This window comes from Amblyomma americanum, chromosome 2, assembly GCF_052857255.1.
Source record: "Amblyomma americanum isolate KBUSLIRL-KWMA chromosome 2, ASM5285725v1, whole genome shotgun sequence".
Lineage (NCBI taxonomy): Eukaryota > Metazoa > Arthropoda > Arachnida > Ixodida > Ixodidae > Amblyomma > Amblyomma americanum.
The window spans coordinates 206,373,234-206,661,591 of NC_135498.1; the positions used below are offsets into that span (position 1 = coordinate 206,373,234).

Sequence of the window (288,358 nt, forward strand, 5' to 3'; positions counted from 1 at the left end):
CCTTGTTTGGGGTGCGAAACTTCTCGGATCTGACTTCTGCCAGGACGATAGTTGCTGTACGGTTAGAGAGGAAGGCCTTGACGTAGCCATGAATCCTTCTCCCATAGTTCAGGCTATCCATTCCTATGACGATTGCTTCGTGGCTGACATTGTGGAAATCGAAGGCTCCTTTAATGTCCAGTGCCATTATGACGTGTTCGCCGTTCCGCGGAACGTTGCTGAACCCCTCGTCCTTGAACAGTAGGAGCACGTCTTGCGTCGATAATTTAGCGCGGAATCCCAACATGCTGTGGGGGTACAGCTCGCTGTCCTCCATATAATTTTGCAGCCTCACAGTAACCACCCGCTCGTATAGCTCGCCTAAGCATGACGTGAGGTAGAATGGTCTAAGATTTTCTACTTGCAATCCCCGGTTTTGGAATCATCACTACTTCCGAATGCTTCCACACCTAGGGTACTGCCTCCGCCGCCCAGTGCTTATTGAGGTAGTCAGTAAGACTACCAGCTCATCACTGAGGTTGCGAATCAGCGCGTTCTCTATCTTGTCTGCGCCTGCACCCATATTCCTAGTGGTATTTCTTATTGCTGCGTAGGCTTCCTCTAGTTATAGGCATGTCCAGATCAGAATTTTCTTGCCCCTTATAGTACTCCATGTAGGCTGCTGGGTCGCCGTCCCCGAAGCCCTTGTGCCTTAGTTTTTCTATGAGCTCATACGCTGGGCCAGCAAACTAGTGAACCAGCCTCTGTATGGCCTTGTTGTTCTCTGACTTGGTTTTAGTCGAGTCCAGGAGAGCCTTGAGTATGCTCCACGTTTGGGCAGTACTCAGGGTTCCGCTCGAAGAAATGCTAAATTGCTGCCAATTTCCTCACGCCAATTGTTCCGCATACTCTTCCGTTTTTTTTGCGTAATTTCCGCAATCTTCAGCGCTAGCTTCCTATTAAACTTCTGTCTCCTCCACCTTTTGGTCAGACTCTGTATTTCCTCCCATAGCCTAAGCAGTCTTGAGTCGACCTCGGGTGTTTGCTCTGTGCGGTCAATCTCATTGGTGTACTTGCTTCGCCTTTCCTTCAGCATGTTCCCCTTTCCTCGATTTACAGTATCTCGCCCAGCGGATGTACATCCCATGCTTCTCTAAAGGCATCCTAAACCGTTATTTTAGCTGTACCTATCCGACTCTTTACGTGGTCCATTCCCATTTGCGTCTTGATGATGTTATGATCACTACCCAGGCTTTCCAGCATATTTTCCCAGACCGCCTGTCTCGCTTTACTTACAAAGGAGAGGTCGGGGCCGGTGTCCTCCTAGACGCTGCTCCCCACCCGGGTGGGGACCTCTGGATCCGTTAGGAGTTGGCAGTCTATGTTGCCCGCCGCCTCCTTGACTCTCGTACCCTTTTTATCGGTGGTCTTGTACCTCCGTCTAGGATCTTTGGCGTTGATGTCTCCAACAATGACGAGCGCGTTGTTTTCAGCCAGTCTGCTCACGCCGTGGAAGAGTTCCACGAATTTGCCCTCCTTCTGCTTTGGAGGACTGCATACGTTTACAATTTATTTATTTATTTTATTTATTTATTTTTATTTATTTCCAGAAGACAACTGGATGGTCTCTTGGGCTAAAAGCTACACAAAAGCTTGACGAGGCCCAAGAGACCATTACAAGGCAGCAGCGTAAATAGAAACATAATAGATGAATAGTACATAGGTAGACAGTAATAGGGAAATAATAAAACAGTTACTGTGACAGGTAATAATGATGTCAATCACATAAAGCTACCAGTAATGAACTGAAACCAAAATAAAACAACTGAAAAGCACATACGCGGAAACAACAAACAAAAATTAATGGATCACAACTGCACAAACAGGAATGTAATTGTTTTTTGTTCAAGCCCACTGTGTGTCTATATTTGTTTAGTATTGTAGGGAGGTTATGGGTAAGTGACTGATATTTATAAAATGTACGAAAATGAGGAACTGCCCACGCATCAACGCCCCGCCGCGGTGGCTCAGTGGTTAGGGCGCTCGACTACTGATCCGGAGTTCCCGGGTTCGAACCCGACCGCGGCGGCTGCGTTTTTATGGAGGAAAAACGCTAAGGCGCCCGTGTGCTGTGCGATGTCAGTGCACGTTAAAGATCCCCAGGTGGTCGAAATTCTTCCGGAGCCCTCCACTACGGACCTATTTGTTCCTCTCTTCTTTCACTCCCTCCTTTATCCCTTCCCATACGGCGCGGTTCAGGTGTCCAACGATATATGAGACAGATACTGCGCCATTTCTTTTCCACCAAAAACCAATTAATTAATAATACACGCATCAACATTTCTTGTTTGCACGCTAATATTTCGTCGCTCTAAGGATGCCAAGGACTTTAGAAGGTTAGTAACTTCAGGGGAGGAAAAGTAGATTGACTGTAATAGGCGAAATTCATACAACTTGTCTACACTTATGATATTGAATGATTCAAATGCACCCTTTGTAGTTTCCATGGGCTCAATATTTGCTATGTAACGGATGATTTTTTTCTGTAAAACCAGGAGTTTATTTAAATTGGTTTTTGTGGTTGTGCACCAAACTAGACTGCAGTATCTTAAATGAGAGTTAAACAAAGCATGATATACTTGAAGTTTTATCTTGGGTGGATGTACAGTACGACAGCGCGATATAACTCCTGTAATCGAGGAAAGTTTTTTACGAAGGTGATCAATGTGAGCATCCCAGGTTAGATGTGAGGTAAAATGTACAACTAATATTTTATGGTTGTCAACGATTTCAATTTCTTGGTGCTCATAGGTTATAGTGTGATTTATTTCAACTAATTTGTTTTTAGTGCGGAATATAATAGCTTTAGTTTTAGTGCAATTGATTTGAAGTCTGTTTAACTTGGACCATGTGGATAGCTTAGCTAAAAATTCATTACATTGCATGATTAAACCATCAGCATTTGGGCCAGAAATAAGAATAGTACTATCATCAGCATATATCACTAGTTTTACTGTATTATCAATATTCACGAAGTCATTAACGTATGTATTGAACAACAGCGGACCTAACACACTTCCCTGGAGTACGCCACTCTTTATCGGAAAAAGGGATAAGCTGCAGTTTTTGACAAACACTCTCTGAAACCTGTTGCTGAGGTAGCATTTCAGCAAAGCTAGACACGTGCCGCGGATCCCGTAAGCTTGTATTTTGGATAGAAGAATGTTATGGTCCAGACAGTCAAAAGACTTGCTGAAATCTATAAAAACAGCCAACGAGAACAAATTACTTCCTATGTTTCGTAAAATATTTTCTTTTAATATTAGTAAAGCAGTTTCCGTCGATCTGTCCTTCCTAAAACCGAACTGTGCATTTGTTATTATGTTTTCTTTGTTAAAGAAGTTAGTTATACGAGCAAAAATGATTTTTTCTAGTGCCTTAGAAAATACAGGGAGGACTGAAATTCGGCGATAGTTTGTTGCCAAGTTTGGGTCGCCGCCCTTGAAGATTACAGAAACCCTGGCACATTTCATTTTTTCAGGAAAGACGCCCGAATCTAGTATTAAATTAAATATGTAAGCAAGTACGGATGTACGTAAGGTCAATACATACTTTATCGGCATGATTTGAATGTTTTCAATATCAAGCGCCTTACTGTTTCGGAGCAACATGAAAGTGTTATGAATCTCCTGCTCATCAGTAGGCTGAAGGTATATTGTTTTCATTGTACTAGTGGAGATTCCAGTTGTATCTGGAGGATAGTCACAAGGATTTGCAATACTCACAAAATGATTGTTAAGGTAATCCGCAAGCGCTTTACCGCTCAATTCACCACCTTCATGTGTTAAAACATCCGGAAGGGAACATTTACTTTTACGACCCAAAACAGTGTTTATTGCTTTCCATGCAGCATCCGGGCGTTGTCGAGCGCAGTCTGCAAATAACTGCTCATAGTATAAAGATTTGGCTCTCCGAAGCTCAGCGTTTAGCTTATTCCGCAATATTTTACACTCCTTTAGAGTTTCTTTTGAACGTGCACGCAAGAAAGAATGAAAGTGACGATTTTTATTTTTGATCATTTGTAAGTGTTCTCGAGTGACCCATGGTTTCTTAATCTTTTTTGTTGGCACGATAGTTTGCAAAGGGAAATGTTTAGCATAGATGCACACAAAACGATTTATGAATTCGTTATACGCGTCATTCGCATCCACATTTTTTAGCACGGCAGACCAATATTGGTTCATGATTTCATTCTTGAACGATATTAGCTTTCCTTCGGTAATGCGCTGAACAAAAAATGTTTCCCTTTTCACATTCCTGTCCAGTGAATCAATGCGATATGGTAAGAAAGTAGGACAGTGATCACTAACGTCGCAGGCAACTGTGTCTGCATTGTAAATTTCAGTGTCAAGATTCGTAACAATGAGATCTAGCATGGATGATGTAGAACATGTAATTCGAGTTGGTGTTTTAATCACATTTATGAAACCAGATGAAACCAGTTTTGTGCTAAAGTCACGAACACAGTTATTTTCCTTTAGCATGTTTATGTTAAAATCACCACCACTGATGAGCCTAAGGTTGTTTTTACAAATAAATTCCAAGAAGTCTTCATAAAATTCTAAGAAGCGTGCAACATTCCCAGTTGGTGGACGATACAAGACAGAAATTATTTCTTGTTTATTTTTCAGCGTTAAGATTTCATAATCCACAGTGGTCTTACTGAATTCCGGCAAAATTTCACACTTCTTGTGCTTTGCAACTAGAATTGCGACGCCACCACCCCTGCTGTTTTTACGATTAAGAAAGAAGTTATTGTAACCATCTAGTTCCAACATTTTGCTGCTGTTTGTATACCAAGTTTCCGACAGCATTAGGACAGAAAATTGAGAGCAAAATTGCTGTAATAAAAGGACAATGTCATCTTCTTTACGGTTCACTGAACGTGCATTGATATGCATAACTGATTCGCATGATAAATAATCCAACTTCACATCAGATGGCAGAGTAAGCTCCTGATAATCCATCTTTCAATGCTTGAAAACACGAAGCAGATAGCCAGATGAGCACGATGTCGGCAATCACACGTTATCGGCATCACGAGCTGTGTTGCCCGCTTGAGTAGAAAAAATCTTGTCGACAACGTCCTCACCTGTCACATGCACAGTGGGCGTGTTATCTGCCTGCTTGGCAAAGATTTTCCCGTTGTAGGACCACACCGATTTCCAGTTACACTCATATTTTTTTTTCACAGCCATTGCAAGTAGTTTCTTCAATGCGGGACAGAGATGCTCATTAACATATATTGCATCTGATTTGTCTAGGCCGATGTCTTTGCTTGTAAGCCGTGTTTTTTTCGCCTTCGTCAGGACAATGTCTCGCTTCCTGCGGGATTTGAATTGGACGAGGATGTGCGATTTCCCAGCAGTTCGCGTCGGCACGCGATGGCAGACTTCAATGTCAGCTTCTTCTATCGGTTCTGAGATGGTGTTGCCAATTTTAGAGAGAATGTCACTCAGGGATTCGCCTTCAGTCTCTGCTATTCCTTGTATTTCAATGTTACACTTCCTTGAATATTGTTCAGCATGAGTAAGCCTGCTTTCTGCATTTTGCAATTTACTTTCGAGAGATGCGCATCTGGCACACAGCGCCTCATTATCAGTTGATAGTTGCACGTTTTTGGAAACCTCATCATCCAGTTGTTTTTTGATGTCCTCTATTGTCCCATGTGCGAACTCAAGGCTCTCGGTCAAGCTTTTTTGCTCGGTTTTTAGCTGACGAATTTCGTTTCGCAAATCTCTTTCCATAGCCTCTCGAAAGGCCTTCAGTTCAAGTTTTACTTCGTCTTTAAGTTTAACTAATTCAGCCCTCATTTCTTCCTTCAGCTTATTTAACTCTTTAGACATTTGAAAGCAAGCAGCCTTTCGGGTGCAACAAGATAATAAAGCACTGCAGCTTGAGACAACACACAAGCACAAGTCCAAAATCAGGCAGCAGCGACGACACACAATACAGAAGATAAGTCAAGGAATCGATACGGCGATAACACTAACCTGTGACAAGAGCGTACAACTGTTAACACAGTGCGCACGGGGCACGTCGCTGCTGCCAAGTGAGGCTAGCTGCGCTGATGTGGCTCCTTTTGTAGCTCCTGGCACTGGCGTAGGGCAGCGCAGTAGTTCTGCGCAGCTGACGGTCACGCCTCCTGGTACAACTTGCGGAAAATCCGGCGTAACAATCTGAAGTCCGGCGTGGAGAGCTGGCTTGGTCCGGTGCGGGCGCTGAGTGCAGCCAAGCGGTTTGTGCCTGTGACAAGAGCGTACCACTGTTAACACAGTGCGCACGGGGCACGTCGCTGCTGCCAAGTGAGGCTAGCTGCGCTGATGTGGCTCCTTTTGTAGCTCCTGGCACTGGCGTAGGGCAGCGCAGTAGTTCTGCGCAGCTGACGGTCACGCCTCCTGGTACAACTTGCGGGAAATCCGGCGTAACAATCTGAAGTCCGGCGTGGAGTGCTGGCTCGGTCCGGTGCGGGCGCTGAGTGCAGCCAAGCGGTTTGTGCCTGTGACAAGAGCGTACAACTGTTAACACAGTGCGCATGGGGCACGTCGCTGCTGCCAAGTACTTCCTCCGTTCGTCTTCTTTTTCGGTATAATTTCGGTAATCTCATGATCTATATCTGTGTCAGCAATCTTGTCGTGTGTTATGGCGGCAAGGGTTTTGCTGATTAGAATGGCTGTCCGACCATTCTCGTTTTCTTGGCATGTATACCCCTGTAATTTTGGCGTGAAGCCCCAGGTTTTTTGCAGAGCAATGACGTCGGGCGGAATTAGCTGCTTGTGGATGTATTGTTGTCATTGTGCCTGTTTTCTTCGGTACCTTCTGCAATTCCACTGCCATTTTTCAAGCTTTTCGTTTTTGCCTCGTCCTTTATTGGGACTGGCTATGATTAGTTCTCTGAATGCATTTCTAATGATGGACGTCGCTGGTCAAACTTTTTACCCTTCGTGTTTTTTCTTGTTTACGCATGTTGCGTATTTCTGTGTTTTGCATCTCTATTCTTTGCTCTACTATGTTGAATTTCTGTCTTATCTCTGCCAAGAACTTGACAAAGTATACGGGTGCTTCTGATGCCTGGTATTGTGGCTGAGATTCCCTACAAGGGGCTCTTGATTTGAGGTCCCTGACTGGTCTCATTAGTTCTTCAACCTTTTTATCCTGTGCCTCTACCTTCTGTCTGAGGGCCTTTTCGTTTTCTAACTGAGTCTCTTTTTTTTATTTATTTATTCAAATACCTCACGGGCTCCGACTGGAGTATTATGTGAGGGGGGTTACATAACTGGGGTGGGAAAAAGAAGCAAGTAGAACATGGTTATTTTAACATCGTTATACAAAGAACAAGCAACCAACCAGAAAATAGAACTAAATTGAAAAACTAAATTGAAAAACGCACTACAGAACACACTTCAGAAGAAAATGCTACTTATTTTTTCTTTGAAAATAACATGATCTGAGATGTGAACAATGTTATCAGGAAGACTATTCCAATAAATGATTGCACGGGGCAGGGCTGATGAGTTGAATGCAGTGGTCCTTCCCGAAAGGCGCTTAAAACTGAGGTGATTATGCAATCGGTGAGATGTGCGGGCCGGTTTTGTAAGGGGTAGTGTGAAGGAATGATGGCTGTAAACAATTTTATGGAAGAGGCAGATAAGTGCTATTGTTCCGCGAGATTCTAAGGATGGAAGGGATATCGAAGCCTTAATGTTAGTTATACTGGAATGTCGGCAATAGTTGCGAGAAATGAAGCGAGCGGCACGATTTTGTACGCGCTCTAGGGAATTAATTAGGTACTGTTGGTGAGGTGACCAAATGGAAGATGCGTATTCAATTTGAGGGCGGACGAATGTCTGATATGCGAGCTGGCGTGTGGAAGAAGGCGCACCTCTGAGGTTACGCTTTAAATAACCTAATGTACGGCTAGCTTTGGCAGCAATTTTTTCTATGTGGGTTTTCCATGAGAGATTAGATAAAAAGTGAACGCCAAGGTACTTGTACGATGACGCAAGAGTGACTGGACTGTTGTTAAGCGAGTAAGTGAAAAGGTAATTAGACCGTTTACGGCTAAATGTCATTAACTGGCATTTATCAGTGTTAAGGGACATTAGCCATGATGAGCACCAGTTATTAATGCGATGTAGATCTTATTGAAGGGCGATGTGGTCATTAAAGGAGCGGATTTTGCGATAAATAACGCAATCGTCTGCAAGCATTCTGAGTGTTGAGGTAATGCCTAATGGGAGGTCATTGATGTAAATCAGAAAAAGTAACGGGCCTATTACACTACCTTGCGGTACGCCTGATGTTACATCAATTAAATGGGATGAATGGTTATCAATAGAAGTGAATTGTTTTCGAAATGATAAAAAGTTTCTTATCCAAGAAATTGTTAATGAATCGAGGCGCAATGATGAGAGTTTCGCTATTAAACGACAGTGTGGAACGCGGTCAAAGGCTTTAGCATAGTCTAGGAATATACAGTCGATTTGAAGATTTTCGTCCATACCGTGAAAAAGCTCATTAGTAAATTCGAGTAGTTGTGTTTCACATGATAACCCTTTTCTGAACCCATGTTGTTTTGAAAAGAAGAAACCGTTGTCTTCTAAATGTAATGCCGTGTTAGATGCAATGATGTGTTCGAGAAGTTTGCAAGATATACATGTCAGAGATATTGGGCGATAGTTAGCAACATCAGTTCGGTCACCGTTTTGAAAATTGGAATAACTTTTCCAATTTTCCACTCGTATGGTATCTCGCCTGTTGAAAGTGATTGCCGAAATATATGAGTGAGTATGACGCTCGAATGAGCCACGGTATGTTTCAAAATTTTCGAAATAATCCCGTCAATACCACATGAAGTACTTAATTTCAGATTGTTAATCAATGTTGCAACGCCATCAACAGTAACGTCTATTGGGCTCATGTAGTCATAGTCATATTCTGATGGCGATGGAATATTGGAATAGTCTTCCTTCGTGAACATATTGGCGAAAACGTTATTGAAAATCTGAGGGCGTTCGTCTTGAGCAATGGGGTCTCCAGCCTCATCAATCAACGTAAAATCTGAAGAAGTTTCGGAAGGTGATAATGTTTTCCAAAATTTTTTTGGATTGTGCTTAAGGAGGGATTGCAGATCGTGAGCCATGAACTTATTCCTAGCTTTCCGTATGGCCGCGCAGTATTCTTTATCAGCGTTTTTATGTTTTTCCCATGATGCGGGTGTTTTGAGCCGTTTAGCTGTTTTAAAAAGTCGTTTTTTTTGTTCATCAACGTACGCAGGTTCCTGTGGTACCACGGCTTAGATGAGTTAGCACGGAAAGATATGCGGGGTATATAGGTGTTCATTAACTGCGTGAGCTTATCTTTAAAGTGACGCCAGTTTTCGTTAACAGATTGATTAGGAAAGGATTGCAGAAAGGAATCACAGAATGTTTGTAAGCCGAGGTTAATGGCATCGTAGTTCGCTCTGTTATAGTCGAAGATATATTTCTGAGGTGGTCTGCGTTGGTGTGACGGCATTTTCAGAGTGAAATGGAGCAGTTTGTGATCACTGAAACCATCCGTGAGGGAGATCGGGCTTATATTGTCTGGAGCCGATGTGAGAACAAGGTCTAATACGTTAAGGTCGCGCGTAGGTTGAGAAACTAGCTGAGTTAAAGAAAAGTCTAATGTTAGTTCAACGAAATTAAGTGAGTCCTGTGCCGATGCAGTTAAGGTATTCCAGTTGATATTCGGGTAATTAAAATCACCGAATAAATAAATGTCGGTCTTTGGGAAGTTACTTCTTATATCTAAGAGGTTGGCATGCAAATTTGTTACGAAAGAGTCTGAACTATCTGGTGGTCGGTAACATATGCCAAGAAGAGACTTAAGCGATGAGGACATGATGCAAACCCATAAAATTTCTAGAGGGGACGAAATGTTAACACGAAAGGAAGGAATGTGTTTTTTTATGGCGATCATCACGCCACCTCCTCTTTTATTAGGTCTGTCGTTCTGGTAAATAACAAAATCACGAGAGTCAGGTAAGATTTCGTCGTCAGTTATATCCGAGTGCAGCCACGTTTCTGTTAAAGTTAATATGTCAGAGTTACTATCTTCAAGATATGAGTAAAGTTCGATGCGCTTTGGAAGGATGCTACGTATGTTAGTGAAAGATATGGAAAGCGAAGGGTGGGCAGTGCCGCCGTATGAAGGTTGTGGCTGATAGTCAGAATTGTGTACAACCGCTCTTCGTTTTTGCTATCGGGTACATTGTTTGACAGTGTCAGAAGCAGCGTCGTACATATATACAGTGTCGTTCATGCGCAGTTTATCGACCCTAAGCTTAAACGATCCGCCCTCCGACTTTGCGAAATCTATCAGTTTTTTCCTGGCCAGGCGTGTTGGGAAAGAAAAATCTTCGCGAACGACATACTGTGTGTCTTTAAACTTGTGACCTTTATCTATGATCTGTTGTTTGTCCTTGTAGTGAGCAAACTTGACGATGATCGGCCTACACTTCTCTGGTTGGTATCGACCAAGCCGATGAGCCCTTTCAATTTGTGTTGGCTCAAGTGTGCAGCCAAGGTGTTCCGCACACAGCTCCAACACCTTTGTTTCTGAGCTAGACCATGTTTCGGACTCGTTGTCAGGTATACCAAAGAAAAGTAGGTTAGAGCGGCGAAGTCTGTTTTCTGTGTCGTCACATCGTGAGGTAATTATCTTTAATTGCTCGGTTATATTTGAGGGACCTATTGTAGACAGTTCTGTGGATGGCGTAGAAATGGTAGATTTCATTTCTACCATTTCGACCTCGATTGTGCGAATTCTGGCAGATAGCTGTTTTAGTTCAACGTCCACTGATGCCTGCCATTGTTTTAGGGCGCGTAGGTCATTCCTGATACCATCCTGGCGAGATTCAATTCTCTGGACTGTCTCGAGTACAGTTGCCAGGACGCTTTCTTGATCGGTGCCAGGCGGACCGGGATTTGACTCTACGTCTTCAGAGAGCGCTAACAGGATGCTGCTAATACAGAGTGCCATTCTAGTCTTACAACCCGTAAGAACATGCAACCAGTGTCTGGGGCACGACACCACGAACAAAAAACGATTCGAGGTTTTAGCAGATAAAGGGTCATCATTGTAACTAACCTGGAAGAACACGAACGGTGAGTGCTTCATGTTGAAAGCGGTGTCGTGCCCCAAGAAAACGCTGTCCGGTTGCAGATTATATCCCGCGCTTCCAACGCTGATAGCGGGGTGGGCGGATGTATATGGCTCCGGTTGCCAGCCGAACTTGACAATCTCGTCCAGGAAGGGTGGTTTCGTCCAGCTGTCGGGTCTGGTCGCGTTTGGCAGCGTCCAAAGTTGCAGTGAATCCGCAGTCGGTGTATTCCATGGGAACTGAAGAACCAGGAAAACCTGGAAGAACACGAACGGTGAGTGCTTCATGTTGAAAGCGGTGTCGTGCCCCCTCCGACGCCGGGAATCGAACCCGGGCCTCCTGGGTGAAAACCAGTTATCCTAGCCACTAGACCACGCGTGTAATGATGTTGTTACTTTGACTATTGTTACCCGAGTGCAAAACAAGTGATTTGGGAGGGCCTGCACCCCAGCTCACCTTGCCGTTGTTATTTTTGTTGTTGGGTTTCTGCTTCTGCTATGGCTGCTGAGGCTGTTGTTTGCCTCATTTGGTGCCTTGGGACGACTGGAAATCGTTGGTCCGTGACCGGCTTCGCGAACTCCAACCTTTGCTCCTTGCTCTGGTTCCAGGATTGGCTCCGAGATTTGCTCTGCTCGCCCTCTGAGCTAAGCCCCCGCCGCCTCCGCAGCCGCTGCTGCCGCTTCCGCTGCCACTGCTGCTGCCGCTCGCTGCTGCCGCCGCCGCTGCTGCTGCTGCCGCTGCCGCCGCCCCCGCCGCCGCCGCTGCTGCTGCTGCTGCCCCTGCTGCTGGTGCTGCCGGTGCTGCTGCTGCTGCTGCTGCCGCTGCTGCCGCCGCTGCCGCTGCTGCTGCCGCTGCTGCTGCTGCTGCTGCTGCCGCTGCTGCTGCTGCTGCCGCCGCCGCCGCCCGCCCGGCTCTTCTGGCGGCTTTGCCGTCCGCCATAGGCCGGCCCGCGATGCTCCTTGAACTGCTTCAGGCGCTCCTTGCAGTCTCTGGATCCGGCGGCATGGTCGGCTCCGCATACCAGGCACTTTGGCTGACATTGATGTCCATCCGGCGGGTTCTGTGCTCCGCACTGCCTGCATGCCCTGACATCCGGCGTCGGACATACGTCGGATTTGTGGCCTTGCTGTCCGCAGTTGTAGCACAGATTCCTCGTCGGTCGGTATGGGTGGCATTTGTATTCGCCTCCGCACCAGTTTATCTTGGTAAACCCCAATTTGAATGAAGACCGAAGATCACAGATCAAGCCCCTACTCCAAAGCAAAGGATATGTGTTTTCGGAAGGGGTGGGCAAAACGGATTTCATATGTTGCAAACTAGATCTCTCCATAGATAGGCCGATCAGTGTGAAGCAATACCCACTACCTTTAGCAGTTCAAGAATCAATTGAAAATGAAGTGCGGGATATGTTGGAGCTTGGCATGATTGAGAGGTCGTGGTCAGCCAGCACTGCGCTTCTCGTGGTTGTCACAAAACACGAAGGTACTAACCGACTGTGTGTAGATTTTTGTCGGATAAATGACATCACAGTACCCTATGCCGAACCTGCACCAAGGACAGACGTGGTGTTCGCTAAGGTGGCTCACAAAAGGTTTTTTTTCTAAATTTGACTTAGCTAAAGGGTATTGGTGAATACCAATGGAAGATTCGTTTAATGAGAAGACGGCTTTTTTCTGCTCGGCGGGTTTATTCCAGTTTAGATTCCTGCCTTTTGGCTTGAGGGCAGCACCTGCAATATTCATGAAGTTGATGAGGAAGGTTTTGGATGGGCTCCAATATGTAGAACACTATATTGATGACATCCTGGTGGCAACGAATACAGGGGAAGAGCATGTAATTACGCTGGAAAAACTATTTGATTTAATTCAGCAAGCCAGGTTTACTATAATACCGGCAAAATGTGAGATGGGCTTTGAAGCCATTTCTTTTCTCCGACACAAGCTGGGGATGGGCCGCATCGCGACGAAAGACGACATCTTGGACAAAATACAGCAGGCCCAGACACCGACGACCAAGAAAGAGGAACAGTCGTTCTTGGGTTTAACGGGATACTACAGGGACTTTATTCCCGATTATACCAACATAGCCGATCCGCTTGTCGAAATCACTAAGAAAGGGGGGGGGGGGGCAAGCAATAAGCTGAATTGGACTGCTTAACATGAAAATGCATTCATGATGCTAAAATGGCATATGGCAAAACCGCCCGTTCTCCTTGCTCCAAATCTGGATAAAGAGTTTGTGCTTCGCACTGATGCATCAGACCGACCTTTAGGAACCATACTCTTGCAAGAACAGATTCGCGTGCTACTTCCGGTAATTTTTGCAAGTAAGATATTATCGGCTAGTGAACGCAACTACTCCACTGTTGAAAAGGAATGTTTGGCGTTGGTTCGGGCAGTAAAGATATTCCACATTTATCTTTATGGGAGACATTTCAGAATTCAAACGGATTTTCAGTCGCTTGAATACTGAACCAAGGCCAAAATGAACAATGTAAAGTCATGAGATGGAGTTTGGCCTTGCAAGAATACTCATTTCAGGTGGAATAAACTAAAGGCAGATCTACGGCAGAACAGGTCTACGTATTTCTTCGATGTATCCTGTTGTTGTTGGTGTCGTTGTTATGTGATTATACAAGGAAGTGTGTTGTGTACATTAACATGTTTATTAAGGACTCTGTACGGACAACGGCAGTGGTGCGTTAATGTTCTGAAAATGCAGTTTGGTGGGCTGTGTTAGTTGTGTGTTTTTGGTGTTTGCTGGACATCTGCGGTGTGCTGTGTGCTGGGTCCGGAATCGCCACAGAAGATAGTCGGTGTTCTGGATGGCTTGAAGATGAGGATGACGTGAGCAGTTTTTCATGGAAAAACTCTTGAGAGAGGGGCTCTTGTCACATACAATAGGGAGTCTAAAATATAATTATGAATTAAAGCGGTGTGAAGAAGACGACGCGGATTAAGCGATGGCAAAATAATATGAAGAAGAAGCATTCGATGAGGAGGAGAGAGATGATTGGTGCGAAGAAAAGAAGAAGACGACGACAAGCCTTACGTGGACTAACACCAAGGCTATAAAAGGGTGAGGGAAAGCGAGGCACGGGGGGAAGAACAGAGAAGCGGAGGCTCTAGCGGGTCAAGAACGTTTCGGCTGGAAGAGAGCGACGCCGGCTACTGCTCCGGTGAGCTCACGTTCTATGGCTTCGCATCGTGGACTTGCTGTCGTTCCTGAGCCCGTTCCGGGGAGTTAACTGAGGACGCTACCACATGATACGGCCAGGGGTGTCTCCAGCGCTGTTGCCACCCATCCGGGTGGTGCCCCCAACGCCAGAAACACCGGCATCACCTCCACGGGAGCTTGGACCGAGAGCTTGTACGACGCAGCCAGCGATGCCGCCTGTGACGCCTGCCGCAGTACGTCGAACACCATCTCGACGCCGGCTACTGGATCCAAACAGCGCAGCAGCCGCACCGCACCAACCGTGAGCACGAGCGCCGACCACTAACAGTAGAACGCTAGTAGTAAACGCTGGTAGCAGTGTTCCCGGGTCGTGTGTATTTATAGTCTGTGTTTTGTGTTGGGTTTGTTAGTTTTGTGTGCTAGTGTGTGTGTCACGTTGGGTGTATTAAATGTGCATCTGTGTAGGTAGACATGTCACCTAGTCCATTCTCTCGGTCCGAGTGTTCTCCAGGGACATCCTTGACATAGGGAGAAGAAGCGGTGCTAAAGCACATGCCACCTCTCTCTTCGATAAAAAGGCTGCTGCCAGTTCGCGAGCTAATATATCTCTACTTTTAGCTAAAAGTTTAATCTCGCCATGTCGTGGCTCACATTTTTTTCTTTTTTTCAGTGCTTGAGCGGCAACGGGCGGGTAGCTTTTTGGACGAATCTGATGCGTTCCCTAACTACCTTTTACGTTGCCCAGCGGGCTCGTTGACGCAGCGTCCAGTCTGACCGACGTACACCTCGCCACATGTAAGAGTGATCTCGTAGACCACTCCTGTGGCACACCTTACGTAGGGCTTCGAGTACTTCTTTCCACACCCAGTTGTTGCTTTAGCACAGCTGCTAACCTTGGGGCACATCTTGGCCAATTTGCAGGGGGTGCAGAAGACCATGGAGACCCTGTACTCTTTGCCAACTTGTTTTAAATTGTGGGACACCTTGTTAAGAATATACGATATCACCACTGGTTTAGCCTCGCCGAAGTCTTCTTTCGGGCGTTGCCCCTTTGGCTTACCATTTAGTTTCGGCAGAAATGCCTCGGTCACGGCAGCCCAGACCTGGTCAGGGAACACTGCTTTACACAGTACATTCACCTCACTCTTGGAGCTCGCTGACGTCATTTAAAAGCACGACTTGGTGGGATTAAAATTCTAGCTAGAACTAACTATAGATTAGCTCGCGAACTGGGAGAAGCCCTTTTTATCAAAGAGAGGTGGCATGCACGTAAGCACCACTTCTATCTCCGTTCTAGGAAGTGAGCATATTTTGCTCAAAAATACGTGATAATGAGTAGTGTTCGTCCGAGTGTGTGTTTTTCTTGTTTTTTCTGACCTTGTAAGTGCGCATGCGTTCACCTTCTTCGGGCTATATATATGCGACATGTGGCTTTTAATAAACATGGTTGGAGCCAGCGCCCGTCCTGTCCGTCTTTCTGTGTGGTTCGTGTAAAATTTAGCGCTGTTCTTACTTTTATTGCCCAAAGTTGCGAGAAGCTTATCAAATCGCAACTTGGAAGGAAAAGCCAGTCACGTGCTTAGTGTGAAAGCCTGAAGCTTGCCTTTCTGATTGGAGACTTCAAGTATTCGCGTATGGCAAACTTAGTGTGCTTTAGCTTAGGGCGGCACGATAAGCCATAGTCAGACTTTACAACCACAAAATTTAACGATGGTTGGTCGGTGCTTTCCTTCAACAAAGCGCCCTATTCGATTAGCTTTTTCGATGCTTTCAGGTGTAGCACTTTGGTTAATATGAGACGAGAAGAACTTGCGGACATTTTGTTCGGATTCAGACCAACTCTCTCTTGCGGAGTCATTTAGACTTAGAATAAGCAAATTATTCCTGCGGGTTCTATTGGAAACATCTTCAAAACAGACCTTAAGAAGGGCAACGTCCCTGGTTAAGGTGTCAACACACGATGATGTGTTTGAATCACCAGCCCTTGCGGCCAGCCGTGAGGTATGAATGTTGTTCTCTAGTGTAGCGATCCTACCCTGTAAACGTTTTAATTACGTATTTGTAGCGTCCTGATGCTCTTTAAGCATATGCAGTTCGTGAAGGAACTGCGACTGGTGAAGTTCTAGTTGTTCTATTACTGCGTGAATGCCGTCAATGGCTTCATTATCCGAATTCATCTCGTGTGTATCAAAACCTGGGCCGGTGTTGCTCTCAACATCACCACTTAATAACAGTGAAATTTAACATAATTGACCATGACCATGCTTCAACTAAGTAACACACTTTTTCATAACACAAAGCAAGTCGTCGGGGCACAACAGCGCAATAATAGATCGATTGGAACTACAGTAGCATGCAGCGGGAAAGCGGTGACTAACCTGAGAGGAAAACAGTGGTAAGCGCATTGTCGATGTGATTTCGTGCCCCAGCTGGGCGGCTTGGAACTGGCGAATAAATATCCGCCCTTCGGAGATAGTGCTGCCAGTGCGCCCCTGTTGCCAGATCGACAGTGTGGTCGAAGCCAAACTGGGAGGCAGACGCGCTGCAGCTTGTCATCGAGGCGTCAAGCTGAGGTTGAACTTGACAGGCGCATGCTTAGGTGCTTTGTCCAAGAATAATATTTCCACGATCGACCAAGAAAAAATGGCGTGGGACAGGACCTGGTAGAAAGGCAGTGGTAAGCGCATGACCGATGTGATGTCGCGCCCCCATTTATGAGTCTCACTGAGCGATCAGTTTGTCTACCACCAAATGAGTGCACTGACCACCCAATCGTTAGGCGAAAACTGATGTGCCGTTGTGTTGTGATGTGACTACGTATCAACCGCCGCTGGCTCAGCGATCCTGCATGATGAATCAGACGAAGCTTATGGCAGCAAGACTGTGGCTCACGTCAACTTGCCGTAGGGTACCCTGCTTTAAATGTAATACCACAACGTAAATAGTAGCTTCTTTAACACTGTCTTGCTGGCTTATCTCGTGGTTTGCGTCCTTTTTCATGCTTTGTTTTCATGTTTCTTTCGGAGGTTACACCTCCCTGCGCATAGCAACTTTTTTGACACCCCTGTGGTTTGCTGGCTTATTTGGTGGTTTGCATCTTTCTTCATGCTTTGCTTTTATGTTTTCCGTTAAGGTTACACCCCATAGTACATACCCCATTTTTCTGTCCTTCTGTCTTGCTTACATATAGATTGCTTCCTTGTAGCTATCTTTACATATTTATCTTATAATGCACAAACAGCAGTTGTGATAGTGGGAAACCTTGCTTTAATCAATTGCGTACCTCCAAAGTACACAATTTTACTCATTCCCATGTAATTTCAACTTGACTTTCTTGGTACATTTCCCGTAGAAAATCTAGTACCTCATTATCGATGCCTTCATTTTTTATATGTTCCTCAGTAGTTGCCTGTTCACGTTGTCGTCTGCATCTTTTATGTCTACGAAGGCTAGATACAGAGGTCTGTTTTCCGCCTGAGCTATTTTTATGCATTGGGTAAGCGCGAATAGGCCATCAACTAAGCGCCTACCCCTTCTGAACCCATTCCGAAGTTCTGCGATGATCCCAGTACAACCTACCCATTACCACATTTTTATTTTCACCGCCCGCATCGCCAGCCTGTATATAACAGATGTTGTCGTAATCGCTCGGAAGGATTTTATGTTCATCGTATCTCCTTTTCCTTTATAAATCAAATTCATTTTGCTCCCTCTCTCCAGCTTTGCGGAATGTACTTCTTTTTTATGACTGTCTCCAATGCATTTATCAGCGTTTTCTTGCTTATTGGACCAAGTTAATTAGCCAAGTTTATTGAAATTTCGTCTATTATTCCTGCGGACGTGCATTTAGGAATTTTTGCTTCCACCTTTTTAAAGCTAAGACTGGTCAGTGCTATGCTGTGTTTTATGGCCTTGTCCTGTGTTTCTTCCTAATTTGGTGAGATTAACCTATCATTATTAAATTTGTTGTGCGCGTTCAAAAGGCAGTTCTTTCTTATAAGCATTGTTAACCTTGTTTCCTCATATGTATTCGTTTTCTGTTGTTTTCTTCCTTTTTCAACTCACTCCTTTAATGGCCCCTTCTGGTCTGGCAGTATTCCAAATAAATAAAATAAAATAAATAAAAAATGACTCAGTCATAAGTGATGCAATGTAGTTCACAGCGTCGTCTTTCTCTAAGCTTTTTTTCGCTTAGCATCTTGAATCTGTTCCTGCTTTTGTTTGTTTGATCTTACGCAGCCATGTTTCCAGAATTTTCTTCGCCCTATTTAGTTGCACCCAGAACTTCAGCCAGCGAGGGGTTAGAGGACTGCTTTATTTTAGCCTGGATGAGGACCGGCACTTCTGGTTTCCTTTCAAGATAATATTTCTGTTTTTGGCCCGATTCCTCTTCAGATAACTGCGTCCTCTTTACTTCTCTGCGTTCCCTTGAATCCACCCGTCGCTAATCAATGGTCTCCCTAATTTCCTTATTCGATCAGCTTCGTGGATTCCTCTTTCCTGTTCATCGATTTACCCCTTTTACCTATTCAATTTTTCTACCTATGCGTAGTTCTGATTATAATGCCACGTTTTCTAGGGCCTACATTCATTATTACAGCGCAAAGACTTGTTTGCAAAGAATGTGGAAATGAACCTACGTTTAACCACATTTCATTCTCTTGTGTTAAGCTGCAAAAAATTTAATAAAAGTACCTTAATAAATTTTCTAATGAATGCATTCTCTTTCACCCAGCATTGCTCTTAGGTGACAATGTAGTTGTTTACGTATGTTCTGTTGTCAGCTTTTTAAAAGAAGCAGGCGTTTTTGAAAAACTAAATTTGGGTCCACTGGTTGGCATTATTATATGATACACCACAGCCACTTTTTCATTTCTGAGAAGAAGGCTGAGCATATATCCTTGGCTGGGCCAGCATCCTAGCTGAGGGTCGCAGCCAATCACATAAAAACCTCCGCCAGTCTCTCATTGCTGAGAAGAAGACTAAGATTTCTTTTTGATTGGTTGGGAGCCTAGAGATTCTTGCTCAGCCAAGGACAGCCGCTGGGGCTACCTGACTATCATAAGGCTTTTGCTATCAGCCATTTTAAATCTCTTTTCCAGTGTTAATACTAGGTATTAGAAACGCTTTTTGCGATCTATGCCACTGATGATTACCCTATTTCTAAAAATTATGCAGAAAACTTATTTTATACCTTGAGCTTGCCTCGTAATAGCCTTAGCTGCTTATGTGTCGGTCGACTTTGACCAACTGCTGCACCACCTACTGAGCCCTATAACAGCAACTTTAAGGCCTTGCCTCCATTTCCAAGGTATAGTACCGAAAAAGCATGTATATTTGCACCTGTGATAGACGTTTAGTTCGCTTTTGTCTTGGCACAATACTTCCCGGGTGCCTCTCTTCGATTGCAATGCTCGAGTGCACAGCATAAATGGACAGAACTTTAAAGCAGGATATTGCAGAACCGCGTTTTATCCAACTTCATAGTCGGATTTCTAGATAAAACAAAGTTTTCTCTTGTTTCCAGCACGGTTTCCGCAAAGGTATTCCGGCTATTACTCAGCTTGTAACCACCATTCACAAATTGGCACCTACACTAGATAAGGGTGAGATAAGGCAGTCGGTGCCAGACGCTTGGCTAAAGCTGATAGCAGCTTTATTGAGGGTAGCACCTATGAAGCGGCCCTTATATCTAAAAACCAGACGGGATCTACCAGTACGAAGCGCACGGTATACCCTGCGAAGTGTATCACCTTTGATGCAAGACGGAGCATACCTGGAAAACCACTGCGCAGCGTGACTATCACCAGGGCATCATGCTGAGCGCTTCCTGCGCCGCTCCCGCCAAATTCCAGTAGGATAAAACGCGCCGTCAATGAGCAATTCGCGCAGTCGGTGGCGGTCGCTTGGCTGGGGCTGATCACAGCTTTATTGCAGGTGAGAGTTGTAGTTTTTGAACTCTCGGATTTGCCTTTTGCCCACCACCGACTGCCTTTCTCTTTCATCGTTCTATTTTGTGACTATGTCAGCTTGTTTCAAAGGTTTCGAAGCATTGCCCTTCGAAGAAAATTACTTAACATGTTCTGGTGGTAATAAGACGTTCTATTATTTAAAAAAATGTTCAGAGTTTACTGCAAAGTCTGCTGCCGAAAGTGGTTTTAAGCATACGCCGACTAGCACTGTCTCCAGAGTGGTTAACACGGAGTCAAAAATGAAAAGGCGTGTTCGACAAGAACTCTTGAGAAGCTCTTTGCCAAGATAGACGGCCTGTTGCCTATTAAGGACGCCATCAGCACACTTTCTCGTAGAGTGGATTGGTTGTTGCTGAAAACTAATGTTTAGTCGCTAACAGAATCAGTAAAATGTACACACGCCTCTCTTAAATTCTTCTCTAAGAAATATGACGACTTAATTAAACCCACTGCTGACCAACAGGCCACAATCCAGAAGCTTCATGATGAAGTGGTTGCTCTAAACACCACAGTGGTGGGCCAAAATGAGCAGCTACTACACCTTCAGAGAGAGATTAATGACATGAAACAATATAGCAGGCTGCAGAACTTAGAAATACACTGCTTCTCTCTTACTCAAGGTGAGCAGGTGTCTGAGGCACTAAAGAACTTAGCAGAGAAGTTGAAAATTGAGCTAATTGACTCAGATATTGAAGCAGCTCATACTCTCCCGCAGAAAAAACGAAAACAAAAACAATTCTGCTGTCGAGATTCACTTCTGTCACTGCAAACGAAATACAGATGAGTCGTCGAAGCCAGATCAGGCCCCTAGTGAAAAAGAGGGAGCTGCCTGAAGTGTACTTTAACGACAACCTCACAGCATCAAACAGGAAACTGCTTTGGAAGGCTAAGCAGAAAGGCAAGGCAAATAATTTTAAATTTCTTTGGGTTAAACATGGAAAAATGTTTTGCTAGGAAGACCGAAGTCTCTCCTATTTTTCGAATCCATGATTCTACTGATTTCAATAAACTAGTAGAGTCATGAACTCTGCCTTCTCCCGTTGCGCCAATATTGGTTAATTTTGTAACTTATACCCCTGCCACACTAGCAAATTTAATGCCATTCCAATCGAATGTCATTCGGTCTATTTCGGTGCTACACGGAAAAAATAATGTCATTCAACATTGATGGCAGTGACGATCAGCGAAAAAAAAAATAGTACAATTCAAGCACAACAACGCGCATAAAATATATTACAAATTGTTGTGAAGTGTTTTAAAAGCGGGTGAGAACATTTCTGTGCAATATTATAAGCTTATAAAATTATTTCTGGCCATTCTGCGGCACTTCAGCCATCAAAAGCCAAGCCAAGTACACAGTCAACCACGAATGCGAAAAATGTAAACAAACAAAATGGCTGACACGGCGGCGCGCGGCGCCGCGTGGAGTGTGGAAATGACTTCTGAAAGGTGAAGTGCTTAGTGCATCTTTATGTACTTCCGAGCTAAATGAGCATGGAACGCCAACCAGCAAGAAACACGCAACCCAAAATGATCGGCGGTCGCGGGAAAGGCCCTGCTTCACGGTCGGCTGCTGATGGGACCGACAGTAATAGCTATCCACGACAGCTACAAGTGTGAAGAGGTTCGCACCAAAATTAACACTTTTTAGCAGAACTAAATAAATACAATTTATAACGTTGACAGTGCGCACACGATTTTTTCGCTTCGCTTGTTTCTGCTGCGCGTATGGTGTCCAGAGTACACATTCGGTTCAACATCGAATGCAAATGAGTTTCGTGAACTCATTTGATAGCAAATGTCATTTGAACCTAATGACATTAAATGTTCCCGTGTAGCAGCATAGTAATGGCATTAGGTGCGAATGCCATACGATCCGAATGACATTAAATTTGCTAGTGTGACAGAGGTATTAGTCTCGCCAAAGGAGGACGCGTTCCCTGTACATCATGAAAACATACGTAGCTCGCGAAAACATTGGAATGAATTTTTTGGCTCTTGTTGACAACACTAAGAATATTATTGATGGATTCGTACTTACCGAAATTAACATCCATTTCACACTTCTCTCTTCTTTTTCGATACTCTAGCTTCTCTTTCACACGCTCAACTCGGATAGGCGGCGGAATTCGTGTTTTTGTTCACAGCAAATGAAATGCCTAACCTTTACAGTCAAAATTTTACCTTACTGAGTGCGCTGCACTGCATTGCAGATATTATTATCAAGTTGGAAGGTTACTCTTCTAGGAAGTTACAGGCTTCCTTCCCAAAATGTGGAGGAATTTCTTTCTCAGCTCGACAATTTTTTGGGCTTCCTATTACTTACCGAATCACGCTATACGCCTCATTGGAGACTTCATTATCAATCAATCAATCAATCAATCAATCAATCAATCAATCATTCTTTATTTTTCCCAGAAAGAACTGGAATGGTCTCCTGGGCTAAAAGCTGGGTGAGCAGCTTGATGAGGCCCAGGAGACCGTTACATGGCAGAACAGTGAAGTTGAGAAAAAAAATAATGTGAATATAAAGCAATGTACACCATACGCAACATAATACAGTATTGCGGCAACATGATACAGTATGTAATGCACCATATTCGCCAAAATGAGCTAAAAATAGTTAAAAATAGTACATGCTGACATAAATAACAGTACGAAATTGTAAACAAAGGAAGCACAGTAGGAAAAACTAAGTATAACATCAAAATGTGGTTCACAATGTTATGAAGTACGTGCGCAATTTCTTGGGATTCAGACGAGTTGTGTTTTGGTACATATTAAGCATTGATGGCAGGTTATGTGCTAATGATTGATGTTTATAATAAGTGCGGAAGTGGGGGATTTCCCAGACATCTTTACTTCTTGTGTGTATATCTGTGCTACGTAGTGTTAAAAATGCCAGAGATGAGAGTAAGTTCTTGACTTCAGTAGAGGAAAAAAAGAATGTTTGGAGTAATCGATATTTGTATAAGTTATCAACCCTTATGATGTTAAAGGAAACAAACGCATCTTTAGTACTGGCTGTTGGATCGATATTTCCAATGTAGCGGATAACCTTCTTTTGTAACAAATGGAGCTTGTTACACTTATCCCCAGCACGTTCATCTATTTGCGAATACCTACATACCTTGTCAAAATATAGCACTGAACCAACGCTAAAAGACTACACAAGAGAAGAGTACCTGGGAAAACATTTCTTAGCTTTTTGTATTAATCACATCAATATGAGAGCTCCGTATGCCCCTTCGGTAATTATATACAAACTTTCAGATCATTAGTTTGTAGGTTCTCATATTTTTTTTCTTTCTTTAAATAAATCAAACCCTATGATATACGTGATTGTTATGGCGCAAGGGCGTCTGTGGCCAAAGAGCGCCATGGCACAAGGTTCTTCGTTTGGTCAAGGTGGGGAGAAAGACCCTATTCCCAAGAATTTCACACAGATTAAGCCGAGCACCTGGCCATGGGAAGCTTGTACTTATTGAATCTCCGGTGGGTACCCGTCCGCACTGGGGATCGAGCCCTGCACCTCCTGCATGCGAGTCGGATGCTCGACCACTAGGCTACCGCTGCGATCAAATCATACGTACCCTAATGCAGCGCTGGATTAAGGAGGTGGGGGGGGGGGGGCTAATGGGGCTGCAGCCCTGGGCCTCACCTCGGCCAGTAGGAGAAGGGGGCCCATTTATTCTAACCTGCTTAGTATATGGAACCATGGGCAACGGAACTTCGAGCGACATGTATGAAGCGAGAAAACCAGAACGAGCAGACAGGGCACCCCGCCTAATGTAACAGCATCCGTTTAGCCTGATCATTTGGGGAGAACTTGTCGAGCTGCAAAAACAGGAATCCACCGCCACCCCGGCGGGGGCCTCTTTCTTACGAAGCGAGATGCACTTGCTTGGAAGAGTTTTCGTGGTTTCGTGTCAGTCCGTCAGTTCAGTGCTGTGTGGAGAGGATGGGAAGGGGAAACACCTAAAACATGTGATGCGAGATGAGGACCTCAATCTTCATTGCTCCTCGTCACCACCATGCCAACCTCCACCTCTCAAATAGTTCCGCCGCTGTCCTTCTCATAGAAAGGATGTTCTGCAGTACCCAACAGTGCCTCCCATTCGACTTTTCTTCACCGGGATGGTAATTTGGGCGGGGGAGGATGAGTCCGATAGCAGATGATAATGAGTCTGATGGCAGAGTCTAGGCAGGAAAGGAAATAAGACGTCACACGTGCTTTTGTTCACGTGCCGTGGGGCATGGAATGATCACTGTTCGGGCTTTTGTTGTGGAAGAGTGAAGGGGGAAGTTGGAGAGCTGGACACAAAGGCCTATCTCCAGAGCTCACTGACGCCTAGTGGCTACGCACCCTCGCGCGCGCTCGACGGAACAAGTAGGTCAGACTGGCCGCCGAACTTTCCAGAAAAAAATAGAAAAAGATGACTCAGAGGTGACGGAGGGCGCCTAACTACGCCCGCGATAGGAGTCGCCCTCTCCCCTTCGTGCTCGCGAATCGGCGTCGACGGGGCTAAAGAACAATCGAGAACTTCCCAGAACAGACGATTACTCGTAGCCAATAGGAAGACGAGACCGGAACGGGAGAATGGGTGAGTTTGTACGGAGAAGGAGGGAATCTGTACAAGGAACTCTGTGCGCATAGGAACGGCAGCTTTGGCGCTAGTAACAGACAGACGCGGCGCGAGTCTATGAAAGGAAGTTGATCGCGGGCTGCGATTCAGCCCCGAGCCGCCGGTTAAACTTGCATAGGCACGCCCGCTGATGAGCTCCCGGGGGCGCACCACTCTCGGCCAGCCACGGACCATCCAGGCAGCGTGCGCCAGTCATCGGGACGGCCACCGTTGAATACCTGCCGTCGCGTCGGACCGACGAAGTGCCCGATGCGGTGAACAATTAGCATCCATCATCATCATCATCATCATCATCATCAGCCTTACTACACCCACTGCAGGGCAAAGGCCTCTCCCATGTCTCTCCAATTAACCCTATCCTTTGCCAGCTGCATCCACCCTTTGCCTGCAAACTTCTTAATCTCATCCGCCCACCTAACCTTCTGCCGCCCCCTGCTCCGCTTACTTTCTCTTGGAATCCAATTGGAAAAATGCAGCGATGGCGTAGAGGTAGAACATCCGCCTCGCGTGCAAGAGGACCGGGGTTCAAATCCTGGTGCCGCGCAATTCTCCACCGGGTTTAAAAAAAAAATCCGCGTGTCGATGGAATTGCATAACCAGGCCTGGAGTGCGGCCTGATCTCGGTGACCAGAACCGACAACGCACTCTCTCACCAGAGCAGGATTTGGCCACCCTGGTGTAGTACTTGGCCACAACCTTCTATGATCAAACCAATTAATTAGCATTCATTCATGCGAAAATGCTTGGTCGGAAGCATCAAAGTTGTGCGTCTGAATGAAAGGCGAAATTAGAACGAGAAGAGTTTGAAAAGAAGCTACCAAACATGACAATGTACCTACTGAATGCAGCTTTTATGGAGCAGTATGATCGCTCTACATAGAGTCCGTATCAACTCCAAATAGTACCGACTGCGCATCTGTGGAGAACTTGCCAACTCCATCACCACGGTTTCCTCGCAAGAAGCAAGGTTTGACTCATTCTGGTTGTCTGGATCCTATGAAAAGGGTGCCAACCTCGGCCGTCCATATTTCTGAGCAACCGACGCTAACCGAGTTCTGTCCTGTTCCTGAGTCAGCAACGTCTATTGTACTCAGCCGGGCCTCTGCCACAGAGCTCCAGGTGTCCGGTCCGCCACGCCCAATTTCTACTACTGCGGATCAACAGGTGCCAAACTTCCCCGATGAGCTTCCTTCTACTGACGAGCGCCAGGAAACAACACTCCAAGAACCGACTCACTTGTTTCCTCTTAGTATGCCTTCAAATAGTCATGTTCTCACCCACAAAGTGTGCCTCAAGAGGACAAATGAGACGGCTTCTCGTTGCGGCAACAGAGAAGTACAGACACCCCCGCAACAAGAGGTACGTTGCGAGATTCTCGGAAATGACCCTGCTAATTGGCCGGACGTTATTACTGACAGCTTTCGGAGTGCATGCCTTGAGAAAGGGACGTTCTCTTCAAAATCGGGCAGAAAATTTCCCGTCTTCCGAAAAGCAATACAAAACTCAGAAACGCTATATGTCACCTCATCTTTTCGTGCGAAAGGCTGTAAATGGGAGGGAGTACGAGCGACACTGGTTAATTTACTCAGAGTCCAAAGCTTCCGTTTACTGTTTCATGTGAAAACTATTTTCGATTTCAAGCAACCCCAGTACACTCGCCACGCACGGCTTTTCTGATTGGAAAAGAGCAGAAGAAAATGTTTGCGCACATGAAAATAGCGTCGAGCACCGGAACTGCGTGGGAGCATGGCTTGCCCGCTCTAACTCGAGCAGCACAATTGACAAGGAGCTGGTTAAGCATCTTGTCAGTGAGACCGTTTACTGGACAGAGGTGTTGAAGTGCGTCGTCATTCTAGTTAAGCTTCGAGCTTAGCGCAACCTAGCGCTTAGGGGCAGTGAGGAGATTTTTGGTTCACCAAGAGATGGCAATTATATGGGAGTGCTTGAGGCCATTGCCAAGTTTGATCGCTTTCTACAGGAACACGTCAAACGCTATGGGAACAAAGGAAAAGGTCACCCATCGTACCTGTCAAAAACCATTTGTTATGATTTTATCGAGCATACGGCAAAGGCGGTCAAGGAACATCTCGTTGACGGCGTGAAACGCGCAAAATACTTCTCTTTAATTGTTTATTTCACTGCAGACCTTACTCACGTTGATCAACTGTGAGTTGTTTTCTGATACTATTTGAATGGCAAAGCGTACGAACGCTTTCTTGGATCTGTTCCAATCGAATCGCATACCGGCTTGTATCTTTTCGATACCGTTATGTCCCTCTTGACGACCAATGCCATCTCAATTGATGATTTTAGGGTCCAATCTTATGATAATGCAAGAAATATGTCAGGAAAATACAAAGGACTGCAAGCTCAAATCAAACACCTGAACAAATTGGCAGTCTACGTCCCGTGTGTTGGCCATTCACTGGGCTTAGTTGCCGCGTGTAGCGTTGACAGTTCCCTTGAGGCCGTCAAATTTTTCACTGTAATTCAAAGACTGTATGTGCTCTTTGCTGCTTCACCTAAGTGATGGAGGTATCTTTTGTACAGTATGGGCGAAACTGGCCAGCAGCTTGTTTTGAAAAGTCTCTCTGAGACCATGTGGTCAAGACACGCTGAGTCATGTAAGGCCATTCTGAAAAATTTCAATGCAGTCTTGTGTTGCCTTGAAGCTATATCAAAGAAGGATGAAGAAAACGGTGACACTAAGAACGAAGCGCATTCTCTCTTCAAGAAAATGACAAAACTAGAGACTCCATTCATGGCGAATTTCTGGAGTGAAATCTTGGAGCGCTTTGACAATACGAGCGTAGCACTTCTGAAACCAGGCCTAGACTTTTCAATTGCTGTAGACCTGCTGACCTCTCTAGGAAACCTTGTTAATTCTTTGCGACCTCTCTTTGATACATTCGAAGCTAGAGCACGCACGCTTAGTACCAATCAATGTTATCAGGATGATGGCAAACGCATCCTTTTGAGTAAGCCCCCAGACGGAAAAAGCGATAGTGCGCTACAAGGTAGAAAAAACTTTATCTTAGAGACCTACAATGTTGTACTTGACAGTCTAGTCTAGGCGCTGCTTTGCGAGTGCGAAAGGCACCCTGCACTGAACTCTGCGAAAGGTACGAATTCTTAAAATTGCTAACAGAAGTTGGGAGCGAGGCCTTTCTGGAACAGCAGACTGAGAAGTTGGTGAAAACCTACAAAAATGTTTTGGTGCCAGCAGTTTACGCTGAAATCGTTCTGCGAACTTTCTGCACAACTCTGTGTGCCAGGACACGAGTCCCCTTGGAATAATGAAGTTGCTGCACGAAAGAAAGCTTATTGATGTGTTTCCGAACCTTTCTATCGGTTTGAGAAAGTACTTAAGCATACCCGTTGCAAACTGTGAGACCTATCGATCGTTTTCCAAGTTGTCGCCAATAAACAATCGGCTTCGTTCGAGCGTCCTTGACGACAAGGTAAACTCGCTTGCTATCATGACCATTGAAAGTGACCTTCTCCGCAATCTATCCTTCAAACAGACTATATCTCCTTTCGCCAAAACGAAGGCGCGAATGATGCCATTTTAAAACAGGACTGTTCGCGCTATACATGAATAGTTCCAATAAGTTCATTGTGTCGCCTACAAGCCTCAACGTTGCTTGAAATTCTGAAAGGCGCAAAAGACACACACACAGGAAAAAAAGGGGGATGACACAAAGAGCGCCTACTACCAACTGAGTTTATAGCGGAAACACCCTTTTTTATAAGCCAAGACATATCAACCACGAACGGGAAGCACGAAAACACATAATCATAGTTTGAATTCACATTTCGAAACACCATCGGCAGAAAAGAAAAAGCCGCAAGAACAAACACAAAACCCCCGAATCCAGAACTACAAGTGGCCGTCTAAGAAACCCAGCTCCTGGCGGCAGAGTTTAATCGATGAAGTGCTAATGCACGTGGACGCAGCTTTCTGTATATGATAGGCTTCTATAATCTCTCTATCAAATCGCTCCCTGCCTCTGCCGATAAACGCTGCCTGTTCCAACACCGGTCCGCAACCTCTGCATTCCCTACAGTGATCCGGCAGGTTGCCCCTGTCATTGTTTTTAATTGTTCTTCTGTGCTCGCTAGCTCTCTCGTTGAAACACCGGCCAGTCTGGCCGATGTGAGCAGATCCACAGCTGAGCGGTATGCGATATATGACTTCGGACTTGCAATCGGTGAACCGTATTTGATGTTTGATAGCGCATCTTCGGGGTCAACTGTTCATCATGGAGCAAATTTTTGCAAGCTTGAATGGCGCTGAAAACAACACAATTACACCATATCGACCCCCTACCTTCTTGATGTTGTGCGCTATCTTATGCATGTACGGTATTACCACCGTAGGCCTCTTGTCTTTCTGCTTGCTTTGCGTATCACCGCTAGAAGTGACCTTGATTCTTTGTAGCAAAGATTCAAATATCGCTGTTATCATCAGATACGGGTAGCTAGCGCTACCCAGTCTCAGCAGCTGCTTGTCGAAGCCGGCCTGCACACAATGATCGCAGGATTTCGAGAGAGCTGCGTGTAGGCACGTGATGGCGATGCTGCGTTTAACCAGTTTGGAGTGGGCACTGCTGAACGGCATGAGCCTTTTCTTGTGTGCAGGCCGGCTTCGACAAGCAGCTGCTGAGACTGAGTAGCGCTGGCTACCCGTATCTGATGATAACAGCGATAGTGAATCTCTGCTACAAAGAATCAAGGTCACTTCTAGCTGTGATACGCAAAGCAAGCAGAAAGGCAAGAGGCCCACGGTGGTAATACCGTACATGCATAAGATAGCGCACAACATCAAGAAGGTAGGGGTCGATAAGGTTTAAATGTGTTGTTTTCAGCACCATGCATGCTTGCAAAAATTTGCTCCATGATGAACAGACCACCCCGAAAATGCGCTATAAAACATCAGATACGGTTCACCGATTGCAAGTCCGAAGTCATATATCGCATACCGCTCAGCTGTGGATCTGCTTACATCGGCCAGACTGGCCGGTGTTTCAACGAGAGAGCTAGCGAGCACAGAAGAACAATTAAAAACAATGACAGGGGCAACCTGCCGGATCACTGTAGGGAATGCAGAGGTTGCGGAACGGTGTTGGAACAGGCAACGTTTATCGGCAGAGGCAGGGAGCGATTTGAAAGAGAGATTATCGAAGCCTATCATATACAGAAAGCTGGGTCCACGTGCATTAGCACGTCATCGATTAAACTCTGCCGCCAGGAGCTGGGTTTCTTAGACGGCCACGTGTAGTTCTAGATTTGGGGGTTTTGTGTTTTCCCGCCGCGGTGGCTCAGTGGTTAGGGCGCTCGACTACTGATCCGGAGTTCCCGGATTCGAACCCGACCGCGGCGGCTGCGTTTTTATGGAGGAAAAACGCTAAGGCGCCCGTGTGCTGTGCGATGTCAGTGCACGTTAAAGATCCCCAGGTGGTCGAAATTATTCCGGAGCTTTCCACTACGGCACCTCTCTCTTCCTTTCTCCTTTCACTCCCTCCTTTAACCTTCCCCTACGGCGCGGTTCAGGTGTACAACGATATATGAGACAGATACTGCGCCATTTCATTTCCCCCCAAAAACCAATTACTATTATTATTATTATTATTATTATTATTATTATTATTATTATTATTATTATTTTGTGTTTGTTCTTATGGCTTTTTCTTTTCTGCCGGTGGTGTTTCGAAATGTGAATTCAAACCATGATTATGTGTTTTCCTGCTTCCGGTTCGTGGTTGACATGTCTTGGCTTATAAAAGAGGGTGTTTCCGCAATAAACTCATTTGTTAGTAGGCGCTCTTTGTGTCATCCCCCGTTTTTTCCCTGTGTGTGTGTCTTTTGCGCCTTTCAGAACTTCAATCATGAACCAACTAGCCCCAAAGCAAGTTCTTCTCAACGTTGCCAATGAAATGTTGAGCAGCATGATATGCAAATCTTCATTGTTAATCTCTTGTTTGTTCTTCTTGTTATATTTGACTTGCTTATAAAGAACTGTATTTTTGTTATTTTTGTTATTGCCACGTTTATTTGGTGTTGTCCTTGCTTGTCTTACCTGTAACCAAAATATTTTCAAATAATGTTTTGTAATTACAATAGGTAATTTTCATCCGTATTCTAGTGCATTTTATGGTGTTTGTATTGCCATAGGTATTGTATACACCTATTGCTTATTTATAGAGTAACATGTATAACGAATTACGTATTCTGATGCTTGAATTTTAATAAAGGATGTTTTGGGTACAAACATGCGTCTCCTCACGGGATTAAACTTAGTGATGCAAACAAAGCCTAGGTTCAGAAGAATGGACATCTGAGCTGTGTTGTCGTTTCTACGTTCTTGTTCGTTTTAAGTGCACTAAGATTTTCCTTGAAGCCTAGCATTTGCTGAAAACAGAATGCAGTATTCACAAAGCGAACATGCGTGTTGGTGTTTACAACAGCACGCGTTTCAAGCAAGTTTTGTTGTTTTCCTTATAATAATAATAATAATAATAATAATAATAATAATAATAATAATAATAATAATAATAATAATAATAATAATAATAATAATAATAATAATAATAATAATAATAATAATAATAATAATAATAATAATAATAATCCCGTTGATCGCACTATTTTCATTTTAATTTGACAGAATTAAAATGAAACATGCCATATATATTTTCAGTAGCGTTGCAGGCGACCGTGGGGGGGGGGGGGGGGGCGGGGAGTCATTATAGCGAAAGCGGGCCTGCATGCAAATTAGCCCAGGGCCCCCATTTTTCTTTCTCCGGCCCTGCCCTAATGAGGACCGAAATTCGTATCCAAACACTGCCACATTCGATAAACTTGTAGCAGACTTTAACGGGGTCCCTTTCCTGGAGAAAGATCATTCTTTTAACGTGTACGACAGATTTGCGCAGGTTATAAATTCCATACCTGCCTCATCACAAAAGGTCAAAGTGATCAAAAATGCAACCCAAAACCTCCTTGGTTAACAAGTTACATTCTGAAGGTCTTTGCAGAAAAAGACGCCATTTGGACACGTTTCAAGCGTAGTCCCAACAACACACACCTCAAAGATAATCTCAGTTTGTTTAGAAACAAAGTTACTGCCATGATTCAAGCCCTGAAAGGTAACTACTTCAATTCGACTTTTCATAACAACCAACATTCTTCACGTGAAACTCACTCAGCTATCAACTGCCTTCTTGGGCGAAATCAAAAACAATCCATTAGCAATTCATTTGCTAAACCCTTCAAAGACTTGCCCTCCGCGGCTTCTGAGTTTAATGCATTTTTCTCTCAGGTTTCCAGGAAGTTTCCTTAATTCCACTATGAGGTTTCACGGCCTTTATATTGCACACCTTCTTCAGCTTTTCTCCTCTCTATTACACCCCAGGATCTTCGTAGCATAAGGTTTTGCTTCTATTCGAAGAAAGCTGCAGGTATTAACAATGTCAGACCGAGCGACCTCCAGGGTAATTATACGATATTGCAATCTGTACTACTTTTTATGTTGAACAGTTTTATTACTGACTGTTTCATTCCACACAATTTAAAAGTTGCAGTATTCAAACCATCACATAAAAGTTGCTCTTTAAAGGCTACTGAAATTTATAGGCCTATTTCAATTCTATCTGCGATTGCTCAAATTCTCGAAAAGCAACTATTACGAGTTATGTGCAGTTTTGTTCTCATGAAGAATATCCTATCAGAGGCACAGTTTGAGTTCATTGAAGGTAATGAAACGGTATCGTTATTAAAAAGTCTTACCCATATTATTCACTTATGCTTTGATAACACCAATTTCGCTTGTGGTCTGCTTACGGACGCCAGCAAAGCTTTCGATTGTGTTCGGCATGACCTAGTGCTAGAGAAGCCTGATGTCATAGAATTTAGGTGTCTTTATAATGATTTGCTGAACGAATATATTTTTAATCGGGTTTAAGTTGTTGAAATAAGAAGGCAACTGCAGCAATGGGCAGCTGCAGCGGCAAAGAAAAAACGCACCTCTGACTCCTCGTGTACTTGCATATCGCAATTCTTGTCCGGATTGTGATAGCTAGACTTTCTTGCTGCTTCCGTCGAACCCAGCGCTGACCTGGACCTGCGCACATCGGCCACCGCCGGAGTTCTGCGCTCCGCCCCTGCTGCTTTAAAAGAAGCTACCATCGACTCGCCTGGACACATGGGCAGCTGCAGCAGCACAGAAAAGGCGCATCTCTGACAGCTCGTGTACTTTCAGGATTTTCACTGAACACTTGAACCTATCATGCATCCGTTACCCTGAGCTGCTGCACCACTGCTCTGTAGCGTGCAGATGGGTAATGAGCAGGACGATAGCTGTTTTGAATGTGCCAAATCTGTTGAACCTGATGATGACTTCATGGTGTGTAATGAGTGCTTTTGCTCGTATCAACTGGGTTCTTGTTCAGGTATCTCAGAAAGAACTTACAAATCAAAAGGGGAATCTACTCGAAAACAGTGGCGTTGTCCAGCCTGTCGAAGGGTTGAAATTGTTGTGATTGCTGAACTTCAAGAAAAAGTAAAGTTGCTCACATAAACTGTTGTTTGTAAGAAAGAAAGTGTTCTGGTGATTCCTGAAAAGTTGGACAAAGCAGTCGCCGAGCTTAGCCAACATGACAATAGCCTGGCTGATATGAAAAAGTTGATTGAACAGTTTGAGGCTAACTAAAGCAATAGACAGATTGAGGAGATAATAAAGAAATCAACGCACTAGAGAGACATAACAGGAAGCTAAATCTAGAAATTCACGGCACACAAAAAACAGGTCATGAAGATTTTGTCAAAGTGAACGCCTTTGCTGCTTCCCTTGAACTTTCTTTGCTTACGACTAGTGACGTCACAGCAATTCACCGGTTGCCATGAAAACCTGATAAGACGCCTGCAATCATTGTCGCTTCGCCCGGCAAGCTGTTCTTGATGACTGGTTCAAAAATCGAAATGATCTGAAGGATGCATATGAAGAGGAAAATGTGTACATCCCAGATAATCTGACTAAACAAACCTGAGCACTTCTTTGGGAGGCAAAGCAATGGGCACGTGACAAGAACTATCGCTGAGTTTGGCAGTGGCGACGAAGTTCTCATCAGACAGAAAGAAGGTGACAGAGCCATTGCTGTCAAGTCTAAAAATCACTTGACGCTTGCTTAAGTGTTTATACCAGTGTCGCGACCCATTTATGCATATTACTCGTGACAAACTAAAGTCGCATCTTGGTAATAGTTGTCTCAGAGGCTTAAAGATTTTCATTCGAATATTCTGTCTGCAAGGAATAAACATCAGTATTTAGATTTATTTTTTGATAGTATCGGTTTTTTCTTATATCATTATGCTCTCCAAAGCCTGGTATACTAGCGATGACAATGTTTTTTCAATACCTGGATACGATATGTTCTACCTGAATCGCTCTTTACGCCGTGGTGGCGGTGTTGCCTTGTTAGCGAAAGAAAATCTCAGATGTGACCTTTTGCCTGACTTTACCTCTTCGAAATGTGAAGGCGAAATGGTGACAATAGCAATGTGTAACCATGTCTTTTCTGTCGTGTACCGAACACCTAATGGTGATTACGCTGCACTCTGTGCTTCCGTAGAAGCTCCATTTCAATACGGCATAACTAATAAGCATAACTTAATATTTTTAGCGGGGACATCAATATTGACTTGATTTCTAATAATCGTGAGTCAAAAGAAATGATATTGTTTTACAATAGCTATGGCTTAAATATTGTTATTTCATCTCCAATTAGAATTACTAGTACATCTTCGACACTAATAGATTTCTTTCTTCTCAACTCCTCCATAAAAAAATTTAGCATCTGGTGTCACAGACTGCGATCTTAGCGATCACGTACCTGTGTATGTAGTCATCCCACATCATGAAAAAGAGACTAGCCTTCCGATCTCTTCAAGAAATGTTTCATCCAGAAACTTAGAAAATTTTCGCCAAAGAATATGAATTGTATCTTGGGAGAACGTGATTTCTTCATCTGATGCAAATATATCTTTTGATATTTTTTTAACCTGCTAAGAACCGTTTACGAAGTAAGCTTTTCATTTCTGAATTCTTCCATATCGAGAAAGATCAGGAAACAATGGATTACTCGAGATTTACTTGGTAAAATAAAAACAAAGTATTCAATGTACCATGCATTATTTAAGCAACGGGATCCCGAACTGTTTAAATCATTTAAGAAGTATCGCAATAAAATAAATAAGAAACTTAATCATGCCAGAGATAGCTATTTCAATATTCTTTTTTTAGGATCATCCAAAAACCTGCTGTGACATGGAAAAAACTAAACTCAATATTTCAAAACGTGCAGGCGTCAAAAGGAATTAGTGAAATGATTAGGAACGGGACGATAATTTCAGGAACTGATCTAGTTAATGTCTTCAACGACTATCTAGTAAACTTGACGTTTCCTGCACCATCAGCAGGCTGCACCAAATACTTGACTGGCAGTTTTCTTGAGGCAATTTATTTGAGTCCAGTTTCGGAAAGGGAAGCTTCCTAAATTATCATGAAATTAAGAAATACTCGCTCCAGAGATATCTTTGACATTCAAGTCCGCCTGATTAAATTCATTGCTGACATTATTGTTGTCCCACTTGCCCATATTTTCAATCTTTGTCTGCCAAGTGGAGTATTTCCCGCACACCTACAGTGCCCAAAGGTTTGTGTTCTACACAATAAAGGCGACAAAAATAATTTAGCAAATTACAGACCAAATTCTACATTACCAATTTTTCCTAAAGTACTTGAAAACGCCATCCATTCAAGTCTGGTTTAATTTACAGATAAACATAACATCCTGACTGACTGTCAATACGGTTTTAGGAAACATTGTTCCACCGAACTTCTCCTACTTCAACAAAAAGAGTTTATTGTAAAACAATTTGAAGAAAAAAGATATGCACTGGGAATTTTTATAGACTTTACAAAGGCATTTGATTATCTTAAAGTGGCTATTTTGCTGAGAAAATTTGGATCTACGGAATACGTGGTGTTCCCTTCACGTTAATGGAATCATATCTTAGTGCTCGCATGCAGTGTGTTTCTGTAAACAACAGCACCCCCACATTTAAATCTACTTTGTTTGGTGTTCCTCAGGGCAGTATTTTGGGACCACATTTATTTAATATTTAAATAAATGAAATTGTTAACATTGATGATGACACAAAATTCCTGATTTACGCAGATGACACAAGCCTGTTTTTCGAGGGTGACGATTACGAGACTTGTTAACCGCGCAAACAGCACTTTAAATAAACTTCATAATTGGTGTTCCTGCAACGGCTTGGCTATTAATACCTAAAAAATTAAAGCAGTCGTTCTCCGAGCAAAGGGCGGAGACATTGTTCCAAATAATATTCTTCAAAGAGAACGTCAGCCGACAGAAATTGAGACAGAATTTAAAACTCTAGGCGTAATTTTTTCAGAGCAGATGCTGTGGGACTCGCACACTAATCATGTTGTCACGACCCTAGATCGCACTATAGGAATAATCTACAGGCATCGAGACCTATTTCCTGTAAGAAAAAGACTCCTAATTTTTTATCATTCGCTGTTTTTATCGCGCATAAATTAGTGCCTTTTTGTGTGGGCAAAACAACCTCAACAAACGTCAGGAAGCTGACGGTAGTGCAAAATAAAGTAATCCGGAATATTGCAAATTCTTCACTACAGAACTCAGCGGACAGCTTGCCTAGGAAGTTTAGACTAATTAACATAGAGACCTTGTATAACTATCACCTTAGTAAAATGTTAAGGGATGAAAAGCAACAAGGCATTAATCTCATAACAAGCCTGGCAAACTTGCAAACGAATACCCATTATTATACAACTAGACATCCTCAGCACTGGATAGTCCATCGTAACCGCACTAATTACGGGGAACAAATGTTACGATGCACAGTACCAAGTGTATTCAATATTTTTTTTGCAAGAAATTAATCTGACGAGCATTTCAAGAACAGAATTTAGAGATTTATTCATTCAGTTGTTTCAAAATAGCGTTGAGATAAAGAAATTACTTCTCTTTTTTCTTTTTTTTTTCTCCTTTTTATTCTCAAATGCTACAAATATACTACCTTTGCACTACCTTTTATGAAAATTTTTTCTAGGGTTTGGTCTGTATGCTCTGTGCACCTGTTAATTCTTCTGTTTGGTTTTATAACTGCTGTTCTTTCAAATTTTTGAAGTATATTTAATCATGCATACTTAAACTGCGTTTCGTACATGTACATTTCACCAAAATTGTCTGTCGCCATTTTTTATTGATGTATAAAATAGGCATCAAAACGGTTTTTTTTTGTGTGTGTATTCTGATCTGTATATGTATATTGTATGAACTGCTGTTGCCTATGTAAACAAGAAGGGGGAGAGCTAGTCAAGCTGCTGTTTAGCAGCTTTTTCTTCCATATCCCCATGTTTTAAATACACATGGAAATAAACCGTATTCGTATCGAACTTAAGAATCATTTTTGCCGGCAGGTTTTCCACAGGGCTCTTTCATATCACCTTTTCTTTTCAATTTATTCGTAAATTATTTATCCAATGCTGTAGCAAAATGTGAGATTTTTCAATACGACGATGACACGCTATTGTTGTCGACAAATTCTCCACAGCTTCTTGCCGCGGGTGCTCTTAGAAGGGATGTGGTGCATGTTATGGACTTCCTAAATAATTCTATTTTATTTAATCAACAAAAAACTAAACTCATTTTTTTCATAACCGCAATAAAATTCTTTCCATTGTTGACATTCTCCGTATTGTCTTAACTGTTGTTGCATTCCTATTAATTTTTCAAATAATGTCAAGTATATCGGTATACTCGGTATAGTCAACTTAACGAAGTATGTACCAAGCTTCGTGGTTTATCATGTGTACTATACAATGTTCGATATTTATTACCTTTCCGGACTCGCATGCTTATTGCGCGCCCCCTTATTTATGGTATCCTCAGATATGAAGTCACTGTGAATTATCACTGTTAAAACTTTCATACTTGACAGCGCAAAAAAACGAGGACAAAAGCGAACGAGGAGACACAACACACTACTGCGCTTGTGTTGTGTCTCCTCGTTCGCTTTTGTCCTCGTTTTTTTGCGCTGTCAAGTATGAATCCACACCAACTAGCCCAACTTTCTGTTCTTATTAACTGTTAAAAGACTTGTTGAATGAAATTAAACACCCCTCGATCCGTGGCGTGCAACATGGACGTTTCACCTGACTGCAATTTATTTTCATATTCACAACTGCCCTATTTTGATGCCCTCTTCCGTCATCTAGTTATTTGTGCTCACTTATAGGAACGGGAATTTTTGGTTCCTGTCATGGCTGTTCGTCCTTTTCGACAGCACCCCCGTTTTACAGTACCTCGCTGCTACACTCACTGCGGCCCTGTCACTCGTAATTATTATATACTAAAAATTTTTAATTCTCTACCTTATTCGGTATTTTCAGTTTCTTCGCTGTCACAATTAAAGCACTTCCTAAAAATGCTTATGTAGGCAACTAAGCAGTTTATTTGTTCTTGTTTGCTTTTTGTATTAAAGTGTATTTTTTTTGTTTTTTTGTGATGCCTGTTTTTCAATACATTTTTCATTCACCGACTCCCGGGCGCTGCTCTACAGGCCTTTATGACTTGGGCAGACCTGTGTTAAAGTTCTATGTTTCCTGGAAAATAAAGGTGTGTAATATTATTATTATTAAATACAGATACCTCTGGTCTTCAGCAAAGCATTTGACCGCCTCTCTCACAGCAAACTAACCTTAAAGCTTCAAAACATTAGTCACCCTGTACAGACTGTAAAATGGATCCAAGCCCACATTTCTAATCGAATATGGTTTGCCCACATCAGTGTGTGCTTGTCTAGAATTCTACCACCTGGCTCTGGGGTCCCCCAGGGAAGTGTCTTCGGACCCGTTTTCTATTTAATATATATTGTTACCTGACGGCCAGCCGAAGAATAAGGCTGCTTGACTGATGGCAATGGGATGATTTAATGGCCGCTGGACTAGCGCGAGCGCTCCTGCCCGCGCCGCTGCCAGCTTCGCCGTCTTCGTCACACTACCCGGGGCCACCGAGCAATCGTACCGATCGGTGACAAAGAGACGCGCGAAATGGTGATGGGATTCAGAGGATAGTGGGACAGGATGGAGAAAGTGATAAGGTGCTGGCCGCCACGATGAAGCAGATGGCTGAATAATTTCTGGACCCCGAAGCTTCCGGGCCGCACGACACCAGGAGCCGACGGCCCACGCCCTAGGACGCGCCGAATGGCAAGGACAGCGTCTTTGTTCGGTGGGGTAGGTAGGCCGGGTCTTTGCGTCAGGTACAGACCGGCGTGTCGAATGGTCTGGGTGGTGGACGGGGCGGGTGTAACAACGGCAACTGCGGTTCGGGTCTGTAAGGCTGGGGCACGGCCGGGTAATATAGGCCAAGAACTCACGGCCGACGACAACGGCTGACGCATGCGCCGATGCTCCAGGACCAGGATGGGTAGGAACTCCGCACCTCTCACCAAATGTTACGTGACAGCCATCCGAAGAATGAGACTGGTTGACTGATGGCAATGAGATGAATTATTGGACGCTGGCCTAGCGCAAGTGCTCCTACCCGCAGCGCTGCCAACTTCGTCTTCTTCGTCACAATTAATGATATCGTCTGAGTTGACTTCGCTTTCATTATTATGAGGCTGTTTGCCGTTGACTGCGTTCTATTCAAAACAATTTGTTGCACCACTGACCTAAATGATAACCTTAATTCAAGTTTCTCGATACGAAAACCTTCATTCTGCAAACTGCAGTCGATGGAATAAAACACTGAAAAATGGGTCTTACTTCGGGTAACTAAAAACAAAACTTCGTTTCAATTTTCAGAAAAGTCGACGGGTTTCCGATATTTAAGGTCGATGAATGCAAATACACCTATACTGGACAAGCCACATTACCAAAATTTGCGCATGAGGGCTTCGAAAATTTATTATCTTCATGGTTATTAAAAGACAGCCCTTTACATGTTAAGCTGCTTGCGTAGAACACCCTTGTGATACTAAACCTGGAATACGATTGTGTGGTATAGGAACCTTGCAAAAAAGACGAGAACAGACAAGAAATCGCCCAGAAAAAAGTCGTTCGCTTTATATCAATGCATATTGCAGACTAGATTCGCCCTCTTTCTCATAACCGCATAGAAACTTTTGACACTAGAAAACAGAAAAATTCTTGCCAGACTACGCTTCCTGTTTCTTCTGTCCAATCAGCAAAATAAATGTCAATTTGTAACTGTTCTTTCATTCACGTGCGATTTGTCAAACTCGACACACCCATATTTACAACCTGGAGTCATTCTTTGCACGTACTAACCATTCTAAGAGTTCTTTTTTCACGCGCAGTATCTCGCTGTGAATGGGCTCCCAATAGAAGTATTTGCTCCTGTTGATGCAAATACATTTGAACAACGTTCCCGGAAATTGACTGTAAAACATTTTATTCATAGGAAATAGCTTGATGCTAAGCGATCGCGTTGAGTTGTCGAGAGTACTAGCCCTTGACGCCTTTGTCAGCCCACCAAACCGCCAAAACTTGGGCTCTAAGGTCAGAGCTAGCCAGCACGACCTCCCACCCCTTGCGGGAAGGAGCGGTAACTAAATCACAACGAGGTGGCTCTAGTTTGCAATGCCATAGAATGTAAACACTGCGGCCAACGAGCACCAGTGTTCACAATTCGGGTTGTATCGATCAGGATAATGTGCGGGAGAGGTTATTGGGTGCGTATCGATCTCGTCTGTAGAGGACGTGACATAATCTCTTGTACTTTAGTCTGGCTTTCTTTGCGGAGATGGGAAAGTTCTCTCTACATTTAAATGATTGGCTAGTTCGTGATATGGGATCATGGAGTCCTTCGTGAAATTCAGGGAGCCAGACTCACCCACTGCCCTTTCGACGAAACCTCGGGCTTTATTGTGGGCTGCCTTGTTCCCCGAAATACTCGAATAGGCTGGGAGCCATAACAGTTCGGAGTAATTGGTCAGAGCATGATGGCGTCAAGGATTTTAAGAGATATGTTTTTAATTCGTCCTTTTGTAAAACTATTGATATTCATTTTAGAGTTGCTAAGAATGGTGCTCTCTTGAGCATGCGCTAGGGCGAGGTCTATAGCTACCTCTTCTGTCGTTTCTGTGGATTTGGTTTTGATGGTTGTCGAGACGATGTGGTCACCGTTCTCGTGCATTGCCACAATTGCTAAGACATTTTTTTTGCTGGTATTCTGCCGCATCTGCAGAAATTGTTCCAGTGCACTGTCCTTACTTATTAGGCAAGGCTTTGGCTCGTGCTTGTCTCCTACCGTCATGGTGTACGGGGTGCATGTTTTTTTGGAGTGACCTGATTAGTAGGGCTGGCCTATAGTCGCGGAAGAGTCTGCTTTAGCGTATTTATTCGCAGGTTGGAAGTTAATTACAAGTCTGTTTAGAATGCTCCTGCCAGTTCTGAAATTCGCTAATCTCATCGTTTGAGTCAATAAACGGGCTCCTTTCAGTTCATTGTAGGTCTTGCGCATCCATAAGCTCATACGGTTTACGCATTTAGTGGGAGTCCTAAAGCGGATTTGTAGGCTTGCCGAGTCATGGTATCCAAATTGTTCTTTTCTGCTTTCGCAAGTTTGAGTTAAGGGCAGGCATAGAGTATCCTGCTTAGCACGAAGACCTGCACTAGTCGGCATAGATATTTTCCCCTCATCTCTTGTTTTTGATAAGTTATGCGACGTATTACTCGCGCCGTTGCTTCTACAGTGCATTTTAGATTAGTGAGTGTGTCATTACTCTTTCCATTTGTTTGTAAAAACAACCACACTATTCTCATGGTTTGTACCTCTGACGGATCGTCCATTGGCACAGACGCTATTTCCAGAGGAAGGGGAGGGAGAGTTGCAGTTATCCTACCTGTGTGTTTACGCCCTAAACAAAGAATTCAGAATTTTGCTCCGACTGCCAGCTGCCCATGTGCATGTCTCAATGATGCCCACTGCTTCTTGAAGTGTGTCTTCTTTGTGGCCTTCGCATCGTCTCTTTGCCCAAAGCGTGATGTTGTCTGCATAGAACGTTTCATATAGGTCTGGTATTTGTGGCAGTTTGAGGGGAATTTTGATCAGGGAAAGATTACAAAGCAAGGGGGATAGGACAGAGCCCTGTGGTATTCCTTTGGTTATAGAGTGACCTGGACAGACTCTATTTTTCCGATCATTGTCACTGCTGATCTGTTAGTGATTAAGGATCGAATGTAGCTGTACGTCCTTTCTCCGGGGTTGATTCCGGACAAATTTGTCAAAGAGCGTTGCAGGAGACGTTGTCAAAATCTGTAATGAAATATAAACACAACATTACATTGTTTCCAGTTCCCTCATCAGCTTCGGTTATGTGCTTTTATGTCCAAGTATGTCCTTGTATGCTGCTAGAGCATTTCCTGTGTAGATAGATCGACCCTAAATATTATCTTTGTTTCAGGTACGAGGTTCATGTTATCTGCACAGTTTTGGAGCCTGTTAAGGATGTCATTTTGTATTAGCTTACCTAGGCATGACGTAAACGAAACGGGCCGTAGATTCTCGTGCTGAGTTTCTTAAGCGCTTTAGGAATAGAAGTGAATTTTCAAATTGGCCCGTTTTATTACTTCCTCCTCTAATTGCTACGTTCTTGTTCCAATGCACTTCTGTTTGTTTTGTTTCTGTTTTGCTAATTGCTAATGGTAGCACTGCATTGCATTTGTGTATTTCATCGTCAACAGCCCTCCTTCTTAGTCTTCACTGACTGCAGTATGTTCTGAGAGAGAAAATAATTAAAAACATCGAAGACAATTACATGGAGAGCTTATTATTGTGCGAAGCCAGACCGGGAGTATTGCCGAATAAGACGTACCGAGTCAAACACGAGGGGATTCACACGTCATGCGGTGCGCGGGGAGAGAAGGAAACGGCTGAACACTTGATGCTTTTCTTTAAACAGCTTCGTCCCACAGTTGCAGGCAACGTGCAAAATTTATTAAACGCATTGGTGTTAAAGGACAGTGAAAGGAAAATGTATTTTAAACCGGTAGAAACAAAGAAGCGAAGCTTATCTGATTTATGGGTACAATAAAGACAAGAGCCAAATTTCATCCACAATCTACAGGAGGATCTGGAATGGCAGGCGTTAAAGGGAAAGAGAAGTGTTCCCGCTCTCCAGACTAAGTACAACATATATTACGAGTCACGGTTAGATGGCGTGAGTCACCCCCGATTTAAAAGGTTTAGCTTTATCCATACATCCAGGCTATGCCTCGATGGGCCAGTGCCGCTTGAAGGCACAGCCATCGAGGTACACTAAACCCTGCCAATTTGGGAGCGGGGAACACACCAAAGCAGCGTGTAGGGATTGAGGTGGCGTTTCAACATTTATTTATATGTTTTGTGCTACTGGAGTGAATCTGACGAAGTAAACTTTAGGTTGTCTGCTCTCTGTATTACTGTAGCCAACGTGCACGAAGAATTTTTGCTGAAACGAGTGTTTTCTTTCATTGTTTGGTAGTGCTCACGGTGATACTGCACAAGCTTTCATGATGGCACGTGCCCAGTATATGGATGGTCGTCGCGGCCAATACACGCCCTGTGCCTGTTATGTGTTCATGCTGTTGCTGCACACCTGCTTTTTATACACTCTTTGTAGACAAAAAAAAAGTGTTCCGAATCAGCTTACTTAAAATTGCCCCTAATGTTTTCTTTTCCTGGTTCCTGGTTCTGCATGGTTTCCCAAACATGGTTTTTGGTATTATACCGGGTGTAACAGCTAAATTTAGCCTCCGTTTAAAAATATGCCGCTGCACTCTAAGACGACGCGAACAAATGTATGTTGCTCGCTATTGTATGGAGCACGTCACACTAATGTTGCATTTAATTTAATGCGTAATTAGTCGAGATTAATTAACCAACATCACAAGCAAAGAAGATAGGCGAAAAATTCTAAAGAGAACGATGTAGAACGGTCAGCGAAACATCCACTGAACAGCGTCTAAATTTCTATCTACTATGTATCGGTTTTTCTTCGCTCTCTGCAGATAGTCGGTTGTGCTGCTGCTTAAAAGGCGACAGGGCTGCGAGGCACGCGCTGGCTGTGCGATTACGAAAGTGAAAGCGATAAGGACTGTGTCTAGTGGTCGCTAACATCAAGCGCCGGCAGGGAAGCATACCGCTGGCGTAATGCCAGCTGCTGCGTCGCTGCCACGTCGCCTTTTAAGGGGTAGCACACCGAGCTAATGATCTGTTAGTTCCTATAGAGAATGTTTGAGAGCACTGCAGTTGCGGCACGGAAGCCAAGGTAGATGTACACTGGTAGCGAAGGCTCCATAGACGCCCATTGGTCCAAAAAATGGCGGCCGTGGACACTCCAGCGCCCCCTGGATTTTGGGGGGCAAACTACGCAAACGTGACGTAGAATGACGTCACGCATACGTATGCTTTTGGCGCGAATTATAAAGCGGTCTTTCTGTAGAATCCGCGTTTTCGAGCCCGTACCTCTCGAAGGTTGCTGCCTTTCAGCGCGCCCCAACCTTTGCCAGTCAAATGTGCTCGAGTTCCTGCTAGTTATGGCCTTGTTAATGTGCAATTGGGAACGCAATGAAAGTGACTGGTAAAGGAGGGGCAGCATAGAAAGGCAGCAACACTTCCAGACACTGGCGAAGCATGCATGATTCGTAGTGCAAATACTGGTGCTAGTACTTTTGAGAGCTTTTGAGTACAGCAAGGTATGATGCAAGGTGTGATGCACAAAGCACTGGCTCAAGTGCAGAGTTCGAAATAGAGTGTACGGCAAGTATGGTTTTTATAGTTTCATATTCATTGTTTATTGCAGCAACCAAACAAATACAGTCACAAAGCACACCCTTGGCACACAAACAAAAAATACATGTCACAGGCAGCACAAGCAGTATTGTTTAGGTTGGCTAAACATCTCAATAGCCACAGTGCAGAAGGAAAAAGCCCTTAAGTGCCACGAACGTTGTCAGTTAGGAAATTGAAAAGTATATAAAACAATGCTACGACAGCTTCAATTGAAGCAAACATAACATGACATAAGTAGGCGCATCAACACAGACCATAGAGCACACTGGGATTATTCTTCACATTTAATTTCTTCAGCTGAAAGAATATAGCAGGTGCGTTTACATCTGCAAGGCAATGTTAAAGCCAGCTTTAGCACCCTCAAACGTGCTCAACGTAGGAGAAAATACCATACCATACCATACCATACGAACGGGTTACAGCTATGAAACACGAGCGAACAGCCCGGCGAAACCATATCGAAGCTATCGCGCATACCTAGAGCAGACGACACACCTGTGAAAGTCCAGCGGGAATCGGTGTAGCGTGACACCAATGGTACTATCCACGCTGTCGCAGTGTACCACGGAGCATCGTTTCTTCACATGCCGCAAGCTCATCTTGAAATGAAGCGCTAAGCGCTTCAAAAGAAGAGCGCGAAGCGTGCAAAGACGGAAAAAGACTTCGCACTGGCCGCACGCCGAAGGAAACGACAAAACCGAGAAAACTGCCGCAGCGGTGCAGCGGGGTGCAAATCTTACCGAACGGTGACAAAGAAGCGACGTGCAAGGACGACGAAAACTTCGCAAAAGGAGCATTTTGAGACCGGCGAGCTAAATTTATGCGCTTTACCAGGCGCGCCATCGCAGACAGCTGGCGATAAGAAATCGCCACTGTGGCCGGGTTAGCCGGGTATCGAAACAAGGCCTGCAAAGACGCGCTGTAATGCACCGCACACTCATGAATAGGGGGCAGGTCAAGAGTGTTGCAAAAATACAAAATTTGCCAGGTTTTAATAAAATGACTTACCTCTTTCATAAAACAAGGTGCTAATATATTTTTTCTTTTCTATTGGCAGATTACATTCCAATTTTGTAGCTTTATCATTTCTTTATATGAGTGTTTTGCCCCCCATCCTCTGGTTGTGCTGCAGTCGCGCTAAACCACTTTTCGGCCCAGCCTTCGCCACCACTTTAAATCCGCCTTGCGCAAGCGGGCATGTCACGTGGTATTTTTTTGTATTTCGCGGGCAATTGCAATAAGCAAAAAAAAAAAGCTGATACGTAATACTTAGAGAGTAAGAAACTGTTCAAACGGAAGTTTTGCGGACCGTTCTACAACTTTATAATGAACCCTTTTCGCCTATCTTCGTTGCTTGCGAAGTTGGTTAACTAATATCGACTAATTACGCAACTAAGCACACTACAAAAAATAGTGTGACTTGCTCGATACAATAGCCAGCAGCATTCATTTGGTAGCGTCGTCTTAGAGTGCCTCGGTGTTTTTTAACTCTGGTCAAAATTAGCTTGGACACCCTGTATATGCTTTCGTTAACCTTCGAGTGTTTTATCAGGATGTCTTCATTTTCAGCTGGCGTTATACTTTTATCCTTTTTTCAGTCCCCTAAATATTGTAGAAATTCTGCAGTGTTGGGCAGAATTGGCATCTTTTCTTGCCAAAGCTACTTCTAGGCATGATTTTGTGATGTGTCATGCCGTTGCGCTATTTTTTCCTTTAAATCGTGCACGCATGCATCGCTTGCTTGCATTTACGACAGAACTATAGTGGTAAAGTTGTTTCAGAAGCGTGAAATATTAGACTCATAACTGATACAATGCCCTCGTTCTACAAGAAAAAAAATGCAATGCATGACACGTGCGCCAGGGAGGCACGACGTCGCCTTTTGAGCCGCCCCTTGGAGACACAACTTTTTGGACGCTGCAGGCTGTAGGAAGGCTCATTGAAAGTGCGTTGGAAAAATTAACAGCTTCTGTAGAAACCGAAATGTCCCCTTGGATATGCTGGAGAAATGTTAAGTAGATATTGCGTAGGTTGGGATGCAGTTAGTACGCATAAAATGAACCAACGCACCACAGGGAAATGACTTTCCGTAATCCTTTCAGAGTTTTGAAACACACGAACATACTCTGAAAACATGACGTCCGGAGCTGAAAATTTGCCGACTTAGTAAAGATTCTGCACGACGAAAAATAAAACACGAAGCGAGGGACGCAGACACACAAAGTTAACTGATTTTTGATTATGAAAACGTGTATTACTTGAAACATCGAAGGATGGCGCACGCAGGCCCGCAAAAACAACCTAAAATGCATGAAAAAGGTAAACAAACACATGCAGCACTCAAACAAGCTAGCAAGAGTCCCATCAAGACAGTTCAGCCCTATAGGATGCAGCACGACGGAAGGTGTCGCAACACGTGGTGTGCGCGCGCTGCCGATGTAATACGCCTCTACGGTGCCACAATATGTATTATTTCTGCGCTTCTGAACCGCATCGTTGCGCTCTAACTCCGGTGAGCAATCATTACCACAGCCTTGGCAACTTACGACAAGATTAAAAGGGATTAAAGAGCGGCCTATACACGTGTCCAAGCTAACTTTAGCCAGACTAAAAATATGCCGCCGCACTGTAAGACGACGCGAGCAAATGCATGTTGCTGTCTACAGTATGAAGCAAGTCACACTATTTTTCTATTGTGCTCAATTGCATAATTAGTTGGGACGAATTAACCAACTTCACAAGCAATGAAGATAGCCGAAAAAGTTTAATGAGAGAATTGTAGAAGGGTCCGCGAAACGTCCATCTGCACAGTTTATAACTTTCAATCCATTACGTATCGGATTATTTTCGCTCACTGCAGATGCCCGCGAAATACAAAAGATGTCACGTGACATGCCCGCTTGCTCGCTGTGATTGATGTGTTCTCTAACTCTCTGCGTAGTAACGAACAGATCATTTAGCCTGCTGCGCTGCTGCTTAAAAAACGTAACAGGCTACGCGCAGGCGCTGGCTGCGCGATTTACGCGACCACAAGCGATAATGACTGTGTCTGCTTGTCGCTATCAAGCGCCACAGAGGGAAGCATACCGCCTGCCTATATCGCACAACCAGCTGCTGCTTCGATGCCCTGTCACCTTTTAAGCGGCAGCACACCGGGCTAAATGTTCTGTTCGATCTTACACGGAACTTTTGAGAGCACTGCAATCGCTGCGCACAAGCGGGCATGTCACGTGGTTTTTTTTTTGTATTTCACGGGCATCTGCAGTGAGCGAAAAGAAGCCGATACGTAATGGATGGAAAGTTAGAAGCTGTTCAGTGGGACGTTTCACGAACCGTTCTACAACTTTCTTATTGGACTTTTTCGGCTATCTTCACTGCTTGTGAAGTCGGTTAATTAGACTCGACTAATTATGCAATTAAGCACAATACAAAATATAGCGTCAGTTGCTTCATATTGTCACGTGCTGCGCATGGGCTCTGAGGAATAAAGAAGACGTGCGGCGGCTGGAAGTAGAAGAGAAAGAGAAAGTCAAGTATCCTGCCGCCGGCGCACCAGGCTCCTCTCGACCTGCCTTGTAAATATTATTTGTAAATAGAACCTGTAACAGTGTGGTGGAGGTGCGGGGTCGATCACCACGGACCCCTCTCGCAACCACTGCAGCCGAAGAATCGCCGGATTGCCACCGTTGCCCGTGCAAATGCCCAAGGAAGCCAACGCACGTCCGACCGGCGCCGCAACGCCCGCTTGGCAGCACTACCGTGAGCCGCGGACGTTTTACGGGAAGGCTGGCGAAGACGTGGATGATTGGCTCACCTATTACAAGCGGGTGAGCAAATACAACGGCTGGGATGCCACTCTTCAGCTGGCCAATGTCGTCGTCTTTCTCGATGGCACCGCGCTAACTTGGTTCGAAAACCATGAGGCATCAATAACAAGTTGGGACCGCTTCATGGAAGAGCTCCGCAGCTGCTTCGGGGATACTGTTGCCAAACGAAAATGCGCTGAGCAGTCTTTGCTTCAGAGAGCGCAAGTGCCTGGAGAGACCTGCACGACTTACATAGAAGAGGTCTTGAAGCTGTGCAGCGTCGTTAATCCCAGTATGTCCGACGAAGATCGCGTTGGTCATCTCCTCAAGGGCATCGCAGAGGACGTCTACAGCTTTCTTATTAGTAAAGAAAATTTAGACTCGCCCACGGATATCATCAAGCACTGCCGCACCTTTGAAGCTCTAAAACTGCGTCGAATTACTCCCAAGTTCGGTCGCCTGCCTAACGTCACCACCGTCGCCAGCGTGGATTTCCACGAGCCTGTGAATGCGGCGACTCTCCCTGACGTGATTCGTCAAATCGTGCGTGACGAACTCTCCCGGCATCAAGATCTTGCGCGCCGCAGTGAGGTCCCGTATGGGAGCTGTTCTCTGCAGGCGGCTCCCGCCTCCCGCTCCTCCACTTGGAGTTTGTCTGCCCAGGCCCCTACCAGTGCTACTCGCATTGATTACAGCGACGCTCCCCGGATCACCCGCCCCGGCCCCAGGGCGCCAGCTCATCCGCAACGCCAACCGCGGCAGCCGGAGTACGATGGTCGTTTCGACACTGGCTACGAGGAGTGTTATCCCGAGTGCCCCCCCGACCCACCACTTTGTTACCGCTGTGGTATGATCGGTCACATCTCTAGATTCTGCCGTCGCCGGGGCCAGTTTTCCCGCTCCCAGCGCCAATGCTCGAACCCTCGCCTGAGTTTCAATGCGCCTGTTCATGACCGTGTCTTCACATCGTCTCAGAGCCCATGCGCAGCACGTGACAATATTATTTGTAAATAGAACCTGTAACAATATAGAAGCCAGCAACATGCATTTGCTCGCGTCGTCTTAGAGTGCCGCGGTATATTTGTAATGTCTGGCTAAAGTTAGCGTGGACACCTTGTATACATCTTTTAGGCGAACATTCAGGCAACTTCCCTTCTTCCCAAAATAAACTCGCCCACCTTCGTTCACCGGAGCAGTACACCGGGTGCAACCGATGTTTTATGGTACCTTCGACTGGTTGCTCCGATGCCGATGCCGATGCCCGCAACGCTCCCAACAGGAGCGACAGTTTCTGTTTGCCTTCGAAGTGCAAGCGAAAGTCCACGAACGTATCCCTACCGTCCTGACAGCTTCCCAGTATGGACACCCCGACTACCGCAGCGCAGCAGCTGTTATTCTCCCTTTACGACGGTAAGTTTGAAATACGAAGAGTGTGCACGGTGCGTTGAAACCCACAACTGGCTCTTTCCCGCGCTCAGGCTTTGTGTCGCTTGGTCAGCTTGGTGTGGTGTGGGCGCCTCACTTTCGAAGTACACATTATTAAAGCAGTTTCACATGCTATGACTGAGCGAATTCGACGGAAAGTGGCGCGACGTAGTGAAAAATTTCCTACTTTTCCGTTGGAACATTGTCGCTCTGGCCGCGCGAAACAGGTGCGTGCACCGCGGCAGTAGAAATTGCGAGCGTTGTAGTTTCGCATTTGAAACAACCTTTATTTGTTAGGTGCATTTACGAAGTGCGTTGTGGCCTGTCCTGGACATGTGCGCTTGATAGCGAATGAATGCGCCAGTGCACAGCACCAAGTATGCGGGCACGCTGCTCGTCAGCTGTGTAGTAGGCTTGCAGTACGTTCAGGACTTAGCAGCAGTGCCGGGCTCTCTGCCCCGTAGCATGTGCTCGTACCATCTGATACCTGTTACAAGTCGTACTCCGTGCGATGGTACATATGTGTCAGAGGAAGTAATGATGGCTAGCGGCGGCTTTTTCGTGCAAAACTAGGTATGGGCACCGAGGCCGCACGGCGGCTTGAGCCGCCAAAAGCCTGATCGTTGCACGATTACGCGGAGTGTCGACCAGTATAAAACGTACACTTCAGCCCGATTCAACAATGGCCCAGGTGGGTTTTTCGGGCCCTGCGACCACATTCTTCTCATGCGACAGAGCTCAAGGAATTTTTATTGTACTTGAGCCATTAGGAGAAGCATGCGAATGGCAAAGGGGGATTCATAAGTGAATCTACAGCGACAGGGTTACGCGTCACCATATCAAGCACACTCGAATTACTTGCCTACTTAACTGAGAAGGTTGGGTATAAGTATCTGATGACTTCAAGAATTAGCCAAGATAAACTTGAGAACCTTTTTGGAATTGTGAGACAAGCCTCTGGCAGCAATGACCACCCTACGCCGTCCCAGTTCTTGGTAATTGTAAACTGTCTCTCCTTTTATGGCCTCGTGAAAGCAATCAGCAATGGGAACTGTGAAGTGGATACACTGGCCTCATTGCTAGACATCAGCTCAGGTGATGATATGCAACCCGACAACCCTGATCCTCCCAGCCTTGATGCATCCAGCTCAGCAGCACAGACATCTTTGCCAGCACAAGCATCTCTGTCTGACCACAAACAGCATGTAGTTAGCAGTGATTCTCGGCTAATATTTCATATTGCGGGGAATGTTGCACGTCGATGTGTGATGAAAATAGGATGCCAAGGTTGCATGTCACTCCTCACAATGCCATCTCCAGATGATGACTTCCAACTCGCTCGGTTAACACATTTTCTTGATAAAGGGGGACTGCTGTACCCGTCGAGTGTGCTCTTCGACTTTGTCAGCAAGCTTGAAAGCATTTTCACTGAATGCTTCAGTTGCCATCAACTACAGACTGACAGCATCCAGGACGTGCTGGCATTTGTGAAAGAATGGTTTTGACAAGAGGTCGGCTGCTCAGCTCACGCACCTATTCTTTCTGCCAGGATCATCAGCTTTTACATAATCTCTCGGCTGCACTTTTATGTGAAAGGGATAAACTCCAAGCATATGGGCAAGCGAGAAAAAGCAAAGCGTCTTAAACTGAGCCGTTGTTCATGATGTAATGTGCAAGTGCTTGTAACTGTATTGTTGAATTAAGTGACAAAGAAATTTTTTTGAGGCCTGATAACGAATTACTTTTGTCAGGCCCCTCTTCACGTGTATACATTAATCACGTAAAGGAATGTTTAGAGGCCGTGAAACACGGTATAAAAGAAGCGTGAGCGTTCAGGTTTCACTGCATAGCATTCGCCGACGCTTGTTGACTATCTTAATGTCCAAGATAAGCTTCAAGGAATACTGCATGTGCTCAGAATTTCCGTTGACATCAAAGACAGATTTTGTCCTACAGTTAGAGCTGCTAAAAATAAAAGGTTAGATGAGCTCTGGCTAACTGCTTGATCAGTGTCGCCAGGGTTAAAATCACTACCTTCAGCAGCATGGAAACATTGGCGCAGAAACCTGAGAAAAGTAGCATTTACTTTGATACCATCTTCCTCCATCAAGCCTTTACGTATTGCCGATTGGGTACCGCGCTATATATTGCCCTGTCTGGGGCATAAAAACGCTAACTAATGAATTCCTTTGCAGATCATGTACGGAGCGTCCGTCAGCCCTTTCCCTTATAAAAGTAGGTGCAGGAATTAAAGCAGCGCGTACATATATGTGAGCGACCGAGCAGCGGCGGCCAGCACGAAGCTACAGTGAAGTTGCTGGTGGCGCCACCTTTCGTGCTTGACATGAACGGCATCAGGGAACGACGGGCAGTGAGCCCACTGCCCTCTTCTATTACACTTTACCCGTGTACTGTGCGATGTCAGTGCTCGTTAAAGAACCCCAGGTGGTCGAAATTTCCAAAGCCCTCCACTACAGCGTCCCTCACAGCCTGAGTCGCTTTGCATGGTAAACTCCCATAAACCAGAAACAAAACCATAATAAACTTCATCGGTTATGTCAGCTCATCAGGAAAGTATATGCATTGAAAAGTTGTTTACAGGGCTGAGGACGTGGGTTATTTTGTTCTTGACAGCTATTGGATTTAACACACTTTACATATTGTTAATATTTTTTTTTGTCGGCTTCTGTGGCAGACTCAGCAGGCATATGTTACCTTCTGTCTAACATCCATGCATGAGGAAGTAATTTAAATGTTTCCCAATTTTTGTTCCTGAACAGAGAGCCAAGGAAGCGAAAATCAAGTACAGCTGCACACAGTGCCTGAAAATGAGCAGTCGAGCAGCAGCATGACCTCACCTTTTGGTATGCATATATACCGCCAGGTGCAATCTCACGTCTTCGATTTGAAATCATTTACCTTCTTGCAAAGCCTTGCATGTCTGTAATAACATTTGTCATGCAGCAGTATTAGTGCTTGTGTATTTTCCATCTATAATAGAGCAAGCTAACTACAAGAATAAAATGTTACGAATGTGCTAATTTTTTTTATTCATATCTTGTGAGAGGACCATGGACTACAGGTGAAACAAAGCTGCTTCTGGACTGTTATGTACGCTACACGCCACAGGTGGGGCCTCAAAGGAGGTTCCGCGGCAAGAAGATGATGTATGAGCAGATTGCTCAAGACATACAGAGAGTTCTTGGAGTCATTCGCACAGGAGTCCAGTGTGAGACAAGGTTCAAGATGCTGGCCAAACGAAAACGCAATGAGGATAGAAATAATGGAACTTCTGGACAGTCTCGCTGTGCAGTGTCGTATGAAGAAGAACTTGCAGCTATGAGAGCAATTGATGACAGCATTGAGCCTGAAGTTCTGCGAGGTGTGAGAAAAGTTTCATACAAAAAGACCATCTCAAGCACTGCTAGTGCAGCTCCTTCGGGTGTCAGCTGCTCTGATGGCATCGAGGAAAGCGTCAATGATATATCATCTGATGACCCTACGGTAGATGCTGGTTCATCATTTGAGAAGAAAGAAAATAAAAGGTACCGCGCAGAGAGAACGATGCGCCCGAGCACTTCTAGGATGCAGGAAATGGCATTATTTTTTGAGGAAATGTGAAAGATCAACAATGAAAAAGAAGCTCGGCGCGAAGAAAGAGAACAGAGAAAAGTAGACAGGCACCAGGCACTACTCAAAGCTCATGCGGAGCAAATGGCAGTGCTGAAGGATATTTTGAACTCAAAATAAGAAATTGTTCTTGATTTAAAGAGCATATTTATTCAAGAATATTCTTTGTCAAACAGTGCTGCAGTCAAGAATGATTTGTTCATACCTGTTGAAAGTCACAACATGTGTTCATAAGAGCGCAATAAAAGTTTGAGCAATTAAAAGTGCGATAAAAGTTTGGGCAATGCAATCGTTTGTTCTCAACATCATTGCAGCTTCAAAAGAGCTATGCCAGAGCTTCCCTTTTCAGTTCTCCAAGCCTCCGAAGGGCACTTTCACGAGCAGTTTACTGTGTCTGCTGGTCTGTTGCCGAGTCTCCTTGCTTGTGCCTGCAATGCCTTCCACCATATCGTCATCACTTGGCACATCACAGTCGCCAGCGTCCAGGCAAATGTTATGAAGGACACAGCAACTGAGGATGAGCTGGGTTATCTTGTCCACAGTGTGAAATTCCACAAACCGCAGCTGCCGAAATCGTTGCTTTAGCATTCCAAATGCGTTTTCAATTTTCACTCGTGTTGCAGCATGGCGGTACTTGAACGAAATCATTGCCCGAGTCATGGTGCCATAATTCCTGAAAGGTGTGATCATATATTCCCTTATGGGATATGCTGCATCGCCTAAGGTGTGGTACTTGTTATTTTCGCAAACCACTGGCAATTCTTCCTGCACTGTAGACAGTCTGAGGACTCTGGCATCGTGTATTTTGCTGGGTGTTCCAGTGAAAACGTCCAGAAATCTGCACCTTGAGTCGCAAATTCCTTGCATTGTCAGTGACGCCTGGTCATGTCTGTTTACATAGGTAGACTTAACCTTGTTGTCCGGACATCGCATACAAACATAGGTGCCGTCAATGCAGCCAGCCACATTCGGAAAGCCAGCAATCTGAAACGCATTAGATGCATAAGATGACATTTCTGTGTAACATTATATGCATGCTACTTCCATGCTTTTTCCTTCTCTACTGTATAAATGCTGAGAGTTTGACTTTCAACCTAATAAGAAATTGCGTCAGCTACCTGCCCACAACTGTTAAGCAGACCTAGAAAAAAAGAATCCCTAGAAAGCTTGTAACATCATCAGGAAGAACAGTGCGAATTAGACAAGGACTAAAGGAAGAAACACATAGACGGGCACTTTTTCCTTCAGTCCTTGTCTAATTGGCATACCAACTCCAAATGGCATACAAACTCACCCAAGCATCAGTCCTAACGAATTGTAACATCGTACAAGGGGCTTACTTTCTCAAATTCTTGAGCCACAGCTTCTTTGTCGCTTCCCAAGTAAATGATTTCTGGGGCAATGTCACACAGAAATTCCATCACTCTTGTGATTACCACTTGCACTGTTGATTCGGCCATGTCGAAAAGGGTGGCTACTTGCCGCATTGACGCCTTGTTGCCAGCGTACCTGGAAATTATCATTACATAAGAATAGTGTACATTCATAGAGCATCAGCGTAAAGATATGTGTGCGGAGATGCGCTGTGCTTCGTCCCTGCAGAGCACTTTGAAGTGCCTGGCTGCACTCCAGACACTGAAGCACTTCATAAAGCACGATCGAAGAGGCGGATGAAGAGATGTAAGGAAATCCTTATTTTTCCCACCGCCGCCTTCTAGGAAACCTGTGCAAGTTTTGAATAGGCGTGGTTCACATGCCGTATTATCAGCTGCAACAATCGCTTACCTGCTACAAGAATGAGGAGAAAGGATATATGACGGAAAGGTGGTGGCGGCAGCAAAAACTCTAGTTCCAGCAGATATCACATATTTGTCAGGCAATGAATGGGATTATGTTTATCCCGGTGCAAAAGAGTGGTTATATACAGTGAAGCTTCTTAGGCATCTTTTTTATTATTTCCTAGTGATACCTTTGACTGCAATATAGTTCGCGAATAGTCAGTAGACATCAATCGTGGAGTTTAAATAATTATTAATGTGAAAGCATTTTATGGTTATGTTGCGTCAGCAAGAATTGTGCGAAAATTCTGTCCGCACGATTATGTCATTCTGTGGAGATAAATGTGCAAAAGTGTTAGGCAGTGCGTGAGTAGTTTCTGAAAATAAAAAAAGTTCGGTTGCTGAATTGCAATTAGTTAAATTTAATTAATGAAAATAAATGCTCTGTTTGGAGCAGGTTTTGTGACCAATTCATGGAAAAACGATGTAAATGCATAGAAGGCTTACTTATTATAAGAAAAATAAAATAAATAATAAACTAGAAACAGAATAAAATAAGGAAAATGTTTCAAAAAGAAATTTTTAAATAAACAAAATTAAAAACAATTTCAAGTGATAAATGAAGGACACACTTAAGTGCAATCCTGTCATTTTGCCAAAAAAGAATGGCTGCAAAATACGGATATACAGTATTTTTTTTATCGCTTTAAAGAATAGTCATGTGGCCGATCGACTTGGTATGTACAAAACAGCACGGAAAACGCACCCCAAGAACATATTTTTTCTCGATTCAGTATACAGAATAAACAAAAGACTGCTCACCAAAGAAATGAGCGAATGTGCTCTTCTGCAGTTTTCACCGCAGAGCCACCGTGAGTTCTGTCAGAGGGGTAAAACCGATACCCCGCTAATCTGTCGATTAGCTCACGGCATGTCTTCTCAGGGAGACGAAAATTCCTGCGAAACTGGTTCAGAACAGGCATTTATAGACAGCCGCTTTCATAATGTTGACATATCTTTTTCTTACCTCTTCCTCGGATTAAAGCCGCACTACTGTCTCCAAGTAGTTTGTTACTTTCGGTATTTTTTTCGGAACACCGAAGAGTTTGACGAACATCAGCTCGTAAGCTCCACAGTCTTCGTCTGAACTAGTGGAGTCACTGCTGTCTCCTAAGTCCAGAAGAAGCTTTGACGGGGCGCCAAATGTCGCAATCTGCTTTCGCTTTGCCATGATATATTACGGCACAAAAATCGCGTAGGAAGGACCAACCTCCAGAACGAAACGGAACTATTCGCGCCTTCGCATTCGTCGATGCAGAAAAACCGGTGGACGTCGATATAGGGCGACTATCTGTCACGTGACCACAACTCTGCGGGACTGCCCAGTCGCTCCGAGAAAAAAGCCGGAGCATCTCGTGCAGCTCTGAGCGAGAGGCGAGCGGTGAGCGAGAGCCAGCCGAACGTGGTCAGAGCGCCAGATTGCGACCAGCCGAATGTGCGTTCGCCTTTCAGAGCACTACAGAGCGCTCTGAAGCGACCAGTCGAAGGTACCAATACTTGACCCGTATTCGTTGGCGCGTATCACAGAGCATTGTGTTGCATTGCGTTTGGTACTGCCATCTTGACCGCGGTGCACACCCTTCGCGCTATCTGGTCAGCGGTGAAAACCGAGTGTACGCTATACCTCTCCTCCACTTTTCAAGGTCTTTGGCAGACTGGCTGCAGGTACGAAATACCTGCCACTCTCTTTTTCAATTCACGGCGACCTTTCTGGGCTTGTGGGCTGCCCGTCTTCTTCATATTGATAAGTTGCCTTTAACCGAACACGCGAAAATTGCGACGGCGTATCATGCCGCCACCATGCCTCGCAAAACCAATGGTTACGCTGCACCCTATTAATTTTTGCATTGAGGGCTCCCTGAGCGTCGCCATAGTGCTCGCTGTCATGTGTGTCTCGCGCTAGTGCGATAGAAGCGGCAGCGGAACCTGTTGCGAGAGTCCTGAGAAGAGGCGTTTCGACTTCTTCGTCCAACCAAAATTCATAACCACCTTCAACATCGGTCTTCTGTTTTCATTCTAGACGTGTCTAGAGTCGACGATATTTTGTATGATTTGAGATAAAGTTGCTGGTGTCCGTCTCCCCAAAATGGCTCCACGCACAAGTCTGTACGGCCCGAACACACGTAATTCTGCGTCATTCCGGTGCGAGCGGGGGCATCCAAGTACTACATCAACGCGCATGCCCGCCAAGTTCTTCGTCAAAGTGAGGTGAGCATGAGCGTGATCTAGGATGAGCATGCGCGCTTCCGGTGGCCAGGATCTGCCCCTGGCAAGACGTCCAAGGTAGCTGTTCAGCGGGAGCGGCCATCTTTACAGGTCCGGCTCGTCTACCGGCAACTAAGAGCGGCGCCCGGCTTGAGTGGTTGCAACGCCATCAGATCCGTCATAAGTTTAACGTTCAGCTTCGAGTGTCGTCGCGTAGTCTGTTGGAGCGGATAGCGCGTTGTTTTTTTTTATCTGTTCATGCAAGAACTGCGTACTTCTTCTTGGAAGAGAAGCAAAGTAGTATTTTATCGTTATTGCGCGTTTGTGGATGTAGCTGCGTCGTCAGAAATGTCTCTTGTGCCACGACTAGAGCAGCGTTCCATTGTTTATGACCTTGGACGCTATTGTTGTGTGGCGCTACTTTGATAGCTGTACCTTGCTTAGACGGCGCTGGAAGTGCACCTTTTTTTTTCAGGAGCTCGCGTCGCAGGAAATCTGTCGTCGGCGTCGTTGACAATGAGCGAAAAATCTCCAGAGATGCAACCTACGGACAGGTGGGCCACTTATGTTATAAAAACTTGCAGCGTCATCACAACCTGCCAAACGGATAGTGAGCAAATTGCCAACTGTGGCAGGTGGCAGTTGCATTAATGAATGGTCGCTCGAGAAGACCAACCTGTGCCGCACTAGGCCCATCGCTGGGGGCACCGGTCATCGCATGGAAGCGGCGCATTGATTACCTGCTGCACCACTGCCCCAGGGCGGGTATGAGGATTACCAGGTATCTATGAATGTAATGTAGAGGATGACCTTCTAAATAGACTAGAATTAACCCGTTATGCTATCGTGTCGTACCCTAAGGGCGGAGCTCCACTGTTCGCTCCAATTTTTGTATATTTTAATACCCTTGGTTAGGTCGTAATAAACTGAAATACCTGCTGCTTGTCGGGTGTGAATCGCCGGATGGTGCCATGGCTCGCCAGCGATCTTCAAGGGAGAGATTACTTCAGGTTAAAGACTAAACCCCTTGGCCAGCCCCGAAGACTAGACATTTTTAGTGGGGCAGTACAGAGGCCACTGAATTTGCGTGCACTGGAAACGACGTAGCCAGGGCACTATTTAGTTTACCGTGCAGTGGCGTTCTTCGACAGGACGTACACACTGTGACTCCATCTGGTGGAAATACGTGATAGGGAGAAAGAAACCTTTTCAGTAATTTGGAGAAATATCAGGTGACATGTAATAACTGCGCACATGTCACTCTGCATCGGGAATGGAATGACACAGAAAAAGAAAAAAATTAGCTGCGATTTAACTACTGCTGAACTTGGTTAGAGAGCGAAAGCTGTGGTGTATCGGGAAACTAGACGCGGCTTGGCGTCTGCAACGATGAATGCGTTCCGAGCACTGGACAGCCAGCGCGCCCACCCTGCCACCCTGGCAGGTGGCAGTTCATTTAATGGTTGAACGCGGAAGGTTGGTCACTCAATGAACTCGGCGACATATATTGCTGCAGTGCCACGTGTCTGCCACAACGTTGTCAGCGCTAATCCCTGCAGGCCACATCTCTCTCACCACCACCACGTACCTAAAATTGCAATTGAGGTGTCTAGTGACTCAGGGTGCCATTTATGTGCCCTTCATTTCTTCAAAATCATTGGAGTCTGTAACGTAATGAACGCCAACGGTAATGAACACAATGAACGCCGAAGGCCTATTGCTTCAGTGCCGCGTTTCTGCTAGAATGCTAACGCATGCAGCGAACATCTGTCACTACACGGTAGCCACGTAGCTTAAAGCACGACTGAGGTCTCCGCTGTCCCCAGGATCAGTTATGCGCCTTTCCTTAGCTATCGGAGCTCCCGCTGTTTATTGGCAGAACAGCAGCGGCTCGGTGACGTAACCCCATTATGAAACACACACAAAACAAGCTACGGAAGGGAGCAGTAACGTTTGGGTTTGGATTTATGGGGGTATGATCATAGAAGGTTGTGGCCAAGTACTACACCAGGGTGGCCAAATCCTGCTCTGGTGAGAGAGTGCGTGGTCGGTTCTGGTTACCGAGATCAGGCCGCACTCCAGGCCTGGTTATGCAATTCCATCGACACGCGGATTTTTTTTTATTTTAAACCCGGTGGAGAATTGCGCGGCACCAGGATTTGAGCCCCGGTCCTCTTGCACGCGAGGCGGATGTTCTACCTCTACGCCATCGCTGCGTCCGCTTATAACGCTTATAACGCTTATAACGTGGGTATAACGTCCCAAATCGACTCAGGCTCTGATGGACGCCGTAGTGAAGGGCTCCGCAAATTTAGACCACCTAGGATTCTTTAACGTGCGCTGCTATCAAAGAGCACACGAGCCTCAAGAAATTGGCCTCCATCAAAATTCGAGAAATAATAAAGCTATTGCTTTATTAATTAAAGTGTTTTAGAAAAAAGATATGACCATTGAATCTGCCCTGAGATGCACCACTGTGTAAAGCTAGAAATAAACTGTAGAAGGAAGGCACATTTGGCGTATTGGAACTGCACCATAATATTAAAACAGCGCTAAGCAACAAGGACCATGAACGAGCAGCAGTCTCCTAGCCCGAGTGCGCAAGTGCAGGGAAGCAGGATACCCGGACTCGGTAACTGCATCAAGCGCTGATAAAGTCTTAAAAGCGTTGAAGTCATCTGAGGACACTTCAGATGGGCAGTGTAGTCAAAAAGAAAGAAAGAGAGTGACTGTTATGCCATATCTTCACAACCTGTCGCACCGGTTTCAAAAAGTGGGGGCTAAGTACGGAGATAATGTTCTTTTTACAGCTCCTAATAAACTATGTAAAGTAGGGGCTGCAGTACAAAGAAAAAGCGAAGGACATAGAAGGAGGAAAGTGTGTAGCATCAACCATGTCAGTCAATATGTCCCGTGCAGGACTGGCATTGCCTACCAGATACCGTTGTCTTGTGGTCTTAGTACATAGGTCAGTCCGGCCGATGTGTCAATGTACGCCTCATGGAGTATGCCAATTCCTTGAGAAAAAAAAGAGACTAACCTAGCCAAGCATTGCTTCACGTGTCACTGCACACCGTATTTTGTCGACACGTAAGTGTTGCATGTGCACAATGATCGGCGCACAAGGGAGATAGCACAGGCCTTCCATATCATCCGTAAGACCAGCATTTGCGCCAGCACAACTTCAGTAGCTTTAACTACGAAGGAAATGAGCACGTTGAACATGGGATAGCATATCGGTGGTAACTGCACAAACCTGTGATGCGGTTTTGTTTTTATTTGCATTTTTATTGAATACATCTGTGTTTGACCATGCTCATGTGCGCAGTTCAGGTGTACGTATAAATTGACGTGCTTACTTAAAATAAAATTCAGTTCTAAGATCAGCGCCGTTGTGTGCGCTTCCTTCGTGCTTGGTCCTTGTTGCTTAGCGCTGTTTTACTATTATGAAGCTAGAAGATAGTAAGTTTGGAGTGCAATGTCTTACAGAGAAGGTAAAGTTGACTGCATGAGGCGAGTATAATCATGAGATGCAAGATGGTTTAAAGGCTTGTCGAGTAGACCAACACCCTGTAAGTAGGAAATAAAAAGTTACGCGTAATATGTAGTCTACAGTTAGAGCCACAAGAATGAGCGATTCCATACGATGTTCACGGTACGCACGCTGACAGCATACGGTGGATGTTCAAATAGAGTATGCTGCTGTTTTAATTCAGCCGCAGCTGTGGCCATCCGGAGTCTAAACTTGTCCCAAAAGGGCACTGTAAGCCGTTTGTAAACACAGCCTTCTGAAGAAGTCGATGATAAATAATTTCTATATGGCGAGAAAGAGTTGGTGGCAGTCAAAATATGAGATTCGGGTAGATTGAGTGAATAAATGGGTAATGATGTAACATATGGCTGCATCTGATTTTATTCTTTATAACCACATGTTTTAGCCAGTTCAGGCGGTTTCTTCCTTCAACAAAATCCTTTGCGCACCCTTTCATCTGCTTTTCAGTTTGCCAGAATGCCACACTGAGCTATTATGCACAGATTTGTTATACACTTGTCTGCGCCAGTAGCCATATGATGTAGGCATCACTGTAGAAACGGTCTAATGACTAAATTATAACAGGTTCGACAGTGTCGCTTTCAAGCCACTGTATCACTCATCTGCGAGGGGTATGACACATGTTATGGAAGACAGTTTGTTTAACGCTTTGAAGCTCTGGAGTGCCGGAGTTCGTCTTCTGCTGCAGGTGGCAGATAATCATTTGGCTTGTTGAGACTATGTAAAGACAAGAGGAGGAGGTCTCCTGAGAAGTTGAGTAATCACCTAAGACTCGTCACTGATAAGTGAAAGCCAGAATAAATGGCTTACTGATATTAATGATGGCAATGAGTGTATTACCAGCCTTTGTTTTTTAAAGGTAGAAACTGCAAGAAATGAAGGAATTGCAAAAGCTGACAACATATGAAAACCCTGTTTGCCTGGTGGTGTTGCTAAGTAGAACGCATATCATTAGGCCTAGCAGCTCTAATATCGCAAATTGTCAAATATTAACGCCTAGTTGTCACTTACACACTGAAGTATGGGTGAGTGTGTGTAGAAACTGAATGCAACGCCATTCAGACCAAGCTGTTGCAATGCAGGATGCAGCGGTTAGGCTGCATGCTGTCAACTCCCCCTGTAACGTGCCTGTAGCGCGTACGCCCATGCGTACGCCCATTCGTACGCTCGCCAGGCGGGATTCTGCAAGTAGCTTGAGCCTTGTGAGCAATTTTCACGCGCAGTCTAACTGCATGCGCCCAGCTAGAGTGTCTAGTGCACTGGAATTTGTTTCCGGTAATTATGGGGCTAAGGTTCAGAAACTACTTCTTTTCCACTCCACGTGTCTACTTTCCGGTCAAGTGCTTGGGAGAAAGGCTAATATCGCTTGTTCCGCACCAACCTCTGTAGACGCGGTGTTGTTCTTAGGTCCTGCTCTGCAGGCTATGTGCGCAACAGCCGGAGAGGCAGTCCTTGCTAATCTTAACCTCAAGATACCCTTATATCCGCAGAATAAGTCACATCCTTCTTAACTGTTCAGAAGACGGTGAAAGGCAGCCACGCAATTTGTAAAATATGTGGGAGGAGAGTGGGTGGCGAGGGGTGACGGCAGATATGTCGAAAAGCAACCCTCCCACAACATGTGGCAATTGTGGTCAATGAACTCCAGAAAGTTGGAGTGTTGAGACTGGATGTACAACAGGGTAAAGGGCTAGGTGAGCTTAGAATACTCCACACTGGAGTCACTAACGGTGCTAGTTGGTCTCTCATCTTGAAAATGAATAGCGGGCACAGACAACGGTAGAAGGACTCACAAAACACCAGATCTAAGCGAAATTTATTTGAGAGGAACTCAGACAATCATTATTAGCATCACAAACGTAAACAACCGTTCTTAAAAGAAGAAGAAAGAATTAATGTAATCACATTTAAAGGTGACTAAAATAACTGTCTCAGCCGCACCTGAGGCCAAACGGGCTTCCGTGCACCCAATTATATAAAATAAAATAAAAAGAAACAAGCTACTATAGCAACCCACAGGCGGCAGAGCAGGTTCGGGAAGACTCCTCTGATCTGCCCTGGAAAACAGGAGGTAAGAGTGGGATATGCGGGATGAGGACTTGTAAGGTTTGGTTCATCGAAGTTTGGGTGTGATTGGGAACAGCGTAAAATTTAGTAATCCATCCGTACAGTTGGCTGATGGCTTGCGGGAATTTAACGCCCCAAAGGAACTCAGACTATGAGAGACGCCGTAGTGAAGGGCGCCGGGTATTTCGGCAACCTGGAGTTCTTAAACATGCCCTGACATCGCACAGTACACTAGCCTCTATAACTTCGCCTCCATCGAAATTCGACACCGGCGGCCGGGATTGAACCTGCACCTTTCGGGTCAGCAGCCGAGCGCCATAACTACTGAGCCACTGCGATGGCTCCATCCGAATTCAATTCATTTTCCATGACTGCTAGATGTCCATGTTCTCACTCGCGCCAATGTGCTTCGTTTCTTACTCCAAGGTTCTTACTCCTACTGCGGGAACCCTTTCTGATCGTGGTGCTGCTTAAATACCGAATATGGCCTAGCACTCTCCTAGCAGCCACTTTAATGCCCTCACTTCTAGTCCTCCGCAACATCTAAGGTGTTGGCACCCTTTTGGAATTCCGTCACTAAAGGGATGACAAAACTCGGCTACGGGTGGTGCGTCGCTAAAGGAATTGAGGATACCTTTTTCTACCTGCGGAACGCTCCACGAGAGCTTTTCTTTGGGCTTATTGTCCGTTACTGTGTATCTACCGGTTAGACATTCCCTATATTCAGGACTTTCTGGCCTACAGGATCACTATAAGACGGATCCTCCTCCGATTTCAGTTAAAGGTGAGTTCCCCAGAAGCCAGGCACTGTTCGTCATCATCACCAACAGCGTGACTACACCCACTACAGGGCTAAGGCCTCTCCCATGTCTCTCCAACTAACCCTGTCCTTAGTCAGCTGCGCCCACCCTGTACCTGCAAACTTCCGAATCTCAGCCGCGCGCCAAACCTTCTGCCACCCCCTGCTACACTTGCCTTCTCTTGGAATCCACTCCGTTACCCTTAAGGACCAGCGGTTATCTTGCCTTCGCAGTACATGGCCTGCCCATTGTTCATCCGGCTGCAAAGCCCCCGCAAGGTAGCGAGCTCTTCGTAATAGAAAACCAACGCGCAGCACTAGGTGGTAGCCTATTGTACCAAGAGAGAAGACATGTGGCAAAACAAATAGTTTTTTTTTAATTCTCGATGTAATTTAGCATGCCATTTTAGCGCTAGCGCAGTCCAGACTTGCCACTGCCCCATGATATCGAAATTTGCATGATAAAGACCGCTTGCAAGGCTTGAGAACGGACAGTGCCGACTTTCGTAAGGATTCTCAGACTACAAAGGGAGGGGCCCTGGCTGTACGAATCCCGACAGCTGACTTTGCTACTGGAGGCGAAAAAGCAGCTGAAACCTCAAGGCGAAGGCAGAAAAGTGGATATTACTATTCAAGAGACATGGAGAGTTTGTCACGTTTGTTTTTGTTAAAACCACCATTGTTTCTTAGCAGCGTCAAGAACAGACGGAAATAATTTTCTTGTTTACGACATCCGTGTCGAGCAGGACCATGGGCTTAATAAAGGTTTCATCTTTTATACACGACGTTGAATATGCATACACAGGCAATTTTTTTTTACGTGTCAGTGAGTACGCCTTGTTATTTTACGCCTCTTTATACTGGTTATTTCTTCATTAGCCAAAAACAGTAACTGTTACTTCTGACATCATGGATTGTGCCATTGAGTTCTGTATGTGGAATTAAGCGAATTTGTGTTTTGCAATGGCCTTCAATAAACAGGTTGAAGTGCTTGTTCTTACCGCCGCCAAGACTGAAACCCGTCGTCACCCGTGAGATTGTCTCACAATAAATTTCGTTCTGAGTTAGCAAATGGGCCGCTATTTAATTTCTGTATATGGCTGTGCTCTTTGTTCATTCTCAAGATGTTAAAGCAATTGGTGTAATTAGCCGTTCTACTGTAATTGTTCTTTGTTCTAGCAAATGACTGAACAAACAAATTAGGATTGTTGTATTTCTTCTTTGGCACAAGAAAATGAAACGATCATGACTTTCAACAACTGCGTGGACTTCTTGCTAGGGTTAGTAAGAAAGACAGAAGCCAGCGGCACTACCCTTAAAAATCAGTTATCGGTTTCTGCGCCAAAGAACGGATGCAAGTTTCCTCATTTAGAACATGCATTCACTGCTACAGCGCCACTTCCTTTCTTTGGGACAGCTGAAAGCTGCTTGAGTGAATGCAAGGAGCTGGCGAAATCATGAAGACGTACGCTTCTTTCAGGATACTTGCATAGAGGTTGATCTTAACTTCATTGCGACATCATGCCGTGTGTCATGTAGTAAAATGGATACCTTGTTATAACTCAGAAGTACTTGTATTTGGGCGTGTTGGTTCATATCTTTTCAGGTGGACACAGGGGCGCAACAAAAACACACGGACATAGAAGTGGATAAGCGCTCGTCCCTGTCTACTTCTATGTCCGTGTGTTTGTGTTGCGCCCCTGTGTCCACCTGAAAAGATACCTTGTTATGTTACAAGCGAGAGATGAAAGAAATGGCATTCTTCGAAGGCCTTTCCAGTAAAGGCATCCTTCTTCCCCAAAGGAGCGAAAGCTCAAAGGAGCAGTGGCGCAGCTACACGGTGGAACAGTCGTTATGGCTTAGTACCCGCTGCTGTGCAAGAGGAGGCTGAAATGGGTTTTTAAAATTAAAGTGGGGTATTCTGTCATTCGTTGAGCTCAGACATTTTTTTTAAATAGCTTCATTAAAGGAACTGCAACAGCTACACTCATCAGCAACAGCAGGTTTTGCTTATTGCCTTGGCCATCAGGGGCACTTGGTGTTACTGCAGCACTTTTAGTGTCTTGAAATCTGGGCTTAGAATATGAACACCCATACAAAAAGCAAGGCCAGACACACCTTTTGTATTTTTAAAGATGTTTTTTAAGATTGTTGACTCCATCTATTTTTTATCGCTTTTACGTTTTGACGTTGGACGGCACTGCGATCGCAGGTTCCCGAAGGCCGCGCCTTTGGGCTCCAAAGGTCTCGGACGGGCGCCTTCGCCTCCAAGGCCCTTAGCGGCAAAGGCACAACATTTGTGCCGTGTAGCTGCACTCCTTGCGCCGTTGTATATAAGGACCTAATTCACGGGGGCCTTTACGGTGCCTGTTTGGCAGGGGTATAAGACTACTTACTTTGTGTGAACGCGAAGGCACGCATTCCGTGTGTTCGGCTGCGGGGATGGCGTGCTACTATTATGCAGTGGTAAGTGAAGCTGATCTCTTCGCTTCACCTGAATTGAAGTAAATGAAGACCACGATACCCAAACCCAGCGTTAGAGACTGCCAGTTTAGCACTTGGTGTGTTGTTCTGCGGTGATGGCGTACTATTCTACTGCAGCGGCCAGCGAAGATGTGTTCGCGTGGGAATGGTTTCAAAACGCACTCCGGAGGAAGTTTTATTTTTTAAATTTCTCTTTACGATGTAGGTGTTCTGGTGACGTCTTAATGTCATGTGTGTTTTGGGTCCATTTCTTGTGAGCGGAATGCCAGATTTTCTGACTGATGAGTCATATAATGGCTTCGCATTAAATATGCTGTCCAGATTTCTTGAAAAACGTTGATCATGATTTAATCATACCGCACGACACACAAACTAATGCACACTTTAGCAACCATAGCTTCCTGGTGGTAACATTTGAAATGGCACGGTGCTAAACCACATACCCTTCGTCATGAACGCCTTCGTCACGACTAGTAACTCCTCTCGTATTGACCTTGGCGATTTGGCAATGATTCCTTAAGGAAGATTGAAAACCTTCGTAAAAAGAAGGACATGAAAGATGGAAGCGAAAAAAAAGTTAGCGTAAATAGCGGTGCAGGTGTAAAAATGAGTGAGGTAGAGAGACTGTTAAAACTTTGCACTTGCTTGATGGAAGAGTCTGAACGCGCTACGAGTTTGTGGTCCAAAACATGAGCGACAACTGCTGTGTTTAGTGTGTCAGGGCACGTACATAGTAGGATGCTCCCTACTGTCACAGATGTACTTTGGTGACACGACAGCAACATCCGTTTTGCCCATGTTGTCAGGCTTGCTGGGTATCCACCGCTTGGTCCGCCTGAGGCTGTGAACGAAGCGGATGGCCATCCAGATGAACCCACCAACGATGACCCCCGATCCGCAAATTATGAATAGATTGTCGTAAGCTCCGACATGATCCCGAAAGTAACCTGTAAATAGAATGTAAAGTTGAAATACATGTAAAAATAATATTTCTTTAGAAGCTAGGTAATAAGCCAAATACCGTATTTATGCGTACGATTAAAGCGCTTTTTCCCCCCCGATACATGAAAACTTGGAAGGTGCGTTCATAACGCAGGGTAAAAAAATTCAGAAAAATTTCAAAATAATAGAAACGCGAAAAAAATTACGAGCACAGCAGATTGCACATGTTGGTTATTCTTTTGTGATGGAAGAGCGCAGAACGACGGTTCTTAGAACTTACATCCACAACGCAAAGACGAACCCGGAAACGAGGGGATACACCACAAAGCGCCGTTTTGTGGTGTCTCCCCTCTTTTGTGGCGTCTCCCCTCGTGTCCGTGTTCGTCTTTGCGCTGGGAATGTAAGCATGAACTACCAACTCGCCCAGCAACTGATTTTAAGCAGGTTCTTGTAACGTGTGGTCATTAAGGGTGCTTTCACCATGCATATATTATAAACAGAAATATTCTATTATTAATTGAATGTCAAAATAATTTCCACAAACTTTATACAGACAGGTATCGTACTGTTTCAGTATCGAGTAGATTGATGTTTATGTGGCCAACTGCCATACTCCGCATATTTTCATGGCAAATTTTCTGGGGAGCTGCACCAAGATTACGCATAAGATCTCCTTGTTGATGATGACAGATGGTGGTAAAATAATAAACGACTAAAATGCTTGTTGCAAATAAAAAGGTAGCAAAACACTTTCAAGTAAGACCAAATGGCATTTATTCATGTTGAAAGAAAGGCCATGTCGGCGTTTTTATTCAATTAGAGAGCTCCCGCGGTGGTCGTTGGTTATGATGCTGGGCTGCTGACCCGAAGAACACGGGTTCCATTACGGCCGCCGTGGTCTTATTTCGATGGAGACTAAACGCTTGAGAACCGTATACTTCGCGATGCCAGTGCACGTTAAAGAACCTCAGCCGGTCGAAATTATCTGCAGTTTGTGCTGTGGTGTTCCTCACACTCTGAGTTGCTTTCGGATGTTAAACACTGAGCTGAGATTAAAATGGCTAAGCTCTCATGGCAACCTGGTGTGCGATGACACTGTTCCACTTCAGCAAGATAAGAATTATACAAGTTGCAATTAGATGACCAAAGCCAAATTTATGAGATGCATAATAATGCAAAAGAATGTTTTTTTGGATGCTACGCCCTTCTATACGAATAAGATCACGGTTATGTGGCGTCAGATAATAATTCACTCCCTTGGGAAATACATGGTCAACTCATTGCCTCAAAATTTCACACTAATGGCGAAAAAGAAGAAATGCGACTCTGAACTACGGATGATTAATAAACCGCCGATAAGGTGGAGACTCATGTATAAAAAGTGTTTTCCAAGCCTCAGCTTCTGAATTGATGCTCCAAAAAACTGCCATTTTCGCTCGTTAAGATCGAAGGCTTTCTTGAAAAGTCATTTGTTGCCAATCGTTAAAACACACCATGTGATGGTTATTTCATTTCTTATTATATTTTAAGTTTTGCTAAAATTGTAACTCGTTTTATCTTCGGCGTTTCTGTCCCTATTCCTCTGTTGTTCTTGGGATATTCACAGCGGGAAAGAAAGCGTTCCCGCACATCATCCCGCACTCACCGATTATGAGCGGCTTGAACAGCGAAGTAACGCCGGAGAACCCGGACACCATGCCGTACGCCATGGAGACGCGATCCAGCCCGACGTACTCAGCGAGCAGCACGGAGAAGAGGCAGATGGCGACGCCGATGAAAAAGGCGATCGCCGTCGCAAAGGCGAACACGGCCGCATAGCTCGAGGCCAGAGGCAGCAGCACGAACAACGTCCCCAGGTTGAAGAAGGTGACGGTCAGCAGTGTCTGCCGAGTGATGTAGCCCCTGCCGATGTGAAGAAAATGCATTCACAGAGTTGATTTTTTTTTATGGCGCAAGGGCATCCGGGGCCAAAGAGAGCAATGACACAAGGTATTTTCTTCTACTCAAGGTGGTGTCAAAATACTTAGTTTTCATCCTTTTCACTCTAAAGAAGCCGAGCACCAGGCAGGGGAAAGCTTGTATCCACTCTATCACCGGTGGATACCCGGCGGCATTGGGGAACGAACCCCGCACCTCCCGCATGCGAGGCGGATGCTCAAACGGCTAGGCCACTGCTGCGGTACGGTCACAGAGTTTAGATACGCCAGAGTGGGTGACAGCCTCAGTCGCGCTTTTGTGAAAAAAATATACGTGAACTCGATGCTGGCTCTAGAGAACCTTCAAAATGATAGAGCGTGGATGTCACCATGCGTCGTTTGTCATTTCTTTCAAAATCAGGTCTTATTTTATTTTCAGCAAGTATCTGGATGGTCCCTGGGCTAAAAGCTGTACGAACAGTTTGACGAAGGCCCAGGAAACCATAACATGGCAGCAGCAGAAAGCACGAAATAATAATTTATGAACAACACATAAGTAGTCATAAATAAATAAAATTGAAAAGAAATTATACAGCTTATTCTTGACACCAACACAACAGAAATCAGGCAACAAAATGTTCATCAATAATGAACTGAATGCAAAAATAATAGTACAGGAATAACACAAAAATTTTCTTAAACGACATGTGAAGAAATACGAATTACATTTGCACAAAGTATGTTTGCAGTTGTTTTGGACTAAATCCATCCGTATCTTTATATTTGTTAAGAAAAATGGCAGATTGTGAGCCAAAATTGCAGCTTGTAATCAGTTCTAAATTATGAAAAAGACCAAGTGTCTGTACAATGAGTGTTAACTATTGGAGTACAATATTCAAGAGAAGCATGTGTCAAGAAATTGCTCATACCTGTGGAAGAAAAGTATGTTATTTGTAACAAGCGAAATTTATATATATTATCTACACAGATCATATTGAATGATGCTTTTGTGGGGTAAACACTCGATGTTGGTTCAATGTTAACGATGAGACGAATAATTTTCCTCTGCAAAACGAGTAGCTTGTTCATATTTCTTTTAGCTGGTGTTGCCCATACCAGTGTACAGTAGTTAATGTGAGAAAGAAATAGAGCGCATTATATTTGTAGTTTAGCATTTTTGGGAAGAAATGTGCGGCAGCGTGGGATTACGCCATTAACAGCAGACAGTTTTCTAGTGTAGTAAACAACATGAGCGTCCAATTTAAGATGGCAGAAAAATACACACCGAGAACCTTATGCTCGGTGACTATTTCTATATGCTGGTCTTGAAAAATGAATGAAATAATTAAAACTTTGCAAAGAATAATAAAGGACGGGAGGGAGAAGCACGCACACACACACACGAGCGCAAACAATTGCAACTGTATTTTCAGATATGATACACCACATTAAGAAGCAGAGAGAGCGCAAGCGTACAAAATTCAGAACATCACGTCTAAGAAGAAAAGAGCACGCTCATAGATACAGTAAAAATTGCATCAAGAATAGGCACATGCAGAATCTTATCAGAACTAATCGGAATTGAACAACAAAAGCAGGCTATCCATTGCGGAGAAAGGCGAGTTTTTTTTTTTTTTTAGAAGGGCCACTGAAGCCTCACTCACGCAGCCTTCCGTGGTGCTAATTTTAAGGGTCTCTACAATTTCCCGGGCCATCCTATCGGAAGCTAGCCCGATAACAACAGTAGAACGGAGGAAAGGACGGCACTGCTGTTTCTTCTTATTATTCCTTTCAGTATAGTGTTCGCATTTGAGTCAATGCAAAGACAGGTTCGAGCCGCCACTTGCGCCCAGGGAATTGGCATGCTCTCGGAGCCTGTCATTGAGACACCGCCCTGTCTGGCCTATGTACACAGACCCACAGCTGAGCGGAATCTTATACACCACACCAACAGTGAAAGGTACAAACTGAGTTTAAGGTTTGATTACACATTTGTTCTTTGCCCTTTAGCTTTGGCACCTGCTGGTCATGGCGCACAGGCGGGACAATTTCAAAGGGGCTATAAAAACGACATCAACTCCGAACTCATTAGCCACCCTCTTGACATTGTACTATAGCTTGTGCACATAAGGAATGACTTGAAAAGGTCTTTTTTCTCTTGCCAGAGTGGGGTGAGGAACATCGACAGCCCTCTCAAGCCTACTAAATTGTCTGAGCAGCGACTCCGCCACAGAATCTATTACCGATCTCGGGAATCCGGCTTGCTCTAAACGTTCAACTTGGTGGTCAAAACTGGATTCGACCCTATGCGTGCATGACTTTGAAAGGGCTGATCTAAGCTAAGAAGACACAATGCCATGTTTTACGAGCTTAGAATGAGATGAGTCATATTGCAACAATGCTTTCTTCGAACGCAGCATATAAGCCCAACAAAGGTGTTTGTTAATACTGAAAATTAATATTAGATCTAAAAATTGCAGACAGTTTATTTATAATTTATTTATAAATACTGCGGTCTTATAACAACAAGACCATCGCAGGTGGGTACATAATTTGTGTAACACCAAAGGACAAAAAAAAAAGGAAATACAGCAGACAAGGCGTCACAGCAACGAAATTAGTACATCACACTGTACTGTATCGTTTCACAGCCTCAGAATATATATACTGCAGTCATAGAGCCAAGCATATAATTAAGTAAATCTCAACAAATTACTCATCAACCGAACATTCAAAATTTCGTCACTTGTTGCAGCAGCGCCTCAAAATGGGACAAATTATTCTCTTCGACTATATGACCAGCAAGGTTGTTCCATTCGGTAATAGTTCTAGGAAAATAGGAATATTTGTAGCAGTTCGTTCTTGTGGATAAAGGTTTTACGGAAAGAGAATGTCTCAGGCGTGTTGCATAACCACTAGAGTAACTAACAATTTTCGAGATGTCAATGTTGTATTGCCCATGAATTAACTGGAAAAAGAATTTCAAACGACAGATACGGTTTCTATCAGTAACGGATGGTAAGCCACTCTTTTTAATAAGATTAGTGATAGAAGTGCGACCATAGGAATTATAAATAAATCTTACTGCTTTCTTTTGAATCCTTTCTAATTTGTTAATGTTAATCTTGGTATATGGGTCCCAGATCATTACGGCATATTCTAAGATTGGCCGCACAATAGTGTTATACGCAAGGAAACGCGTTTCAGGAGTAGCGAACCGTAGTGCACGCCTCAAGAAGAATATTTTGCGCAGAGCATTTGCCGAGATGGTATCAATATGTTTGTTCCAGGAAAGATTATTAGAAATCCATAGGCCGAGATATTTGTAGCATGTTACCTCTGAGAGTGCACTATCGGAAGTACCATACTGGTAGAGAAGAGGATTCCTTTTAAGCGTTATTCTCATATATGCTGTTTTATCAAAATTTATCACCATTTGCCACCTATCACACCAGTGCATTACCTTCCGAAAGTCATTATTTAGCCTGATTTGATCTTCACTTGAGTTAATTCGTTCATAGAGGACACAATCATCGGCATATAACTTAACATTAACAGAGAGATCTTGGACGATATCATTAATATAAATAATAAACAAAACCGGTCCAAGCACAGATCCTTGAGGAACTCCCGATTCAACTAGAATGCAATGTTAGAGGGCACCATTTAGTGTAACAAACTGGCGCCTGTTTGTCAGGTAAGCCTTAATCCAGGTTATTAGTTTATCGTTTTTATTACAGTTGGCCTGTGGTAGTTCAACGGCAAAATTAGGGGTCTTGTAGCAAGCAAAAAACTTCCTCATGACTGAGTCAGCAACCGTAGAAACGTCATTGTTCAAATCTAGTTGTAGAAGGAATAGAAAATCGTCAACATACCTAAAAATACCAACAATGCTTTGGTTGTCAAGATCAGCCTTCAAGTCTCGGTCAAATTTAGCTAAAAATATCTCGCATAAAACTGGCGCGATACACAAGCCAATACATATCCCGCGTTTTTGAACATAGTACCCATTCTAAAACCTGACTACCATCGAGTTCAAGTACACGCTCAATAACCCTAAAAAGCCAGCCAATGAAACACCACATAAGTTTTGAAAATCCACTGCGCCAGCTTCTTCTATGCACTCGCGGACGGCCAAGATAAGTTCCTCGTGCGGCACCGAATAAAACAATTCCTCAATGTCCACCGAAAATCCAGAGTTATATCTTCTAGCGTCCTCTCGAAGTTGATTTACCAGGGTATCGGAATTGCCAAGCTTAAAAGGATCATCAGTCACAAGCGTGCTCAGGTGACTCAAGATATTTGCTAACCAGTGCCTGCCAGCAGTCTCTCTCCGTGATAATGGCCCTGAAGGTGTTTTCTGGGGTTTGTGTGTTTTCACTGTGAAAAACACATTCAACGTATCTGACTTGCATTCCTTCACGGCTTTCATCAGCTTCTCCATGTTCAGCTTCTCCATGAAATCACCGGAGCAACTGATTTATTCTGAGCAAGAAAAATAACGCCTTTGGATTTAGTTGGGTTTACTTTGATTTTATTTACTGTAGTCCATGCCGATAGCTTAAGAAGAATATCATTGCATTTTAACTGATTGGCTAATATTACTCCCAGAAATAAGTAAGGTGCTATCATCAGCACAGATTACGAATTTTATTGTGGTGTCGATATTAACAATATCATTTATTTATTCAATTTATTTATTCAGTTACACACAACGCCCGTTGAGGGCACTTTTGTAGGGAGGATACAGTTGCAAAACATACATCGTCATATAGATGACACCGAGCAAATAACAAGCAAACAAACAATAAAAGTACAACGCATTACAATACTGAGCAAACTGATAACAAAAGAATCATGAAAGCAAGAAAGACGTAAATGGCATATTGTAATATGAACGAGCGTATACAAAATTCGGAAACGCACAGCAACGCAGCACACACACACAAAAAAATTCATTCAACAAATGTTAATTCAACAAAAGGCGTGACAAAGCATTTTAAAAAGAAGATTGCGAGGCTGAGACAACTTCTGGCAATTTAGTCCAGTCATGCACTGTTTTGTTTAAAAATGAGTTTTTAAAAAAGACATTTATACGGTACTGGTATTCTTGAACCTTTAAAGAATGATCTAAACGGGAGAATAAATAGCTGTGAGCTTTCATGTATGAATCTTTAGGCAAACCTATTGCGCCTAAAAAAATATTGTAAAATAGCTTAAGTCTAAGGTATTTGCGTCTGTCTTGCAATAGAGGCCAGCCCAAATTTCTGCTCAGCTGACGGGTGCATTTCGTGAAATCATAGTTTGCGGACACAAATCTTTCTGCTCGTTTTTGAATTCGTTCAAGTTCTCTGATAAATATTTTTGTTTCAGGGTCCCAAGTCGCACAACCATATTCTAAGATTGGACGCATGTTTGTCAAGTAGTGTGTCTCCTTCAAATCTGCAGGTGCCTGCTGAAATTGCCTTTTAAAATGTTTAACACACGGCTAGATTTGGCAGCAATATGGTTTACGTGGTCGCTCCAAGAAAGGTTGTTTGCGAAGATAACACCTAAGTAATTTTAATTCTTATCAAATGATAAGTTTCTGTCGCCTAAAGGGTACTAGGTACCTAATGGTTGCTTTTTATTTGTAAATTTCAGATCTTTACATTTTGAAACATTTAAGGCCATGTTCCATGTTTTCCACCATGCCAAAAAAGAGTCGAGATCACTTTGCAATTCATAGGAGTCGCTTACACATGTGACGCCACGGTAAATGCAACAATCGTCAGCGTACAATCTTACCCGACTGGAAACCTGGTCAACTATATCATTGATAAATATTAAAAAAAGAAGACGGCCCAAAACCGATCCCTGGGGAACACCCGATAAGACTGCCATATCTGATTAGCTTGCGCCTTCAAGAATAACGTGTTGCTTTCTACGACAAGGTACCCTTCGAGCCATTTCAGCAAAGTGGGTGGAACCTTGAGGGTAGAAAGTTTCAGTAATAATAAATTATGTGCGACAGAATCAAAAGCTTTTTGAAAATCCAAGAATATGCAGTCAACCTGGTTACCATTGTTAATTGAGAAAGCGATATCGTGACCAAACTCTATCAGTGGCGTATCGAAAGAAAATCCCTGTCTGAAGCCATGTTGCATTGGACAAAAAAGTTGTTATCCTGGAGGTGTTTAAATAAATTAGTGTAAACGATGTTCTCTAGCGATTTGCATATGACACTTATAAGGGAGATAGGCCTATAGTTTATAGTTTTTGTTTTGTTGCCACTTTTATAGAGAGAAAATACGTTGGCGCATTTCCAATCATCGGGAATGGCGCCGACATCCATTGATTTTCGAAACAGTGTTACTAAAAACGGAGCGACAGAAACTGCACAGTTCTTCAAGATGCAGTTCGGAACACGGTCAGGACCGGGTGCCGTGCTTAACTTGAGCTTCTCCAAAAGTAACACTATTCTATGTACTGAGAAATCTATGCCACTCATCTCCGTAAACTCATTAACAATATGTAAGCCGTCGGTAGGACATGCCGAAAGAGAAAAAAAAACTGACTGAAAATAACGATCAAATTGTTCAGCCTTGCCTTCCAGATCCGAGCTATAGTTAAAGTTATCTATAATATCGAGAATGTTGTCCCTTACGCGCTGCTTACTTTTGACATACTTCCATACTTGCTCTGGATTATTCTTTATTTTTCCGCCTAGAACACCCAGATACGCACGTTCGGCCCTGCGCATCTCCCGCATTATAATCTTGTTCAGTTCTTTCAATTTACAACGCAAGGAATTATCCGGTGATTGACAGTAGGTTTAGAAGAACGTCAGTTTGGGCTAGATGGTGCATTATTTGAGACAGAAATGGTAATAGCGCTGCAATTAGACGTACACAAGAAAGACTGACACAGGACATGCGCATGTCCTGTGTCAGTCTTTCTTGTGTACGTATAATTGCAGCGCTATTACCATTTCTGTCTCAAAGATTGACAGTACCTACGATATAAGCGGTGCCTTTTGTTTATCAAGGTTCGAATGGCGGCGTTCATCCAAAGCTTATCTTTTCGACACTTTGACGAAATGGTGCGCGATTGCACATACGTCTGCACTAAGTCCAGGAGTTTCGTCTTCAGTATGTGCCACGTGGAATGTATATCAAGTCTGGAACAGTGATGTCTAAATTCTGGGAGAAAGGCATCGAGCTCACGCGATATCGAGACATAGTCTCTGCCGTAATGAAATACCGTACGTGGTGGTGGCTTTCTGCGGTGCTGAGCAAAGCAGGTTAATCTTACGATTACCACTTCATGGTCGCTCAAACCGGGAATTTTGGTGGTTGGAGAAACGAGGCTGCGATCGTTGCAAAAAATCAAATCAAGTACATTTGCACTATTACAGCCTATTCTATTTGGGCATTACACAAACTGAAACAGAGAATGAGCGTTAATCATTTCACGAAAAGCAGTATGAAGAAGCAATTAATTTTTATATTCGGCTTAAGGGAGACCAATTCTACATTAGGTATATTAAAATCACCACCTAAAATAACGTATGATGCATCCAGTGTTAGTAGGGTGTTGCTCAATTCAAATAGGGGTTGCGGAATTTTAGGGGCTGGAGGTATGTAAAATGAACCAACAACCATTGAGGAACCGTTAGCCAGTATGACCTTCCACCAGACTGTTTCGCATGTCTTGCTTTCTGTGTTAAGGTTTGGTTTATGGTGTATGGGGGTTTAACGTCCCAAAGCGACTCAGGCTATGAGAGACGCGTAGTGAAGGGCTCCGGAAATTTTGACCACCTGGGGTTCTATAACGTGCACTGACGTCGCACAGTACACGGGCCTCTAGAATTTCACCTCCATCGAAATTCGACCGCCGTGGCCGGGATCGGACCCGCGTCTATTGGGCCAGCAGCCGAGCGCCGTAACCACTCTGCCACCACGGCGGCTTCTTTCTGTGTTAAGAGGTATGCTGTTCAGTCCATTATCGACTATGACAAACACACCACTGCCATGCTTGTTGCTGTCTTTCTGATATACATTGTAATTAGGCGGAATTATCTCGCAGGTGCCTATTGCTCGTCCAACCATGACTCGGTGCCAATGACGACATGTGGTTTGACATTTCCAAGAGTGCAGCAAACTCTTGTTTTTTATTCTTGAGGCTTCAGCAGTTGAGCACAATAATTATCAAGTCGGATTTAGGATCTGCTCTTTTCTGCGATGCAGGATTCCTTGATGGCTATTGCTTTATGCTTTTCACGGTATCAGTAGCGCCGTCATACATGTAAACTTGTTTTGGCAACTTTAGTTTGTTGACATTAAGTTTGAAGTCACCGCCACGTTCCTAGGGAAATTGTATCAGCTTTTTCCGCTCCCGCCTTACTTTATTCGAGTAGTCTTCACTCATAGTAAACTGGCATCTTCTAGTTTTGAGGCAGCTGCAAATACGTGTTGCTTTCCTTCGAAAGATAAGAATTTCACTAAAATCGGCCGTTTTTTTTTCTGGTAAAAGCAATTGATAAAAGTATAAAATAAAAGAGGCCTTAATATACTTCCTTGTGCATGCCTCATGCTATTGAAGTCATGCCTCATGCTATTGTTAAGAAAGATAACCTTTGGTTAACACGCACGCACTGGTACCTATCTTCTAAGTAGGATTTAACTAAAGCCAAAGCTGTACCACGAGTACGATGAGATGAAAGCTTACTAATGAGACTACTGTGATCAACGGAGTCAAACGCTTTACTGAAATCCATGAAAATTCAGGCTGTCAATAAATTTTTAATATTTTCCAGAATATTTTCCTTCACGGCTAACAAGGCGACTTCAGTCGACCGCCCCTTCCTAAAACCATACTGTGAGTATGTCAAAATACTGTGCTTATCGTAAAGGTTTGTAATGCGAGAAAGGAAAATTTTTTCCAATCCCTTCAAAAATACTGGGATAACGGAAATGGGACGGTAATTGGACGTAAGTTTATGATCACCGCCTTTGTACCCTTTCACATTTCATGGAAGCTGGAAATATACCTGTCTCAAGGAAAAGATTAGCAATATGAACAAGAGAATACGTTTGCAATTTAAGTACATGTTTAACATGTTTAATTTGAATATGGTTAGTATCCAATGATCTACTGTTTTTAGGCCCATGAATGTGCTGTATATTTCATTTTCATCTGTACGAGCAAAAAATATGCATTCAGCACAACTATAAGCTAGGGTAACTGTACCTGAGGGAGTACTAATCGGTGTTGCAGCGTTTACAAAATAATGGTTGAAGTATTCAGCTATGTCCCGATCTCCAAGTTCACGGCCTTTAATAGTTATCTTTGTCGGAATTGTACGGAAGTCATTACGCCCAAGGACATTGCCTATAATTTTCCATGCAGCACAAGGTCGTTCCCTATTTATATCTGCAAACAGTTTTTGGTAATATGCAGCCTTCGCACGTTTAATCTCCTCGGTTGCTCTATTCCTTATTTTCTTAAATTCCTCTATGGCGGCTTCGGAACATGAACGTAGAAAATCAAGATAAAGGCGGTTTTCCTTTCTAGTAAATTTGAGGTGTTCCCGGTTTAACCATAGTTATCTCGTTTTCCTTGCTGACTTAAGTGCTATCAATGGGAAGTTCTTTGCATACATGTCCACAAATATTTCACAATATGCATCATTCGGATTTGTTTTGCTCAGGACCGTTGACCAATCACAGGTCAATAAATCTTTTTTGAACATTTCTAAACTGTCCTCCATGATGGATTGAATTATAATGGGTTCTTTGAGCTCCGTTGTTTGAGTGCAGTTTGTCTGATAGGTCATAAATACAAGGCAATGGTCAGTTGTGTCAGACGTTAGTGTGCCAGAGGTATGAACATTGAAATTGTACCGCAGCGGTGGCCAAGTAGTTGAGCATCCGCCTCGTATGCGGGAGGTGCGGGGCTCGATCCCCAGTGCCGCCGGGCACCCACCGGTGATACAATGGGTACAAGCTTTCCCCCGCCTGGTGCTCGGTTTCTTTAGGGTGAAATGATTGGGAAATGGGTCTTTGGCCCCACCTTGAGTAATCGAAAGACACCTTGTGCCATGGCGCTCTTTGGCCATAGATGCCCTTGCGCCATAAAAATTCATCATCATCAACATTGAAATTAATATTTGTCAAATTAAAGTCGAGTGCGGATTTAGTAGTTACTAACTCGTGCAGATGTTGTGATAAGGTTCAGAAAACCCGAGGAATGAGACGCAGTGTTTAAATCGTCGAGTGGTGTTGGTATCATCAAATATATTTATGTTAAGATCGCGAGCGCGGACAAGGCGGAAGTTGTTGCTGCACACATAGTCCAGCAGTAACTCAAGAAACAGTGCGAAAGATTTTTTGTTACCTGCTGGTGGACGATATACAACACAGATGGTACCACCTTTGCATTGTATGGTGATTATTTTGAAGTCAGAAATTACTTTGCTAAAGTCAGGCACGCTTTTGCAGCTCTTGTGCACCTTAACATGAACTGCAACAGCAGAAGGGTTGAAATGCGGGCCAGTTGGTTTATAGTAAATTGAAAAAAAAAACAGTCACAAAAGACAAGGGATAAGAGAAGGAGTGTTCACGCCACAACGACTGGACTGTCAACTATGATTTATTAGACATAACATAGTCCCAGCAAGGTCAGCAGAGCATGCGCAACAGCCGTATCACAACTCGCAGCGCTTAGGGCACACAAGATAAACCTCTACCGTGACAGGCCTAAACAAGCAAATTCCTTCTCGAGTAAGCGCACCGAAGTTGTGCTAATGCAATCTTGGTCTGACAAACTGATATGTTTACTCTCGGTGCGCTTACTCAAGAAGAAATTTGCTTTTTTAGGCCGGTCACGGTATAGGTGTATCTTGTGTTCCCTATGCGCTGTGAGTTGTGATACGGCGGTTGCGCATGCTCTGCTGACCTTGCTGGGACTATGTTTTGTCTAATGAATCTCAGTTGACAGTCCAGTCGTTGTGGCGTGAACACTCCTTCTCTTGTTCCTTGTTTTTTGTGACTATTTTTTTTTCAAGTAACTGCAACAGCACCACCTAGTCTGCTAGTAGGATTAAAAAGAACTTCTTATAAGCTGGCAATCTTAACATATTACATTTTTCGTAATACCACGCCTCTGACAACATCACGATACTAAATTTAAACTCAAAATCTTCCAGAAATAAGGTAAGGACATCTTCCTTTCCACTTACAGACCGTGCATTAATATGCAGAACAGATTCGCAAGGTTTTGCATGATGTTCAACACCATTAGGAAAAATAAATTATTGGCACTTCATAGAAGAATAAATGATGTGATAGCTAATCTGCGTTGTTATCAGAAACAACAAGTCCTATTCCGACTTACAAAATATGCTTTCAAGATCACTTTCATCTGCTATCAACACGGCAGAGCTGCCATCCGATTGCATTGCGTAGATTTTGCCGCTATATGCCACAACTGACTTCCATTTGTGTTCGTGTTCCTTTTCTACAGCATCGAAAGTAATTTCTTGAGCGCGCGACAGAGGTGCTCATTTACAAAAACAGGTGCTGTACCGTCAAGGCCAAGGTCGTCATTTGTCATTCGTGCTTTCTTGGCTTTTTTTCAAGACACCATTTCGTTTTGTGCGCGTCTTGAACTGCACGACAATGCTTTTGGTCTTATCAGACTTTCGTGCGGGCACTTGGCGGCAGGCTTCAAAGTCCTCTCCGCTATCGGTTCTTTCACAGCACTGCCAATCCTAACAAGCAAATCTGTCACGCTTTCATTTTCTGTGTGAATAACGCCTTGAATTTCGATGTTTGCCCTCCGGGAATACTGCTCTGAAGGCACCATACGATCTTCAAGATTCTGAATTTTACTTTCTGCTACGAATCAATGCCGTGTGCAAAGTCAAGGCTCTGCACACGATTCCTTTGTTCAGCTTTGAAGTCCCGCTTTACAGAGCTATACAAAGTGCCATAGCCAAAGCGCGACCAAAGACGCCATTGCGTTCGGCCAAACAGCAGCATTCTTTTTGATGAGCGTTCATCTCTATTTAGTGGAACATATACTGCAGGAAAAGTATGCAGAAAGTAAACGAAATTGCGGAAAAGGAAGAAAGGACCGCCACAGCAGGTGGGATATCAATGCACGATTTCCGCATGTCATTGGAGCGAGACAGCACGAAAACATGGGACTACAGAAAGGAAGAATACAGACACAGCGCTCACTTACAGCTCGGTGTATTTCGTGCTAGAAAACATTAAATAGAGAAAGCAAGCACAAGAAAAAACACAACACAGTGCTGATAGGATTTGGTAGTATCTAAGAAAGCTGCTTCTTTCTTTGACAAGTGAAGAGACCGTTCGCTCAAGCATTCGCCTCCTCTGTGGTGGATGATAAAGGCTTCGTAGATCTCCCTTTGTATCTGGCTGCTATACGTGCTCAGCACTTTTCACTGTCCGAAATGAGGATTGCAATCACATGGAGTCCCGTGTTTGGGAATAGCAGCATCTTTTCTATTCCTCAAGTCATTTGCATGCTCTCTTAATCTGGCGTTACAGCAACGACCGGTCTCTCGACATATGTAGTACCGCAAGAGAGAGGAATTTCGTATATCCCTTTGCTTCTACAATTCACATATAGTGTCACACGCTTGATATTGCTTTCAACCCGTTTTTTTCTGACCACCATTTTCTTTTTTGCACAACGAGCTCAGTTTGTTGGGAGTTGAGAAGACCAGACGCACTCGGCCACGACCCGCGATCTTTCTTAGTCGATGGCTAACAGCATGCACATATAGAATCGGAGCTATCTTCGTCGCATGTCGCATGCGGAGCTGTACTAGCTGAAAGGGCGGTGGCTATCATCCCTTCTACTTCCCACACATAAAATTACAACAAAGAGACGCACTTTCTCCTGAAACGTCTGCAGCCATCCATATACTTATCCATTTAGGGGTTCCGACATTTCCTGGCTGTTCCCTATATATTCTTTTGGAGGAAATTAATGGCGTTTTTTACTTTGGAGCGCTTCTTTGGAACAAAAGCCCTCGACGCCGTCAGTGCTGTGTTCTGGAAGGACTCTAGGCAACATGCTATGGACCGTACAATTAGAACGAAGAATGTATTCAAGAGGCTGAGCTGAAGTGAAAGCATTTGGAGAACTGAAGGGAGTAGCTCCCAGCTCATTTTCTTTTGAAAAACTGACAACATTGGTTGTCACTTCAGATTTATAGTGTCAGAAAGAGGAACATAAAATTAGGAGCTGGAAGAGTTACTTGCAAATAGCTGCTTTGTTTTGAAGAACTAAGAAGGCATTCCTGAACTTTTGAAACCTTATCTTCATTAAAACTTGAAAGCCTTATCAGTGGAGATGAAAAATTTATACTATTTGGCCGCTGCATTATCTCGTTTTACCAGGGGGAGAGAGCAGTGACAACTTAGGAATAATTGCTTTTTAAACTGTGGCTGGCCTGAGCAACTCATGTTTTTAAAAATTGCTGGTGTTTCAATTTCTGCACACGTATGTCAATTTGAATGAACAATTTTTATTTGGTGAAACAAGGACAGTGTATATATTCAAGCTTGACATCCACTGTTAGCTAAAATATTGTAAGCTGTCTTGGCCACCTGTTTCCGAGCCGTCAACCATGCTTGGACATTTCGAGAGACATCTTCGATTTTTTGTTTTTGCCTTCCACTCGTTTTTGGTTGTGGGCGATAGGTGAAAAGCATTTATCCCTTCTAAGAATGCAATTTTATTCGATCTTATACGGCCCAAAAACGAACACAACCCTTCAATTTCTAGATTTCATCATCAGGATTTGAAAAGCGTCATCTAGTGGCCTGGTGAACTCTGGGCTGCAAACCGTTTCTCCATTGTGCTGTGGTTACATCAACACTTCGCAAATGATTTATTGCTAGCATTTCTCTCAGACGCCTGAAGCGAGTCCTAAATGCATAAAATGGCTCACATGTTATTTCAACACATGGTCCATAAAGAGAGGCAGTTTATACTAGGCAGTTTTTATTGACGGTGGCCTCAGGCACCAAGAGCCAAATTCAAGACACAAAAGATGTTAATGAGCTCTGCTCAGGTAGAGAAAAGCACTCGCGCGAGTTATCGCACAGCAAAGAGGTTAAGAACATACTTGTTCTTTAAACCATGACAACACAGGGAAAGGTAAATATAATTTATCAGATCAAGCACCTCACGGCTTCAGAGCTATAAAAAGCATTGAAACCATTTCGTACCCTGCACTTTAGGCATCATTTATGACATAGAACCGAGATGCGGCTATTACTGCGTAGTCAAAACCGACTCCCGTCTTAATGAATCGCTTAGTGCCGCCGAGGTGGATCATTGGTTATGGTACTCGGCTGCTGCCCCGAAAGACGCGGGTTCGACTCCGCACGAGGCGGCCGCATTTCTATGTAGTCGAAATGCCAGAGGCCCGTGTACTGTGCGATGTCAATGCAGGTTAAAGAAACCCAGGCGCTAGCAACTATCTGCAGCTCCCCACTACAGCGCCCATAATAGCCTGATTAGCTAAGGGACGTTAAACCCCATAAACCATACACCATAATCATTTGAAGCAAGAACTACAATAAGCAAGAAATTAGTATTATGTTAACCAGCTTGTCTATGGTAGGAATCTGATGAAATTAGTGAGAAAAAGATGCGTAATCTTTTTCTCTCAGCAATATTTCAAATCTAATTCACGTTCTAAGGCACAATGGGGCTGAAGTGTCAAACCAACGGGTAGAGATTAAACTGAGCGGGAATTTCATATATCTTTAAAACCCGCCATGCGAGCATAAAAACCTCAGTTTTGCACGAGCGATCACTAAAGCCTTATCTCTCAATATCGCTGAAGAAAATGAAATGCCAAGTTTATGAGACACCCCAGGAATGCCACGTCGATATAAATCGTTGGAAAATAAACATTACCTATTAATTACGGTGCTCTTATTTTTCATGTATCCATGCCTCATGCATATTTTTAACTAATGTGCCGCCGGTGCAGTCGGTCCCTCATAACCCCGTAATATCTAAAACTTTGACAAAAATGACTATTTGTAGACCTTTCGAAACATAAATAAACTGATGTTTTGCCACATTTGAGAACAAACAGCATATTTAAGTGATTCAGAGCATGGATCTCGTATGCACCGTTATGCTCTACTTCTTCAAAAAAACACACTTTAAACATTCATGAAAAGAAAATAATAATTGATATATTCACAGACCTCACGAAAGCTTTCAATTTGTTGCATCAAGACTACTAATCCGAAAGCATGATTGTTAGGTCGCGAAGGATCAAGATATATTTTATATAATCGGAGGCAAGCTGTCAGTAATAAAGGCATATATCAGAAGTAAAACCAGTTTGCTGCGGTATTCCTCAGGACACGACATTGGCTGCTTTGATTTCTTATAATTTATCAAAAATATTGGTGGGATGTCACTAGAGTATTCTTTTCTTCACGAACTAAAGTAATTGAATTAGAAGGTACCGTGAATTGTGGCCTCTCAAATTTATGCTAGAGGACTCGAATATATTTACAGATTAACGCTGCGAAAACAAAAGCCCTCATTTGTAGGGTAAAAAATAAGTCATTAACTAAACATGTTACCTAAAGCAGTGTTCGCTTTGTAAATTCGCTTAAAAATAGTGAATGCAGTGGGGGCACTATTTCTTGCGCATAATTAAAAAATGACATCGGATAATCACATATAATTTGCTTCAGAGAAACGGTGACAAATTATTCTTTTAATCTATCAACATCTTCATCTCTTGCTGCCATGGATAATTCTGAGAGCACTGCTTATGTCTCCAGTATACTGCTTTAATTTATTTGGGGTACAGCATCAGAAGAAACGTCAAAAGTTGATCTTGCTAGCTTTTTTAAATGAATAAAAACTCGCCGGAACATTCAGTATTAAAGATGTTTTCTCAATATTGAGAATACATGCAATGATCAAAATGTACAATTTTTGATCCGCCCTTCTTGAATATCAGAGATTGCTAATATTATTTGTCCTTAATGAACTTTCTAGCTAAAAAAGCTGCAATTAATATAACAAACAACACGCCTATCAGTGGCGTATGAAACATACAGAACAACATACTGCTAGCAAACACTTGAAAACATGCTACCACTTTGGGTAAATGAGGCTCTGCAGTCGGTGCGAAGTTTGAGTTGTCTGTGGCAGCGCTTCCTTCATTTGAAATAAACAAGGTCTAGAAACCATCTCTTGATTGCCACCTATTGAGTATTTTCCGTTTATTGACACTAAATTCCGGTTATAAAAAAATCTACGTTTCTGTTGCTTTAGTTGCAGCACGAAAACTGTTGCATTTTATTAGCATTTGCTGTCGCAAGCCTTTGTTATATTTTTAAATATAAATGTGATTTTATAATGGGATCAACCCTTTGTTCTGTTCTTGCTGCCTAAGTTAATGGCCGGGGTATATAGTCTACTCAAGCTGTCCAAATATCGTAGCTACCTTAATATGAGCATCCTGCCCTCATATACACTATCATGGTCAAATGAACGGTGTTAATTATATTTATTTATTTTGTTACTATTCCGTTACATTATTATAAAGTACTTACTGAAGTAAATTGCAGTAAGTGTAAGAACATATTCCTTCGTTTTTTCAGTCAGATTATTGTATTATCATGAGCAATATCAGCAGGAACACGGGAGCGCGTGGCAGATAACATGAAACCCTCCTTGTGGCGATGCTCGGAGACCACTTTTCGCAACATTGTGGAAGGCGTTGTGCTGCATTGTCTGCTGCTGAGAAATGGAACAACGCACTTTTCACTTTGTTTATGAAAGCGGCCGCCGATTGTCGCTGCCGATGGGGTTCGAAGCTATCGGGCACGCACTCCTGTGTTCCTGCTCATATTAACGCGGCAGCGTTAAGGAGCTCGTGTCGCAGAAAAGCCGGTGTCGTCGGCGTCAGCCGTGAGCGAAAATTGCCTCTTCCTCCGCGTGAGCAAAAAACCCCATCTCCTATGCGTGATCGAAAAATTCCTCCTCCCCTTCCTCGCAATGTATGCGAGTACCCCAACAGATGGCGCGCGACGGCAGCGCCTCCCGCTCGTTTCGTTCGGGCGCAGTGGGGCCGTGCTGGCATGCAGGAATCACGCGGTGAGCGGCGAACAACGCAACGCGCATCCAAAGCGCGTTCACCACGAAGCTTGCGGCTTGCTGCCCGTTCGTTCGGCGCGGAAGCTATGCTGGCATTTGTGGCATCGGGTTGGTCGAGAACAATGTGCCGACGAACTACGACTGCAACTTGAGTCCCGCGCGTTTCAGCAAGGCGCCTGGCAGCGCTTTTATGTGGTTTGCCGCTCCGCGCGTCCGTTTCACCGTACGTAGCAAAGCGATTTGTCTAATGGACAAGGCGTCACGCCGAACGGGCGATGGCGTTCCGTGGACTCCCAGGCAGTGCTGCAACATGCTTTCGCGTTCCACTCTTAAAAGCAAAGCTTAAGCGTCCTCCAATTTTTGCTCATGATAGTACCCAGAGAATATGAGAAGACAAGCCAGAAGAAGAACCATGCAAACAACACGACGATGCAATCGTCAGTGTGGAATTTGTGTCGCGCTCCTACGAAGAGCTCATGTTCCTGCAGGGAGCGGTAAATCATGTGCAATGATGTGTGTTTGACATTCGTCTTGTTGGTTTATTTAGTCTCACGCGAAAGGTTTTCAGTAATTTGCCTTTAAGACTGAAAAATGAAAGCGTTTTGGTATATTGTTAGTATTTTGACTTTTATGCTAACTTATGCTTTACTACAGCCAAAGCTCGCTATATGAACGGTTTGAAACAAAATAATGACACTAATGAAGTAACGCTCATTATTCTTGGAAGTTCCAATAGAATGAAATAAGTTAACGCAAAAGCACTATTCGGATGGATAAACTCCGAACAAGTTCTTGCGACATTCGTGGGTTTGTGTCAAGTGAAGAAAGTAAACAAAAAATCAGGTAAAATATTCGTGACTGGGATTCGAACCTTCGGCGGCGCGAACCTTCACTCGTCACGGCGTGAGAGCACTAGGCTATCGCCGCTTTTTTTCTTAATTGTAGCCTATCGCCGCACTGTTTTAATTATGGTATTTCTTACATTCAAATTACTTTCTATTTACAAGATCTATTTACAAATTTTCCAGCACACGCCAAGAGGGACATCTCAAAAAGAGCAGCAGAGCACTACACGGAAGGTAAGCCTGACCACATCACCAAGAGAGAATTTAACTCCGGTTTAAAGCCGGTCTGTACATACTCTTCCCTCAGGTGGACTTTCGCTTGGAATAATTTAGATTTTGTCAAAACAACTAATTCATAGTGCCAATCCATCATTCTAGTTTTAAATAAGCTGTGTAGTCCAGCCAGGAAAAGAATATTAGGAGGTTCATCAACATACTGTACTTCTATGCGGTATCGTACTCTATGACATGTGAAATAAATTCCTATGAAATAAAGTTGTTTTTTTTTTGTTAGAATAACGCGCTACACACTAACAAAACGACACCGGAACGAAGGACATTGCATGACATTTGAGAGTAGAATTGCATCCTCACAATATTTGAAGCAATATTACACCACAGTGGCGGCAGTTCACAGATAACACAAAAATGCCTTTTTCTCAAGCCAAGTCTTAACGTAAAATGAAGTGTAGGTCCGTTTTCTCTGGTGCCCTCGTTCAGACGCTGCAGTTCCTTTTCAGTGTAACAACTGTTACAATATAGCTGTTTTTTTTATTGTGGAGGTAATAGATTCCTTACTTTATTTATAATACCGATGGATCTCGCAATACTGGTTTTTATATTGCCGATATCATTTCATCAGTTCAAATGCTCTTCAAACACAAGTCCAAGAAATCTGTGAAATGAGCAGAGCTGAATGACTTCATCATTGTACTTTAATACTATGGTGTCATAGATGTGCCTGCTATGAGGCCGAAAAATAAGGGAGAAGAAGACGAAGTGTCCCTGCTGAGGTGGCTGCACATCGCTCCAGTGAAAAAACTCGCCATCTGCATAAATACGTTCCTTATATCAGGAGAACTGACTTTTCACCATCTGAGGAAGCTCCCGAGGCTTATGCGCCGTCTGACTGGTTGGCAGTAAGCAAATGTCCTTCAGTCATCCCGGCAGCTGGACTGGGCTCCGAGGCTAGGCCTAAAGCCACTGGTGACGCGCTGGCGGAGGTGGCTTCACCGGCGTCGGTCCCTGCTCCCGATCCATCAGCGGCAGCGCACATCCCACCTTCTCCAAATGCACCTCAGCCCATGAGCGATCTGCCCTCTGGGCGGAACTCGGCAATGGCTACCCAGCCTCCACTGCTGGATGGGGCTTCAACCGTGCTGCGTGAGGAGGAGAGCTCTCCAATCCCTATTGAACAATGTGTACAGGTTTGAACAGGTCGAAAAATTGTATTATGGCTCATTTCGTTTAACAGTATAGGATGAAGCTCCAAAGCGATTCAGCCTTTGATGGACTCCTTAGTGATGGGCTCCGTATAACTTCGATTACCGGTGGTTAATTACCATGCACTTCCATCACACAGTGCATGCAAGTCGTGGGTTCGAACCCGCCCGCTGCGGTAGCACTTCGATGGAGGAAAAATGTGAAAGGTCCGTGTACTGTGCGTTGTTAGCGCACCCCAAGTGGTCGAAATTATCCGGAGCTCTTCACTACGGCGTCCCTCATATACTGAGCCGCTTTGGGACGTCCATCTTATAAAGCCAAACCAAGTGTGCTGACTCGTTCAAACCTATATACATTTTTCAGTAGGAATGAACCTGTCTTCAGCACCTCGATCCGTGCCACCGGCTTCCCGCAGTTCTCAAAAGCGCCCATCAGGGGACACTGCACAGGATTCGTCTCCTGCCAACTGCAGTTGACAAAGCAAGCGTTCCTGCTCAGCGTATGCCAACCAGGTGGCTGTGCCGACATCTGGGTCGGTATCGTAAAAGGTTGCCATTAAAGCTCTGGCAGCCAAAAGCCTGACAGACATTCTGAACAGGATTCTTCAGGCGAACCTGGACGCCGCGTGTCTTGGGACCAAAGGTCTCCGTAACTTCACGTCTAGAGCAAAATTTAATATCATCGCTGTGTGGCTCCCGACTTTGGCTGCTGTCGAGCATCTGCAAACGATCAAGTGCATATCGATTACAAGCGAGATCTCGGTGCCGGTCCAGGTGTACCTAGTAGAAGGTTCGGACCTACAACGCTGTGTTGTTTACAACGTCGACGTTGCCGAAGACCAGACGACCCTCCAGCGTGAGCTGTACTGTCCAACCCACTGTCATCCAAGTGCGGTATATGGGAAAGGGGCGCTCGTGCGTCGTCACACTACAGGGCCCACCAACTCTCTGAGAACGACTTTACTACTATGGCATTATTCTGCGGCCTCGCCCTTACAAACCGAGTGCTGTCTATTGCTACAGCTGTTTCAGACCTGGCCACATGCGCCGATCATGCCCTTTTGCAACGCAAGATCAGGGTCGGCCACAAGGCAAACCGTCTTACACGTGCGGACTTTGCAAGACTGACGACCACGAGATCAGCTCACCAACTTGCCCCACAAAACAGAAAGCAGCTAAGAAGGTTCTCCGTGGGATCCGTAAGCAAGTGCCGCCTGATGAAAACAGAGCCCCGATACAGACATCCAACCGGTTTGCGGCTCTTTAGTGGGTTGAAGACGACTGGCCAGAGCTTTCTGAGCCCAATCCACCTGCAGCCCCTGCCCAAAAGTCTTACAGTGATAAAGTGCGCAAAGATCGACGTCGCCTTCAAGCTACACAAAAGCACAGCATACTGGAACCTGTGCGTGAGGACATGGCAGCAGTTGACGACCAAATTGCCCGCCTTTTAGCCGAGGTCTCTAAGCTACGGCAACGCCGTGAACTGCTTGCTTGCCGTAGACAACCAGTGGAATCCCACTTAACGCCAATCAATGCTGCAGCGCCTTCGACTACGTCCAGCCCTCATGCGTTTTTCACCGACTCAGCCAGGTCTTCTGCATCACTGCCGGATAACTCAACAACATCCCTCCTCCGATTTATGGTAAACTAGTTATCTAACCTGATATCAGTTGTATTACAACGCTTGGAAGCCTAATCAAAAATGGCGAGTACAGGTAGTTCTGCTGTGCTCCAATGGAACTGCAGAGGCCTCTCTACAAAGCTGGGAGAGCTCAAATCATGACTTCGCATGCACAAACTTCAGGTGTGGTCCCTGCTACTGCCGGAGACCAATGCCTTGACATCCATTCCGGGCGCTAATGGACACATGTCTCCTTCAATGAACGACCGTCGTGTCCACACTATCGCCCCTCTGGCAAAGGCGGTGGTGTACGTTGATGCGCGTTTTCCTGAAGTTCGCCTCTCTCTAGAAAACTGGTGCACCTCATATCAAGAGGTAGTCACAGTGGCTGTGAAGCTTCCCAAGGCAACTGTTGTGGTCGTGTCATACTATGTAAGCCCCGCCGGTGGAACTCCCTGCCGCATTAATCTGGGGTGGTTATTTACTCTACGACAACAGCACCCAAGGTGGCCTATTTTAGTCGGTGGTGACTTTAGTGCCCCTCATCCGGACTGGGGGTACCCACTTCAAGCCCCCGTGGTAGGCGTGTGCGGGACGCATTCGAGGATGCGCTGTTTGTTTTACTCAACCATCCAGATTCAGCCACGCGGACTGTGCGCCATGCTCGCAGTTCAACATATGCTCCGGACCTTACGTGGTGGTCAGGACCCGGGACACCATCGTGGCACCTGGGGCCAGACTGCCGGGGTAGTGACCACCATCCTATCATCATCGGTCTACATCCATCAAGGGCCCGCCGATTACGCTGTAGGTGTTCTGTGGTCAATTGGGACACGTTTCGCACCACTGTCGAAGATCTCGCTCTGCAATCATCTAACCTACTTGTGGACTGCATACAAACTGCGCTGAATAAGGCTACTGCTGTCACCTGGACGCACGTGAATCGCCCAGTGCCGGATGTGGGTCTGCTTAACCTGTGGGCTGTTCGCCGACAAGCGGAGATGGCAGCTTCCCGAGATCTGACTTCTGCGCAAGCACGGGCAAGGCTGAATTACCTTACTGCCAATGCTCGCAGATATGAATTTGATTTCTCGCCACGGCAGTGGCATGTGTGGTGTGATCAGTTCTCGACAAAGTCATCGAATTCTGCTCTGTGGTGAACGTTTCGTGCATTGGAACATGGTTCCCGTCGTCCTGACGCAGTGGCCACAGCATGCTTCGCAGCTAACTTAGCTCCGGATGATTTCGCCGGAGAGGCAGCGCGGAAGTTTTTCCCCACGTATGATGTGTTGCCTCCAAGGGTCACATGATCCCCCTTGGCTGCCATTCCAGCATATGTCGATAAGCTCCCATCTACAGCCGACGCCGAGGGAATTGCAAGCCCATTTTCAATGCCCGAGTTGCTTGCAGTAATAGACGAGGCTCGTGGGAAGATTGCGCCCGGTACGGGCTTCATTCCGTACGAGGTTTACAAGAACTTAGGTTCCGCTGTACTGCCTCAACTCCTTGCCACCATTAACAAGGTATGGATAGAAGGCGTCGTACCAGAAGCCTGGAAAACGGCTATTGTGATCCCCATACCAAAGCCGGGGAAGCCGCCTACAGGCTTCGGAAATTTCCGGCTTATATCGCTTACGCCAACATTATGCAAGCTTACCGAAAAAATGCTTGCCAAACGACTGTCGTGGTGGCTTGAGCACCATGGTTTCTACCATCCCGCCCAAATTTGCTTTCGTACGTCTATAGGTACAAAAGGACTGGCTGTCTTGGTTTGAGGAGTACTGGCCTCAACTCGCAGCCACAATGTCCGTACTGTACTGGCCATGGACGTTGAAAAGGCGTACGATAATATCAGCCATGCTGCCATCCTGTAATCGCTTCACATGCTGAATTTCCCCATTAGCGTGCGCAATTTTGTTAAATCCTTCCTTGAAAGCCGACACTTTGCCATACGCCTCGGTGGTGAGGCCGTCGGATCATTTGTGCCTCTTCGCGGCGTTCCCCATGGATCGGTGTTATCGCCAACATTATTTAATATTGCTTTTATCCCCCTTGCTTGGCGCTTACATGATGTCTCTGAGATTAGGTTCTTATTTTATGCCTATGATATAACGGTGTGGAGCACTCACAACGACCTGATTACTCAAGCAGCAGGCCTACAATCAGCCATAGATATTACGTCGACTTTTGCTTCTTCAATTTGTCTGCAGCTTTCAGTAAGCAAAACCACGTTCGTGTCAATCGCCAACCGCTGGGAGCGTCGTGAACTGGCTGCAACACCAATTCGTCTCCATCTATCAGGAGCTCCAATTCAAGAGAGTTTGACCGGAAAAATCTTGGGCTTGACAATACACGAGTCAGGAACAGGTACTGCTTGGCTTTCTCGGGCTAAAAGCAAGCAATTCAGGCGTTGGGTCTGATTAGACGCATTGCTCCTAAAACAGGCGGAGCCCGCTCTCATGTTGCACCACAGTTGGTGCGGGCGGTTGTGCAACCGCGCCTCGTTTACCAAATCCAATTCCAGCATTTGACGAGGACTCAGTGGGATCGTCTAGAAGCTGTTAATCGAGAGGCAATGAGGATCATCACTTGCCTTCTCCGCATTACCCCGATCGTGGCGCTCCAAGAACATGCGCAGCTGAATACACTAGATGAGCTGGTGCAGCAACGACGCGATGCTCGCCGCTTTAAGTCGTCTTACACACACAACGTGTGCACTCAGGGCATATGCTTCATCGCACTCTATTCTACAGCCGCCCCCGCCAGTTCTTCCTCCTTGGCATTTTGTGCAGCTCAGCGACAACAAGCTAACTGATCTACGTCGGCCGTCATCTACCCGCGCGGCATTGTCGTTTCGCGGCCGAATTACAGAGCAAGACGGCAACCTGCCGCATGGCTCCATCGTTATATACGTTGACGCAAGTATCCACGCCTGCGAAACAACAACGGCAGTTTACTGTCCTTGCAAACCTGCTCTGAACAAAACGTCAAGGTTTCGCCTCTCAGAACCTCCTTCCTCCTGCTATGCGGAGAAGCTTGCGGTTCCAGAGGCACTTTGCCATGTGGCCGCCATTCCCATGCTACCTACGGCCCGCATTGTCATTCGCACCACCAACGTTCACGTCACACGCCTACTACGACAGGTTAGTCACACCACAGAAATCTGCCAAGACATCCATCGTCTAGCGGCACGCATCCCGCAGCAAATCCGTATTGAGTGGGTCCCGCGTGACCTCCTGAGCGCAAAAAGCCGTGTAGATTCTGCGACCCTACTCCAGCCTCGTCTGTGCCTCGAGTCCTCACTCTGGCTGACACCACCCTCCTTTTAATCTTTTAACAAGAAAAGAACACCTCCGGCGCAGCACACGTGCTCTAATCCCTCCGTGTGCGGCAACCCTCCCCCGTGGTCTTACCCGTGCAGAGGAGGTTGCTCTTCGGAGGATACGGGTCGGGGTTGCCCTAACTCCAGCTGTGGCAGGCAAGTGGCTGCATTTCAAAATTTATATCCCCGCCCCTGGTGTCCAGTCTGCAAAAACAGAGACTGTGAGGTGGATATCCACCACCTGTTGTGGGACTGCCCGGCGCTGAAGCCGACGAGAATTCGGCACCTGGCGGTAGTGGGACTCTCACCGGACAATCCGGATTGCTATATCGCCAAGATACAGGGTCCATATCATCGTTCACTTCTTGATTTCATCAAATCAGCCTACCTTTATTCGTTTATTTAAGCATCTTACTCGTCTCTGACTTCATAGTTTTTATGCCCTTAGACAATAAACATCGCTAAAAGAAAATAATGTATTTCGTTTTCTCAGTGTTAAATACTAATTTGTTTATTCTAAGCCACTGAAACTTTAATTAGCCAGATATTAGCATCTCGTTGGACAGCGCATATGTTTCCACCAGAAAAAAAAAAACGTTAGAGAAATTGGCATATAGGATTATGTCTGTAGTAAAAGCACATTAATGATATCAATGATGTATAAAAATAAAAGAAGCGGACCAAGAATAGACCCTTATGGTACACAAAATTTAATTTCTCCTTGTGTGGATCGCGAACAAAGTCTTTCTGGGTACTGCAGTCTGTTAGTTAAATAATTGTAAACTAGGTTAAGGCCAATTCCCCTTATTCCACTCTCATTTAACTTTTGTAAAAAGATGTCATGCTGGATGGAGTAAAACGCCTTTTTAAAGTCAAGAAATATTCCTACTGTATACAGTTTACTCTCAAAGTTGCTTACTATTTTTGCTTTAATGTTTAGCAGCGCCGTGTCCATACACTATTCTTTCCAAAACCCATATTGTTATTCTGTTATAACATTGTTTGCAGCGCCGAAATTCAGGATACGTTCATTAATCACTTGTTCAACTAATTTTAAAAAATTGACAGGATGAAAATTAGTTTGTAGTTGTTAAAGTCATTTCTGTCACCCCCTTTAAATATTCTCAACTTTGCAATTTTTAATTCATAAGGGAAAATACCAGTAGACAATATGAGATTGCAGATATATGACAGTGGTTTGCTTATGTACATCGCGACTGTTTTTATAGGCTCTCCTGTAATGCCATCAACACCACATGCTGCTGAGTTCTTCAATTTGAGCAGTTTCCTACCTCTCTCAGCGTCATTTTTAGTTGCGAGAGATAAACAGCTGCTTATAATAGTTGAAATATAAGATCTATAAGTAGGGTTGCAAGTGTCCAAAGCGCTTGATGATCCGCTTTTTTGAAAATGCTGTTTAAACTTCTCGACTGAATCTCCCGTGTATATTGTTTCGTTATCACTTATCACAGAAAGTGAACTTTCTTTATTTTTGGAAGTAGTTCATTTAATCCTTTCCAGACTTTTTTGGGTCATTAATATAATTAGTGAATTTATTCTGATAATACCTGTCGTATGCTAACTACAACTCGGCTCAGTCTGTTTCTCACTTTTTTAATTTTATTAAGTGCTCCGGTTGCCTTCCCTCTAGAGAAGTGGCAAACAGTCTTTCTCTTTCTTATATTCTTCTCAACAGCTCGTTGTCGGTCCATGGTTTGCTACATTTGTTATTGCGTTTAGTCTCTATTAACGGAAAAGCTTAATTATAAAGCTCTTTGATTATTGCAGCAAATTCGCTGGACGCCTTTACAGGATCTGTCAAGTTGTAGATGCAAGATCATTCTATTCTGCTTACTGATCTTAAAAAATCTGCAATTGTGTTCTTATTTATCGCTCTGTATGGGGGTCGCGCATCACGCGTACTTTGCGTATTTTTTGTTCCAGGTATAAAGAATACAAATATCGGCATATGACCACTTACTTCAGATATCAGGGCACCCGATCCTTGACCAGTTGTTTGCGCCGTGTAGCACAAATCAAGCAGGCTTTCAGATGCATTCGTCACTCTGGTCGGAACAATAATGACATTTTTATAGCCAAAGGAAAAAACACATCCAAAAATGCCTTGGCCTAGGGTCCGAAATAAAGCAGGTTAATATTAAAACCACCTGTGACAATCACGGATTTACCAAGTTGTGAGCAGTAATCAATCATGCGTTCAATGAACGCTAACAACTTAGAAACCATTCCAGTAGGTGGGCTGTAAATAACTACAAACACAGTGCTATCACATTCAACCATGAGAGATTCATAGTGGTCATGCATAAGAGAGAAATCACGAATGACATAAAAGAGATGTCGTATTTAACATAAAAGGCTACACCTCCACCTTTTTTAGTTTTCCGAGGTAGTGAGGCGCACCTGTATCCTGGGAATTGTATCACATCAGAATCATCCCGAAACCATGTCTCAGAAAAAGCCAAGATATCAAATTTGTGCTCTAATTCATCTAGGAGAATGCAGACGGACTCGTGTTTACTTTTTAAACTTTGGGCATTCAAATGGAACAAAGAAAACTGGTTGTAGTTACGCAAGACTGTGCTTTATTTAAACGAATGCTCACCGTAGTGGAACGGGGCTGCTATTTTCACGGATGAGTAGACAAAGAGCTGTTGAATGCCTTTACCTTTTTTATTAAGGTCTTCCATCGTGGCAATACAGATAACCTGAGAGCAGGGAGCACAGCGTACAAATATTTACCGTTCTTGTGCCACGCAAACTGGTACCCTTTTTCATCAGCTCGTGATTTCATGTGCCAGAAAAGATTTTTGTTCTGCACTATAAGTTTTTCATTCAGATAAACGTTTTTCCTTAATTCTTTAAGTTCAGCCTTTTTCTCGAGCCATGCATCTCTTGTTCTACGGGATGTTAACCGAACCAGGACGGGCGGAAACTTTACATTCTTATCTGTATTAGAATTCACGGTTTTGACGTCCGTCGCTTCAGCTTGTGATTTCAACAGAAAGCGGTGGACGGCTTCAATGTCTTGTCCGGGGAGATGCGCAAGCTGCAGATCGTATGCAAGGCGGTTAAGCTATCCCAGCAGGTTTTCATTTTCATGCAGGGGCAGTCCATGCACTTCTAGATTAAGCCGCCTGCCGTACTGATCAAGGTCGTTAACTTACTGCCGAAGCTCCTTAATTTCATTATCATTTACTTTGACTTGAAGCTTTCCCACCCGCTTGCGTAAACCTGAAATATCTGCATTTTGTTGCTTCATCTCAATGATGACCTCATTATATTTTGAAGACATTTCTTGCATGAACTGTTCGACGCTTGCCACTGTTTCTTTGATTTCTTTCAGTGCATCTACCTTAACTTCATTTCTAGCAGGATGGCAAGTTTACGGTTAATCTCTGGTATTCCATCCGGAAGACTACGTTCAGCTACGTCTTCATCGGTTGTGGTATTTTGAGCACTTTAGGTTTTGGCTGTATTGCAACTGACACATTTCCTAGATTTTAGGGCAGCCTCCGATTTTTTTCGGTGTGCACTTAGCGTTACCCCAGAACAGGTGCCCTCATGATAACTGAATTGGCATTGAAAATAAGATCAGTGTACTTCGACGTCTGTAAACGAGTTGCCGCAGATAAGGCAGTCAGACATGATTCTAAAGAACATGATCGCTCAGCAGCAGTGGTAGCCACTAAGCAGATAAATAAAAGTTAAAAAGAACCTACCTGTAACCTGTAACGCCGCGTCACCGCTCCATCACCGCTACGTCACCTCAAGATGACTACAAAAGGCATGCACATCGACAGCATTTTCCTCACACACTAAGTAGCAGTGGTGCCGAATGTTCCTGGCGTTCGTCTAAGCCAAACCTTCATCGTTCTTATGTTACAAGTTTCGTCCCGTCACTTGCACGTGCCCTGTCTTTTCCGGAAGCCAGCTGCAGTTGACCACAAGAAGACAACGCCTCTGCGCCGTTCATCGCCGCGTCACCGCAATATCACCGCTACGTCACCTAAAGACGACTACAAAAGGCGCGCACGACGAAAGCAGTTTCCACATACGCTCAGCAGGAGCGGTGCCGAATGTTCCTTGCGTTCGTCTAAGCCAGACCTTCATCTTTCATATTTATTTTAATTTTTATTTAAAACATACTGCAGTCATTGAAGACCAAGCAGGAAGGGCAATACAGGTCACAAAAATGCAATTCAGCGCCACGATTGGGAAGCAATCACAAAATATAAAACGAACAGGGTGCAGTGCAAACACGTGATATAAAGTAGAAAAGGGGAAAATGAATCGGAAAAAAAAATGATGGCATGGCAGAAGAACAAACTGGTTGATCTCGAAGATCGTAGCCGACGCTCAAACGTTATTGTCTATGGTATTGATGAGCATTCTGATGAAAACGAAGACACTTTAAGAAATGCAGTTATAATTGGGTTCTTTGAAACAAAACTTGGTATAAAATGCAAATCTGTTGCACGCATACATCGTCTTGGATGACAAGGGAACCGAAGACCCGTGATCGCGTATCTTCCAGACCTCACGGAAAAGCAGGCTGTGTTACAAAATTCTAAAAAACTCAAGGGGTCGAATACTTATGTCCAAAATGACTATAGCAAATGCACGCTGCGCAAACGTAAACTGTTGTGGGAAGTTCAAAGATAGAACGTGATGCCAAGAAACGCGTGAGCCTTGCTCACGATAAGCTGAAAGTTGACGGCGTGTTGTATGTCTGGGATGACGGACGAAATGAGCGTGTGGCTCTTCCATCGCGAAATGAAACAAGAAATGAGCGCTCGATTCCTTCAGCAGCAAATTCCACGAATGACGGACAGAAAGCAGGCGAAAATACTCAAAAACTGAAGTGTTAAATGTGAATACCCAGAGTCTCCTCAATAAGACAGATAAGCTTGAGTACCTTCTTTTAGTGCATGACCCTCACATAACAGTCATCACTGAGACTTGGTTGCATGATGCTGTAAGTGATTCCGTCCTGATACCCAGCTCCCACCAAATATTTCGTCGCGACCGACCCTCACGGGGCGGTGGCGTAGCAGTGGTATTAAAAAAAACCCTAAACGGCATAGTCCTTAATCAAATCCCAGATCATGAAAGCCTAATTATCCAAGTAAATTGTTGGGGCCATTAATTCACAGTGTGTGCTGTTTACAGAGCACCGTCGTGCTCTACTGATTATTTGTTTAGGCTTTACGATCACTTATGCCTGCTTAAAAAAGACCACCTCATTCTTTCTGGTGATTTTAATCTTCCTGAAATCAATTGGAGTCACCCAAAATCTGTTTTTGATGTTATTGAAAACCCTCTGACTGATATTATGCTCGCGTGCGATCTTGTGCAAACTGTAACTGATTACACTCGGGAAATTGGAAATGCCCGTTCTACTCTTGATTTAATCTTTGTCAACAGGAATGTGTCTGACTATACGGTATCGGTAGACGCTGGCATTTCTGATCATCATGTCGTAAACTTGTCCTTTAGAATAGCAAATCGACAAGGCCATGAGCAACAACCTGTTCGTACTGTCAAAAACTTTTCACGAGCCAATGACCAAGCCATTTTGGACACCCTGTGGCATTTTTCTGATAATCTATGTGGTGATGTGAAATCATTATGGAAGTCTTTCATGGAAACTGTACAGTTTTGCCTCGAAACTCATGTACCAAACAGACGTGTACAAACTAACAAAAAGAACCCATGGATGGCACGAGAAATTATTCATATCCATCGCAAGCTAAAACGTGCTAAACGTAGCGGTCCTTTCAATAGCACCCATCAATCCCTTAAAACTGCGCTAGCCTCTCACTTATCCGAAGCAAAAGCAAAATACTTCACTCACTCACTCCAGAGGTTTTTAAAGGATAGACCTGAGAAGTTCTGGCGGTACCTGAGCGAAACTAAAAAAGAGCTGAGTCAATTATCTGTTAATAATTGCATTTCACATGACCCGTCCGTTATTTCCAACTGCTTTAATCAGTACTTTCACTCTGTTTTCACCACGGCACACGATGACGTCCAGTTTGATTATTCGCTCCCGGATCTATCACCCGATTTCATTACGTACGAAGGTATTTTTAATATGCTCCTCAACCTTAAAGTGAAGACCTCTGTCGGCACTGATAATGTACCTAACGTATTCCTACGTCGCTATGCGGAACCCCGGGCCCATATTCTTACTCATCTGTTCCAGTTATCATTTCGAAACAATGTTCTTCCTGACGATTGGCGAATGGCTCGAGTGATTCCGGTTTTCAAAAAAGGTGACCGTCTTGATGTAGAAAACTATCGTCTAATTTCATTAACCTCCAGCATATGTAAACTCATGGAACATATCGTGTCTAACTTCATAATTGCATTTCTCGAAAAACACAATATTTTGTCGTGTTTTCAGCATGGATTTCGGAAAGGTCTTTCAACTGTTACTCAACTGGTAACTACCATTCACGAAGTGGCATCCTCTCTTAATAAGGCCGAGCAAATAGATATGATATTCCTAGACTTCAGCAAAGCGTTTGATCGTGTCTCACATAGCAAACTAATCCTAAAACTTCAGAACATTGGTCTTCCTCTACCGATAGTGAAATGGATTCAAGCCTACTTCAGTAACCGAAAACAGTTTGTCCACGTCAATGGCTGCTCCTCTGAAATTTTACCGGTTGGCTCTGGGGTCCCTCAGGGTAGTGTCCTTGGCCCTGTTTTATTCTTAATATATATTATGACATCGTTGCCTCAGTTGACATCGCATCTGTTAGTATCAGGCTATTTGCAGATGACTGCGTTCTGTTGAAAACTATTCGTTGTACCGATGACCAAATTGCTTTGAACAATAACCTTAATGCTGTACACCAGTGGTGTAGCCTTTAGTCTATGGAATTAAACCGAGAAAAATCCGTCCTTCTTCAAGTAACTAACAAGAAAACCCCGTTTCAGTTTTTGTACAAAATCAACGAATATCCAATAGTTCAGGTCGACGAGTATAAATACCTATGTGTGACGATAACTAATCACTTGAATTGGACGAGCCACATTAATAAAACCTGTGCATCAGCCTTTAAGAAACTAGGTTTTCTTCATTTTAAATTAAGATCAGCCCCTTCCCATGTTAAGCTGCTTGCATTCAATACCCTAATCAGACCTCAGCTGGAGTATGCTTGTGTAGTATGGGACCCTTACTTGAAGCAAAACGTAACCAAACTAGAAATGGTACCGAGAAAAGCCGTCCGTTTCATATTCAATTCATATGGCCGATTAGATTCACCATCGTCTCTGATGAGTGCTAACAACATTTTGACGTTAGAAAGCCGACGAATGATTTCCAGGCTGCAGTTTCTGTATCTGCTCAACAATCACCAACTTGGCATCAATCCACAATTGTTCATTCATCCACGTGTGAGTCGTCAAACTCGGCACTCCCACCGTCACAACCTGGAACCAATCTTTGCACGTACTAACAGATTTAAAAATTCTTTTTTTCCATGCACTGTCACTCAGCGGAATGCTCTTCCAAGAGATGTTTTTTCCACTGATAATGTAACAGTTTTTGAAGCAAGTGTACGAAAAACCCTGTGCTGATTTTTTTCAGATTCATTTTCCCCTTTTCTACTTTATATCACGTGTTTGCACTGCATTCTGTTCGTTTTATATTTTGTGATTCCTTCCCAATGGTGGCGCTGAATCGCATTTTTTGTGACCTGTATTGCCCTTCCTGCTTGGTCTTCAATGACTGCAGTATGTTTTAAATAAAAATAAAATAAATACGAAAGATGAAGGTCTGGCTTAGACGAACGCCAGGAACATTCGGCACCGCTCCTGCTGAGCGTGTGCGGAAACTGCTTTCGTTGTGCGCGCCTTTTGTAGTCGTCTTTAGGTGACGTAGCGGTGATATTGCGGTGACGCGGCGATGAACGGCGCAGAGGCGTTGTCTGCTTGTGGTCAACTGCAGGTCGCTTGCGGAAAAGACAGGGCACGTGCAAGTGACGGGACGAAACTTGTAACATAAAAACGATGAAGGTTTGGCTTAGACGAACGCCAGGAACATTCGGCACCGCTGCTACTGAACGTGTGTGGAAAATGCTGTCGATGTGCATGCCTTTTGTAGTCATCTTGAGGTGACGTAGCGGTGATGTAGCGGTGACGCGGCGATGAACGCCGCAGAGGCGATGTCTGCCGGTGGTCAACTGCAGCTGGCTTGCGGAAAAGACAGGGCACGTGCATATGAACGATAACATATGACCGATAACATATGAACTTGTAACATATGAACGATGAAGGTCTGGCTTAGACGAACGCAAGGAACATTCGACACCGCTCCTGCTGAGCGTGTGTGGAAACTGCTTTCGTTGTGCGCGCCTTTTGTAGTCGTCTTGAGGTGACGTAGCGGTGATGTAGCGGTGACTCGGCGATGAACGGCGCAGGGGCGTTTTCTGCTGGTGGCCAACTCCAGCTGGCTTGCGGAAAAAGACGGGGCACGTGCAAGTGACGGGAAGAAACTTGTAACATATGCACGATGAAGATCTGGCTTAGACGAACGCCAGGAACATTCGGCACCGCTGCAGCTTAGTGTGCGAGGAAAATGCTGTCCATGTGCATGCCTTTTGTAGTCATCTTGAGGTGACGTAGCGGTGATGTAGCGGTGACAGGGCGATGAACGGCGCAGAGGCGTTGTCTGCTGGTGGTAAACTGCAGCTGGCTTGCAGAAAACACAGGGCACGTGCAAGTGACGGGACGAAACTTGTAACATATGAACGATGAATGCCTGGCTTAGACTAACGCCAGGAACATTCGGCACCACTGCCACTTAGTGTGTGAGCAAAATGCTGTCCATGCGCATGCCTTTTGTAGTCATCTTGAGGTGACGTAGCGGTGATGTAGCGGTGACGCGGCGATGAACGGCGCACAGGCGTTGTCTGCTGGTGATCAACTGCAGCTGGCTTGCGGAAAAGACAGGGGACGTGCAAGTGACGTGACGAAACTTGTAACATAAGAAATATGAAGGTCTGGCTTAGACGAACGCCAGGAAATTTCGGCACCGCTGCTAGTTAGTGTGTAAGGAAAATGCCGTCGATGTGCATGCCTTTTGTAGTCATCTTGAGGTAACGTAGCGTTGATGTAGCGGTGAGGCGACGATGAACGGCGCAGAGGCGTTGTCTGCTGGTGGTCAACTCCAGCTGGATTGCGGAAAAGACAGGGCTCGTGCAAGTGAAGGGACGAAACTTGTAACATATGAACGATGAAGGTCTGGCTTAGACGAACGCCAGGAAAATTCGGCACCACTGCTACTTAGTGTGTGAGGAAAATGCTGTCGATGTGCATGCCTTTTGTAGTCGTCTTGAGGTAACGTAGCGTTGATGTAGCGGTGAGGCGACGATGAACGGCGCAGAGGCGTTGTCTGCTGGTGGTCAACTGCAGCTGGCTTGCGGAACAGACACGGCTCGTGCAAGTGAAGGGACGAAACTTGTAGCATATGAACGATGAAGGTCTGGCTTAGACGAACGCCAGGAAAATTCGGCACCACTGCTACTTAGTGTGTGAGGAAAATGCTGTCGATGTGCATGCCTTTTGTAGTCGTCTTGAGGTGACGTAGCGGTGATGTAGCGGTGACGCGGCGATGAAGGGCGCAGAGGCGTTGTCTGCTGGTGATCAACTGTAGCTGGATTGCGGAAAAGACAGGGCTCGTGCAAGTGAAGGGACGAAGCTTGTAACATATGAACGATGAAGGTCTGGCTTAGACGAACACCGGGAACATTCGGTACCGCCGCTGTTTAGTGTGTGAGGAAAATGCCGTCGATGTGCATGCCTTTTGTAGTCATCTTGAGGTAACGTAGCGTTGATGTAGCGGTGAGGCGACGATGAACGGCGCAGAGGCGTTGTCTGCTGGTGGTCAACTGCAGCTGGCTTGCGGAAAAGACACGGCACGTGCAAGCGACGGGACGAAACTTGTAACAAATGAACGATGGAGGTCTGGCTTAGACGAACGCCAGGAACATTTGGCAACACTGCTGCTTAGTGTGTGAGGAAAATGCTGTTGATGTGCATGCCTTTTGTAGTCGTCTTGAAGTGACGTAGTGGTGATGAACGGCGCAGAAGCGTTGTCTGCTGGTGGTCAACTGCAGCTGGCTTTCAGAAGACAGGGCACGTGCAAGTGACGGGACGAAACTTCTAAACATATGAACGATGAAGGTCTGGCTTAGACGAACGCCAGGAACATTCGGCGCCGATGCTACTTAGTGTGTGAGGAAAATGCTGTCGATGTGCATGCCTTTTGTAGTCGTCTTGAGGTGACGTAGCGGTGATGTAGCGGTGACCTGAAGATGAACGGCGCAGAGGCGTTGTCTGCTGGTGGTCAACTGCAGCTGGCTTGCGGAAAAGACGGGCCCGTGCAAGTGACGGAACGAAACTTGTAACATAAGAAATATGAAGGTCTGGCTTAGACGAACGCCAGGAAAATTTGGCAACGCTGCTGCTTAGTGTGTGAGGAAAATGCTGTCGATGTGCATGCATTTTGTAGCTGTCTTGAGGTGACGTAGCGGTGATGTAGCGGTGACGCGGCGATGAACGGCGCAGAGGCGTTGTCTGCTGGTGGTCAACTGCAGATGGCTTGGGAAAAAGACAGGGCATGTGCAAGTGACGGTATGAAACCTGTAACATAAGAACGATGAAGGTCTGGCTTAGACGAACGCCAGGAACATTCGGCACCGCTGCTACTGAACGTGTGTGGAAACTGCTTTCGTTGTGTGCGCCTTTTGTAGTCGTCTTGAGGTGACGTAGCGGTGATGTAGCGGTGACGCGGCGATGAACGGCGCAGAGGTGGTGTCTGCTGGGGGTCAACTGCAGCTGGCTTTCGGAAAAGACAGGGCACGTGGAAGTGACGGGACGAAACTTGTAACATATGAACGGTGAAGGTCTGGCTTAGAAGAACGCCAGAAACATTCGGCACCGCTGCTACTTAGTGTGTGAGGAAAATGCTGTCGGTGTGCATGCCTTTTGTAGTCGTCTTGAGGTTGCGTAGCGGTGATGTAGCGGTGACGCGGCGATGAACGGCGCATAGGCGTTGTCTGCTGGTGGTGAACTGCAGCTGGCTTGCGGAAAAGAGAGGGCACGTGCAAGCGACGGGAAGAAACTTGTAACATATGAACGATGAAGGCCTGGCTTAGACGAACGCCAGGAACATTCGGCACCACTGCTACTTAGTGTGTGAGAAAAATGCTGTCCATGTGCATGCCTTTTGTAGTCATTTTGAGGTGACGTAGCGGTGATGTAGCGGTGACGCGGCGATGAACGGCGCAGAGGCGTTGTCTGCTGGTGATCAACTGCAGCTGGCTTGCGGAAAAGACAGGGCTCGTGCAAGTAAAGGGACCAAACTTGTAACATATGAACGATGAAGGTCTGGCTTAGACGAACGCCAGGGACACTCGGCACCACTGCTACTTAGTGTGTGAGGAAAATGCTGTCGATGTGCATGCCTTTTGTAGTCGTCTTGAGGTGACGTAGCGGTGATGTAGCGGTGACGCGGCGATGAAGGGCGCAGAGGCGTTGTCTGCTGGTGATCAACTGTAGCTGGATTGCGGAAAAGACAGGGCTCTTGCAAGTGATGTAGCGGTGACGCGGCGATGAACGGCGCAGAGGCGTTGTCTGCTGGTGATCAACTGCAGCTGGCTTGCAGCAAGATGCTTAACCAACTAGCCCGCCAAAACGTGTTAAGGGACAAAACTTGTAACATATGAACGATGAAGGTCTGGCTTAGACGAACGCCAGGAACAGTCGGCACCGCTGCTGGTGAGTCTGCGGAGATAGGGCGGCCGCAGCTGGCACAGAACAGTTTTAATTAAAGAAGTTCAGGTGCGTTTTTCTTTTGTATTTTTGTTAGTTTTATATTAGTTGTGGGGAGTTTTTTTATTACGGACATTAACTTGTGTTAGATATTGAGTGGCTGGGTGTCTTTGTTCTGCACAAGTATTGTATCGCATGGTTATTTTTTACATTTTACTAAGATTTTTATTTTAATGAGCGTGAGATACTCCAGCGCATATTGTGTTTGTGCAGTGTACAGTAAGACGGACAATATGTAACTGATAACACTGATTTCAGGAGCGGTGAGGTCACAAAACTTAATCATACAACATTTTTTTTTCGTTTCGGGACACAAATTTAGGGGTTTTACTTTGAAGATGCCAAAATTGAAGGCGAGGCAAATATTTAGCTTCCTTAATGGGCATCGGGGTCCAAGATATTGAAAATAAAAGCTGGTTCAGTAAGCTTTCTCGCGGTAAGGATTGGTAAAATGACATCGCCTTAAATTTCAGTGCAAAAAATAGTCACAGTTTGCGTAGTGTATAATGCAAAAGATGTTACCGTGAGTTGGTTGATAATATTACATTGTACTAGATAATTCTAGTTCACTATTACAATATCACGCGCAGCGAAGCCCTATCTCAATAGACCAACGTGGAAAAGCCATTGCGGTCATTAATCTAAGGCCTAATTTTTAGGTTTGGTGCTTTCACAGTTTTCGAATTAGAATACCATTTCAGAATTTTGAAGGTTTGTCTGACATTTAAGTTCACAGGCTTTAATTATTTAATATTATTTGGACTCTAAGACTAGCAAAGCTTATTATTTAATCGTGCACCACTGCCGCATGCAGTGGGGCACGTTTCGGAATTGAGAGGGTGGTCAGAGCTTTTGACTGCTACGGTATATAACATCTTTTTTGCTGCCCTATTAACATGCACAAACAGCAGACAGGCATCTGTCGCAGATTCTGAAAACAAAAATATCCATAATTATAAAATGACTCAGTATTTATAACTCTTTCTTACAGCATGCACATTTTCTTGCTTAAGTAATGGCCAACATGCACTTTACTTAAGGACAGCTTCCAGCTTAAATCAATCGTGACTGTGGGCTAGAATGAAAGCACGCCGACACCTAAACTTTTCATCCGTTAGCAGGGCTAAGAAAAAAAGTTACGGCGTGTAAATTGTGCACTAGCGTTCATAAATCACAAGCAATTGTTAAATACAGTAGGTCGCGATAAATACAGGAAGACGCGATGATATGGTTTGCAAAGGTCTCGAGGACCAGCTACAAAAAGATAGAAATATTTTAAGGGTTCCAATTTTACATGTGACTCGAAAACTAGAGTTCGAGGATAGGAGCGCAGGACGTCTCACTGTTACCTCGTCCTAAGGTGCTAAACGCCGCCACCAAGCAAACTGCACAGCGAAGTAAGCAGAAGCCACGATTTCTCAAAGCATTCTGCGTGGTATGTACAGATGCGTCTGTCCGCACGCGCAATCGGTTTTCTAAAAGCAGAGCAAGAAAATACTCAGTGGTCGGTTCAGAAGGCGTAATGTAATATTCATCTACATTTCTTGGATCGTACTGTACAATGAAATATTAATTTCCTTCACTTTTAGAGTGCGCTTGAAGTGGCTGCGACAACTAATCGTAGCGATTTGCCAAGGAAGATTGTAGTGACATCCTGCATGACGACACTCCATCCTGGCCAATGAGCGTGGCGCGATATTACGCGAAAGCCAACGCCCTTAGAACCGGGAACATGCCCCTGGCAGCCCCCTCTGCAAAGGCATCCCTGGTCCTGCTTTCTAATCAGAGCATTTGCGAAAGCCGGGCTAACGTGTTCTCGCATCGCGTTTATTACCGTTTACTGGGCATGTATGTGTCCGGTAAACTGTGCGCATGCGTGGGATCGCATGTGTGCATCTGACAGATGTAATACCCAGTGAGAACACATTCTGCGTACCTGGATAAACCTGTTTCTCTGTGAGACTATTGCACGCTTTCCGGCTGCTGATGACATCAACCTCCTCGCAACGCTGAGCGCGACAAAGCCCAAGTGCCCACGTACTACCATGCCTGTCTGTCCGCATTACTACTGAAGTGCGATTACGCCTCTCCACATCGTCACTGCAGTTGTCTGTAGCCAGTTAAGCACTTGAAGAGCTCAGCCTCGTTTGTAACTGAAAGACGGGGGAATGAGAAATGAAGATTTTGCTGCTACAAAGCTATTGCTTTGAGAGTGGCAAGCAGCTTTGAATGTGACCTGGAAAAGTCGCTCATTAGAAGTTCATTGCCTTAAAAACCGTATTGTGAATAAATTCTTTTGCTTGCACAACCACAACGCAATACAAATGCACAGCCGCAACGTCATCGCAATATTGCTAATATATGAAGTTTGCCATTGCAATGCTCAGATTTCCATTGGAGTAACTTCTTTTACATGCACACGGAAATTGCATGAAATATATTGCTACCGTTCAGAAAAGCATTCACTGAGTCGACAACTTGACCCATCACAGTAGTCATTAGAGTGTCTTTATCACATGCGCCATAGCCCGAACATCGACACGACATACTGACCTGTCGGCGGCCAGGGGAAGCGTCAGCCTGCCCACCAGGTCTGCCACGGAGCTCAAGGAGAGCATGGTGATCGCCCGCGAGAAGCTGATGCCCTTTTCCGCGGCGAAGTCAACCAGAAGCGAGATGTAGCACTCGCAAGCGAATATAAAGGCGATGTACGAGTAGGCGACCACGTAAAACATGGGGCACGAGAACACTGTGAGCGCGTGCCGCAAGGAGCCAGGCGTCGATGTCTTTCGCCCCTTCCCGGCATGCCTGCGACGAAGGATGCTCGCGTAAGTGCACGTATGGGCAGTTTGTCTGCTACTGATATGAGAGACGATTTCTTTTCCGAATGAGAATTTTGAGCTTTGTGCGATTAAAAAGCTCAGAATAAATAAAGTTTGCTGCAACAAAGTTTGTATAGGTTCTCGTTTGTGTAACATTTGTAACAGTAAGAATTATGAGTTTCGATTTGTTGTGTCTACATCATCTTACCTTTTACGTTGTTTCGTCAATGCGACTTTCTAAGCAGCAGACAAATTTTTTACCGTACAGAAAACATGCACCTATGTGCAACCGAAAGAGTAAGGCAGTACGCAACACATGGTGGGCGAAAGTAATCCTCAACTCATCACGGTCATGAACTTTCTCTTTTACTCTGTAACTATTCGCTTCGTCGTTTACTAAAAGGCGTGGTTGAGGTCTGAAAAAAAAATGTGACGCAGTACAACTGCTTTGAAATTGCTCTGGAAAGTTGCATTTTCATGCCCACCAAAAAGACACTGAAAATTCGCCTTCTCAATGCAGAGTAACTATGCTTCGAAGGCACAATCGCGCTCATAGGCTGTCCCGTTATGACGCATATCATGAAAGAGAAATGAGTTGCTTTTACTACGCACGGGTCGCCATTGCTGAAGGAGGCCCTGCGCACGGCGGACCCGTCAGATGCAATCTGGGCAGCCGCCTCCGACGCCTTGGCCTCGGCGGCCAGGTGCCTTTTGAGCCAGGCCGGCTGCCTCAAGAACAGGCTGAAGGCGACAGAGTTGAGGCTGACGGCCCCGAACATGAGCATTGCCGCCCGGAATCCGTACGTGTCCGTGAGCACCTCGAGCATCTTGGGAAAGACGAACGTGGCCATGGTGGAGCCGGCAAAGTTGATCCCCATGGCCAGACCCCTGTAGCGGACAAAGTGCTCGTTGATCACCGTCGGAATCACCACGAACACCAAGCCGCTCCCGATTGCTGAGGATTGGACAGACGGAGAAAAGAAAACCGTAAAACGAGCCTAAAGAGGGGCTCCAAATCTAGAGCAAATCACGATGCGCTCTTGCCTCATGTAGCGCATGCTCTGAAGAAGAAGAAGCATTTACCGAATTATGTAAAACCTCGAAACAATGATTATTACAAAGCCAAAAAAGGAGAAAAAGGAAGCCTTCACTGTCTCTCCTCTATTTTTCCCTGTTGGTAGCCTACAAGCTGGCCCACCAACCAGTCTAAAGTTCTACTTCAGCGGAATGTTCATATTTCTGATCTTGCAGAAGTTTCCAGTTAAACTCCAGGATTAAAACGTTTGTGTTCAGAATCGCACTTCAGAACTTCCCATAAAAGGGGGCAACAAACAGTAGAACTGCAAGTAAACTTTACTAGAGAAGAGCAAAAATATCAGTGCAGATATCTCTGACCACGTCTTTAGGCATCAAAACCTTTGTAAGGTATAAATACCAAAACGCGAATGCGATTTCTGATCTGAGCATGGAGGTCGACTCGCTGTGGTTGAGGCTGTGTGATTACATGAGCACGTAGAAAAACGTCTCGTCTTTAGGACGCAAATCTACAGCAAGCCCATGTATGATACGAGCGATGTTTGCGACAGTGTGGTGCATTTATTTCCTAGTACGTTTCTCCTCCTTGCTAAGCAACGCTGACAGTGCAAATAAAATTCTTGAGCACATCAGCATATACCCTAAAATACAGTTGTGATTAAATTTTTTATGCTCTACATTAGGAGGCCTATCATGGAAAGTATCCGCGAGTCATGCACGGACTATCAACAAGTGTTCAGCTCACAACATAATTGACGACCACAGCCATCTTGAACTGTAGAGTACGTTTGCGGTGAAAACGGTGACGAATATGTTTGCAGCACCTCACCGGTTTCACACAGGCAACATCGTGTGATTGGAAGGGTTACTATAAATTGAAGACAAAAGATGGTACAAATTTCAGGAAGAGTGCAATAGTGAACAATATTATACACTTTAGAAGCAATTTTTAAAACATGAAAGAAAAACGGTACATATTGATACACGAAGAAACAGTAAGCAATAGTTAAGGGCACTGCGCCGACTGTTCGTGCACATCGTGAACGCATTATACGTACTATAGCATGACTGCATAAAAGTGGTCAATTCGTTTTTGAATATTAGTGGGTCATGTATGGTAGCAATTTCATTTCATTTATTTGTCCCTTAAAGGCCCGAAGGCATTACATAAGGGGGGGGGGGGGCGTACATACAGGTTGGAGGGTAGTAGCATAGAACACAAAAGAAAGAAAGGGGGACAAATACACGGGGTACCAAAAAAGTGTACAATAATATACAAACTAAAAGCAAGAAATAAACATACAAAAAAAGGAACAGTTGGCACTTCGGTGTCGCAGTATGAATACGTTTATGAGAAGTGATTAGCCAGTTTCTCGCGGAAAAGGCGGCGATCGGAGCATGTTATTACGTTGTCGGGAAGGCCATTCCAGAGCACTATGGCGTCGGGAAAAAATGAACTGCTCATTGCGGAGGTGCGGGTTTTAATGCGTGCGATTGGGTTACTGTGGTTTAGGCGGGATGACGTACGTGGGGGTGGCTGCAGCAACAAATGTCTTGGTGAGCGATAAAAGAAAGAGTGAAAGAGGCATAGACGGGAAATAACACGGCGAGTTGCTAGTGTTTGAAGGCCGAGGGATCGTTTTAGTAATGTTACGCTGGTATTTCTTGAGTACTGCGATGTAATAAAACGGGCGGCGCGATTTTGAATGGCTTCAAGGTCTGAGATGAGATACGATTGTGATGGATGCCAGACAGATGACGCGTACTCCAATTTAGGACGTACGAATGTTATGTATGCCAACTTTTTTACCTCAGGTGATGCAGATTTTAGATTGCGCCGGAGAAAACCAAGTGTGCGTGATGCTTTGGAACAGATGGTCTGAATGTGTGTTGTCCATGACAGCGATGATGTGATGTGTACTCCTAGGTATTTATAAGATGATGTTCTCGTGACGGCGACCGATTTTATGTTGTAAGTGCTATCAATAACTGTGTTTTTGCGAGAGAATGATATGGATTGGCATTTATTTAGATTAAGAGGCATGTGCCATTTGTCACACCACGCTGAGATAGTGGTTAGATCCTGTTGAAGAGCGGCAATGGCGCTAGCGCCGTGGATGGGGCTGTAAATTACGCAGTCATCTGCGAATAAACGTAGCGTTGATTTTATGTTGATCGGTAGGTCATTGATGTAGATGAGGAATAAAAGAGGTGATATGCCTGCACCTTGAGGTACGCCGGATGTTACGTCGGAAAAAGCTGAGCGACAGTTATTAACACAGGTGAACTGCTTACGTCCTTTAAGGAACTGCTCTAGCCAGGAGAGCAAAGTTTGTGGAATGCCGAGCGATGACAACTTAAAAAGAAGAAGATTATGGGAAACACGATCAAATGCTTTTGAAAAGTCGAGAAAGATAGCGTCGATCTGGACAAGGTTATCTAAGTATTGTAGAATGTCGTGGGTGAATTCGGCGAGCTGGGTCTCACATGACAGCTGCTTCCGGAAGCCGCGTTGATTCGGATACAAAAAGTTCATTGATTCTAGGTGGGTCATAAGATTGGAAAAAATAATGTGCTCAAGTAGTTTAGACGGTATACTAGTGAGGGAAATGGGACGATAGTTGTTAGGGCACGTGCGGTCATCCGCTTTAAATATGGGTGTAATTTGAGCTTTTTTCCAATCGTCAGGGACAACCCCGGTATCTAAGGATTGCGTAAAAATTAGATGCAGTGCCTGGCTAGACAATGAAATGGTATTTTTTGGTAGCTTACTGTTAATTTGATCGCAGCCGGCAGATGTAGATATTTTCAGTTAGGCAATAGGCTGTGATACACCATCAGGGTTAATTTCGATTTTAGGCATTTCTGAGAGGGAGATTTCTGGAATGTGTTCATTAGCAGTAACGTTAGCAGCGGAAAAAACTGACGTAAAGTAATTGTTGAGCGCGGTCGCACAGTCATCGCTTTTGATTGGTTCTCCATCAGCATCTAGGAGTTGTACATGGCGATCTTGTGGTTTATTAGATAGCATGCGCCAGAATTTGTTGGGGTTAGAGTGAAGGATTGATAGTAAATCTTGAGAGTAAAACTTATCTTTAGCACTTGTCAGTTCTGTGGTATACTGTTTGGCGCACAAGCGATATTTTTCCCATGCTAAGTGACTATTTTGAAGTTTTGCTGTTCGATACAGGCGCTTCTTTTTGCCAAGGAGAGACTTGAGGCGTTTGTTAAACCATTGATTCTTGGTATCTGATTTAATAAGTAGTGTTGGAACGTGCTTACTTTCCAAATGTAGTAGGGTGTCTTTGTACAAATTCCAGTTCGAGTTAGGTGTGCGATTTAGATAGGTGCAACGAAAGTTGTCGAAAAATTTTTCAAGATCATTTTTCAATGCATTCCGGAATGCTATAACACTTAACAGCAAGTGGCAAAGCAGAACAGTAAAACGCCAGTGTCTAGCCGAACAGACGTTGAAAGCTTGGATTACGATGTAGTCGACGTGAAGTGTGCAGTGGGTATGTAAGTGGCAGTGTTGACACGTTACGACTTCATATTAGCGTCTGTTGTAAGCAAACAAGTGCGATATCCTTACGTGTCTCTAAAATTGTTAGCGATAAAGGCAACTTGATGTTCGTTACGCTCGAATAACGGTTGTAGTCGTGAGAAATAAAACGTCTTCACGCTTCTCAATTTCTTCCTGGAATTTGATGAGATAACATGAATGTGATGAGTAGATAGCAGAAGCATATTCCGGCTGAGGATAGACAGAAGTTAAATTTGCGAGCTTGCGGGTATAAATAGGTGCGCAATGAAGATTTCGCATCAGGTAGCCAAACGTGCACTACGCTTCGGCACTCACGTTTTGAATGCGTTTTTCTCAACTAAGTTATAAAGTGATACGAAGGCATAAATATTAGAAAGAGGTGGCGGGTCAGCGTTATGCTGTTAAACGAATAATTCAGCAAAAAAATTGGACGCTGCATGCTAACTCTCATGATTTTACTTTTATCAGTACTAGGAGTTATTTGCAATGATGTGCACAACTGAATTACGCATTCAAGGCCTAGCACAAAAATGGCATCGTCAATGGTTGAGCAGATTTTAAATTATGCAATCCTCGATGAACATAAGTTAGAAAGGGCTTATAGAAAGGAAAAATAAAGTGCCCTGCTCGCACCGCTAGCAGCACAACGGGAAAGTCATCGATGAACAGTCGCACTGCGGATCTGATGTGAGACTCCAGGTCGTATAGTAAACTGAAAATATTAAAGATTACTGAACGCTTCCATGAAGAACCCCAGGTGCGACGTCACTAAATGGTGATGAAATGCTATTGATTACTTGGAACTGGTTTGAAACGATGTAAACTTCCGGATTCAGGAGATAGTCTAAACTAAGCTATGATAGTTTAGCTATGAAATATTGTCCGACGTGCGTGACGGGGAAATTCTACTGCGAAATTTTGCGGGTTTTTTTTTTTGATGAGGAAAGGAAGTGTCGCTTAGCAGTTTCATATTTCCATAAGTTTGTGTTCAGCATGTCAAAACTGTGCGCTATCTCTTAGCGGCTCTCAAAAGACGTTTTTTTCTTTGCTTTCTTGATGTTCGTAGTGAATTGTTATCGATGTGTTGACCCGCATGGTTATTCGAGTATCGTGACTGCGTACAAGTTCCGTTGTTCTTCTCGTGACAACGTCGAGTTTTGTTAACAGACCGAGATGAAAAATCGCGAACAAAACAAATTCATTGGAGTGCTAGAGACCACGATTAATAGCGCTAAATTCAGCCTTCTATTACTCAGTACATATTTTGGTTGGGCGCGGCGTGAATAAGCAGGGGCGTTAATAGACCACTTAAGAAGCACGTGACCGCTTAACCCGTCGTTATCAGATTTACCGCTGACTCTCCACGGAGCACATGTTGAATGAGGTCTAAAATATTAGCATCGCGTCTGAGGTTGTTGCCAAGTTCGACAAGAGAAAAGCCAAGTGCCAGCAGCATCAACTCGCTGGAGGCAGAGGAATGAAATGATAAGTTGGACCAAGCAAATGTCAGATTGAGGAAATCTTGTTCGAATAGCCGTTATATTGCCGTGTACATTCATGACAAACGTGGACGGAATGTCTGGGAGCCTGTAGCAGATGATGAAACAGCGTTACCTAAGCGGGATCTTACTGTGCCCCATATGATTTACAGTTCGCATGGAATATCAATGAGAAAAGACGAAATGTTATTTTCAACAGCAATCATACTGCACCACCCGTTTTGCTTATTCTGTCTTCAGGTAAATTTGAAATCCATTGCTATCAGGCAGAACTTCCTCGCCAATGATGTTAGGACAATGTTAGGATTCTGTTAAAGGTAGTACATCACAGTTACAGCTATCAAGATATGAGAAGAGTTACGTGTGTTTACAAAGAAGCCTACGTATATTAGTGAATGACAAACGGAGCGGCGAGCTTGAAATGGTAGCGTCAGGCGATTGACTGGGTTGGTTTTTGGTAGCTCATATATTGCTTCTGCGTCTTAGTTTTCTTGAGACATCTGATAGTTCGTCAATGTCGTAATGATAGTCGTAACTTTATAATGAATACTGCATCAGTAGGCAGTTTTTTTAAGTATAGCAAATTCCAAAAGTTTTTCGCCGTTCAGTTGCGTTTGCAGTGAGCCCTCACGCATAGCATAACCACTTTCATTAAACTTCTTTCCGGTTTCGAGAATAAGTTGTTTGTTCATAAAAATGTAAACTTTACGATGACTGACCGTTATTCTCAACACAATTCAATGAGGTCTTCCAAATGCACAAAAAGGTTAACCCAGTGCATCAGCGATATTTAGACCTTATTGTATAGCCGCGAGTAAAAAAGATTAGCACAGTGACGTCACCGGACCGGCGGAAATCGCATCGTGTGGATGGCCGGGCGCCGTGCTCTGCGAACACACATAGTACTTTTGTTATCCGCGTGTTTGAAAATGCAGCGCGGCGCGTTGCTATCTGCTGCTCCTGTGGTAGGTCACTAGTGCTAATCTTTCTTACTCGGGATAGTACTCAGCCGAGCGCGACTTTCTGCAGAAGTGCGAAAAAAAAAAGCTGAATGGCTTTCGTCCTTCCCTGATTTACTGGTTGCTGTTGCTGGATGATTTTATTCATTCATATCAGAATCATTCCTGATTACTCATTACCTGTAACTCGCTTATCCAAACAGTGAAAGTACATAAATGTGTAAGCCATGGAAATAGCAAGTTTTGCGGCTGGCGCCGCCTTATTGTGCGCATGTGATGTGATAATGCCTATAGATAGTATCCCTGAAGCGAAAAATAAGTCATTTGTTAGCAAAGCTCTTCTTTATTAATGTGGAAGCATTAAATAGATACGTGCACACGGGAAGTGTCCGCAAAAGTTATCACCGGAAATTCGTCCCCTGAGGCGTCATTAGTTATGTGACGTCATCGGTCATATGACGTCATCAGTTTGAGTGAGTTTATTTCCCCAAACAAGGACATACAATGGTTATGGGGGATACTAGGGGAAAAAGCTACTCAGGGGCACATTGACTGGCCCCAATTACCATTACAGTGGCTGCAGCAGGGCGGAGACAAAGCTTATTGATAGACTTAGAGTCAAAATAAAGGCAAAACAAGAAACCCAAAAAGTTACAATTCAAACAGTAAAAGAGAAAAAAAGGAAAAAAAAAACGCCTTACATAGCTTATTACAGAAACACAGTCATGCTTAAAAAATATTTCAAGCAGGTGTCTTACAGAATAATGAGCACATCGATGTTACATTGGGTAAGGTCATTCAGTAACATCGGCAGCCTGTAGCTTAACATTTGTCGACCATAATTAGTTCCCGAATGAGGAACACACCAAGTCACCAGAGCTCGAGTTGTGTAGATGGCATCGCGTTTTGTGAGATTAGCGAAAGAGCAAAGATTACCCATTATATTCTTTGTGTCTTTACGGTAGGATAAAACCAGACGGTGATTGAATAAGGCGGGAAAAGGCAGGGTTCTAAGATCACGGAAAAGGGGAGCAGAATGAAAGTCGTCAAGATTATTGCATATGAAGCGACATTTTTTTTTTGATGCCAAGCAGTCTACGAATGTTTTTGCAAGTTGTTGTCCCCCATACAATGCAGCAGTAATTAAGATGACTAAGGAAATGTGCGTTATATCTCTAGAGTTTTACGGAAAAGCGAAGACATCTGACAGAACGGACTAGACCCAGCACCAGTGAGTTTGCCGGTGAGAAAATTTATATGAGAGTGCCAGGACATATTATGATCGAAGTGCACGCCCAAACATTTGAATGTTTCTAAAACTGCGACTTTAAATGTATTTAGTAGTATATCGCTAGGTGACGCAGTGTTCATGTTTTTCTGTTGAAAAAGTAAAGTAAACGTAAAGTAAAAGTAATATAAAAAGTTAAGTGAGGAAGGAAAAGTAAGAAAAAAGTAAGATATGTAAGTCATGAGACATTAAAATAAAAATAGGAATAGAAAATTGGGTCTAGGTGGGTGTCGAACCCACCCCACCGGCGTGCGAGACGAGGACGCTAGAACTCCGCCACAACACTTCTGTTTTTTTTTTGTTTATTATCTGGAAATATTGCCTAAAAGAAAAATCTAAGCACGCTTACGCCAAAAAACACCAGGCCACAATACCTCTGCACGACCCCACCTTAGATGTTTGAAACTTCAATAAAGGCGCGTCTAGAGAACCCGCCAATGTAAAAAACGTGTCTTCAAAATATGTATTTGAGGCTATGTGAGTAATTATTAACATGTTAATTACATATATTGAAATCAAGCGAGTACAAAATTTCGTTCGTTCCAGGTAAATTTCCTCCGTGCTTGGCGCGCAGTCGTAGCACCATCATGTGGCACCCTCTGACACCCCCCCCCCCTCCCATTTGCAATGTATGGCACTGGCCCACCAGATTGCGCAGGTGGCAGACCGCCCGCTGCTTTCGCATTTCCGCGCTCTAGGAGACTGAAGTGCACCTCATGATTTTTGTTTGATGCTCTCTCTGAAGTCTTCCTAATATCAGAACATCATTTTTCATATAAGTGACCAACTGGCCCAGCATCATGTTCTGCTGAAGTATATTCCTAGTAGAGTGGGCCCGCCTTTTTGTGTGTTTTCTCCTTATTTGCCTCACGTGAATTCACCCTTTTTCACCAACCTTCTTCTGGGTCACAACGTGTATTCCACATGCCATGCTAGGCGCCTATCCCTTTTTCTAAAGACACTGGATGAAGTGAACGCGCTCTTCGGATCAGTCAAGCCATTCTGAGGTCATTTAAAGAACCTTAGCAAGATTCTAAGAGCTGAGGTTTGGCGTCAAGTGCGTTTCTTCCACGAATGGCTATGGGTGGCATGCTGCAGTCAGTAACCGGACTGGCTCGCAACACGGATGTACCGCAACCTCAAGTCCCGGGCTGCTCGAATTAGAGAATTTTATTGGGCTTTCATACTTCGGGACCTTATAAGAAATATGCTCAAGAAGTACTTTGATTCGGGCTAGTTGGTTCATATCTTGAAAGAAGTTAGGACGGCGCTAAAACGTCAAAGACAAAGAGGCACGAACACAACAGGACGGGCGCCAACTTGCAACTGAAGTTTATTGCACCAAACCCCTACATTTTATGCATCAACTGAGCCGTATCACAACAAGCTTATCACACAACAAAACACAATTTCTTCAATAGACAGAACATCGGAAGTAGGCGCTACTTTTACAGACCAGAGATGCCTTCTGCACTATCCACTTGATAACAGCATTATTCTTACTTTATAAGTCCCCAGATTAAATGAGTGCGCAACCCACATGAAAGCAAATTGATCATCCAAATGATACACACACGCTTGGGCAAGGCAACCAGCGCGCAAACTCAACAATCGTGATTTAACACAAAGAGTGAAAATGAAAGAATGACCAACAACAAACGCGGAAAATTTGGTGGACATGAAAACTTAAACCTTCGGGGGAACCTCCCAGCGTCAATGTACTATAATTATCGTCAAAAATTTAAAACCTTTGAGAAAACCTCCCAGCGTCAAAGTGCTACAATATTGGTTTCTACACAAACGTCTTTTCGGCCGATAAAACAGATCGATGAAAAACAATGTATGCAGAAAACTTACAAACATTGAAACCTAAAGACAGCCTTCGAGAAACGCCACCTCAGCGTCACTAATTGAAATGGACGGCCTACTAACGCATGCGCTTCCCGCTTTCTTAATAAAAAATGCCTCCACTACTTCTCGCTCAAATCTGTCTTTACCGCTCTTCAAAAAAATTGTTTTGCTCAGATCCCGACTACACCCCTTGCACGTCTTGCAGTGATCTGCAAGGAAACTTCCATGATGTTGGCGCACATTCCGCAAGTGTTCACTGGCACGTTCATTAAAACATCGACCGGTTTGCCCTATGTAAACTAAACCGCAGCTTAGAGGAATCTGATATACAACTTGTGATCTGCATTTCGTGAACAGTTTTTGATGTTTAATAGGGCAAACCGGTCGTTTCTTATCCGGTTTTGACATTGTGCAAATCTTTGACAACTTTGATGGGGCCGAGAACACAACCTGCACCTGATGTTTGCTTGCGACTTTTTTTATACCATGGGACACCTTATGCATGTACGGAATCACAGGGACCAATCTTTTTGCTTCCGGAAGTTTCTCATCACAAGGCCGCTTGAATTTCTGGATTAACATTTCAGAAACAGCCAAAATCAAATGTGGCGGGTAACCCGCTTCGTGCAACCTCTGAATTTGGGCGCCAAAGCTCATAGACATCGTGTGATGGCACGACTTTCTTAAGGCACTCTGAAGGGAATTAGCGATTTTTGCTCTTTTTACAAGTTTAGAATGAGCACTATCAAACGGTAACAGCAATTTCTTAGATCTGGGATTGTACGCCCAGCATAGGTGATCCTCCATAAAAACCAATCTAACGTCTAAAAACTGCAGTTCGCGATTCACTGGTAACTCCCACGTGAACTTGAGGCCCTGGCTGTTACTGGTGAAGACTGATAACACACTTCCTGCCGCCGAAGCTACATCGGACTCATGAACATTCTTCATGATAACCAAAAAATCGTCCACGTATCTAAAAATGGATACTATACGTGGATCTCTAAGTTGAATTTTGATTTGATTCCCAACAGCTGACAAGAAAATATCACAGAGTACCGGTGCCACTGAAGACCCTATGCATACACCTTTTTTCTGGACAAAGAAGCTACCTTCAAATGAAATGGCTGTCGAGCCTAAGTAGAATTCTAACAAGGCTACAAAACTATCACTGCTAATGCCAGCTGCATTTTGAAACTGAACTTCACCTGTTGTGATGATCTTATCTCTGACCGCGCTTAGAAGTCCATGATGAGGAACAGAGTAATATAAAAATTCAATATCGATGGAGAAACCCATGTACTCGAGGGAGGGCAAAACGTCCAGTTGCTGCACGACATACGAGGAACTACGAACCACGAAAGGATCATCTTCCTGGCGCTCCAAGTCTCCTGGCGCTCCAAGCAGATAAGGATGGTGGTTTTGCTGTCCTACCCGTGGGTTTGTTTCGAGAAAAGGCGATTGCAGCCATCAACAAAAACTTCAAATCGGTCAAGTTCAACGCACGAACCAGGAAACGACAAGGACTAAAAATCTTGGATGACTTGCACCTGGATGCCATCAAGAAGCGAGCAAAAGGTGAAGAGAGGGGCTTCCTGGAAATATTCTTCACGGTCAAAACCCACAAGCCTGGAATGCCACTAAGATCCATCGTGTCGGAAAAAGGGACATGGCAGTGCGTTGTCAGTAGTTACCTTCAGAAGCCCCTCGGTTCTTTGGTGGAAGATGAACGACCTTCGATGAACGACCATCGTCTGCACACTGCTTCCCCTCCGGGAAAGGCGGTGGTGTACGTTGGCACGCGTTTCCCTCCTGTATGCCTCTCTCTGGAAACTTGGTGCACCTCGTATCAGTAGGTAGTTGCAGTTGCTGTAAAATTACCGAAGGCAACTGTTGTGATGGTATCCTACTATGTAAAACCAGCGTGTGGCGCTCGTTCCGTATTAATCTGGGCTGGTTATTGACTTCGCGCAGGAAATACCCCGGGTGTCCGATTTTAGTTGGAGGTGACTTCAACGCCCCACACCCAGACTGGGGGTACCCTACTTCGAGCCCCCGCGGCAGGCGTGTGCGGGATGCCTTCGCGGATGCGTTGTTTATTCTTCTAATTCACCCCAGATCAGCAACGCGCGCTATACGTCACAGTCACAGTACCACCTATGCTCCTGATCTGACGTTGTAGTCTGGCCCCGGCACTCCATCGTGGCACCTTGAGCCTGACTGTTGGGGGAGTGGCCGACACCCTATAATCATCGCTGTCCATCCATCACGTGCCCGCCGGTTCCGCCGCAAGTGCACGGTGGTCAACTGGGATTGTTTCCGTACTATTCTCCAGGATCTCCCAGCAGAGTCGTCACCATCGCTTGTTGGCCGAATACAATGCGCGTTAAGCAGGGCTACCACCTGCACCTGGGCAGACATCGGTCGACCGGTTCCAGATATCGGTCTGCTAAACTTGGGGGCTACTCGCCGACAGGCCAAGCTGGCAGCCTCTCGTGATCCCACCTCTGCACTGGCATGTACAACAATGGACTATATTACTGCTAAGACTCGCAAATACGAACGCGATCTATCACAAAGGCAGTGGCATGCGTGGTGCGAGCAGTTTTCTGCGAAGTCGTCGAATTCATCTCTCTGGCGAACTTTCCGTGCAATAGAACGCGGTCACCGTCGCCCCGACGCCGCTAGCACCATATGCTTCGCAGCTAAACTGACTCCGGATGAATTCGCCAGAGAAGCGGCACGTAAATTCTTTCCAAAATATGATCCGTTGCCGCCCTCAGCTACCTCATTTAACTTGGCAGGGATTCCAGCTCACGTAGATACACTGCCATCAGCACCACATGCCGAGGTATTGCGTCTCCTTTTACCATGCCTGAATTGCTTGCAGCAATAGATGAGGCTAAACGAAAGACATCGCGCGGTCCGGATGCCATTACATATGAGGTGTACAAGAACATGAGTTGCGCTGTCCTCCCTCAACTTCTCGACAGCATTAACACACTATGGGTAAACCGCTCTGTTCCTGAGGCCTGGAAATTGGTCACTGTGATCCCAATTCCAAAAGCAGGGAAGCCACCGACGGATCCTGGCAACTTCAGGCCTATTTCTCTAACATCAACACAGTGCAAGCTTACAGAGAAAATGTTAGCCACACGACTGTCGTGGTGGCTGGAGCGCAACGGTTTCTACCATCCCGCCCAAATTGGCTTTCGTTGATTCATCGGCACTGAAGATAGTTTGGCTGTCTTGGCGTCGCAAGTTCTGTCATCAACTCGCAGCCACAGTGTACGTACCGTCCTCGCCACAAATATCGAAAAGACACGATAATATAAGTAATGCTGCCATTTTGCGTTCTATTGGCATGCTGCATTTCCCTCTTCGAGTATGCAATTTTATAAACTCCTTCCTTGAAGGCAGACGATTTGCCATACGCCTCAGTGGTGACTCCATAGGATCATTTGAATCTGTTCGCGGCGTACCCCAAGGCTCGGTACTGTCACCAACGCTGTTCAATATTGCCTTCATTCCGCTGCATGGCGTTTACATGATGTCCCTGACGTTAAGGTCTCACTGTACGCTGATGATATCACTGCATGGAGCACTCACCATGACATGCTAACTCAAGCGGCGGCCCTACAGTCAGCCTTAGATATCAAGAGCACAGACCTTTGGGCTAGTTGCTGCATTGCAGTCATGTACAAGCGCAGAACAAACAGGGATAAAGAAGTATGGGACACCACGAAGCGCCAACTACGCTATGTATGTCGGCATACAGATTTCTGTCAGCAAAATACATTCACGTCAGTGGCCAACCGCTGGGGACGCCGTAAACTCGCTGCCACGCCAATTCGTCTCCAACTATCTGGAGCCCGATTTCAAGAATCTTCGACATTGAAAATTCTGAGTTTGTCGATACATCAGTCCGGAACAGGTACTGCCTGGCTTTCTCAGGCTAAAAAGCAGGCGTTGCTGACTTTGAGCCTAATCAGACGTACTGCTCCTAAAACTAGCGGCGCTCACTCTCTTGTAGCACGACATTTGGTGAAAGCGGTTTTGCAACCGCGCCTCATTTACCAAGCACAGTTCCAATACTTAACCAGAGCTTAGCGGGATCGTCTGGAAGCTGTCAATCCAGAGGCAATGAGAGTTATTACTTGCCTTCCACGCATCACGCCGATCGTGGCACTTCAAGAAAGTGCTCAGTTAAATACCCTTGACGAGCTCTTGCAGCAGCGCCGTGATGCCCGTAGCCTTAAGGCCACCCTTTTGCCTTCACCGCGAGCACTCCGGACCTTTGCTTCATCACACACCATACTGCCGCCGCCACTGTCAGTTCTTCCTCCATGGCACTTTGTGCAGTTGAGCGACAAAAAACCTACAGATCTACGTCGCCCAACCTCGCCTTATGCGGCATCGTCCCTTCGCGAGCGAATCGCGGAACACGACAGCCACCTACCCCACGGCTCAAATATTATATATGTTGATGCCAGTATCCAGGGCTGTGTAGCGACGACAGCGCTTCACTGTCCCTGCCAGCCTGCACTTAAGACGGCCAGGTTTCGATTCGCGGAGCCCCCTATACTTGCTTCTGTGCTGAGCTGCTTGCCATACAAGATGCGCTTCGGTCTGTAGTGGCAGTTACCTTGCTCCCTACAGCCCACATTATCGTCCGTACTGACGCCCTTCAAGCAACTCGTCTACTCCGGCGCGTGCCGCAGCATAGAAATGTGCCAGAAAATACATCGCTTGGGGGCTCGCATCCCGCAAGCCATTCGAATTGAGTGGGTCCCACGTGGCCTACTCAATTCACAAAGATCTGCAGATTCTGCAACCCGCTTGCCAACCCTACCCACATCAATGCCTCAATTCGTGAGTATGGATGAGGCTACCCTTTTTTTTCACAAGAAAGGAACGCCTCCGGTGCCGCGCACGTGCTCTCGTCCCTCCGTGTGCGATAACCCTCCCCCGCGGTCTTACCCGAGCAGAGGAGGTTGTGCTCCGGAGGATCCGGGTCTGGGTTGCCCTCACTCCTGCCGTAACTCGGACGTGGCCTCAATTTCGCCACTTATATGTCCATGATGTCCAGTCTGCAACTCGCAAGGCACTGAGGCTGACATTCACCGCTTGTTGTGGCTTTGTCCGGCACTGAAGCCAACTAGAATTCGCCACCTGGCAGCAGCGGATCTCCACCGAGACAACCCGTCCTCATATATTGATTGGACGCAGGGGCCACATGACCGCTCCCTCCTCGCCTTCATTAGATCGGTCCACCTGTCGTGCTTTATTTAACACCCGCCCACTCTTTCCTTTCCTTTCTCTTTTCTTCCCAACTCCCCTTATGCCCAGAGGCAATAAACAACGCTATCCAAAAAAAACAACTTTTCGGCAGGAAGCAATAAGACAGCGAAAACGAAAGCAAAATAAACCTGACTAAAGTCTTCAAATAGAGATTACATAGTGCAGTTTTTTATTTATTTATTTATTTATTTTGACCTCAGGGCCTGGGGCATTACAGAGCGGAGTGGTTGAATGAGATACAATACAGAAAAGATAACACGAAGCAGACAAATTAATGATCGACATATACAGTGGTGGCTAATGCGGTTCTAAAATGAGTATTGTCTACAATGCTGGAAATCGGTCCGGGAAGGTGGTTCTAGTCCTTGGATGTTCGAGGAATGAAGGAGCTGCTGCATGTTTTCGTCCTTTGTGGAGCAATTCCAACCTTGTGTGAGTGGTCCAGACGAGATGAGATGTACGACGGCGAAGGGATGAGTGCGCTACCAATCTTGGGACAAGTTAGAAAAATTGTATGGAATAAGCAAATTCGAGAAAATTTCCGACGAAATGCTAATGCAGGAAGTTTTAACATGCGTTTCATTGATGATATGGTAGCAGTACGATGGTAGATATGCAGAATGAAACGAACGGAGTTATTCTGGACAAGCTCCAGGGCATAGGCTAGGTTAGCACAGCTAGGGTCCCAAATGGATGCAGCGTATTCTAGTTTGCTACGGATTAGTGTCTTGTAGAGCAGAACTTTAAGTGAGCTGGGGGCAGAAGAAAAATTACGAAGATAACCAAGCATGCGATTAGCATTGTTAATTAAGGTGTTAACGTGAAGGGACCAAGTAAGATCGGAAGAGATTTCAATGCCGAGGTAACGATAGGAAGTGACGGATTCGAGCGCACTGTTATTTAGGTAATAGACGCCAGGACTGCAGGATTTTTTAGAGACACGTAAGGCTTTACATTTAGATGTATTAAGGTGCATTTTGCACAAGTCACACCAATTAGTAATAGCATTCTAATAGCATTCATATCATGTTGCAAGGCATTAGTATCATCCGAACTGTTAATTTCCCGAAAGACAACACAATCATCAGCAATTAAATGAATGTTAGAGGATACACAGTCAGGTAGGTCATTAATGTATATTAGGAGCAACAAAGCGCCTAACACAGAGCCCTGAGGTACGCCAGAACCAACGGAACATAATGATGAGTTGCGATTGTTCGATGATACAAACTGGGAATGGTTTAAAAGAAGTTGTTCAAGCCAAAGTAGTATGTTAGGTTCAAGGTTTAGTTTGGCTAGTTTGAAGAGGAGGAGTCGATGACAAACTTTTTCAGAAGCTTTCTTGAAATCAAGAAATATGGAGTCAGCTATTGAGCCTTTATGAATGATATGAAGACTGTGAGTTAATGATGCTAATTGCGTTCTATATGAAAGAAATTTTCGAAAGCCGTGCTGGGCGCTGTTGAAGAACAAGTTAATTTCCAGAAAGTTAGCGATATGAGAGTACAGGATGTGCTCTAGTAATTTGAAGGGAATACTGGGTAAATAAATTGGGCGGTAGTTGAGTGGAGAACTTTTGCTACCTGATTTGTGGACCGGGTTTACCTTCCCGACTCTCCAGTCAGCAGGAAGAGTGGAACAGTCGATGGACTGCTGAAAGATCTTGCAAGGCATAAGCGATGAGTACGTTCGGGTGCTTTTAAAAAAACATTTGCTGTTAATTAGGTCAGTGCCGGGGCTAGACGATGTTTTAAGGTTGTCAATTAATTTCATGATGCCGCTAGGATCAATGCAGACGGGGTTCATTAACGGGTACGCATATGACTTAGAAGGTGGTAATGCTGCGATAGGAAAAATAACAAAGTTATTACTGAAAGTTTTGTTTAGTACATCGAGGCAGTCTGCATCCGGAATAGGGAGTCCGTCAGGATCTGTTAAGTGAATTGAGTCGACTTTTCTTGGGTTAACTGTGCGCCAGAATTTTCGGGGATCATTCGTAAGCATGGAGGGTAAGGCATTATTGAGGAAATTAATTTTGGCGTTCTTGAGTGCGGTTACATATGTGTTATTAGCTGCCGTATAGGCGCTCCATCGGGCGTCTGAAGGGGAACGTGAAGCACTACGAAATAGGCGTTTTTTCTTGTTCGATAATCTTTTGAGGAGATGGTTATACCAAGGTGCGTTTGAGTTGCAAGAAATGGTTCATAGGGGAATGTGCTTATCGATTAGTTGTTGGATTTTGTTGCTGAAGATGCTCCAATTATTTGCTATTGACCGGTTTTCAAAACCATCAAGAAAGGTGTCAAGGAATAGAGACAGCTCATTATTAATGACCCGAAATTAGCTTTGTTGTAGTCCCTGATCACTTTTTTATGCTGTTAGATTCAAGGGGTGGGGCACATATATCAAAATGAACAGCTAAATGGTCACATAACCCGGGCATGTATGTTACATGCGGGACGAGATCGGGGCGTGATGTTAGTATTAAATCCAAGGTGTTTGCGGCAGCTTGCGTTAACCTAGTAGGTTGAGTGACTAACTGAGATAACGAAAAGACTGAGCAAAGATTTAAGGAATCATTACTGACAGAAGAGAACGGATTAAGAGTAGGCGAACTGCATGAAAAGGAAATGTTCGGGAAGCTGAAGTCACGGGTAAAAAATATAAGCATTAGGATGTCGGAAGTAGGCGCTCTTAATAGCACCGTGCAACTGTTCCCAGAAGTTTGATTTGAAGTTCGGGGGGCGATAACATAGACTAAGGATTATTTTACGGTGGTGGATTTCAACGCATGCCCAGATGGTTTCAAGGCTGGTATCAATGTGTATCGGATATGACCTAATATTTTTTTAGAAATAGCCAGCAGAACACCACCACTTTGGCGTTGCGTGCGGTCGCAACGGAAAACTGCGATAAATCATTTATTACTTCGTTGTCGTGAATGTTATAATGAAGCCATGTCTCGGTGAGCGCGATGATGTCGGCGTTAAATGGGTTAGAAAGGGAATGCAAAGAGTCTCGCTTGTTAATAATGCTTCTTACATTAGCTTGTAAGACAGATATGCTGCGGGACGGAGAAAATTTCCTACTTCCGCTCTCGTATTCCTAGAGCGTGTTATTGACGGTGAGGGAAGAATCTTGAATAACATCCCGCGAGGAGCCGGCCTGTGGTTCGGGACTGGGCTCTAAATCAGCTCGTGACAGAATGAATAATTCAACGTTCTTAGTTATTTCGTTGTAGATATAGAAATGATTGCTTACGAACAGCTTGTTGTAGCGAAGCTGGAACATCGGGGAGTGAGGCAGCCCTTAGCCAAATTCGACAAGTCGGCTCCTCCCTAGGCGAGTAGCGTTCGAGAAATCCTCAGATAGGGAAAGATTGTTTTCCTTAAGGATATCACGGAAGTTCAGAATTTTCTCTTTGATTTCAAAGGAACAGAATTTAATGATAATAGGCCGACACTTCGAGGCTGAAAAAGTGCCCAAACGATGAACACGCTCTAGTGATGAACACGCTCTAGGACAGTGAACAGGGTCAGCGAGAGGAGATAAGGCAGAAATAACCTTTCTCTTTGTTTCATTCCATGTTTCGCGTGCGTCTAGGATTCCACGCAAGATTAGAATGTTCCGTCTTCATATATCTTCAAGATCGTCTAAGCGATACTGTAGAACAGCTTGTTGGGAGATGAGATCTCCTGCGGAACTTTGGATGGTTGAACGGCTTTGCTCAAAGACACCTATGGTGCTTATTTTATTCTCGAGGGCTTGTAGCCGGCCAAATATATCTAAGAACTTAATTTCAATGTTTTCCTGGCTTGATTTGTTTAAATTCTGCCCAAAGTTCCTCTTGGTTTTTGCCAAATTCTAGCGTACGCTCACTCATGTCTTTGAGCATCTGATACATAGCGTCAGATCGGTCCGGATCGTCAGTCGTTAAGCGAAGCTTTGGGCCAGTATTGGTCTCAATATCGCCAGAAGAAAGCAACAATCGCGCAACATCGAAGCAATCACTCATTAAATCACAGAGCGTATGTGAGCATGGGAGCACGACCAGAAAACGGTTGTCGGATTTTTTAGCGTATAAGAAAGAGCGTCTACACACCTGCAAGGAGAACAGAAGAATTGTGTTGGCCATGCATTCGCAGTGGCAGCTCTCATGCTCACTGACGCGGAAGACGGAGTGCAGCCAAATTATACTGCCGATGGGAATGGGCGTTGACATGGTCGACAGGAAGTTATCAGGGAAGCCGGTGATAACCTTTCCATCAAGGAATGAAAACGTGTGGTCGAAGGAACCAGGTGGATTGAAGATATCTGGGCCCGCTCAGGGGCGCGTGCGCCGTCGGGCAGAGGAGTCATGACGACGTATCCGGGTAAAGATGGTCCGAAGAGCAGCGAAGTGGCCAGGAAGAAGTAAACCGCAAAGATGGGACATGCCTGCGGGGAGAACAGAAGAATTGTGTTGGCCATGCTGTCGCAGTGGCAGCCCCCATGCTCACTGACGCGGAAGACGGAGAACAGCCAATTTATACTGCCGATGGGAATGGGCGTTGACATGGTCGACCGGAAGTTATCAGGGAAGCCGGTGATAACCTTTCCATCAGGGAATGAAAACATGTGGTCGAAGGAACCAGGTGGATTGAAGATAACTGGGGCCGCTCAGGGGCGCATGCGCCGTCGGGTAAAGTCGTGACGACGTATCCAGATAAAGATTGTCCGATGAGCACCGAAGTGGCCAGGAAGAGGTAAACCGCAAAGATGGCACATGCCTGCGGGGATAACAGAAGAATCATGTCGGCCATGCTGTCACAGTGGCAGCCCCCATGCTCACTGATGCGGAAGACGGAGAACAGCCAATTTATACTGCCGATGGGAATGGGCGTTGACATGGTCGACCGGAAGTTATCAGGGAAGCCGGTGATAACCTTTCCATCAGGGAATGAAAACATGTGGTCGAATGAACCAAGTGCATTGAAGATATTTGGGGGCCGCTCAGGGGCGCATACGCCGTCGGGTAGAGATGTCATGACCACGTATCCAGGTAAAGATGGTCCGAAGAGCAGCGAAGTGGCCAGGAAGAAGCAAACCACAAAGATGGCATATGCCTGCGGTGATTACAGAAGAATCGTGTTGGCCATGCTGTCGCAGTGGCAGCTCCCACGCTCACGGATCGTGGGTTAGTAGTATTGACAATGTGTCTGGGAAGGTGGTTCCAACTGTCAGAAGTGCTGGGGACAAAAGAAGGAAAAGCGTGTTTAGTATGGCATGACAGAACACCTACTTTGCGAAGATGATCAATGCGGCCTGAAACATCTGTAGGGGTAGTTAGTAGCCGGCTCTTAAGGACTGCATTGTAGTAATAGATCTTATGAATTAGGTATCAGCGAGAAATTTTTCTGCGGAGCTAAAGCGGTGGCAATGATAAGGTAGTTTTCGTAACTCTAACACTGGAGACACGGTGATAATTAGAGAGTATGAAACGTGACGCACGGTTTTGAATAGATTCGATTTCAAATGCTAAAGATGAAATGTCAGGGTCCCAGACAGATGCTGCATATTCCAATTTAGGCCGAACAAGTGTTTTACAAAGGAGGAATTTTATTGAAGTAGAAGAAAGGAAGAAGTTTCTACGCAGCTACCCCAACATGCGGTTAGCATTGTTAGTAATGAATTCTACGTGCAGATTCCAAGAAAGATTAGAAGTTATGTGCACGAGTTACTTATACGAAGACACAGCTTTAAGATGAGTATTATTGAGGTCGTAAATGGCTATTCTAGTATTACGTCGAGAAACACACAAATTATTATACACTTAATAATGTTCAGTTCGATGTGCGATAACTTTCACCATTCTGAAACTTGGTTAATATCAGATCGAAGGGCAGAATTTTCAGTCAGTATTAATTTCATGGCAAGTAACACAATCGTCGTCAAAAGATGTACGGAAGAAGCAATGTCGTTAGGCAAGTCATTAATATAAATGAAATAAAGTGGTGCCCCAGGACAGAACCCTTGGGAACGACTGAGCCCACTGGAGAGGAACGAAAGTTGGGTTTATTCGCAGACACGTATTGAGAACGACTATTGAGGAAAGACTGAAGCCACGAAATACTGTTAGGGTCGAGATTGAGATTAATTAATTTGTAAAGTAGTAATTGGTTAGAAACTTTTTCAAAGGCTTCGGAGAAGTCGAGGAATATACAGTCAGCCATGAAACTCCGGTCAAGAATAAAATGAAGATCCTGTGTAAAGCATAGAAGCTGCATCTCGCATGAGAATTATTTACGAAACCTGTGTTGGCAGTGTCTGAAAAATGAATTTGACTCAAGAAAATTGGCAAAGTGAGAGCAGATGACTTGATCCATGATCATACAATTGATGCAAAACAGTGAATTTGGCCGATAATTATTAGGAGAATGTTTGAGCCCAGTCTTGTGCAGGAGAACAACCTTGCCCACCTTCCAGTCACAAGGAACGCAGCCAGACTCAAGATATTGTCGAAGGAGTTCACCAAGAATAACATCACTCTGCACTTTGGTATTTTTCAAAAGTTTCGACTTGATGTTATCCACTCGGCATGATGATGACATCTTCAGCTCTCCAATTATTTTTGCGATGCCAACACAATCCATTATAAGGGGGTTCATAGTCAAGAAGTTGTGGGGTGCGTAATGAGGAATTGCGGTAATTATTTAGTAAATAAAAGAAGCTGTAAACATATCAATAAGAACATCAGCACACATTTCATTGCGAATTACTTTATCGTCTAAAGATTTAAGTTTAAATGTAGATAAGTTTTCTCAACCACGTTCCAAAAATCTTTGGAATTATTTAATTGCTCTGACGGAAAAGTATGACTTAAAAATGACTCCTTAGTTTTTTTAGTGCTGACTTATATTCAGACGCACTGGACTGATAAGCATCGCACCAGGGCACAGAATTGAACAGTTTGGCGGAACGAAACGCGTTTTTTTGTTAGTCTTTTAGTGAAGAACCAAACCAGGGCGAATATTTGTTAGTTGTTACTCTCTCAGCGGCACATAAGAATTTGTCAGTGACGCAATTTTGTGCTTAAAATGGTTGCAGTTAATTTCGATTGGACGGTCGTGAAAAGAGTTTAAGTATACACATCTTACACATCTTTTAATACAGAATACTCAAGGTTAATTTTAGGGTTAATCACATTCCTGAATTCTGCAGGGTTGCTCCTTAACAAGTCGGTTAAACTGTAATAAAAAAATGATTTTAGCCTCCTTAATGGCGATTGCGGCCGCAGCAAATATGTCTTTGTACTGTTGCCAGGTGTTGACAGAGTTCACTTGCTTTTTCCGCGGTTCACTTTCTTCTTTTTGATGAGGCATTTCTGAACGCCTTTTGTGAACAAGGGGGCATCGGTTCTTAATTTTATGTGTGTTTTTTGGATGTAGGCCAGTTCTATTTCCTTCCACCTATCGCAAAAAAAAACAGCCAAATTTTGTTGGTCGTGCGAGTCTAAAAGGTGGTCTCAAAAGTTTGCGCAAAGTCTGGTAGCATGCGGTTCATTTTTTTCATAGTCACATTTCGGGTAATTCAGTATGCATTTGGCTCTAATCTGCTTGGTAGGAAGGAACATGGGTACTAAACTGTGGACTACTGTGTGATCGCTTATTTCTTCGAGTACGTAGGTGCGGGAACGAGTGTGAAGGTTAGTATATAATAAATGTAGAACGTGATCCCCTCGCGTAGGCTCCTGTACCAGCTGAGTTATATAGAACTCGGCCATAGTACAAAGTAGGCGTGAACATTAATGGTGACTGGATCCGGAAGTGACAGAAGACGTTGTCCATTTAATAGCAGGATAATTGATATCATAGCCTAAAAGTACAATATTTTGACGGTAAGCAGCGAAAATTCATTCCAGTGCATTGTGCAGATGATCGGTAAAATTAGGGCGACTGTTTGGAGGGCAGCAGCCTGCATCTATAATATATGCGGCACCTTTTAGGTGCCACATATATTATAGATGCAGATATATTATAGATGCAGATGCACATAGGTGCCACCTTTGAGTTGGTAGTGCTAATTTCAGACTATTGATAGAGGCGTTCCACGTACAGAATAAGGCCGACCAGTACATCAGCGAAGCTTTGCCCCTGTTGTACTCTACCGAGAGCAATTTTTGGTGAAGTGCACAAAAATAACGGAATGACTTTCATCATTCCCAGGTTTCCTGGTTGCTGTTGCTTGATTATTTTTGTGCATTCATTATTTTCTCATTCATATCATAATAAATACTTGCTACGTGTTACTGGCTTAGCCACACAGTGAATGAAGCTGAGTATTACCCATGATGACAGCCCGGCTACTGCAAGCACCGCCCCATTGTGCTCATGTGATGTGATAACAGCCATAAATACCTCCCCCCCTGGAGCGAAAAATAAACTTCTCGTTAGTAGCGCTCTCCTTTGTGGTCTTCGTAATAGCGCTGCATCCAGTTTTCAAAAAATGAGTGATGGACACTCATCAAGTGTTTACAATGAAATGACAGTGCCTAGTGACACAAAACGCCCGCCCGTAAGCGTGAACTCTGTGGTTGTTGTATCAGTATTTCTTGCATTGAATCATCTTTCTTCAATAGCATGTATATACGAACGAGCACTGCTCAGCAACAATTTGCAGTAGGAAGTAGTAATGATCAGTGCTACTCTTTGTTAATAGGGTAACTTTTAAGTAAAGCTGCAAATGGGCCTATTTGGTTCATATTTAGCTTTCGGCCGTAGGTTACGCTCTGCACAAAACTACGAAAGTTTCAAAGCTGTAAAAACTATAAACACAAAACAGCGTAACCTTTTGAATGCTCGGAGTACAACAGAAAAAAAACTTTTTCACTCTTTTGTTGCAACTGTGTGGTTTGGCTTCAGGTTGCACGTGTGAACAACATGTTTAAGGGACACTAAGAATAACTGAATGAAAAATTTTGGTCAATAAAAGCTGATTCTTCAGCTCTCCCTGTGTATGTTAACGTTCGCCCAGCAGCAAAACGTACATATATGCCTGAAAATAAATTAAATATAAAAATTCTAGTTTGCTGAAGCACTGACAACTAGCTTAAGTGCGCCACTGGAGAGCCGAAATGCTTGAGCTAGACTGAGGTAGCGAGTGGACTTGACTTCAGGTCATCTATTCTTGGGGATATATTGTGTACAACGAAAGAACCACAAGTGCTCATCTTGAGACAGTGTTTTATTTCTTGTGGTTCACAATCACAGAAAGGCTGTTCCAAGCGCAATGATTCTTTTCCCGCAAACTCCAATTGTGCCTTTCGCCTCGGAAAGCAAATGCAGTCCTACAAGCTACTTCAACTAAATCCCTGTTGGATGTCAAGGACCCGTTTTTGTCTCGTCTTTCAGTTCCTTTAATATTTTGTTCCGTCTCTGAAATACCTAACCTAGGCGCTGGCTCTGTTTTGTTGGCTTGCCGCGGTGGCTCAGCGCCTTTGGCGATGGGCTGCTGAACCCAGACTCTCAGAGCCGATTTTGGCCCGCGCAGCCCCATTTCGATGGAGGCGAAAGAAAAAAGCACCCGTGCGCTGTGCGATATCAGTACAAGTTGAAAGAATCCCAGGTGGTCTCTATTAATCATGGAGCTCTCCGATAGCACACTGTGAGGCATGCAGGCGCCACCGCTTACCGTGTAATATCCCCAGGCTCATGATGAGGTGTTCAATCCGGGTGGCAAAGTAGCACAGCATGAGTCCGAGCGCCGCTATGAAACCACCAACGAGGGTCACCGGCCGTGCCGTGTACTTGTGGGCAATGGGTCCAGAGATCAAGCCTGCAACAGTGCCAGAGCGCGCGTCGTTCTTTAGTAGAGCCACACAGTCGGTAAGCAGCGCACATTGCAAGAAATGTGCAGGGAAAATTGTGGACAACACAAGAACTAAATAAGGGCACGAGCAAGGAATCTCAATTTGGAGACGCGCGATCACAGACTGCCTAGAACCAAACTCATGTTTGTCAACCTTTTTTTTTCTGGATGAGAACATGCTTATGATGAGGATTTCAATGAAATAAACCTTCAAAATGCATCGCAGTTTCTTCAATGCGCCGCCTTCTGCTGTCACTGTCGTGCCTTCTGCAGTAAAATATCCTTTGCTGGATGACTCTGAGACGAGAAGCAGTGGCTGTAGTAAGTGAGACATTTAATAGCGGCCCTAAAAAATTTGTACCATTGCCAGCGGTCCTATTGCAACGCAGTTAAGCTAAAATAAAGTCGTTTTAAGTGTTCTATGTACTCTTTGTAGCTCTGCGCATCGTTTACAAAGGTCATTTATTAAACAAATTGTATCGCTGCACCACTTAAAACGCAACCAGCATTCAAATTTTGAGCCACCCACTTCTACGAGACCCCGCTGTCAGCACAGTATTGTGAACGGTTGCTTTCTAGGTCGCCGCGCAGCAGAGGGTTGCGATATGGTGCGCGCAGCGTTCAAAACCCATCCCTGCAAAGACGCAGCTGCGCTTCAGCGTCAGTGGCATGCTGAGAGCCGAACAGATGCCGAACAGAATCGAAAGCTCTTCACTACAGGCGAGCCGCTTGTCCTCGCTTGTTAGGAAGTTGGCGCCGGTATCATTTGCAAAGAAAAATCGGAGTCCATAGGGGCCAATTCAGCACTAAATCGCGCATTGCGATGGCGGCGCTCCCGGCGCACTAGTTGAGTAAATCAGCTGCATGGAACGATTGCAATTTTAACTGGCGCCTAAATAGAGGACACACAAGCAAGCTCGTCTAAGAAACTTACTGAGTACAGTGGTCATTGTGCTGGAATTATTCAGCTCAATCGGGCAAAAAGCCTTTTTAGCTGCCTTTCATCAATCCCTGAAATGAATACACTAGACGCTAAAATATACTCTCTTGGCCAAAACTAAAACAATCAGCATACTTCAATACTTCATGTTCGACTTTGAGCTTGGAAAGAAATCGGCCCTTAAGTTCGTGCCAGGCTGTAAATTCCAGCATCCAGCGCCTTACCCGCGAGGGAAATGATGCCGGTCATGATGATGACTGCCCAGGCCGCTTCACTCCGGGTGGCGTTGTACGTGTGCAGGATGGCCACGTACAGGAATCCCGCCGAACGCCGCGCCGCCACGCCGAAGAATGTCGACAGGCTGCACGCGACTGCATGGGGAAGGGAGAGGTTGGGCTGTGCTATTCTGTGAGTGAAGCTCCTGCTAAAAACCAATGTTCCCGACTTCTCCCATTTTTGCACCTGACAGCGTTTTATTGTGAGCTCTATTATGCTACCAGGAGTCACAAAGCTCGCCGATGATTATAAAAAACATGCCGTACTAGATGGGGCTCTGAAATGATTAGTTTTTAGACAAAACCTGTTTGTTCTACAATTATACAGCCACAGCTTCCTAGCGAAGCTGCTACTTTCGAACTTTGAAGAAGACAGATACCATCTACATCAGTCCATGGTTAGCTATATATGACGGAAGCCAGAAGTCACAGAAGCCAAGAAGCATAGGGGATGCCTTTTTTGTACTCTGTAGTTTTCATCAATTGGAGAGTAATAAAAAGGTTGAAAAAAAACAACTATATTGCGCTGTTGGGTTGCGAACTCACGACCCCCGAATTTCGCTCCCGGTGCTCTATGAACTGGGCTACGACGACGGCTATCCGATGTTCTGCATTCGGGGGTATTTACGTGTAGTGTAAGCGATCCTTGAGAGTGTTCACTACAGCGCCGCCCTCATCCATTGCGGTGGACGTAGTGCGTCCTATTACCGCGAGTGGCACGGAGAAACGTGGTAGAACGGTGAGGGCGCAAGCTGTGCTAGAACCCTCTTCGGCAACCTATGGTATCAAGAATGCCAGATTCGACACCCTCGATTAACTATTCAGTTGACAAAAAGTTAGAATGAGGTGCTCGTTATGACATATATGACGGAAACCAACAGTTACCGAAACCAAGGAGCATAGGGGATGTTCTTTAATTTCTAGTTTTCATCAGTGCGAGAATAATAAAAGCAGAAGAAGCCGGTGGGATCCGAACTCACGACCTCCGAATTTCGCTTCCGGTGCTCTACCAACTGGGATAAAGAAAAGGCTGTCCGATATTCGCTTTCGGTGTTGTTTAGGTGTAGTGTAACCGAGCCTTGAGAGTGTTCTTCAACGCCGGCCATCTATTCGGTTCATCTTTTTTCACAAGGTGCCATGACCGTCGCTTTTACAGCTTGGAGCTTGTTTGTAACTGGTGTACCATCCACATTATATGAAGAACGTCATTTAAGATCAGGAAAACAAAAAATGGTTTCCTCTGGTGTTACAGCAGAAAGAAGCAAGGGCCATTGCGAAGTTCAATAACCTGCGTACTACGTACTAAGAATGGCGGGGAATCAAGAAACAATGTTTCAAGCATAGATCATGCTATCTGCAATGCACTAAACTTAACGCCACATGCATGCAACGACTCGAAAAATATCAGTGCATTTCAAGGGTAAAAAGAGTAGAAAGGATTCTCCATCCCACATCGCTGTAGCCATTACAGCATTAAAATGTGTTACTGTAGCACCCTGTTTTCGCTGGTCTAACAAGAGAGTTAACTTTATTCCTGCATGTTTTGCATTTGTCCGGAATAAGATGAATTTATACGGAACAAATGCCGCGTGTAGCATGGTGTGAAATTCCATAACTTTAAACAGCAGGAACTAATACATTATTTTCCATGCCCCTGGCATACTACCTTCTTTATAGGAAAAACAGTCAGTGCATCGATCAATATTTTTTCAATGGTGTTTTCGTGTAAAGCGTGAACAACGTTTACAGAATGCAGCTCATGCCACACCTTGTTGATTACATAGTCGTGGGAACTACCTAGCAATTGTAGCAAGTTACGCGAGCAGACTGTACGAAGAATGTATTAACATATGCGAAACAGTTTCTACCACTTTCTTAGTAAATACTACCAGGTTGTTGTTTGTGACTGTAGTTCTCTTTACTAGCTCCATAAGGTGGTAACTTTCACTAGTTCTGCATTTACTGCCTCCAGTCGCTAAGAAAGTAGTTATCTCCGAAACCTGGTTGTTAGCTACTGAATTCTCCGAACTTATTATTAGAGTGTATTTGGCCTCGTCGATCATTTAAAGATTTATTGATAGTGTTAACCCTTGCTTAATGCTCGTTACAGAGATGGACGCAATGCCATCAAGAGTGGCACTTCATAGCATCAAGTGATACGCCTGCGACACAAATTGTTCAGAGAGCATCAAAATTTCTGCATGTATGTTGACTTGGAAGCATTGCCAGACAAAGCATTCCAGCTTTCAATGACGTCAGGGAAAAAAGGATATCGGAATACACCAATACGGCCGTCATACGGCTTCATCGCTCTGTAGTGGTTTGTTTTAACGTTGCGTTTTACAGGCGTACTGGACATATCTACCCTTTTTTATTTTATAATGTCCTTGTAGCAGTTGACACAAAATTTTGTCTGGTTTATTGCCGTCGAGGTTCAAGTGAATCAAGCCCACATGAACGCAGGATTGCCGCCACCGAGTTCGTCCTTCAGTACTTTGAAGAGAGAAAGCGTGCGGCCAATTTTTGAATTCTCTGTAATTTGTCTTTTAAAACTGTTTGATGGGGACTACAGACTACGGAAGCGTACTCTAAGGATGGGCTATGAATGTCTTGTAGGCAATTAAGTAAGCAACTTTAGTCGCATTTCCCAATTTTTTCCTAAGGAAGCACAGTTTTTGAGATGCTGTCGAGCACACATTGTCGATATGTTCATGCCAGTGCAAATTATTTGTAATTGTGACCCTTAAATACTTGAATGTGTCTACAGTCCTTAGTTTGTTATTTTTATTCTTATAAGTAAATAGCTGCACACTTTTCTTATTGGTGACATGTGTAAAAGTCGATTTTGTGTAACTGATTTCTATATCCCTATTTTGGCACCAAAGGTGCAAGCAATGAAGGACCCGAGTTATTCTGATATGATGGTGAGGATGCGTTACTGTAGAATAAATTAAACTCACATCGGCGAAAAGCTTGAATTCCACGGGAGACTCGACAATCTCAGAAATGTCAATATTATAGATTAAGAACAATAACAAAACTAAAAAGAGAGCCAAGTGGACACAAGGAATCACGTCTAATGGAGAAGACAAGCACTCCTCTACCCTTAAAACCTGCCTGCGACTGTGCGGATAGGCGTCAATTCCTTTCAGAATATTTTCACTAATCCCGGCGTCATGTATTTTGACACGTAATTTATTGTGCGCGACTTTGTCAAAAGCTTTCGCTCACAAAGTCTATGCAGATGACGTCGACTTGCTATTGGGCATCTATGGCTGATGTAAAATCGTGAATAGTTTGAGCTACGTTGCGCTACACAGGCCTTTTCGGAAGCCATGCTGGTGCTGATAAAAAAAGTCGTTATCTTGAAGAAAAATTAAAACATGCTTACTTACGATATGCTCTACGAGCTTCCAGCAGACGCTAGTCATAGAAACTAGGCGATAGGTATTTGTGAGTAATCGGTAAACCGCTTTTAAAAACAGATGTTACAGCTGCGCTACGATAATCTTGTGGAAACGATTCTATTTTCAACGACTTCGCAATGATTAGAGTTAAAAAAAATGACACCCATTTTGCATATCGCTTAAAGACTTGGGGTGGTATTTCGTCAGGTCCGCTAGCCTTCTTTGAATCCAAAAGTAGCATTTGGATAAACACGCCAGCCTTAATGATGAGCACATTTTCCATTTACCATGAGGAAGAAGAAGGATGATAGTCGTCATCGCAATTGATGCTGTGCTTTGAAATAAATGGACTGAAAAAAAGATGATTAAACTGCTCTGCTACTTTTGTTTTTTCTGGCGCTATTTTAATGTTAATTTGAACACTTTTTATTTGTTCTTGTCACTCAAATACAACCAAACCTTTTGAGGCGATGTTTTAATAAAGATACTGAATGTCTGGTTAACGAACCGTTGTTCGACTCATTGAGAGCCGTTTTCAATGTCCTTCGCAATTTTGACACCTCAGAAAATTTACCTTCTCTCTTGCGCAATCCCTTTATTTTCGGCTTCATGTCAATGATAGGCCGAATTATCCAGGAATTACGGGGCTTTATCTTTCTCAGCCGAGTGGTTACGAATTTTTCAACAGAATGTCTTATAATATTCTTGAAATGCTGTCACAGTTCGTCAATCGAATCACAACCGCAGGCAAACTCGAATTGGCTAAATGACAGTATCGATGGCAGATGCCGGGGCTAGCAAAACTCTTTTCCTTCCTTTTTACTATTATTTTAATAAAAAAACCACCACCTAAATGACAATTCTCAGAAGTCCAGAATGGAAGTGTTGTCTGCAAGTCCATAGTCGTTGGTTAGCACAGGTGTAAAGCGTTGCGCATGAGTGCTTGCCCTAAGCAGTATGACGGGCATATCCCCTTCTTCAGGGGTAGAATGGGATTGTCTGTGTTGTTCTGTAAGGGCTGAATTGTCTTCTGTCCTCTTTAAAGAAAAAAAAACTTACGTTAAATACGACATAGACCAGGCTGATGCTTAATGTGCTGTTCACAGGTACCACTATCGCTGCACAGGAGCACCCCTCCACCGAGAAACCATGTCAAACTTTAATCGCGAAATTTTCCCACACGAAGAACTCTATCTTTCAGAGTAAGGTCTTCTGTTAGGAAAATAATACTGCCGATTTTGTTTTTTTTTCTCCTAACAGAAGACCTTACTCTGAAAGATAGAGTTCTTCGTGTGGGAAAATTTCGCGATTAAAGTTTGACATGGTTTTTCGGTGGAGGGGTGCTCCTGTGCAGCGATAGTGGTACTTGTGAACAACACATTAAGCATCAGCCTGGTCTATGTCGTATTTAACGTAAGTTTTTTTTCTTTAAAGAAGACTGTTAGGAAAATAATACTGCCGATTTTCTTTTGCCCCGCCGCGGTGGCTCAGTGGTTAGGGCGCTCGACTACTGATCCGGAGTTCCCGGGTTCGAACCCGACCGCGGCGGCTGCGTTTTTATGGAGGAAAAACGCTAAGGCGCCCGTGTGCTGTGCGATGTCAGTGCACGTTAAAGATCGCCAGGTGGTCGAAATTATTCCGGAGCCCTCCACTACGGTACCTATTCTTCCTTTCTTCTTTCACTCCCTCCTTTATCCCTTCCCTTACGGCGCGGTTCAGGTGTCCAGCGATATATGAGACAGATACTGCGCCATTTCCTTTCCCCAAAAAGCAATTATTATTATTATTATTTTCTTTTGCTCAGAGAGCAAATTGAGCCAATAACTTCTCTTGATATGGAATTTAAGCTTAACGACGACAGTAGGATAACTGAGAGCGCAGTCATGCTACTTGTTTTCCTACAGCCTGTGAAACGAATCCAATTCAAACTGAGAAACAGATGTAGCAGTGATCTCCATGGCGACGCGAATGGTATTTTCTACAGGTTTTCATTTTTCTCAAAGGGCAAGACCAAAATTTCTAGACATTCCTGCTGCGCTCTTCGAGCTGGTTTAGGTCATCATATACAAGTCTTACTTGGGTATCTAAGACATTGTTCTCGCGAACCGTGCACGGTATCCGAATTTGTCAATCACGTTTTTGTTCTAGCCGACTTTAACCAAGACCTTATCGTAATTGACACTCACATGCACTAGAGACTCCTCCGTTTTTATGGCAGTTGTGTCCTATACGCTGAGCACGTCCAGCTTCGCAATAAAAAAAAAACTAGCAAGTGCAACTGTTGCATCCTATGTGCAGAGCCAGCACAGCTCTTGCCTGCTGTAGTATGTGTAACACAACGAAACAAGAATTTACGAACTCAGGATGCAGTCGTTGATAGCGGCCCATGAGGGCCTATAAGAAACTTGCGATGCAGACCTGTCGTCTTGGTGCCCCCAAGCAGTAGGTCTATGTTAGGAGCCAGCACTTCACTCCGTCTAGAGAAAACGCGTGAGGTCGCAGACGAAGAAGAAAAAGCGGAAGTGGAACGTGGCGAAGAGCGTGTCGGAGACAACAGGAAGAACGCGGTCGCCGACGCACGTGCACGATATCTGCTGGCTCCTAGAGTTTCCTGCCTTGGGCTTCAGGCGCAGACGTACAGGCTACCAGACCTAGACAGCCCGTCGTCGAGAGCCTGAGCCACCAGACCCAGGCGCCGCTGTTACCTTCTTGACTTGCAGCCCCTTAACACGGGCCGCCTCCGTCGCCACCACCCGGGCTAGCTGACCGTGGGGCCACGCCCGGATCCCACAGGTGTGACGGTTTGCTGCGGCAGCGTTGAGGCCCGCCGTGGAATGCGCCGCCAACCGTACGCCAATGCTGTGGTGCTGAGGCCTGCCGTGGAGACTGCCGTCCACATTACGTCTTTATCATGGCACCGACCGGAGCCCACAGGTTGTTGTTGTTGTTGTTGTTAGCCTATCAAAAGATGGCACATACCCACACTGGGGGATCGGCCAAGAATCAGGTGGCTATTCACCTGAACGCAATTAACAAAAAGAAAAAGCACGTGGGAGCGCAACACCGGTGAATTTTTCGTCATGAACAGAAAAGGGATGAGTGTTTTGATTTTAAAATTTTAAGAATAATAATAAAGAGAGGGATTAAATATTAATGATTAAGTCAAAATGTAATAATTGATAGAAAAGAAAAGGTTGGAACACTTAGCAAGGCAGTCGGTGAGATTCTATCAGGAAATTTAGAACAGCGGTACAAACAGATCTGTGGCTGAACCCAAATGTGGTGGCGCCAAATGATAGCAAGAGCGGGCTGCTCAAACCAAGGCCAAGATGCTGCAAGAGCTCCTCCAGCAACCTTTTTCTCAGAGAGTTGAATCGGCGACAATACAGCCAAAAATGTTCAATAGATTCAGGCTCACGGCAAAATGCACAAAGGGGAGAGAGCGCCAAACCCGACTTGTGTAAATAGAAATTTAGAGAGAGGATGCGGCAGCGCAGCCTCGTCAGTGATACTTCAAGCTGCCGAGAGCAACAAATTTTCCTGTTCCAATAATATTTAAGGTGCTCATAATCCGCCGATGTTAAAAGTGATGTGTCTTGCGTGCTTAAAAACGCACGTCACCGAAATCTAGGTGCTGTAATATAGGCTATAGCCGGGATGGTTGGCAACACGGGGCCGCTGAGGGAAGCCTTTGCGAGATTATCAGCAATCTCATTTACTGTCACACTGCTGTGACCGGGAACCCATACTTAATGAACAAGGCTTAAATGCGGAGAAAGTAGGGATAAGAAAGTTGATAAAATGGGACCGTCAATATCTGCAGCGAGGGACGAACACAAAGATAAAGAATCAGTTATTATTGCAACTGCTGTAATAGAGGGGTCTAGCTTGCGTAAAGCAAGTACAACTGCTAGAAACTCTGCTTGAAAAATAGGGGTGAAATCTGGAAGGCGCGGAGAAAAGGACCAGTCTAAATGCGAGCAAAATATTCCCACACCTGCTTTTTCATTGCATTGCGATGCATCAGTGGCTATTGCTATATCTGTAGGTAGGGTCCTCAGATGGTCTTCTAGAAGACCATTTAGAATACTCGGTGGCAAAAGTTTTGCATTTTTTGGGAATATGTCGTCGAAAACAATGTGGATAGCGGGCCCATTGCGAAGCGCAGGAAGGATATCATAAATGTTTACATCTAAAGGCTGAAGTAATCTTTGCACAAACACTATCTGAGGGGAATTGAAACGAGACCAGGGGACACCAAAAAAGGAGGTCGGCTGAGAACAGAAAATGCTTTGGGAACGGTGGAAATGGGATTCATAGATCCTGAGGTAAGTTTGCACAGTTAAAAATTGAAGTCGTGATAAGTCGTGATAAGAGAGACGGAATTCGGGCTTCAAGGTACAGCACATTGATAGCCACAAATTTTGGATGGCCGAGGCACAAAAGTTTGGAAGGCCCACAGGTTGTGCCGACACCCCGCCACAACTCCACTTTTTCTTCCTTGTCCGCGACCTCGTGCGTCTTCTCTAGCCGCAGTGGGGCGCTGACTCCTTACAGTCTAATGTCATTACATTTTTCAAAGGACCAACATGTTAAAGCAGTGTCATGTTTCGTTTCTTTATTTTCGTCCTAGGGTGCAGTAGGCATGCTGGCGTAAAGCCTCACATTTATTAAAACGTGGACTGCATATTTTGCATTCACCAGTGTCGCTGCTTTATAGGGCATGTGCACCTGTTTTCTTTGATAAGAGGACTAACGCTGGCTTGTTGGTTATGGTTCACGCAAAAGAAGAAAGCGCGAATGTAAGTCTGGTTCTCTCTTGTCCCGTCTTCATAACACTGTTACAACCGTTTGCTTCGACTTAACTCACTATTTTCGCTGCGAATATCATATTTGCGACTCACTAGCGCATGAATTGTCACAAATTGCGCAAAGGGTCTTAAGCGTCCTCTAGAGAGGGCTTCCTAATCATGAGAAAAATAAATAAAAAGAGAGGAAAATTGACATCCAGTTCATTTGGACCTAGCTGTCCCGCTTTTGGCAGCGGAACCTTAATGCAAATCAGTCAGCGAGCGTCCTTGAGACCAATGGAGCAGCGTACGTCAGACCTTCGCGCCGACAGGCCGGTGTAGCAACGGTGTGCCTGCTTGCACACGAAACAAGCGCCTAATCGTTGGTGCTGTCTACGATGAACTCATACGAGGAAGGTGAGAAAGCAAGCGTTCTACACAAACAACCCTCTGATGCCAAGGTCACACTTCCCTCACCATTACAGAATTTCTATTATGCTGTTCACTCCCTCCCTTCTCCGTTGCGACACAATGTATACAAGCCAAATTAAATTCAAAGACATACAGCCAGCCCCATTTGGCGTTCCATTTTCGCGTCAAAAAAGTGTTCATGTAAGCTGCTTACTACACTTACAAATACTTTAAGTAAATGATTGGTTTGGTGTGGTTTTGTTTATGGGATTAAACGTCCCAAAACGACTCAGGCTAAGAGCGACGCCGCAGGGGAGGGCTCTGGATAATTTTTACTGCTAGAGGTTGTTTAACGTGCACTGACACTGCACAGTACAAAGGTCTCTAGCATTTCGCCTGCACTGAAATGCGACTGCCATGGCCTGAACTGAAACCTCGTTTCTGCGGTCCGCAGTCAAGCACCATAAGCACTAATCCACCGCGACAGCTTAGAAAAGTAGCGGCCATATTGGAGGCACTCGAACTCATCTCACATTAGCCAATGCGCTAGAAAGAAAGGAAACCATATATGCAATAAGAGGGGGCTGATTAATATGTAGTCCCCTGGCTCTGTCTGCATGACAGCAGGCCAGTATTAGAAATCTGGTCGCGAAGCGTGGCCCTAAGTAGTCTTAGAGTTCTCAATGAGCATCTGACATTGCCTGAACCACTCAATAAAGCATCCAATGATGGCCCTGATTGTCCGTCGCATTTCTAAAATTGTCTTTGCTCTCTTCAGATCATGGGTACCATGGCCCAGTTTAGCCGATATTTACCTACTCTTTGCGATTGAAGGCTATGTCATTCTATAAAACAGAAAATAGTGGCTTAGCTTTCCCATCACACATCCAGCGTAAAAAGTATATTGGCAAACGCTGGTCAGCTTTGCGCCATTTTCTAAAGCAATTGGCATTTGGTAGTAACGTCGAGCGAGTCGTAAGCATCCTATTCTACTTCGGTCTTCGTTGCAGGGCACACCCACGAAGCCGCACTAGGCGCCGGCGCTGATTCATCCCGTAGCCTGCCGCCGTGAAAACAAGGATTACGCTCTACACCACCTGGTTCAAGAAGGCGGCATCGTCAGCTACGCCGTGACCTTTTACGTTAGCTCCCACGTGACCCCATCCACTACAAAAGGAGCACCTTCATTGACACTCGCAGCATTTGGCAGTAGACTCGAGCGAGTCGCAAGCGTCCCAATCTACTTCGGTTTTCATTGCAGGGCACACCCACGAGGCCGCACTAGGCGCCGGCGCTGATTCATCCCGTAGCCTGCCGCCGTGAAAACAAGGATTACGCTCTACACCACCTGGTTCAAGAAGGCGGCATCGTCAGCTACGCCGTGACCTTTTACGTTGGCTCCCACGTGACCCCATCCACTACAAAAGGAGCACCTTCATTGACACTCGCAGCATTTGGCAGTAGACTCGAGCGCGTCGCAAGCGTCCCAATCTACTTCGGTTTTCATTGCAGGGCACACCCACGAGGCCGCACTAGGCACCGGCACTGATTCATCTCGTAGCCTTCCGCTGTGAAAACACGGATTGCGCTCTACACCGCCTGGTTCAAGAGGGCGTCATCGTCTCGCTACGCCGTGACCTGCTACGTTGGCTCCCACGTGACCCCATCCACTACAAAAGGAGCATCTTCATCGACATTCGCAGCATTTGGCAGGAGACTCGAGCGAGTCGCAAACGTCCTAATCTACTCCGGCCTTCATTCCAGGTTAGCGAAAAGAGCACGTTGACTTTACGCATTATTATTACTGGCTTGTCGCTGCTGCCAAGTGCCCTGTGAAGTTCTGCTGTTCTCGTTTCTGCCTGCTTATCGAGTGTGCTGTTTGACATGTTAGGCGACACACCTTTAGGAATGAATGGAAAGGAGGCGGCTAGGACTTTAAAGCTGATATAGCAAAGTTACGGAAAAAAACTAAAGCTGAAATGAAGCTACTGAACAAAATTGTGAAAAGCAAGGCTTAGTTAAAAGCATCGAGTTTGCACATGACTCTATGAAAGAGCTTGAGGAAAAGCTAAGAGCCGAAATCGCTAAAAACAAGAACCTTGCTGAAGAAAAAAATGCGCTTCGAACCATGCACACAAATCTGGAAAGTAAAATGCTTGATTCGGACAAGCTACTCATTCTGTCTGAGCAATACTCAAGAAGAGCTAACTTAGAAATTCAATGTGTCATAGAAAATGACAGCGAGTCTGTGATTGACATAGTCTCAAAGATTGGAAATGCAATCAAAGAGCCAATTCAAGAAAGCGACATTGAAGCCTGTCATCGAGTACCGACACGAAAGGCAGATACGTCGAATATTGTGGTTAAGTTCCGGTCTCGACCCAAGCATGATAAAGTGCTCCAGAAAGCCAAAAATATGAGGCTGACAAACACTAACGTTGGGCTCGAAAATTTTGATCCTGTGTATGTCAATGAACACCTTTCCCGGCACAAAAGAAACTGCTTGCGTTTGCTGTAAAAAAGTATGAGCATCAGTGGAAGTCTGTTTGGTCACAGAATGGAAAGATATTCATGAAGCAAAGTGACGGCTCCGCTGTTGTACCGATAGCCAACGAGAAGGACCTCTTCAAGCTCTTCTCGCAAGAAAACAGTCGTGCTGAGTAAGCAGCAGGCGATAATCATAGCTCACCTGGCAACTAAAATCTGTCGTCCTTCTGCTCTGTAATCAAAAAGAACTAAACAAAAATGACCTATCACGAACTTGTCCTTACATAACAGGTGAAGCTAGGGGACAGTAACTGTGAAACTGCTTTGCACCACAATTCGCGCTCAGTGGGCAACAAACAAGATGAAATCGTTCTGTTATTAAAACAGTTCTCTTTCGAATTTACGGTTTTGATGCTCATTGAAACATGGTGTCAACCTCCCTGCAGGATGCTAGAGCTGCCCGGTTACGAAGTCTTTTTCCTTAACAGACCTAACAAACGCGGCGATGGTGTTGCTATCTATGATGATCATACTCTCGCGTGCAAAGGGTGCAACATCCTGCCTAATCTTAGCGAAGTTACAGAAGAATATGAAGGACTAACATTGTAAAATCGAAACCTAGCTGATTTCTGTAGTATACCGTCCCCCAAATGGCAACGGGAAAAACCTTACAGATTATTTTGACCAGATTCTACAACATGCATCATTGAATAAATGTTCGCTTTTGTGCAGTGGTGATATTAATATGAATATTTTCGACGGAAACGCTACTGTACATGATTTCAAACTGAAACTTGCTTCCTGTGGGTTTGTCAACTTAATAGAAAGCGTAACACGTGTCACATGCACGACTGTGTCGGCACTTGATTTAATAGTTACGAATATTGAAACCAATGTAATCTCTTGCGGTGCAATTGCTTCAGATGTGAGTGATCACTGTCCGGTGTTTGTCGTCTTTCAAAATAAGCATGCTAAGCGACACAATGTGAACGAGACAATTAGTGTACAGCGCATCACAGATGCCTCATTGGAAGGATTTAAGCACGATATTGCGAACTTCGACTTGTCTTGTGTGCTGCAAAAGACGGACGCAAATGATGCATACGACTTATTTTTTGATCAATTCCTACGCCTTTATTCGAACCACTTTCGGCTAGAAAAGTGCACCCCTTCCAAAAAGATAAGAAAACCACGGATTACACGAAAACTGTTCCAAATGATAAAGGACAAAAATCATTTGTGTCGAATGTTCCTTCCAACACGTGTAGAATATATGCACTTCTTTCATTTAAAAAGTTTAGAAACCGATTAAACTCGGAGCTACGGAAAGCAAAAAATTCATATTATTAGCAGGTCTTGTCGATTGTAAGTTCAAAGAGAACTGATATTGCTTGGAAAGCTAAAAATGATGTCCTGGGTAGCCGTGCGAATAAATGTGTTGCAAAAACTACGCTATCAAGTGGCAAGGAAATAAAAGGAAGAGCACTCACAGAATAATTTAACAATTTCTCAATAACATTTCTTCATCTCAAGATCCAACGGAGACTAATATCGCCGGTTACCCTAGTCAGGTTAGCGGGACTATATTTTTTTAGCCTACTGATGAAAATGAGGTTTATAATGTGTACATGGGAATGAGTAGCAACAAAGCCTTAGATATCAATACCACGCAGATGAAACCACTGAAATATGGCTTACCCACAATTTGTTCTTGCTTTCTCAGATCTATAATCTTGCACTGGAATGCGAGGTTTTCCCCAAGAGAATGAAAACGGCAAAAGTGTCTGTAATTTATAAAGGGCGCGACCGAAATGTAACAGCAAATTACAGGCCCATTTCAGTACTCCCTGTGTTTTAGAAGGCACTGGAAAAGGTTATTTCGTCAAGAATAACAAAGTTTTTTGAAAAAATAGGGTAATAACTGAATCACGAATTGGTTTCAGAACGGGTAAATCCACAGAAGCAGCCTTACTTGCAATGAAATAAATTATTTTGAACAATATAAATGAGAACTTGTATACCATGTGCATTTTTCGTGTTTTCAGTAAGGCGTTTGATTCCTTCAACCGGACGATTCTTGCTAACAAACTTCAAATGTACGGTATCCGTGGTAAACCACTTAGTTTGCTTAAACGCTTCCCTCAAAACAGAAGTCAGTCGGTGTCTGTAGATGAACTTTCTTCCTTTTTGCCTATCAGTTATGGTGTCTCACAAGGGAGCATACTGGGACCACTTTTGTTTAATGCACACATAAGAATATTGTTAGCATAGATCCTTAGGGTATATTTTTCGTGTCTTTTAAACTGGGATGCCCACGTCGAACACCTCTGGAAAAAAATCTGTTCGGTCTGCGCAGCCCTTTCGTGATGCCGTGAAACATGACCTTTGAAATGTAAATTACAAATTTATTATGAAGTATTTTTTTCTCACCTTAAGTACTGCAGCTTAGTGGGCCAGAATGACTAAATATAACATAAATAAGCATTTAGTATTGCAAAAGCAAATTGTTCGAATAATCGCCGATATTGATAACAAGACTACCACCAAATATGCCTTCCAAGCACATAACATTGTCCGCGTTGATATTTTGTATAACTTCAATATATTGCAAATTATGTATTTTTCCACAACATTAATTGTCAATTTTTACTCTACCCTAACATCTTTGGACACGCGACGTGCTAACGTAAATACAAGAAGTACTAACTCATGGAATATACTTCGTTTTCGCACCGATTAAAAATTACAAATATTGAGCTGCGGAAATATTTTGTTCAAATGCCATTCTATGTCTCCTCCACTTGATGATTGTTGAACGTTTGCTTGAGTGTTAATGTATTTTTCTTTCAATATATGTATGACCATTTCAGTGATACCATTTTTAAACATTATTCGAGTTAGTGTACATATTTTTCGAGTGTTTTCATTATTTAATCCACTAATGTATGTGTGACTGGTTTTAATATTAATAATAACTGTTATTCAAACCAGTCACACATACAGTCCAACATAAAGTGTGGCTGGTTTTGCAAAATATCCTGTATCGCTCGCGTGCTACTGCTTGTAGGGGTTTCCTGGACCCAATCAAGCTGCCCAGGCAGCTTTAAGCCAGGAAACACTCTAAATGAACCTGGAAAATATACATATTGACTTATTGACTTAAATGGCAACGCTCAATATCACTACAACAAAAAGGGCCATTTTATAATTTTTCGAACTCGCAACAACTAACTTGAGCTCTCCATAAAAGGTGTGAAAACTTTATAGGCCTGTCTCATCTTAGTTTGACTATAATATGCAAGTACGCGTCGGCAAAGTCGATACAGACCTTGAGATCAAAACGAATGTTCCTGGAGCACATTATAACACTGGAGCAGTCCTGGGGTAGTAGCGCTGTGGTGTCACTCTACTACTACTACTGCAATTCATTGTAATACCAGTGCTGCACGGACTTTTAAGTGACATTTCCGACAAATGGGGTTCGACACTTCGAATGACATATGGACCCAACAGAGTTCGGCGGTGCTTCACAACAATTTCCAAACGCACTCGGAAGCATTCCAAACGCGTTCGCTCGCTGTATAGCAACGGGGCTGCTGCCGTCAAGGTTTGTTTTTGTCCGTTCGCTGGTTTTGAATGGTACAACGACGTGACGACACTCTGTGAAAAAAAGTTGCTGTCACACCGTGTCAACCAGTGTCGCTACGCAATCAAAACGCCTGCCTGATTCAGGTTTCCCTGCAGAAATGTTGAGAGCGGTCGCTGAATCCCTATCAAAAAGATGAAGGGCGAGGTCAAGAAGGGAAATAATGATGCCACTGACAAAAGTAAAAAATTTCAAGTCATGCCTTATTTGCACAAAGTGGCGCACAATGTTAAGAAAGTCGCCGAGCGCCAAGGGGTCAATTTGATTTTTTCGGCCCCCGTCAAGCTTTCAGCACTTTGTGCACGAATTATGCCTGGCGGAAGCAAGAAGCGTTCCACGAACAAACATAGAACCATGTACACAAAGTGCCGGACTGAAGTGATTTATAAGATTCCGCTCACCTGTGGAAAATTTTACATAGGTCAGACGGGTGACTGTGTGAACGAGAGGTTGCGCCAGCACAAAACAAAAGTTGGCGCTGGTGAAGATGGCAACCTTTCTTGGCGCTGTAGCAGATGTCCTGGCAAGTGTTCCCCACGTTTCTCTGAAGTCACCATTCTGGGCAATGGGAAAACACGGAAGGCCCGCGAAATCTTTGAGGCCTTTCAATTAGCAAAACATGGTGATGCTTGCGTCAGTTCACCATCGATAGCGCTGACGATAAAAGAACTTGATTATCTGAATAAGTATGCTTGAGCGTCTGTCCTGCCTTGGCGCATGCGTTGAGATTACTCGGCGGTCTGTACTCAATAAAGAATTTAGTTGTTAGTTCAGCCGTTGTCCTGTGTTGTTCTCTCCTGGTGTGTTCATCTTTTTTTGGCTCGTATTTTCTCCTTTAAAAGTGCCGTAAATTTATCACTTAACGAATGTGCACTGGCGTGACGCAGTGGTAATGATTCTTGCTCCTGATATATGGATCAGCCAAGCCGCTAATAAAAAAATTATATGCTTTGTTTGAGAAGTGCACAGACAGAGCTCACGCTGTTGCCTTTGTTCGGTTTCTGGGTTGAATAACGCGCTTATTTGTCATAGAATTTATGCGCTTGAAAGCGTTTTTGCACGCTCTTCTCGAGCGAGTATGTGGAAACCAGTTCAAAAGCGCTTTCTTTTAATAAAATTCAAATACGTTCATTATAATAAACTGTTCAATTACAAAATAACTTTGTTGCTTCACTCTAGAGAATTCAATGCCACACTGCGCAAAGGGTGTCTGCATAATGGAGATCCTGAATCAAACGTAATAGCTTGGTGCAAGTGCATTCGCAAAGCCGACTTTGTGTGTAACTTTAGCAACGTCCAGAAACGAATCAGTGGCCTCGTAATTTTCAATTATAGGTTGCGCACGCGCGAAATATTTGGCCGCTGCTTCATGAACGCCTGTGGTCACGCGCTAACAGATTCTTACGCTTCCGTACGTCGTTGCCTGTGATCGCACCTTTCTCCGGTTTTCCGATTTGATATTTTCGTCCTTTTCTGCCAATCTTAATGTTGCAGACAGTTGTTTTTTTGCATTTTATTGTTCTCTTGGAAGATTTACATTGAGAGCTAAAACTCTTGCTCACGTCTTTGCTCATTTAGTCGTAATTTTTTTTTTCTTCCGAAGATCACCTCGCAAGTGTCACAACGTATCACATCGGAAGTAGTTGCATATGATAATTCAACACGTTTTTTTTCGTTTTTGCTTTTTTTACACAAAACTTCCACACCAACAGAAAAATTGAGGATTCTTCGACGACCAGCGAATAAATCTACCGGCAACTGGTGCTACACGCATGCTAACCTATCATGTTTGCCACATGTGCCGTAGACAAAACTATGAAAGAGCGCGCATTCTGCTTGCATAACATCTTATTTATTGTTTTATATTTTTGTTATTTTATGGCAACATTTCAAGCCATCTTGAACTAACAGAAACCACATCACACGGCCCCACAAAGTACGCGAGTGTCTGAAGTAATTTTGGCGAAATTCATCCTGAAGCTCCACATTTTGTCAACTTCAAAATTTTGGGGCGCCGAACATATGCTTTTCCTGCGGCTTTGCAAAAATAATGTGGCGCTTACGCGTTTCCCATCCCATTGTTTCTTATAGGTACACCCTTCTGAACTTCCTGTGGCTCATTCTCCGGGAATTCCAAACTCCTTTCACACATTTTGGGCCCCACTCCCTTTTCTCTTTCAAGTTCCATATGTCCCCACCTCTTCTCCCGGCGCGGTGTTTCTAGCTAACGCTCTAAACCGCTACCGCGCGAAGCCCTATTTTTCCTTTGTGGTTTTGCTCACTTTTGTTGAGCTGTTTCCCTCGCGCGCAGCTGCGCGCTTCGCCGTTTGTGCACCCCCCCCCCCCCCCCAAGATCTTCTCTCTTTCTCAATCTTCCAGCTGAAAACTTTTTCTCGCGACCACAAAAGCTGCCCATGCTAGCAGCGCACTAAGGACCAGGCACAAGATCAAGAAGTACGACGGGACGAGGCGCCGAACTATAAACTTTTGTTTTGAAAGGCGAGGCGGACTAGTACTGAAGAAGTGCTCTGTTGACTTTGTTGTACAAGTTTGAGCTGTGGAAATTTTTTTACCTGAGTTGGATTCCTTTATAGGAAGATACCTTATATTTTGCCTTGTTCTGATTCTGTATTTTGGCAGATGCCGGGGTGAGCAAAAATCTTTTAACTTCCTTTTGTTATATTTTTGATTAAACACTTACTACTACTTGGTACTTAGTCACGTGAGGGCTTGCCCTCGCTTCTTCGTACCTGAAATTTTTGTGGCATCTTTCATTTCGTTTTGATTTGCTTTTTCGTTGTCAAGTGGCCTGATAGGGCACTTCTTGAATAGCGCTTCGCCTCGCCTTTCAAAATAAAAGTTGATAGTTTTGCGCCTCGTCATATCGTGCTTCCTGCTCTTGTGCCTCGTCCTTAGTGCGCTGCTAGTATGGATGTTAAGTAGCCAAGTAGCCCAACAAGTATTGCACAAAAGCTGTATAAAAGATAATGACTTTCCTCCCTGAAGACACCTCCCCCCCCCCCCCCCCCACACACACACACACTAGTCTTGGAGCAGTGCGATGCACCAACCTGACACATCTTTGAATGCACGGGTCTTGCCCTGGCGGCGGTGCCCAACCACACAACCAGCGCGACAAAAAAGCATGCACACTCAAGCTGGCAACGTTCGTAGTCTGTGCAAGCGAAAAGCCACATCAGAGCTCCGACGCGGTTAAGTACTGTTGACTGCAACATATATTTGTAAGCACTACAATTCTTTTATTTTGTGACACGTTCAGAAATGAATGTAGTTTCAGGAGTAAATGGTGCTTTGACCACATGCGGCTTTATTTTTAATGGAAGGAAAAGAGAATGAGACAAAGAACGAGGACGACTTCTTTGTACCTACTGTCTTTGCGAAATCTTTGGTTTTGCGTCGTGCGCAGTGCAAATCTGCCCGAATTGTAAGAACCTTATTTTTCTTCTCTGGTGAGATGACATCACCAAGGATTCATTACTTTCTCTACGAGCGGGTTTGAAATTGCGTGACCTGACATCTCATGCTTTCGGGAATACGTTTGTCGTAGAGTGCTTATGCACGACTGGAATCATAGCAGCTTACAGTTCTACTGCAGACCAGTGGGTAAGGATATGTGTAATACTTCCGTACTCTTTTTCTTTGGCTTCCACACTAGCAGGCGCAATAGAAAATCCGCAATTTCTGGTTAATGCGTATGCCCAAGTTATCTCACTATGAAAAAAAGACATTACTCTGGACCGTCAGACGGGTGTTTTGTGTAGTTTTCAAGCCACAGTTTCGAATCTGATATTGCACGTGTTCGAAGCGACTAAGGTAAAGTGATTTTTTAAAGAAAACAAAGGTGGCCAAAGTTTCTTGCATCAACCGTATTTTGCAAAAAGGAGCGAGCCTTATGTTTAAAGCCGTCAAAAAAAAATTTGTTCTGAAATGTTGTTTTGTAGACCATGCGTGAGAAGATGCTACAATGTTTGCATCTTTACCTGAATAAAAAAAAATGAGCTCTAAATTTAGAGACAGGCAGCTATAATACTAAAACAAAATAATCAATTATTTTTCGTTAAATACGGCATTATTTGCTTTTATCACAATGAATATGTTTACTGGGGGTGCGACCCGAGGCCTTACACTAAATATGAACCATTTGGTAAAAGGCAAATTAGACTTCCATTTGTGCAATTATTGCGGTGTTAGATCTTAAGCATAAATCACAAATCATTCCGTAAAACTTCTTGCGAGTGTCTTCAAGCAGACTATGCTACTGCAGAGTTACTTAACCTTTTTTGTTTTTGTCCTGTTGCGGCCATATTTAGGCTAATCATGCATCTATTTGCAGGCTCGACTCACCGTAAGGTCATCGTGCAAGAGCTGAACGAGGAATTTGTTTGAATGCAGTGCAAGAGTCCTCTTGCAAGAGGAGTGCAATGATTACTTCCGATATGAATGATCAGTTTACTGATTTTAAACAGAAGAGCGCGCAGTTTGACAGGGACAACGAGGGAGACACGACACAGACGAGCGCTGACTTGCAACTGTCACTGTCAAGTCAGATCTCGTCTGTGTCGTTGTCTCCCTCGTTTTCCCTGTCAAACTGCGCGCTGGTCTGTTTAAAATGACTTACCAACTCGCCCAAGCATCCGTTTTAACTAGTTTACTGAAGGACAGCTCCGTTAAGCACTCTAAGGATGCCTTAGCCGTGCCACAGCAGCTTGCCGAGCTGCGTTCTCCAACTTGAATCATCTGCCCGAGAAAACTTGACAATAAATGATTTTCTCACGGACTCTGCCACCATACTGTTTGGTCCTCCTTTCCTTTAATCCCCACAATGGCTAGAGTTAGCGCAAGCCATACTGTGTGGGCTGGAAGCGTGATTATTTTAACTGGATGCAATGAACCGATCTTTTGCCTAAATTCTTTGCGACTATCATTTGTCATTATTTCCTAGATATGGTACATCCACAGTGCCAGTCATTGGCCTGGGATTGTTATGTTGCATGCACCAATTTTCGAACGCAGGATATTAGTGCTTGAAAGCTGGATATCAATGTTTGAAATCTGGATAGGCGAGTGCTCGAAAGCTGGATACCAATGTTCGAAAGCTGGATGCCATTGCTGGAAAACTCGAAAGTCAGTGCGAAGCCTTTACTGGCCTATGTCGCGAAACGAACGCCAGGCCTGCGTTGACCTCTCGATCGGCCGTACGTTGGCCCAGAACTGGGCTGAAAATGTCAAAGTGGTAGCGCTTTGCCTAAATGCCAGTGTAGGACCGTCGTTCATGCCAATTTTTGCTGGTGATCTCCGCGTTCGCCTAATGCTGTTGTGCTGCCTGGGATTTTTGCTTCACTGTTATTGTTTTGAGAAACGGTTTTGAACGTGGTGCTTCTGAAACGAGACAATTCTATTCTGTTGACACTTCAGTGTCGCTTGAGGCCTAGTCGAAAAGCTGAGAAAGGCTTCCAAAGAGTGTGTCACAGTGTTTCGCGGTAGAACCTTGATACTTATGTTGGGGCTCGCCAATTCAGCTGCTTGCCGCCTAGATGGGCTTAAAGAGTTGCCTAATTTACCTTCAAGAAATATATGTGCGCCGCGTTGACTCAGCGGTTATGGCGCTCGGCTGCTGACCCAAGAGACACGGGTTCGATCCCGGCCACGCCGGTCAGATTTCGATGGAGGTGAAATTCTAGAGGACCGTGTACTGTGCGATGTAAGTAAACGTCAATGAACCCCACATGGTCGAATTCTCCAGAGACCTTCACTACTGCATCCCTGATAGCCTGAGTCGCTTTGGGACGTTAAACTCCCCATAGACAAAACCTATTTCCTCGCAGACGAGCAGATGTCGGAGATGCGAGTTCGCCAGTTAAGGCGTGATGTTGATGCTAAGATCACCCCTATGTTCCTATGATTCCTTCACTTCACTAATTACGTTGTCTTGTGCGTAATACCATGCGTAAATTTCATTTTATTAATCTTGTTTGCTGCATGCAAGTAGAGTTTTGTTATTATTAATTGTCATATCCCACTTATTACACGAGTCTCCTAGTAGCTGCAAGTTCCCAATTAGGGCTAGGTATAATTCAGTTGTGGAGGTCGCCCAGGAAGGCGACCGCGGTCACATTTATTGAGAGCAGCTGGAGAAGAGTCAGCAGCGGAGCGGCGGCGGCAGCGTCCGGTCCTGGCCAAGGTCCTGAGCGTTCTACGCGGCTCGCGCTTCCCGTTGTTCCTTCTCTTCGCGTGTGCCGCTACGGCAGCTACAAGGTAGCGCTACACAGTCATCGGCGCATAACCTAGCAGATGTACTTGGTGCCAGCACAGGAATCGTTGATTTAAGTTTTAAATGAAACAACTCCCAAGGTGCAGCCCTGTGGAACACCCGAGTAAAGAAATCTAAACGGAGAGCAGTTCCCTTTATTATCCGCATATTGCTTTCGATTTCTTCAATATGACAATACGCAAGCAATGATTCCAGAATGGGTGCTATTGCTTTCATTTTGCTGATTATCTTAATACGAGGAGCCCTGCTGAATGCTTTGGAGAAGTCCGTAAATGTAACATCTACCTGACCGCCACTGTCGAGAGTTTTATTTAGCTCATGTACGGCGTCAGTTGAGCGGCGGAAAAAACGTTTTCGGAAGCCATGATGGTTCTTGTTAATCATGCCATTCAAGTTTAAGAACCGTCCAGATATTTGAGTAGAATATGCTCGGACAATTCTCAAAGAACAGAAATGAATGGTGTTGTCCGGTACATATTAATTTCTACCTGTGTCCTGTCTTTTGTACATGTGCCCTGCACGCAACACGCGAGTTGTGAGACAGAACGTCTGCCTGCCGATTGGCGAAACATTTAGTCGAGAAATCTTGGCAAAATTTCTTCACACCTTTTAAGAATGTTACAGAGATATTGTCGGGGCCAGGTGGCTTTTAACACCTTTCAAAGAAATGTTATTATTCTTTGCACCACCACTAAATGGTGTGTTATCGAAACTCGCAGAAGGTCAAGAAAACACGCCTTGTAAATGTAGGTTGAATCTGCCAGCCATTTCATTTTGCAGAGGACGACAATCTCATCACCAATTACTTGTTCTAGCGTATTATTATCTGCATCCTAGAGGTAATGGTATCATTTCCGGGGTTCTTTTTTTTCGTCATGAATTGACCCAGTCTTTAGCATAAATATTCTCTCGTTCTTCCCAGTTTGTCTTTAAGAAAGGCGCAATGCAGTGATAAGTTTCGACCTGTTAGGGTTCTCCATCGTGCACTGAGATTGCACAGCACACGGGCGCCTTTCGTTTCTTATTCATCTTAACGCTGCCGCCGCGGCCGGGACCGAACCCGCATCCTAGGGCTCAGGAGCCGAGCGTGCTAAGCACTTGGCCCCTGCGGCAAGGCAGTGAAAGAAGGAAAAGGGAGAAAGAGGCGCCGTACGAGAGCAGAACGTTTTTTTTTTCACACTCGTTATTTAACATGCACAGATATACTACAGTACACTATTAGAGAAATAGAAAGCCGAGCAGAATACCGAAACAGAATAGAATTCCAGAGTACAAGGATCGTAAAAAAAGGATAAAGGTTGGGACGGGCGAGCTTTAATAATATTGGTTGCAGCGCTAAAGGGATGCCACACAGGCAAAGTGTGTACTCACTGCGCTTACCTTGACCCCTTTCACTTGTGTCTGGCGCGTGTTAAGTTGTTCACAAATCGGGTGTACACAACCCTACTGAAACGAATCCGTATGAGTAAGCATGGAAAATGTATGGAATCTGTATGTATTCTATATCGCGCGTATGGAGAACAAGCGGATACCATGAAGTCGATACGGAAGCCGTTGCGGAACTTACGGACATTATACGGCGGCTACGAACGGCTGCATGCGCAGAGCATGCAGGCGCCATAAGGTCTTTACGGGCCACATGGAGCTTGTGGAGGATATAGACGTCTATGTGCGGAACATATGGATTCTTTCCTGACGCCATACGACACATACGCACTCCGTTTGCATGGTTGATACGGATATGTACGGCTCATAAAGAAACTGCACCATAATAGCGGATACGTACGGAAGAAATGAAGTTTATATTCACGAGAAGTTGAGGAATAACTTCCCAACGTTTTTGACAAGGGTATGTTAGTGCGTGACACGAACGTACGTTGGGTACCTGCCCTTTTTTAACGGGCTCGTGCCCATAAATAACTGTACATTGGTTCGACGGCGGCGATAACTGCACTCGATCGGCGACGTCGAAGATCAGAATCACTGCCGCTGACGGCCACGCTCAGTTCACAGGCGACGAAAAACTTTCGTTTAGGGGGCGGGAAGCGTTGACAGCAATGGAGATCGAATGTCCTAGAAACGTGCGCGCGATTACGATTGTTCTTTAGAACCCAAGCAGCACCTCGAATGTGTAGCAAAAAAAATCGTAAAACCGCCCGTTTGACCGCCGGCGAAGAACCAATACCCAGGTGAAAAAATCCGAACAAGTTTAAGCCAGTTACAGCTAGAACCAGTTCAACTAGGTTATGGAATAATTCCCAGCTGGAACCAGTTGACCTTCTCGTTTCAGCAGGAAAACCAAGAAATATTGCAGAGTACCGCCAGCTTAATGCAGGGCGATATCTTCCGGTCGCTGAGATATATGGAGATATGTGCACACCTAGCGCTTCATCCTAATATGAACCCGTTTCAGTTGCCGGATCCCGCCTTCGCACTATAACGTCTCGAAAGGATTATCTTTATGTTTCCTTTACCGACACAGCTTATTGTCGTCATAGTTGTTTTTTTTCAAATGTCTGCCTCCTTTTCGCCTTCTTTAGTCTTTCCCAGGAAGTAAAGGTCCAGATGTGCATCAACTACAGGGCCGCAACAGCGCCTCTCCTTACGCTCTGTACGAAGACGCTTACTCTCTTTGGCTTCGGCAGAGGAAGCACACTCGTGCCTCGATCTGTGTTAAGAAATAAACGTCACCAGAGCTGAAAGAGAATTATACAGAATTTTTCTACATTAAGGAGCGTAGTGAAAAAGTAAGTTTTCGTCTATGAGGCGTAATGGTACAAGGTTGTAGATATTTCCAGAGCTGCGCGTTTTAGGCAGCTTTCCTAGCATCTGTCCCATGTGGTCAACCTTCCTCTGTTTAAGGCCTGTCTCCTCTCGGTTACATTCCGCATCCCAGGAGCGTTTTGGAACGTCTGGTCGCTTCTATCAAATTACGACCACGAGGACTCGAGCACAAAGAAGGCTGCACGAAGCGTGAAGTTTAGGGTGTGCGCAGGGGGTGGTCACAATTTTCCACGTAAGAACAGTGAGAGAACGAGGTAGGCCTGGCTTCGCAGTACTTAACGAAGCAATGTAGCTGTGTGTCTAAACGTTGTTGCTGCCCAAATGTGCTAGCGCTTACTGTTGCTGTTGCTGTTGGTAGAAATGGCACATACTGGCGCGGTTTATTGGCCACGGGTTGGTGGTGAATGCAAAGTAAAAATACATGGGCGATTGCAAGGAAAAGAGAGGAATGATTCGGATATATAGAATAGTGGAACGAGTGAAAGCTTGAAACAAAATGATAAAAATAAAATAAATCAATTTTAAGCAGCGACAAAAACAACACGTTTAGACATGTGGAAGAATTTTGAACAGAGCTGGAAAGGAAGCCAACTGAATTACATTCATTTAGTCGAAAAAGGCATTCAGAGGCCCCACTTCATGCGTACGCATATGCTCATATGTCCATATGTTGGTCAAGGGACTTCATTCCACCGGTTGTGGCTTGGCGTTGCCTGCACCAAACACTAACTTCACAAGATCGAAATTGAAACTAACCCAAATTGGGTACAGTGCCAACTCCAGAGACTGTTTGACACCCTCTGTGCGAGTGCAGACACTGCACTGATGAGAGGAGAACACTGGAAGTGACCGTCAGACAACAGGAGTCTCACCCCCACTCTGAAGAAACTCTTCTAGGCGCCAGGGTGCAACGTGCTGATTAATGGTGTGTGAAGAAGGCTGTGCTGAAGTTTCTATGCGACACAGGCCCGGCTACCCGTCGGTGACCGCCTGTGCACTGCCTACACGGTTTACGGTCTGACACGCATCAGAGTGTACATTTGAATTTGTGGTTTCATTGAGCTCCTACTCCAATATCAGTTGACACATGTGTTCAAAATACGAATTTCACGTGCGTCTACTCACCGTGATGCGAATGCGAGCCAGTATGTGTGCGTGTGTGAATATCAGCCATGAAACTCGTTGTATTATGCCATCATCAACCTTCATTCGCTCTTTCCCTTTCCTCCCCTTCCCTTTCCCCAGTGGAGAGTAGGAGGCCAGGTCATGTTACCACCGGCCGACGTCTTCTCCTTTCCTCTCAGTAAAATTCCTTTCTCTCTCTTCTTCGCGCTTGCAACGAGTCAGTAAATAACCGCGAATGGCACAGGGAGCTGTAACCTCGGGAGAGGGACGTCCAGATAAGTATTTGATTATTCCCAGGAACCTATCGGCATCTTCTTTCAGCGCTAGAACGACAGGCGCCTGTGGAAAGGAAATATGCATTGCAGTACTTCCAATCAGATTTGTTCACTATACGGTGACATCGAACCATGGGAGGCCCAGGCTGCATGGAGTGAGACGGCCGGAGGGGCCACTGGAATCGGGGAGCCAGCTGAGAGTTTAGTCATCCCTGGCAAGCTTTAAGGAACACCAGATCAGGTACATGTGTAATTCTGTTTAAGCCAAAATGGTAGTGAGGCACTCGATTTCGGTTGTCAAAGAACTATCCCTGGCTTTCAACACGCAAAGGCTTGCCTACGCGATTGGTCTATCCAGCCCGTCATTTTCCTGAAAGAGGACGGCGCATAGGCCCATGCTGCCTGCGCCGGTATGAATTTGTATCTGCGTATACGTCAGATTTCTCGAGAACCAAAAAAGGACTCTAAAATACGCTGAAATTTCTTGAAGGCATTAACTAGCAACGCTTCCGATCTGAATAGCTAGTCGTCCTTTGAGAACTCAGTCAAAGGTTTGGCGATGCGTAAGAAGTTCGTGATAAATCAACTGTAACAGAGACAGTGTCCCAGAAATCCGTAGCCGGCTTTCGTGTCATCAGGCTGCGGGAGCTGTTTTAAATACTCAATTGCTTTAAATACTTACACCAAAAATTTCTCTCAGCCGCCCAGAAGTCATTAGGATGGGTTTAACTGCAGAGCCGCAGAAGGACTTGGGCTGAAATTTTTGCATAATATATACCATTCTAAACCATTCTAAAACCGTGACCATTATTTACTTCCGCCAGACAATATATCTGCAAAAAGGGACCACATTTTCAAAGTAAAAGAAATTATATACAGAACTGATTTACTAATAATGTCATTCTTAATTCCAAAAACTACAAATGAATGGAATAAGTTACCCCAAGAATCGTTTGCCGCGTTGCTGTAATTTTATGCTTGTGCTTGATTGTATCAAAATATGCTGCAAAGCATTTCGTGTATTTTTTTCTTTTCCTGCACTATGTCAAATGATAATGTTGTAACGCTCTCTTCACCCCACCGTAATGCAAACTGTGATAAATAAATAAATAAATAAATAAATAAATAAATAAATAAATAAATAAATCTGGGCGGCAGCCATTTTCTTCTGAGGGGCGGGGTGCACGCCGCCGTTCATAATGATTTAGAAGAGAAAGGCCAACTCCTGGTAGGCGAAACACCCCTTTTCATGCTTAGGGGTAAGTACTGAACACTTGACTGTCTCCTGTATACTACTTCAGCCTGTTTAAGGTTCCCCAAACTTCGTCACAAAAACTACAACGCCCTCTAGGTATACAAGACAAGCCTGCAATTTAAGACTTAGGAACATGGTGTCCTGTACTATTTCAAAAGTTCCTGGTGTGGAACAAAACCCAAATGGCATTAAGCCTGTTTTCTCTTGCTCTCTTTCTTCAGCTTAAACCTACGAGTACCCGCCATTCAGATCCATCTACAAGGAGTACTTGGCGTAGCAAATGTTGTCTAGCGTATAGCCTATCCAGAGTAAGAGGTAAAATTTCATCGTTGTTGCGTTGTTATTCAGCCCCCAGTAATCGATAAGAACTCTCTAGGGTGCCGTTTTTTGTCACAAGGACAACGAGCAACGTCCAGCGGCTCATCGACGTCTGGGTGACGTCGTTGCAAAGCATTTCGTACACTTGACCCCGATCCCTTGGCGTTCTGGCTGCGACGTACGGTAAGAGCTTCGGCGCAGAGGCAGGGCGTAGTCGTTGATGGCGATGCGACGTTTTGAAATCGGCTTTTTTTGGACATTTGACGGCGCCGCGAGCGCGCTAGAACAGTAGATCACGTCTTGTCTTTTCTGGGACAGTGCAGGGTTGATGCGGAAGGTGTGCGCATAATCTGGGCTAGTGTTGCTAGCGAAATCTCCCCTCCGTCTGTCTACAGATATGCTGTTACCTGATCCCGTTTCCATTGCTCCCGAGGCTTTCTTTACTTCCTCTTTTGTTTTTGACGGTATGACGCATTGCTGTGCGCTAATGTCTTTCTCATTAACGTGCTGATTACATTGGCTATTGTACAGATTTATGTAGAACTTTTCGGCTACTTTAACAGTCTTACCTACATTGCTAATTCCTTTGCTTTCTTTCACTTTTAACGCATGCACGTGGTTTTTACCTGTGCCTAGTTTCCTTTCCACCGCTTTTAGGCTACTTCTGTTCTGTAGAGCATATTCAATTCTCTCCATCATCAACGTTCTTATGTCGACTACCTTGCGTTTAATTATTAACATCGAGAGCTCTGCTAGCTCTATTCTGTCTTTAGGTTAGACGCCCTTATGCTTTGGCGCTTCTTAATCAGATCTTTCGTCTCCTGAGATAGCTAGACAGTATCTGCCGAACTGTCCTACCGCCTAACTCTACGGCGCGCTCCGTAATCATAGAAATGAGATTATCTTTGTTTGTTTCAACATTAAGATCGCCTTCCACAGTTAAAGCCTAATATCTGTTCTGGAGAGGAATCCTGAATTCCTCTACTCACCCCCTCACCGCTCAGTCGTTAATGGGCTTCCACTTCACTAGTTTCTTGCGTTTCTTCTGCAAATCTAGGCTAATTCGGGACTATACCGTTCTATCGCCGCTACAACGCACCTTTCCGACTACCTCCACATCCTGCATAATGCCTAGGGGAGCGCATAGTATGAAGTTTATTTAATTTAGTCTCATTTCTGTTGCTCCTCCAGGTCCACTTCCGTTTGCAGAAGAAGGTATTCATGATCTATAAATTTTTTCTATCGGCGAAATCGTCTAATAACTCTTACCTGCTATTCCTAGACCCTATCCCGTAGTCGGCCACTGCCTGGTCACCTGCCTGCTTCTTGCCCACCTTCGCATTGAAGTCGCTCATCAGTACAGTGTACTGTGATTTTACTTTTTTCGTTGCCGAGTCCACGTCTTTATAGAAGTTTTCAACGATAAGGTTAATATGGCTGGGTGTAGGCGCGTGGGCCTGCATTCCTTTCAGCTTGCACCTCCTATTTAGCCTAATTACGATAGCTGGCACCCTCTCGTTAATACCATAGAACTCCTTACGCTGGCAGCTATATCCTGATTGATGAGGAACTGCACACCTAGTTCTAATCGGTCCGCTAATCCCCGATAGCACAGTATGCGCCCGCCCTTTAGTACTGTGTTTGCCTCACTTGTCCTCCTATCTTCACTCAGCCCTATGACATTACGTTTATTGCCCGCTAGTTCCTCGAACAGCACTGCTAGGCTAGCCTCTCTGGATAGTTTCAGCGTTAAACGTTGCTAGGTTCAGATTCCAATGGCGGCCTGTCCGGAGCCAGAGATTCTAAGCACCTTCCGCTGCGTCACAGGTCTGACCACCGCCTTGGCAAGTTGCTTTGCAGCCGCTGAGCGTGAAGCCAATGGCATGAATTATGTTGCAAGTCCTAGCGCTCTTCTTGCGCGAAACGCAAAGGTCTGGCAGTAGCATAAATGTTCTTCTGAGCTGGAAACTTCTACTGTTAACATCTGTTTTTCTGGATGATCTGTTCATTTTGGAAGCTTTCTAAGCTCTAACTCGGTAGCATTTATGAACTCCAAGCTATCTCGAATTCCGAAGACATATAAAGGAAGAAGGTATGAACAAAGAACTGCGGCTTTGACGTGACTGCCTACCATATAACACGTATGCTAGGTGAAGTGCGCAGCCGCTAGGTAGCGCGCACGCTTGACCGCAGTGCTCACGCTATCTTTTCATCGCCCAGAAAACATTTCCATCAAATGACTCTTTTACCCTTCAACATAGTCTCGAGCTCCGCTATTGCGCGACTTCCTCTTATGCGTACCTTGAGAGACGAACATACCAGGTGCGAACTCACCTGCAGTCATCCAGCAGTGCACGCTATCGGGATCGTGTCTTGGCATGGCTAATTTCCACCTGTGCTGCGGGAAGGCGTCCATTTCTTTCGCTGAATTGTCGGCAGGCACAGACCTTTTGCTTCTATTTTCCGTGTCTGGCGTGGCTGGAAGAAACAAAGACTCTGTTTGGAGACATCATTGTCATTATCCTGACTACTTCCGCTGCAGGACAAAGGCCTCTCCCATACCTCCCAAGCAACCCTGTCCTGTGCTGGCTGCGGCCAGCGTATCCCCGCAAACTTCATTATCTCAGCCGACCACCTAACTTTCTGCCGCTCCCTGCTACGCTTGCCTTCTCTCGAAATCCAGTCTGTTACAGCTAACGACCATCAGTTATCTTGCCTTCGCGCTACTCGTCCTGCTCAAGCCCATTTCTTCTTGACTTCGAGTAGGACATCATTAACCCGCAGTTGTTCTCTGACCCACTATGCGCTTTAACAGCCCTATTTTTTCAATAGCTATATGATACAATAAACTCATACAGTCGTCGTCATTCAAACGTCATACAACTTGTATGATATTGTATAAGACCTGTATGACAAATGTGCGATTATGAAAAAAAAATGAATGAATTTTGCATGACATGCGAATGATAACAACATAAGATTTCTATGGCAAATAATATCAGTTTATTGCATCATACAACTTTTTTCTGTAATGTGTCTCTTAACATGACACCCTTCATTTTCCTTTCCTATTTCGCTGCGTTGTCCTCAATTTATATTGATCCCTTTTCGCTAGCCGCCACGTGTCAGCCCCATAGGTGAGTAACAGTAAAATACAGCTGGTATATGCTTTCTCTAAAGATATTGGTAAAATCCCATTCATCATTTGAGATGACCGACTAGATCTGCTCCATCCCATTCTTATTATTCTAGCTAATTCCCTCTCGTGATGCGGATCTGCGGTCACTACCTGCCCTAAGTAGGCGCATTGCGCTACCACTTCGAGAGCCTCCCTAGCAAATGTTAACTGTTCGTCCTTTGCGAGACTATGAAACCTTCCTTTGCTTTTATTAATATTATCTTTAGGCCTACCATTCTGTTCTGCCTGTCTAAGCCATAGATCATGCTTTGCAGTTCATCCCCCGAGAGAATTTGCAGGTCTATGTTATCAGCAAAAGCATAATACTTAGGTATTATCCACGAACTCGATCCTATCTCCAAATGTCCCAAATGCAACGCTCTGAACAAATCTTGTAAACAGACGGTGAATACAACTGGCGAGAATGTGTCTCTCTGCCTCACGCTTTTGTTTATTAAAATTTTATTGCTCTTTATAAGGATTCTCTTGGCAGTAGAGCCGTTGCAGATAATTTCCAGCATTTTTACATAAGGCACATCCATACTATGATTCCGTAATGCCTGCATGACGGCTGAGATTTCTACTGTCAAATGCTTTCTCTTAATCTATGAATGATTAATGTACGGGTTTGTTAAACTCTGCACATTTCTTCATCGCTTGATTGATATTGTGACTATGGTATATTGTAGTTTATTCATTAGAGAAGCCAGCCTAATAATTTCGCTGACAGAAGGGTAAGGCTGTACTACATGTACTGGCGGTTGCCTTAGTAAATACTTTGGAGGCTACGTAGAGTGAGCTTATCGGTCTGTAATTTCTAAAGTCCTTGACGTTCCCTTTCCTATGAATTTCAATTATATAAGCGATCTTCCAAGCTTCCATTACGCTCGAGATATATGGCAATGCGTATACAGGGCGGCTAGTTTTTCTAGCAAAATCTCCCCTCCATCCTTCTACAGATTTTCTGTTACCTGATCCCGTTTCCATTGTTTCTAATGTTTACTTCTTCCTTTGTTATTGGCGGGATACCCCATTGATGTGCTCTACTGGCTCCTTTACATTTGCTACTCTATAGGTTTGTTGTAGGGCTCGTCGCTTACTCTAACTATCGTATCTATGTGGCTTATGACATTGCCATATTTGTCTCTTAACGCATGCATCTAAATTTTGCATATGCATAGTTTCCTCCTCATCGTATTTAAGTTACCTCTGTTCTTAAGAGCATGCTCGATTCTTTCCATGTTAAATTTCCTTATGTCGGCTACCTTGCGCTCATTTAATAACTGGTATGGATCTATAAGCTCTATTCTGTCTTCAGCGATAGAGGCTTTCGTGCTTTGGCGTTTCGCAATCAGTTCTTTCGTCTCCTGAGAGAGCTTTCCGGTATTCCGTTTAGCTATCCTACAGCGCACTTCTACTGCGAACTCCATAATGATAGCTGCTAGATTATCGTTCCGTGCTTCGACATTAGAGTCTTCTTCCTGAGTTGAAGCCGTGTGTATCCTGCAGCGAGATACTGATTTCTTTTACTTTCCCTGTTACCGATAACTCGTTAATGGACTTCCTCTTCACTAGCTTCTTCCGTTCCCTCTTCAAGTCTAAGTTAATTACAGACCTTACCATTCTGTGCTCGCTACAACGCTCCTTTCCGAGGACCTAAACATCTTGTACGGTACTAAGATGAGCGCACAGTATGAAATCTATTTCATTTTAGTTGTACGATTAAGGCTATTTCACGCCCGCTTTCTGTTCTCCTGTTTACGAAAGAATGCATTCATGATTCATAACTTATTTCTCTCTCTGAACTTTGCTAATAAGTTACCCTGCTTTTACTGGAGCCTATGCCATTGTCCCCCATTGCTAGTCTCCAGCCTCTTCTTGCCCACCTTGGCACCAATACCGCCAATCATTGCCGTCTGCTATGTGTTTATTTTTGCACATTTGTTGATTCCACGTCTACATAGAATCTTTCGATGGTCTGATCATCATAGCTAGATCATCAGAGCTAGCTGTACCATGTTCGGTTTGTAGGTCTTTTAAGGTTTATTAAGATAACTGCCATCATCTAACACTAGTTAATACTACTTAATACTACAGAATTTCTCTACGTTTGCAGCTATACTCCTAGTGATGAGGAATCCCACATCTAGTTCATGTGTGTGCGCTAATCTACAGTAGACTAGTACGTGCCCACCCCTTAGCACAGTATGTGTCTCATCTGTCCTAACCTCAGTGAGTTTTTTGACGTCTCATTTAATATCCGCTAATTCCTCGAACGGCACTGTTAAACTATTATAGTGCGTTTTATGTTTTTGTTTGTTCTCAAGCCCATTTCAAAGGGACTAGCCCGACATGTGTTTCTTTTTTCACCACCAGTTTGTATAAGTTCTTCTGTTGTCACGTCAGGGTTGATTTTGAATGTTTCTGTTACGTATAGATAAACATGACATCTGCAACTGCGTATATCGGCAAATAAAGTTGCTCAATTATTATGTAAAATACGTACAATATATCAGCGGGTAAATATGATGCAAATAGTCTCGGTGGCTGTGCTAGCGCGCACACCACTAATATATATGTCTGTATATCATGCAGGTGTTCGTCTTCATCGCTAATGCCCTGCTTCCGGCATTGTTGGCACTTTACCCCACAAACCACAGCATTCACAGCATTTTACTGCAGTGACGATCGCTTCTTCACATGGCCACAACCGGTCGTCATCACTTCATCATGCCCGGCAGCGCGTCCTCCTGGATACCATTTCCCCGGCCCATTCTGGAAAGCCTCATCACCAGCAACATAAGCCGCAGGAAATGTAATATGCCATCGACCGCCTTCACCGCTCTGCGAGCTCGGTGGCTGTGCTAGCGCGCACACCACTAATCCGTTTGTCTACATCATGTCAATCAATCAATCAATCAATCAATCAATCAATCATTTTTTATTCAAGACAATAATACAAGACTATTGTCTTGGGGGACGTGACAAAAGGCGGAAAAGTGCCTGACGAGGTCACGCCACCCTGTGGCAAGCAGCGGTTTGACACTCATGCAGAGTTTCAACAGAGTTTACATGCAGAGAAATGTCTTAGATGAAACTGTATCCCCCAACCCCCTTATTATATATTTTTTTTTTCAGTGCAAGAATATGTACAGGAAACAGAGTACAAGAATAAGTGCAGCAACTTCTGCTAGCAATACATGTTAACAAAACACTTCCAAACATAAAATACATGTAAACTATCGAACTTGAAGCACATGGAACATAAAATTGAAAACAAGAAGAAAAACATGAAAACATAACACACTAGTCTTCCGTTAAGAATAATCCCTTGAGTGTTTTCCTAAACCTGCTTAATGAAAGATTTTCAGTTAATAGGTCGTGAATGACGGGATAGTTGTTTAATAAATCTGCTATCTGACAGCTTAATCTTTGATGTCCATAGTTTGTTCGAGCTCGGGGCTTGACTATGATGCTTTTTCTTAAATCGTACACACTTCTTTTTTCTTGGTATTTTGTTTCAGAGGTAGATTTATCCAACCGGTATTGGCGGTAAACTTCCAGGCTTAGTCTGTATTTGTAGAACTGAGGCATTTGGAGTATTCTATGCGATCTATAGTAGGGCGCACAACTAGAGGACAGCTCTAAGTTACTGATAGCGCGTATTGCTCTTTTTTGTATTGATAGTAAGGAATCTAAATTTGTTTTCGTTGTGGTTTGCCACACAAGAGAACAATAGCTAAAACGTGAATGTATAAGGGAGTAGTACACTAGTCGTTTGATAGAAGCTGGCAGGTAACACCTCAGTCTGTTTAAGATGCCTAAGGCACGAGAGAGATCAGTTCTAAGTGTGTGGATGTGAGCATTCCATAAGAGATTTTCGTGGAATGTCACACCTAGAAATCTGGTAGTAGAAGACTGTTGTATGTCCAGGCCATTAAATTTTAAACACGGAATTGTATACATTTCTGTACCTTTGGAACGAAAGAGTACATACTTTGTTTTGTTTATGTTTAATGCGAGCCGGTTACTTCCCAGCCATGAGGTTAAGCCCAACATCCAATTGTTCGCCTTTCTGAACAGCGCATCTAAATCCCTACCCGAAAAGAACACATTGGTGTCGTCCGCATATAAAACCAAATTCGAGGCACCCGGTATATTTACAATATCATTAATATAGATGAGAAATAAGACTGGCCCTAGGATGGACCCTTGTGGTACACCATACAACAGAGTGTTTGTCTCTGAACATTCACCATTGATGACAGTATACTGCTCACGTGAAGTTAAATAACTCATGAGGAGAGTACCAGCTATACCCCTGACACCGTAATGCTGAAGCTTTTTTATAAGTATATCATGTTGGACACTGTCGAACGCTTTTCTAAAATCGAGGAATATACCCAGAGTTAATGCCTTGTTTTCGATATTGTGCAGAATTTCATCTTTTATTCCAAGTAGTGCTGTTTCTGGAGATTTGTTTTTCTGGAAGCCGAACTGTTGCCTTACGATAATATTTTGCGAGGTTAGAAATCCAACAAGCCTTTTGTTTATAATATGCTCAGCTATTTTCGAAAATACAGAAAGCACAGAGATCGGCCTGTAATTGTTCACGTCATCGAAAGAGCCTCCCTTGTGTATAGCCGTCACACGAGCAAGTTTCATTTTGGCTGGGAAAACTCCCTTTTCCATTATAAGATTGCAGATGTGTGCAATAGGAGTACTAACTATTTGACTCACAGCCTTCAGTGGTTTTGGTCTGATCTCATCAGTGCCAGATGCACAACCGTCTTTTAGAGACATAATTATATCTTGCACCTCGCTGAAATCAGTGGGGGACAAAAATATTGTATTCGGATTACTTGCAGTGACATAATTTTCCCAAGGTGTAGAAGAAGGGACATTTGTTGCGTCGGCTAAAGGAGCACCAGCAGCGAGAAAATGCTCATTAAACAGGTTTGAAACCTCTGCTTCAGACAGATCGGCATTCCGAAATTTCACTTTTTTTGTTTCTGCATTCTTATAGATTAACTCTCTCATGGTTTGCCCTACCAGTCGTGTATTACCGTTCACCTGTGTAAATTTATGTGTGTAGTATTTGAGCTTTGCTTTTTTTAAGTCTGAATTTAGCAGATTTCGTACTTTCTTGAATGCATGAAAGTCACTTTCATCTTTTGTTTGCAAGAATGTTTGGAAAAGTCGGTTTTTCTGTTTGATTCTTTGAAACAATTCACGAGAAATCCAGGGCTTTCGTACTTTTTTGTTCTTTTTTCGGGGCTTGAGGGGAAAACATGTGTTATAAGCAGATACAAAGCATGAAAGGAAAGCGTCGTAGGCGGCATCGGGGTTCGAGAGCTCCAAAATTATGTTCCAGTCAACATTTGTCAGCATGTCCCTAAACTTGTTAACATTGTACTCGGAGTAATCTCTAATTAATACTTTGTGTTCGGGGGCGACTGTGTGTTTGCAGGGTAACACACAATATATTGGCAAATGATCGCTTAAACTGCAGACCATGGTGCCTGATTTTACATTCTCACGAGGGAAACTTGTAACGCACAGATCAAGAATACTTTGGGAACTTGGTGTAATTCTTGTCGGTGTGGTGATTACGTTGGAGCAACCATAAGACTCGTATAACTCTTTGAATTGTAAGTAGGCTTGATTGTCAAGGGAAGCATTCAGGTTGAAATCACCCACAAGAACGCTTTCAGACTTCAGCTGAACACTGAGTTCAAGTATCTTTTCAGTAAACTGCATAAAGTCACGGAGAACGCCTGATGGAGGACGGTACATGACAGAGAAAATCATACCACGACACTGTATAACTATGCATTCATAATTATCGCCAATTATCTTGAACTCCGGAAGTACCTTATAATTAAGCTTTGATCGGATGTATACAGCGATACCACCACCACGCCTCCTACAGCGACATGCAGATACAACATCATATCCGGAAAGTGAAAAACACTCGTCATCACATGAGAACCAAGTCTCTGTAAAACAAATGATGTCATAGGAATGATTAGGTTCCGACAAAAAAGAAATTACTTCATCATACTTGTTGCGTAAACTCCTGGCATTAAGATGAAAAACTGAAAGTGTGGGCAGGTTTTTTATTGTGGAAGAAAATTTCAAAGAAAAACAAACTTGCCAAGAATAATCACTGCAGATCATCAAGATCCTGAACCGTGCGAATCACCACAGCATTATCTCCGCTCTTCTTCCGGACTAGCACTTTTCCGTTCGTGTGCCATACGAAAGCGTAGCCTGCGTTCTTCGCCCACTCCTTCGTTTTTGTCAGAAGACTACGGGAAAGCCTTGTCATGTTTTCGCACATAAACATCTCACCAGGTTCATTCCTTAGTGTCTGTCGCTTTGCCAGCCAGGCGTCACGATGTTCATGACTGACGAAGCGAGCAATGATGCCCCGTGTTTTGCCTTGTTTCGCAGGAAGCCGATGTAGTGCGGTGATATCTTGCTTAGTTAGTGGCTGAATATCCAGTCTAGGGGCTAATTCATTTATTTTTTCGAGCAAGTTCTCGTTTTCAGTTTCAGGAATGCCGTGAAATTCAATGTTGTTGCGACGGCTACGCCACTCCAGGTTATCTACATCTTGCATTATCTGTTGCAGTTCACTGGAAGAGTCGGCCTTTTCTATCTGATCCATGCGTTCGGCTAGTTTTTTTGTCGCTTGCTCTTGAATTTGAAGACGATCCTGAAATTCATCGAACTTGTCTGACAGGAACTTCACGCTGGAGTCAAGTGCGTCTACCAGTTTAGGGAGAGCTAGAAGAGTATCGAGTTTGGTCTGAATTGCTAGCAAGTGCGCTGCTAAGTCGCTGTCTAAGTTGGGGCTCTCCGAGTCATCGCTTCGTGAACCCTTGCTACACCGGTCACACTTCCAAGATTTCTTGAAAGAACCGCGTTTGGAATTCCATGTTTCGTCACTTATACCAGAACATGCACCCAGATGAAAAGTAAATTGGCATTCTGAACAGGTCATATGCGGCCCATTGTCGGGAACCCGCGATCGGCACGCACAACAACGCGACATGGTTAAAACCGTGGCAAAGCAGAAAAAAATAACAAGAGGTCTTTGGCAGCAGCGGCATAGGCGGTGATAAGACAACAAAAAGAAAAAAGCAGTACAGAATAATATCAACCAACCTGTAAATACACAGAGGAGAGGCTCAGATGCCGTGCACGAGGGTTGATGCCGCCGCTGCCAAATGACGAACGACGCCCCTCGCGGGACTTGTTGCCGGTTGTCGCTGTCGGCGCTGGTGCAATGGCGATGGGTATTCCCGGGTTTGCCGAGCCGTCTCGAATATGTCCACAGCAATTTCAGGCCGATGTGGCCGCGTGTGAAAGTGTGAAGTCGGTGGAATCAGTGCGTTGCCGCAAATTGCTGTCCTTCAGGTTCCAGAACACCGGGTCGGGGAAAACTGTAAATACACAGAGGAGAGGCTCAGATGCCGTGCACGAGGGTTGATGCCGCCGCTGCCAAATGACGAACGACGCCCCAATGACGAACGACGCCCCATGACGAACGACGCCCCAGGTTAGTTATCCGCATTCCTTGTATACTAAAAAAAGTAGCAATTATTTCATGGTGCAGTTGCCGAGCCCGCAGTGCTGCACTTTTCTTGTGGTTGAATGCGCTCATGTTGTTCGCTGCTTGCTGCTTTTCGCAGGCGATATTGAAACCAACCCAAGGCCTAGTTATTACGAAGCTGTACCGCAGAACCAAGAAACTTATCCGGCGGTCAAACTCAACTAATCACTGAAGTGCAAGGCCTTAAAAACCAACTTATATCCACTGATGGTGCTATAGCTGGCTCAAGTAAACGCACGACCGATCTTGAGCCGCATTTCGAAGCCATCACAGCCATGAAATCTGGGTTAGAAACCATAAAATCTTAGAATACTCGGATAGCTCGGCAGACTGAAATCCTCAAGGCCCGCATTGAGAGCAGTGAAAAAAGATCATGTCGTAACATTCTTATATTTCATGAATTCCCGATTCCAACCTTATAACCCATGCGAAACATTTGCCGACTCTGAGAGAGAGATCATTCGTTACTGGGCTCAATACTTGAGCTTAAACATTCATCCTGAGGAAGTAGAACGCGCCCACCGACTCGGCCTTTATGAACCCAACCGCCCTCGTTCAATAATAGTCAAATTTATTTCATACAAAATGAACGACATGATATTTTCTAAAAGCCACAAATTTAAAAGAACAAATTTCAGCGTCGGCGAACACTCTTCGCACAGAGTTCGTAACTTCCGCAAGCGGCTAGTCACCTTTGCTAAAGCTAATTCCGGCAAATTTGCCCTACGGTACAAAACCTTGCACGTCGGTCCCAGGCGCTATCTTTTTTATTGCGAAAGCAATACTGCTCGAGGTTTCCGCTCTTGGCCGTCGTCCCGGAGAATCCACCATTGACCTTTAGCGTGGCCTATGTGTGACGTCATACCAGCTGTGGAAAAGCGGGCCCCAACTCGGCTGGTCGCGATCGTCCCAGCGAATCCTCCACGCGCCGCTGCCGTGGGGGAGGCGCTCGCTTTACGTGACGTCATGCCAGCTGTGGAAAAGCGGCCCCCCAACTCGGCTCGTCGTAGTCCTCCCAGCGAATCCTCCACGGTATGTCGGATGATTTGTATAAGGTGAAGCTGCAACGACGCGCTGCAGCTAAGAAGCGGCGGCGTGCGGAAGAAACGGATGAAGAGCGGGAACAACGTTTAGTTAAACGGCGTGCATATTGTAGTCGTTATGGAGAACGCGAAAGAGACGCAACAACGACAGAATGCAGCGAGCAAGAGACAACGCGCTCAAGAGACGCCAGAAGTGACACCTCTCTTAGTGACTCTTCAACTGCGGAAGAGACCGCTTTGATTTCTCGAGAGCGTCGGAATGAGAAGCTGCGTAGACGACGTGCCGAGGAAACGAAGCTTTCGCAGTTCGACTTGGGTTAACCAGAGCTAAACCACAGACCATTTTATGAGACCTTGCAAACGGTGGAATAAATAACAATCGATACACCACAGTCAGATTAGCAATCATCCCGTCGCAAGCAACTGAAAACCTGGCCTAAAAATGTTCCCCGCTCTGTTCATCAACATACGTAGTCTCCTTTCCAATCGCGAACTTATTTCCAGCGTTGTATTGTCACCTAGCATCAATCAATTGATACTAACTGAAACCTGGTTAAACGGCACCGTCACAGATGGCGAAGTACTAACTGACTTGCCTGACTTCCAAGTCTTTCGGTAAGACCGCAGGGATTTACGAGGAGGGGGAGTATTCATAGCTGTGAGACAGCAGTTATCATGTTCGATAAGTGACGACTCATCCGATCTCGAAATGTTATGGCTCCAGTGCCACGCTGTACCACAGAAGATTTTACTTTGGCGTCTGTTATAGGGCTCCACTTAACAGTCGTGACTTTTCCTGTTAGCTTAATAATTCCGTAAGTAAAGTTATCACGAAGCACCCTACTACACACAACTTCCTCTTGGCGACTTTAATTTTCCGAATATTGGTTGGCAGAACCAGCCCGCATTAACAACCAACAATGACGAAGCAAGGGAATTTCTAGACTTCTGGTACATTTTTATCCTGACTCAAGAAATATTGAAACCTACGCGCGTAAGGCATAACTGTGCGAACATTTTAATTCTATTACTAATTGCCCAGATAGCGTTCAGCCCATTACGTACCTCTCTGAAATTAGTGACCACAAAATTATTCATGTGAACGCCGACCTTAAGGCAATTAGGCGCCCAAAATACAATAAAACAGACCGTATTTACAACAAAGATAACTATGCTATTCTCAATGCCGAACTGACAGCGTTTTTCTAAATTTTCGAAAGTCATTCACTAAGTGTTCATGCAAACTAGATGCCCTAATAAATGCATTCATTCCACAAATAACTTTTCGCACTAATCCACACAAACCATGGTCTATTAAAATCCTTACAAGGTTGGAAAATAAAAAAAGGGTCTGTTCCGCTCAGCGAGATTTCATTGAACGCACAGCGCATGGGCGAAGTACCGCGCTGCAGAAAAATCATAAGAAACTGCTATTCATGTCACAAAGCAACACTTTTTCATCATCAACTTTCTAATATGCTCACGATAACTCCAAAAAGTTCCCGGAAGTGGTTAACCCTCATCATGAGCACGCGATTACCCTCAAAGATGAATCGGGCGCAGCCATCACCGACTCTGATTGCGCTACTTTATTCAACGAAGCATTCTCATCCGTCATTACTAATGATACCGAAGCATAACCTCCTGCGCTTAATTTAAACTTAGAGCATGCTATTCCGATAGTCGCATTTTCCTCACCGGGTATTTCGTCTTTAATTAAAAATATGAAAATTTCATCTTCACCCCGTGTAGAAAATATTAACTGGAAACCTCGAAAGAACACTCGTGATATTTGTGTCGATCTTTTTGCTTACTTTTTACACAGTCACTCTCATCAGGACAACTATCGGACGATTGGAAAACTAGAAAGCTCGTTCCAGTTTACAATTCAGGTAACAAAGATTCGTCATTAAATTACCGACCCATTTACCTTAGTAGCGTACCCTGCAAAATAATGGAACACGTCATCTATACACGTATCATAAACTTCCTCGTCTCGAACAAATTTTTGCATTCGTCGCAACACGGTTTTCAAAAAGGTCCTTCTTGTGAAAGGCAGCTAGCCCTATTTATTCATCATTTACATGCTAATCCCGATTCTAACGTACAGACCAACGCCATTTTCTTGGATGTTGCAAAAGCATTTGACAAGGTAAATAAACAATGCTTAATCTTAAAACATTCCCGTTTGAACTCCCCCCCCCCCCCTCCGACATAGTAAAATGGCTAGAAGAATATTTGACTAAACGCTCACATTTCATCATTGCTAACAATCAAAATTCCAATCCGCTACCGGTAACATCAGAAGTCCCTCAAGGTTCGGTACTAGGCACGCTTCTATTCCTCATCGATATATTAGTTACTTACCGACCAATCTGCGCTCTGATATTCGCTTGTTCGCTGACGACTGCATTTTTTATCCCACAATTACTAACGCCGCCGACCTAACATACCTTCAAGATGACCTAAACCACATAGAGGAATGGTGCGACCAATTAGCTATTGGAACTTAACCCTCATGAAGGTAAAAGTTTGTCCTTCCATCGCCGCCGTAACCTGCTTGATTTTCCATACATAATCGCTAACCTTCTTTTGCAGTCCGTTTCATCATCCAAACACTTAGGCGTCACGCTGTGTAACAACTTATCATGGGCTACACACGTTACTAACATTATTTCCTCTGCTAATTTAACGCTCGGGTTTTTACGACGTCATTTTCGCCACGCCCCAGAAAAGGTAAAATTACTAGCATATAAATCTTTCAGGTCAAACTTAGAATATGCGACGCTCATTTGAAACCCTCCTCAAGTTTACCTTATCAATGCGCTCGAGTCACTTCATCCAGATTCATTCATTCCTCCTATTCATATGGCACCAGTGTTACATGTCCAAAAGACGAATCCAGCTTCGTGCCTCTTTCACTTCGCCGTCGTATTTCCGGCCTCTGCCTACTCCATAAATTTTTTCACATTTCACTGCGCTCCGCACCCTACTTATCCCCGCCAGCCGGCATATTTCACCACAGTCGTCATACTTTCCAAGTGTTTCGCCCACGTGAACGTACTGTTGCCTGTGGCGCTTCTTTTTTGCACCGCGTTTCTGTAGACTGGAACGACCTCTCCAACGACATCGCTACCATCACGTGCCGACCCACATTGGTCGAAGCTGCTACCGACCTTGTTTCAACATAACACTTGTTCAGTTGGCTTTTTTGTATCCAACCCTTCTGTAATACCCGTAGTGGGTCTTCAAGGTAATAAATGAAATGAAAAATAACTCGCGAATTTTCTCCCTGCTGCGTAACAATCGGAACACTCCTACTCTAATTAGCTTTTTAATCAAAGCATAAATTAGTTACCATCTCTAGCAGGAAGCGATATTTAAGTTAAGTCCCAACAACATATATCATACTTATGTTCATGTTGAATTTGAATTTGAATTTTTTTTAGAGGCTCTTGAGTCTGCCAGATCAAAATGTACATCGTGCACTACCCATAGGCACGAACAACCATTGTGCTCGTGGATGAACCAGAACATACTTTAAGCTATAAAAGAGAAAGATGAATCAGAAATGGAAGCATCATAAAGAAAATGTTTATTATTTTAAACAGTTCAGATCATTCAGAAACCGCGTGGTCGCATTAATTCGGAAAAGAATGAAATAATACAAAGCGCTGCACAGAGCACACGGAAAATGTGGGAAGTGGGAGATAACGTAATCTGGAAACAAAACAAACGACATGTAATCTCTGCGTTTTTAATAGGTTCAACGATTGGTTAACAAGCATTGGTCCTAAGCTTATGTCATATGTTGTTAACCTGCCGTGCTCGGTCAATGGCACGCGTGTTCATGAGACCTTTTTACTACATGCCATTGCCGATTATTAAACCACGTCAGTTGTGAACAATCTGGCCACAAGCAAGGAAACATGACATAATAGCATAACTGTGAGAGCGCTGAAAGAGAACATTTATTATCTTGCACCTGTCCTCACAACACTATTTAGTCACACTATTAACGAAGATATCGATCCAGATGTCTTGAAAATTGCAGGAGTTGTCCCAGTTGACAAACAAGGAGACAATAATGATCCAGGCAGTTACTGCCCAATCTCAGTTCTTAGTATCATTAATTCTGTGTTCAAAAAACTTGTGGCAAAACCATTAAGGTGACACTTGGAGAAAACAAAAATTACATCTTCCTCTTAACATGGCTTCAGGAGCAACCGCTCTGCATCTACAGCAGTGATGGAATTCCCTCAAAACTTGCGATCATATTTACATAATAATGAAATGACTGTACTTTTATTCCTAGATTTGAAAAAAAGCGTTTGACACTGTTAATCATGCAATATCATTACAAAAATTAGAGCTCTACGGTTTCAACAATTCCACTCTTTATTTCTTTACAAGTAACCTCACCAACAGAAAATAATTTGTTCACGTCAGACTTTAAAATGATCTCACAAATCTTTTTGCCCTGGAGTTCCCCGAGGTTCAGTTTTAGACCCTGTGTTGTTTTTCCTTTAGGTTAACGGCTTCCACTCTCTCTGACGAATTCAGCTACGGTGATATAAACTGTTGACGCTGCAATAGTTCACAGCACTCTAATTGAAATTGAGTCGAAAGGAAATAAGTTATGTTACATCTCCGCATGGTTTAAGGCTAACAAAATGGCAATAAATGCTGCTAAAACGAAGTATTGGCTCTTTAGATCAAGACACATACGCCCCATGAATAATAATGTGCATATTTGCATTGATAACGTGCAAATAAACAAGTCAAAGCCTTTATAAATACCTCGTCTAACTTCAACCTAACAGGAAAAAGCACATTGCTACTTTATGCAGTTAATCTGCTTCAGCTTGTTATATCCTATTTAAAATACGGGGATTGCTGAACATATCTGCGCTACAAATTGTACTTTTCTCATTTACATTGTCATTTAACATAATTCTGCGAATCGTGGACTACCACACACAGGTCCTATATTCATCAAATCTTTTCTTTGCAGAAAAGAGCAGTGCGTATAATCATATTCTCCAATAGGTATCAGCCCAGCGCTGCATTGTTCAATAGGTTCCAGATTTAGTAGTTTCCTTTGTTCTATGAAATGAAAATTGCGGTTATTGTGAATAGCGTTATACGAAATACTTACCCTCTTTCAAACAACTAATTAGTGTTGCCTAATACGAATACCAGGCATGCAAGCGATTTAAATTGTAACTACCCAGTGGCCCGAAATACCTACGGACAGCGCCTAATTAACAATAATGCTACGAAAGTATGGAATACCGTGCCTCAAGATATTAAAATGGCTGGAAACTTTCTCTTCTCCATTAAACGTTTCTAATTTTCGAAGATTGAAGAGTACGTTTGATGATTATTTTACGTACGCCCTTGAATGTTCATTACCATTGCTGATCATGTACGACCGAACTTTATGTGTATTCTGTTTCTTAAATAACAACGTGTAAAATGGGCCTCTACAGGCTTCGGCTATTGGCCCAGCAAATTTTTGCGAATGCTTTTAGTATTCACTTTAAAATATAAATTAAAAAATGTGTACTTCAGTGTGGCCACTGCATAAGGAAGCTAGGCCGAATACAAGCCGGAGCAGCAGTGTATCGATGGAGGTGAAAACCAAAAAAAAGCCCGCCTGCTGTTCGATTGTAAACGCATAAGCAGTAAACATTAATCTGGTGACCTCCACTTCGGCGTTCTGCCACAGCTCACCGAAGGCGTTCTCGTTATCATTCTAGCTACTCTCAATGCAACAGTAATAGATGATTCCGACTTGTACGCACACAAGTAATGAATCAAGTTAGCCTGTTATAGCGGTAGACATCTCATCGTCATCACTACTCAGATCAGCACTGCTTGTAGCTGTGTTGTTTAGGTTGTTTACAACAGCAGGACCTTGGTCATAACATTGTCGATGATGTGCCCAGCTTCCTAATCACATCCTCCTGTTCGGGAACATGCTTTAGATATTTGTTTCACTTTTCTGCAGAAACCTACATGATGCCTTGCCAAACTAGAGGCTCCATGTCTTGTAACTTAGGCATCTTATTTTCACTCGCCACGAAATCCTTCACGTCGCGCCAACCAAGCTCTGTAAGGTCCAATAGGGAGTAGGAGGACGGAAGGCGTACAACGAGGTGACCAGCAGCTTATGCGATGCAGTTCACATGGTATCACTCCCCGCCTGTGTTTCATGCTATAAAGCAGGACGAAGTGTTGTGCACGAATTGTCTCAAAAACGCATACGCTGTCGATAAGCTTCATGAACTTCGCCTTCGCCATGTCGCAGGCCCACCTCTAAGAGGAGCCGTTTTCTATTAGCAGTAGTCTCTGAATACGTCCACAATAAGTGCCACACATCACAACTGTCCGGCGCAGCGCTACAGTGAGGACACCTGTCGGTTGCTGGCAGATCTTTTGCACTCCACCGACGATAAACAGATGGTGTCAGAGCCGCCCCTGCCCGAATCCGCCACACAGATACCTCCTCCTGTCGAGTAAGACTATGGGGGAGAGGGTGCGAACACGGAGGAATTAGAGCACGTGTTCGCTGGCACAGAACTTTAGAATTGGAAACACGGGACAGGAACGGACCTGGGGCAGTAGGGGAAAGTGTCGGTTCGTCTGATGTGTCAAGGTGAGGCACAGCATCCGCATGAATGTTATATGAATCCTGAGGATGGCCGGGAATCCGTTGTATGCTCACAGGACATGGGTACTTTGCGCAGAGCACATTTTGGTTGGGTCACTGCTTTGAATACAAGTCCCACTGCAACAGTGGAGATCACGATCCTGGTTCTGGGTACACACTGCCTACGGAAGATAGAAAAATAGAGCATTTCATTCATTTCATTAGCTGCCTTCAAGCAGGTTGACCTCATGCATGCCCTGTTCAGAACAGCACTGTACATATGCCACGGATCTCCCCGCAGAACACTCGAACTGAAAGAATAGACTAGGCGACGGGTGTACCCACACAAACGCACATTTAATACAGCCTACGTGGCACACACACTAGAACACAAAACTAACAAGATTACACAAAACACAAAGATTATAAATACACACGACCCGGGCACACTGCAACCAGCGTGTACTACTACTGTTCTACTATTAGCGGTCAACGTTCGTGCTCACGGTTGGTTCGGTGTGGCTGCGGCGTTGTATGGATCCAGTAGGCGGCGTCGAGGCGGCGTTGGACGTGCTTGTGCTGGCGTCGCTGGCGGCGTTCGACGCGCTTGGGCTGGTGTCGCTGGCTGCGTCGTACAAGCACCAGGTCGAAGCGCCCGTGGAGGTGACGCCGGTGTTGGCGTTGGGGGCACCACCCGAATGGGTGGCAGCAGCGCTGGAGACACCCCTTGCCGTAGCAGGTGGTAGCGTCCTCCGTTGACTCCCCGGAACGGGCTCAGGCACGGCAGGTAGTTCACGATGTGATGTCGTAGAACGCGAGCTCATCAGAGCAGTAGCCGGCGTCGATCTCTTCCAGCCGAAGTGTACCTGACCCGCCGGAGCCTCCGCTTCTCTGCTGCTCCCCCAGTGCCTCGCTCTCACTCGCTCTTTGATAGCCTCGGTGTTAGTCCACGTAAGCCTTGCCGTCGTCTTCATCTCTCTCCACCTCAACGAATGCTTCTTCTTCCTCTTCTTTATTCTTCGGTTAATTTGCGTCGTCTTCACACCTTTTTTCCTTTAAAGTTTAATTTAGGCTCCTTAATATATGCGACAAGGACCCCCTCTCTCAAGAGTTTTTCAATGAAAAACTGCTCACGTCACCCTCATCTCCAAGCCATCCAGCCAACCGACAATCTTCCGTGGCGATTCTGGACCCTGCACACACCACACCGCAGATGTCCAGCACACACCAAACCAACACCGCTAACACAGCACACCGAACTGCGTTGTTGGAACACTAACACACCACTGCCGTTGTCCGCACAGAGTCCTTAATACACATGTTCGTGTCCACAACACACTCCCTTGTATAATCACATAACACCAGCAACAACAACAACAAAAATCCCAGAGATACATTAGCACAGCAACAATAACAAATCAACAACAACACCAAAAAAGATACACTCCAGAAATAGCTAGAGCTGTTTGATTCTCTTGTTGCAAAAATACGATTCCTATTACTCTATCTGGTACTTTAGTGCGAAGAACAAATTCTTTATCCGATGCCAATAGCCACTCTTTGAAGCGGTAGCTCGCTGGCTGGCGTCTTGCCCAGAGGTACGGGACCAACTTTTCCTCTCGGAACACTGCGCTGGCGCACGTCATATGAGCGAACAAAGCGCTTAACGTCACTCTGAACACCCGGCCAAAAGAACTCCTCGGTGATCCTGGCGACCGTTTTTTGAACACCCTGGTGTACGGCCACAATGGCGTCGTGTCCTAAGCGTAGCACGGTCTCTCGCATATCTCTCGGTAACACCAGCTGTTGGACCCGCCTTCCTGAACTAAATATGCATTCCCTGTGGAAAAGACCATATACCAATTTATATTGGAATGACGTACGACTCTTCTTGCTTTTCACTCTTTACCCGACTCTTTCGAAGCAGGTCTTCAGGCTAGGGTCTTCTTTTTCCCTAATTGCAATTTCACTCGGTGTTACGCTCAAGCACATCGTAACAGGAGTAGAGAGCGGACGCTGCGTTGCTCGGGCTGTCGCTTGAACTCTTGTCTCCACTGCTGACGAGAAACTGACTGCACCCATCTGAGCGTTGCAGGCCTTTACTCATTTGGATGTTCTTCAACGTCGAGCATCCTCCACTCAGGATCGGGGTCTTCGACACCTCTTGCACCAATAATGTTCCCCAAGATGAGATAGTAGATGGGTTGGTCTACGCAGTTTGCCACTACCTGCCCAGTATAATATGGCGTGGACACTAGAATCCTTGCTTCAGGAAGGTACCTCACTGTGCTATCTACAAGAGTGACGGCCGACGCTTCCCCTGTAAGATCCTCGTCCTTCACCAGGCTTCTCCAAACCAAGACTGTGTTGGTTCCGCTGTCTCTAAGCACCAATATAAGACGGTCCCCAATTTGCCCAACCACCACTGGCATTGCTGCTTTCGACTTGGGTGTTCCACTCACTGCCTCATTTTCCAGCGGCGCTTGCTCTCCTTTCAGCTGTGGAACTTCGGGTGGCGTGACAAGTTCTACCCCCGAGTCGTAATGCATGCAGCTCGGTCCTGCGGCCTGTATCGGCACTCATCCAGAGTATGACCCCTCCTCTTACAACCTTGATAAACAATCTGTTTTTTGGGCAGCGCTACTAGTCCGACAGTCAGCTGCGCGGTGCCCCACCTTGCCGCAGAGAAAACACCTTACTGGCGCCTTAGATGCACCGCCATATACTCTTGGTTTTGCCGCATCCGTCTCTAGGGTCTTTTGGGTTTCCTCCTTTGCCTTACTCAAATTTCTTACCCCTTGAGCCTCGAGGAATTGGCCTGCAGTGTCGGCGAACTCTTCCAGCGAACACACTTTTCTTTCAAAAATACCGATAGCTTCGAGCTGCATCACGGTAAAAATTTCTCTGTGACCAGCTTGTCACGCACCCCTTCAAAACTCTTTTCTGTGTTTGACATATCAAGCCACCTATCAATATAGTTGGATAGCCTGAAGGAAAACTGCTTAGCGGTTTCCGAATCCTCAGGTTTCGCGGTGCGAAATCTCTCACGAAAACCCTCTACCGTAAGCCTGAATCTTTGGAAGAGTGCCTTTTTCACTTTCTCGTAGTCCATGGAATCAGCAGCAGGCATCCTTCCAAACACATTCAGCGCCTCTCCGACTAAACACATGCTTAATGCCGTGGCCCATTCACTGCGCTCCCAGCCTTGCCCCAAAGCTATCCGCACGAATCGTTGCAAATATGCATCCAAATCATCTCCCTTGTCATCAAAAGGAGCCATCAACTTCCTTGGGCAAACTCTGGCCGGTCTACGAGATTCTGTACCCGCTAAGGAACGCTGATCATTGTCCGTGATCTCCTCATATCCTCCCGCGACATGCGCCTGTTTCCACAAAATAAACTCCTTCTCCCGTTTTATCCTTCTTTTCTCCTGTTCTTCTGCCTCGCGAGCTCTTCTCTCTGCCTCGCGAGCTCTTTTCTCTTCTTGCTCTTCCGCCTCGCGAGCTCTTTTCTCTTCTCGCTCTTCTGCCTCGCGAGCTCTTTTCGCCTCGCGTTCTTCTGCTTCACGAGCGTCTGCGCGTGCTTGCGCCCTTTCCTCTCTCTGCCTATCTGCCTCCTCTCTCTGCCTCTTTGCCTCCTCTTTCTTCCTCTTTCCCTCCTCGTCATAGAGACGCATCGCCTCTTCTTTGCTTAACCCTAGCTTGAGCGCCAGTTCTAACGTTTTTGCCAAATCCATACTTTCTGCCGTCGAGAAATCGGAAAAACCCGAGTCAAAGCAAAAAAGAAAAAAGGAAATGAATCCTGGCACAGGCTCGCCACTTATCTCTGTCACGGATCTCCCCGGAGAACACTCGGACTGAAAGAATAGACTTGGCGACGGGTGTACCCACACAAACGCACATTTAATACAGCCTACGTGGCACACACACTAGAACACAAAACTAACAAAATTACACAAAACACAAACACTATATATGCATACGACCTGGGCACACTGCTACCAGCGTCTACTACTAGTGTTCTACTTTTAGCGGTCGGTGTTCGTGCTCACGGTTGGTTCGGTGTGGCTGCGGCGTTGTATGGATCCAGTAGGCGGCGTCGAGGCGGCGTAGGACGTGCTTGTGCTGGCGTCGCTGGCGGCGTTCGACGCGCTTGGGCTGGCGTCGCTGGCTGCGTCGTACAAGCTCCAGGTTCAAGCGCCCGTGGAGGTGATGCCAGTGTTGTTGGCGTTGGGGCACCACCCGGATGGGTGGCAGCAGCGCTGGAGACACCTCTGGCCGTAGCAGGTGGTAGCGTCCTCCGGTGACTCCCCGGAACGGGCTCAGGCACGGCAGGAAGTCCACGATGCGGAGTCGTATAACGCGAGCTCACCGGAGCAGTAGCCGGCGTCGCTCTCTTCCAGCCGAAGTGTACCTGACCCGCTGGAGCCTCCGCTTCTCTGCTGTTCCCCCTAGTGCCTCGCTCTCACTAGCCCTTTTATAGCCTCGGTGTTAGTCCACGTAAGCCTTGTCGTCTTCTTCTCTTCTCCACCAATCATCTCTCTCCACCTCGCCGAATGCTTCTCCACCAATCATCTCTCTCCACCTCAACGAATGCTTCTTCTTCCTCTTCTTTATTCTTCGGTTAATTTGCGTCGTCTTTTTCGCACCTTTTTTCCTTTAAAATTTAATTTAGTCTCCTTAATATATGTGACAACATACTACTTTCACTTAGCATGTTTTGGGATTGAATTTAGCTTGGTATAGCAAGAAATGTAAAGCGCCTTCACGTTTCTGTTAGGCTGTGTTAGTGAAGTGTTGAAGAGAATAGATACCGATGTACAACCTCGCGCTTAGACCACTGAGATTCAAGGCGCCTACAGAAGAAAGTTTAGCCAAGAACTGGAGTCCTGCAGACAAAACGTTGGAGGTCACTTTGCGAGACACTTGACCCACAGAAGCCTTTGTCACGCGTATAGAATGTAATATGAGGCCTTCGCACGTCCCCTGAACAGCGCCACCCGTTCAAGTACATCGCGCTCCATCACAAACGCAGCATGGTCGCGGTAGCCGAAGAGTTTCGCGCAAGGATAACAGGCCAACCGAATCCACCCACAACGCTGCACTGCAATGATGTTCTACCCTCGCGGGATTCCCGAATGGATCAGCTGTTCTCCTTGAAGGAAGTTAACGCTGTGCTGGCTTGTTGTACAAGGCCATTATCGCCGGCGCCCTAGGTGTGACATACTCCGCACTTGCAAGCCTTGACCAAGAGGCTGAACGGGTTCTTTTGGATACATTCAACAAGTCATTGTGCGAAGACATAGTTTCTAATGAATGGAAGACCAGTAGCCTGGTTCCTCTTCTTAAACCAGGAAAATCACCACTCGACATTTCAGCGTACCGTCCAAATGCACTCTCCAGCTGTGTCGGGGAAGTCACGGAAAGAATGTTAACACGCTTGGAATGGTATCTGGAGCACTACCAAATCTACCCAGGATTTATTTCTGTGTTTAAACATGGCCGTTCTTTTATCGACAATGTGATTGGCCCGGTATCATTCTTCTATCACCAAAAAAATTCGAAAAGATTGACCATGGCGCTGCCCTTTGACATCAAAGGCGCCTACGGCAACGTGACACATCAGGCTATTTTGGAGGGAGCAGACGCTGCTGAGTTTGGAGGTTGCAGGTTCAGCTGGATACGCAGATATGTGGCAGATAGGTCCTGTTTTGTCTAGACTGAGGACGGACCTACCGCTTTAAATATAAAAATGATTTGTCCCACAGGGTGGAGTGCTGAGCCCAACTGTCTTTAACCTTGCTATCATTGGCCTGGTTGATTCAGTGCTACAATCTGTTGAGTTCTGAGTATATGCAGATGATATCTCTATTTGGGCATCAAGTGTGACCCGTCCCCAAGTTCGTGCGAGTCTTCAAAAGGCGGCAACGGTACCGACGTTTTATTTGCGTCAGGAGGGAGGGCCTTAATATTTCTACCGAGAAATGTTCACTGGTGGCGTTCACACGCAAAAGAATTGACAAGTTACCTCATATATATTAGTGACAACGCCATTCCTTATGAGAGAAGCCATCGTTTCTTCCTTGGCATTCTTATAGACAGGAACATCTCGTGGAGTCCCCATATCTACGATTTGAGAAAGAGACTGACAACGATTGTTCATATATTTTCCTCCTTCGGGGGAAAGTCCTGGGGCACATCTGTACACTCGATGCTTCAACTGCACCGCTCATTGCTCCTGGGCTACATGCGGCACAGCTTTCAACTTTTAAGAAATATTAGAAAGGGGAACATCCAGATACTTCAAAGTGTACAAGCGCAAGCCCTACAAATTTGCCTTGGACTGCCTAATTGTGCCTCCACAGCAGCCACTGCTCTAGTCACTGGGGAACTTCCTGTTACTACATACATTGCTGTTGAAACCATGAGAATACACATTCGGTACCTCACACGAGTTCCGAGTCATCATCTCTAAGCTCTTCTAGTATTCACACCCCATATTGCATTCGCAAAAGTAATTGAGGCTCATCGTGGCTAACTTTTTTTAGCAGTATTAGGAATTGACGCCTGCTTGTATTAGGATTGGCGCCAGCAGTTCTCGAGGATTGCCACCAAGACAGAATCTCTCGCCAGGTGTCTGCGGGGTGCATTTACCGCGCTCGCCCGGTCGTTGCTGCGTGGGACAAGCGGGGAGCAGGGTACTGCGAAAATCCCTTTAAGGAGTCGCTGTCAACGGCAGCGAGGAGGGTCCGACTGTCTTCCGATTTTCCCCGACGTCTCCTCCGACCCGACTACTCCTGGCCTCACGGGCACAGCACCAGCGTGGGAACGGATGGCCACTGTGGCTCGTCTGCAGGCTTCACCGGCCATCGCTAATGGCAGAACCACTGGGGATTATCTCCCGATGGGGCGCTCCGGCTTTGCGCCGCGGTTTCTTCGAAGTTCACCGACCGGCGTCGAGCGGGCCGACCACCTGACGTCTCCTGCCAGCCCTGCGGGTTCCTGGCCGCATAACTCTCTCCCTCGGGCTCAACTGATGCCAGGGGCGTGTCCATATGTGCGGAGGTGTCTGTGTGATAGCGAAAGATTTGGCCACACGCACCACGGCGAGGGCGTCCCCTACCTGGGGAATTTAGGGAAGACGCAGTATATGAAACGATTGCAGATGCAGTTGAGGCAGCTCACTTCTAAACACAAAAACTAAGTACATATGTAAAATAAACCAAGTCTTCTTTCTCGACTAATGAACCCTTCTCTCAGCGGCACTCCTGTCCAGATCGGAGCAGGCGTCATCTTGACTGAGGTTGTGTCGAGAAGCGACCCCGATCCCCACCTTCAACAACTGGTTGGCAGCACTTGGGATGGACCAGGTAACATCGTTCTGCATATACGGGTGAGCACTCTGTCTTTGTTCTATGATTCACCAGGCTTTAAACTCTGGGTAAAAAGTTTGAACTGCTTGTAATCGGGTGTCTGTAGCACAGTGTAGTTTGCTCAGAGCCATAGAACAATAGTGAGTTGGCAAAGCAACCATTTGAGGCTGCGATCATGGACTTCAGGAAGGTTGATAAGGAAGAGATGTTGCTGATGTGCGATGAGTTGGATGTGGAAGTGGAGAAAGGAATGAGGAAAGGGGCAATCGGAAAAGCAATCAATAATAGCGATGCGGACGAAGAAGGGATGCAAATTGCGTAAGAAATGGCAAAAAAGAGCTAGAAGGGCGAAAAAAAGAAAGCAGAGGATGCAAAAACAGTAAAGCAAGCCGCAGAACAGATACAACTGAAAATGATGGAGCTCCAATTTTAAAGCCAGCGTCTGGCAGCCCAAAACGGCGGAGCAAGCATTAGTGATAGATTAGACAGGGTAGAGTCTCACCGTATTGGATGTATCCCTACAAGATGGGCGAAAACATCGGTCTGTACCTAATTAACTATGAAAGGACGTGCCAAAAGAGAAAAATCGCAGAAAATTTGTGATCATGACGCCTGCTAGGTCTCTTGCCGTGCGAGGCGGCTAATGTGATTGCCAGGCTTAGCGGACAAGATGCGGAAAATTAGAAAATTATGAAAAGGTGAAATCGGCTCCACTGAAGAAATACCGCCTTTCAGATGAAGAATTTCGGCAGCGTTTTAGGGAGGAAACAAAAAAAAAGCAATAAGGATTATGCGGAGTTTGCGTACACGTTGAAAAGCAACCTTGTAGAGTGGCTTAAGGGGGCAGGCGTGTACTAAAGCATGGACAAGGTAATACAGATGAACGATGTGCGCAAAACATTCGACGAACCACATACACGGGAGAAACACAAGGACTGTATGTTGTTCGTGGAATGTTTTGCGCATATCGTTCATCTGTATCACCATGCACCACCTAGGCCCAACAGAAGTGTTATTGAAGGTCAAGGTAGTTGAGGGCGTCTGTCCGGAGCAGTTTTTCCGCAGCATTCCACCATCCGTAAAACTCTAGGTGCAGGACAAAGAAAAGGTAGAGACAGTCGAGCGAGCAGCTCAACTCACAGATGAATTCTCGATGCGGAGAAAGGCGAATGCGGAGGAAGGCCAGTCAGAAAAAGGAACTACCTCAAGAAAGAATTTTTTTTCTAGACAGCCGGCTCTAAATGGAAAAGTGCGGCAGGGTGCAACGCAAGAAAAAGGTCACCGAAAAGGATCCTCAGAAGAGCAGCAGTCAAACGAAGGACGAGGTGGTAGAAAAGGCGCGGAAAAAGGAGTTCGAGGCCAGACAATCGTTGCGGTGTTATACCTGCCAGGAAACAGGGCACATCGCTGCAAGATGTACAAACCAGCGAATGGTGTTCTCGTACGTAAACGGTAGTGATGAAAACCTAGAACTGCTTCGCCCCTACCTTCGTGAGTTAGAGGTAAATGGCAAGTCTTGTAAGGTGCTCAGGGAAAGTGCGGCTACGATGGATGTAGTGCACCCATCCTATGTTACGTCTGAGGATTTCACGGGAGAAGTAACGTGGATTAAACAGGTGTTGGAGGAACACAGTGTTTGCTTACCTATGGCAAGGGTTACGATTTCAGGTCCGTTTGGAAAGCTGGGGACGGAGGCAGCCGTCTCGAAAACAGTTCCGCTTGAGTATTCTCATCTGTTCTCAAACCGGTCTGACCGTCTGTTGAATGAGCGAGGACAGATCTTTGGAGAAGGAAAAGTACAGGCACTACCACGCTCTAAAACCCGCCAGCTCGCCGCTCAGTTAACACAAGACCTGGGAGAGGGAGAGGTTGAAATCGGAGCAGAACCTGAAATCATGAAGCCAAACCTAGTGGCTGAACAAGGGGTCGAGGTAGCCCTAGATCAGGCGACATCAACGCAGCTGCGGGGCCAAGCGAACCGCAGGAAATAGAGCCTGCCGGAGCGTCACTATTGGGACCCACTTCGCGCAGTTTTGAGCGGCTTTGCGAGGTAGACAGGGAGATGCTGAAGGCAGAGCAACAGAACGACCCTAGTTTGAGGCGCCTGCATGCTACCGCAGAAGAGGGCGTAGCGAGGCGTAACATCACGGTACTCGGAAAAGGCGGACTGCTGTACAGGCACTACAGAGATCGCAAAGGCAAGACGTTTGATCAGCTAGTAATTCCGGAAAAATACCGGGCTGACCTTTTGAAATTGTGTCATGGGAAGAGCTGGTCGGGACACTTGGGGATCAACAAAATGAAAGAGCGACTTTAATTGAGTACTACTGGCCAGGCTGTTTCAAAGACGTTGAGCGGTATGTGAAGTCGTGTGACGCATGTCAACGAGTCAGGAAACCAGGAGACAAATGGAAAGCTCCCCTGAAATTGGTTACACTGATCAACGAGCCTTTCGGCGGTTAGCGATCGACATTTGCGAATGATTGTTGCGAATGAAAACCTTCGCAACAACGCCTTAGCGGGGAACGCCGTCGTGAATGGCCACAAAATTGACTGTGACAAGGCAAGGATCATCGCAACCGAAAAAGTAGCAGCATCACGACTTCTTTTGAAATCCCTAATCATACAAACTACGTCACACACGTTAAATCGGAACGACGGTAATTTAAACCCGATATACGCACGCTCCTTGCGCCGATTATTCAACCATATTTAAACGACCCTTGTTTGGTGATGAATTCATTGTGAACAAGGCTTCCGTGTGGAAGCCGAAACGTCAATAACGATCCTTTCTTCACTGGTCTGCGTCTCTTATTTTTCAAATGCACGCTCCCGTCCAGACGGGATTCCGTCACACGCTCAACTTCATTGATCGACACGGTACGGCCACTACCGCCATCTAAATCAGGATACAAGTATCTCCTTGCAATGCTGTGTCCAGCAACAAAATGCCCCGAAGCAGTCCCCCTCATAGAACTACGCTCTTCAGAGATAGTGGACGCTTTGCTCAGCACATTTGCACGAATCGGTTTTCCCGCGGAGATTCAGGCGGATCAGGGAACCGTGTTCACCAGCGCCTTAACAACCACCTTTTTGAAGAGGTGCAGAATCAAGCTAATACAAAGTTCACCGGGTATATCATCCCCACTCGAACAGTGTCGATAAAATGTACTCCGTGCTCAAAAGAGTTTTGCGCGCGTTGTACTATAAACGGAAAAAAGACTGGGAGAGCTGTTTGCCGGCAACGCTGTTAGCGCTCAGAACAGTTTCCCATGATGCAACCGGATTCACCCCGGCTGAACTTGTATATGGCAGAGCCCTACGTTCTCCTCTCCGGATTTTGTGAGAATTCTGGGAGGGAATCGGAGAAAGCTAAACTGTCGTGAGTTACGTGTTGGAATTGCTTGATCGGCTATGTACGCGTGCTCTAGTAGAGAAAAACTTGAAAGCGGCACAGAAACTGGCAAAGTCTAATATGACCGAAAAGCAAAGCAACGAACATTTCAGACGGGCGATAACGTTTTGATCTTGCGATCATCCAGGAAAAACAAGACGGAAGTGCAGCGGGAGGGGCCGGTGAAAGTTCAGCACAGGCTGTCAGAAACAAACTACGTCCTGAAAAAATCCGGCAGGAGAAATGAGGTTACCGTCTACCACTGCAATTTGATGAAACCTTATGTGGGCAGGGAGGAGGCGGTAAACATCATGTTTAACGTACCCGAGGAAGTACAGGCTGATCTACCTCATTTAGCGAGAGACAGCGATGAGTATTGCAGCATCCAGGACATTCTTGCGCGCTCTGCGAGGACTGATGTTCTGAAAGAGGAACAAGTAGATGGAACTTAAGGGAATTTTTTGGGGAATTCAAGGCGATGTTTAGCAGTCGGCCAGGGAAAACTGACCTGATCACTCACGAGATCGAGCTGGCCTCCTCCGAACCAATCAGGTCAAAAGCTTATCGAGTGTCAGTACGTCAACGGCAGATCTTGGAGACAGAGATTAAGCGAATGCTCGAAATCAGGGTAATTGAACCAACTGAAAGTGATTACAATTCCCCTATGATTATCTTCGAAGTGCCAGGGAAAGAGCCTCGTCCATGCGTGGACTTTGAAAACTCAATGCAATCACCGGAGACCACCTCTATCCGATTCAAAATATTGAAGAAAGAGTGGAGCGGGTAAGTGGGGCACAGTTCATCTCTACGTTAAATCTGGTGAGGGGATATTGGCAGGTACCTCTCTCAGACGCCTCGAGCCGCTATGCCGCCTTCATTTCACCCATTGGGACGGTCAGACCTCTGGTTTTAAGTTTCGGCCTCAAGAACGCACCATATAGCTTCTCAAAATTAATTAATATTGCACTTAAAGACATGCAAAGTTATGCTGTCCCCTACTTGGCTGATATAGTCATTTTTTCGAACAGCTGGAAAGAGCATATCGTGCACATGAGGAGCGTGTTTGCAAGGTTGCGGGACGGTGGGCTCACACTGAAGTCGGAAAAGCGTAACTTTTGTTGTTCGCAGGTGACCTACCTGGGACACAATGTAGGTCGTGGACTAGGCAGCCTTCGGAACTAAAAATTAAGCCCATAGCTGACTTTCCAACGCCTCGAACAAAGAAAGACATCCGCTCTTTTCTGGGGCTTGTTAGGTATTATCAGAGGTACAGTCGGGGTCAAAAGTCTCTGGACCACGTGTTACTCAAACGAAGCCGATAGCTCTGCTATTAGCCGGCGGATGCCTAACCACACTAGCAGAGGTGAGAGGGAAAATTTTGTGCTTTCGCCTCCACTAGTGTGCGGTCTCTAGCCGCCGGCGAATAGTAGAGCTATCGGCTTCGATTGATGAATTCGTGGTCCAGACATTTTTGTCCCCGACTGTACATTCCTCCCTGTTCTCAACGAGCGAGTCCATGGACAGATGAGCTCCGAAACGGAGAGCCCGAAAAGGTTTTTTGGGATGAGGCGAAGGAGAGCGCCTTTCAAGAGCTAAAGAAAGTACTCATTTCACGGCCCGTACTGCGGACGCCTGACTACACAAAAGAGTTTGTAGTTCAGTGCGATGCTAGCGATTGGGGTATGGGCGTTGTAATGAGGCAGGTCGGAAAAGACAACGAAGAGCATCCCATCCTGTACGCAAGCCGGAAACTGACGCTAACTGAGGGGCGTGTCCATGTGTGCGGAGGTGTCTGTGTGTAATAGTGAAAGTTTTGGCCACATCCACCACGGCGAGGGCGTCCCCTACCTGGGGAATCTAGGGAAGACGCAGTGTATAAAACTGAACTGCAGATGCAGTTGAAGCAGCTCACTTTGAACTCAAGAAGTTATAAATATGTAATAAAAACTAAGTCTTCTTTCTCTACTAACGAACCCTTTCCCTCAGCGGCACTCCTGTCCTGGTCGGAGCGGGCGTCATCTTGACCGAGGTTGTGTCGAGAAGCGACTCCGATCCCCACCTTCAACAGCAGTTAAGCCCTGCTTTTAGATCGTGCTCACCAAAATGTAGTCTGTATGAACCTCGGTTACACCTCTCTATTCCGGGAATTACTAAGAAATCTGGTTTATCATTGCCGGCTGCTGTGAAATAAAATATATTGTGTAATCTGTATTTTAACCGGTCACCGCATACATGTATACACAGATTTCTCAGTGAACTCGACAAGTTCTGGTTGGTCTGTGGCGATACTGGCCAGGTCTATCTTAATGATGGTGAGAGCTATCTATCTCGCCTCTTCAACTGGCGCGGAACTAACGCCCCTACGGCGTGCAGTTGAATTCATCAGTCAGGAAACTCCACATGACTGGACAGTTTTCACCGACTCCAAAACACCCCTTCAAGGTCTTCAAACTGCACTACACCGCGAGTCGCACGAACAGCTCGTTGCAGACATCCGCAAGCTGTACCACGGTGTCACATTGGAAGGGCATAACATAAATTTCCAGTGCCTGCCAGGACGCTGCGGTATTAAAAGAAATCACCAGGCAGACGCGGCTGCCTGTTCTGCCCACAACGACTGGATCCCTGTCAATATACTTGTAACAAGAGCTGACATAGCGTGTGGGCTTCGTTCTTTGGCGCTGGAGCTCGCATTTTCAGTGTGGAACACGTGAGAGTTCTGCAACCGTCGCCTCACACCATTGGACCTCGGAATGGGCCTCCGTCTTCCACGTGACATTGCGCGTCGCGAAGCGACATTGCTGTGCCATCTATGGCTCGCCTTGCCTTCCAAAATTAATAATGCCGCGAATATTTGCAGTGTTTGTTCGTTCTTCACAAGGACCTCATTCTGCACACAGAAGGAAAAAAGCCCTCGCTTGAATGAAGCTGGGGGTGTAGAAACCTTGCCTTCCAGGTACTCGATGAGGCGTTTTAGGTCGGGGCCGGAGCGTTGCTGTTGAGCAAAAGAGCTGGGGCTGATGTGTCCCAGGAAGGCGTCCTCATCGTCGTCCTGCGGCGGTGTATCTACACTGACCTAGTAAAATTCTGCGCTGCACAGAAGGCCTTTCTTTTGACAATGAGAGCAGCGGTCATGCTATCGTTTATAAAACTTCAACACGCGTTACAATGCAAGAAAAGACATTGATGCACCTTTTTATCACGTGCACCTACATTAATGCAGAAAATGCAATATCTGGTGTTCTATATTATGGCATAAGCGACCACTTTCCGATAAACCTGTTTACTGAAGCACGAATAAACGTACGTATGAGCTAACCCAGTGACTGATTATGCAAAACATCACCAATGTAACTCTGGATGCTTTCTGCTCCAGCGTTGTTAATGAAAACTGGAAAGATGTATTCCACTGTGATACTTCAGATTCAGCGTATGAAGCAGTGATATCTGTTACTAAACGCATTTACTCTTAAATGGTTTCTGGTTCCACTTCCCTAAGCGACTCAGGCTATGAGGGACGCCGTAGTGAAGGGGTCCGGAAATTTCGGCCACATACGGTTCTTTAACATGCCCTAACATTGCACAGTACAGAGGCCTCCAGCATTTCGCCTCCATCAAAATACGACCACCGCGGCTGGGATCGAACCCGCTTCTTTCGGGTCAGCAGCCGAGCGCCATAACAAGGGAATTACCACGGCGGTTAACATTTGCTTGACCCGTATAGAGAAATAATTTTACGGCCGCATCATAAAACCCGGAAGCCCCGATTAAGCCTTGAATGAATAAGACGTATAATACATAAGGGTAGACTATATACAAAGATTATGCCAGTGCGCGATAAAGAACCGAAGTGGTGGAAATTTCCGGAACGCTTCACTATGGCGTCCCTGATTGAGTGAGTCGCTTTCAGACGACAAAACTCCATAACACAAACGAAATCATTGAGCACAACAAATTCCTTTATAATAAAAGCTAAGGAAGCAAAAAGCATAATACTTCATGGAGGGCAGCGCATTGTTGCTTCAAATCTTAGATTCAATATACGTCTCGTTGTTCATGTCACATGTCTAATACTGTTTACTTGTCTGGAGTAGCGGTACCTAAAATAACCTGCAAAAGGTATTGATATGTGCTGCCAAACAAAGCAGCACTTCACATAATAAACGTAGACAAACTTTAAAACACAGATGTGCTGTTATAGCGATTCAAACTTACACCAATTTCTAACATATATATATATATATGACCTTTGCTGAGTCATTACATATAAAAAACCAGTGTCTCACCGCGACCACGCCTTTCTATATTTGCCATCGCTCAAAGGAACCTCAGCGCAATATACGTTTTCTTAAGACCATTGGAACATTCTCTTTTCTTTTTGCCGTGCGGAACATGGGCGACAGTGGCACACTGTGCTGTGCAAGTATTGCTAAATATATATATATATATATATATATATATATATATATATATATATATATATATATATATATATATATATATATATATATATATATATATATATATATATATATATATATATATATATATATATACATCGAAGTACACGCTTCATTTAAGGAAACATTTTTATTTGACTCGACGTTTCGATCGGAGGACCGATCTTTTTCAAGAGTGACCATACAGTGCATGGGCGCATGTTCTTATAGCATGGGACTTGACACAAAGAAGGCTTAAAAAGAAAAGAAATAAAGAAAAGTAAAGAAAAAAGGGGGAAGGGGCGGCCGGGAGAGAATGGAACACAACTGACACCGATGGCATATTAGGGGAGCAAAGGTGCCGCGTCGCGCACCCGTGAACTCACTGCACACACACACACACACGCACACACGAAGCGAAAGTGGGAGGCCGAGCTGGGTGCGTACGCGGCTACTGCGACAAGAAAAAAGAAAAAAAGAAAAAGAGAGAGAGAAGCAAAAGCAGAGAAAAAGGGGAAAGCAAAGAAGAAACGTGGTGGGGCTTAACAAAAGAAGGGATGCGTCCGCCAATTGTGGGTTTCGGTATGCCTCTGTCCGCGTATGTGCGGCCCCCAGCGGCTCCGAACGATGGCCCAGACGAGGCGGAACAGGTTGAGACCGCCCAAAGTGACTCCACATGGTGACACGCGAGCCGCTAAAACCAGATGAGCTTCCCATAGGAGGACCAGATGGAAAGGCTTGTTGACAGGAATGCAAAAAAACAAGAGATATAGCACAGAGAAATTTCAAAAAATAAAAAATATATAAAAATGACAAAAAAAGAAGAAAGAGAAGAAGACATATGGCCCTCGCGGGACCAAAGAATGAGTTGAACGGCAGATGGAAACAAGCCGAAACTGACATGCAACAGGGGTATGACCTCAGACGACTCGGTCAGTGGTGGTACTTTGTCTAATAGGGTTGAAATTTTCTTTGGTTTCTGCCATCGAAAGAGACGATAGGGTGCCATGGTTTTCGTTGATGCCGTTTTGCACTGTGTTAAATTTGAAAATAAAGTATGATTCGCGTTGTTCGCGCTCCCGGGTGTTTTTAAAGCTACTCTGCAATGTCGTTACTTTAAGTTTGTCAAACTCGTGGCCTTCTTCGCGGAGGTGTCTCGATAGTGGGAGGCCAGGGAGAGATTGAGTATGTGAGTGGTAGTTATTAAAGCTTAATCGGAAGGAATTGTCTGTTTGGCCAATGTACTGCATCTGACATTCGCCACGCTCGAGCATGTAAACAACATTACTGGAATCGCAGTTTAAGTCCTCTCGGATAACATGTTTGAAATCTGAATGGGTACTTTTAGTCAGTGCTGTGGTTTGCATGTGTTTGCAAACTTGGCATCTGCTCTTTCCGCAAGGTGTGCAACCCACCGGCCTCGGTTTATTAACCGTTGAGTGCAGAAGGTGATTTTGTAAATTTTTTGGCCTTCTGTATGTTACCCGGGGGACCAATGGAAACATTTTTGAGAGCCGCTCACTTTGTTCTATGATAATGAAGTGTTTTGGAAGGATTTTGTTAATATTCGGTAGGTTGTCTGTGAATGTCAGTACTAGATTAGAGCGATGCGGTTTTGGCGGGGATTCCACAGGGATGTGATTACGGTTAGTCACTTCCGCCCTTTTAATGGCATCGTCGATGATTGAAGGCGGGTAGCGCTGTTTCTTAAGAATTTCGCCCATGTGTTTAGCATTTTTTTGAAAATCTTCTGCTCGAGAGCAAATGCGTTTGAATCGGATAGCCTGTGAGTACGGTATTGAAGTTTTGCAATGGCGTGGGTGGCAACTGTTCAATTGAAGATACTGTTGTCTGTCTGTGGGTTTTTTATAAATGCTTGTGATTAATGCATTCCTGTCAACACGAACAAGCACATCAAGGAAGTTAATGCTATTAGTTGAGTACGTGTGTGTGAAAGAGATATTTGGATGTATGTTGCTGAATGAGGTGATAAACTGAATTAGTTTTTCCTCTGTCTCTGCCCAAATTATGAATATGTCATCAAGAAAACGTTTATAAAAAGCCGGTTTGGTTGGATATGAGGAAAGGAAGTCTGATTCAATTTTGTTCATAAATATGTTGGCGTAATTTGGTGCCATTTTTGTGCCCATAGCCAAACCACTCGTTTGAAGATAATATGAGTTATTGAATTCGAAAGTGTTAAGTTTAAGGACCAAATTTGCAAGCGTATCAATGGCACTTGGACTGGGAGAGTCTAGGATTCTGTGTTCTTTATAGGCTCCGACCATGGCCTGTATTCCGTCGTCATGGGGGATATTAGTGTAAAGTGACACCACGTCCATGGTAACTAGGAAAGCGCCATGAGGGAAGGTGACATCGGATAATTCTCTCAGGAAGTGGCTAGTATCTCGTATGTAAGATGAATGTTTCGGAGGTATATGTTTGATGAGGGAATCGATGTAATCGGACATCAGTTCTGTCAGTGTGCCGACACCAGAAACAATAGGTCGCCCCGGATGGTTCTCTTTGTGTATTTTCGGAAGCATATAAAAGCGCCCAGTGGAGGCATTTTTTGGCGTCAGCGCCTTACTTATTCGCCATGGTAATTCACCTTCATCGGTTAGTTTATTCAGAGTTTTTGCTATGATCCTCTGGTGTTCAGAGGTGGGGTCTGATGACAGTTTCTTATAGAATTTTGAGTCGTTGAGTTGGCGGTTGGCCTCCTGAATAAAATCATCTTTGTCCAAAATAACTATACCTCCACCCTTGTCGGCGGGCTTAATGACGATGTCGGTTCGTTTCCCGAGTGAGTCCAAAGCGTTACGTTGTTTTTTTGTGAGGTTGGGTGGGCCGGATTTTCGTGTCCCGAAGGCCTGCAATATGTCCTTCTGTACCGCTTTAATATATAGGTCTAGATATTTATCTCTGCCAATTTTGGGTGTCCACTGTTCCTGAGATTTCGGGCCCCAAGCATTATTTTGGCTTGGTTTGTCGAACAAGTATTCCCGTAGTCTAAGTGTTCGGGAAAAGTCATCCAGATCCTTGAGTAATTGGTATTCATTATACTGCCCATAATTCGGGCAGAATTTTAGGCCGCGTGATAAAAGGAACTTTTCATCGGGAGTGAGTTGTGAGCTTGATAGGTTGATTATACTTTCCGGAAGGTGTGGCTCTCCAGGTGTTCGTCTAATGTGGTTGTATGTTCGTTTATCGTTTCGTTGTTATTGTCGGGTGGGGATATGTGCGTTGCCAGTGGCAATACCATAGTGCGCTCCATACCTGCCTCAACAACAATGCCATCACGAGAGAATTTTTTGTTTCTTCGTCCAAATTTGCTTAATTTTGCTCAACTGAAAGACCTCAAGCTCATCTGTCTCGGATGCTCAGAGTATCATGCTGTGACGCGCCCGCCTCTCCTCGAGCATTATTGATGCTAACATCTGTCTAAAGTGCGCAATTGTTATCTTCAGGAGGTTCTTTGCTCCATGCTTCTCGATGGTATTCTGAAAGGTTACTCATGGATGGCGATAGGGATACGAGAAGTCCCTTCGGTACAGTTTCTGATTTAAGATATATTTGAAGAGATTTTATGTGGAGCTCATGCCTGATTAGCTTGTCAGTAATTTTTCTTAATTTTAAAAAATTTCTAGAGCGTGTGACATTAGCAGAAGGAGAAATGGTGAGCGCATGAGCTTGGTCGGCCTGTCAGTTTTGCTTTAACTTCAGCCGTTGGGCTGAGCCACAGCGTCGTCTGAGGTCATACCTTTGTTTCGGCGTGGCGACCTCGTGACCGAAGTTCTGCAGGGTGACAGAAGCTTGTTGGGAGCCCGGAGTTGGTTCTATTGCTGTTGATATGGGAATCCTCCGTGATTCTGGGCTTGTCGGAGTGGCAACCGGTGACGTATCGCCCACCACAGCGGGTGTCGGGTGGTTTGGTGCTGAGTATGGGTTCCTGGTGGTAGTGTCTGCTGCCGGAACTCTTGATGGTTCGGTGGCGCTTGCAGACATGGTGCAGTGCGGTGATCTTCGTGATGGCGTGGGTAGAAGTGCTTGGTAAGTGGTCGTATTTTCGCTCGTGCGTCCGGCATCAATGGAAATTCTTGACGTGTTTTTCGGGTCACACTTCTGACGGCAGTTCTGCAACCCAGCTGTCCGTTTATTTTTAATTATCTGTTCAGCTTCCTCAATGGTCGGGAAATCCGCTGTTGCGGGTGCCCCGGCTTCTTCATTGGTTTTGCTTGTAACCTCAAAATAGCTGGCAGCTATTCGGGTGCTGTGCTCCATGGTGGGTCGGTGAATCTTCTCTGATGGTAGGTGATCTTGCCATGGGGCCAAGTATTGCCGGCGAGCTCTGAGGATAACGTTGAAGACATTCCAGGCGAGCAACGAAACTCCCCCAAAACTTGGGTGCACGCCATCAGCAGCTAGGACCCTGGTAGCGGGGAATGCGTCCCGCGAGTGAAAGATGTAGAACACATTTCGGTGCTGAGCACACAATTTAATAAGTCTATTGTTAAACCCGGTGGCGCGCTGATTGAATCTGTCCACCATTCGCCAATTTCTGGAACCATGTCTGCGATTAGGGGCCCGCGGCAGGACTAATGTGGCGTATATCACCTCGATAACGGGCCGTGCTGTGCGGATGATCTTGAGTGCTTCTTCGTAACGACTGAGGGCAGCCTCAATGCTTGTCTTGTAGATGTCGTTCGTTCCCAAATGAAGAATCAGTCCTCTTACACTGGGAGGCACGAAGTCCAGGAGGTTTCCCACGTCAGTGATTTCAGCTCCGGGTTGCGAGATGAAGGCTGGGGCACGCAGGCTAGATGCGTCGAAGTGATTGTACATGTGTTTCGTCTGGGAGTCTCCAATCAGGGCCCATGTTGGCGCGTTGAGGGGAAATTTCCAGAAAACGTTCCTTGAAGCGTTAATGGTAGCCATTGAAGAAAAGTAGCTGTGAAAACATGAGGTACTTGACTGCTTAAAATAATATACATCGAAGTATACGCTTCATTTAAGGAAACATTTTTATTTGACTCGACGTTTCGATCGGAGGACCGATCTTTATATATATATATATATATATATATATATATATATATATATATATATATATATATATATATATATATATATATATATATATATACATTGTGGGAACATCGAGACCATTTGTTGTAATCCTCTTTTGATCTTATTTGAGTAAAATGTGGCACCTGCATTTCTGTTTATGCCTTGCTCTGATAGTGACCCATGTGCTTTGCATGTAAACCTTTATCAACGAAGGTTATTTTGGATGATACCTACGCTTGCATTTCTGTCTTTTTTTAAGTATTTTGCATGTAAAGTGTTTTTTTTATTACTATTGGCGCAGGCTGTGCTCCCTATCGGAGGGCTTGGGCTCCTTCAAGGAAAAACCGTTCGCTTTTCGCCCGAGGCTATCCACATCATTTCGACGTAAACAGAGCTGACTTGGCTGGCACGTTTCTAACTCATTCTACTATTTGAGGCATCACTGAGCTTCAAGTTAAGCGAACACCACGCACATAATCCCATCTCCCCTCCCCCCTTTTACCTAAAGCAGAATCAACGCAGCTACGTGGCCTTGTCGGTAGCGTGCTAGCGGGCTGGAATTCAGACCAGAATTTATCAGAATTTTTCTTGGCGTAAAATCAATTGCATTATAAAGCCTCTTTGCTTCAGACAGGCACCGACATTTAACGCACATTACAAGTCCTTTTTCCCATTGTATAAATTCAAGACATACACGTGTCACATGGGTTCACTGCAACGACAACGCCACCGTGGCGATAACGGGTTTTCTAAAGAACGGGGGCCTTAATGATGTGGCGCCAAGGATGGGGTAATTTAATGTTAAAATACTGCCTGTGAGTGACACAAATAACGGCGAAACGACGCAATTAATCAAGATACAAGCGATAAGGTAATACAAAAAGAAAATAGAATACAACGTAGAATATAATGAACAACAGCGGTGCACGTCACAGACGTGAGCAAAAGTAGAAATTTTAAAGAAGCAACTGTATTTCAGTTCTTCCTATTTTGAGTGCTACTTAAAAGAGAATCGGGAACAAACATTAGACGACCTCAATAATTCTTTGTGATGAGCTCTAACTGTGAAACGAACCTGGATAATGACTTTGTCGTTGTTAATGATGAGCTAAGTTCATTCCATTCTCTGATTACGCGAGGAAAAAATGTGTACCTGAATGAGTCGTTAGAAAAATGTTATCAGTTAGCGTGTGCTCGTGTTGATGCCCCGTTTTTCTAGTTTGCGAATATGAAATGTACTGAGTGGTATCCATTTTATTCTGGTAACGCAAAAAACGAAAAAGAAACTTTAGTCTACCTTGTTTTTTTCTCGTCAATTTTGTGTTAAGGCCTGAACAGGCTAAGAGACGTGAGGGTGAATCAGTAGGACGATATTTGATGTGAATGAACGTTGAAACTTTTTTTTGTACGCCTTCAAGTTTAGCTATGTTAGTTGCTTTGTAAGGAAAGCACACAATGTTAGCTTATTGTGAAAAAGGTCGCACAAAATATTTCTAGGCCAGAAGCTTAACATTCATTGGAGCGAGCTTTAGGCGTCCTTTTAGATAAAATAGCTTTCGCATTGCAGTAGTTTTAATAATAGTTAAGTGTGTTTCCCATTTGAGGTTTGATGTAAACGTTATGCCTAATTATTTATGTTGATCTGTGTTCGAAAGAAGCATGTTATTAACGGTATAGGTGTAGTGATAGGGCTGTTTTTTCTTGTTATCGTCATTGACACCGATTTATTTACGTTAATAAACATTTGCACTTGGAGAACCTCTCGGCTAGCGGGTGAAGGCAATAAAAGAACAAAATGGTCATTATGGCTATTAATTTCTTTATATACCACACAATCACCAGCGAACAGTTTAATTTGGCACCCTATATTATTGGTTTTGTCGTTAATAAATGTAACGAATAGCAGTGGCTCGAGAACTGAGCCTTGTGGTAGTCCAGATATGACAGGTACGATATCACATGGCGTATGGTCGAACAGAACACACTTGGAGCGGTTGGTTAAAAAATTTGTTATCCAGGCGGAAACTTCTCTTTTTCCAATAGCTTGTTCGAGTTCTACTATGAACTTGAAGTGACTCACTCAATCAAAAGCTTTAGACATGTAAAGTCATGTGAATTTGAGAACGATTATGAATACTACCTCTGTTAGTTGAGTGATGATTGATAAGTCCGATCGAAAACCATGCTGGTGGGGCGATAGTATATTTTAGCGTTATAGAATCACTGTTCTGTGTTTGAAAATTGTACACTAGTATTTTGCGTGAAATACTGGTGAGCGATATAGGTCTTAAAAGAGCAACATTATTTTTCTCTGCTGTCTTGTGAATCGGTATTATTTCAGCCTTTTTCCAGTAATGTGGCAGATTAGCAGTTGATAGTGAGTTGCGAAAAGTATGTCCTAGATATCTACTGCACCACTCAGCGTAGTTTTTTAGGAATTCGATTGGAATTTCGTCAGTACTGTTTGCTTTTTTAGGGTAAATGTTGAGAATCATATTGCGGATTTCAGCGTCTGTTATTGTTAAGGGATCAATCACCGAGGCACGGGGTGGCGGGAGAGGGGGAAGTGCTTCGCGGTCTTTCGTGAAGACTAACCAGAAGAAATTGTTCTATTGATATGCCACCGTACTTTTGTCGTCTTTGGTTAGTTTGGTTGTCTTTGGCTGGGTACTGAGCAGATGTTTCTAGAATCTTTGGGGGCTTTTCTTCAGGAAGCTAAGTGACAGTGTAGAAGTTTTGTTTCGAATCTTTTAGTTTTTGCTTGAACTGAATTACCGCAGACTTTAAATTCAATGTTGTGGAAAATTTTGGGTTATTCTTGTTAAACCTACGAAGCCGTTTTACGCGCCGTTTAGCATGGATGACTTCGAGTGTGATCCATGGATTCTTTAGCTGCTGTTTTTCTTTATCAATGGGATAAAATATGTTACAAAGTGCAGGACGATGCTCTTAAAATGTAGCCATAATGAATTTACATTAGTAGATTCCTCAGAAGTTTTTTTCCAAGAAGGAATTGAATTCATGTGACAGATGAGTTAGTATGCAGGCGTCATATGTACTTTGAAAGTTGAAAAAACTTTTTACTGTAGACAGGCTACTTATGCAACGACCGAGCTGGAATGTGCACATAGTTATACTCTGGTCTCCTATCCCTCCAATAATTTATATTTTTGCTTAACTTAAAGGAAAATGGTCACTAAGAATTATGAGGTCCAGGATATTTTTTGTTAAACCCTGAAATAGAGTGGGACTAGTGATAATTTGATGAAGGTTAAAATTTAGCCTTGCCTATTAGCCCCTGTGAAGCTTCTGATGTGTGGTGCATTGAGGACCGGTCTATGTGGGCAAGGTTAAAGTCTCCAGCATAATATATGACCCTGCATATATACATGAATTTCTGAAAGACAGGCACTGACAGAGGAAGGACTGCAATAAACGCAACCGGCTATAACCGACATCCCGTAGTACAAAAGTTTGGAAAAAACTGCTTCAGCATTGTCCACCTCAGGAAGAAGGACAAAGAAAGAGTAAGACCCGTCTTTCCGAATGACTGCGTAGTTTGGCGGGGCAATCTCGTGGTCGAATATAGCGGGTGGTAACCATGTTTCCATGATGGCCACAATATCGGGATCGTAGTCGACTAGAAGGCTTTCCAAGGCTTCTGTTTTATTTAGGACACTGTGGGCGTTTAGATTTATCATTTTTAATCTTTCGATAGTGTGGCTTGTGCGGTTCGCCGGGTTATTCAGCGGCTTGGTTCTGTGTCGTATTGTTGCATTGGTACTTTGTCGTTTTTTCTTCGTCCCAAATATGTGTGCGTTTGTTAATGTAAAGCTTGTCATAACGTAGGGATACTTTTTTGTTTCGCGGTTTGATTTTGAGCTATCCCAAAGTTTCTTCCGCTCGTTTTCTTTTAGAGAAGCCGACCAATTGAGTAGTCAGTTTTTTCTATATTGAAACCTTGACTTAAGATTGCAACATTTAGCGTGTAGTCAAGTAACATAGTTATTACCGGTCGATTTTTGTCTGCTGTGGGCTTCTCCATCCTATGTATACGCTGGACGGAAACCTTTTCTAGCTCTAGAACGTCTTCAGTAATGCTTTGTTCACAGTTTTCTCTAAAGACTCGCTAGTTTAATCTTCTTTTTTTGGTAGGCAGTAGATAACTAGGTTGGATATATTGTTACGTGCTTTGCACGCACGGGGGTTTATTCAAAGAGGGGACCGGTCGAAGCAGGATGGAAGCAGGAAGCCTAGCAGCGTCCTTCAGCTCTCTCTCTTTCTTCCTCCTTCTCCGCGGGTCAGTCCTTCATCTTCTGCTTCTTCCGTCGAGGTTCTGTGGAAGCACGTTACAATATGCAATAATCACCTGTACCGTTCAGACTCGCCAGCAGGAAATTCGATAATGCATCACCGATTTACAATATGAATGACTCGAACCGGAGTCCAAGGGCGCAGTCAGCGTATTTGGGGAATAAATTTTCTTTGCTTCGTTACATGAATACTTCTAAATATACACCTCTTTTGATCGTGTTTAACGAACTAGCATTGAACGGAACATCCAATATAAGGTTGTTTAAAGCAGCGTTACCAGAGACTAGACAAGGAAGACGAGAGAACACACACTTCCAGAACTTTCAGCTGTGCTCACTGGAAAATGAGCATGAATATTTTAGTCAAAACCCAAGCACGCACACTGATAAAACGCTGCAATTGCCACCGAGAAAATTTTCATCATGGACGTACGCGCAGTGATCACCGACACGCTCCCCTATCAAGCAAACCCACTTCTAAAAAGGACGAGGACACCGAAGTCTACCACACTTACTTGCTTGAGTTGATAAAGATCAAGAAGTTTTTGAGGAAAGGGCTGCTGCAGCTGGCATAGGACAGGTTTTATTGCAGAGATATGAGAGAGATATGGATTATCCTGCAGTGGGTATGGTGCCTATACAGTCGGCGTAGTCAGACTGGCGGTGTTGATAGCGATGATGATGATCCATGCTTCTATCACTGAATATATTTCGGTTATCGGTTGATTTAATTTAAGCGTTTGTTTTTTGGGGTGATGTGTTCATCATGAACATTGCCATCGTGCATCCCAGACAACCAAGCAAAGCCTTCTTTCGGCGAAGAATATGCTTTGGCGAGTTGGCGCATCTTGAAAAGAAAAGGGGGGGGGGAGAGAAGAGGAGTGCCAACGGATAAGCGAACACAAGAAAAGAGACGTTAGACACAGACGGGAGCTGGACATTTAACTGGGCTTTATTGAATCATCCCATTGCCGCTCATAATGCATGCTCATTCCTGAACACTCACATGACACATGCTTTGAAGACATCTCGAATGAACGTTATATGCCCTCTAAGTAGGCACGTTCCTATAGTTATCTTTCTGACTGCTAATGTGAAAGGCTTCCAAGATTTCCCGCTCGTATCTAGACCTTCCCATCCACAAAAAGGTGACACGCTCAGAACGGCACAGATTTGTTGCACTTTTTGCAGCTTTTGGAAAGAATACCCAAATGTCAACCCGGGTCATGTTCTTGTAAACTTATATTAACCCACCTGCCTGTGTACTGTGTATACACTTTTCCACAGGCCAGCGAAATGCGGTAAACGAGACCAGTCTTGCACTCGACAAATGGTTTCACATGTTTGATCTTACATGCCCCCTTTTTTCTTTATTAGTTTTAATTCTGGCACAAAAGCCAGCTAGTTTGCAAGGTGCATAAAGAACCTTTACACCATGCCTTTCCGCCCCTTTCTTAATATTGTGGGAGATTTTGTGCAGGTACGGCATTGCTTCAAATTTCTTCATTCGCTCCGGTGCCAGAGGCTGCTTGCCTTCAAGACCGTTCACATTCCGCAACCCAGCTACACCGTCAGCCCTAATGACCGAGAACGAGAAATCCGCTGCCAGCAACCTCTCGACCTGCTGCACAAGGCTACAGGCCATGTTGTAGGGAGAACTTTTCTGCACTGCGTCCAGAAGACGCCACAGCGCTACGCCCTTCCTGACCAGATTTGAATGATTGGTTTCTTAGGACATCAATGCTTTTTTTGTCTGCGGTGAAAATTTCCAGCAAGCATGGTCATTGTCATGCAAAGTTAGATGTAAGTCAAGAAACCTAATTGCTTTCCCATCCGACAGTTTATGATAAAAATTAGGCAGCGAGAGCAAGCAATAAAATTATATAGAATATCCTGTGCTACATTAGCTGCGCTGTCCGCTGGCTAAAACCTTAGAAAAATTAAAAAAATCAACGATGTTTTTAAATATGCGTATCACATGGATTATTCAAGACATCATAAAAGCATGTATCATGTGAGTTTTTGGGGATGCGTATGCGTAGAGTGTTTTGAGTGACAGTGGGATGATTATATAAAGCACAGTTGCAGGTCAAGCGTCCGTGTCTAACGTGTCCTTTCTTGTGTAAGCCTCTATGCATCCGCTGCTACCACGCCCTCCTCCCATTTTTATATTCTTCTGCTTACTTTTAATTCGCAGCTCCCCGATGTACAACATCGATCTCGCTCTAAATTACATAATAAGTTCCTACAGCCAGGCTACATTGTTTTTTGTGCGGGGTACTTCTTCTTTTGCATACTATTTGCCGTCTATACTTCTTCATTTGTTCAATTTATATTAGGTGTTCTTTTGTTATTTTAAGTTCGTCGTTTTCAGATACAAGAACTTTCCGGTTCGTCTTTGCTTCTTGAAAACAAAGGGGACATTCCAGTTCGCGTTAAGAGGGTTGGATGGATGGATGCAAGGTATGAGCGTCCCCTTGGAAACAAGGTCATAGCAGTTGCCAACTTGCTCGGCTTTCGTCTTTATATTAATTTACCTGCGTCATAAATTGGTTTAAACATTCGTAATTTTCTTTAAATACGTGTTCCGTCCCACACATCTAACCTTATGTCACCTCTCTGCTTTTGAGCCATCAACCTTCCAATCGCTTTCGGTTGATTTCCACCTCAGATTTATTTACACGACTATTAATTGTTACCTCTAAACACTAAGGCCTCAAGGAGGGTGACAGTGGATGCATCGACATCCGGATGGATATCGTCACGTTTGAGTCTGAGGTGTTCAACTACTTGTAGAGATTTACAACACATCAGTTGTGTCACCTTCATCGTTATTTTTTTTTGTAGCTGCGCGTTCTAAGACACCCTGTTCTATCTTGGAAGAGTAGGGCACTCTTGTCTTATCATAAAAACAATTCCTTCCTAAACTGCATTTTCCAGCAGTTCTACACAATGCTTCTTTTTCATTGAAATAATTCATGTTTACTTTTTGCGCCTTTGAACTATCGTTTAATGCTCTTTCTTTTTCCGTCCTCTTGTCCGGCATACTTACTGGTTACTTGCCTAGTTCTTTTCCGCCATTGTGACTAGGCGCTCTTTCTGTATAAGTATTTAAATACCTTAACTGCCGGCAAGTTATCGTGCAATTTCTTCAGATGTTCATGTATTATTTTACGCTCAGCTTCCCATGCTTCGAATGCCTCGTTTCTGCCTCGTTTATGGTTTTGCCGCTGCTGGAAGATTAGCAACTAATATCAGAAAGCTGTTGGAAGATTATCACCTCATGCTAATCTTCCAACAGCTTTCTGATTTACTTCAAATCTCAACTGAACTTCTGCCCTTAAGCACAGAACCGAATTCCTGAAAGTAAGCCCCGACATCATTATTCGATAATGCTCCATGTCGGCGTCTTTTCGCCCGTTTTCCCTAGCAGACTATTCGGGCTTATCCGTGTATATCTCTTCATCGTTTGCCTATACACTGGGATATTGGTATCCGACCACTCTGGGCATTTCATGGCCTTATACTGTAAGCACCTGATCAATTGTATTGTTGAAAGTCATCACACCAGACATAACTCCTCTAAAACTGAAAGCTAGAGCATCTCCGGCTCCACAACCATTAACGAGAGTTAGCAAATCTCCCTGGCCATATGCTAACATTGCAATATTGTCTGCATACATTAAAACATAGAGCTTTTGCTCAACGGCCTTTCCGCCTAATCTGTGCAACAGATTATAGACTAGATTAGTTTCTTGTAGCCTTCTTTCAATATTTATCATTTAAAAATGAGCCGCTGCGGTGGCTGAGTGGTTATGGCGCTCGGCTGCCGGCCCGAAAGACGCGGGTTCGATCCCGGTGGCGGCGGTCGAATTTCGATGGAGGCGAAATTCTAGAGGCCCGTGTGCTGTGCGATGTCAGTGCACGTAAAAGAACTCCAGGTGGTCGAAATTTCCGGCGCCCTTCACTACGGCGTCCCTCATAGCCTGAGTCGCTTTGAGACGTTAAATCCCCCATAAACCATTTAAAAATGGATCCTACTGTCGCTTGTTGCCACCACATACTGCTTGATTACGCATCATCATTTATTGCACACTCTGATTAGTAACCTTAAGTGCTCCTCTAACCTAATTCGCCTACCGGGCGGTGTGAGGTTCCCGCACAAGGCCTCCTTAAACCCCGCTGAAGGAGATTTACCAAGTGGTGCCGACGCCACTTGCCTGGCTTCTGACTAGAAGGCCATCGGCTCGATTCCGCTTTGCCATCTTTTTCCAGCGAAGCTGCTTTTCTGTGTCACTGCCCTCTCTACCAACCAGAATTTTCCACACGGGGCGACGTTGATGCCGGGATTTCCGCCGAACTGGACCTTTCACGCTATCGTGTTAGTAAGAATGGTGACAATCGTCCGTATTTTTGCTAGTTCTTTGCTAAATGTTTTGCCTTCACGAGGCATATCAGAAGTTATCTCTTCGAAGCAGCACGTGTGACGGCGCTTATACTGGAAAAAAGTGCAAGATGACCGCTACTTACCTGCGAGAAAGGGCCGCAAGTCTAAGATTTTTGCAGTTCGCGTGCCACAGGAGCTGCTGCCAGGTGGTTCTGTTGAGGCTCCCTGTGTGTGCAGCTCGTAAAGCGCCTTCTGGGGAATCGACGCCGCAGGCTGACGAAGCAGACGGTGCCGATTACGTGTGCGATGCGTCGTCGGTCTCGAGCCAGAGGGTGTAGGCAGGCAATTAATTGGCTGCCAGTTTGTAGATTTGAGGTTGCATCAGCTCGCGGTAGCGTGTAGATCTGCGAAGCGCAGGAACGATGCCAGCGGCGCCAGTCACTTGATCCACCCGCTGCTTCCAAGTGCAGCCGCACAAGCACAGATACATGGAAAGCAGCACAAGTTTGATCTAAGTTCTGGAAAGGGCTTCGCGGAGCCTTCGTTACCTTGCTAGTTTACAAGAGGTCTGCAGATTATAATAATTATGGTTAATGGTTAATGGGTGTTTAACGTCCCAATGCGGCTCTGGCTATGGGGGACGCCATAGTGAACGACTCCGGCAATTTCGGCCACCTGGGGTTCTTTAACGTGCAGTTCACTAGCCTCAAGAACTTCGCCTGCACCGAAATTCGACCGCCACGGCGGGGATCGAACCGGCAAACCTACTATTAGTTATTCTGAGTATGCCTCACTCGGTTTACCAGCTGACAATATTCAGATTATCAGGTATGCTGAAACAATACATGCCATCGTGCCTAAGAAGCTCTGTTCCAATGTTTCCTTTCCAAAAGCTTTCACTCATTCTCAGAAAAAGGAGAAGCTTTGACACTAGATCTGGAGGGCACGCAGAGGAGCCGAGAGCAGCCCGGCTTTTATTGTTTCTGGGCACTACGTCTTCGTTGGCTTTTCAACTAGACAGCTCAAAGCATATAACCTGCAGCAAGAACTAACTTTCGTGAATTTCCGCGTTAAAAAGCAGCGTTGATATTGCACTCATTTTTGTGTCATACTCTCTCCTTTCATATCCCTCTTTTCATTTCTAGACCGGCCTCTGCGACTTCATTTGACTGCGAGCAACCGCATATATTTTTTCGAGTGGCTCTTCTTTCCCTTGACAATATTTCTAAAAACGTACTGCGTTTCTTTGTCGAAACGTGTCGTCGTAAGTAATATACGGGATATATATATCGTTCCAGCTTTCTGAGGATTACAGACTGTATTGTCCTTCTGACGAATAAAGCTAAAGAATCAATGATTCCGCCAAGATGAGAGCGCCTTACCGGCTTCGAAAGTCCTTCGCTTTAAACCTGCGTCTGCTCGATGCCGCTGCAAGTTGCAAGTCGTATGCCCGACGAGGATTGCGCTGGCAGCTTGTTATCCATCTTTATCTGGCCTGGCAGAGACATGCGTGCACGACGCAGGTAGAGCGTGAAACCGTCCGACTTTCACCAGATCTCAAAGCACGGGACATGTGCTTACGTTTGCCACAACAGCCGCGTCCCTCGACACCCGCGCACTGTGGAAAGCTCATGTTCGCTCACGACACGAAACAATGCAGGGGCCAGCAAAGAACAGACAGGGTGACGTTACTTTCTTCCTCACTCGACCTGCCGCGATGCAGGCGACAATTTGAGAGAAAGGAGGGAAGCTTCCCTTCTTCCTCTCCGCTTCTGCTAGCAGTTAATTGGCAGCCTTGACGGGCAGCTAGGAGGCAGTCCGGAGGCAGTCATGAACCAAGACCGGTTCCTTGAGCCCTCAATAATAACGAAGTGGCTTATAAAAAACTCGATGCATTAAGTATGCAGTTGATCCTTCTCCAGCCTACTGAAAATGCGTATGATAAACGCCGTATAGACCCATGCAGTGGATAGCCAAGAATCAGCTACCTTCGCAGAGACAGATACGTTGAGTAGTGCTCAAGGAGCAATGGTAGCCATTCTGTGCTCATTGCTTTCTATATTCCCAAAATGTGGGATAACAATTGTCCCAAACAATCAGTTAAATCGCTGCAGCATATATTTTAAAAATGACCTTTTTTTCGTTTCTTATGCGAACTGCTTGTTGGTCTGGGAACCTTTGACCGCTCTCGTCACAAAAGCATACCCGTACCGACTCGTTTGCAGCGTCCCGTTCGCTGCGTTTTGGAGCTGCATGCTCGCTGTACACGAAACGAACCAAATGAACCAAATTTTTCGTGCCTTGTTTACGGAAGCTTTCAGCCATTTCCTCCTCTAGAAAGATGCCTGTGGCGTCGCCCGCTCATCCATTGTAGTCGCCGTGCATTGAGTTGCGGACGGTTGTTAAAAGATGGCGCTAGCTATTTCTCTCTCTGCGCCAATGCGCGTGGGTGGTCAAGGTAATGTGGTGTTGCGGCGGTAGCTGCCAGTAGCGGCATTGGCGTCTGCTACGGCTACGGCGCGCGTACGGGCGCGCAACGCGGTAATGTACGCATGCGAGCAGGTGTTGCAAGCGGCCGCCACAAGGGTCGCTAGCTACCACCTCAAGTGGGAAGGAGGAAAAAGGGAAAGGTTAGAGCAGCAGGTTTTTGGCGCACACGGCAGCCATCTTTCTAAAGGAGGCGATGCTTCAGCATAGTAACGAGTTCAGTGACCCTCGGGAAAGATGACTGGATCGTGTTGCCCGTCGTCAAATTGTTGAGGGAAGAGGAAATGACGGGCCCCTGCTCTATTAATTACATTAGGAGCATGTTATTCGCATGTTATGGGAGTGGTCTCTAGCACCGAAATGCTCCCGCATATGATAAGCCTTCACCGATGTGCCCAGTAAAAGGCGTGGCAGAGGCGTTACGTCTCCTACTACCAAGTTCCTGCCGCCTATTCACCGGCTTGGGAATTAAACTCAAATTAACACAAGGTGAAATAAGAAAAAAACTTGCGGCTCGAAAGGAGCACAGACACCTGCCAAGTGCGATGGCTACCCCGCTGTATGAATGCATGATCACAAGCAATGTGTGCATACATGTTGCGCGTTTGTTAGACGAACGTACAGTTTTTTGTTCGGCTGGTAGAAGAACCCTATTACAAAACCAAGGCGGTGGCAAAACCTAAAACGGCTGAAATGGTTCTTCTGCCGCACTAACCAATAGCAGCCGCCGTGTTCATTTTTAACCGGCGCCGCGTAACTGCTCCTGCTCCCAAGGCTGTATGCACTTCTCGCTTTCTGCCGCGGCTTGTTAGCAAAAAAATAAAAAATGGCTGCCTGTCCAGCATTCCTGAGCACGAAATAATAAGCGAAAGCGCAGCTTTTTGCCGGTGGACCCCGCTGCCATGTACCTGAAAGCGCGATTGAGACACCCACTGACTCAGGGAGCCACTTATGCGCGTCTTCAATTCTTTAATCGTCAATGTCAATTTAGCCAGTGTACGTCGGAGTGCCACGTTTATGTAGCAATGTTGTAAAGACGAACGCGCACTGCTCTAGTGCCGTTTTTCTGTCAAAACACTGCCCACGCCAACGCAACCAGCGCACATCTCCCTGTCACTAGCGCCACATAAATTTACTTCGATATAGACCGCAGCAGTTGCCTAGTGGTTTGAGCATCCGCCTCGCATGTGGGCGGTGCGGGGTTCGGTCCGCACTGCCGCCAGCTACCCACCGGGGGTACAAGCTTTCCCTTGCTTGTTGCTCGGCTTCTTTGGGGTGAAATGCTTGGGAAGTTGGTATCTGACCCCCCCCCCCCCCCCCTCGTGCAATGAAAACTACCTTGTGCCATGGCGCTCTTTGGCCAAAGCTGCCGTTGCTCCGTAAAAATTCATCGTCATCATCATATATTTTGAAAGTTCTATTAGTTGATGGAAAAGATGCACAATTCACAGTGCGAGTATGTGTTGCAGTTTAAGACGTTCGTGTATAGCTACGGCAATAGCTTAGTGCTCCCGCACAGTGGCCAGCAAAGCTCATCTGTTGGCGGCGCCGCGGTTCGAATCGCCGCCGCAGATATTTTATTGATTTATTTAACTTGGCACAAACGCACAAACACCGCAAGCATACAAACATGCAAGATCTTTCTCAGTGAATACTAATGGGAATAATGATTTCCCACAAATAACCCGTTTATTTGCTAAATGATCGCAATATAACAGTAGACAATTTTTCATTGTGCGTGAGCCAAGTTCCCTCAGGAATGCGCCGATTACAACGACCGCAGCACACCCCCGCATTGATATTGGTGCATAGCTGTGCATAGACACTACAAGCTGCTTCTTAGCTTGGCATTTAACTTGAGTATGTTTCTGTCTTTCTTAAATATTACGTTCTTTCGCTCATAAATTGTAGTTTTACTTGTTTGCACACAGGGATATAAGTCTGCACTAAGTGACGCGATGATGTGATCGCCTCCCGGGGAAACATTTTATGTCGCTTTATCCAAACGTACATTCGGAAACCATTCATAATAATTAAAACAGCAAAATTTTGTTGTCCACAGTCGAAGCCGACGACTGCCGCCGGCTGCCTTCAGCTTTTCTCTGCAGACCGGGTCAAAGCAGCGCTTCTACCTTATTTTACGAGCGTCCTATGGTGTAAGCAACCACCGCTTTGAGCTGAAAAAAGCCAGAACAACGCCCGAACGCCAATCGCATGCGTTAAAACTTGTGATTTCGCTCGCCGCAATTGCCGAAATCATACACACGAACTCTGCGGACTCACTACGCCTTGTCACGAAAAGGATCGGCGGTCCACCGTGTACTGAAATTTAAGAATGTGGAAAAAGTGTGTTGCTGATTACTCATAAAGTGTGAAGATATGAAATGCAGCGGCTCATTTCTAGATCTCCTAACACGAATAAGGTAGACACTGGTGCAGCTGTTCATTCAATCACTTCCACGGGCGTAAAGCTTTCGCTCCGCCGTACAAGCCCAAGCATTAGCGGCAAGCGACGAGCGGCACCGTCGCACGTTTTGCCCGTATGGCTTGCCTCTCCGCTCCCTTTTATGCGCGGGCACCCAAAGAAAGCATGTCTTCTCTGATGCACGTACGCCGTATATGTTGCGGTGGCTAGCATGGGATTTCCCACTGAACTCACGTGTTACACTATTACAATACGATAATCGAAGAAAGAAAAAATTAAGAAACTATTAGCTTAAGCCCATCATCGCTGCCAGGAAATAAACTTTCCAGTGTCATTGATAGCATGAGATGTAAACTGAAGTTTGTGAAAAATAACTCTTTCGCTAATACTCTCCCCAGCTTTATCAAAATTGTTCTAGCTGCATAAACCATGAAACACAGAAAAACAGATGTGTTCCCAGGATTTCAATCAAACCACCACTTATCCTTTCTAAAATTATTACAAGTTTGGTTTGGTTTTATTTATTAGGGTTTAACGTCCCAAAGCGACTCAGCCTATGAGGGACGCCGCAGTGAAGGGCTCCGGAAATTTCGACCACCTGAAAATTATCACAAGTCCGTTTTCACTCTTGATAATGAAAAACTACCAGACATTGACGCGTGCAGTTGCCGGACTACAGAACCAATACCTGCAACCGAAGCCTTCGTATTTAACATTCCGTTGAATACGCACAGAGGGAAGGTCACTGCCTAGATAAAATTTCGAACGCCCAAGGCTTTCAGGCACATCATCTCACGCTTTGAATTTTTCAAGGTGTAAGTTAAATCTTTAAGCATATATAGTTCCTAATTTACAGTATAACAGCCAGTTAGGCAGATTTCTTTGCTGGCATCGAGAATAAACATGTTTTTTTTGCGCACTATGAATTACAAACTGTATACAGATAACCATTAAAGGTTATTTGACTTGTGGTTAACCCCTTTTTTTCTCTTTTTGGGGAACAATGAAACACATAACAAAAATATTCGACAATGCTCAGCATGGTCAGCAAGACACCCCGACTCTCGCATCGGCTCCCAGCAAGCCCCATCGACAACCGGACGCAGTGACATTGCACAGAGTCATTCACAACCGAGCCTTTTGCAGGCCAGTAGCGATTTTGAAGGATTTAAGTGGCACAGATGTTTGCCGAAATACCTGAAACCGAATTTTTTTTAATACGTCTTTATTTCTGCATAAAATAGGCCTAGCCAGAATAACTTTCTCTACTGTACCTATCGACTGCATCACAAACTGCCCAACTGATCCTGCATTCTGGTGTAATTCTATCAATTTTTTACCGTCATGTGGATTCTATATTATAGTTCAAGAAAAGTAAGCAGCAGGGCTGTTGGTTGATATTTGCAACATTAGAGGGCACCGCGAAAGAACAGCACATGGCAAGGTGGCTTGAATCACCGCCCTACTTAAAGGGTTCAGGCTCATGCATACATACATACACATACTGTGGGGACCTGCCCTGCAGCCCCCTGAGTTTGCTTTCCCGCGAGGCACCGTGCAGCGGCGGTCTCACCTCGAGGCTGAGCGGATTCCCTTGTCAGTTACATTAACTGGCAAGAGAGGGCGCCAGCGTCGCTGCGCGGGAGACTGCTGAAGCCTGCCCGCGGGAGATGGGGTCTCTTCGGCCGGGATAATGAGCCTGAGCGGACGCGTCGCTCGGGGCTCCGCTCTTCGCCGACGGGGCGAAGAAGCGACGGGGAGACAGGCTCCCGTACTCGTCCCGTCCGGCCTGCGGAGTTTATATCCCTTGCCCTAGCGCGGGCGAACATTCGCTCGGAACCTTGCTGGTGAGTCGGACGCCCTCGATTCATTAGCGTACCTTGTTGCTAGCTGGCGTTATTGTTTCTGTAGCAATAAATGCCTGTTTGTGTCAGCCAATGTGTCGTTCCTTTGTTCCCCCAGAGCAAGGCCCGCCGTGGTCGGCGTGCGCTCGGTAGCGTACGCGATCACGGGGTGGGGTCCAGGCGGCTTTGAACCGTGTCAGCCGCGATTGAGTGGGGCTCTTGGAACATTGGACGACTGTCGGTTCGGTTCGAGGAACGCTCTTTGTCCGGACTTGACAAGTGCTAGGCCTAGAGTGAATTTTGATCGCTAGGACCTGCGGCATGCTTTCTTGAGTGCGAGGTGTATTGCGCTGCAGCATGTTTGAACTTTTCGACATGCTCAGCACTTTTTTCTCCCTGGAGTTTCTTCGTGAGAATGACTTGGTCCGCATCGAGGGAGTTCGAGGCCTAGCGCCCGCGGAGTCGCCGAGCCCGAAGCGAGTGAGTACGGAAGCCGCGTGGGTGGTCCGAGTTTCTGTATATATTTTCTCTACTATCTCTTTTTCGACTCTGGGAGTCGCGGCTCCGGGAGCCGGGTGGCCTGGGGCCACGGGTGCCGCTACGAGCTCGCTGGTATTGCAGCTCGGCACCGGGCGCTCCGACACCGTCCGATACGGTGGGCGCCGACCGCTCAGAAGCTGCTTTGTGCAGTGAGCGGGGTAGGACCACCCCACAAAGCTGATGTCTCCTCGCGGCTGCGTGCACAAAACCCGTTTCGGGTCTTTGTTGTGGTCACGGTCGTTGTCGGAGTGGTCGTTAGGCCTGAGGCTTTTCGGAGCTGCCTGCACCACATTAAAAGAGACATGACCACCGGACCGTGACGTTGAGAGGGGGCGCACTTTGCTGCCCGTCCGTTTTTTTTGTAACCTCGCACGAACTGAGCAGTCTCGTTCAACTCAAGAAAGGGCTTTGTTCACTCGAACTTTGCGTTTGCACAGCCGCCGACACGTTTTGCTAGCAAGTTAGGCATTGTGCCACGAGGCCCTTGCGGATGCCGTTTCCCCTCCCGTGACCTACGTTAAAGGCACGCCGAGAGCGTTTCGACAATTTTGCAGATCCGGTGGAGCCACCCAGGCTTGCTGACCGGTGCACATCGTCTCGCGGCCTGTATCCTGTTCGCCGCATCCATCCGGGGCAGCTGTGGCGAGACCAGTCAGCAGTCACCTCCGGCTGCTGCTGCCCTGGCGACTACTGCAGGATCCTGGCCTGCAGTTTTCCCACCGGCCTTCGATTCGCGGGCCTGCGGACACGGTAGTCCGCGGGCCATACGAGTCGTCCCAGCGGAGACCTTCACGCCGCCTTCGGAATACCGCGGAAGTCTGCGTGGACGCTGTCGGCGTGACCTCCGCTGCAAGACGTGCCTCAAAGACATGAAGACCAGGAGACTCCTCCATAGCATGTACTTTCAGGCGCGTGGGTCTATTTAAGGTTGGGGGGATGTGGGGACCTGCCCTGCAGCCCCCTGAGTTTGCTTTCCCGCGAGGCACCGTGCAGCGGCGGTCTCACCTCGAGGCTGAGCGGATTCCCTTGTCAGTTACATTAACTGGCAAGAGAGGGCGCCAGCGTCGCTGCGCGGGAGACTGCTGAAGCCTGCCCGCGGGAGATGGGGTCTCTTCGGCCGGGATAATGAGCCTGAGCGGACGCGTCGCTCGGGGCTCCGCTCTTCGCCGACGGGGCGAAGAAGCGACGGGGAGACAGGCTCCCGTACTCGTCCCGTCCGGCCTGCGGAGTTTATATCCCTTGCCCTAGCGCGGGCGAACATTCGCTCGGAACCTTGCTGGTGAGTCGGACGCCCTCGATTCATTAGCGTACCTTGTTGCTAGCTGGCGTTATTGTTTCTGTAGCAATAAATGCCTGTTTGTGTCAGCCAATGTGTCGTTCCTTTGTTCCCCCAGAGCAAGGCCCGCCGTGGTCGGCGAGCGCTCGGTAGCGTACGCGATCACGGGGTGGGGCCCGGGCGGCTTTGAACCGTGTCAGCCGCGATTGAGTGGGGAGAAAGGACTTATCTCCCCATGTCAAACCCCACAATACATACATACATACATACATACATACATACATACATACATACATACATACATACATACATACATACATACATACATACATACATACATACATACATACATACATACATACATACATACATACACACATACATACATACACACATACATACATCAATCCATCCATCCATACATACATGCATACATACATACATCCACAAAAAAAACAGAACGCTAAAGAACAAAGATAGGGAGGGCACTGTGGAATTATAATAGGTATGAAGTGGTAAGAGGGATCTGGAAAGGGGTGATGGTTCTTAGCCTGACTTCAGGCAATGCGGTCCTGAGCATGATACCAGTTGTTCAAGCAAGGTTAGAAATCAAACAACGCGGCGTGGGGAGGCTAGCTTTGGGAGCACATGGCAATACACCTAAATCAGGGGGTACAGGGTGATACGGGATGGGCGTCGTTCGAGAGAAGAAAAGCTAGCACTAAGATAGCATTTAAGGGGCGATTGAGAAAAATAGGAGAAAAGCAGCGGGCTAGAAAAGTTTTCAGATACCGGTACATAAGGAACGTTGACACGAATTGGAGAAAGCGAACTAGAAAATTGACAAGCAAATATCTGGACAGCAGTACGGGGGCAAACCAGCAATTATCGGTTAAGAAAAAGGTTAAAGAAACAAAGAGCCACGTGGAAAATAGGGATGCTGACAAATGGGCACTGGGAACATAAAGGATATTGAAGCAGGAAATTGCCAAAGAAAATATCTATAATAATAGTATGGGAAGCTCTTTGTTGTTTGAGGCCAGGACAGGACTTTTTCGGACTAAGACATATAGAGTCAGGTACCACCAGATAGACACGTTGTGCGTTGCGTGCGGATAGGAGGAGAAAACGGATGAACACTTGAAATTTTTCTATAAAGGGCTTCACCCTACAGTAGAAAGCAGCGGGGCTGATTTATCCAAGGCATTGGGGTTTAAGGACAGTGAAGGGAACGTAGATTTTAAGTGGATAGAAGTAACCAAGCGAAGGTTATCTGATTGGCGGCTTAAATCTAGACAAGAGTAAAATTTCACAAGTCATGGCTAGGTAGCTTGAACCACCCCCCCCCCACCGATTTAAAGGGTTCAGCCTTATCCATCCATCCATCCATCCATCCATCCATCCATCCATCCATCCATCCATCCATCCATCCATCCATCCATCCATCCATCCATCCGTCCGTCCGTCCGTCCGTCCGTCCGTCCGTCCGTTCATCCATCCATCCATCCATCCATCCATCCATCCATCCATCCATCCGTCCATCCGTCCATCCGTCCATCCGTCCATCCATCCATCCATCCATCCATCCATCCATCCATCCATCCATCCATCCATCCATCCATCCATCCATCCATCCATCCATCCATCCATCCATCCCCCAAATGCGCCAAAGCTCCTAATAGACAGCACTCATCATAAATTACTATGATGCACCTAGTGTATGCGGCAGATCCATAGTCAGCGGTCGCCGCGAGAGCTGCAGGAGCAGCCGCGCTCCGCTGTCACTGCGATCTATTGCCGCCAGCAGCGAGGATAACGGCAGAGGTAATGTCATCCTTGATATCTGGCGGTTCCATGTAAACCACATTGTATAAGCCTCAAAAATTGAGGCTGTTATCAATAGCGCTGCCACAATTTGTAATCTCTATCTTTCAAGCATCTATGCAAACTTTGTACAGCATAAGGTGCCACTGTACTTGTACGATTCACGCTTTTCAAGTACCTTACGTTTGCAGTAGAGCAGAAAAAAAAGCTGAATTTTGTTCAGCACCCTACATTCAGCTGTAGCGCCGCGGGAAGCAGGAAAATGAACGCGAAGCCGGTGAGATCAATAAGTCTAACGGTTGTATGATGCAAGCCTCTCCTCATGGTGCCAATTGGTTGCGCCGCGATTGGCGCTCAGCACATTGAATAGGTGGGGCTTCCAGCCAAGAAGCGGAAAGTTACCAACCGCTGTGACGAGTGCCAAAAAAACGAGGTGAGGCATGGTAGCGTCTTGTGGGAAAGCATCGCGCAGTTGTGTCTACGCCAACTAGCGTTGCTCAGGCAGCTGCATTAGACCGTGCCATGGAGCGCATACACAGCAGAGGGCAGTGATGACAGATGTGACGCATAAAATGGTGGAAGGAAGTGATCCCTCGTAAAGTGTGAATGACTGGAAAGACGTTGAGAAACTGAAAAAAAAATTGTTTGACTTCTGAGAAGAAGGAAAATAAAAGTCAAATTGTCCAAACGGGTTTTTCGCACTATGTCTTCTTACTATGAGTGGTTTGGTAGTTTGCTTTTCATCTGGAGCCGTTCACATAGTGGCTAGCTTTTTATAGCAACAAAACGCTAATGTCATACGCATGTGGGATTCTTCGAATTTCTCCACCGTCTGCGTCATGTGAAAAAAAAAACTCGCCGCAGTTCAGTAATGTGCAAACGGCATTGTGCAACAGGGTGTCAAAGAGCGCGTACAAAACCGTGGTCGTACACTTGAACCTCCACTTGGGAAACGGAGCATTCAAACGGGTCAGGCTCATGCAATGCTTTATGTGGATTGTATTTTATGAAGTAATGTCGCCATGTTTTCCTGAAAAGCTTTCCAGAGTGTGTGTTACGAGATAAATAGAATAATTAAACTGCGCTGTGTCATTTTTTTCCCTAGAACGGCAAAAAAAACGTTTTTTTTAGCTTTCGAATTTTCGGAGCATGTTATATCCCCATTCGTACGCAGACAGGTGACACACCCTACGCGCAATTTTGCCTCAAAATTTTGCATTTATTTTGGTGTTCCTTTCATCTGGCCCTGGGGTCAGTCGTGAGAAAAGAAACAGGCCAACGTGGGGCCTCATCTTGGAACACTGGACGACTGTCTGTTTGGTTCGAGGAACGCTCTTTGTGCGGAATTGACAAGTTCTAGGCCTAGAGTGAATGTTGATCGCTAGGACTTGCTGCATGCTTTCTTGAGTGCGAGTCGTATGGCGTTGCAGCATATTTGGACTTTTGGACATGCTCAGCATGTATCTCTCTGGAGTATCTTATCAAGAGAAACACTTGGTGCGTATCGAGGGAGTGCGAGGCCTAGCGCCCGCGGAGTTGCCGAACCCGAAGCGAGTGAGTACTGAAGCCGCGTGTAGGGTCCGAGTTTTCTGTATATATTTTTTCTCCTGTCTCTTTTTCGGCTCTGGGGGCCGCGGCTCCGGGAGCCGTGTTCGCCATGGGTGCCGCTACGAGCTCGCTGGTATTGCAGCTCGGAACCGGGCGCTCCGGCACCTTCTTACACGGTAGGCGCCGACCGCTCAGAAGCTGCTTCGTGCAGTGAGCTGAGTAGAAATTGTTGGGCCATCATAAAGAGCTGATGTCTCCTCGCGGCAGCGCACACGTAACCCTTGCCCGGTCTTTGTTTTCTTCATGGTCATTGTCAGTGGTAGTCAGGCCTAAGGCATTTCAGAGCTGCTTGCACCATGTCACAAGACAGGGCCACCGGGCCGCAGTGTTGGGAGGGGCGCACTTTGCTCCCACTCATTTTTGTTATCTCCCACGAACTGAGCAGCCTCGATCAACTCAAGAAAGAGCTTTCTTCAATCGAAGTTTGGGCTTCCACAGCCGTCCGACCGGATTTGCTGGCGAGTTAAGCATTGTGCCACGAGCCCCTTGCGGATGCCATTTCCCCTCGCGTGACCTACGTTAACGTCACGTTAAGACCTACGTATTGTTGCACTAAAAAATGTTTTTTTCACTGTATTGATGCATTGTATGTACTATATTATTTTATAATAATCAGCTCATCAAGAACCCATTAGATAGTATTGTGTGACAAGGAGCAATCATTTCAGTATTACTAATTTCTTTGCTGCTTTGTATGTTGTTTCTTTTTATTTTTTGTAACCATTACCCTCTGTATTGCCTCTGGCCATGAGGGTAAACGAAATAAATAAACAAATAAAGGGCACGCCGAGAGCGCTTCGGCAATTTAGCAAATCGATGGGGCCACCCAGGCTTGCTGTCCGGTGCACATCGTCTCGCTGCCGCCGGCTGCGATGGAGCGGCCTGTATCCTGTTCGCCGAATACATCCGGGGCAGCCGTGGCGAGACCAGGGAGCAGTCACCTCCAGCTGCTGTTCTGGCGACTACTGCAGAATGCTGGCCTGCACATTTCAACGGGCCTTCTCTTCGCGGGCCTGCGGACACCGAGTCCACAGGCCGTGCGAGTGGTTCTAGCGGAGACCTTCACTCCGCCTTCTGAACACCGCGCCAGTCTGTGTGCACGCTGTCGGCATGATCTCCGCCCCAAGACCTATCTTAATTGCATGAAGACGAGGAGTCGCCTCCATAGCATGTATTTTCAGGCGCGAGGGTCTAAGATGGGGGGGTGGAGATTCAGCCTTGCAGCCTTCCCTTGTGGTTTGCTTGCCGCAGTGCATCTTACCACGGCTTCGCCTCAGGAGGGGCGTGCCACGAGACTTTCCCTGGTTAGTTACCTTAACTAACAAGGGAGGGTGCCACGAACGAAGTGATTGCTGCGCGCGTGGGAGAGCATCACCCTTTTTCCGATGGGATCGTCGGTGCGAGCAGACGTGTCGCTCGCGGTGGGGCCAGGAAGTGGCGCGGAGCCTTGCTTCTGTATCTCGTCCCGTCCGGCCTCGGAGTATCCCTTGCCCTAGCGTGGGCGAGCATTCACTCGTAACCTTGCTGGTGAGTCGGACGACCTCGATTCATTAGTGTATCTTGTTGCTAGCTGGCGTTATCTTTGCTGTAGCAATAAATGCCTGTTTGTGTCAGCCAGTGTGTTCCTTTGTTCCCTCATAGCAAGCCCCGCTGTTCTCGGCGTGCGCTCGGTAGCGTACGCGGTCACGGGATGGGTCCTGGCGGTTTTGAACTGTGTCAGCCGCAGTTAAATGGGGGGGAACGTATTTATCTCCCCAATAAAACCCCACAAATGACACGGACGCAGAAAGGAGTATGCCGACAAGAGCGCCGACCGTCAAGAGGGTTTATTAGAAAGCATGTCACGTAGTACATTCGCGGCCTAAAAAACACCAAACGCGTCATAATCTTGTTTTTTTTCTTCTGATACTTTAATTTCGCATACTTCCGTCGTTGTGACAAGGCACATTTGTTTGGGGGTTTTTTTTAGGCTGTAAATGTCCGTATACGTGACGTGCTTTCCAACAAACCTTGAAAGCCAGGGCTCGTGTCGTCGCGTTCTTTTCTGCGTCCGTGTCCTTTTCTGCGCTGTTCCGTTGAAGATATCTCTCGAACCGGCGGAATTCAAATCGCGAATGCCAAGGCCACCTTTCTACTCTAGATTCACGGTCTCCAGCAGACTAAGCCCTCTATTGTGCTTCTATAGCTGCAAAAAGGGTTAAATCTGGCGCCAAAAAACTTTTATATCGGTGCGAACAGTCAAATGAAAAAGGTGCGGCTTAGCGACTGGCCAAGCGAAGTTTTGCTACAGGACAAAGAAAATCCCTTATAGAATAAGACTGATGCCTAAGTTAAAAGCTGAAGTTGTTAACAAGCATTGAATAATATATCGTTCTGAGATGATTAAAGCTCATCTCAGTTAAAGACGCTAGTAACGGAAAACAAACAGGATCCATGACACCAAGCCCAAGAAGCCGCCTAGAGAAAGATTTTTGTTGCTCTGCCACACTGCTGTCACAGAGAGTTTTGCACTCGAGGTGGGCTCTGCGGAAGTTCTATCTGATTTTCTTGTTTTTTGTTCAGATTCAGTGCTCTCCTTTGCCACTTGGTCTTCGTAGATGGGCAGACAAGTGATGGGGTTAGCGGTGATATTTTAACAGCATAAAATTACCGCGGCGCTAGTTAATATGCCAATTTGTGCAAATACGCTTTGCATTAATTAAAATTACTGTCGCGGTGACGGGTGTACTGCAGACCATAAGAACGTTTCATGCGTCACGATCATCCAAAGCAGTACCCAGAAAGGCAAACTGTATGGAAAACTTTGGGTCCACCCGACCGTACGGCTTACAGAATGCAAGACAGACATCTTTGGCTCGTAGAAGCAAGCGATCAGAAAACTTGAGCCCTAAGCAGAATAACTAAAACTTCCCAACATGTATGCATTTATATCTGTTCTCATTTTCTCTCTATAAGGGTAACTTCTTAGGTATTCGCTTTCTTTAATGTATTGACCCCTCACAATTCTTGTCCTGAGCAGAGGGGAGCCTCGCTTTAAAAACGATATCCTCGGTAATATCTTAGCGCAACATAAAAACGTTCAAGAGTCAAACACACAGGACAATGCGCCTCCCGTGTGTCTAGCTGGAGAACGTTTTTATGCTGCACTGAACTGTATAAACATGCAGTGTTCATCCACGGACTAAAGAGAATATTCCTGGTTTGGATTTGTACCTCGAAACTAAGTTCATGCAGAGGATAAGCTTTGAGAACACGCAATCTGAGGCCTCTGCAGGTTGTTTCAGTGTTTTCACCGTAAGTGCGGTAACGAACGTGGCTAGAGTCTATGAAAGGTACCTGGGAGGCGGAACCAGCGTAGGCATGTGGTCTCACAAGCTTCTCTTCTGCCTTCTGCAGGTTTTCTTGCCCAGTTCTACCGCATCAACGATTGCTGTAAATGGATCAGCAATCGACACGTGTTCTCTGGCTGCACCGTCGCCTTTGGAGCCTCTTCCTTTTGATTGTCCATTCCCGCGTGACATCAAGCCTGGAACGCCACCTAGCCACCACGTGACCATGTCCGAATCGCCTTTAAAAGAACGTCGACAGGAATTTGTCTTCAGTGGGCGCGGCGGAACCAGCGTAGGCATGTGGTCTCACAAGCTTCTCTTCTGCCTTCTGCAGGTTGGTACCGATTACTGTTCTGTTAAAAGTGATTGCCGCTGTCTTCTGGTCCTGCCGTGCCCACAGCAGTTCGTTGAAATTGCCTACAATGCATTTTGTATGTGCAAACTGCTCCTATGTGGAGACGTTGAAACTCATCCCGGTCCGGATACTAGTGAAATGCTGAAAGAATTACTTAAAGGGCAAAAGGGCCTAGCCACTGAAGTGACTGCTTTGAGAGAGCAACAGAGCAATATGGAAAAACTCATGAATGATATGAGACTAAGGTTTACAGCCTTGGAGAAGCAGGCAAACAGGATTGACACTCTAGAATAAACAATATATGAACTCCAGGCGAAAATAACTGATTTAGAAGACAGGAGCCACCGCTCAAACCTTATTGTTTTTGGAGTAAAAGTGGAACCCGGGGAATCTGAGGCTGACTTGAAAAAGAAGGTTCTAACTGAAGTTTTTGCAGAAAAGCTTAACGTGTTTTGCAGTTCTGTGGGCAGAATACACAGGCTGGGCAAAAAGGCAACAAACCGTCCTGTAATTGTGTTCTTCCAGGACTATAACGAAAAGCAAGAACTCTTTAAAAACTGCACGAAACTAAAAGGCAGCAATATTTCAATACAGAACGATTATTCACGAAACACACTTAGGAAGCGTAAACTACTGTGGGACAGCGCAAAAACAGAAAGGAATGAAGGAAAAAAAGTTACCTTGATAAATGACAAGCTGCGAATCGAAAAAATGCTTTACACCTGGCATGACAGCGATAACACCACAGTTCAACTCGATGATAAAAACAGTTATCAAAGCAAAGACTGACTTTCACAACCTCGTGTTAAGGAATTTCGCTTACTTAATATAAATGCACGTAGTATTGTAAATAAATCGGAGGCTTTGGAGGCTATCTTGTTGATTCACAATCCACACGCCGTAGTTATAACCGAGACTTGGCTGAGAGATGATATTGATGATGAAACTGTTTTCCCCCGCTCTTATCAAGTTTTTCGCCGTGATAAAGCAACACGTGGAGGGGGAATTGCGGTCCTGGTGAATCAAAACGCAGAGGCACACACGTTGCAGCAAATAGCTAACCATGAAAGTGTGACCTTAAAACTGTCGTACAGGGGTAGATCGTTTGTGCTTTTTGCTGTATACAGACACCTGATTCACCACCTCAATATTTATGTGATCTGGCCGATCACATGTCTAAATTTCGCCGTGATAAAATATATCGTGTCGGTGATTTTAATCTCCAAAATATTGACTGGAATAGTCCCTTCCCTAGTACAAACAATGACATAAATGCTTCATACATGTGTGATATTATGCTTATTCATAATTTGCAACAGGCAGTTAAGCACCCAACGCGTATACGCGGTGAAGCTGCATCTATTCTCGACCTCGTCTTTCTCAGCCAAGCAACAGAACGTTTTACTGTTTCAGTTGAAACTGGGTTATCTGATCATTGCATGGTGGTTTTTACTTGTCTCATTCAACAGAATGTCGACAGTGAACCTGCAAAACTTATTTCCGTGAAAAACTTCTCCAGAGCTAATGATGAAAGTGTGTTAGACTACTTCAGCTTACACCTTGACATGTTTCGAGGAACTAATGTTGATGAACTCTGGAATAAATTTAAAGAAATCTGTACGTGCTGCATTGATAACTACATTCCTAATAGAATAAAGAAAACATGTAAAAAAACTCCTTGGATCACGCGAGAAATAATACATTTGAAAAGAAAAATCAAACGTCTGAAGCGTGGGGGTGCCTGTCGAAATATAGTTAAGATACATCAGGCTAACTTCACAAGCGCTTTGCGCCAGGCTAAACAAAATTACTTTCAGTATAGCCTGCCAAATTTTCTTCGTGACTCACCACATAAGTTCTGGAAATTTTTATCGAAAAAGAAAAAACTATTACGCGCATTTCATGTCAAGGTGTCCAGCTTGCTGATAAATCGCTAATCTCTGAGGCATTCAATAAGTATTTTCAGAGTGTGTTTTCCCATCATGGTTTATTTGTTCAACCCAGTACCATGTCTCCCAACACGACCCCCGACATTGTTTCTTCATCTGGCGTATTCTCCATGCTACTCAACCTCAAAACTAAAGCGTCCGCTGGACCTGACGGGATACCAATTATTTTTCTGCGCCGTTATGCAGAAGCCATCACAGAGTTCCTGGTTGTTATTTTCCGCAAATCATTTGAAACAGGAAACATTCCTTCCGACTGGAGGAAAGCGCGGATTGTGCCCGTGCTGAAAAAGGGTGATCCTGCCTTGATTACTAATTATCGTCCCATATCAATAGCTTCCACATGTTGCAAACTTGCTGAGCATATCATAGCTAACTACATAACTACTTTTCTAAACGATAACAAGGTACTTACCCCCCATCAGCACGGGTTTCGAAAAGGCTTTTCCACTGTCACTCAGCTAACTTCTGTCATTCATACTTTTGCAAGTGTACTAAATAGCGCTGGTCAAATGGATGTTATTTTTTTAGACTTCAGCAAAGCCTTTGATGTTATTTCTCATGCCAAACTAATTTACAAACTTGAACTTATTGGTCTTCCTAATTTCATAATTCATTGGATTTCCTCATACCTTTCTTACCGCACACAATTTGTTTGTATTGATGATTGCTATTCCTCTTTTTGATATATATCAATGACATTACTAACGTTATAACTACCCCTGTCCAAATTAGATTATTTGCAGATGCCTGCGTTTTATTTCACCAAATTACTTGCCAAGATGATCAAGTTTTAGTAAACTCCAATCTTCAGAACATACATACATGGTGTAATAAATGGGACATGAAGCTAAATTTAGAGAAAACAGTATACATGACGATAACTAACAAAAAGGCTTCCTTCTCATTTCCTTAAAATATTTCATCTCACCTTCTGACCGAAGTCAGCGAGTACAAGTATCTAGGAGTTACAATAACGAAAAACCTTAGCTGGAATAAACATGTATCAAACGTATGCTTCTCAGCCTTTCGTAAACTCTGCTTTCTTAGACATAAACTAAAACTTGCCCCACCTGAACTTAAAAAGTTAACCTACTTTTCAATAATAAGGCCATCACTAGAATATGCGTGCACCGTCTGGGATCCCTACACTAAACGTAACATCGAGGCCCTTGAAATGATTCAACGCAAAGCCGTCCGTTTTATTTTTTCAATGTATCGTGTAACTGACTCACTAACGACCCTCATGCAAACTCACGGTATTGAAACATTACAGCTGCGCCGGAAAATTCAAAGACTGAAACTACTTTTCTTACTAAAAAACCATAAACTGTCTATGAATGCAGACCCCTTCCTTAAACCTAACACTACGCGCAAAACACGAAATCATCATACACAATCATTAACCCCTTACAGTGCTAGGATTAACGCCTTTAAATACTCATTTTTTCCACGCACCATTGAGGAGTGGGACAGGTGTTCGCCAGATCTGTTAACCAGAGCTGATTCTTTTGACTCAATGTTTTCTTCACAGCATTTAATTTGAGAGCCGTTTTTTTCGTTCACTTTATGTATTTTGCATCTGAGCCTTGTACTTATTGCTGTATTTTGTGATACAACTTGTATTTAACATTTTTTCAATTTTGCTAAACCTGTTCTTTTTGCATATATTATGTGCTCGCCCCTCCTGCTTGGGCCTACTGTAGGCCTGCAGTATGTTCTAAATAAATAAATAAAATAAATAAATAAATAAATAAACCACGGACAGCAAGGTGGCCTATCAGGTAGGGGGCAGCGAACAAAAGATTCAAAAACGCCACAGCCATGGGCACATTTTCAAGACAGGATTGGATTGAATGGCTGCTTATTGACCCTCCTTAGTCCGCAGATTTTTGTCCATTCTACAATTTCCAGTTTTGCCACTGTGACTTCCACATGCGGAGAGAAGATAATTAAATAGATGCGAAGGAAATGTTTGAAAGAATAGGCACGTCACAACAACATCCGCGAAAGCTGTTTTGAAGAAAATTTATTATGAACAAAACACACGAAACTGCTGCAGTAAAAGATACCACTTTTCCCACCTCCCTTTCGACTGGCATGAAGATCGCAGAATCTTATGCAACAAGTACTTGCTCATGCATTAGCTAGCTTGCATAGTGCGACATTACCAATAACAACGTTGCTAAAAACTGGCTCTAATTTGTACGCAGAGATACAAAAGAAGGAAAGCAGCAATTTATGTAACAGACACCGAACGAGAGAGAAAATTAACTCTCCAGGCAGGAATGGGCTTAGAAATCATAAATTTTCAAAAAAATTGATTTCTAAGTATACATGCTTGTATGCCCCGTTTTTACGCTTTCCCGTAGATTCATTGGTGAATTCAACTAGGCAGTAGACAAAAAAAGCATTTTCCTGAATTGCGGCTGCACTATATTACGGGGAAATGCTGGAACAATGGGCGTTTTTCTTCGTTACGCTTTTGTGCTTGGATACACATCTTGCCGAACAGATTTCTTTGCGACTCTGTGATCTATTTGCAACCTGTTTTGTTTTCTTGCACTCCAATTACCATAATATATACAGGCCACGCCATTCTTTTTTCTTTCAAATTTGGGATGCAATTGTGCATTATATAACCGTTGCATGAAATTGTGTTCTTGCTTTTGGTAATGTAAAAGGACACAGCGACACGAAAATTATCAAGCAAAATCGGCGCTTTACAAAAACTTCTTAGAATGTCGTGACTTATAACATGCCAACAAATACATAATGTTGAACCATACCTTTTACACATTTTCTTAACTATTTATCGGCTTCACAATGTTCAGAAGACACACAAACACAGATATATATATATATATATATATATATATATATATATATATATATATATAGTCACGTGCTTGTGAATGAGGGAGATCACAAGAAACAGCGGGGCGGGCTTCGAAGAACGTCTTGACCACTGCTCCAGGTTGCTGTCACTTCCTCTTTTTGAGGCGGCGCGTGATTCAGGTCAGCGCTAGGCGAACATACAGGATGCACTGTGTCAATGGCTCCCCGGGAAGAAAGAGCATCGTCCCGACGCGTAGTCTGTCTGTTTAAAAAGTTCACTAATTGAAGCATGATGTGCGCGCGAAGTCCAGCTCCACCGCTACCGCTCGTAGTAAGGCTGGAGACGGACAACGTGTGCCAGGTCAGGGTGCAGGGATTGCTAAGTGTTCTGAAAGTCGTCAGGAACGACCGCATAGTTGAGGTCTCCAATTGGCTCGATCACTTTTAGGGCCCAAAATACCGGCAGAGGAGCTATTGGCTAAGTCCTCGTCGGCGAATGGGAAACCAGACCCACACACGGTCTCCTAATGTGTACCGATCAGTACGGCGTCGGAGGTTATAGCGCTGGACATCTCGGCATTGCTGGTCGAGAATCCTCACTCTGGCCAGCTGACGAGCCTCTTCAGCGAGGTGCAGGAAGGTGTGAAGATCCGCATTTGGGTCGATGTCGTCCACATGCGGTAACGCGGCGTCCAACATCATGGTCACGTCGCGGCCGTAGACGAGACAGAACTGTGGCATGTTTGTCGTTTCCTGTACGGCTGTATTGTGTGCGAAGGCGACGTATGGGAGCACTTCGTCCCAAGTTTTGTGCTGAACGTCGAGATACATTGAGAGCATGTCACCTAGCGTTTTGTTTATTCGTTCCATTAAACCGTTCTTTTGAGAATGGTAGGATGTCGTCTTTTGGTGGTTTGTATGACTGTGGCGTGAAATCTGCTGTAGGAGGTCAGCCATGAACGCTGTACACGTGTCGGTGATTATCAGTAAAGCAGGGGACCCCTGGAGGGTCCGGTGCATGGGGTGCGCCACCGAGCACCTCCAACAAGATGTCACGCGTGAATGGGGGATATCCCAGATCATAAGAAACAGCAGCGTGCTTCGACGAACGTCTTGACGAAGGCTCCAGATCTCTGTCGATTGACACACTACAGTCCGCATGCTCGCCTAGCGCTGACCTGAAGCACGCGCCATCTCAGAAAGGTGAAGTGGCAGCGATAGCGACTCGGAGATGTGCTTAAGACTATATATATATATATATATATATATATATATATATATATATATATATATATATATATATATATATATATATATATATATATATATATATATATATATATATATTACGAACATAGGTTGCGTTGGCTCCGCAGAATAAAGATTTAAGAAAAGTGGGCACTTCTACAGAGACACATTTATTTATCAACGTTTCGACCGCGGTGCAATCTTCTTCAGGACTGTAGTGGTCTCGCGTCAGATGGACGTTTTAAGTTTGTGAGCTGCAGAGGAGGGAGAAAGGAGTGTAACAAGCAAATAGCAACAACAGCTTAAAAAATTGGAAAAAGTAATAAATAAATAAAAATAAAGATGGGTGTGCGGGGAGCAGACAGGGACAATATTCAGGGAGAAGCAAAAAAAATAGAAATAAAAGAAAAAAAGCGGGAAAACTAGTATAGTAAGGAAGGATGGGGTACAAAAGGAGATGGCGAAACGAGAGAAAGGGAGAGGAAGACGGTGCGGGGGACATGGGCAGCCACAGGAGTACGAAAGGAAAACGTGCAAACAAAACACACAAACAAAATGCACAAACACAAAGGGCGCCGCTGCAGATGCGTGGCCAAAGAAGAGCCGCTGCGCAAATGACTCTGCCAGCGACGAACAGGCCAAACCAGGCGCCTTTCGGGGATCTCACTAATTTCCGGTGAGCCGCGATATATACATATATATATGTTGGCGGTGGTTTCTCGTCTGCGCCAGCCAGTGACACATATGACGGTGCGAATTGCCGCCGCCAACTTATCGGCCTGCCGCGGCTGCGGCGGGGCCGTCGAGCCAAGGCTGCAGCGATTTCGTTCGCTCAAACCACGCTTGAGAGCAGCACGATGCGCGCAAGTGCGTTAGTCACGTGGTTTATCTTGTATTTCGCGGGCTTACTTTGGAGCTGGGGAAAAAAAAGACGCGCGTGAGGATTTCCTTATCGTAAATGGTGGAATGGGGGGTTTCTGAAGCGCTCGACAACTCTTCAAATGCAATTTTCTGTCTTAAGTCAATATTTAATAATTTAAATAATAAAAATTAATTATATTATTAATGATTTGCAAAACAAAAAAATTGTCTGTGGTGCACAAGATGGCTGTCACCAATATGCTACTGGTTTCACTAGCTTACCTCTAATGATTGATTTTTTAACGCTTGGCTCTAGTTAGCTGGGACACCCGGTAAATATATATATATATATATATATATATATATATATATATATATATATATATATATATATATATATATATATATATATATATATATATATATATATATATATATATATATATATATATATATTAGGAAAATGCTTTCTCGAAATACAGCAGTGATATTTTGTGAGAGCAGTCAAAAAGTTATTCTAATATGCGCAGCAGATTTTGCATATACATTAAGAAATAAATTTTGTGGATTGTGGAAACCGCGCTCCCGCATTAAAATGCTCAAAATCCACACCACATGACGACAGAGAGGCTCTTTGGTAACGTTGAAACATTTTATGCTTTTGTAGCGCGCAGACATTCTTTCTTTGTGGTGAGTTCTACACTAGGGGACAGTTTTCTGTGGCTATAGGCCAGTGGAAACAACGAGCCCGCGCCGCCAGCAGTTCACATACGGGTCTTGGCTCGTGAGCGCGTACGAACAGCGCTCTTTTAGAAGCCGGTGTCTCCCGCTCGTTGCATCCACTTCCATATAGCCACAGAAAACTGTCCCCGAGTACAGCAGGCATTCGTAGCCTGCCTAGCAGGTGCTCTTGTCCGCGCCTGCACGCTCCTCTGTAGAGTGTACGCGTGTGAGGTAGTTTTTGTGCCTTTTGTGATAGATTGTGTGTTTTGTGGCTTGTCGTGCGCCTAATATGAGATAAAAATATCCGTGCCAACGGTTACCCTCCATGTACCTTTCATTTGACAGACCGACCTCACGTGGAATAAGTGGAACAATTAGCAGCTAAATGAAATGAAAAAACAATAGCTCACGCCAAGGCGTCGATACTGTGGATGATTCTAAGCGGACATGTTGCGCTCGTGACATCATCACTGACTGCTTACAAGTGACGTAAAGAAATACACTGAGGTTTCTTAGTGACATCGTTCCTTGTGCTGTTGCTTCCATGAATGAGATTGATACATTTAAGAGAACGCAAGCAATCTTGCCATGGAGTGATCTAGGCGCGGCGCGAATCAGACGGGCGATTTTTCGAGGGGTAACACCAGACCATTATACGAAAAATCGGCGCTATCATTTAGGTATGCTTTGGCGAAAAATCATCAACATATTAAAAGTGCACATAACTCCGCACATCGGATGTGTTCCCTTTCGGCTGCATTTCCCAGTGCTGGGCATTCTTACCTGCTATTCATTTCCGAAGCAAGGCAAGCGTAAACTCCGATCGGTTCATCGCAGAATGCAAGGGCAATAGGGGCACCGTAACGTTCAGACACCAACGTCCAATTTGCGGAATAAATGAGTGAGCAGGTCGGCCGAGGAAGCAACGCGCATCCAATTGTAGTTCTCGAAGCAAAAGGGGTTGTGTATCTTCCGACGCACTGCACACAGCTCACCGAGCAGCGGCTGCCCGCGGTGAAGCACACATTCCTGTGGGGCCGGCTAACCGCCTCTGCTTCCGAGGATACAGCCCTCACCCCGGATAGCGGAAAGGAGACGGAGAGAGAAATTCGGACGCTGGCCCCTTCTCCGTCGTCGATGCTCGGGCGGCACGGCGTCTGCTGAGCGGAATTTGCGCACAGCCCGGTTGAGTAGTTTTGTTCAACTTTTTACGGCGTGCCTCATGCTACGCTTTTTGCAGGTAAGGTCGAGCGTCACGCTGCATTTGGCAATCTCGGAGACTTTCCTGCCAAATTATCGCTTCCGCGGGCCTTGAGAGGGAGAGCATGCCCCTAAGCGCCCAGCGTGCGAATACGTAGGCCACACAATTTTCCGCCAAGGTCAGCCGGTTGGGCTGTGCAGAAGGACAAAGAGAGGGGAGGGGACGACGCCGCTCGGGGAGGTCATCCGAGGTGTTGAGGACGGCTGAGCTTGTATTGTAGCTGGGTATTTCGTTTTCTTAATCATTACCCATGAGACGTTTTTACAGGCGCCTCCCACCAAAAAGAAAAAAAAAACGGCACGCATAAGGGGCAACAAGCGTTCAGGGCATAGCCTATAGTGCTTACTGGAGGAAGCTCGGTCCTGGGACGTACTGACAATGGGGGCACAGCAGTAACGCAGACACGCCTCTCACGTTGGCATAAGCGCCATCATTACCGCGCTTTTTGCCAGCGATTTATAATATAAAAATGAGCATGAAGCGCACTACATGTTCACCGCGCCGCGAAAATTCCGCGCTTGGTTGCAAACAATACCGCCAGCAATTTATAAAGGAAGAACACCTTCAACAATAAAAGGATATGCCGGCCTTGGATGGAAAATGAATGCCAGTAAAAACAACTTACGCACAGACATTCCCTCAAAATCAAGGCTCTAGTCGGTATGCAAGTCATCTTGTGCCTTGTTGAACGTCCACTGCACAGGCGTACAATGAAGCACTATGAAAATACTACCTCACGCTTTTTAATAAGAGAGCCGTTACTCACAGACATCCACCCGAGCGCAATCATTCGGCTACAAAGGAAAGATATACAGCCTTCCCAGAAATGTCGCACTTTAAGAAAAATACCCTTAACATTTGACCTAGCTAACACTTTGCTCATTATTTCCAGCGCGCTTCAGAAAAGAGGACGAGGAAATAGTAGTCTATGCTAACATGCGAAAAAAAAATTGTCTTTCCAAGGTTTATTATCTCGTTTAGTCGATTAATGGAAACGTAGAAGTTTATTTCCGTAGAGAACCCCTAATTCTAAACTTTCTGACTTTGAGGGCAGGCGGTCTTTCTTCTAATGAGACAATCAGGAGGATTCACTATTCGGCTGTAAATGCGAAATCGCTCCTTAGTCCTGCACTTCTTTGGCAAAAATGAAATAAAAGAGAGCAGGGGCATTTATAGAAAAACATTTTATTTGCGCCAGCAAAATTGCCTAGCGCATGAAAAAGCACCGAAGAAGTTATAAAATTTGTAAAATTAGACATTTTCGATTTGTAATTTCATACATCGCACCATTTTGGACAGCCACCTGGTGGTGCTGCGTAGTGTAAGCCGCAAAGAATTGCTTCGCAACGGGCACTTCTGACTTTTATTAACGCGATAGAAGTTAGATTCCCGTTCAGCACCAACCTTGACATCGTCGGCTTTGGCGCGTCGAGAAAAGCAGGTGGCACATCTGCCACGTTGGTTAAGTGACATTGTGTGCTCATAATAACCGGCTAATCCATGAAAGACGGCAACTTGTACACTCACTGTGTACAAACTCTACACCCTAAGTGGTCGTTAAATTATTGAGTGGCCGATAGGCTGAGCGGGAAGGGCAACCTGAGTCACGCAAGCCCCACCGGTGGCTGTATTTGAAACAGCCACCTCCCTATGCAGCCAGTAGTGGCATGAGGTGAGGATCTAAGGAAGCTATAAAATGTATGGGCATGTAGGCAGACCGCGGCCGACAGAAAACCAGTACTTGCTTGCAGCGATCTCTGATGCTTAACTCACTATCAAGGGTAACGCAAGCTTTATGCGATGGTGAGAAAACAGCGCACGAGGCTCTGAAGCGATACGCAGAGTGCCAGGCCATCTAAGGGACCAATTCATGCTGTCGCGTCATACCTTTAAGACGAAGCTTTAGTGACCGCTAACTTTCTTTAGAATTTTCTTATTACCATTGCCAGATTCACTGTTTTTAGGCGCAAGCCTGGCATGCTAGACATATCTGCACTCAGTGGAAGTTTTCACACTTTTGTGACCACGCTGCAGTTTCTGTTAGTGTGCGAGATCTTCACAGAGCATACGCGCTAGATATTCACTCTCTCCGCCATTTACACTCGAAGTGATGAGCATTGCGTCCGGCACACAAGATGTTTGCGTGCTCATTGACTACAAAGCGGCTCTTTTTTACGTCAAGGACAGACTCAGAAACGGATAACAACGCCAATTTGAAAACACGAACCAAAGAACAAACAGCTGTGCGCTGTCGCGGAGAAACGCGCAAACAGGGCTAGAATATCTAGAAATTCAACTTGCAAGCCTTCCGAAACACATAAAAGGGTTCTAAAGACATGCCAGCAGAACTTGCCGCATGGTACTTTTTTTTCTCTCAGTTGTCCTTTACTTCAAAGAAGGGGTGTTTACTTGTTTCTCGCTACTACGAATAGGCAACTAACCCAGGCCGCCACGCTTGCGCCTAAGAGCACTGTGCCTCGATATCCAATAACGACGCACTTTGTTTAAGACACTGCTTACTATCCGTTGCCTACAAGGTATTTACTAAGGTAATCGCTAACAGAGTCAGGGCAACCTTAGGTTTTATTCAACGAAATGATCAGGCAGGCTTTCGTAAATGACATTCCACAATAGATCATATTGTCACTGAGAAACGGTTGACGTAAGCAGGGCTGGTTTACTTGCTTTAATTAGACGCGCAAGACATTGGAACGCGCAACGCAGCAGGCCGCATGAGAGATGAAGAAGACGAAGCATCTAGCCCCGAGATGGCTCAAGGCTTGCCAACTGCAAGGAAATGCAGTTTAGCCGCTGTATGGCGCCACTAGAGTAGTTAGTAGCGTAGCATTGCTCCCCCTCTCTTGAAGACACCGACTCGGTGTGGTAGCAATTGCAGGCAGGACCACAAGGGTAGTCGCACGTGTCTGGCGTGTGGTGTAGATACGCGCGAGAGGCTAGCGGGCGTGGCACGGCTTCATCCGAGCGACGTGGACAACTTCGGAGGTTGGCCGTCCAGAAGAGCGAACTGTTCCTTGGGGGAGAACTTCGTAGGTAACATGACTGAGCTGGCGGAGCACCTCGTAGGGGCCAAAGTATCTGCGTTGAAGCTTCTCAGAGCGTCCCCTCATGCGGATTGGGCTCCACACCCAGACTTGTTCGCCGGGTAGTAACGCACATTTCGGTGGCGGAGGTTGTATCGCTGAGCGTCGTGAACTTGCTGGTGCCGGATGCGCTGTCGAGCGAGTTAGCGGGCGGCATCAGCGTAACGAACAAACTGGGCAGCACCCATAGCAGAGAGGGTAGCGCTCGCTGGAAGCAGCACTGCATCCAGCATGGTTGTGGCTTCGCGACCATGTACTAAACGAAATGGAGTGAAGCGTGTCGTTTCCTGGACCGCAGTATTATAGGCAAAGGTGACGTAAGGGAGTATGGCGTCCCAGTTCCGGTGGTCCGCGCCGACATACATAGAAATCATGTCGGCGATCGTCTTGTTGAGCCGTTCGGTGAGGCAGTTCGTTTGAGGGTGGTAAGCGGTTGTTTTGCGGTGACTGGTGCCGCTTAGGCGCATAACCTCCTGCGTAAGGGCCGAGGTGAACGCAGTTCCCCTGTCAGTTAAAACGACTGTGGGTGCACCGTGACGAAGCATAATGCTTTGAATGAAAAAGTTCGCAATTTCGTCAGCAGTACCACGGGGAAGAGCTTTAGTCTCACAGTATCGGCTGAGGTAGTCGGTGGCGACCACAGTGTAGCGGTTACCCAGAGAGCACTGCGGAAATGGGCCGCGTATGTCCATGCCAGCATGGTGGAAGGGAACCTGAGGCGGATCAATAGGCTGGAGTAGGCCGGCTGGCTTAGTCGGCGGTGTCTTGCGACGCTGGCACTCGCGGCAAGTTCTTACGTAACGTTTCACAACTGCAGGAACCCTTGGCCAGTAGTATTTTTGACGTATTCGTGCCAAAGTTCGACAAAAACCCAGGTGACCAGAAGATGGGTCATCATGGCTCGCCTGCAGGACTTCGTCGCGAAGGGCCGTAGGCACGACGAGTAGATAGACAGCTTCTGTTGGACTGTAGTTTTTCTTATACAGGACGCCGTCACAATAAACTAACAATAGAGGAAGGAATTTTAGTTGAGCACACATCTCGACACCCTACACGCTCTTACCATATTAAGAAAGTCGCCGCGTTTTCATGCAAAACTAATGTATTTGAGTATTCGTCCTTTCCCCATACTATCATTTAGTGGAATGGTTTACCTGCTGATGGTGTCAATTGCGAATCGGTGAATTTATTTTTACAAGCTCTGAAGAATGTATAGGGCTCTTATGTATCCTTGTTTTGGGCCAAGTCCGATGCCTTCGTTTGCTGCCAGGATCGATGTCATCATATGTTCTATGTCTTTGTAATCGATTTTATGTTGTATGTACTGGTTTTTGCTCTGTTCGCTATCTGCTTCTTTTGCAATGTACTTGTCATTTTTATCAATATGTTTGTACCCCACTCCTGCCTAAGGCCTGTAACATAGGCCGGCAGTATTTGCTAAATAAACAGAACGGCGACAGCCCGCGCGAAAAGAATCGCGGGGGAGACTGAGCGCTTCCTTCTAGATACTCAATGAGGGGCCGTAGTTCGCTGTCGTTCCTTTGGTGCTGAATGATGATGGACGTGGAGATGGCACCAAGAAAAACGGAATCGTCGTCGGGGTCAGCTCGGTTGTTCTCGATAGGAGCACGAGACAGTCAGCATTACTGTGCTTCCTACCAGATTTATAGACGGTGGTGACATCGAATTCCTGAAGTCGAAGGCTCTAGCGTGCAAGATGTCCCGGGGGATCTTTGAGGTTCGCCAACCAACACTGCGAGTAGTGGTCGCTGGCGACCCTGGAAAGGCGGCCATATAGGTACGGGCGAAATTTTGTTACTGCCCACACAATGGCCAGGCATTCTTTTTCGGTGGTTGAATAGTTCGCCTCAGATAGTGACAAGGTGCGGCTCGCGTATGCGATTACGCGTTCGAGACCATCCTGCCTCTGCACAAGGACCGCACCGAGGCCGATGTTGCTGGCGTCTGTGTGTAGTTAAGTGTCGGCTGACTCGTCGAAGTGTCCAAGGATGGGCGTACTTTGGAGACGAGTGCGGAGGTCTTCAAAGGCTTGCTGTTGCTCCAGGCCCCAGAAGAATGGTTCGGAATCTTTCGTGAGTCGCGTGAGGGGCTCAGCGATCTGGGAGAAGTTCTGCACAAAACGCCGATAATAGGCGCAGAGACCCAGAAAGCGGCGCACACTGCGCTTATCGGTGGGCACAGGAAAAGCAACCACGGCAGCAGTGTTATCGGGGTCTGGGCTAACCCCTTTAGCGCTCACGATGTGGCCCAGAAACTTCAACTCTTCGAAAGCGAAGTGACACTTTTCGGGCTTCAGGGAATGACCGGCCGACCGAATTGCTTCGAGCACAGCGCGTAGGCGTCTCAGGTGCTCTTCAAACGTGTCATAGAAGATGACAACGTCATCAAAGTACACGAGACAGGACTGCCATTTGAGATCGGCCAGAACGGTGTCCATCATCCTCTGGAAGGTTGCAGAAGCCGAGCACAAGCCGAAAGGGAGCACCCGGAATTCGTACAGACCGTCCGGTGTAATAAAGGCGGTCTTTTCCCGGTCGCGTTCGTCCACCTCGATTTTCCAATAGCCGCTTCGTAAATCTAGCGATGAGAAGTACTTGGCGTGGCGCAGCCGGTCCAGGGAGTCATCAATACGTGGGAGAGGATAAACATCCTTTTTAGTGACTTTGTTTAAACGTCTGTAATTAACGCAGAACCGTAGGGTTCCATCTTTGCCACTAGAACAACAGGCGACACCCACGGGCTCATCGACGGCTGTATCACGTCGTCCTTGAGCATTTCTTAAATTGGTGGCGAATGGCATCACGCTCCTTCGAAGAGATGCGGTAGGGCGGCTGACATAACGGCCGTTGGTTGGCGTCAACTATAATTCGGTGCTTTTTGAGCGGTGTCTGCCTCACCTTGGAGGTCGAGGCAAAGCAATCGCGGAAAGACTGGATAACGCTTTCCAAGCAGCGTTTCTGGTTAGTTGGGAGGTTTGGGTTCACGTCAATGTTTATGGGGGTGGTCGGTTCCTCCACTGATGCAGGGGCTCCGGACAAAGCGTGCTGTCCCGCGAATTCGCTGAGCTCGAAATACGCAATAGCTGTTCTGCCAGGCAAACACTGAGGTTCACAACCAAAATTGGTCACCACGAGTTCGGTTCGGCCCTTGTTCAGTTCAACAATTCCTCGAGCAACACAGCCTTGCCGACCAAGGAGCAGCGACATGTTGGTTTCAGCGATGCCACGAATTTTGATGCTGTTATCGCACTCTACAGTAACAAACATGCTGGATCTTGATGGGATCAAAACGTGGTCGTCACAGACGCATAACTTAGCCCTGCGTGGCTCGGTATCGTCGTCGACAGGACCTTGGGTGGAAAACGACACGATTAGCTCCTGGAGGTTGATAACGGCATCGTACTCTTGAAGGAAATCCAAACCGAGTATGAGGTCTTTGGAGCACTCGGGTAACACAGCAAAACAACCAGGGAAAGTAACACCGCGGATCTGGATTCACGAAGTGCAGACAACCCGCCGCGGTGGCTCAGTGGTTAAGGCGCTCGACTACTGATCCGGAGTTCCCGGGTTCGAACCCGACCGCGCGGCTGCGTTTTTATGGAGGAAAAACGCTAAGGCGCCCGTGTGCTGTGCGATGTCAGTGCACGTTAAAGATCCCCAGGTGGTCGAAATTATTCCGGAGCCCTCCACTACGGCACCTTCTTCCTTTCCTCTTTCACTCCCTCCCTTATCCCTTCCCTTACGGCGCGGTTCAGGTGTCCAACGATATATGAGACTGATACTGCGCCATTTCCTTTCCCCAAAAAACCAATTATTATTATTATTATTATTGTTATTATTATTATTATTATTATTATTATTAAGTGCAGACACCGATCGGAGTTACCACGTGGCCACCAGCTGTCCGGATCTGCGGCCCAGACCAAGGGGTCAGAACCTTCCTCAAGACCGCGGCTAACCGTCTGCTCATTACCGAAAAATCGGCGCCGGTATCCCCGAGTGCGGTAACGTCGTGGTTGTCGGCGGATACCAGAATTTCGGCGGAGGCCAGTCGGTCGCAGCCCGTCGTCGAGGTCGTCCGGTCAGGTCGTCGTCGGTCGGAGCGTCGCGGCGAATCGTCGGGTGGAGGCTCTTGGCTCGGTCCAGTAGCGGCAGCCCTACCCCCCGGAGGACGCCGTCTTCAGTTTTCCCGACGTGGGGACGTACCTCTGAACTGGCCAGAGGATGACGGGCGGCCGGGCGAAGAGAACCGCCTTGGGGATGGCGATCGGTACTGGCGTCGCTGCGAGGTCGAAGATTGCACGTTATCAGCCAAGTACTTTTCGATATCCCGTGGTCTTTCACCGTAGCGTGGTCGAAGTACGTCAGGTGAAAACCCCTTAAACCCATCCTGCGGTAGGGGCAGTGGCGGAGGATGTGGCCGGGCTCTCCGCAGTGGTAACAGAGCGGCCGATTGTTTGGCGTACGCCAAACGTGCGCTTTGCTCACGGGGGGCCTGAACTCCTGCGGCACGGAGGGTGCTGTTGCGATTGGCTCCTGCAGGTATTGCACAGGAGCGACGGGAGAAAAGGCTCGCATCGCTGGCCCGGGACTTCATAGCGCCTCGCTGTACATCATAACGGAGGGCGCCGGGTGTGGAGCTGGGGGTGGCTGCACAACTCGTCGGATTTCTTCGCGGACCACGTCCGTAACGGCAGCGACGCTGACCTGTGGAGCTTCAAAGCGAAGTTTCGCCAGTTCCTCGCGCACAAGGCTTCTTACAACCTCCCGAAGGTCCTCGGCGGGCAGCGACGTAGGCGTGTTCTGGGACTGGGAAGCGGCTGCTACAGTAGCCTGACGTCCGTAGTGGGCGCCCAGTTCCTGTAAAGAGCGCTCGATACCCATTGCCTCCTTGGTGAAGTCGGACACTGTTTGTGGCGGGTCACGGACCAGTCCAGCAAACAGCTGCTCTTTTACGCCACGCATTAAGTGGCGTAATTTCTCGGCTTCGGGCATAGCAGGGTCGGCCCGATTGAACAGTCGGGTCATGTCCTCGATGAACATCGCGACGCCCTCGTTCGGCTGCTGTGATCTCGAGTGCAGGGCGATTTCAGCTTTCTATTTTCTTTCGCTGCTGGTAAATGTCGCTAGCAGCTCTCGACGAAAAGCCTCCCAGGTGGTAACGGATGCTTCGTGGTTCTCAAACAACGTTTTGGCCGAGTCCTGCAGCGCAAAGTAGACGTTGCGCAGCTTGCGCTCGCCGTCCCACTCATTGAAACCCGCCACTCGGTCAAAGCTGGCCAACCAGTCTTCGACGTCCTCGAACCTGTCCCCGTGGAACGGTGGCGGCGATCGAGGTGCGTGAAGGACAAATGGCGGGGCATTCCCGGAGTGCTGACTTGTCTGGCTAGCCGCCGTGGATGTCATGGCTCTTACCGGCGCTGTCAGTTGGCCGAACTCGGGTTGTAGGCCTCGCAGGCGGCGGCTCGCTTTGTGGACTGGTGTTGTAGCCACGCGTTGAGAGCTGACGTCGAAGGTATCCTCGAGGTCAGCGTACATGGGCCGTTACCTAATACCTCCACCAAATATGTAACTGAGAAACGGTTGACGTAAGCAGGGCTGGTTTACTTGCTTTAATTAGACGCGCAAGACGTTGGAACGCGCAAGGCAGCAGGCCGCACGAGAGATGAAGAAGACGAAGCATCTAGCCCCGAGATGGCTCAAGGCTTGCCAACTGCCAGGAAATGTAGTTTAGCCGCTGTATGGCGCTACTAGAGTAGTTAGTAGCGTAGCAATATTCACACTCTCAATTAGGTGATAAATTAAAAGCATTAGATTCAGTACAAACCTGAGCAGTCATACAGGCTTTGCGTAATATGCGTAATAAGGGTGTAGAAGAGCATTATGTCAAAATACTGGAAGATATATAATAGCAACTGCACAACTAACATAGTCTTCATTAAAGTCACCAATAAAATTTCAATAAGGAAGAACATCAGGCAAGAAGATACGATCTCGCCAATGCTATTCACCGCCTGTTTACAGGAGGTTTTCCGAGGCCTGAATTGAGAACAGTTGGGGATAAGAGTTAATCAAGATTGTATAAATAATAAGCAATTCGTTGATGTCATTGCTTTGCTAAGTCACTCAGGGTATGAGCTGCAAAGCTTGATCAATTAGACAGGCAAAGCAGAAAGGTGGGTGTTGTGCGCGGCTGGCTTGGGCACATCCGGAGCCCCAAGTAATCACGTACGGAACGCCGCCTTTATGTGGACAAGAGTGCGTACGCTGTGATCCATTTCCTTTTGACTCCACATGGAACTAACGAGTCAAGCGGACGGCGACGGAGGGGAGTTCAGTGTGCGCAGGCGACCCAGCTTGGCCGGGCCCCATTGTTCGCAGCCGCGCTCCAAGAAGCAGCAACGAAGGCGCGTCGCCTTTCATCCCTACCGCGGCGACGCTGCCCAAGGCCATTACCCGGGCGGCGGTCGTTCAGTGTGTGGCTAGGAGGCAATTTTGAAGACGCGTTCCTCATGTTCACTGTGAGCGCTAATCAGCTCCATATGACTGCCAGGCACTTCCTGTGCACGTGGGGCATCAGGAAGAATTGGGGAGCGGTGGCGCCTTAAGTGGCACGGCTTTCGACAATCTGTGCGGCCCTCGCATGCTCTTTAAGCGAGTAATCATGCCGCCCCGCGGGGGAGGATGGAGTGATCCGAGAGGGGAATTGTTAGTATTCGTGACAATGACCTGTCCCCTCTCCCCAATCTTTGATTGGGCGTGTTTTACGCTCCTCTGTCTCTTTTTCAATGTGTTTTCCTCTCCCATGTGTTTTATTGGATGTGTTTTCCTTTCCCCGGTCCTTGATTGGATGCGTGCTTGTGTTTTGACCTAATTGGTTGGTGTCCCCACTGAGGGCGGGGACTTAGGGATTAAAAGAAGACGTTTTGGTGGGACCGGGGGTTGATTTCGTCTGGTCACTCTGCGGATCAATCACTATGTACATAGTTGTTCTCCTTGTTGTACCTTCCGTTCTGTCTTAACTATTTTATGTGTGATTAAACAGTTTACTTCCTGAAGTTCCACGAGTAATGTGACTGAGCAAGTTTAGAACCTCAAGACGTCGGCATCCAACAACTTCTACCTTTCCCCTTCGGGCTGACATCAAGGAAGAGAAAGGGGTAAAAGGAACTCAACTGCCGCAGTCGACAGAAATGCGACGTCTTCCTACTCGAGGCAACTGAAGGAGGGCGGAAGTACAAGGCGGCGGACGAGCTATAGCGTGGCACGTCCAGAGGAGAAGATTTGAAGAGTGACAGCTGGTCAACGCCGACGTGACGGTGAAGGTCCAAGTCAGCGGGCAGCTGAAGGAACCAGGTGACCAGAGTCAAGGAGGGCGCTGTTGATCAGGAGGAGCCGACGACGACGCGGATCAAGGAGACGAGTTCCAACCGGGACCGTGCGGCGCAGCGACCAACTTCCCGGCCAGTCTTCCATCCTGGGGCACCGGCAGCCTCGTAAAGCGGAGCTTCGGTAGCCAGGCGAGTACCTTTCTGTTTCTGTCGGGCTTGTGCTTATGCCAAAGCCTTGGGTTTTGAGAAGTGACAGTGTTAAACTGAAAGAGATGGAGAACGGGGCAGGAAACGGAGATTTGGCAGCCGCGGGTCAGGCAAATGAGGGTCCGACGTACCCTCTGACAGTTAGCGCGCCGGTGCAACAAATGACCGAGTTGCAAGTGCAATTACGAATTGCTGAACTAGCGGTGGAAAAGGAGCGGTTGGCTTTGGAAAATACAAGGCTGAATCTTAAGCAGAGCGGAACAGCGGGTGGGCTTGGTGAGAGCGCGGGAGCGAGCGGAAGAATGGACGAGGACAGAAGGTTGAAATTTGCTAACCTTATGAAAGGCGTCCTCACGCCGATGCCGCTTCAAGAAGCCCTGGTACCAGGGTGGTTCGAGGACGTAGAGGCCACGTTGGGGTCATACGAAGCTCCAACCCAGTGGTGGGCTGGACAATTTTGCCACACCTAAGCGAGAGGGCACGCATGCTACTCACGCGGTTGTCCGCAGAGGAAAGGAGCGAGTACGCACTCCTGCCGCCGAATACAAGCGTCTTTACTCATCCGCGAACAAAAACCCAAATGAGACGTGGGAGCAGTTTGCGGTACGCCTGCAGAACTACCTGGAATACTATTTAAACAGCTGTCAGGTAACTTCGTTAGAGGAGTTCAAACTGCTAGCCGTCGCGGACCGACTAAAGGAAGCCCTCAGTGCAGAGGCGAGAGCGCACGTTGCTCTAAATGATAAGCCATGGTTCCTAAAACCTAGTGAGATTGTCACGCTGGCAGAAAACCACGACGAAAGCCGAAGATATAAGGTCGGGAAAGCAGCGAGCGCGGCGGTGGCGACGAACGAGGCAGTCGAGGTAACACAGCGCGACGGAACCCAGTCCCGACCAAACAACACGCGGCCCCGGGGACGTGGACAGTGTTTCCATTGCCACGGGCATGGGCACATCGCAAAATTTTGCCCGAAAAGACAAACCGCGGAAAAGCCAGACATGGGGGGCGGACGCGCAGACCAGAAATCAGTAATCGCCCGAATATCGGTCCCCTTGCATGACAGGGAGACAGTGCACGGCTCAGTGGAAAGGCAGCCCGCGGAAAAGAAGGTCAGCGCCGGAGAGGTGACATTGTTGAGTAGCGGGAACGCTATAAGTGCGCGCATTGACTCAGGGGCCGACATCACGGTCATCCACAGGTCGCTCGTGCCGCGATATGAATGCGCGGGGGCAACAATAAAACTCACCGGGGCTTTCGGAAAGCAGGTTGTCGCGGAGCTGGCGTACGTTCCCCTAGTAACAACTCAGGGAGCACCGCGAGTATCATTTGACCCGTCGGAGCGGGGCATACTGTGTGCAGTCACAGACGAGCTTATAACTGGGATAAGCGCGTTAATCACTCCCGAAGACTATGAGCAGCTTCTGAGCGATCGTGTCCATGCGCAAGAACAGGGAGAAGCCGAGGGTTCTGACGAAGAAATCGAAGAGAGGGAGAAGCGGGTTGACGAGGTTCTAGCGGGCGCGGTAGCAGCAGATTGCAGCGAAGGGGAAACCGCGGTGGCACAGACGACGCGGCAACGGTTTCGCGAGGCGCAGATTGGAGACGAATCACTCCAGGAAGCGTGGGCTCAGGCTAGAGAGGGAACACACGGCATGGCGGTCCGGGACGAGCTTTTGTTCCACCAGGAGCCTGTTGCTGGGCATCCATGTACTCAGCTTGTCCTCCCAACCGAGCGACGCGCAGAGGTGTTAAAAATGGCGCACGACTTAGTGTGGGCAGGTCATCTCGGCGAGCGGAAAACGCTTCAGCGGATAAAGGCTTCATTCTTCTGGCCCGGGGTCACACGCGACGTGAAGCAGTACTGCCGCTCATGCCACTCATGTCAGGTGAAGTCGCGTGCACGCACAGCAGATCGAGTGCCGATCGCGCCGATCACTAGACCAGAGGCCGCATTCCAAGTGGTGAACATCGACTGCATAGGACCGATAGAACCACCGTCAGCTCGAGGGCACCGCTATGCACTTTGTGTAGTGGACATGAACACGCGTTGGCCCGAAGTCGTGTGTTTAAAAGCGCTGACCGCTAAGGCCACGTGTGACGCTCTTTTGCAAATATTCGCGCGCCTGGGAGTCCCTGAAACAGTGTGCTGTGACCAGGGCACAAATTTTACCGCAAAGCTTACACAAGAGCTTCTCAGAAAATTGGGCGCCTCTCCGAGGTTTTCCACGCCGGACCACCCTCAAAGCAACGGTCTGGTCGAGCGCTGGAATGGAACATTCAAATCCATGCTATTCCAGATTATTCAGGAGCACGGACGTGACTGGGATAGGCTTGTGCCATTCTTGCTCTGGGCTTACAGAGAGGTCCCTAATGAGACGACCGGGCAGTCGCCGTTTGAGTTAATGTATGGCAGAATACCGACCGGACCGCTATCCATTCTCCAAAAAACTTGGACGGGAGACTGGGCAGTACCAGATTCTTTGGCAACGCCGGCGGCAGAGTACCTGTCAGCTTTGCGCGAGAAGCTGGCCGAGGCAAACGCAAAGGCTAGTAACAACAGCACGGTAGCGCAACGCAGGTACACTGGACAATACAACTTGCGCGCTGTCGATAAACACTTCACAGATGGGCAGCAGGTGTTGTTGCTTGAAAGGCATGGCGAGGGAAAGTTGATGTCCAAGTGGACGGGGCCTGTGACGGTAATGCGGAAGACGCGCCCGTACAGTTATCTGATCAAACTCAACAATGGCGCATGTCGGACTGTCCACGCAAACAAGCTCAGAGCATACCACGCACGGGTGAATGTAGTAGGGGTGATATTCGAGGGCGACGCGGAGTTCGGCGACGTGCCCACGTTCCCCATGCGCTCAGTGCCAGGCGACACGCTGCCGCCGGGTGCTCTCGAACATTTGAACGAAGCGCAGCGCCGAGATCTAGAGGCACTGATCGAGGAGAATGGCCAGGTTTTCAGCAGTAGGCCCGGCAAATGCACGCAAGGAGCGCACAAAATCGTGCTAAAGAAGGGTGCCCAGCCACGGGCTGGCCATGCGTACAAGGTCCCGATGGCGTATCGGAAGGAAGTAGAGAGGCAAGTAGATGAGCTCCTGGAGTGGGGACTAATATATCTCGTTGAGAGTCCTCATGCTCACCCAGTGGTTTGTGTCGCTCAAAAAGATGGGGGGCTGCGCCTGTGCTGCGATTATCGGAAGTTGAATGCGATAACCGAGCAGGACGCCTTCCCGATGAGCCTACCGTCCGAGCTGCTGTTCCGAGTAGCGAAGGCCAACTTCATCAGCCTAATAGACATGCTGAGAGGCTATTGGCAAATATCCCTTGACGAGCAGGCACAGGCCCTCACGGCATTCGTCACTCCGGTGGGGCAGTACGCATGGAGGGTCATGCCCTTCGGCCTTCGAAATGCGAGTTCGACATTTCAGAGGGTCATAAACCAGGTACTAGCACCGCACCGCGAGTACGCATGCGCCTACATAGATGACCTCGCGATTTATTCAGACACCTGGGAGGAGCATTTGAGGCACGTTCGGGCGGTGCTTGCTTCGATCGCAGCCGCCGGGTTCACCGTGAACGCAGGCAAATGTCATTTCGCGAGACGAGAAGTCGAATTTTCGGGCCATGTGGTTGGGTCGGGGAAGCACAGCGCTAATCCAGGAAAGGTCAAGGCAATAGACGAGATGCCGAGGCCCCAAACAAAGAAGGAGCTCAGAAGCTTTCTGGGCTTAGCTAACTATTACCGACAATATGTCTCCGACTATTCTCGCGTCGTGCTCCCACTGACGAGCTTAACTAACAGGCGGACACCGCAGCGGCTCCCATGGGATGACGAGGCGCAGAAAGCTTTTGATGAGGTGAAAGCTTGCTTGAAGAGCGCATCCTCACTTCATGCGCCTGACCCAAGTAAGGAGTTCGTGCTCGCAACCGATGCTTCGGACTACGCGGTGGGTGCCTGCCTTGCCCAGTGCGATGACGAGGGCCGCGAGCAGCCTATCGCTTTTCTGAGCAAAAAGCTAAGCCCGGCTCAGACCCGCTGGGCGACTATCGAGAAGGAGGCTTATGCCATCATTTGGGCATTAGGGCGACTTGAAGTCTGGTTGTGTGGCGCACAAATTAGGGTCATAACGGACCATAACCCGCTCAAATATTTGACTCTGAGTAGTCCGCACAGCGCCAAGCTGACGCGCTGGGCACTCGCTCTGCAGAGATTCGATATTCGGGTCGAGCACAAAAAGGGGGAGCAAAACGCTAATGCCGATGCAATGTCGCGACTCGTAGCTGCCAACTAGAGGCGTGGGGGTATCCGGGGACTGGAGTTATGTCATTTATGGAGGTGTACCCTGAGGCTTTGGCAACGCATATGGTTCGGCAGCGGCAGGTGGTGCTTCTTCGGCTCCGGGCCCGCGGCACGTTGGTCTGTTCGGTTTTCTGTGTGTGCTTCATTCCAAGATGTTATGCAGCACACTTGGTGGGGAGGTGTGCGCGGCTGGCTTGGGCACATCCGGAGCCCCAAGTAATCACGTACGGAACGCCGCCTGTATGTGGACAAGAGTGCGTACGCTGTGATCCATTTCCTTTTGACTCCACATGGAACTAACGAGTCAAGCGGACGGCGACGGAGGGGAGTTCGGTGTGCGCAGGCGACCCAGCTTGGCCGGGCCCCATTGTTCGCAGCCGCACTCCGAGAAGCAGCAACGAAGGCGCGTCGCCTTTCATCCCTACCGCGGCGACGCTGCCCAAGGCCATTACCCGGGCGGCGGTCGTTCAGTGTGTGGCTAGGAGGCAATTTTGAAGACGCGTTCCTCATGTTCACTGTGAGCGCTTATCAGCTCCATATGACTACCAGGCACTTCCTGTGCACGTGGGGCATCAGGAAGAATTGGGAAGCGGTGGCGCCTTAAGTGGCACGGCTTTCGACAATCTGTGCGGCCCTCGCATGCTCTTTAAGCGAGTAATCATGCCGCCCCGCGGGGGAGGATGGAGTGATCCGAGAGGGGAATTGTTAGTATTCGTGACAATGACCTGTCCCCTCTCCCCAATCTTTGATTGGGCGTGTTTTACGCTCCTCTGTCTCTTTTTCAATGTGTTTTCCTCTCCCATGTGTTTTATTGGATGTGTTTTCCTTTCCCCGGTCCTTGATTGGATGCGTGCTTGTGTTTTGACCTAATTGGTTGGTGTCCCCACTGAGGGCGGGGACTTAGGGATTAAAAGAAGACGTTTTGGTGGGACTGGGGGTTGATTTCGTCTGGTCACTCTGCGGATCAATCACTATGTACATAGTTGTTCTCCTTGTTGTACCTTCCGTTCTGTCTTAACTATTTTATGTGTGATTAAACAGTTTACTTCCTGAAGTTCCACGAGTAATGTGACTGAGCAAGTTTAGAACCTCAAGACGTCGGCATGCAACAACTTCTCCCTTTCCCCTTCGGGCTGCAATCAAGGAAGAGAAAGGGGTAAAAGGAACTCAACTGTGGGTCTAAAAATGAACATGCAGAAAAACAAAGTAATGTTCAACATCCTAGCATGGGCACAGCAGTTCACAATTAGAAGCGAGGTGCCGGAAGCTCTAAAGGAATACGTCTACTTAGGGAAAGTAGAAACAGCTGATCCGAATAATAAGACAGAAATAACTAGAAGGATAAGAATGAGGTGGAGCGCATATGACAGATTCTCCCAGATCATGAATGGCAGTTCACCAATATCCATCAAGAGAAAAGTACAACAGCTGTATCTTACCGGTACTCACCTACGGGGCAGGAACGTGGGGGCTAATGAAAAGGGTTCAGCTTAAGTTAAGGAGAACGCAGCGAGCCATGGAAAACAAAATGATAGGTGTAACGTTAAGAAACCGGAAGCGGGCAGAGTAGGTGAGAGAAAAAACGCGGGTTAATGATATCCTTGTAGAAATCAAGAGGAAGAAATGGGCTTGGGCAGGGCATGTAATGCGAAAGCAAGATAACCGCTGGTCCATAATGGTGACGCAGTGGATTCCAAGAGAAAGTAAGCGTAGCAGGGGCCGGCAGAAGGTTAGGTGGGCGGATGAGATTTAAAAGCTTTCTGGCGAAGGGCAAAGGACCGGGTTAATTGGAGAGAAATGGGAGAGGCCTTTGCCCTGCAGTTGGTGTTGTCAGCCTGATGCTGATGATTATGATTAAAGCGTATGATTGTTACCTATCGGGCACTATTCAGTGCCCTCTTCACAAAGTAGTGCGCCGTTTTTGTCAAGCTCAATGACAACGACAGTGAGGGTATAAAAAAAATGAAGCTTCAGATTTCAATACAGCCAGAGGAACCCATCGTTGTATAGCACCTGCATGCCTTTAAGATAAGTATTTTTACACTGAAGACCGTTCATAGAGAAGCAGGCTGCGATGCGGTGTACAATCAAGTGGCGCAACATAATCAGGGAGCAGTTCTCCTTAACCTCGTTATCCTAGACGCCGGCATTAACAGCGTCTGAAAACATTATTATTACTGCACGTGTGCCATTGTAGAATAAATATAGTTCAGAGAGGCCCATGTCCGAAGGGTAATTTTAATGATTTCTTTTCGTCGTGACGCCTTTTAACCTAACCTTTAGCAACTACAGGCCAGTAGTCGAGAAGCAAGTGGTTTGAATATCTTATTCCCGTCTGTTAGGGGGCAGGTGCTGACAGGGCGCGATCAAGAATACTGAGATTGGCATTTTCCCCTTAGCAACGAGTACGAGTGTTTGCTGCTTTTTAATACGATGAAACTATTCTGTAGCTAGGAAAATATGAACCCTCCAATTGGCAGCACAGGAAACGAGGAAAGCGTTGCATCCGTTACTTGAGCCTCCTCCATGTTCTTTCAGAATCAAAGTTTACGAAAAAAAAACGAAACCGCTTGAGAAGCCGTTCAGGCGAAGTTTTTGCTAAAGTACCTTTCAGCAGATAGTTGTAGTATAGCGTGATCACTCTGTATGCTCTGGAGGCCTCTTCCGAAGTAGCTGGCCGATAGTTATTTGCAATGTGATTGGACAAGAGAGCTTGAATTGAGCTAATGATTCTGAATTTACTGCGTATTACTTACTCAAAAAGGCCTGTCGGTAGCTGTCAGATTGAGGAATTCTCGTACCGCGCCAGCTCTCGCAGCATTCCTTTCCTCAACTTTCGACCGTATCCTTCTTTCTATACTTAGCTGCATGTTTTATGCCGATGCTCACCGTGGCCGTCGTATTAGTTGTTTTTTTTCACTTTTGCCTTGAAATACTGCGCTTCCAACAAGCGTTTCTGTTTTTGATCAATCGATATAAAATGCAGTGCAGGGTCCGTATTCTATAAGCTAACAAGGAATGTACTTGCGCAAAGAACACAGGACACAACAAAGTAACACATACGACCAGTACAGAGCTCAACTTCCAACTAGTTTATTAAGAGCAGGGAACATGGATATATACCAGTGTTGGCCAACAGAATGATTACAAAGCCAAAACAAAGATATGCCACGTGCGCAGTTCATACCAGCATATCGCCGCCAAGGAATATCCCAGATATCATTCTGTCCAACTGATATGATACTCCAAATATTACAAGAAAAACATAATACCAAAAAAGAAACTGAAGATTCATGAGGTGAGCAATGAAAGCAGGGATATGACATATATTAGCAAAGCAGTGTCAAAAACGCCATAACAAAAGCATAGTCAAACATGATAGTGATACCTATCAACGGGTAAGCTATCCTCGTTGCAAAAGCAGTGTCAATTAAGCGAGTGTGAAACGCTAAAAACACTAAGCCACAGTAATAAGAGCACTGAGTTTTACCGACGTAAAGCAACCTAGAAGACATCGAATTTGCACATGTCCATCTAAGAATGTTATCTCTTTGTCGAGCAGAACAACTGAAGCAATACTAACGCACTCGTCACCGGTGTTAGTAATATGAAAAGCCTCAATTATTTCTCTCCGAAGTTTAGTCTTAGCATGGCCCAGAATCGTGGTATTGGTAAAGATGGGCTTGCATCCATGATCCACAGTATGCTCTGGTAGGCGGTGTATTTCATTGTTTTTCATTGTCCTCATGCTCCCGCGGTCTCTCGTTGACGCACTTTCCCGTTTGCGCGATATATACGTAACCACAGGTCAACGGGATTAAATACATAACGTTGGTGGCGCATTCGACGTAATGATTATCGTGCTTCTTTTCACATGACTCTCGCTTCTTGGATAGGCTTCTTGGAGAAAATTATTGAAATTTACGTACGTTCTTTTCCTTTGGTAACTGTTAGAAAGTTTAAGAAAGCGAGGAAACCCTGGGTTACCTACGACTTAGTCAGGAGAATGAAAGCACGAGATAACCTCTTCAGCAACTTCCTGAAATATAAGGACGCAGAAATTCCTAAGCAATATAAAAAGGTAAGGAACAGGCTAAATGCCGACATAAAAAAGTCACGTGTTGACTACTACGCTAACAAATTTACGGACATTCTTTATGATCCCAAAATAGCTTGGCGCACCCTAAAGGACCTATTGCGGCACACAAAAAATAGCATTCCCCAGGAACTTGCGTACGGCGATAAAGTGCTAAGCGGTAAATCCCTCGCTGAAGTATTCAATCAGCAGTTCTTGTGCTTCGGCTCCTTTGACTCGGAAGTTAGCAACAACATTACGGACTATATTAACACCAGTTTGGAAAATACTATGTATCTTCGTCCTGTTACACCTACAGAAATAGCACACATTATTAGCAATTTAAAGAACAGCTCTTCTTGTGGTTATGACGGTATTAAAGTAGCGCCGATTAAAGCAGTCGCGGATTTATTATGCAATGTTCTTTGTGACATAACAAATATTGTGTTTTCTACAGGCACATTTCCGGATAACATGAAAATTGCTAGGATCGTCGTCTTGCATAAAGGTGGCGCAACTGATTGCATTACTAATTACCGGCCGATATCCGTACTTCCAGTTTTTTCTAAAATTATTGAAAAAGCCTTAAATTTCAGAATAACTGGACACATGCAAAAACATAACCTTATATCCCCGAATCAGTATGGTTTTCAAAGAGGTAAATCCACTGAATCTGCGTTACTTGAAATACGTGATAAAATTGTTGCCAATATAGAAAACCAACAATACACAATAGGCTTATTTTTAGACTTTAATAAAGCATTTTATTCAATTAAACATGACATACTTTTTTCCAAATTACCCTTTTATGGAATTAGAGGCATTGCTTTAGACTTATTGCGTAGCTATCTATCACACCGCTCCCAATTTGTGGAAATCAACAGCATAAAATCAGATTTAGCAGACATTAGGTACGGCGTTCCACGGGGTTCTATTATAGGTCCTACGATTTTCCTGCTTTATATCAATGATATCGTGGCAATACCAGAAACACCCGATATTGTGTTATATGCCGATGATACAAACGTTTTTTTTCTCCTCTGATAACATCTCTACTCTAATTCCTCTTATTAACAACTGGTTAGATTCCCTTTCAGCATGTTTATCGGCTAATCAGTTGAGCCTAAATGTTAAAAAAACAAAGTATATTGTTTTTACTCCTATTAATAAGCCAGTTAATTTCGCATCTTCTTTATTATTTCGATCTCAACCACTTGAAAGGGTTTCCCAGTGCAAGTTCTTGGGTGTATTCTTCCATGAAAATCTACGGTGGACGCATCACGCAAGTCACATTAAACGTAGCATAGCACAATTAATTGGTATGCTCAATAAGCATCGCACGCTGTTACCTTTAAAACTTAAACGTCAGTTATACTTTTCTACTATTCATTCTAGATTACACTATTCTACTTATCTGGGGCGTCACTTCTAGGGCTAACTTGGAAACTCTATTCCGAATGCAGAAAAAGTGTCTCCGTATTATTCATAACCTCTCGATGTACGAACATACCTCTGAGTACTTTCACCAGGACAATATTTTGAGTGTCACTAATCTATATAAACAAAAGCTATCCGAAAAAGCATTTTTAGAATTCATAAGTAATCGTGATAACTTTTTTCTATATATACTAATACCACAACTAACTACACCTTAAGACCTAGAAATTTTATTAAGGTTAAAACTAGAACAAACTACGGCAATCAGCTTTTACAGTGGCAGATTCCTAATTTACTTAATAGTAAGCATGCTTTATTTAATATCATGCAAGATTCCTCAACCATTTCAATATTCAAAAAGAAATCAAAACTGTATTTTTCCAACAATTGACTTTTGGCCTTTCTGTATCTTTAATTCTTCATTTGCATTATTTATACCTATTAAGTTGCAATGACTTATTGTATGTATAATTGTGTCTATTGTATATATAATTATGTATATGTGTGTATTATGTGTATATATGTATACATTTTTTTGTGCACTGTTGTCTGCTGTGCTCGTGGCGCCAGGGGCCTAGTCAGGCGGATATAGTCTCGCCTTTTGCTCCGGCGCCATGACAGTCTTGTATTGTCAGAATTATAATAAACTTCAAACTTCAAACTTCAAAATACAAGAAAGCTTACTGGTGGCGGAAAAAAAAGAACCTTTACGTCATCATGTATGCAATTCTCTCTCCTTTTTTTCTTTTTATATTTTCTTGTTGTATTCGGTGATCTTTACCGCGATGTTCTATATTGCCTTGCCCCCCCCCCCTAATTCTGTTTGAAATATCCTGTTGTTAACCCCCCCTATGTAATGCCCATAAGGACCTTTAGGGTATCTGAATAAAAAAAAATATATGGCCTATCTTCTTCAAGTTGTGGGAAATTCTAGGGATATATAGTATGACTTTCATGCTCTGTCTAGGGATTGGGGGGCTCGAAGTCTTCTAGTTGCCTTCTTTTACCTTCTGTAGAAGACTGACTAGCGGAAAAAAAGAACCTTTACGTCATATTTATGGCCTATCTTCTTCAAGTTGAGGGAAATTCTAGGGCTATATAGAAAGACTTTGATGCTCTCTCTAGGGATTGGGGGGCTCGAAGTCTTCTTGTTGCCTTCTTTTACCTTCTGTAGAAGACTGACTGTGGCACTGCTGATAACGTTAGTGGGGTATCCTGCTTTCTTGAGGCGGGCAATTTGGTTTCCAAAACTGTCTTCCATGAAGTGCGGGCAGCTTTTGTTGAGCGCTGCTTGAAGAAGTGTTCCTACAATCCCACGTTTTATCAATCTAGAATGGGCGCTTTCATAAGGAAGCAGACTTTTTCTCGTACGTGGGTTGTACTTGTAACACAGATTGCAATCAGGTTGACCAAAGTTGATCTGCAGATCTAAAAACTGGATACAGTTGCCATGAGGGAATTCCCAGGTGAACTTCAAGCCTCTAGACTCAGTGGTGAACAGCTTAACAATCTCTGGCACCAAACCTTCAATACTGCCATCTGACAGAGCGTTCAGTATGACCAGGTAATCGTCCACATACCTCAAAATTTTGAGAACGGCCGTCCCTGTCAGGTTTTTCTTGATACGGTTGTCCACGGCAGATAAGTATACGTCACTGAGCACCGGTGCGACGGCAGAGCCTATGCAAATGCCATCTTTCTGCGCATAAAATTTATCTTCGAAGGATATGGCTGTCGATTGCAGGTAGAATTTCAGCAAGGTGATGAAGTTGTCCGTACTGATTCCAGTGGAATTTTGGAAAATATCTCTGAGCTGGAAATCTTCTCCCGAACCGTTTCTAGAAGTTTTCATGTGGAACGGAGTAATATAGATCCTGGATGTCCATGGAAAACGCTGAGGTCCTGAAAAGCAGTGATGGCCTCTGTGGAACTTTTTACTACAGAAGGATCCTCGAGGGTCAGGCGCTTGAGTTGTCGCTGTAGATACTTGCTGACTGTAGCCTGCCAGGTCCCTCTTACAGAAACAATGGTCCTTAGGGGGCAATCAGGTTTATGGGTTTTACCAGAAAAGAATACTTCCAGGAAGTTTTCTTTGAGTTTTATAGTTCTATTTTCATCCTGTCGAGGTAGAATGCCTGTAGCATCAGCACAGCAGTGGTCAGAAGGCAGTATAGAAGGTTTGGTGCCAGAGATTGTTAAGCTGCTCACCACTGAGTCTAGAGGCTTGAAGTTCACCTGGGAATTCCCCCAAGGCAACTGTATCCAGTTTTTAGATCTGAAGGTCAACCTTGGTCAACCTGATCGCAATCTGTGTTACATGTACAACCCACGTACGAGAAAACGTCTGCTTCCTTGTGAAACCGCCTATTGTGAATTGATAAAACGTGGGATTGTAGGAACACTTTAAGCAGTGCTCAACAAAAGCTGCCCGCACTTCATGGAAGGCAGTTTTGGAAACCAAATTGCCCGTCTCAAGAAAGCAGGATACCTCACTAACGATATAAACAGCAGTGCCACAGTCAGTCTTCTACAGAAGGTAAAAGAAGGCAACAAGAAGACTTCGAGCCCCCAATCCCTAGACAGAGCATGAAAGTCATACCATATATCCATAGAATGTCCTAAAATTTGAAGAAGATAGGCCATAGATATGGCGTAAAGGTTCTTTTTTCAGCCTCCAGTAAGCTTTCTTGTATTTGTACTGTCCTGTCCAAGAAGCGAGAGTCATGTGAAAAGAAGCACGATAATCATTACGCCCAATGCGCCGCCAACGTCGTGTAGCGAATTCCGTTAACCTGTGGTTGCGTATATATCGAACAAACGGGAAAGTGCGTCAACGAGAGACTGCAGGAGCACGAGAGGACAATAAAAAACAATGAAAGACGCCGCCTACCAGAGCATACTGTGGATCATGGATGCAAACCCATTTTTACCAATACCACGATTTAGGCCCCTTCTAAGACTAAACTTCGGAGATAAATAATTGAGGCTAACACCGGTGACGAATGCGTTAGTACTGCTTCAGTTGTTCTGCTCGACAGAGATAACATTCTTAGATGGACATGTGTAACTTCGATTTCTTCTAGGTTGCTTTACGTCGGTAAAACTCGGTGCTGTTATTTCTGTGGCTTAGTGTTTTGAGCATTTCAAACTAGCTTTATTAAAACTGCTTTTGCAACGAGGATAGTTTACCCGTTGACAGGTATCACTATCATGTTTGACTCTGCCTTTGTTATGGCATTTTTGACACTGCTTTGCTAAGATATGTCATATCCCCGCTTGTATTGTTCACCTCGTGAATCTTCAGTTTCTGTTTTGGTATTGTGTTTTTCTTGTTATGTTTGGAGTGTCATATCAGTTAGACAGAATGATATCTCGTTGTACCCTTCTGCAGGCCAACACTGGTATATATTCAAGTTGCCTGCTCTTAATAAACTAGTTGGAAGTTGCGCTCTGTACTTGTCGTATGTGTTACTTTGTTGTGTCGTGTGTTATTTGCGCAAGTACATTCTTTGTTAGAAATGAACCAACTCGCCCAGAGAAGAGTGTTAATTTTATAAGCTGTCCATTTTCAAATGGCGATTTTGCGTCCGTGTGGTTCTCTGTCATTGGTAGCGCAGATATACCCGCGGTTTTCAAGCATCTGTCGAAATCAACCCGGCCATTGGGCGGTTGCGACCGGACCTCACCGTTGGCTGCCATCGACTGCGAAGACCAAGACCTAGTGGGTGGCTACGTGTCTGCTTCTAGGTCTGTGTTTTCGCTTTTCGCTGTCTTCTCGAGTGTGGCGTGGGTCGGACGGTGCCCTCCATGAGACCGAATGCTGACGACGACCCTGCGGAGAAATTCCCGGCACGGTGGGCGCATTCTCAAGTGAGAAAACCCAACCGCAACCCTCAGGGGCAAGCTAGGCTTAGCTCGGCGCTGCCGAGCGAGGCCCCGCTACGCGTCTGCATGGATTCTGCGTTGTCGACGACAGCTACGCGGATGCCCGCTGTGTTGCCGCCTGACGCAGCCTCCACGTCCACGCAATCGTCAGCGCCTCTGGGCCTACAGCCTGCGCCGTCTTCCGATGCTACGACTTTGGCCTGTGACATGGACTGATCTACCGCCTCCGTGCCCGCGGCACTCTCTCAAGAAACTGTGCCCGTCGCGCCATTTCAGTATTCCCTCCAAGGGCCGTCACCAGCGTCTGAGCCTCCTCCACAGATGCCTCCCGTGATTCAAGGCTCTCTTCCGCCTGCTGCGAACTCGTTCCGCGTTACCATCAAGCTTACATTGCGCTTTGATATGACTGCCATCCCTGCCCGGAATGTTCAAGCCACAATTGACCATGCTCTTGGCTTTTCGAACTACTGCGGGTTTGTCGTCCATCGCCCATCGAACACCATCACGGTAAACTTGTCATCCTTGATGGACGCCCAGAAACTTTGCGCAGTTACGCGGATCCCCCTGGATGACAGCTAGCATGTCCCGGTGCATATATATTTTGCATCTGGTCCTGACACACTCCGCTGCATGGTTTATCATGTCGACAGCACGAGCCCTCCAGAGGAGGTGCGCGCAAATATTAGCTGCTCAACTCATGTTGTACTGCAAGCACAGCCTATGGGTCGCCGGGGCTCATACCTGCTCATCCTGCAAGGCCCGTTGACTCTCCCGATGTACCTTACCTACTACGGTGCGATCGTCAAACCTCAGCCCTTCCGACCTCGGCGTATTTTTTGTTATCACTTCCACAAAGAAGGACATATGCAAAGTACCTGCCCTAATCCAGCAGCTGTGGCCGACATGAATGAACCAACAGCTCATTGTGCCCTGTGCAAATCGCCGGACCATGACATTCGCTCCCCCGCTTGTCCAAAGAAGAAGCAAGCGAAGAAGTTTCACAAGTCGCCTGCAAAAATGGATGTTCCTACAAGTAATCGCTTTGCAGCTCTCGCATGTGACGACAACGACTTCCCTGAACTTCCTTTCTCTGAGCCCGCTGCTCACCATACGTCTCCTCACCAGCGTACATATGCACAAGCGGCTCACCTTCCCGGATCAAATGGTACGCCAAAACGTCCAGTGCATCCATCACATGTGGATACCACAGATAAAGACACGGTTTAGACAATGCAATCGCGGAGGCTCGCCGCCGACAAGACGAACTCACCCAGACGAACTCAACAGCGTCGTTCTCAATCCTCTCGAAGAATTCCGATAACTCGGGAGCAATCATCAGAGGAATCACCTAGGGTAAGCACTGGCCCACAATCAGGTGCCGACCACCTGTTAGCCGTGACTACCCCGACAGTGGATAAGTTATTAGCGCTGATGAAGCAGGTGACATCCCTCATCGTGGAAGCTCTTCGGCCTCGTCATGGATAGCGCATCATCATCGGTGGTGGTGCAGTGGAACTGTCGAGGATTCGCTAATAAGGCCTCTGCAGTGAACATCCGCCTTCGCAACGGAAAGCTGAGGGCATGGGCGTTCCTACTGCAAGAGCATAATGCACTCCCACGCCTTTCAGGTTTCTGCGCCTACCATTCACCCTCTATCCCTGATCGCCGTTGCACCGCCTCCTCCCTCAGCCCAGGTAAATCTGCAATTTATATTCACAGTTCAGTTCCGCAAACACCGCTCGGCCTTTCACGGTGGTGCAACACACGTCAAGAGGTTGTCGACCTTCTCGTAAAACCTGCACGCACACCCCTTATTCTAGTTTCTTTTTATAGTCGTCCTGGCTCCGCACCTCCCAACCTGGGATGGGTTCGTTTTCTACGTTCTACCAACTCGGGTGTCCCTATTTTAGTTGGTGGTGACTTCAACGGCGCACACACTGCGGGGGGTTACCCATCGGATTCCTCAAGGGGTGCGCACATCCAAGGGAGCTTTTCGGATCATTCCTTTCAACTTTTAAACCACCCGAATACTTCTACCCGCCCACGAGGTGGCCCGTATTCACCTGATTTGACTTGGTGGTTAGGCTCCGGTAACCCTCGTTGGGCTGTTGATTCTGATTCTTGGGGTAGCGATCACAGCCCTATTTTTATCTCCCTCACGCCTACGCGTCTACGGAAAATACGCCGCACTGTAAAAATAATATCATGGGACTCTGTATGCGCAGACAATCATTTATCTACACTCAACCCCTCTTCAGCATTGTCTACTCTCTCTGCTGTTCTCGCTACTCACACTATTCCCACTACTGTATATGAAGACGACCCAAACCCGGACATACATCTCTTGAATCTGTGGGCTCTTCGTCGCCAGGCGGATCTTTACGCTACTCGTCACCCCGATGACCCTTCGGCTCTTCCTACTCTTCACCGCGCTACCGCACGGGCGCGGCGCTATGCAAAGCGGCTAGGCAGGCAACGCTGGGCTGCATGGTGTGCCCGCCTGTCCTCTACGCAGGGCAGTCGACATCTTTGGAGAGTGTTTCACGCCATGGAGCGCCCTTCTCAGGTTGCAGATTACACAGAGAGCATTCGCCTCGCGCTAAATGTGGATGAGGACACATTTGCACAACAAGCGGCCCGTCAATTTTTTCCAAACCATGACTGCTCCGTTACGTCTCCACCTGACTTATCGGTAACAGAGCCCCCCGATGGGATTACTTCTGACCTCACCATGGCAGAGCTGCTGGCCTCCATTGAACGTTTAAAAACTACTACTACTCCCGGGCACGACGGCATACCTAACTCCTTATTCCGTAACTTGGAAGGGAGGGCTTTGCAAACCCTATTTGATACTTTTAACGAAGTGTGGCTTTCTGGCGTCATGCCGGGAGACTGGAAGCATTCTATTGTGGTTCCAATACCCAAGTCCGGTCAGCCTCCAGTATCTCTCCTGGCCCTTCGTCCAATTTCCCTTACGCCTATCATCTGCAAGCTTTATGAAAACATTCTATCCACACGCTTGTCGTGGTGGCTGGAATCCCATGATTGTTACCCAGATTCCCAAATTAGTTTCCGCCCACAAATTGGAACGGAGGACGGCCTTGCTACTTTGGCTGCTGACGTGCTTGACCACTCTCCACAGAGTCACCTTGTACGAACCGTACTCGCTACAGACATAACAAAGGCATATGATAACGTCCTTCACTCTGCCATTCTTGCCTCCCTTCAAACTTTTGGGCTCCCTTACCGGTTCATCCTCTCCATTCACGCCTTTTTAGCAAATCGAACCTTCAGCGTGCGTGTCCACGGAAAGCCCTTTGGTAATTTCACTTCCAATAGAGGAGTGCCGCAGGGCTCCGTTCTCGCCCCCACATTATTTAATGTGGCTTTAATTCATCTTGTTCGAGCCCTAGAGAACATCCCTTCTATCCGCGTGCTTGCATATGCCGATGATATCACCTTGTGGTGCTGTCATCCAGATGCGCCTATTCATCAGTCGGTCCTTCAACACGCGCTGGATGTATTGACATCTCGCCTCCCACCTCTGGGTCTAACACTCTCTCCTACTAAATCATGTTTCATTCGAATTGGAAATAAAGCCGCCTTACGGAAAGCTCCCCCCTTTAACTTTTACGGTACATACTTCTCTGATTCCTCAGGTAGAAACTGTTCGTATTCTTGGTCTTCTCCTCCATACATCTGGGACTGGCACCCCGTGGCTGACAGCCACCCGTAAATCGGCTCACGCTACTCTAGGTCTGATTCGTCGCATAGCTATGCGCTCTGGTGGCGCACGTGCTCATACGGCCCGCCAGCTTGTGCGCTCTATCCTTCAGCCACGGATAGTATATCAGGCACAACGTCTCAACCGCAGACAGTGGGACTCCCTTGAAGCTATCAATCGTGAGGTTATGCGCGTCATAACATATCTGCCTCGTTTAACACCCATACCTGTGCTACAGGAGTTCGCCCAACTTAATACGCTCAGTGAAATCATCGACCAACGGGTGGCAAATACAGCTCGAAAACAGTCTCTCAAACTTCATCGTTTAAAGACACTTCCACCGTGGTCCTATTGCCAGCTCACTGACAATCGCTCCACTGTTTCCCCGTCGGTATCAGCAGCGTATCTGCCTGAAGGGTGCATATTATACACGGATGCATCACATTCTGCAGAGAGGGGAGTTACTGTTGTGTATAGTCCATCTCATCCGCATCTCAACTCTCGCGCGACGTACACTGCGGATACGTGCACTCCCCTGGCATTGGAACTTCAAGCCATTTATAATGCCATTGCTTCCCTTCCGCTCGTTCCAACATTCAATATAGTTCATATATACACCGACTCCTGCGCCGCCCTTAAATAGCTTAAGGCTGTTGGACGAACGTTCCAGATTTCACAATCTATTCATGTGCTCTGCGCAAAGTATCCATGTCCTGTGCGCATACACTGGATTCGCGGCCATGCCCTGGATCCACATAACATTCAAGCGGATGCTATCACTCATCTTCATACATTAGACGATCCGCCACCTTCCCCTCTTCCCCCAGATCCGTTCCTGTCCTATGTTTCCAATTCCGAAGTTCTGCGCCAGCGAACACGCGCTCTAATTCCTCCGTGTTCGCACCCTCCCCCCCGTAGTCTTACTCGGCAGGAGGAGGTATCCGTGTGCCGGATTCGGGCAGGGGCGGCTCTGACACCATCTGTCCGTCATCGGTGGCGTGCCAAAGATCTGCCAGTACCTGACAGGTGCCCTCACTGTAGCGCTGCACCGGACATCTGTGATGTGCGGCACTTGTTGTGGACGTGCCCAGCGACGGCTGCTATCAGAAAACGGCTCCTCAGGGAGGTGGGCTTGCGGTGGAACCGCGAAAGTGACTACGTGAAGTGGACAATGGACAACCATTTCAATAAAAACCTCTGCGACTACCTCAGCGCAACGGTTCTTCACTCCTTCTTTTAACTTTCAATCCCGTGCATTCCTTCCCCCCCTTTCCTTTTTCAACTTATGCCTCATGGCACACTTCTCGAATATAAAAAAAGACTGCGATATGCAGCCAGCCAATGGTGAGGCAGATTGCACCGCTCTGTCAGCAACAGGCAGCCGGACCTGACCACTGGGTTGATATTGCAACCAATAGCAGCCAGAGGGCAGGACCGTTCGTCTGCTGTTCACAGATCGCTGCGATACACCTAACTAGTGGATGGCTGCATATCGCCATCGATGGCAGTCAATGGTGAGGTCCAGTCTCAACCGCCCAATGGCCGGGTTGATTTCGACAGATTGAAAACCGCGGGTGTATGTGAGTAACCAATGATCTTGGACCAGACCGATTTATGGAATAAATAGACAACTTACGAAATACTGCCCCAGGGTTCGTATTTTTCTTGGAATGCGAAGAATTCTTGTTGTGTTTGCTCATGTGGAGCTTGTTTTTTGAGCCACAGTGTCATTATGAAGTCGCATACTGCGGGGAAGCTGTACCATGGCAGCAAATAGTCCTGTCGGGCGGCAATGTCAGATAGTGCATCTGCTAGCTCCAGCTCTTCATGTTTGTCCTCGAAATGCACTACTACTGGCCTGATAAAAGTGGTTTCATCATCATCACCATCATCAGCTTGACTACGACCACTGCAGCGCAAACGCCTCTCCCATGTCTCTCCAATTAGCAGTGTCATTTGCCAGCTGCGGCAAACCTATCACCGCAGCCTTCTTAATCTCATCCTCGAACCTAATTTCTGCCGCCCCCTGCCCATCCTTCCTTCTCTTGGAATCATCACAATGAATCCAGTTCATTTATCGTAGAACAAAAATGTAGGACCATTTCTTCGTTGACTTGTAATTTTTCACAAGCTGGGATAAGGGTCATGAAGCAAGATAAATTGGACACAGTCACAGTCGTTGACTGACTTCGACTTGACTCTGCAATGGAAAAATACGACTGGGATCTGCTCCTGACTCGCACCTCTGAAAGCTCTCTTTACGATTCATTTGTTGAAACCTTCACGCAGTTGTTGGAGTACTGTAAAAAACCATAATCATAAATCGAAGAAAGAGTGGTTTTCCGTGGTCTAACAAAGACGCTTTATCGGCTATTGCGGAAAAAGAAATGGCTTGGGCCCGTTGTGTTCGTTCCATTAAGAACACACAATGGAGGGCACTGTACTGGTCTGCCCGCAACAGGGCTAATGCATTACTCCGATCAAAAAGATGTCATTATATTAAAACAAGGTTTACGGCGTCGAAAGGGAAGCCAGCTAATTCCTGGAATGTTTTTAATCGCTTACATGGCTGTTCACCTAGGAATGTAGCTGATTCCATTTCCTGCAACCTTAGGGCGTTATCTCTGACACTTGCTGAGGAGTTCGATGCTTTTTTTCGGCTGCTGCTCTGACTGCGCACTCAAATGTTTCCAGTCTACCATCTCGCCGTATGCAGTCTGTGCTTCAATCAGAATTTCTGCCACCTTGCACTCAAGACAACATACGTGACATTCTTTCTAGCTTTATCAAGCGAAAGTCTCCAGGGTGGGACGGTAGCTCAGTCGATACACTTTTCAGAAATTTTGAACGAATGAAGCATGTTCTGCTCGCGATTACCAATGCTATAATTTCCACCCAAATAGTACCTGAGGGCTTGAAGAAGGGGATGGTTATCCTTATCTAGAAAAATAGAGTAAAAAATAAAGTTAGAAATTATCGTGGTATTTCGATCCTACCATGTATTGCGTTTGTTTTAGAAAAACACACCTCGACGGTGATGATCAGTTTTCTTGAAGCTCATGACGTGTTATCTGGTAATTAGTTTGGGATTATTAAGAGTCATGGTACGCTGTACGCCCTTGATGAACTATGTGATCTTCTAAACAGCTGCATTGAAGAAAGTTAATGTGCTTCTGCTTTATTTTTAATGTGTTCAAGGCGTTCGACTCTGTTAATTATGTTGCGTTGTCAGAAAAACTCCACAATTATGGGTTTAGGGGTCCTTTCTGTCTCTTCTTGTTAACTATCTATCCAATCGATCCTAGCTCGTTGTATTAGGTAAATACAGAGCTGGCCTGCTGCAGAATAAATCCGGTGCTCCTCAAGAATCTATAATTGCACCTATTTTGCTTAATTTATATATTTTTATTTTTTTTTATTTGAAATACTGCCAGTCTCTAGTTGAGACCTTAGCAGGTGGGCATAACACGTATCACAGCAGAGGATAACATTTCTAAAAGCGGCTGTGCGAAAGACAGCTATAAATTAGACAGTTCATATCACAGAAAAAAAAACACAAAAGAAGTTGACATATTTGCTCAAGTAACTAAAGAAAAAAACATGCTCGTTCGAAAACATGAACATTAACATGGGCACAACAAACATGAACATCAACATGGGCACAACACGTCGTGTACTCCTTAAAATAGACAAAAATGCAGAAAAAATCTTTCTAACCACTCCTCTAGTTTTAAAACACGCCTTCTAGTTCGGTACAAAAATTTGAAAATGAATCGGCGTTAGTTATGGATTCGTTTAGACGGTTCCATTCTCTTGTTACTACCGGGAAGAAAGAATTTTTGAAGGTGTCACTGTGATAAGGATATTCGGTTAGCGTATACGCGTGCTGGTTTCTTAATGCACGTTTTAGTGACAGTGAAATGTACTGTAATGAATCGATCTTAAAATTGTTATTAAGGAGCTGATAAAGAAATTTTAGAAATTTTAGCGCGCTTTGCCCTTGTTGACAGCGTTTCAAGCCTGGAGATTTCAGCTAGTTGTGTTGGTGAGTCGTTTTTTTTTGTATCTGTTGTGAATAAACCTCACTGCTTTACGTTGAATTCTTTCAAGTCGCGAAATATTGGTTACAGACTGAGGAGAACAAACAGTGTTAGCATATTCTAGTACAGGCCTAACAAACGTTTTATAAGCCAAAAGTTTAGTTTGTGTTGGCGCAAGACGGAGACACCTTTTAAGAAAGAACAGTTTTCGTAATGCAGTTGAAGTAATGTTGTAAATGTGTTTGCCCCATCTAAGATCGTTAGTTAATGTAACTCCTAAGTATTTGTGTTCATTGACGAAGGCCAGTGGAGTACCATTGATTTTGTACAAGAAATTTGATGTCAATGACTTGAGCTCTGTCTGCAAACTGTGCCGCGTTTTTCAATACGCTGATGATACGCTCTTAGTTGCTAGACATCAGGACTATATGACAGCATTATCTCTTATCCAACAAGACAGCGAGTTAGTTTTGAAATAATTTAGCAATATTTTAAATAATGTTAACGATAATAAACACAGTTAGTATTTTTTCACAATTATTTGAAGAGAATTCCTAATGATGTGCCAATTCGTTTGCCCAGACCAAATTGTGCTCTTGGCAAATGCCATAAATCATGCATGTTTCAGCGGTCAAATACTTAGGTGTGTCCTTCGATTCCGACATGTCTAGGAATACCCATATGTGATTTGTCTGTTTTCAGTTTCGGAAAGTTGCATATTTGCTGCACTCTATTAAGACCCTTTGCCCTATGTATGCACGCAAGCAAATAGTATACGCCTTACCCTACAGTGTGTTAGGCTATGGTATTTGCTGCTTTTATTTCTGCTTGACCTTTTGGTGAAAGAAGGTCAACACACACTGAAATCTACCCTTAAATCAGTATTATATGGTAGGGCACGAAATAAAGATAGCAGTGTTTTTAACTTTTACATTTGCCTCACTTTGCTCGTCTTTTTTCTGGAACAGTAGTCTTTAAGCACATCTGGACAAGCGATTTTTGTACACCATATGCTCCTGTTAAAGATCTGCGAACTAGTGATCGTTTTCTCGTGCCTAGAGTGCGAAGCCGTTATGGCGAGCGTCTTCGAAAACATTGTGTTCCTTCTGTACTTAACCGGTTACCCAAAGAAATATTCTCTGCTAATTCCAAAAAGATAGTGAAAGCTTGTCTGTTTATATTACGTTGTTAGTTCCAGTATTCTGTTTTGATGCTATGTTTTTACATGTTTTTGTTTTCTCTCCGTTTGTGCGTATTTTGCGTCCACCCTTTCCGAATCCATTTTTCTTCTCTCATCCTTTTTTTTCTTTCTTTTCTTTGGCAACTTGTCTGCTCGGTACATGATCTATATGCTGCATGCTTTCAATGGTCTACCTGTCTTTGTTATCTAGATGACATTGTGGTTTTCCTGCCTACCTTTTACGTCGCACCTCCAACAAATATGTAGCGAGGAAGTATATTTTTCACGTATTTACAGTGAGACGTATACCAGCAGCGGGGATAGCTGCGAGCAGTGCCGAGCGGGCCGAGCGAGAGATCGTCGTCTTCGTCCATCGTCGACTCGCGGCATAGTGAATCTCTCCACCGTCGTTGTCAGCTCACTACAGTGCCATATCATTTGCCGGGCCGTCGCACTCAGGAACCGTCAAGTCCTTGGAAAGCATTTCGGCACACTCTAAAATGCCTCGCTTGTCGCAGCTCGTGAGAAACAAACGACCGCGACGAACGCCGCCATTGCCGCGCTGTAGCAACCGCACCGACTGATGACTTCTCGCTGTGAGAGAAGCGTTTGGAACGGGAGAGTAGATACTGCCATCTCGGGGTTTTAAATTTGCGCCCTCATTATTAACGCTCTGAAAGGTTCCTTATTGGATACCTACCCTTATGCCGCCGTTTCAATGCCTTCTGCAATCAAAACGAAGATCCTTCTAGACAGTTTATTACTTCAAGAACGTGTCTAGCAAACTTTTATGAGCTAACACCCATAAAAATCATCGTTGTATTCGCTGTTTTCTCATTATCATAATTCTGCCACCTCGCGGCCGTCCCAAATTATGGCGGTCAAATGCAGAATTTTTCAGCAATGGCGGTATTTCCTTTGTGTCACAGAACGTCATTTTAACTTCATGCACTTCATAATGCTTGCGGATCACGTGCTTTACGTCAAACTGCTGAAAGCCAATCAGATTTCAGGGAGCTTGTTTTATGCGGCTAGATTCTACAAACTGTTAAATAGAACGCAAGTGGTTTCTTACCTGCCATCTGTAGCTTAATTTCGCCTCCACAGTGACTCAATTCACCAACCAGGCGCCAAGAATCACTGCGCTCAAAATAATTTTTTAACGCGAGGCTAATTTGACGCAATTGCAAAAACTAACTTGTAAGCCTGGCGATTTTGCGTCCCAAATTTTCCCTCTGCGTTGCAGGTGACCGCCCTCAAAGCAAGTCAGCGAGGCAATATGGCGCCGAAAGGCGGCCATGTGTTAGCAAGCGGCACGAGTTAGGGCCGTTGTACGATCGTTTCGGAGCGCCTTCCGCCTCCTCCGCTTCGCGACCGGGCCTGGCGGATCCGCCTCGTTCGGCGAACAGATGGAAAGTTGGTCAACTTCAACTTTCTGGCGGACGAGCGCATCCGGCAGGCGACCGGATTGCAGCTATTGACTGCTTTTCCCGTGACGTCAGTGACGTCTCGAGCCCCTCCGCCCTCCGCCTCGGTTCTGCCCTGCCGGGGCAAGATGGCCATCCGTCGACTGAACTGGGGAGCGCGGCCTGGGCAGTGGCAGCGATGTCGCGAAGCATATTATATTGGCCACATCTTGATAATACCAGTGTTCAGAGCGACTGCAAACTTCGCCGCGTTCAGCAGTGGCGAGCAAGAGTTCCACTAGTTGAATTCTGTAATCATCTACGTTGACGGAGTTGACAGAGCGCCTCTTCAAACCGATGCAAGACCTGTGCAGTGGCGGTGTCACGAAGTGTTTATTTCGAGCTGTTTGTGGTTTTTGCATTCGTTTGTAATTCCTGCTGCGGCTCTGCAAACCGACGCAAGACCTGTGCAGTGCAATGGAGGTGTCACGAAGTGTTTATTTCGAGCTTCAACACGCACACCATGGCGATGCCGAAGCGCAGCCTACTAGGCCTAGGTGCAGGTCGCCGAGGAACGGAAAAAAGTACCACGTGACCACGAAAAGAGGTTATTTGGGGGGGGGGGGGGGCGCTCGTACGGGAAGTAGGTAGGGAAGGGGGGGAAGCGCAGTGTGCAGGGATATCGGGGTTTGGAGAGGGGGGGCGGGAAAGGAGGCAAGGGAGAAGTTAGTCGGGCGCATACCGATCTGTCCCTTGGGATGCGGGATCCCGTTTCGGCGCGTGGAGCGATGCTGGCGGTGCGCTCGCGCCGGCTAGGTTGCCATCAGCCGGAGAAGGCTATTGGACAGACGGATATGCCGGGCGCGCCTATCGGCATGCTGGGACCATCCGCCTCGCTCGCAAGCGCCAAAGTGATCGTACAACACCTTTCCGCCTCACGTCCGCCTGGCGGCCGAAAACTGGCGGACCGCTCGCGAAGCGGACGTGGCGGATGGCGCTCCGAAACGATCGTACAACGGCCCTCAGCAGCGCTGTGCTGGGGCCTTGCTGCCGCTCCTGCCGCCGGACAGGTGGTCCATTGCTTTTCCGGCTGCGCACATTCCCCAGGACGTGCGCGCCGCTGCCGAGAAGGAAATGTTCTTTAATATAAGCACCGTCGACAGCAGTCGTCAAAAAAGCGAGTCACCACTTCTGCACAGGACGTCAGAGGCGCCCCTTACACAACTCACAGAGGCCTGCTGACGCACAGTGTACGACTATTAACCGACGCATCTTGTAACTCTTCGCCGTTAATGTCATTAGGTGGCTACCGCCACAGTGACAGCACCGCGTTCAAAATTCAGAGGATTACACCATTCACGAGTTTGGTCTGAGTTCGTCTGTCAGTAAAAACCATATTGCACACCCCAGGAGCTGCGTGTAGTTCTTATGCACGTAAATGCTACGGTTGGGCCACACCCAACTGGTTTGGCGGTTACAACGAAGCCGTGGTGACATACACCAGTAATGATGGCCGTTAAAATTTAAAAGACACAACTTCTATGAAATTTATTCTTCTGATGCTTCTTCCTCCCTTGTCGCGGCGTTGAGTTTGTAGTTGATCAATGTACCAAATTGCTCACCGCACATCATAAAACCTTGGAAACAGCCATCCAGTTCACAGTCGAAAAAGAAGAGAATGAACAGCGTCCACTTTTTAACTTCTTAGTGAAACAAAGCCAGTCCGCGCTATTATTCAAAGTGTACAGGAACAGCACTCATACTGGCCGCTATCTTCACTTCAACTCACTTCACCCAGCCTCTCACAAGAGATCAGTGCTTTCCTCGCTTTCTCGTCGAGCAGACCGCATCTGCACAGAGCCAGAGGTCGTGAAGGCCGACCGTCAAAGAGTTCGCAAGGACCTTTCTGAATGTGGCTACCCGCTGCCTGTCGTCAAGGCTGTGGAACGCAAACTATTGCGACCCCCACGTTCTGACAGTGGCCCAGCCGCCAAAAAGCGTGCGCCTGTGCAATATGTGCTCGGGATCAGCGACACCTTGGGGCGCATCTTGCGATCCTACGAAGTTGAGCTGTCACACGTGCCGGTGAAAAAGTAGCGACAGATCCTCGTCAACATAAAAGACTGCCTGCCAAAAGAAAAGTTTCCGGGCGTAGTATACAGCATACCGTGCAGAGATTGTGACCAAGTGTATGTGGGTGAAAGTAGAAACTTTGTTGAAAGGTGGAAACAACACCAGTATGATGTTGCAAACAAGAAAGCTTCGTCAAATGCACTCGCCGAACATTCTGAAAACAGGCAGCATGTTTTAGATTGGAGCAACGCGCGCATTTTAAAAACAGAAGAGAATCTCCAAAGCCGTTTATATCTAGAATCCTTAATCATTGAGACAATCGAACACACACTTCATCGCGCTGACGAGGCACGTCCTAGTGCATACGCCCGCTGCCTGATGCACATTTTCAAGCTTAAATAGCCAGCCTTTCACGTTTGTACCTGTTTGTGAACAAAGCTCCCGTGTGGGAGCCGAAACGTCATTTAAGTGTTCATTTTTATTCGGTCAGTGCTCTGCCTTTTTCTTCATGTGCACCCCCGACCAGACGCGTTTCCGTCCAACCCTCGACTTAATCAACTTACGCCGGTCGTATGGCCGAAGAGGAATAACCGAAATCCGTCGATTTACTGCCGTGAATACTCGAGTGGCATCATTCAAAGGTCAGTTGAACTTCAACAAGACATGCAAGACCCTTGGCCTCATTCCTCTGTCCCTCCGCCTCAACAGGCCCGTTGCAACAAGTTCCGGCTACAGCGTTGTCGCCAAGGCTGAACGACTTCTACTACAGGCAAGAATTTTGGATTGCAAACAAACGATTAGGAAACTAGAAAACGAAGCTCTCTTTTCACGGGGCCAGCTGGAGCACCAGTACCCAGAAGTATTCCCAAGTGTGCAACTACACGCCAATTTTCAGGCCAAATTACCTGCAGCGAGAACAGAACAATCCCACGAAACCAAACTCAACCGGCTCACACATCAGGATAAGCCTGCACGCAGCAACGTCACTTTGTCAACAGTTCACAACCTGTCCTTTTACAAGCGTGATCCGGCTGAACTGTCCGTACTAAACCTGAGCCTAAACTTCAATGTGGCACCGGTCCCAGATAAAAGAAAAATCGTATGCGCGGTATACAACGCCATCAGCAAGGTGCAAGATTTCCGCCGCGAAGAAGCACGTACTCGTGCAGTCCGCGCTCTTTCGAGGCTGCGGCCGCTTCAGGCTTCTTCGACACTCTCTTCAGTTCAGCGCAACGCCATCCAGCAACTCCGGGCTAATGCCGATTTGGTCATTCTATTACCTGACAACGGAAATGCCACTGTTCTTATCGACAAGGTCGACTACAACAGCAAAATGGTGACCCTGCTGAATGACCAGAGCACTTACGTGCGTCTCAAGAAGCACCCAACAACAAAGATGCAGACACAGTTGCAAAAGTTTCTATCGGACGTTTTTCGCTTGGTGCCACCCCAGCACAAGCCCCTCTACTTCGCGCCACTATGTCACAATGGCTCAGCACCGGCGCTGTATGGCCTTCCTAAGATACACAAAACCAAAGTTCCAATGAGGCCTACTGTAGATTTCACCCCTCTACAAGCTCTCTGGCTTCCTGCACCGCGTACTGGCTCCGCTCGTCGGAAGAACACCCACCAATGCGCGTCATTCTGCTTACTTTATAGAAAAAGTTCCAGAAGTGCGTCTTGACGACTGTGACATGATGGTCTTTTTTGATGTCAAGTCGCTCTTCACGAGCGTTCCAATTGACTTAGCAGTCGAGGTTTGCGCGGCAGCCTTGTAATCTGATGCCACTTTGCCTGGCAGGTCGCCAATCGATGTGACAGATCTCAGGCGACTCCTGCATTTCTGCCTGAGTAACACATATTTTAATTTCGACCAAGTGTTTTACAAAGAGGTTCACGGCACAGCCATGGGTGCGTCAATGTCGGTTACCGTGGCAAACCTTGCAATGGAATGGATGGAAAGCCGCGCACTAAATTCATGCAGCCCACAAACAAAGATTTTTGTGCGGTACGTGGATGACTGCTATTCTATTATCAAGAAATATGCTTTACTTGATTTCACAACGCATTTTAACAGTATCGGAAGAGCCATCCAGTTCGCCGTCTAAAAAGAAGAGAATTGACCACTTCTATTTCTGGTCGTCTTAGTGAAACGAAGCCAGTCCGCGCTTTCATTCAAAGTGTACAGAAAGAGCACTCATACTGGCCGCTATCTTCACTTTAGCTCCCTTCACCCAGCCTCTCGCATGATATCAGTGGTTGCCTCACTTTTTCGTCGAGCAGACCGTATCTGCCCAGAGCCAGAGGACGTGAAGGCCGACCGTCAAAGAGTTCGGAAGGACCTCTCCGAATGTGGCTACCCGTTGCCTTTCGTCAACGCTGTGGAACGATATCTATTGCGACCCCCAAAATCTGACAGTTGCCCAGCCGCCAAAAAAAACATGCACCTGAGGCATATGTGCCCGGGATCAGCGAAACCTTGGCGCGCATCCTGCGATCCTACGACGATGAGGTGTCACACGTGCCGGCGAAAAAGTTGCAGCAAGCCCTCGTCAACGTAAAAGACTGCCTGCCAAAAGAAAAATTTCCGGGCGTAGTGCACAGTATACCGTGCAGAGACTCTGACCAAGTGCATGTGAGTGAAAGTGGAAACTTTGTTAAAAATTTGAAACAACACCAGTATGATGTTAAAAACAAGAAAGCTTCGTCAATTGCACTCGCCGAACATTCTGAAAGCAGGCAGCAGGATATAGATTGCAGCAACGGGCGCATTTTAAAAACAGAAAAGAATCGCCAAAGACGCTTACATCTAGAATCTTTAATTATTCAGACAACCGAACACAGTCTTAATCGCGCTGAAGAAGTTCTTAATGTTAATACAGTGAACGATAATCTAACAGCTGCCATTACGGAGTGCGCAGTAGAAGTAGGCGGAAAGGCGGTTCGACACGATACCGGCAAGCTATCTCAGGAGACGAAAGATCTGATTAAGAAATGTCAAAACATGATGGCGTCGAACCCTACAGACAGGACAGCACTAGCCGAGCTATCGAAGTTAATAAATAAGCCCAAGGTAACCGACATAAGGAAGTTTGATATGGAGAGAATCGAGCGTGCTCTAAGGAACGGAGGTAGCCTAAAAACGGTGAGGAGGAAGCTAGGCATAGGTAAGAACCAGATGTATGCGTTAAGAGACAATGAGGGCAATGTCATCAACAATATGGATAAGATAGTTAACGTAGCCGAAGAGTTCTACACAAATCTATACAGTAGCCATTGCAATCAGAACGTTAATGATAGAGACAGTAGCGTACAGCAATGCGTCATCCCGCCAGTAACGGAAGGGGAAATAAAGAAAAGTTTAGGAGCAATGCAAATTGGAAATGCAGCTGGGGAGGGTCAGGTAACAGCGGATCTGTTGAAAGATGGGCGGGAGATTTTGCTAAAAAAACTAGCCACCCTGTATACGCTATGCCTTATGACCTCGACTGTACCAGAAGCTTGGAAGAACGCAAATATATTCTTAATTCATAGAAAAGGAGGCGCTGCGGACTTGAAAAGTTACAGACCGATCAGCTTACTGTCCGTTGCCTACAAGAATTTACTAAGGTAATCGCTAAGAGAGTCAGGGCAACCTTAGACTTTAATAAACCAAATGATCAGGTAGGCTTTCGTAAAGGATATTTCATAATCCATCATATTCACGCTATCAATCAGATGGTAGAGAAATGCGCAGAATATAACCAACCCCTACATATAGCCTTAATTGATTACGAGAAAGCATTCGACTCAGTGGAAACCTCAGCAGTCATACAGGCATTGCGGAAACAGGGTGTAGATGAGCCTAATATCCAAATACTGGGATATATATATAGGAACTGTACAGCTACCATATTTCTCCATAAATGCTAAGGCTTTCAATTGGCGTAGTTGGTTGTAGCAGTGAAACATATTGACTAGCGCAAACACAGACAGGGACCAAAGTAAGAGTAAGAGAGAGTACTATTATGTCTGCATTTTACGACCTCAGCCATACGAACCAACCGCCGTCTACTGCTACAGTTGCTTCAGACCTGGCCATATGCTTATATCCTGCCCTTTCACAACTCCAGTGGAACCTGCGTCAGAAGGCGCAGCGGCGTACAGATGTGGCCTCTGCAAAACTGACGACCACGACATCACATCACTCAATTGCCCCACAAAGCAAAAGGCAACAGAAAAGATTCATCGTGGGTATTTCTAAACAAATGACTCAAAATGTGAATACGCCCCTTGTGCAGACTTCCAACCGGTTTGCACCTCTTCAGTCGGATGAAGACGAGTGGCCCGAACTTCCCATGTTGCACACTCATGAATCTGCTACCAAGCAGACTTATAGCGATAAATTGCGTAAGGGCTGCCGACATCAGCAGGCTACAAAACAGCGTAGCATCCCGGAACCTCTCAACGATGTCATGGTAGCAGTTGATGACCAAATTGCAAGCCTTTTGGCAGAGGTCTCAAGGCTCCGACAACATCGTGAACTACTTGCCCGCCGTAGACATGCAGCAGGATCTGGCACCGCCACTAGAAATGATGAATCAGCACCGAGCATGTCCCGCCCACCAGCTCCTTTCACCGCTCCTCCCAGAGCACCTAATACATTCCCAGATAACTCTGCGGCGTTCCTGGTCCGCTTCATAGCTACCCAGTTATCCAACCTGACATCTGTTCTCTTGCAACGCTTGGACTACTAACCGAAAATGGCGCGTTCCGGCTTTCCTGGTGTGCTTTAGTGCAACTGTAGAGGCCTCTCCACTAAAGTGGGAGAGCTCAAAACCCGTCTTCGGTTGCACAAGCTCCAGGTGTGGGCCATGTTACTGCAGGAGACTAATGCATTGCCAGCAATTCCGGGCTTCAGTGGTTACGCGTCGCCTTCGATGAACGACCATCGTGTGCACAATGCTTCCCCTCCGGGAAAGACGGCGGTGTACGTTAAGACGAGTTTCCCTCACGTGTGCCTTTCTCTAGAAACTTGGTGCACCTCGTATCCGGAGGTAGTTGCAGTTGCTGTAAAATAACCGAAAGCAACTGTTGTGGTGGTATCCTTCTACGTAAGACCAGTGGGTGGCGCTCCCTCTCGTATTAATCGGGGCTGGTTATTGATTGTGCATAGTAGGTACCCCGGGTGGGGATCTGACTGGGGGTACCATACTTCGAGCTCCCGCGGCAGGCGTGTGCGGGATGCCTTCGCCGATTCGTTGTTCATTCTTCTAAATCACCCCAGTTCAGCAACGCGGGCTATGCGTCACAGTCACAGTGCCACCTATGCTCCTGATCTGGCGTGGTGGTCTGGCCCCGGCACTCCCTCGTGGCACCTTGAGCCTGACTGTTGGGGTAGTGACCACCACCCTATAATCATCGGTGTCCATCCATCACGTGCTCGCCGGTTACGCCGCAAGTGTACGGTGGTCAACTGGGATTGTTTCCGTGCGATTCTCCAGAATCTCCCTGCAGAGTCGTCACCATCGCTTGTTGACCGCATACAATGCGCGTTAAACAGGGCTACCACTTGCACCAGGGCAGACATCGATCGACCGGTTCCGGATATCGGTCTGCTAAACTTGTGGGCTGCTCGCCGACAGGCCGAGCTGCAGCGTCACGTGATCCCACATCTGCACAGGCACGTATAAGACTGAATTATATTACTTCCAAGGCTAGCAAATACAAACGCGATTTTTCACGAAGGCAGTGGCATGCGTGGTGCGAGCAGTTTTCGGCGAAGTCGTCGAATCCATCTCTCTGGCGAACTTCCCATGCAATGGAACACGGTCACCGTCGCCCCGACGCAGCTAGCACCGCATGCTTCGCAGCTAACTTGTCTCTTGATGATTTCGCCAGAGAAGCGGCACAGAAATTCTTTCCAAAATATGATGTGTTGCCCCCCTCAGCTAACCAGTCTAACTTAGCAGGGATTCCAGCTCACGTAGATACACTGCCATCAGCACCAGATGCCAAGGGTATAGCGTCTCCTTTTACCAAGCTTGAGCTGCTTGCAGCAATAGATGAGGTTGAACGAAAGACATCGCCCAGTCCGGATGCCATTCCATATGAGGTGTACAAGTACATGAGTTGTGCTGTCCTCCCTCAACTTTTCGACACCATTCACACAGTATGGCTAAACGGCTCTGTGCCTGAAACCTGGAAATTAGCCACTGTGATCCCAATTCCAAAAGCCGGGAAGCCACCGACGGATCTTGGCAACTTCAGGCCTATTTCTCTAACATCAACACTGTGCAAGCTGACAGAGAAAATATTAGCCACACGACTGTCGTGGTGGCTGGAGCACCGCGGTTTCTACCACCCCGCCCAAATTGGCTTCCGTCCATTCATCGGCACTGAAGATGGTTTGGCTGTCTTGGCGTCGCAAGTTATGTCATCAACTCGCAGCCACAGTGTACGTACCGTCCTCGCCATGGATATCGAAAAGGCTTACGATAATATAAGTCATGCTGCCATTTTGCATTCTATTGACATGCTGCATTTCCCTCTTCGAGTATGAAATTTTATAAAATCCTTCCTTGGAGGCAGACGATTTTCCATACGCCTCAGTGGTGACTCCATAGGATCATTTCAATCTGTTCGCGGTGGTCCCCAAGGCTCGGTGCTGTCACCAACACTGTTCAATATTGCCTTCATTCCTCTTGCATGGCGCTTACATGATGTCCCTAACGTTAAGTTCTTACTGTACGCTGATGATATCACGGTACGGAGCACTCACCATGACCTGCTAACTCAAGCGGCGGCCCTACAGACAGCCTTAGATATTACCGCCAATTACGCTGTCTGTTGGCCTTCAGCTTTCAGTGAGCAAAACTACGTTCATGTCAGTGGTCAACCGCTGGGGACGCCGTAAACTTGCTGCCACGCCAATCCGTCTTCAACTATCTGAAACCCCAGTTCAAGAATCTTCGACATTGAAAATTCTGGGTTTGTCGATACATCAGTCCGGAACGGGTACTGCCTGGCTTTTTCAGGCTAAAAAGCAGGCGTTGCAGACTTTGGGCCTAATCAGACGTATTGCTTCCAAAACCGGCGGCGCTCGCTCCCATGTCGCAGGACATTTGGTGAAAGCGGTTTTGCAACCGCGCCTCATTTACCAAGCACAGTTCCAATACTTAACCAGAGCTCAGTGGGATCGTCTGGAAGCTGTCAATCGAGAGGCAATGAGAGTTATTACTTGCCTTCCACGCATCACGCCGATCGTGGCACTTCAAGAAAATGCTCAGTTAAATACCCTTGACGAGCTTGTGCAGCAGCGCCGTGATGCCCGTAGCCTTAAGGCCACCCTTTTGCATTCACCGCGAGCGCTCCGGACCTTTGCTTCATCACACACCATACTGCCGCCGCCACCGTCAGTTCTTCCTCCATGGCACTTTGTGCAGTTGAGCGACAAAAAACCTACAGATCTACGTCGCCCAAATTCGCCTTATGCGGCATCGTCCCTTCGCGAGCGAATCGCGAAAAAAGACAGCCACCTACCCCACGGCTCAATTATTATATATGTTGATGCCAGTATCCAGGGCTGTGTAGCGACGACAGCGCTTCACTGTCCCTGCCAGCCTGCACTTAAGACGGCCAGGTTTCGATTCGCGGAGCCCCCTATACTTGCTTCTGTGCTGAGCTGCTTGCTATACAAGATGCGCTTCGCTCTGTAATCGCAGTTACTTTGCTCCCTACAGCTCACATTATCATCCGTACTGACGCCCCTCAAGCAATTCGTCTACTCCGACGCGTCAGCCGCAGCCCAGAAATGTGCCAGAATATACATCGCCCGGCGGCTCGCATCCCGCAAGCCATTCGAATTGAGTGGGTCCCACGTGGCCTACCCAATTCACAAAGATCTGCTGATTCTGCAACCCGCTTGCCAACCCTACCCACGTCAATGCCTCAATTCCTCACTATGGATGATGCTACCCTCCTACTCACTTGAAAGGAACACCTCCGGCGGCGCACACGTGCTCTCGTCCCTCCGTGTGCGATAACCCTCCCCCGCGGTCTTACCCGTGCAGGGGAGGTTGTGCTCCGGAGGATCCGGGTCGGAGTTGCCCTCACTCCTGCCGTTACTCGGACGTGGCCTCCATTTCGCCACTTGTATACCCGCCCAGAATGTCCAGTCTGCAACTCACAAGACACTGAGGGTGACATTCACCACTTGTTGTGGGATTGCCCGGCATTGAAGCCAACTAGAATTCGCCACCTGGCAGCAGCGGGTCTCCACCCAGACAACCCATCCTCATACATTGATTGGACGCAGAGGCCACATCACCGCTCCCTCCTCGCCTTCATTAGATCGACACATCTTTCCTGCTTTATTTAACAACCACCCACTCTTTTCTTTACTTTCTTTTCTCTTTTCCTCCTAACCCCCCTTATGCCCAGAGGCAATGAACAACGCTATCAAAAAAACTGCAATTCATGATCATTGAGTTAGACAGGGCAGTAAGGTGGGTCTAAAATTTAACATGCAGAAAACTATAGTAATGTTCCACAGTCTAGCAAATGAACAGCAGTTCACAATTGGCAACGAGATGCTGGAAGTGGTAAAGGAATACGTCAACTCAGGGAAGGTAGTGACAGCTGATCCGGACCATGACAAGGAAATAACTAGAAGGATAAGAATCGGGTGGAGCGCATATGGCAGGTTCTCTCATATCATGAATCGCAGGTTACCGATATCCCTCTAGAGGAAAGTGTACAGCAGCTATATCTTACCGGTACTCACCTAGGGGGCAGAAACGTGTAGGCTAACGAGAAGGGTTCAGCTTAAGGACGGCACAGCGAGCCATGCAAAGAAAAATGATAACTAACGTTGAGAGACCGGAAGCGGGCAGAGTGGGCGAGGAAACAAACGCGGGTTAATAACATCCTAGTCGAAAACAAGAGGAAGAAATGGGCTTGGGCAGGGCTTGTGATCCGATGTCAAGATAACCGCTGGTCCTTAAGGGTAACGGAGTGGATTCCAACAAAAGGCAAGCGTAGCAGGGGGCGGCAGAAGGTTAGGTGTACGGATGAGATTAGGAAGTTTGCAGGTATAGGGTGGGCGGAGGTGGCAAAAGACAAGGTTAATTGGAGAGACATGGGAGAGGTCTTTGCCCTGCAGTGGGTGTAGTCAGGCTGATGATAATAATGATCTATTTTCAGATTTATTGATGATTACTTGGTATTTTTACAGTGTGACAACCTCGAATTGGAGCAGCTGTTTTCAAATGTTGACGCAGTATTCGTGGAGTACCTTGAGCCATTATCATTAACTCATGATGCAGCACTTCAAGATTTCATTAGGTTCTTGGATATATCATTGCATTTCGCTCCTTCCCAAGTCTGTTGGTCTTATGAGCCCCGAGCTCAAAAGCTGATCCTTCCATACTCATCAGCTTATTCAAAACTCGTAAAACGAGCAATTGTTCACTCTCTTTTTAATAACGTTTTAAAAAAATGTTGTCAACATGGCATGGAACGAAGCTTTGGAATACAAGTCGATCGCTTAACGAAGGCTGGCTACCCACCCGAAGTTCTGACTTTAGTGGCAGTAAAACTGAAAAAAAATTAAAAGCCCTCAACGTAAGCCACTGCATTAGGCAAAAAGAGAAAAGAAAGGTTGTTGTGCTGTACCTCCATGAGGTTTCGCACAACCTCAGAAGTATTGGAAACCGTGCAGGTGTTCATGTGTTTTCAGCGCCCAAGAAAGTCTGGCATGTGCAAGAAGGTAAATGGCAGAAATTTTGCACAGCGCGGGTGTCTAGTTAGGCATGGTGAATGTTTTGTTACCTGTCAAGAAGGGGTCGCTTATTATCTGTACATGTCCTGCGGGAAAAGTACGTTGGACAGACGGGCCTCTTTCTCAACAAAAGTTTAAAAGAGCATCATGACAATTTTGCACGTGTGGTCATTTCTGGCCACGTAGCCAAACTTTGAAGGGACTGAAGAAACGGAAAAAAGTGATAATGAAATCTGTGAACCGGTGTACGGAGAATGCACTGTTATAGAAAAACATCGTGACGCTCTGACAAGAGAAATAATAGACACATATGATTGCAAAATTGCAGGATGTTTCTATAAGCGCGCCTTCAATGGCATTGTCACAAAAGGAAATGAAGTAATAATAATAATAATAATTGGTTTTGAGGGAAAGAAAATGGCGCAGTATCTGTCTCATATATCGTTGGACACCTGAATAGCACTGTAAGCGAAGGGATAAAGGAGGGAGTGAAAGTAGAAAGGAAGAAGAGTTGCCGTAGTGAAGGGCTCCGGAATAATATCGACCGCCTGGGGATCTTTAACGTGCACTGACATCGCACAGCACACGGGCGCCTTAGCGTTTTTCCTCCATAAAAACGCAGCCGCCGCGGTCGGGTTCCAACCCGGGTACTCCGGATCAGTAGTCGAGCGCTCTAACCACTGAGCCACCGCGGCGGGGCAAAATGAAGTATCTTGATTGCGAGATTTGACAGGTGGCACATTTCCGCCGGCAGTAGTTACTTCCGTACGTTGTTCTGTGGTTTTAGTGCTTTCTTTCCTTTCTGGTAGCTAGTAAGTATGAAAGCTTCCTGGCCGTCCAATAAAAATCAGTTGACAGTCAGTGCTCTGTTGTGATTGGTGTGTTCCTTTTGTCCCGTCTTTAGCGCTGCAGATATAGAAACAAAAACCCAACTCGCCCAGCATACTGTACTGATTCTACGAATGAATACGTTGATGATCTGCTTTGTTAGCCTAATCCTATCGGTACGAAATAAGCGGCTTTCATTAAGCATTATTTCGGTGAATTTTGTGAAGTTCACTTTACAAATAAAAAGGCTGTCTTGATGACTATTTTTATTGTAACAGTGGTTCATTTGGTGGCGCCAAGGTCCACTGAAGTCGCGGTGAAGCAGCGGTGGTCCGCCGTCAGTCAGGCTGAGCAGGGTCTCTCTCACGAGCGCTGGCAACGCGACTCTGCTAATGCCCATGTTTTTATTTACAACGGCCCCGGGCAGAAAAGGAACCATGCTGGCTACTCATGGTGCCGCCAACACAACCGGGTCGTACTACGGCTTGAGCCGTTGAACATGCAGTCTCGCGGGATAAACCGCTAGGGGCTCAATAATGTACACACTAAACACAAATCAACCTAGACGGGTGTTTTTGGCTTGTCCTCTAGCGACCTCCTAATCGAGGTTCGAAATACACCCTTAGATTTCGTGCAATTTCCACTCCAAAACATACGGACCACTTGCGGTTGGCGAAGGGAGCAGTTTTGGTGTAGATCTTTACACCAGAAATAACGAAGCACTTGCGGTTGACAATGGGAGCAAATTTGGTGTAGATTTTTACACCAAAAGTACGAAGAACTTGCGGTTAGCAGTGGGAGGTTTCGACCGCGGCGATACGCTGAGCGGTGGCTGCGGCGTCGTGTGTATGCAGGCGCCAAGATTTCGCAACGCCGGCATTCAGGAGGAGGAGTTGATGACAGCGGTCCGTTTTTCTATATTGCATTTTGGCTCTTTCTTACAGCGCTACTAGAACTGCTAACGATATAGGCGGAACGCTGCTAGTTCGTTAATCACACTAATCAGGTTCAAATGCGCTTTGGAATCAAAACAAAGCCCAATAGAACCTCAATGGTGAGATACACCAAGTAGTCCCGTTCCGTCCATGCCGTTACGTAGTACTGTAAGGAACAGGGCGAAAACGCTAGATAGAAAGTGCATCGGACCGCTGCCTTCACCTCCTTCTCCTGGATGCCTGCGTTGCACGACCGTGGCGCCATGCATACAAATGACGTCGCAGTCACGTCGCAGCGTACTGCCGTACATCGCGGAAACAAAACGAGACCAGCGGCGGCGGCAAGGAAAGGTCTTTAATCTGACTCCGCTGTGCATACGGCACTTTCGTAAAAAGTACACAACCCAATGCTCCGGCGCTAACCGAAAGAATTTTGACTAGGTGGTCCGCAATGGGCAAGAAAAGCAGAGTTGGAGAGACGGCAGGCAATGAAACTGAAAACAAGAGAGTCGTTACGGACCTACGTACCACATTCCTGCAACACATTGTATTTTCTTCTTGTTAAAGTCTGCCGTCTCTTCACTGCAGCTCAAAAACCGTATCCCTGATGTTAAAGATCCTGAACGGTGCACAAGGAAGCCACTTGCGGGCAGCTCCACATTGGACAAATGATACTTGCTATCTCTCTGCCCTTACTGTCATTACTGTCACTTATTTTTGCAGTTCTTAATGAACCTTTTTAAAGAAAATTTTGAATGCCGCGCTCCACTCGCGCATTGAAAAAATTTTTCGTGTACTATTTTCATGCACTCTGAGTCCTCAAAGTCGCAATATAAAAGCAGAAGGATTCGCAGTAAGGATCACACAAAAACATGGCATATAGCTTGTGCTCCGTGGTTTTATTTTCGAATAAATATAGAGTTCTTGGAATTTAACTTTATAGCGAAAGGTAGCTGTGTAAATTTGTTAGACATTTTTTCTCCGAGACTGCAGTTTTAAGCACTTTACAAAACATTGCTACTAGCACGTCCTCAAAAACCTGTTCACAATTTTACTTGTGCATGCGACATACAGCAATTCCATTGGATGTTCGAAAGCACTGAATTACACAGACCACTGTTAAAAATAGCACTGGATTATCGCAAATGTCAGTTACTAAACTATACACATATCTGAAATATACCACAAGCAGCATTGAAATGCTGCTAAACTGCGGCATGTCAAGCTTATTCAATTGAAAAGAAATTGAAGAGCCTGCGTAAAGTAAACAAAAGTTAATTAAGACCTGTAAATTACAATTTCATTTTTTTTAAATGGAGGACCATAAATAACATTTGCAACAAAAATTCTTGGACATGCATTAGAGATAGGGACAAACTTGAAATCAGCACCTAAAATTAATCAAAACTATCTAATACCAAATCTTGGAAAATCATGCCAAATCACTTCAGACATCCCCAGGATTCTGGACCATGCGCCTCGAAAAACCGGTCGCGCCATCTCGCGACAGCCGACGGCGCGGCGGCGCGTAACTCAATGGCGACAAAAAATAAAAATTGATATTTCGTCGCGCATAACAGTTAGAAATTAGCTCTCTCGCCTAGATGTTAAATGCATCTTAAAGTTTCATTTAGTCGAGTTTCATCGATGTAGCTTACATATTGCGTTTGCCATGAGCAATGATCTATGACAGCATGGAGCCTATGGCGAGGTCCTGGAAAATACCCCACTTGACTTCAATTTATCGCTCACTACAGCCCTATTTTAAAATATATCGACAAGCTCTAGCAGGTTCACGTAGGGTAATGTCCTACCTTTAAGGAAGTATAAGGTATTTTACATTTCAATGGCGTAAAAGTCTTCCTGCGCTATTTCACTATTGATCATGCATCATCAGCTTTTTCATGAAACGTGTGGCGCCCTCTCTCAGTGCGTTGGAAAGGCACACGTCCCTGCTCGCGGCCGGGCTCGAGAAGCGGAGGCGGCTCGATTCCGGCCGTGCCCTGCTACAGTGTCCCTGCTTTGGTAGGTTGCTTTGGGAGGTTGAGCCTGCCGTACGAATGCGCAGTTTTATCAAAAGTGCCCCCATCGGAGGGAGGCTATGGCCATGGGCTGCTACATAAAATGCTACAAGAAAGCGTGTGCCTTCTATGAGGTATATAGAGGAAATTATAAGAAGACTCTTTTGCTTGACAGGTACATTTTTCATTAAGCGCGTACAGTGACCACACCGGCATAGGTGATAGTGGAATTGCGTACGCAATAACAGTGCAAACCAATGAAGCTTCTAGGTACTTTCGTTCAAGCAGTGAAATTTGTAATTCCCGGACGCTCATACTTAGAGCTCACTCACTGATACTTGTATATGGTTCATGATTTGAACAGCGCGAACTACAAGGGACAAGAAAAGAAGGGAAACAGGACAGCGCTTGTCCTGTTTCCCTTCTTTTCTTGTCCCTTGTAGTTCGCGCTGTTCAAATCATGAATATCTACCAACTCGCCCAAATGAACGTTTTGTATATGGTTCTTGCACTGTGCATTCAAAATTGTAAAATCGTGTCTTAATGTCTACATTTCAACACTCATGTTATTAGCCTCAATAGCAGAAAGCTCTTCCAATCTTTTGTCGATGTGGTGCAAGTGCAGCAAGGATGCGTTGAAGTGAATGTTGCATGTGTTGCACATAAGAGGCGGCAAACCTGATGCTGCGTTTTATGCCAGTAGGTTATTTGTCCAATGTAACAATTAGTAGTGTGGTAGTTCCCATTTTTGTCTAGGTTGGTAAAGTGCTTCTCACGATTCGATCGTTCGCCGTCGAGAAGGGGTTTACCATTGCTGTAATCGATGCTAGTTTCGGCAATTCTGTCAAAGATGTACGTGAAGGATGAACCGCTAACGAAGACTTCATAGAGTGGCATGCTGGGAACTATTCTGAAGAGTGTGCCATCAGTTCGGCAAGCCAGTAACTACGCCGTTACCCAGAGCAGCAATCAAGAGTCAAACTCTAGTTAAATGTTTTTGATTATAATTTAAATCTGCTAAGAAATTAACAGAAGTTATTGTCGGATAACACGATGTTTAAAAGATTACTGGTTTTCTCCAGTACGGTGACTCGGCGCTCCACCCAACCCGTTTGTGCAATGCGCCGCTAGCGCGATTCATTAGCGACAGGACGCTACATGCTCGCGGCCCTGAATATGCAGTGAATTTACCGTGTTGCGAATATGTGCAACAATACCCATAAGCACTTTCGCACGAGTGGCGCGAATTTTTTTTTTTTGCATAAGTTCCAACCTACCCTCGTTTTTTTTTCTGCCGCTCTCCTATCTACTTTTCGCTATCCTCTCTCTTTGCTTTTAATTCCACCGGTTGCAGTTCCAGTGCTTGAGGGATTAGATAGCAATCGCTGGGCCGGCAACATTTTTAGCTTCCTTTTTGTATTCTCGTCAGTTGTTGTTGCCTCTGAAGCTGTTGGCAAACTACTACTTCTTGGATGTGTGACTCCCGGGGAGTTAGCGCGGCTTTTAAGCGCACAAACCGCGGGAGTCAGAAGAGGGAGCCGTTTCCACGGAACGATCCAGCGACTTTTAAATGTGCCATGCATCTCCATGTTCCTGGTGCTGGCTCCCTTCCCCTGTCGAGCAGACAGAGAGAATTTCAAGCCGTGGAGAGAAGGGGTTGGGGGGCGATGAAAGAACAACTTAAACCGCGAAGAAAAGTTCGGGGAACCTGAAATAGCTTCAAGCCATGAAGAAAAGAGCCACCGAGAGCCCGGCGATACCCGCCGCGGTGGCTCAGTGGTTAGGGCGCTCGACTACTGATCCGGAGTTCCCGGGTTCGAACCCGACCGCGGCGGCTGCGTTTTTATGGAGGAAAAACGCTAAGGCGCCCGTGTGCTGTGCGATGTCAGTGCACGTTAAAGATCCCCAGGTGGCCGAAATTATTCCGGAGCCCTCCACTACGGCACCTGTTCTTCCTTTCTACTTTCATTCCCTCCTTTATCCCATCCCTTACGGCGCGGTTCAGGTGTCCAATGATATATGAGACAGATACTGCGCCATTTCCTTTCCCCCAAAACCAATTATTATTATTAGCCCGGCGATCCTTCCATTGTTATAAACCGGACCCCCCTTCCAACGCGTACACGAGCGCCCGCGCGCTGATGCCGACATCTAGCACGGACGCCTCACCTAGGCTTGCTGGCGTCTCCTGCAGTGCGCATGCGCAGACCGGTTTCGGCTTAAGCCCCAACTCGATGGACACATCCTACGCGTACCAGCGGAGCGCCTACGCGCACGGGCGTACGCTGGAACCTGTCTGCGCATGCGCAAAGCGCGACGCGCGCGCAGGCGCGAGCAGTTGCAGATATCTGTCCATGTCAGATATCCGCGCCTGAGCGCGCGCGCTTGCGCGCGCGTCGGAAGCGGGGTCCGGTTTACAACAATAGGAGGACGGCGGGGGCTCTCGGGGACTCTTTTCTTTATGGCTTCAACCTATCCCAGGTTCCTGGAACGTTTCTTCGCGGTTTAAGTTGTCCTTTCAGCGCCCCCCAAATCCCCTTACTTCACGCTTGAAATTCCTTCGCTCGGCTCGAGAGGGAGAACGCCCCAGCACAGGGAGCATGGAGGTGTATGACTTTTTTCGACGCTTGGCACAGCGCGGCGCTGGGCGCGTAGGCGCTCCGCCGTACGCCTAGGATGTGTGCATCGAGTTGGGGCTTTATGCTAAGAGCGCGGACGCTGAGCGCGTACGCCCAGGAAGGGCCATTCGAGTTGGCGCCTCTAGGCCTTTTTGGGGGTGGGATGACTGTCTTTGAAGTGGCACAGGAGGCCTCCGATAATGATGTCCGGCTTGTGTGTAGTTTGCATCCCTTCCTTTCTGAGAACACTGGCCAAGGTTTCGAAGACACCCTTTACGAACTAACTGCATACGCGTTTTTGCCACCAGCGTGTCCTTAGCATAAGCATATCGAGTTGTTTTCGTTGCATCCTTTTCAGTTTTAGATGATACATCGAGTGAAGAATCTTGGGTATCCATTGCCTAGAAAAGTTTTATTTTGCTGATTATGAGATTTAATGGCGCACTGGCAACCTCGCACAAAGCGCAATGGGTTGAAGTGTTTTCTTCAACACAATGTTAGGTGGAAGACCATTTTCCGAGCACTTGAACTCAAAGAAACCAAGCGCCAGGCTTCGAGAAAACTTCTACCCATTGGAAATCAGTGGGTACACGGCGACACTGCGGAACGAATCACACACCGATGTGTCATTGCTGTTGTCGCTGATTTTAAAACAAATATGCAAGAATTGGGAATCGTCTTAACAAAAACTTGCTTGAATTCCACCCTACCCTTAGGGCACAATTTTCAGCACTGTTCCTCCCAAAAAGGCTACGGGAACAAGACGCACAACACGCAGCATTAAACGGATGAAGAATGTGGAGAGGCGGTAACGGAAAGGGCCAAGGATGATTTGAGCAGGTGCATAGGTACGGAGAAATTCTTTTCCAAGAGCTACACGGGCAGCCGGTAGCAGGGTGGTAAGAGGGAGGAAGAAAAGGACAGTGGGGAGGGGTCCCCTGCTGTGCCTTTGCCTGCCTTTCTTGTTTTTTCTCCTTTTTCTTTTCCTCGAATCGTGGAGCGCAGTCCATGGTTGCTTTTTGGATGCGCTATGTTTCTGTTCCCTATGGTGCGAAGCACGAGCTGCACGACATAGTCGGCGCCTCTGCGAAAACGGCCCGGAAAGGTCATGGACGCACTCTTGCCTCCAGGCTGTCACAAAAAAAAACTTACAACCGCTAATGTGTCAGTCCTGGCAAAGGGTTTCTCCACACGCAGACAAAAATCTCCCAAAAAAGACATCAGAATTTCTGCAGAAGATTCTTTACTGCCTTCCGCCAAACTAAGGAATTCCACCAGCCTTGTTAAAAGCACAGCGCATGGCACAGGTAGACAGTGCCACCAAAATCAATTTCGGACGAGTTAGCGTGGTTACGCCAGTTGCAACTAGGAGTGCTAGCACTTCGGTTTTCAGTGCTCTTTCAGTGT

General features: G+C 45.6%; 1 protein-coding gene and 1 long non-coding RNA gene across 3 annotated transcripts; both read right to left on the reverse strand.

Annotated features, from left to right (window-relative positions):
• Positions 1–67,024: 67,024 nt before the first annotated feature.
• On the reverse strand, positions 67,025–164,432 carry LOC144122115 (monocarboxylate transporter 12-like). The gene is made up of 7 exons (XM_077655639.1): positions 164,298–164,432; positions 135,123–135,269; positions 133,782–133,925; positions 109,241–109,590; positions 108,367–108,608; positions 69,288–69,544; positions 67,025–67,647 (listed from the first exon to the last, which is right to left on the reverse strand). The coding sequence occupies exons 1-7, from the start codon at positions 164,377–164,379 to the stop codon at positions 67,418–67,420; spliced, it is 1,452 nt and encodes a 483-aa protein (XP_077511765.1). The 5' UTR covers positions 164,380–164,432; the 3' UTR covers positions 67,025–67,417.
• Positions 164,433–204,938: 40,506 nt separating this feature from the next.
• On the reverse strand, positions 204,939–233,745 carry LOC144119431 (uncharacterized). 2 transcript variants are annotated; one of them, XR_013312363.1, is made up of 3 exons: positions 233,523–233,745; positions 209,579–209,839; positions 204,939–205,071 (listed from the first exon to the last, which is right to left on the reverse strand). It is a non-coding gene; the product is annotated as an uncharacterized LOC144119431 (long non-coding RNA). The 2 variants fall into 2 exon arrangements; XR_013312362.1 differs by lacking the exon at positions 233,523–233,745 and adding an exon at positions 210,818–210,984.
• Between the last annotated feature and the right edge of the window lie 54,613 nt (positions 233,746–288,358).

What these genes read in the sequence shown, in the direction of transcription:
- LOC144122115 (XM_077655639.1), bottom strand. Translation starts at nt 164,379, where the DNA reads ATGGACGCCTTCCCGCAGCACAGGTGGAAATTAGCCATGCCAAGACAC. An exon ending in CGGCATCATTTCCCTCGCGG is followed by an intron (nt 133,926 to 135,122) that starts GTAAGGCGCTGG and finishes GCACTGTTGCAG; the next exon opens with GCTTGATCTCTGGACCCATT. An exon ending in GAGCCTGGGGATATTACACG is followed by an intron (nt 109,591 to 133,781) that starts GTAAGCGGTGGC and finishes TCCAATCCTCAG; the next exon opens with CAATCGGGAGCGGCTTGGTG.